The 288358-nt window shown below is 39.8% G+C and overlaps 6 protein-coding genes across 14 annotated transcripts; 2 read left to right on the top strand and 4 right to left on the bottom strand.

Annotated features, from left to right (window-relative positions):
• Window positions 1-131312: 131312 nt before the first annotated feature.
• On the top strand, window positions 131313-155458 carry ppp2r3b (protein phosphatase 2, regulatory subunit B'', beta). Of its 5 annotated transcripts, none has more exons than XR_007039015.1 (15): window positions 131313-131502; window positions 131945-132330; window positions 143250-143435; window positions 143759-143862; window positions 144510-144612; window positions 147173-147247; window positions 147353-147439; window positions 148322-148478; window positions 148943-148991; window positions 149077-149166; window positions 149244-149419; window positions 151403-151521; window positions 151614-151720; window positions 152152-152295; window positions 153980-154086. XR_007039015.1 is itself a non-coding variant. In XM_047370700.1 (15 exons), exons 2-14 carry the CDS (start codon window positions 131977-131979, stop codon window positions 152270-152272), a joined length of 1626 nt encoding a protein of 541 aa, XP_047226656.1. In that variant the 5' UTR covers window positions 131313-131502; window positions 131945-131976; the 3' UTR covers window positions 152273-152295; window positions 153980-154106. The 5 variants fall into 5 exon arrangements, 4 of the variants coding, with proteins under 4 accessions (XP_047226656.1, XP_047226654.1, XP_047226655.1 ...); XM_047370700.1 differs by having other exon boundaries at window positions 152254-152295; window positions 153980-154106; XM_047370698.1 differs by lacking the exon at window positions 152152-152295 and having other exon boundaries at window positions 131314-131502; window positions 153980-155458.
• A 1471-nt stretch (window positions 155459-156929) lies between these two features.
• On the bottom strand, window positions 156930-187251 carry si:ch211-269e2.1 (cohesin subunit SA-2). Of its 3 annotated transcripts, none has more exons than XM_047371357.1 (32): window positions 187014-187250; window positions 186610-186713; window positions 186422-186509; window positions 182556-182720; window positions 178612-178708; window positions 178420-178496; window positions 178244-178315; window positions 175057-175261; window positions 174566-174717; window positions 174381-174454; window positions 174159-174282; window positions 173957-174055; window positions 172484-172563; window positions 172300-172407; window positions 172105-172225; window positions 171894-171999; window positions 170550-170653; window positions 170337-170429; window positions 170156-170242; window positions 169509-169709; window positions 168870-168946; window positions 168681-168768; window positions 168524-168604; window positions 167340-167432; window positions 167082-167256; window positions 163625-163761; window positions 161580-161681; window positions 161334-161485; window positions 161119-161247; window positions 160841-161031; window positions 159151-159229; window positions 156930-159035 (listed from the first exon to the last, which is right to left on the bottom strand). In XM_047371357.1, the coding sequence occupies exons 2-32, from the start codon at window positions 186648-186650 to the stop codon at window positions 158921-158923; spliced, it is 3513 nt and encodes a 1170-aa protein (XP_047227313.1). In that variant the 5' UTR covers window positions 186651-186713; window positions 187014-187250; the 3' UTR covers window positions 156930-158920. The 3 variants fall into 3 exon arrangements, with proteins under 3 accessions (XP_047227313.1, XP_047227314.1, XP_047227315.1); XM_047371358.1 differs by having other exon boundaries at window positions 156930-158966; XM_047371359.1 differs by lacking the exon at window positions 159151-159229 and having other exon boundaries at window positions 156930-158966; window positions 187014-187251.
• A 1437-nt stretch (window positions 187252-188688) lies between these two features.
• Window positions 188689-192512, bottom strand: si:ch211-218d20.15. 2 transcript variants are annotated; one of them, XM_047370879.1, is made up of 8 exons: window positions 192034-192512; window positions 191648-191766; window positions 191003-191063; window positions 190855-190922; window positions 190669-190771; window positions 189616-189734; window positions 189364-189509; window positions 188689-189270 (listed from the first exon to the last, which is right to left on the bottom strand). In XM_047370879.1, the coding sequence occupies exons 1-8, from the start codon at window positions 192092-192094 to the stop codon at window positions 189162-189164; spliced, it is 786 nt and encodes a 261-aa protein (XP_047226835.1). In that variant the 5' UTR covers window positions 192095-192512; the 3' UTR covers window positions 188689-189161. The 2 variants fall into 2 exon arrangements, with proteins under 2 accessions (XP_047226835.1, XP_047226836.1); XM_047370880.1 differs by lacking the exon at window positions 191648-191766.
• Window positions 192513-194187: 1675 nt separating this feature from the next.
• Window positions 194188-215929, bottom strand: med14 (mediator complex subunit 14). Of its 2 annotated transcripts, XM_047371309.1 has the most exons (29): window positions 215486-215929; window positions 213422-213448; window positions 213214-213319; window positions 212930-213103; window positions 212716-212845; window positions 212481-212609; window positions 212265-212372; window positions 211095-211227; window positions 210856-211006; window positions 210639-210750; window positions 206861-206986; window positions 206501-206579; window positions 205605-205764; window positions 205316-205510; window positions 204238-204372; window positions 204058-204134; window positions 203815-203975; window positions 203555-203701; window positions 202669-202913; window positions 202157-202426; window positions 200919-201159; window positions 200380-200502; window positions 200007-200183; window positions 196924-197162; window positions 196636-196815; window positions 196433-196540; window positions 195292-195417; window positions 195006-195195; window positions 194188-194893 (listed from the first exon to the last, which is right to left on the bottom strand). In XM_047371309.1, the coding sequence occupies exons 1-29, from the start codon at window positions 215659-215661 to the stop codon at window positions 194820-194822; spliced, it is 4299 nt and encodes a 1432-aa protein (XP_047227265.1). In that variant the 5' UTR covers window positions 215662-215929; the 3' UTR covers window positions 194188-194819. The 2 variants fall into 2 exon arrangements, with proteins under 2 accessions (XP_047227265.1, XP_047227266.1); XM_047371310.1 differs by lacking the exon at window positions 200380-200502.
• A 3801-nt stretch (window positions 215930-219730) lies between these two features.
• On the top strand, window positions 219731-258794 carry usp9 (ubiquitin specific peptidase 9). The gene is made up of 46 exons (XM_047370132.1): window positions 219731-220139; window positions 224982-225244; window positions 227706-227851; window positions 228316-228395; window positions 229907-230019; window positions 231206-231424; window positions 232136-232251; window positions 232346-232597; window positions 232710-232845; window positions 232933-233085; window positions 234018-234122; window positions 234278-234484; window positions 234563-234699; window positions 236667-236800; window positions 236894-236984; window positions 237227-237340; window positions 237438-237666; window positions 239068-239163; window positions 239261-239472; window positions 239675-239915; window positions 240001-240150; window positions 240349-240469; window positions 240594-240724; window positions 241617-241895; window positions 242016-242141; window positions 242390-242515; window positions 242625-242791; window positions 243008-243116; window positions 243217-243363; window positions 243459-243605; window positions 243711-243918; window positions 244019-244239; window positions 245113-245300; window positions 246020-246193; window positions 246289-246430; window positions 246534-247290; window positions 248760-248883; window positions 248975-249200; window positions 249327-249456; window positions 249560-249745; window positions 249959-250179; window positions 250280-250368; window positions 251200-251356; window positions 251541-251753; window positions 255325-255423; window positions 256709-258794. The coding sequence occupies exons 2-46, from the start codon at window positions 225149-225151 to the stop codon at window positions 256937-256939; spliced, it is 7746 nt and encodes a 2581-aa protein (XP_047226088.1). The 5' UTR covers window positions 219731-220139; window positions 224982-225148; the 3' UTR covers window positions 256940-258794.
• Window positions 258795-263546: 4752 nt separating this feature from the next.
• On the bottom strand, window positions 263547-266330 carry rpl8 (ribosomal protein L8). Its single transcript, XM_047369795.1, has 5 exons — window positions 266154-266330; window positions 265938-266079; window positions 264321-264539; window positions 264098-264213; window positions 263547-263742 (listed from the first exon to the last, which is right to left on the bottom strand). The coding sequence occupies exons 1-5, from the start codon at window positions 266289-266291 to the stop codon at window positions 263584-263586; spliced, it is 774 nt and encodes a 257-aa protein (XP_047225751.1). The 5' UTR covers window positions 266292-266330; the 3' UTR covers window positions 263547-263583.
• Between the last annotated feature and the right edge of the window lie 22028 nt (window positions 266331-288358).

The raw sequence follows: 288358 nt of genomic DNA, 5'->3' as shown, positions 1-288358 counted from the left end.
TCTGTTGTTCCATGAGACATGCCATCACTCCATATGTAGTAATGCAGATTCTGCTTTAATGTCAGTAAAATGTTTTAAATCATTTGAAATTGCTCTTTTCTGCAATGGAAATAATTGAATAAACGATATTGTGGGGAAAGTTTAGCGCAGGTAATTTAGAGCAACACTAATTAAAAAGAGGAGCACCAAGGCAATAAAGTTATGTACTTTCTTGTGAAAAACTATCTTCAATATTTCTCACATCTATTTGCCAGCAAATTTTGTTATTCCTTTTGAGGCTGTAATTTCTAAATTTCTGAATTGCTTTTCCTATCTCAGAATTGCTCTGAATTACTTCCTACTCTTAAAACAATAATTCTTCACCTCATTACATTTAGCAGACTAAACTTATTATTTATTCACAGTATACAAACTGAATTAGTGAATCCTAGCTTTTAACATGCCATGTAGGGGGGTACAGCAAACATGCGGAAGAAGGTACTCTGGTTAAAAGAGACCAAAAACAAACTTTTTGGATTACATACAGAATGCTATGTATAGCAGAAAATGAACACCCTTAGCTTACATCCCCACCATTAAAACATGGTGATGGCAGTATCATGCTGTGGGGATTTTCTTCCACATTGGCAGGGAAGCTGATCAGAGTTGATTGGATGATGGATATAGGGTAAATGCAGGGTTATTCTTAAAGAAAACTTGTTAGAGGATGTAAAAGATTTGAGTCTGAGGCAACAGCTCACCTTCCAGCTTAACAACAACCCTGAACATACAACACGAACTACAATAGAATGGATAGATCAATGTTTTAGAATGACCTAGATCTGATTGAGAGCCTAAATAGATACATATGCCACACTTTCCACCTCCACATTCATTCATTTTCTGTTCCCACTTAATCTTTGCAGGGTGGCTGTGGACAGTGGTCAATGGGTGCGAGAGAGACTATACCTTGGACAGTTTATCAGTCCATTGCAGAGCATGCCACACCTTTCAGACTTACTTATGAAAATTTTAAAAACCTTGTATTGTTTTCCTTCCACTTCACAATAATGCACTACTTTGTGTTGGTTACATAAAATCCTAGTAAAATATGATAAACTTTGTGCTTTAGTGACAAAATCTGAAACGTCCAGGGGCATGAACACCTTTGCAAGTCACACAATGTGCTTTATGACTGGTAATATTTGGTCATTAGCCTTAGGTGACTTTGCTACGATTAAATCAAAACACTTTTTTTCAGTATTTCACAAAATTACAGGGATTAAAAGACTAAACGACATCTTTTTTATTTATGTTCTCCCTTTTAAATCTACACAATTAAATTAACACAGACATTCAAATCATATTACAACACATCTAATTGAAGTTTATGATGCAGTGCAGAGCATATGCTCATTGAGCCAATTTAATCATTAGAAAGGCACACAGTAAGCTGAAGAGCTGCCAAAACTGCAGCAGAGGAAATATGTGATGGCCCTCATTTCCTGTCTAAGACCGTTTCTTCAAGAAACATGCAAGCATGTCGACACAGACACTGAAACACACATTTCCCATTCAGGGTGACATTTTTGCAGTATGTAAATCCCACATTAGACTGTGTGGTTGCGACCAGCTCCGAGCCTTGATATCTCCCCGTATTTCCTGAGAACCGGTTGAGGTCTGACATCCACTCACGTCCACACGTTCTGTCTGACATTGGGCCCTGTGGTGAGATGCTCCTTGACCGGCCTTGATCCACAAAAGAGCAAGTAAGTGGAAGGGAAGGAAGACAGACAGGAGCAAAGACAGCCTGTCAGAGGAAAAGGCAAACAGACGTTAGGCTTTCCAGAGCTTCAGTTGAACTCTGTCTCTCCTCCGCCGCACACTTGATAAAATTTACATGAAGCATCAGAAAGGCCACAAGAGCCTCTTTGATTGTGGAACTGTGTCTGAAAAATACATCAGTCGCCATCTTTTCTGGGAGAGAGGCTGCGAGACAGAATGAAAATGCACTTGCCAAGTTCACACACCCCTTCGCATTCATATTCGCAAACAGCATGGCTAAAAAAAAAAACAGAAAGCCAAGAAAAAGATATACATTTACTTGAGTGCATCTGCGAAACAGTGGGAAGTAGCTCCTCAGTGTCATCTCTAATTCCTGTGATCTAAACCTATAAGAATTGATGGTGCCTTCCACCAAATGCTGTTATGGGGGACCCGCTTGGTTTATTTAATGAAACCGGTGTCACAGCAGATATGTGTCCTTGCCTTTGGAAATTGTGACAGCTGTTGGTGGCAGATTTCCCTCAAACAGGGCCACCGAATTAACAAATCACATTACCATGACACTGCCATAAGATCTGGGTGCCTGTTTCTCTGGCATGGTGGTCCCTGTAGTTTTTTTGTATGGATGCTCCCCACTTGTGTCCAGATGTCCCCACAGGGCCAGCTTCCTCTGCCCAGAAGTCTCTGAGTTGAGGACAGACACAGAGAAGGACAGAGAAGTTTGAGGTGCCACTTCTGTAGAAAACCCAGTTAATAATAAACTCTCTCTTGTTGACGTAGTTTATTTTGAATATGAGGGCACTTGGACATTAGTTTGATAACATCTTGGCATATTTTTGCTCCTTTAAAGAGAGTATGAACATCAAGTAACTTCAGGTTTCTGTACAAAAACCCTTCTTAGCGGTAGAATAAAAAAATCCCAAAAAACACTTTCATGATGGGTGATTGGTGTGTGATAAGCACAATTCCTTTCATTGAAATACAGTGACCCCTGGTATAAGGATTCACACAGGAGTTGACTGACACTAAAGCTGTGGACTGGAGTCACAAGACTAGGACTCAAGTAAGGCTGGAGTCATCATTTTAACTTAAGAGTTAGATTGATGAAATTACAAAAGACTTGAAACTAGACTCTCACACCAGTGACTCGTTCCTTACATGGTGCGCTGTTTTGGTAAGTAATAGGTAAGGTAAAATAAAAAAAATGGCAAAAATATGAAAACCATTTTGTAGAAGAACAGGGTTAATTCTTCATGTGAAATACAGTGTCAGCTCTTTCGTCAGTCATGTTCAGTTAAACTTACTGTCTTTTCTGGTCAATCAATACACCTTTTAAAAACATTTATCATTTTCAAAATAATTCATTGTTACTCTTTTATTATTATTACACATTCAATCAGTTTAATTGCTTAGACTTAAAAATCAAAGTGTAGGAATTATGAATTGACTTGGGACTTTAGACATGACTTAAGTGGAAAGACCGAAGACCTTCTTGTGACTTTAAAAATAGTGACTCTGGCCAACATCCATCTAACATCCTCTCCTATTACGGTGACAGAAACTTTGGCCTTACAAAAACAAATTTTTGAAGACATGAACAAAAACTGTTGTTAGAGTTTTGAGGACATCAGAAATAAAACAAAGCACAGGTGAGCTTGAATCTGTGCTTGTTGGTTTTGTTTGTATAAAACCTAGCATTGCACTCTTGCACTCGGCTGTATTTATTGGCAGCAATTTGATTCCTAAAGATGTTAAAATTGAAGTGCATGTTTGTTGATTAATTCGGCGAAAATTAAATGTTTTGGCCACATTCTGTTTGTAATTAAAAGTTTACAACCAGAATGAGATGTTCTGGTTTTGTGAACCTCATTAAGTGAAACTGACACAGACTTTACCTTAGTCATCTTAGTGACCTAGGTAAAGTTAGTTCCCTTAGCAGTAGCAGTAGTGGTAAATCATAAATGCCAGCTCACATCTACATGTCGTGGTAATCAGAGAATTTGAAGGACGAGTAGTTATGATGGCCTCATGCTAAGGCAACGTGCTAGAAGACTACGGCTTTAGCTCCTCGCACTGCACCAGAAAGGAGATAAAATGAGCAATCCACACTCTCTGAAAAACAAACTAAACAAAACTCACCAGGCTCATGGTCCTTGTACATATAAAGGTATAAGCACATACACCTCCAAATTGTGCATTTATGTAAGTTGCTGAGAAACTACATCCTCGCTAAATTCAGCAAGGCTACAATTCAAACACAATATGTATGTGTTACTCCATCATAGAGTGCATAGAGGTCATTTTAAGTTATATAGGAAAGAACAGAAGAAGAAAAAAGCGTGAGAAGTGGCTCATTAGGTTTATAATAATATTTTCCCAAAGTCGCAGCTTGTTGTTCATTAAAAAAAATGATTTTCAGTATGATCAGCTTGGGGAGATCAATGAAAATGTTACATTTTGGATTTCTGAGGGTCCCTTCTTCTGACCGCAAGATGTGCTCACACAGCCCTGAGCCTGCTTAAATGTATTGTGCAAAATGGCCAGCTCTGTGGTGTGCTTGATTTGTACAGAAAACCCCTTCACCTGAAAACCCTAATGCTGCTAATAAGCTGATGGTGTTTCTTCGTCTAGGCTAAAACTGATGATAGACGCTTAGAAACCTCTCATATTTGTGAAGGTGACATCTTGGAGCAGACATGATACCTGTGTCAGGTTTAATCTTTAAACAATGGCCAAGAAAGCAGCAAAGATACGCATATGTGCTGTATCGTATGAGCAAAGTAAGGTCATGCTTGCCTTCTCCCTGAAAAAAAGTTGTTTTAGGTTTGTGTGATCCAGTGATGTTCAAACAGTCTTACGAGCGGGAGTTAAAAAATCTGAATATGCAAGTCAATATTATAACTCTTTTAAAGTCAAGTTGAGTTCAATAATTCCTTGGAGCCACAGTTTAATGCTTCATTGCTGATTTATAATTGGAAAAATCAAACAATGGCCTAACGATCCTGTCCATCATAACAAGCAACACTTTTTAAATCACAGTTTGTACTTTTCACAACATAAAAACATTGCATAGCAATGGTTTTAGGGTCAATTAAAGCAGTGTTTATCAAAGATACATATGAAAAAGCGTCTTTAATTATGTGGAAGAAGATTTTATGAACCAATTACAGGTCCTTCTCAAAATATTAGCATATTGTGATGAAGTTCATTATTTTCCATAATGTCATGATGAAAATTTTACATTCATATATTTTAGATTCATTGCACACTAACTGAAATATTTCAGGTCTTTTATTGTCTTAATACGGATGATTTTGGCATACAGCTCATGAAAACCAAAAATTCCTATCTCACAAAATTAGCATATCGTTAAAAGGGTCTCTAAACGAGCTATGAACCTAATCATCTGAATCAACGAGTTAACTCTAAACACCTGCAAAAGATTCCTGGGGCCTTTAAAACTCCCAGCCTGGTTCATCACTCAAAACCCCAATCATGGGTAAGACCGCCGACCTGACTGCTGTCCAGAAGGCCACTATTGACACCCTCAAGCAAGAGGGTAAGACACAGAAAGAAATTTCTGAACAAATAGGCTGTTCCCAGAGTGCTGTATCAAGGCACCTCAGTGGAAGTCTGTGGGAAGGAAAAAGTGTGGCAGAAAACGCTGCACAACGAGAAGAGGTGACCGGACCCTGAGGAAGATTGTGGAGAAGGGCCGATTCCAGACCTTGGGGGAACTGCGGAAGCAGTGGACTGTGTCTGGAGTAGAAACATCCAGAGCCACCGTGCACAGGCGTGTGCAGGAAATGGGCTACAGGTGCCGCATTCCCCAGGTCAAGCCACTTTTGAACCAGAAACAGCGGCAGAAGCGCCTGACCTGGGCTACAGAGAAGCAGCACTGGACTGTTGCTCAGTGGTCCAAAGTACTTTTTTCGGATGAAAGCAAATTCTGCATGTCATTCGGAAATCAAGGTGCCAGAGTCTGGAGGAAGACTGGGGAGGAGGAAATGCCAAAATGCCAGAAGTCCAGTGTCAAGTACCCACAGTCAGTGATGGTCTGGGGTGCCGTGTCAGCTGCTGGTGTTGGTCCACTGTGTTTTATCAAGGGCAGGGTCAATGCAGCTAGCTATCAGGAGATTTTGGAGCGCTTCATGCTTCCATCTGCTGAAAAGCTTTTTGGAGATGAAGATTTCATTTTTCAGCACGACCTGGCACCTGCTCACAGTGCCAAAACCACTGGTAAATGGTTTACTGACCATGGTATCACTGTGCTCAAATGGCCTGCCAACACTCCTGACCTGAACCCCATAGAGAATCTGTGGGATATTGTGAAGAGAACGTTGAGAGACTCAAGACCCAACACTCTGGATGAGCTAAAGGCCGCTATCGAAGCATCCTGGGCCTCCATAAGACCTCAGCAGTGCCACAGGCTGATTGCCTCCATGCCACGCCGCATAGAAGCAGTCATTTCTGCAAAAGGATTCCCGACCAAGTATTGAGTGCATAACTGTACATGATTATTTGAAGGTTGACGTTTTTTGTATAAAAAACACTTTTCTTTTATTGGTCGGATGAAATATGCTAATTTTGTGAGATAGGAATTTTGGGTTTTCATGAGCTGTATGCCAAAATCATCCGTATTAAGACAATAAAAGACCTGAAATATTTCAGTTAGTGTGCAATGAATCTAAAATATATGAATGTTAAATTGTCATCATAACATTATGGAAAATAATGAACTTTATCACAATATGCTAATATTTTGAGAAGGACCTGTATATGTTTTCTAAGTTCCTGTTGGGATGAGCTGAAGAAGAAGAAGTTTATTTAAGCCAAACTCTACGTTGCTGCTTACAGGCTTAATGCAGATCTGTGGAAAAACAGAAAGATCCTAACTGACTGTAAACTGCCTGTCACAGTCATTTACGGCCTCGCCATCCATTGATTTGATGTTGTGGATGTGCTGGCAGCACAGACGCAGGCGGCCCAGAGACTGTCTCCTAGTGTTGAAACTAGTTAGCCACTTTTAACCGTATTAAACAGAATATTAATGGATTCGGAATGAGAGCACCGAGCGTCGTTTAAGCCTCAAAGTGTGCTGATATTTACCTATATATTCCATTACCTCCATTTACCTTACCTTTTATTTACACTGTTGACAGCGGTAAACATACAAAAAAAACCAGTGAAGCTTTGAAGAGCCCTGTTTTTTACAGCTAAAAATGTTTGTGACATTATGGTTTCTGATCACTTCATCTCAACCCTTTAGAGACACTATTTCTTCCAAAAAAGTCACAAAAACATCCATATGACTCAGTGTTGCTTTTGTCATGGTAATATAAAGCTGGACAGTGCAGTTTAAATCCTATTATTTAAAAGACAACAGTTCTAATAGACTACAGAAAGATTAACAGTTTTTTTCCATTAAATGCATAATTATTGGTTTCAGTCTTTTACACAACATGCATCTAGGGTATGTGGATAAACAGGGAAGGCTCAGGGAGCTATGCTAATGGATGTGCAGTGTGACAGCCGATGGCTCAGTCAATCATAGATGCCTCTCATCTCATAATAAGATGGCAGAAGCAGGCCAGGGATGCCTGGTGGATACAATGCAGAACAGCAAATATAATGATCCACATCCACTGAGGATCAGCAACATACATGAACACATGCACGTGAGCTATTATTCAAAAGCAAAAAAAAGATTCAACTTGCGTAAAGACAAGGAAAATGAAGAGAATTTATATATTTTACGATAAGAGTAATACTAAATAAGATATTAAGTTGAAAGGAATTGCAAATCCGTCTGCATACGCTGTGACTGGCCACTGTTGGGACTTTTAAAGAGGGGAAACACAGCAGCAGCAGCCTCTAAACCTCCCCGACCTGCGTCCATTACCATAAGTGCTGCTGGCTGTCTCAGCCACACCAGAAACACTAGGAGGCTAAATACCCCGGCATATCATTTCCCCCTTCACTCCTCATGCTCACCTATTCCGAACCAAAAGTTCATTACCATGCAGTCCGCCTCGGAGAAAGAGAAGGAGAAAACAGAGAGGGGTACAGAGCTGAAATCATTGACAGCTTGATGTGACGAAGGTCAATTGAAATAACAGGTTTTTGTATGTTTATATTCTAAATGGGACACTTGTGTCGGCTGTTCTTTGCTTTCCTGCAGAAAGAGGAACTGGGGAGCTCTATGACTACAGGGTTGGCACACATACACACACACACACACTCATACACAGACGTACTCTCTGTAATGAGCAGGTTATGCTCAGGCACAGGTTGCTAAAATCTGTAATTATAATCAACCTCTTTCACTCATCTCCATCTCCCTTCCTCTCTGCCTCTCTTTCTCTGCCTATATCAGTGAGCAGGCATTGGGGAATCCTTCACTAAGCACCAGAGGTAATGAGTTTATTGATTAACATCCAGAGATGAAGCAGCTCTCTCAAATTAGTGTTGTTTTACATTATTGGATGGACTCAGGGCACTTCAGAGCGCTGCAAGACCAGTACCTCATTGAAATCCCAAAACTTACATATACGTTCGATCTATTACTCAACATTAAGTGGAGAAGCTCTTGCCAAACTGCATGCAAGGTGTTTACATTCTTAAATATCCCTAAATGATTTCTTTGCAGTCAAACAGTTTCTACTAAACCATAGATCAGAGCTGATTTTTCAAAAACATTTTGTGAAGAATGCCTCTCTGTTCTTAATGTGCTTGGTTTTGCATGCAGGCACGGTGCGTGCACCATCAGATGACTGACAGCTCTGCATCTGCCAAACCATCTGCATGAGGAGCACTACACACGACCCACATAACTGCTGTTTGTGACCTCCTGTGTCGACACGCCTAAGAGTCAGACAAGAACGGAGGTAGAAGTTGTACAAATCTTCAGCTATCTTTTGAAAGTTATAAATATACATTGAAATGGACAGAATTCACAACAATTGCATTGCCCAATATGCCAAGACTTCAAAGAAGGACAATGATCTGACCTCCACAAAAATATATATCTTCATTTCTGATGAAAAGCTAAATATCAGAAAATGCTCACATTTAGAGCTTTCGAATGTTTAGACTGACAACTGCGACAACAAGGCTGCAAATTCAGTTTTCACCCCAGCAGTTTCACCATAATTGGGTATAGTAATGCAACACTTGCAATCCCTTACTACCAAGAGTCAAAATCTGCTGTCGGGCAAAGACCCTGACCATCACCTCACCGCTGGTAACCAGTTTTTATAGTTCAGAATGTGACTTTAGAAAAACTATGCAAAAGTCTTTTTTCTAAAGATGTGTAGATTAGGGATGGGCAATTATCTTATCGTTTATCATTATTGTGAAATATGTTGCGTGATAAGAACTGTGACTTATCATGACAAAGATAAATTGTATTTGAACAATGCTTTGAAAAATTTTACAGTATTGTCAAATTTGTTTCTCAATTTTTTCCAATGTTTTCAATGAGAACATCAATAAATATCAATATATTTACAAATGTGATTATAAGCGAATATTGTTTGCCATCATAGACATAAAATTATACATTTCTTAACGTAACTGGTGCCTTGAAGTAGCCTATTTTATAGTATGAATATTTATTTAGAGCAGTGTTTGCAGGATTTTTACTGCACAGCCAAAGATTTTTAAATAGTTTTCATTGTCAATTTGATCTTTTAAATAGCAAATAAATGTGATTAAAAATGTCCATAATGTCCATCCCTAGTTCAGATACCTGAAGAAATAGCTTTTTGTTCTCTTTTGTGTTTTATTCAAATAGATTTTAATTTTTGGGACAATGGTCCATTCATCTGTGTACAAATGCTGTAGTAATCAGATACACATTGTTATAAAGTCATGTAAAGAAGATTTGTGGATTAGTACAGGTCCTTCTCAAAATATTAGCATATTGTGATAAAGTTCATTATTTTCCATAATGTCATGATGAAAATTTTACATTCATATATTTTAGATTCATTGCACACTAACTGAAATATTTCAGGTCTTTTATTGTCTTAATACGGATGATTTTGGCATACAGCTCATGAAAACCCAAAATTCCTATCTCACAAAATTAGCATATCATTAAAAGGGTCTCTAAACGAGCTATGAACCTAATCATCTGAATCAACGAGTTAACTCTAAAAGATTCCTGAGGCCTTTAAAACTCCCAGCCTGGTTTATCACTCAAAACCCCAATCATGGGTAAGACCGCCGACCTGACTGCTGTCCAGAAGGCCACTATTGACACCCTCAAGCAAGAGGGTAAGACACAGAAAGAAATTTCTGAACGAATAGGCTGTTCCCAAAGTGCTGAATCAAGGCACCTCAGTGGGAAGTCTGTGGGAAGGAAAAAGTGTGGCAGAAAACGCTGCACAACGAGAAGAGGTGACCAGACCCTGAGGAAGATTGTGGAGAAGGGCCGATTCCAGACCTTGGGGAACCTGCGGAAGCAGTGGACTGAGTCTGGAGTAGAAACATCCAGAGCCACCGTGCACAGGCGTGTGCAGGAAATGGGCTACAGGTGCCGCATTCCCCAGGTCAAGCCACTTTTGAACCAGAAACAGCGGCAGAAGCGCCTGACCTGGGCTACAGAGAAGCAGCACTGGACTGTTGCTCAGTGGTCCAAAGTACTTTTTTCGGATGAAAGCAAATTCCGCATGTCATTCGGAAATCAAGGTGCCAGAGTCTGGAGGAAGACTGGGGAGAAGGAAATGCCAAAAGGCCAGAAGTCCAGTGTCAAGTACCCACAGTCAGTGATGGTCTGGGGTGCCGTGTCAGCTGCTGATGTTGGTCCACTGTGTGTTATCAAGGGTAGGGTCAATGCAGCTAGCTATCAGGAGATTTTGGAGCACTTCATGCTTCCATCTGCTGAAAAGCTTTATGGAGATGAAGATTTCATTTTTCAGCACGACCTGGCACCTGCTCACAGTGCCAAAACCACTGGTAAATGGTTTACTGACCATGGTATCACTATGCTCAAATGGCCTGCCAACACTCCTGACCTGAACCCCATAGAGAATCTGTGGGATATTGTGAAGAGAACGTTGAGAGACTCAAGACCCAACACTCTGGATGAACTAAAGGCCGCTATCGAAGCATCCTGGGCCTCCATAAGACCTCAGCAGTGCCACAGGCTGATTGCCTCCATGCCACGCTGCATTGAAGCAGTCATTTCTGCAAAAGGATTCCCAACCAAGTATTGAGTGCATAACTGTACATGATTATTTGAAGGTTGACGTTTTTTGTATTAAAAACACTTTTCTTTTATTGGTCGGATGAAATATGCTAATTTTGTGAGATAGGAATTTTGGGTTTTCATGAGCTGTATGCCAAAATCATCCGTATTAAGGCAATAAAAGACCTGAAATATTTCAGTTAGTGTGCAATGAATCTAAAATATATGAATGTTAAATTTTCATCATGACATTATGGAAAATAATGAACTTTATCACAATATGCTAATATTTTGAGAAGGACCTGTATAATTCAGGATTGAATTATCAGGCTGCTCTGAGTTGTGATGACCCTGAAAAAAAATATTTTTTTAATTCCCAGTGCATGTGTTTGTTCCATGGCTTCCTCTCACAGTCCAAAAATGTGACTATTTGTGACTAATTGGGTAATCTAAATTAGCGTGTGAATGGCTGTTTGTCTTGTGTGTCTCTGTGTTGCTCTGTAATTGACTGGCCTTCAAGAATGAGCAGGTTTGGACAATGGATGGATAAAATTTAAGAATTAAAAATTTATAAAAAATTATCAAACTTTTAAGACCAAAATAGGAATAATGTCCAGTAAATATGTACTGGATGAACATTCGATTTTGAAATCATCTTTTAACATCAATAACCAATAAATATAATTTATCCACTAATATGATATCTAACTCAATGTAAGACACACTCAGAGATTAGTAATGTTGGTTATTTGACTCTTCATCCCCTTTCAAAACCCACTTCAACAGCACAAGCACAAAAACACAAATCCTTCTAAACAGTCTGTCATGTACTCTTGATGCATCACACAGTCATCCTTCAGGAAGGTTTCCAGTCAAAGGGGAGTCCCTTAACTCCTGGCCCCCCTTCTTCCTCCTGAATACTCCCTGTGAAGGTTCCTGGTGTGCAGCATGTCAGAGGCGCTATAGAGATACCAATGAAAATGGCAGAGCAAAGAAGTGGCGTCAATCGCTCACCGCCAGCGCCTCGCTCCCGCCACTTTGAAGTGATCACTCTGTGATGTGGAGGAGCTGTCAGATTAGTGGGCCTGTCACGGCTCTGTGTGCTCGTCTGTTGGGCCTGACAGGGCTTGTGATGGAGCTCAGACTAAACAAAAGGGTGATCACCTTCCCAGCACTAGACCACACTTTTCCTTTCATAGATGGGGCAAGGGAGGGAGGAGAGGGCATCCATTATGTGGGCAGAGAGCGGCAAAGGTGGAGAGCGTGTCACCTCTAAACCACCACTAAAAAAACCGAGTTGATAGAGAAATAGATTACAGTTGATCTCTATCAACATCTGTGCATATAGACCTAAAGTGCCATATCAAAGTATTCATAACCCTTAAACGTTTTGATATTTTGTCAACATTACAACCACCAAGATCAATATATACAGTATGTGTTGGGGATTTTATGTTAATGACCAACACAAAGTACTGAATTGTTGTGAAGTTAAGGACAAACATTTCATCCATCCATTGTCTAGATTCTCAATTGATTTTAGAGTTAGACTTTGACTGGACCATTTTATCTTATAGCTATATTTTAATCTAAACTTTCCTTTGAAGTTCTGGCCTCTTCTGACCAAGGCACCTTGTTCCACATGTTTGCTGCGTCCCCCGTATGAAATGTGACAACATTGAAAAAGCTTTCAGCTTTTAACAATAGCTTTTCTTTGGTATTGATACTGTTTGTTCACTAATGTTTTCTAACAAACCTCAGAGGTCTTCACAAAACAGCTGAATATATATACTGAGATTAAATACGGCGCATCACAGTTTGCAAGAGATTTTGCTTACACTGCTTTGTGTTGGTGTATCAAATAAAATACCCACAAAAGATAAAGTAAATCTGAGTATGTTGTTGAAACATGTCAAATTGTGGGAAAGTTCACGGGGCTTAATACTTTTGAAGGTATAGGTAGGCAGCCTGAAGACAGGAATTTCCAAAAAGTATGTGAACTCGACTTCTTTTCCAAGGGTCCATGGCCCTCATCTTATGCAGTACCTTTACTCGAAATGGAGCATGAAGAAATCCATCCATTCTCTAGACACCTGGCTCCCTCAGCCCACAGGTGCAGCGAGTGTGTGAACGTTTCAATGAGGTGAAATAACATACTAATGAAGAGAGAGTGATCACTGCTGACAAAGCCAGGCTCACAGAGTAATATGAATTTCCTGTTTTAAGTCAGTCCTATTTCCTTTTTCACTTGCGCTGTAATTAAGAGGCCAGGGCCTCGGCTACAGTTACCACAGCCTGCAATAGCGTGGGCCTCCTAGGACTTGCTTACAAAAATGCACTATCCAGACTTTACATTTCACCATCTGTAAACCTTAATTATTTGGGAGATTGCCTGCAGCTACAGATAGACACTGTTTAGTTGGGTAGTTGTGAAGCACAGCTGACTGGGTTGAAATACTTCTATTCAGAATCAGAATCAGAATCAGAATCAGAAAAGCTTTATTGCCAAGTTTGTTTTTGGACATACAAGGAATTTGTTTTGGCGTAGTCGGTGCAATACAGTACAAATTAAACAGTATAAACATATCTACAATATAATATAAATATATGTGCAAAGTTTTAAGTGAATGAGAGTAAATATAGAGCAGTATTGGGTGCGAGAGCAGTACAACAGTATTTATTAGTAACTGCTGGCAATGCAATGTGATTAATTCCTACCCTTTAACTTTGTATTAGGATGGGCAGCCTAATATCCAAACATCAACATTATTAATTAAACTGAAAGAATTGCAACATAGATTTTCTGATCCCTTTTGGGCTCAATAAACATATATTTGATTTAATTGCCACAACCAAATTAATGTAATTAATGTTATGGCTTTTCTGCCAGACTGAGCAAACTACACTTATATTTAAACAATGCGTTGTTCCTGCCTGTGCCAGAGAGGCAGCCGAAGGGCTGAGGAAAAATATCAAGACTACAAATTGCAGTATTCTTCTTCATATGACAAATCATAAAAAGATTTTATCTCAGAGTATGCCCTCTCCCTCCTTGTCTTCTGCCTGATGAGACATCTGTGGTTGAAGTGATTGTTTAAAACATAATAATAATTAAGAAATCCTTACTGTCTCAGCGGCTGATGACAGATTGAGCCGAGTGACAGAGAGACAAACAGAGTAAGATTGAGAGGTCATATTGAGTTGGCTAATAGTAAAGAGAGGAACAGTCAGAATACAAATGACAGGGGAGGAGATAATGAAGGGTTTTGATGTGACATGGAAGATGTAGAGATCTAACAGACGTAGTCAGTTAAAAATGAGCGACTGCACTACAGGTCAGCCAATCAGATACACTGTTTTACAGCTAATAAAAACTAGTTGCACACACTGGATGATATTTTTGTGTACAAACATGCACACAAGACCAAACTCTGATTAAATGACCTAAATGTCTCTTTTGAGGACACAAAGCATTTCCAGTAAATCTAAATGCCTTTGTCATTTTTATTAAGTGTCACAACAGCCTCATTAAATCAAATTTGCTGAAGTATTTAATTTGATTTGTCTTGAGCTATTTAAACACTAATATATGACCCAGCTGGCTTTGTATGTACAGGACAGCTAGTATACTCTTTCAGCTCAGAGGTTTTTTCATATAAGGTTAAGACAAGGTATTCACCAGGGTCTAAAATGATTTACTAACTGTACACAACACACAAAATAGTCCATGCCGTCATCATTTATTTAAAAGAAATAAGTTAAGAAGTATAACTGTTTTGCTACCATGGGATTTAAGAGAAAAAAGAGCACCCCGGTCATAAATTTGATTGACTGATCATGAGCAAGTTTGATCAGTTCTATTAAAGGAGGCGATTTAGAAATTTTCTGGTCCGGAACCCAGAAATTATGACTGAAAAGAAGTTTTTTCTTTGCTGCTTGTAACAGTATTTGAAACCGTTGTCAGTCTCCTCAAGAATGGATATTCCAGGCAAATTCACCTCAAGGTTAGATCAAGCAATGTTCAAAGAAAATCCAAAACAAAAATACTAGCACTGTCCAACAGGCTAAGGGCCTCATTTAGCACTCTGTATTCTAAAGTTCTTCCATCCACATTTCATACCCACTTAATCTATGCCCGGTGATAGGGGGGGCATGTGAGATTTTTGGGCATAAATCTCAGCAACATGTTTGGTGAAAATCAAACACAGCATATCAGCACAAACACCTTTTACCAGATCTCAAACATGGTGGTGGATGTAGGCTTGTTTAATAACCACAGGATTCCTCAGTATCCCAAAGTACTCTAGTGTCCAATGTGAAGCGATCTGTTAGACAGCCAAACCTTGGCTTTTATTAGTGTATAAACATGACAATAATAACAAATGTAACAGAAAATCTACAACAGAATGTCCAGAAACCAAAAGTCAAGATGTTGCAATGGTCCAGTCAAAGTCCTGACCTCAGGGTGGTCCCTCCCCAGCGTCCGTGGCCCGATGCATGGGCTTGAGGCCGTGGTAGCTGGCGCTTGGGGGGCTGGGAGTTTGGGGGACACAGGGGCTTCACGGGGCTTTGGTGGGTATCCCTCCTTCTTGATCTCCCAGGGTCTAACTGACCTGGTGGGAATGACATTGAGTCACTACACAGAGTTCCGGCTGACGCTGTGGGCGGATTTCTGCCCAGGATGTTGGGGGATCTGGGGGGGGTCTCCCCTGCTTGGTGCTGGGCCGTCTTTGTGCCAGGGGTTGGTGGGGGCCCTGGGCCACAATAGGCACTGGTCCCAGACTTGGTCTGTACCACGGGTACGGTGGTGTGGCTGGGTTGGTGCCCTAGGTCTCACCCTGTGCCTCTTTGGCCTGGGGGCTGCTGCTCCTGTGCTTCCCTCACGAGCTACTTCTGTGCAGGGCATGTGCCTGCCCTGGGGTGATGCCTCCACCCCTCACCCCCACCCCCCAAGGCACATTGACACACACATAATTAACATGGTTGAAGGTTTTATATAATTATTAAAAATAAATCTACAATGATGGAAATGTATGTGCAGATAGTGGAAAAGTTCAAAATAAAACATTTGAACATTATGTCTGTGCAAGTTGCCACATCTTGTACATGACAGAGACAGGCATATCATATACATGTGTGTTTGTATTTGTATGCTTGCGCATCTACATCTTCTGCATTTACACTTGAAGGCGTCCACCCCAACACAGATAATAGTGTGCGAGTGTCTCCCCAAAGGGAGTGAGTGACAGTATGAGGGAGCGTGGCAATACACTTATTCACACTGATAGAGAGATCAGAGTGAAACATGGCAGATGTTGTCATTGCAGCCTTACACCAGAGTACAGAAAGCTTCCTCACGTTGATTCTGCAGTTGTGGCTGGCAGACAGGAATGCTCTGAAGATGAACAATCATGCAGGGCAGCTTCAAAATGGAAAGAGAAGAAGGGAGAACAACCAGGCAGGAGATAGGACACCTTTGGAGAAGATGTTTGGATAAATTAGACCGTTGATATTTTACATTTTTTACATGCATCCTTTTTTCATTACTACCTCTTAAAACAGACTGAAACTATTTTTAAGTATGTGCCACACACCCTGAAGGTCCGATGTTCAAATCCCTGCCAGCAAATTAGGCTGAAATACATCCAACAATATTACATCTAGTGACAAAAAGTACTATGAACTCACAAACATATAATGTGTCACAAAGTGCACACACCCCTGTTTAAAAGCAATGTTTTTGAAACAACTTCACAATGATAAATACTTTTTACACATATTAAGTGACACTTATTAAGCAAAATTTGACTAAAAACAAGTAAATCGTTCAGAGGGGACAAATATCTAATAAAAAGGAGTTAATACCTTAATACTTTGTTAAAGCATGTTTTGATTCCATTTCAAGATTTGATTCCATTTCAGATCTTCTTTGGTAATAGTCTATCAGCATCAAACCACTTGACTTGGTAATATCTGCCCACTCCTAATCTGATAGATTGTGGGGACATCTGTTGCCCATAGCCTTGTTTAGGTGACCTCAAATTTTCTGTAAGATTTGTCCTGCACTCTGGATGGGTCAGTTCAAAACATTAGATCTCCTCTAATGAGGGCATTCTATAGTTCACTTGGATACACTATACTGCTTGGGCTCCATGTGACGCTGAAAAATAATAGCCATCTTAAACTTTTCAGCAGACACCTGAAGGTTTTGGACCAAAACAAACTGGTATTGGAATAATTCATAATTTCATCCAACTTGATAAATACCCCAGTTTCCTTTGAAAAATAACCCTAGAGCATAGTGTTGCCACCACTGTGCTTCATTGTATGCATCGTGTTCTTTTGATGATTATCAGTGTTGTTGTTGTGGCAAACATGTCTTATGGAGCTGTGCCCCAAAAGTTGAAGTTTGGTTTCATCAGACCATAACACATTTTTGGAGGGATTTTAGCAAGGCCTGGATTTTTTTGTGTAGAGGAAAAGATTAATGCCTTCCATCCCAGCTCCCTGGTCCAGGAATATACAGATTACAGGATACTGTTGACACAGAGAACACAACCAGTAATTGTTGGAAATTCTTGCAGCACCTTCAATGCTGCTGTCTGCCTTCTGGCAACCTCCCTGGCCAGTGGAAGTCCCGTCCCAAATGCATAATTGTAATTTTGGAAAGAAAATGACATATGGTTTCAGTTTGTTTTTTTGTTTTTTAATAAAAATTTATTGTGGATCCTAAATCAGTACTTTTTAAAACTAGCATTCATTGAAATTACACCTGCACGTCCTAGGCATTACCCATTCCATTGTTGCTCTGGCTCTATGTTTCAGCTCAATGTCCTGCTGGAAGGTGAACCTCTGGCCAAGCTTCAAATCTTTTGCAGCTTCTAGCAGGTTTCCGTCCTGGATTGATCTGTATTTAGCTCCATTCATCAACTCTGACCCCCCTCCCTGTCCTTGCTGAAGTAAAGCATTCCTGTTGCATGGTGCTTCAACTACCATGTGTCACAGTGCGAATGTTGTTATTGGGGTGACATGTGGTGGTCATGCTTTAGTGGGTTTGCAGTTGTGCCACACTCTTTACACAAAGCATTGAATATTGTTTCATAACTTAAACCTGGTTTCAACTTCTTCATAACTTTCTCTCTCAACCTTTCTAACATGTTTCTTGGTCTTCATGATGCTGTTTGTTCTTTAATAATCTCTAACTAACTTCTGAGGCCTTCACAGAACAACTGGATTTATACTGCGATTAAACTGCAAACAGGTGGACTCTGTTTACTACTTTGGTGACTTCTAAAGGCCATTGGTTGCACAAAAGTTTATTTAGGGCTGTCACAATAAATTGAGCTGAATACATATGGATACTACGTTTTCAGATATTTATTAGTAAATATTTTTTTCTGGGTTAAAAATGGCAGAGAATACTGTCTTAGAACCTTCATCTTTACATAATGGATAGATAACTAGAAAAACAGCTCAATCATTCCTCTCCTCTTCAGCTTTTTGTCCATCTTTATTTTACTGTTTAGAGTTGTCATGTTTCACCGGAGGAGGTTGCTCTGGTCCCGTTATTGACTTTAAATGGGATCTAATAGGGGTCTAATGGGCTCTAGCTTCAGATCAATAGTCTATTCATAAGAATCGATAAATACACCAGATACACCATGCATGAGAACCAGAGGATGGCGTGTTGCATACACACTCCGATACCTGTAAGGTAAAACAGAAGGCAGAGAGAGGAAGGAAGGATGACAGATGATTTCAGCTTAAAGGGATGCAGGGCCTTGGCATGGTAACAAAGGAGGCCGGACTGACTCGTCTGTCACAGCATTAGACTTTTCTTAACTTTTTAGCAGCCCTGGGAATATTATAATCCAAGGATAATGAACATTTAATCTAAGCCATTTTACGCCTGTCTTAAAAACTTGTTGTTTTTTGTGAATCTTTTTAATTAACAGCCATAATAATGATCTCTACAGGTAAATTACTTAAATGATTCTATAAATATTTTAATCCAAAGTATGTGCGTGTCAGAGACTTACTGCACATGCATGCCTGACTTGCAGGTTACAGTCAGACACTGAAATAAACCAAGCCCAGCTGATTTGTGTTTACCATCTCTAAACCCCGGGAGGCTGTGGGTAATTGAGCATGAGCAAATCAGCAGTAGAAAACCCATTCTGCACTGAGAAGTACACATACACACACACTCCTACATTTATACTCTTGTTGCTTATTGACACATGCTGATCCCTCAGAAGCAGCAGTGCATGAAGGTGTGTTTTAACATAGACAGAAGTGTTATCAACCCTTTGAGATTGTGTGGACATGCATGGTTAACTCCAAGTATAAGAATGTCAGTCTGCTATGCAGTATAAATTACACTTTGTAAAGGTATTTAAAATGGTGGAAGAAAATTATCATTACTGTAATAAGCTTTTGGTTTGCAACTCGAATTAGACACAGTGTGATATTTCCATTTACTGTGTCTAATAAATGTAGATGAAAGGCAGCTGTGTATTAGACAATCCCACATATAAGTCCCAAAGAAATGTACTTCCCAAAATGTGCTTCAATATTTATGGTCCCAGTTAAAATAATTCTTCATCATTATAGACATAATCTAGGTATAGGTGATATGGACTTAAATATTTGTGGTATTTATTCTAATAATGGCAAAGGGGATGATACAAGGTATTAAAAAAATTTATTCCAGTCATTTTAGGCACTACATTGAAGGGTAGTGATGGTGTGAGCACCAAAAACACGAATGCTGTTCTTAAAAATAACCCATTATTAATTAGGCTATTTCAATACACTACTGAGTAGATTAAGCAGTGTAGAGTTCATGGTCATCGTGATAACATTTTTCCCTCATAAAGATAAATGGTATAATTTCCCACACCTTGTTGTTACCTTAACAGTGAGATAGTCTAAAAGACACTGTTGTTTTTGAATCACCTGAACTATGACTGTAAGGTAAAGAGATGGGAAGATTTAAAGTGGAACCATAACATGTAGGGTAATCCACTTGGGAATGTTGAAATGGGAAGCTTTGATTCCAGCTGCGTGAATGCTACTTTAAAAAGTACCTGAATGTTGTTGATGACCACAAGCAACAGTTGGCATTCCCATTCCAATCTTCCATATGATAAAATGCTTGGTATTGTGGCAAATATGCAATGTTAGAATGCTATGATATATACCGCCAAGACCGGCTGTCTCACAAAGAGCAATCAGGGCTTGTCATTACTATGTCTGGTAAAGTAAGCCCAAGCTAGGATTTGAATGAGAGCATTTTAACCTTCACACTTTGTTCTTTTTTTTTTTTTTGCATTTTTTTGCACTTTTCTTGGCACTCAGAATTGTTGTCTGAGTGCCAAGAAAAAGCCCAACAGATTTACTTTCACAAGTGGAGCATTACAGCTAACGCTTTAAAGCTCTGCTTGATTTTCATAAAAAGAAACTATTGGAAACTGCTTTGGAATTATTTCAATTATTACGGACAGAGAGACAGAAATGGAAAGAAAAAAAAATAAGCACAAAAGAGAGAAAGGGGGGCAAAAAGGAAAAGGGAAGAGAAGGAGAAAAGAATGGAGGAAAGAAAGAAGGATGAAGAGAATACAATATAACATCCTGCTTGCTTCTACACCTGCAGAAACGTTTGTATTAAACTGATCCAGGAGAGGGAGCAGCCCAAGACCTCACACAATCACAATCACACATTCTCAACCTCATGTGTACACATAAAAACACTAACACCCACGCACCCAACATAAAGACAAACAACAATGGACATCATACACTCACTCACACTCCCCATACATACTCTATACTGCCAGGTCTACCTCCGGGGGGACCTCCTCCGGGGGTGGAGACAGGCAGACCGCCCCAGCACCTGAACCTGGTCTGGTCTAGCCCTGGCTCGTGCCTGAACCTGAGCGACCCCAGCTCGGACCCTGACCCCCCGCCCCGACCCCAGTCCCCAACCACCCCCATCTTCATCCGGGGAGGGGGCCATGTACATAAGAGGGGTCTACATGGTCCAAACAAGCCCGCCAACCACCACAGAATAAAATAGTCCCAACCCCCATTGGATTCCGATCCCAACCCCATGAGCCCTCCACCTCCAATGAAGCCGACATGAATCTCTTTACTGGGCCACCTCCAACCAGGACACAGATATCGAACACAAGCCACACTCTGTACTATTTATGTTTGAGACTTCTATTTTAATATGAAGGAACATAGTTTTTGAATTGCAGTGCTATGTTGACAGTATCAACTAATAAATACTCCTTGTTGGGCTGGCTGACAACACTCATTTACAAAAGACAGAAGAAGCATCAACCACTTGGAAATCATTTTTGTAGCAGCATTTTGGATACTTGGTAGAAAAGAAACCTTCACTGAGTATCAGACAAGATATGAATGATCTGTACGCGTCATGAGAATACCGCCGCAGTTAACATTTAGTGGCTTCTTATCAAGGCTACACTAAAGTTTAAAGTTACATTGTTTTTGATTTTTGTTCAAAACCTAAAATACGTACCTGGACTGATTAAACCTAACCTAGGCATTTCTACACTGTATATTGATTCTTTGTTAGGGATTAATAAAACAATTATTCTGTTTGCAAAAACACAAAAGGGGAGAATTTCCCATGTTTTCTTACAATTTGTTTGACAAGCATAAAAACCACAACATATGGACTCAAACATGGACTGCTGTTTGGATCCTTTGAAACACGGTTTGTGATTCTTCAGACTTTTACTCTATTTCTAAAAACAAAAAAGGGAGTTCTTGGTCTTCCCAGAAGTATTGTTCTCGTAAACCCAATATCATGTATTGTCTCACTATGTGAGCTTACTATATACACCCCTTGCCACACCACAATTTAAGCAACTACAGGAAGACCTCCAAAGCAATTCTGATCCAGTGATGTTCCAATGGCTCGTCTCCAAAGTCTTTATCCATGATGCCACAGGCAGTCTGAGGAAAATATCTCTTTTGTTTGTCAGCATTGGAAGACTTCCACATTATTAGCTGAGAGGTTTTAACGTTTTGGCTGATCAGTTTACATCATCAATGTGCCACCACTGGGAAGTAGGGCATCTCCCTTGTATTTATGCATGTGAATAGATGTATGGATTTGCTGTGTTCCTGCAGTTTGTGTGTTTCTGTCGGGGTGTTCATGTTGATCGCACTCTTGTAATGTACCCATGTAATGGCATAATGAAAATTCATGATGAGAGCATGTTAACTGCATTAGCCAGTCTCCTGAGTTCCAGCACATGAATAAAACGAACAAGAGAAAAAAAGAAAGGAAAAAAAAAACAGAAAAACTCATTTTGATGCCTAATTATTTTTGGACTTGACAGCCTGGCAGCAGCCTGGTCTGCGTATGTATGAGTATGCATGCATATATGTGTGTCTGTGTGTCTGCGTAGGTCGTCAGTGTTGCTGAGTAGATGCACACAGCGGTAAGCAGGGCCCTTCATTATGGGCCATAATGAGTACATCCACCTCAGATACAGCACCTTGGGAACCTTTGTTGCATTGTTTTGTTCCAACACCTTGAGGAACAAATCAACACACTGTACATGGCTCAAGTGTCTGTATTCTTTCTCTAACAGGGATAGATCCTGGCTTTGTGCATGTTTACATGATTTCCTTTCATTATGTTTGCAGGCACAATTTTTTTGTAGAAATCATGCTCATAAACAATGCAGAAAAGCAGTACTTTTTAAAATAACATTGCTGTTGCGTAGACAAATTCCATCTGATAGTGGAAAGCATCATTATTTTATTCATATTCCCTAAATGAAGAACAAATCAAGCCATTTAAATGCTAATTTTCAACTTGTAAACACATTGTCACAGTAGATCATCAGGTTTAGTTACTTTTTATCCTCCTAAAGGTTTAAATATTGGCTTAAACAGATAGTTCACGAATGTCCTAAGCAGTTTTATCCGCAGCAGATAACTTTCTTGGTGTGATAATTCAATAGGGACGTATCATGCTTGTCCTTCCTTTTCACACTTAAATCATTCATTTGTGGTCTATATAAAGTGGAGCTGGAATGCTTTGGTCTGAATTCCTTGTTATTGTAGCTCTACAAGCCCCTCTTTTACCCCTGTTCTGAGATGCGCCTGAAAGCAACTCGCTTTGGTGTGGTCAGAATTTGCTTTTCCACTTCCGCCTCTCTGCCTGCTCAGACGCTTTTCTCCTAAGCTCCCTGCTTGCTTGCATTCTTTTACTCCTAACTTTTTATCTCTTAGCCAAATTCACGGAAATATTGGACTAAAACTACTTCTTATCAGCAACTCCCAAGGATTATTATTATTAAAACATTTTTTTTTAAAGGATTTTGATGTTTTTATAATCGAAATCCAAAGTTGACGCCAGCTAATCAGCACAAAATGCCTCCCTTCATCACAGAGGACTTCGACAAACTTTTACAGAAATTGGCTGTTTTGGAGATGAAAATCCATTGACTAGAAGTGAATGTGGAGGTGAATATCAAAGTATCTTTGAATTGAATTGAATATGGGGTATAGCGATGATTCAACTCTGCCTGTGATCCCAAACAGTGACAGCCAGCTCAACGACTCAGCCGGCAAACAGAACACTGAGAATAAACCTACCGGCAGAACCCCCTGGCATGTTTTAGGCGCATGCCCAAAAAATCAAGGTGGACGACTCACTGGAAGATCTCAGCAATTAAATAAATTAGAATGGCCAGAATTACAGAGAAAGCAGACTTCGACAGTGAGCTGCTGTCACAACAACTGATAGGAGTGAGAAAGCAAGAAATAATGGAATTCCCCTCCAAAACAGATTTGCCCCACTACAGAATGAAAACCAGTAAAATGATCCATCTTTTGAGAACAATAAGAGGTTTGAGAACAACCTTCATTCTAAACAGTCTGTTCTTCTGCCAGAGAAAAAGCGCCCCACTGGACCAAGATCCCTAATAGTGGGCAACACAGCTGTGGATGGGATTAAAAACTTATGCAACAAGAAAAACACAGAAGTTATGATTGGTACCAGTAACGTGGTCTCTGATATCTCAAAGAATATTCTTACAATCACAGAAAAGTGCTCGGTCTCCCCGTCGAAATCCACAGGAGAAGTGGACACCCCCGTTATACCCCCTTCCCCCCAAACCCAGACCCAGACCGACCCCCCCGGTGAACCCCCCTCACCCCAGACCCTGACCCAGACCGCACAGAACTCTCCTATCTCCCCACTGAGCCTGCCTTTTGCTTTACTGTATTCTGATAACATGAAAGGAGCTCTTAAGATCGGGACCCAAATGGCTCTGACATCTTCTCCATTCAACAGCCCCGTGGCCGAGGCCCTGCTACTAAACCAACATCTTTCAAATGTCGCAGAGCCCCACCACCTCCTAATCTATCGCCTCCTAATCAGGACCTTCAAATCACTTCTCTGTGATACAGTCTAGGCCCCAGTGGTAACTGTATCAGAAATGAACATGTCCAGGAAAAACTTGGGCCCCTAATAGGAGATAGTTGACAGAAAGAACAAAGCCAAAAGGATAAGAGACAATAATAAACAATCAAAAAAAGCCATAAACTGTCAGGTACAATCAGACACAGAGTTAATATCAGCAACTAAGTCATAAACTGGCGTTATTGAACATTAGATCTCTGTCAGGTAAATCGTTTTTAATCAATTACTTCATTACTGACCACGATCTTGATGTGATGTTTTTAACAGAAATATGGTTACATGAATTTAATGAAGCTCCGATTCTGATAGAGTCGATGCCTCCGAACTAGAATTTTCTTTGTGAGAGCAGACAGCAAAGAAGAGGTGGAGGAGTGGCCACTTTGTTTAAAGATTTACTAAAGTGTAAAAAAAAATTTCTGGGCAAATTTGACTCTTTTGAATATTTGGCTCTCCAGGTAAAGAGTCCGGTCCGAACCATGTTCTTGAATATTTACAGGCCTCCTAAGTCCAAAACAAACTTTATCAGTGATTTTAATGAGCTTTTATCTGCGATATGTGTTGATTATGACTGTTTAATTATTGTGGCAGACTTCAACATTCACATGGACAATCCTGAAGACAGAAGTACAATAGATCTATGTGACACTCTTTGAAATATTGGTTTAACTCAACATGCTAAACAGCAAACGCACAAACAGGGACATATTTTGGACGTGATCATCACTAAGGATCTAAACATTTCCAAGGTGTCCGTAACTTTTCTGTTATTTTTGAAAGCATCATCTCCAATGGCTTAGTTTGTCAAAGAGACATTATAAGAAAACGCATCTTTAAGGACAATGCTGCTGAAACCTTTAACCAGATTTACTCTTCTACCTCCACTTTGCCCTGTAACACTGTAGATGATCTGGTAGAAAACTTTCATTCTAAAATCTTGGACATCATTGATGCAATTGCTGCAGTTAAAGTGAAAGTCGTTTCTGGGAAGAAAATGTCTCCGTGGAGAAGTGCTCCACCAGTCAGAAGTGAAAAAAAGGAGTGTCGAAAAGCTGAGCGCAGGTGGCGAAAGACTGGACTCCAGGTTCATTATATTATCTATAAAGAGTTACTGTGCAGATATAACCTACAACTGAAAAATGCAAGGGAATCTTTCTTTTCTGAGATTATCAGTAAAAACATTAACAATGCTCGTGCATTATTTGCCACGGTCGACAGGTTAACAAATCCTCCTGTAACTGTAGCATCTGAACTGCACTCTACCAGGGCCTGCAATAAATTTGCTAACTTCTTCACTGAAAAAAACCAAAAAATCAGAGGGGCAGTCAGCACATCCACATCAACTCCAGTACCAAAGTTGTCTCCAACTAGAACTGATTGTGATCAAATTTCCCAATTTCACCAAATAAACTGCAAAAACCTAGAAGACATCGTACACCAACTATGCTCTTCTTCCTGCTGTCTCGATTTTTTATGCACAGCTTTCCTTAAGAAAGCTGTGTTTCAGCAGTTAAACAACTTCCTAACAACGACCAACCGCTTCGTTGTCTTCCAGTCAGGCTTCCTGCTCACCACAGTACAGAGACTGCCTTTGTCAAGGTGTTCAATGACATCTATATAAATGCAGACTGTGGAAGAACCACAGTGCTGGTATTATTGGACCTTAGTGCAGCATTCAACACTGTTGATCACTTCATTTTATTAGAGCACTTGGAAAACTGGGTCGGCCTTTCACAGCACTCACTTGGTTTAAATCCTACTTGAAGGACAGGGACTTTTTTGTGTCAGTAGGTAGCTTTACATCAGAGACCACAAAAATCACACGTGGTGTTCCCCAAGGATCCATCTTAGGGCCCCTCCTATTCAATATCTACATGCTCCCCCTAACTCAGTTTTTAATAAACAACAACGTAAGTTATCATAACTATGCAGACGACACACAGCTACACGTTACGATGTCACCAGGTGACCATGAACCCATTCAAGCGCTGGGTAAATGCTTAGAAGAAATCAATGCTTGGATGTGCCAAAATTTTCTTCAGCTCAATCAAAACAAAACTGAAGTAATAATCTTTGGATCAAAGGAAGAGCGTTTAAAAGTTAGCACACAGCTTCAGTTAATACAGCGAGAAACCACCAGTCAGGCTCGAAACCTGGGTGTAGTGATGGACTCAGACCTGAACCTTCAGAGGCACATAAAGGTAGTAATTAGGTCGGCCTTCTATCACCTAAAGAACATCTCCAGGATTGATGGACTAATTTCTCAGCAGGACCTTGAAAAACTAATTCATGCGTTCCTCTTTAGTAGAATTGATTACTGCAACGGTGTCTTCACAGGTCTGACTAAAAAGTCGACCAGACAGCTGCAGTTGATCCAGAACTCTGGTGCCCGCGTCCTCACTAGAACTAAGAAAGTGGAGTACATCACCCCAGTTCTAAAGTCCCTACACTGGCTCCCTGTAGCTCAGAGAATAGACTTTATAATACTTCTGTTGGTCTATAAATCACTCAATGGCTTAGCACCAAAATACATTACAGACTTGTTGTCAGTGTATCAACCACCCAGACCTCTCAGGTCTTCTGGCTCAAATCTACTCTACATACCCAGAACCAGAACCAAACATGGAGAAGCAGCTTTTAGTTCTTATGCTCCACTAATCTGGAATAAACTCCCAGAAAACTGTGAAAACACCGAAACCCTAAGTTGCTTTAAATCAAGATTAAAAACGTATTTGTTTAGAGTGGCCTTTTAATGTGTTATCTAAACATTATTAGTTAAGTTTTCAGTCCAATTTTCCTTTCGTTTTCTTATCCATCATTCTGTTCTCTCTTTTTTTTTATTATCTCTATTGTTTGATTTTCTGTATCATTGTAATGTTTTTCCTAATGTACGTCGCCTTGAGTGTCTTGTTGCTGAAAAGCGCTTTATAAATAAACTTGACTTGACTTGACTTGGTCACTTTCAATGTCATTGAGGCACTTCACACCCGCCTGCTCTGGGTCACAGAGCTTTCCACTCCAGCCCGTTCAGGCATTTTGTAGTTTCATAGCAGAGATACAATTATCTAGCAGAGCAGAAACAAGACCAAAACCGCAAAAACAATGGAAAACTATTTATGTAATAATACTATTCAAAACACGCAGTACAGTTGTGTTTTTAAGGAGCTAAAGCAGCACACAGTGCTAACATAAGCACAATGCTACTGCTATCAAAACAATGGACAACACACAATAAATTAATGTCTAAAATAAAGTTTGCTGTCAATTTAGTGTTATTTGCAGCTTATCGGTTTACTGTGTCCGTTGTTTCCATAGATAGAAGGAACTGAACCCTTAATCAGATTAAGTCTTTCGGCAAATCCTTCTTGACACTGGTGGAGGTTGCTGAAGCACTGTACAAACACATTCCAAATAGCTGGGACAGTCATGTTTACCAATGTGTTACATCACCTTTCCTTTTAACTGCACTCAATAAGCATTCAAACTGAGGTACTAATTGCTGAAACTTTGTAGGTGGAATTCTTTCAAATTCTTGCTTGATGTAAAACTTCAGTTGCTCAATATTCCGGGGTCTCTGTTGTCATATTTTGCGCTTCATAATGCACCACACATTTTCAATTTAAAGGCAGGTCAGGACTGCAAGCAGGCCAGTCTAGTAGCAGCACTCTTTTACTACGAAGCCACGCTGTTGTAACACATGCAGAATGTGGCTTGGCATTGTCTTGCTGAAATAAGCAGGGATATCACTTAAAAACACAATGCTTGGATGGCAGCACATGTTGCTCCAAAACCTGTATGTGTCTTTCAGCATTAATGGTGCCTTCACAGATGTGCAAGTTACCCATGGCATGGGCACTAACACACACCCATACCATCAGAACTTTGCGCTGATGAAAATTCAGATAGTCCTTCGCCTCTTTGGCCTGGAGGACATGATGTCCATTATTTTCAACAACTATTTAAAATGTGGTCTTATCAGACCACAGCACATTTTTCCACTTTGCATCAGTCCATCTCAGATGAGTTCAGGGCCCAGAAGAGCTAGGACCATTTCTGGGTGTTGTTGATATTGTTTCTATTGATATTGTTTGTATTGTATGTAAATGTACGCTGACTTGTGTAAATGAGGTCTACATTTAACCTCAACATTGAAAAGAGATCTAATGCTCAATTTAAATGTGATGATGGTTTACCAGTTCACAAGTGGTATGGCACTAACATCTTCCAGGACCAACTGATCTGGATATACTGTGAACAAAATGAAGATGTCAAGAGACATATCAGTTGTAAAAAAAAACAGAAATTATCTGCTTATGACTTTAGCAAAGCCTCATTCAAAAATCCTTCAGACTTAGCCACAATACACCTTGCAGTTGTTGTTTTGTTGTAGTGACCAACATAAGCTTTTTTAATCTGCAAACAATCATGTGTCACAATAAAAAAAAATACATATTTTCTTGTGGTTTGTTTGATTTGGAGGGTGGTCAGAGAAGTAAAAAGACAAACGGTGGATATCATGGCTCTTAAAGAAATGGATAAAAATGTGTTGTCTATGGAAATGTCCCACAACAAAAGCTTATATTCAGCTACTCAAAGGTTTCCTCCCTTACATAATCAGACACACCTGTGTGGTTGTATGATTGTGTGTGTAATCAACCCCCAAGGGATGGATAGATTTCTTCCTGACCATGACGGAGATACGGTCCAGTGCAACAGATGTAACATGGGATTCCATTGCTCCAATCTTCCAGGATTAGACGGTCAAGAAACGTGGAGCGGGGCATCCGGATGGCTCTTATGGGTTTATGATTGCCCTTATCCTTACCACATTAACCTCCTGATTGCTTGAAAAGACATTATTAGATGCTTTCAGAGGAACAAAAAATGCAATGAGGAGCAAGCATGAGCTAATAGGCAATCATGCCCACCGGCCCATATGCCTAATGTAAGGCCAAGGACACAAAGGGAGTGACAGTGCAACAGACATGAAAGGAGGGAGAGTGAGAAAGAAAGAGCAGTGACTGTGGGGGAAGAGGGAGCGGGAACGGGGTCTTCGATCGTCGATTAAAGTGCAATTGTGCAATTTCATTCCTGTTCCAGCACAATGAGGAATGAGATTAAGCTCAATTTGGACCTGTTCTGGAGATCTCCTCACCTCTGTCGGAGGTGCACAATTTAACACACACATACACGCACACCTACACACCCCTGGAGCCCCTCACCATGTCAGCACCCCTCCAGGGAAATCAGGCGTCTGGAGACAGGTCAGCCCTGGCCCATGTATATATTCATGGGCTTAATCTGGCATCATTTCTCTCTGCTGCTGGAAAAAGAAATGTATTTAATTTACACAATCCCCATTTGGCTTGCTCACCAAGGAGAAATGCATTGAGAAAGTAGGCCCATACCAGAGCTTCGGCCCTTTATCCTATGCTAGTTTCTAATAGCAGTGTGTGCATATACAAGTTATGTATGTCGCTTTGTTTCTGTTAAGTTTATGTCAGAATGCATAGCGTTATTCTGTCAGTGCATTGCAGAAAAAAAAAAGATCTTATCACATTCCAGACCTGTACAGTAGACCCAAACAGTGGCAGGTGTGCTCGTCAGTTTGAATGGGAGGATGGGATTTGTACCCAGCAGATGCTGTGTGTGTATTAAACAGATTAATTATTAAAAGATGCTTGACAGATGAAAAGTGGGTCCTCGGGCTATAAAGGAAAATGTTTATTCTTCTGCCATAGACTGTAGTACACTTAGCTTCTGCTCTCAACTTATCCCGCGCCTCAATAAAGAAAGTAAACACTTTTTGTGCTCTGTGCAGTTAAAATCAGATCCAGTATAACTTGAAAAGGCCGTCTGGGACGAGCCTTCAAATGTGGATGCATGTTCAGTGATTCGGGTGAAATACGATTATTAAGTAACAGCTATTCCATACATGTGTGTTTGCACAGGGTTGGGTAGCCTGAGGACAAACCCAATCACTTCTTTCCAGATGGACATCAAATCAAATATCTTTGTTCTCAAATCCACATAAACCTTTTATTCAGAAGATCAGCTTCCTTCAAGATTTTGAAACACAACTCCACCTGAAAATGTGACACAAAAGTAAAGTTTTTGCTGTAGTTAATTATTGTTGAATCCTCAAAATGACAGTAAGCAAGTTCAGCGTTAATATGCTGTGAAAAATGTATGATTTCTAAATAGCAGATGTCAGATTTATTTACTGCATTTTAGTACCAACATCAATAAGCCTGCATGCAGGTACCTGTGGGAACACGAGTAAGAGCTCACAATCCTTCAGATTCTTGTCAATGGGCTTTAATAATGGTACATCAAAACAGGGTTCCCACATAGTCTGGGAATGTCTGGAATCTGATTTAGGTATTTTATTTCCATCTGGATAACTAGGGGGTAGTAAATAAAATTAAGGAATTCTTTTTTTTAAATATATTACTCATCCTATTCTCGAAATGTTGTCCATCCATCCATCCATCCATCCATTTCATTGATCCATCAATTCATTGATCCATTTAACTGTTTGTCCAGTTTTATCCATCCACCCATTCATCCATTGATCCATTCAGCAAACCATTGTTGTTTTTACATCCATTCATCTTTAATACCACCTTGTTCTTGCAGGGTCCCAATTGGCAACACCTATTGCCAGAAGTCAGTGAACGACATTCAGGGTATACCCCGGGCAGTTTGCCCATAGACTTGGGCGTTTATCGTATTATTTATCTTTATCAGAACAAATTTAACTTTGAGAAGAATAATAATTTATGATAATGATGGTAGTTTTTTTGTGTTTGTTTTTTTTTTTTTACTTGTTTGCTTTTACTTTTTGCTCACCGTTTCAGATATTTGTAGGATCTATATTTAAAGCCAGGCATTTATGGATTTATGGCACAAAAAGCTGCCATAAATCCATAAAATTATACTTTAGAGACTAGAAAATTTGAAAATTTTAGTTGGGGAAAATGTGGAATTTTCACAAAAATAAAATGGTACATGCAGCTTTGTTTGCCATTTTTCTCATTCGGTAAGAAACATCGGCACAAAAGATAGACAGTGGGAAGTCTGGTGAAAGAAGATCAGGAAGAGATGACACTACTGCAGGGTTTAAACTTAGTTAACCGGCTTTTAGAAATATAATTTTTCGCTTCTCTATAAAAACCTCTTTAACAAGGGCTGTGATGATGCATTCAGCTCCCAAGACAGGATGATGCACAACACTGAGTTAAAAACAAAACAGATGAGACAAGATTTTGGCATTTTTTTAATTTTAATCTTTTTAAAACAAACCATCCATATTTTTAAAATAAAAGTTTTACTAATCACAAACTGTCAGCCTATCCAGGTTTGTCCAGTCTATACGTTGGAATTGTTATTCTTGTTTAATTCTAAAATGGTCTTAATTCCAACAGAAGCATAGAATATTATCGTTTTGTGTTTTCATAAACAGAATATGGGTTTCCTAAACCTCAACCTGTGCTTTAAAGCTTCTCTGGTGGAGTTATGATCAGTTCAAGTATTTTAGATGTTGGAAAAAAAAATTACTTAGTCCAGATTCCTTAAATACTGAAATAGCATGTTCGTTAAGCACCAATAGGAAGCAAATTTCAACTTTAACGTCATCAACAGTCATAATGTTTTTGTCAACCTGATGAAAAATCTTTATTAGCCAACTCCAACAACAGAGCAACTGAAGAACTACTGTATTTTCTATGTTGGTTTTTAAACTTTGAGGGGGGTTCTTGGTTATAGCTTGGCTGCACATAGATGTCTTCCAATTGTTACAGGGCTAACAGGTAACTTTAGACCTTCTCTGTTCACCCTGGACCTGCTCATTGGCTGATTCTTTTTCACTTTAGTTATTCTTTAATCCATTCGAATGGTAGTTTTCCAGTTTCTAACACATCTTTCATGTTTTGATTCTCAAACATTTCAGATCATTTTAGCTCCGCATCTATGATTTCCTGCTACTCTTTATACGTTTTCACCTCTTCAGTCAACTTTTTAGTCTAAGTGCGCTGTTGTTCTGAACAATGTCTGGAGCAACCCATTTTACATAGATTCTTACAGTGGAATCCACTAGAACCAGAATGTTCAACATTGGTTGCCGTTGTTTATAGAAAAGAGTCACCTGGTTGTTTACAGAATGAGTGACCTCACTGATTGAACTGCACACTGATATTTTGAACACGCCCTCTTTAATTATTGATTAAACTATCCAGTATCAGTAACGTGCATGTAATACACTAACTGCTAGGTCTATCGGTTTTCTATTACTCCACTACGCCTACTCATGAATGATGTAAACGTATGCAGCAAAATTGCCGGCATACCGTGAATGAACTTTGTGACCTCTACAATGCCAGATCTCTACTGAAGGCTGAAATTATTTTGGCTGACTGCAGCCATGCTTTATTAGGATCATTTTCCCTGCTACCTTCAGGAAGGTGGTACAGGATGCCACGCTGTAGAACAAACAGACAGAAAAAATCTGCTGCTGTCAACTTGGTGAACTCAAAAATGTGAGGACAAACTAAGACTTCTTTTAATGTTACAACACTTTTTTATCCCTGAGGGACAATAATAAAGTTTACCCTTGACCTTTACTTTTGAGTATTTGCAATGAAGTAATATAATCTCTACCAAAGTAATGATTGATCCAGTTAGCAATGTTGTCTTGCCATCATTTAGAGCACAACTGTGTCTATATTTTTCTGTTTTTTTGTTGTGTAATTTATGCATAGAATGGTTTGATGAACTAAGGGTATTTAATGATGGAGACTTTACAGTGAATGTATTCACTGTTAAAGGGCAGTTAAACATCCTTGGGAACCTTTTCTGTGCTTTCCTTCCATCAGTTTGTAATCAACAATAATGCTAAAATGAAATAAAATGGAGAATTCAATCATAAAAGTTCATTTTAAGGACAGTTGTGAGAAGTCTTTATTTGCTTGTCTTTTTTCAAGAGTGCAACACAGTGAACAAGAACCTCAGGAGAGGACAAGAGGATTGGGGGATGTTTGCTGTCAGACACATCTGTCTGCAGCGTGGGGAGGAGGGAGCGTGAGATACCACCTGCTCGTGCCATTTCCCCAGTTCTTGACTCCATGTAAATAGGTTACAAATTATTCACTCCTGGATCCTAGCATCCAAGGTCTGCCTGAAAGAAGAGGAGCCAAGAAAAATGGACCAGTTAACTTCCCATTTTTGCTTCCTGCGCTCACATATGTGCATAAACACAACAATATATTTTCTCCCATCCCCCATACGGCAGACGCACATATGCATTGATGCACACACATAGACACGGGTTGCTGGGCCCCCTGTTGCCTCATCTGTCAGCCCTTCAATCACACACACACACACACACACACACACACACTAGCATCATGCTCACACAAACACAAGATCTCAGGGGATGGGGTCTCAGATGCAGATCATCAGTATTAGCAGGCGGTGGAGGGACTAGCAATCCCCTGCAGTGACCTACAGGTGTAGCCCTGGGTTAAAGCAGACAGTTATCTTTGGGAGCATCACCGAGCCTTGACCTCCAGTCCTCTGCAAAAAAACCTCACATAAAAAACAGATGGGGAGGAGTAGCAATGCACAATATATTTGGATTAGAGGGAATATAGTTAACAGTAAGCAAGCAAAATAACCGCCATTGAGGAGAAAGTGGAGTTATTACTTTACACCTTTGGAGTTGAAATTAAGAGGATGTGCCTGAAGGTCTGAAGATTTTTTTCCCCACTTCTGGCACACACAGTTTCAACAATTTGGGTCTACATGTGTTTCCGTGAAGAGTGAAGGAATACATTTTTTTTGTTATTTCTTAATGTACTAATTATGAGAAACTTTAAAAAAAAGCCACACTTTGGAGAGAACCTTTATGCATACAGGTTATTAAAACCCAGAGTTACAAATGGTCTGGTAGACTCTTTAGTAAATTCTAAAGGCCATGACAGCAAGTTCCCCTCAAAAGAAATAAATCACTTCCAGTAAGTCTTGATCATGATAATTATAAACTTCAATCAAACTCCACCAGAAGCTCACCCAGCTCACCATCCCAGCCTCCACCTGTCAGTGGATCAACAGCTTCCTGACGGACCGACAGCAGCAGGTGAGACTGGGTAGCATCTTCTCCCGATCCAGATCAATAAGTACTGGTGCCCCCCAGGGGTGTGTTCTATCCCCACTCCTCTTCTCCCTGTACACAAAGGACTGCACCTCAGCGGACTCGTCCGTGAAACTCCTTAAGTTTGCAGATGACACCACTGTCATTGGACTGATCCAGGATGGTGATGAGTCTGCATATAGACAGCAGGTGGATCGGCTGGTACACTGGTGCGGTCAGAACTACCTTGAACTGAACCCACTCAAGACTGTGGAAATGGTGGTGGACTTTCAGAGAACACCACCCCCATACACCCCCCTCACCATCCTCAACAACACTATCGGCCGTGGACCACTTCAGGTTCTTAGGAACCACCATCTCTGAGGACCTGAGATGGTCCTCACACATAGACACTGTTCGAAAGAAGGCCCAGCAGAGACTGTACTTCCTGAGGCAACTCAAGAAGATCAACCTTCCACAGGAGCTGCTGGTCATCTTCTACACTGCCATCATTCAATCTGTCCTGTCTTCATCCATCTCAGTGTGGTTTGGCTCATCCACAAAACAGGACAGGTCCAGACTGCAACGAATAATCAGGACTGCAGAGAGAATAATCAGGGCTGACCTTCCCTCCATCCAGGACTTATACAGGTCTAGGGTCAGGAAAAGAGCTGCTAAAATCTCTGCAGACCCCACACACCCTGCACATAAACTGTTCAGAGCTTTACCTTCAGGCCGCCGCTACAGAGCACTGTTCACTAAAACCAGCCGCCACAGAGACAGTTACTTCCCCCAGGCTGTTTCTCTGTTGAACATTCAATAAAGTTCAGAACAACAGCATACAGATGTTGCAAATGCACCATTTTATTATATATGTGTATATTGTACATTGTAAATATGTATATTCTGTAATACAAAAACAAAACCAAAGAGCAAAGTGTACCGCAGTCAAAGTCCTTGTTTGTATGTATGAACTTGGCAATAAAGCTGATTCTGATTCTGATTCCGATGATGTCTGTAAACCCTCAAAACTGACAGTAGGGTTGGAGTTCATAGTGTTACTGTTTAAAGTTGTTTTTTTTTTTTTTACCATAAATAAATATCATCATAGTGGTAAAAATTATTGAATGTTATCATAGATTCCCCTTAATGTATTTGATATAACTTATGTGCTGCAGTTGCCTATTTAATAATGAGTAGATATTTATATTTAGAGCGGTATTTGTTTGTGGAGCTCTGACTGTATGAAGCAACAGGTGTATTGCACAAACGTTTTAATTTAACTTATAATTTTTAAATACTCCTAATTGTCAGTTTTAACATTATGGCAATATTTTTTAACTAATTTGCCCATCTCTACCTGACATGCAGGTTTTGGACTGTGGGAAAGTGCTGGAGGGCCCAAAAAAAACACATACATGCACAGGGAAACCTTACAAACTCCACACAGTCAGGCTCTGGCTGAGAATAGAACTGGCAGTCTTCATATTGTGCATCTGCAAAGCTGGTGACATTGCTCTTATGCTACAAGTGTCATCACGTATGCCATATTCTAAAAACGTAATTTAATTTTAATTTGTGAAATTACAAAAGAAGAAGTCACTAGAGGACATTTTTCTTAGGAAAGATTCTTATGGCACTTCATAGTTAATAAACAGCTAAATGTAAGGCCCTGGTATCAGGAGATAAATTAAGGTTGTTTGCTTTGAGAGTTTTCAAAATACAGAAACCTGAAAACCTGAAAAAATGAATCTTTTATAGTTGTCTCTGACTTACTTATAAAAGAAATACTTGATTTACAGAAATAAAGCAACAAACTGTAAGTCCAATATTTTACAATACTTTGACATAATGAAATATAATTTTACTTTTCAGTTACTGGATGTTTCAAATTATTTGTTCCACCATAGGTTACATTACTTTGAGATGCATATATGTTCAGTAATACCTTATAGATGACAACATTTATACTTATGCTTATTTTTTTTTCTTTTCTGCTATGTGATAAACTATAAGAGCAAAGCCAGTCTATTAAAGTGAATGAAAGACTATTCAAACAGCTGTTCTCAGATATTTTTTGAGACAGAATTTAAATATCGAGCTTAAAATGCTAGTTAGTAACTGTAGTGTGCCAAATTACAATTGAATAAAAAAAAGCAATGCACAGCACAACTGGAAAAAACAAATGTGATTTGATTACAGTGATGCATTAGTATGAAATGTTCTCGGAAAGATCAATTTAAAAGAGATTGTAGAAGATATAAGTTACAAGATTAAGCTCTTCCAGAGTGTCTAGTTCAGGTGTGCCCAAGTCCGGTCCTCGAGTGCTACTATCTTGGAACTTTTAAAAGATAATAAAAAGATGCATCCTTTTGTCTAAACACATCTAAATCTAATGGTTGATTGTCCTCATCAGCATGGCATTCGAGTCAATTCAAGCATGTCATGGTAACGAGCCACTCATTGGATTCAGGTGAGTCAGAGAAGGGATACATTTAAAAGTTGCCAAATAATAGCTTTCAAAGACTTGCTATATTGTACATCCCTATTTTTAAAGCTAAAGTTGGCAAGTTACAGTCAGGATGTCAGTAAAGCGCCTGACTGCAGAATGGTAAAACAAATACATCATCCAACTAATTAACCAGCAGATATCAGATTATTATCATTATCATCATTCCTGGTAATTTGCTGAAAACTGCTACTGAATTTAATGATTTGTTTCAATATTCTAAGCATCAAAATCTAAAAAAATGTTAACTTAACCGCAATAACCAGCACATTATATGATTTTAGCAACAGTAGGAATAGTTAGCTATTAGATCATGTTATGCATTTTGTTTTATGGTTTTTGAAAAAATATCTTGAAATTGTAATAATGTCACTCAAATTATCCAACTATGTGAATGTCATAAGTGCCAATCCCTAAGGAAATTAAGCTATGGTGAGAAAATACCCACACTATAAGAATAAAGATTTTTAGCAGTGACAGAAAAATTGGGCTTAAGCCATTTGCCTTTTGGAAAAAAAAACTTTCAGTTTTCTTTACAAATTATTTTAATAGGCTTTGACCCCTTTCTTTCATTTTATCTTTCCAGGTGTGCATGCAATGCAACTTATTCCATGTTTGAGTTATCACCTGGGGAAAAGATGGTTCAATATACAGATGAAGTCAAATAAAGTGAAGATCGAAGCAGACAACCAACAGGGCGTTTGGTGGTTGACGTTCATGTTTTGTTTGCACTAATATCATTTGAACCTGGCTTGTGTTGTTGCCTCCCGTCGGACTCCTCACATTCTGTTGACATTTTGCTGTTATTTGTACACCGCAAAGCGGTCCATTTTCCATGCATCAAAAGTCCTTTTACGCGCATGTGTCAGGATGTCTTTGATGCTTATCTTCCGCTCCTGTCAGAGAGCGAGAGCAGGGCCCGTGCTCAGAAGCAGAAGGAGGGAAAGGCTGCTTTGTGCCCGAAGCGTTTTTAGTGAAGGCGAGAACGCGGCTCAAAGGCTGTCAGTGCACACGCAAATACACATCAATATACATACTACAACAAGCGTTTTCCCCATCAGGTGTACTCTAGGTTAGAAACAAGCGAAGTCTGCTTCACAATTATCGCATATGCGCAAGCATTCTAGATGCTCATTACACTGGTTCTGTGGCATTGTTTGTCCTTCTCAAAGGCTGCAGGAACACGAGGGTGGGGAACAAAGTTCTGATGAAAGCATGTAGGCTGGACTTAGGTCCAGTTAAATGGAAAACAACCCACACTATGAAACAATGCATCTGCAGCTGGAACTGAGGTACAAATAACATTGGTAGTGCTGTTCATAAAACAACAGCTTTAAAAGCTTTAAACGAAAATGCAATCTACAGTTTTATTAGAGATCGTTTTATCTTCCATGCATTTGTGCAGAGCATGATAGAGACTGATTGGCGGTACAAATAATGGGAATTGTTTCAGTGGGGCCCTTGGAAGGTGGCAGCTCAATAGTTTTACTAATTAGTATCTTATAGCCCAAAAAGCAGAGGAATTCAATCAGGACTATCTCCATCTAAATCTGTTGTAGTAAAACTAAACCCTTGTGTTGAAAAAAGCTATTCTCAGTGTAAGACTTGAAGACAGAGTTTATTTGTGTGGAGTAATCAGTGCAATCTCAGTGACGAGACGTTTGTTGGTGAGTCAAACTTTTTGTTACTCATAGCAGGGCTCATTCCAGGGCTGAAAAGATTCCTGAAGTTATGCAAATGACTTAACCTTGAGCTCAAAAACCAAATCCTTGATGCAACAAATATCAGTTTTGATGCTTTGATTAATTCACATGACCTTGTGCTGCTTATCTTTTGACTTGTTTCGTGGGGAAATTTACTGCAGCTGCACAACATCCTTGCATCATATTAGATCACGTAGAGAACATTTACAATTTAGCTTGGAAAGAAGTGAAACGTTTTAGATCCATGGATTCAGAATTAGAATTAGAAGAATCGGAATCAGCTTTATTGCCAAGTTTGTACGTACAAACAAGGAATTTGACCCCCGTACACTTTGCTCTCTGGGTTTTTGTTTTTTTGGGGTTTTTCTTTTCTTTTCTTTTTTATGTGTTATAAAATATATTATGCATATATCTTTATGTCCTTAAATATACATATATACAAATATACACATATACAAAGGTGCATTTGCGACTTCAGTATGCAGTTGTTTGGTACTCTATTAAATGTTCATCAGAGAAACAGCCTGGGGGAAGAAACTGTCTCTGTGGCAGCTGGTTTTAGTAAACAGTGCTCTGTAACGACGGCCTGAAGGTAAAACTCTAAACAGTTTATGTGCAGGGTGTGTGGGGTCTAATTCCTAATTAAAAGTGCATTTCCTGCTGATTTACCCTATCTTAATAATTAGACCGCTTAGGAGATGTAGCTACCTAAATCATTATAAACACTACAACCTTAAAAACAAATGTCAAACGGGGAACTTAGATAGTGCTCATAGCAAAGTGAACAGACCAGTGCGTCTGAGCAAGTCTCCTTACGTTCAAATTTGTGATTAAATATGCTAACAAGTTCTTATAAAAGGAACAGCAAGTGTTTGACTACATTCTCAGCACAGAGAGCACAAAATATCAATGAGAATCTCACCTGCCTTTTAACCCTGGTTCTTAAGGCCTCCTGCCCTGCATGTCTCAGGTGTTTCACTGCTGCCCCACAAATGAATGGGTGATTAGCAGGCTAGCAGAGCAGAGATCTAAAACATCAAAGACAGAAGTCCCAAAAGATGAAATGAGAAACATTGCTCTAGACAAAAGCATTTAACACAAAGGCTGGCAGTTTGCCTTTTTTGGTTAAAGCAAATGACCTGAAAGGAGTTTCTTAATGCATAAATGGCATATATAAATAATAAATTACTTAAAGAACTGTAGATGGTGTGACCCACCATCTACGGCACGAGCATGTGAGGGCATGCAGTTGATGAAATAATTGGAGGCACAGCTCTGATTGTAATTTTAACAATGGGGCTCATAGTAGTCAAGTGTAAACTTCCTTGAATCTAAAACAACTAAAACCCAAACATTTTCTTCCAGTTTGAGCAAAATCTATAAAATTATTTTCACACCTTGCAGTTAGGACAGTTGTTTTTTTTTTTATCTCTTAACTACACGTGTGTGTGGCTACAAGTATCTGTGTTCAGGATAATCAAACAAGCTATAAACAAGCACCACCTCAGTAAATACTAGTTTTTTTTCTAGTATGTACCACCATCTTGTCATTAAAACCATACTAAAGCAGGATTCTTCAGTTTGTTGTGTTATGTCATGAAAACAAAATGATCAGTTAAAGAATACTGTTTGATTATAATTTCCAGTTTAAAGCTGGAAACAATTTGACGAAATAAGCTGTAAAGTAGAGTTGGGTGATACGAACAAAAAAATAATCTCAATATTGTTTCCTGTAGTGAACGGTTTCAATAATTATCACCATACAGTTTCAAATTAACAGTCCAGTTTCTAACATAGCTTCTGTTTCAATACAAAGTAAAATAACCAGTATTCATATTTTAAAATCCAATATGGTTGTATATAAAGCTTGAGTGATCGGTAGCATTAAAACCATTTACTTCTAAAGATTTGCATTTCTTTAAGTTTTTCACACAGTGCAATAAAACCTTGTGTAAGTAACATGTAACTGCAGTGTTTAATAGTACAAAATGCACTGATAAACATTGATCTAAGCTTGTATAGCTAATAGATGTTAACCTGGTAACTGACCACACCAATTAGGAAACCCCACTGGTTTTTTTGAACTTGGAACTGGAGCATGATCAAATTGCCAAAACATGTTATTAGTTTTTTGCTGTCCACTTCATTCAAACTCAGAGTTCTCACCTCCATTTTGAAAAGTCTCGAAGACACAAAAATGAATGATGTATATTCCAATAGGCGGTTATGCATATTTAGGTATGCATCACAGTCATATTTACCTTGCAAAAAATTGGGAACTAAAGTTATCCCTAGTAACACCAGTTTGAGAATCATGGTTTTAACTCCTCCATTGACTCCACAGAAAATGAGCACTGGGTCTTTGCATTAGTTTTTATTTTGGGATTAGAACTGCAGAATAACATGTCATAGCTGATTTATATATTAGATATGATTAAAAAAATCATTCTCTACATTTTGTTAAAAGCCTTTTTGTCTGGAGGCAGCAGTTTGTTTAAATATAATTTCTTTCATTAGCTAACTTTAAGCAAACAGAAGGCAATGCAAGGTTATTAGAAAAAGCGGTATAGTGTCTTGGCAAATGTTTTTAATTCATTCTAGGATTTTAGCCATTAGGTAATTACAAGCAGACTATCATCATTCAAACACAGTATTACATATCCAGATTCAAAGGGGGATTTACTCTCCTCGTTCTACATAACATGGGCCCTGTCTGAGGAATTCTGGATCTCAACTTTTCCTTCCCTGCAAATGACAGCAGTGTACCCCTGGTGTGTTGGAGGCTGCCAACCACTAAGCAGTCCTGGCATTCTTCAGACAGGCCAGACTTGTGGTTGTTGTTTTGCTCAGTCTTTGGCTGCAGGCTATATGCAGTATACAGACTGCTACCCTGTTTCCACACAAGGGTTCAGTGCTAAAGGTGTTTAGTCCAATACTCAACTTTGGGTACCATTTGCAAGGAAAGATCGGGTGGGAAAATCTGAGGAGGAGAAGCAGAAAGGAGGAACTGAGAAACAGAGACATGTCTCAAATAAGTGTGTTTGTTTCAAATTAATTAAGAACAGCTGAAAAGTATTTTGAGGTTATGTGGAATATGTAGAAGAGAAGTAAAAATCATGATAGGGATAATAACTAAATAACTTTTTTTTCTTTCAACCAGTTTTTTCCCGTTAATCTTTCAGTCCTTTGGTTTGAGCTGTCCAAAATGTCTTACCACAAACTCACATTGTCTCATGTTATTTTTCACAAATAGGAGCATTCTAGGCTATGTTTAGGTTCCTTGGAGAGCCACTGGCCATCGTGACTCAACTTAACCATCCCCTGTCATACTGTTTCAATTAGACATGACAGATCAGCTGGAGGACTGTTTACGAAGGAGTATTTTTTAGAAGTTTCTCTACTTAACAACTGTGTTTGGTCTTTCCCTGAAATTTATAAACAGCAACCATGGAAAGATAAAGTTTGAAAATGTGTCTTTAGTCGACTCATTCAACTTGATACACGACATATTTTGAAAGAAATCTTCTTTCTAGCTTTGCACGAAAATTAGAGATTCACTTGTAAATCCACTGGTGACCAAAATCGATTTTGTTTTATTTTTATTTTTTCCTTATCACTGAACCATACATAGCACCATACATAAGTGCAAACAGGTTACCCTGTCACCAACATTCATTTTGAATTAATCTTGACATATAAAGCAATGCATTTTGAGGTGAAATGCTACTGGGCTAAAATCTGATTTGTAGAAGAGCTTGCTTTAGTTGGGTTTTATTTACAAACATGACCTCTGTCCCATACCCTGGAGGATTTTAATATTGGACTTTCAGTGATGTCCAGTCAGTTTTTGTAATTTTAGGCTGTTTTACAGAGAATCTTCATGAATTCATGAAAGACTTACATTTTTCAATTTATAAAGAAAATGAAAAAAAATATATTTTTTAATTGTAACTTTTGAAGAAAAATCTAAATAGGTTAAATATGATATTGGCAAGTCAGAGCTTTACAAATTTGGTGACTTTATATTGGACTGAAGAAACCTCTGAATGGTGCATCTTGAGGTCAAAATATCCCACAAATGTCATTTCAGGAACTGTCAAATATTTATCAAAAATCTGTCATTATCTCATTGACTACTTAGTGTGGTATAAGTCATATTATTCACTGTTTGTCTTTGCGCGTCCCACTGTGGTCCAAATCCCTCCTGGTCAGACTGTTTGGTGACTCAGACAAACTTAAGTCTCTCCAGCCCTAACCTGTTCATATATGCAGTTCTAATTGAGTGATAATGAAGAGAGCTTGTTCAAGATGAGGTTACCAGGAGTGTATTAATTTGAATAGGACCCTCCCTGGCTCAGTCCATACATGAATCAAGACCATTAGGTATTTCTTAATGAACCACAGAGCAACATAAGGGTTATAAGCATGAGATTTAGACGAATAGTTTATGTCAGTCTTGGATCAAAAACTCTTTGTGCACCTTGATGCTTCAGCAGAGAAACTAGCAAGCGGTTACTACTAAAGAGGAGAGCTAATAACCACGGGGCAAAGTAAAAATCTATATCAATAAATCATGATGTAGATTTTTATCATTCTTTTTATTTCTTCTCCCATCTGTCCATTTCCCTATTTCTCTCTATCCTTAGCCAGTATTGTTATCAAATGATACAGTTGCTCAAGCGCAGCATTTGAATCCTAAGGACCTCTGGGATCGGATTTGTCTCCACCAAGCTCCTTCTAACGGGGATTAAGAGGATTAAAAACCATAAAATGACCCCAGCTCCAGTTCCCCAGAGCCAGGCCCAGCTCGTCTCAGACAAGCCCAGTCAGGAATGGAGCTCTGGCCGTAGGCCTTCTTTACCAACAGCCCCTAAAGCTCTCCGTTAGCATGACAAAGCAGTGCACCCGTCCCCTGATCCGCAAGGAGACAGCACAATGGAGTGGCTGCTTTCTCTCTAGCTCATTTTCATGGAGACAAACAGCATTACACTTGGCAGTGACATTGTTCTAAACTCCAACACAGCCCCTCTTTCTCTGCGGAGCTCAAGGTGTCAAATTAATTATTTAAATCTGATGTGGATTTTCAGTGAGGGATCCCTCCAAGGCCTTACCCGCAGCCAGAAGGTCTGGGATCTGCATTCGTTTGGTTAATTAGACCTGAAATCGAGCTTTGATCTCAACCAAAATCGGAAAAAAGCTAAACTTCCAGAATGTATTATTTCAGGCTAAACCAATTGTTTTTCCTTATAAATGTTTCCAATTCATTCTCACACCCTCTAAAGAACAGAACTGTGTGTTTGTCGCCCTTGGTGTGTGTTGAAGAGAATTAGAGACTAGAATGGCTGTTTTTGGGGTTAACGATTTTGCAGTTAACCAGCTGCATAAGGTCAGTGATGAAGGTAATTGAAGGCCACTTTAATCCACTCTAGAGGCATGACAGAACCATTTACTCACATTGCCTCACTTAGAAGGTACAGTTGGACTCACATGAAAGAAAAAAGTACATGGAAAGGTGGAGAGAACAAGACAGCCCCATCTGGGGTGGTCTTTCTCTCACAATCCCATTTAAACATGCAAAAAAAAAAAGTTGAGTGAAAAAGGTTTAAATGGAATAAAGCTTGGAGCTTTTACACATCAGTTCAGGATAGATTGCACAATAATAGCAGAATAAAGCTTTAAAAGCTGCTTGGTGAGAGGTTCAAGTTCAGATGAAGTCCTAAAGGCAGCATCATTCAAGCAGAGCTAAAATTAAGCCCAGTAGCATTAGATCTGGCAGATGTAAAAATACAAAACGGGGGTATATCATGGCATCTCAGTCACGAGTTTAAGTTCTATCAGATATGTTTAATAACATGAATGTGAGGATGAGTCACATGGAGAGTGGGTATGCGAGGAAGGACAGCCACTAAGACATGCATTAAGCTCCCCGCTGTCACTGTCAGAGATATATCTTCAGACAGCCCTCTCCACTGGATTCCGTGTCATTCCTCTTTGAACAGCCAAATTGACAAGTTTATGTATAATTGAGGTTTGTATTACGAGAAGGAGAATGAGGGGAACGATTTTTCAGGAGGCTAAAAGCAGAATGGGGAGAAGGGTGGGTGAGGGGATAACCTCTTTTCTGGTCCAGACGACTGAGCTGGAAGAAGGTGAGCTGGGGGTTTCACAAAGAAATATGTTTAACGTGTGGAGGCGGAGCCCAGGATAGCAACGCTTACCTACGAAGTGAACTCTGCATGATTTTCTCACATGATCCAAACACCAAAAGCCCCTAAGCCCAGCCTCACTAGTATCTCCACCAAAGCTGGCATGCAGTGAGCTCTAGAGGATCCAAATGTACTTTGGTTTCTTGTCTTTGTTGATCATTAGTTTACTCTCTGACTAGAGCTTACAGCTAAGAGTCTTTATACTTTTTATTTGTGTAATCATAAGGCACACCATAATGCACCTGTAAGCTCCTCTAAACATAATTGATGATAAGACAAGTAGACTCCTCAGTTCTACATTGACCTTTTGATTGTCTGAGAGCCCTTTTTTAAGAGGTGGAAAATACACTGGAATTAGTTCATTACAAGTACGAAAGAGAGGCAAAACTTGTAATTGCATAGGTTCTTTGTAGATCAGCACTATATAGTTTCTTTCTTCTTTTGGAGTGGAATGATGATACAACAAACAGCTATGTATTGAATAGCACAAACTAGGACTGAGTTCACATGTTTTAACCATCTTCATCTTGAGTCAAAGTTGAATCATTTTTATTCACTTTGTGCAAAGTATTAATACAGTACAGCTGCGAAACAAATCCACAGCATCTAGTGTTCCTTTCCAAATATTCTGCTGTTGTTTCGGCCAAATAGGTCACTTCTTTGTCTCCTCTGACCATAAAACGTTTCTCCAGAAAGCATTTCTCTGCATATGTAGGTGCAAATTGTAGTCAAGCTTCAAGGTGTTGATTTTGGAGCGAGGACTTGTTTCCTAATCTGCATCCTCTTGGTCTACGCTGATGTTAAACTCACCTTGAAGTGGATTAATGACGCTGGTCTTCCAGCATCTTCCTGTTGAGGTAGGCCTGAGCCTTGGTGGTGCCTGAACATCCTAATCTATTTCCTTTCATCTCATGGTGACTGGATGAGATGAACCAGTTTATATCAACTCCACCAATTCCACTAGGAAGAATGGTCAAGTATCCAGTCAGGATTATGTCAGAAGCTGGTTGATGACTACAAGAAGTGTGTAGTAGAGGCGAAAGTACACTTAACTAAATATTTGGGGGTTTTATGGGGGGGTTTTATGTGTATATTTGAGTCTATATGTATAATTTTGGGCATTTGTAAATTACAAAAAAATGCACATTTGCCGACTTTCACCAGATTCTTATTTTGAAAACATATTGAAGATGTTTTCTGTGTTATTATTGTATGCTGCAAAAAGAACATTTAAAATGTGTAATTAAAGGTAGAAAATTAACATTCACGTATCTGATGAGGGTATGCAAACCTTTCAGGGAATCTAAAAACGACATCAGCTAAACTGGTTCATTTTGTCAAGGTCTGGGCTGTGTTGTCTCCCTGCTACTAACCTGTTGCCATCACTAGGTGCCGCTAGCCAAGGGAGGTTGAAGGTGTGACAGGTGCGGTTCATTGCCTCATCAGCTGTGAAACTTGAGAGCGTGGATTGCCAGCACATCTTCGCCTGAGTGTTTTGGCCTCTGTGGTAATGCTATCTGACCAGGATCCTGCCTTCAAGAAGGTTCAAAATCTGTTTTCCCTCTTGTGAACCTAGTATTAATTATTCCCTGTTTGCCACTCCAGGTGCAGATCTTTGACCTCGTCTAGCCAACCAAGAATCACGACACGCCGACTGAACTGTTCAGGACCAGTAAGCTGTTACATGGTTCTAGCCTCATTCAGACATTCAGCTTCTTACCTGTTCTCTCCCTCTGATGCAGTGGTGAGGATCCAGTTTCAAGGTCATGTGGTTTGTTTTCCGCCTGAAAAGGACAATAAACCTAACTAAACTTTTCACTGTCTGCGAGTGTTCTGCATGTGGGTCAAAGCGGCGGTCAAAACTATGACACCGTCAATGAGATAAATAGGCCTAATATGACTTCTATTTGTGGAGTCATTTTTTAGCAAGTAATGTTTTTCTAACTAATGACCCATAGGTGAAAATAAATGATTAAATAAATTATCCTTATCAGTATAAGCGTGAACATATATGTTACAGAGGCAGCTTGCCAACTGTTGTCACGTAGGGACTGAGGCATATACTGTAAGAACATTTAGACTGTAAACGTTTCAGTTTCTATGAAGCCAACAACTGTATTTTTGGTCCAATTACACAGATCATTCTTCACTGAGAGTTGGTAAAACTTAAGTAAGAAGAAAAGCATTATTTTAAAAAAACTGTTGTTAAATAAATCATCTATTCTGTTGAGCAAATCCGGAACAGGCCTAAAGAAAATTTATTTTTATTCAGTTATTAAGGTGATAAGAGTTTCAGTTAACAAAGTAAAAAAAAAACAATTACTCATTTTGTTCTTTTCCTGAACTTTTTACCACAACAGCACAACTAAACTTTCATTGCTGACAATAGAAAAAAAGGAAATGATAAAACCTCTTTCAAATTGGTTGCTTTCACACTCAAATCTACCTCGCCTGAACTTTTTCACATTTTGCCATGTCATTTTATTGGGATTTTATGTGACAGATTAACACACCATGGTGTATTATTATGAAGGGGATGGAAAATGATACATGGTTTTCAACATTTTTAAGAATAAAGATTTGGAAAGAATTGCATCTATCTATATTTGGCTCCCTTTACTCTAATACAAATAAATGAAACAGCCTTCAGAATTCGCCTAACTACTAATTAGAGTCCAGTTATATGCAATTTAATCTCAAGAATAAATCCAGCTATTCTGTGAAGAATATTTGTTAGAAAACAGTGATAAAACAGCATAATTGAGACATCTAAATACAGTAGATAGGTCAAAAGTGGTAGGAACATTTCAGCAGAATGAGGGGTTAAACAATAAAGTAAACTTGAATTTCTCACACAGCACTTCAATTCATAACCTAAACATGAAGAGAACAGCACTGCAACCTACCAAAACATTGTCCTTAACCTACTGAGAGAGGCAGCCAAGATGCCCATAGTAACTCTGGAAGAGCTGCAGAGATCCACTGCATAGGTGGCAGGATCTGTTGCTGGGACAACAATTTGTCATGCACTCTACAGGAATGGAAGGATGAAAGCCACGCAGAGAACACAGCAAACATATAAATTATTTTATATGTGCTCTTGTCAGTTGAGACAAAACTTAAACTTTTTGGCCTAGAAGTAAAATTTTTGTGTGGTGGAATAATACCACTGCACAATAAGCAATGCACACTGTAAAGCATGGTGGGGGCAGGACCTTGCTGTAAAGATGATTTTCACTGTTAGGACAGGAAATCTTGTCAGAGCAGACAGGAAGACAGAGAGTGCTAAATACAAGGCAATCCTGGAAGGAAATCTTTTGGAGGATACAAAAGACTTTAAACTGTGACGAAGGTTCAACTTCCACCAGAACAACAATGGAATGGTTTAGATGAAAGCATACTCGTGTCATAAAATGGCCTAGTCAAAGGCCGCACCTGAATATAATACAGAATCTGTGACAAGAATTGAAAACTGATATGCACAAATGCTCTACATCTAATGACTGAGACTGAGCTATATGGCAAACAAGAATGGGCATAAAAAGTCTCAAGCTGTGTCTAGCAGTCAAAAATGTTCCTACAAAGTATTGACTTTGTATTTTCAGATTTATATTTGTAAGAAATTTTGAAAACCAAGTATAATTTTCCTTCCCCTAACAATCATTAGTACATCTTGGTCTATAACATTAGATTTCAACAAAGTACATTGGCATTTGGGGTGTCATTTGATGAAATGTGAAAAAGGTCAATAGGCATGAGTACTTTTCCAAAATACTGTATTTAACAAACTAATGGCAACATTAGCTAAAATGTCTGGTAAATGTAAGGTAACTTAGATGAGCTGCCCTTAAATACACGGAATCATGCCAGACTTAAACATAACATTATGTAAAAAATAAATAAATCAATAAAAAATGATACCATAAAACATCTGGTTCAGGCCCCTCGAGCATGAGGTCAATTTACCTTGTTCCTCTTGTACCATTTCTGGGATGTAGATCAAACTTGTGTCTCAAATGTATTTCATTCTAATATCCAGCTATTAATAACCCAAAAATCATGCACATGCACACACATATAAACCCACTCCTGTCCCCACAGACATACTCAGATTGACAAAAACCTAATGACAGTGAGGGAAATAATCACACGCCTCGCCTGTAGCACTGTGAGCTTGAAGTTGACCCCCTGCCCTGAAACACACACACTTTAACGTGAGTACACACAAGCAGCAGGGTCCTCTTCTCAGGCCCATGCGACCAGCCCTCAATGAATACAAAGGATTGTGGGGATTAGGCAAACATTTGGTCGGGCATTGTTCTGGCCAGCTAAATGAGGTTTGGCCGGTGGCAGCCGGGAAGGGGGCCGGGTTCTGCGCGGGGCTGAAGCAGAGGCAGTGGCCGCCCCTCGGAGAAAGAGTTCTAATTACCTCTTCCTGAGAGAGATGACAGCTTTGGCCCCTGCATCCCCGAATCTTGGACATTAGCAACTGAATAGAGAGCTTTCATACTGTATATCATTTTAATCTTTCATGCTCAGATCCAGCAGATGGCTTATTACCAGCCTGGGTAAGGAGGCAGCAACGGAGACAAATGGCCCATGTCTCTTTTAAGAAGGGATGCCGGGGAAATGGCATTCATATAGGGCAAGAGCAGCAGATAATTGTATATCTGGCTGTTTTGGAGGTGCGGCACTGCTCGCACGCTGCCAGCCTATAAATCATAAAACTATTAATCTTGGACAAATCCCACTCGGAAGGCCTGACGGAGGGGGCAGTGTTCGGTAAAATGAGATTCACCAAAAATATGAAGAATTTCAATATGACATGCATGTTAAGTCATCAGACATTCTTATGCAGCTGAATACATTTTCATGTGTTTACATAGCTTTCTCCTGTATTAAACAAAGCTATAAAACACAAGGTATATTACAAGATCTGATTATACTATTATGTAGCAGCTTTATTACTGATAAATAAATTAGACAGTCTTACAGGGCCTTGCAAAAGGATTTACAGCCAGTTAACATTCTGTTGTGTTAAAACAACAAACTGAAATGTATTTAATTGGATTGCATTTAAAAAACCAACTCAAAGTAGCACACAGCTGTGAAGCATAAGAAAGATGATATACAGGTCCTTCTCAAAATATTAGCATATTGTGATAAAGTTCATTATTTTCCATAATGTCATGATGAAAATTTAACATTCATATATTTTAGATTCATTGCACACTAACTGAAATATTTCAGGTCTTTTATTGTCTTAATATGGATGATTTTGGCATACAGCTCATGAAAACCCAAAATTCCTATCTCACAAAATTAGCATATTTCATCCGACCAATAAAAGAAAAGTGTTTTTAATACAAAAAACGTCAACCTTCAAATAATCATGTACAGTTATGCACTCAATACTTGGTCGGGAATCCTTTGGCAGAAATGACTGCTTCAATGCGGCGTGGCATGGAGGCAATCAACCTGTGGCACTGCTGAGGTCTTATGGAGGCCCAGGATGCTTCGATAGCGGCCTGTAGCTCATCCAGAGTGTTGGGTCTTGAGTCTCTCAACGTTCTCTTCACAATATCCCACAGATTCTCTATGGGGTTCAGGTCAGGAGAGTTGGCAGGCCAATTGAGCACAGTGATACCATGGTCAGTAAACCATTTACCAGTGGTTTTAGCACTGTGAGCCGGTGCTAGGTCGTGCTGAAAAATGAAATCTTCATCTCCATAAAGCTTTTCAGCAGATGGAAGCATGAAGTGCTCCAAAATCTCCTGATAGCTAGCTGCATTGACCCTGCCCTTGATAAAACACAGTGGACCAACACCAGCAGCTGACACGGCACCCCAGACCATCACTGACTGTGGGTACTTGACACTGGACTTCTGGCATTTTGGCATTTCCTTCTCCCCAGTCTTCCTCCAGACTCTGGCACCTTGATTTCCGAATGACATGCAGAATTTGCTTTCATCCGAAAAAAGTACTTTGGACCACTGAGCAACAGTCCAGTGCTGCTTCGCTGCAGCCCAGGTCAGGTGCTTCTGCTGCTGTTTCTGGTTCAAAAGTGGCTTGACCTGGGGAATGCGGCACCTGTAGCCCATTTCCTGCACACGCCTGTGCACGGTGGCTCTGGATGTTTCTACTCCAGACTTGGCCCACTGCTTCCGCAGGTCCCCCAAGGTCTGGAATCGGCCCTTCTCCACAATCTTCCTCAGGGTCCGGTCACCTCTTCTCGTTGTGCAGCGTTTTCTGCCACACTTTTTCCTTCCCACAGACTTCCCACTGAGGTGCCTTGATACAGCACTCTGGGAACAGCCTATTCGTTCAGAAATTTCTTTCTGTGTCTTACCCTCTTGCTTGAGGGTGTCAATAGTGGCCTTCTGGACAGCAGTCAGGTTGGCAGTCTTACCCAAGATTGGGGTTTTGAGTGATGAACCAGGCTGGGAGTTTTAAAGGCCTCAGGAATCTTTTGCAGGTGTTTAGAGTTAACTCGTTGATTCAGATGATTAGGTTCATAGCTCGTTTAGAGACCCTTTTAATGATATGCTAATTTTGTGAGATAGGAATTTTGGGTTTTCATGAGCTGTATGCCAAAATCATCCGTATTAAGACAATAAAAGACCTGAAATATTTCAGTTAGTGTGCAATGAATCTAAAATATATGAATGTTAAATTTTCATCATGACATTAGAAACACACAGAAAGAAATTTCTGAATGAATAGGCTGTTCCCAGAGTGCTGTATCAAGGCACCTCAGTGGGAAGTCTGTGGGAAGGAAAAAGTGTGGCAGAAAACGCTGCACAACGAGAAGAGGTGACCGGACCCTGAGGAAGATTGTGGAGAAGGGCCGATTCCAGAGCCACCGTGCACAGGCGTGTGCAGGAAATGGGCTACAGGTGCCGCATTCCCAAGGTCAAGCCACTTTTGAACCAGAAACATCAGCAGAAGCGCCTGACCTGGACTACAGAGAAGCAGCTCTGGACTGTTGCTCAGTGGTCCAAAGTACTTTTTTCGGATGAAAGCAAATTCTGCATGTCATTCGGAAATCAAGGTGCCAGAGTCTGGAGGAAGACTGGGGAGAAGGAAATGCCAAAATGCCAGAAGTCCAGTGTCAAGTACCCACAGTCAGTGATGGTCTGGGCTGCCGTGTCAGCTGCTGGTGTTGGTCCACTGTGTTTTATCAAGGGCAGGGTCAATGCAGCTAGCTATCAGGAGATTTTGGAGCACTTCATGCTTCCATCTGCTGAAAAGCTTTATGGAGATGAAGATTTCATTTTTCAGCACGACCTGGCACCTGCTCACAGTGCCAAAACCACTGGTAAATGGTTTACTGACCATGGTATCACTCAATTGGCCTGCCAACTCTCCTGACCTGAACCCCATAGAGAATCTGTGGGATATTGTGAAGAGAACGTTGAGAGACTCAAGACCCAACACTCTGGATGAACTAAAGGCCGCTATCGAAGCATCCTGGGCCTCCATAAGACCTCAGCAGTGCCACAAGCTGATTGCCTCCATGCCACGCCGCATTGAAGCAGTCATTTCTGCAAAAGAATTCCCGACCAAGTATTGAGTGCATAACTGTACATGATTATTTGAAGGTTGACGTTTTTTGTATAAAAAACACTTTTCTTTTATTGGTCGGATGAAATATGCTAATTTTGTGAGATGGGAATTTTGGGTTTTCATGAGCTGTATGCCAAAATCCTCCATATTAAGACAATAAAAGACCTGAAATATTTCAGTTAGTGTGCAATGAATCTAAAATATATGAATGTTAAATTTTCATCATAACATTATGGAAAATAATGAACTTTATCACAATATGCTAATATTTTGAGAAGGACCTGTATGGTTTTCACGTTGTTTTTACAAATAGATATCTGGAGAGTGTGGAGTGCATATTTACAGACCCTCTGAGCCAAACGTTTGTAGCCACATTTTGTGCTGCAGTTAGAGCTGTCTGTGATATTCCATTACCAGCTTTACACGTCTAGAGACATTTTTGCCCATTCATTTTGCCATAAGCGCAAACTCAGTCAGGTTGGATAGAAAGCATTTAGTAACATAAATGTTCAAGTCCACCACACATTCTATATTGGATTTAGATCTGGACTTTGCCTAGACTATAAATATGCTTTGATCTAAATCATTGCATTGTAGCTCTGGCTGTATGTTTAGTGTCGTTCTCCAGCTGGAAGGTCAGCCCCAGCCCAAAGTTTTTTGCATCCTCGACAAGGTGTTCTTGGAGGATTGCCCTTTAATTAGTTCCATCCATCTTCTTTTCAACTCTGACCAGGTTCCCTGTAACTGCTGAAGAAAGCCATCTCCACAACATGATGCTGCCACCACATTTCACTAAGGGAATGGTACAGTGTTAGCTTTTTTTTAAATTAAGAATGTCCCATGCTTTTAAAATATTTTGTTTTGGTAAAGAAATAATAACTTCAAGTCATGTATTCTTATCCTACCGCTACACAATTGCTAGTTTAAGTTGATCGGTTATATAGTATTCTTATAAAAATACATAATGCTTGTGGTTGTTAAGTGAGAAAATGTGGAAAGGGTTCACAGGGTATGAATATTTTTTTCAAGGCACTTTTTGTCCTTTTGTTCAGTCTTCAATTCAGTTCAGTGCAGTTTATTTATATAGTGCAAATTCCGAGCACTTATTATCTCAGGGCACTTCACAAAAGAAAAGTCAATTCAATACATATTCCAAGTCAAGAATATACATCCCAATTGATACTAGTTGTCAAACAATGCATGCAAATTCAGTTTATTACTCAAATTGTCATGATTTTGGAATGTCTGTCTGTGTCATCCCTGTTTGCTGCTCAGGCCACGGTGACTGCTTTCACCTGCTCCTTCTCAGTCTGCTCCCAATCAGACCTCACTCGCTTCACCTGCGCATCTGGTTTTTAAGTAGGATGCCTACAGACAGACAGCGCCAGATTTTTGAAAGCCTTTGTGAGAGTAGTGTCCAGCGTTCCTTCCTTGTCTGCTTGCCTGATCTTGATCTCCACTTTGCCTCTCAGATTTTTCTAGTCTGTCTTGCCCAGGTTGGATACCAAACTGGCTTCTGCTCTCTGGACTTCGACCTTGTTTCTGCGTCCTGACCAACTCTCCCTGCCTAAATCTGCCTTCCCATACATGACTTCGTTTCTGTGCCCTGGACCTCGATTCAACCTTCTCCCTCGGATCCTGTTGCCCAAATCTGCTCTCCCGGCTCTGACCCAGTTTCTGTCCCCTGACCACCGCAACCTGCATTTCTACTGTGTTAATAAACCTAAGAACATGCGTGACGCTTTCCCACTGTTGCCCTGCCATCACCCAGAGAAGCCCAAATGCAGTTTCCTGGTTCCTTCACAGATTCTGAAAAGGTTAGCGGCTTTATTTCTGAGTTTGTTACTATTCTCAGTTTTCTGCTCAGCCACTAACCTGTCTGTCCTCCCTCAGAGGTTCATGAGTCTGCTGCTGGTGGTTTCCTGCCGAACGTCATCCAGAGCTTTTAATAAACGTTTTGAATCTTACCTGTTGTGTTCGGCTGAAATTTCGGTTCCTCAGAGTTATCTGTTAAACAAATTGGTTAAAACATTTTAAATCTAAGGACACTCAGTCAGTGATTTGCGGGACGCACTCCTCCTGGATGAGTATGTAGCGGATAGTGGACAGTCGCTTGCATTGACTTTGCAGCAATCCCTGATACCAGGCATGCATGTAGCAACTGCAAAAAAAGAAAACTCCATTTTAACAGGAAGAAACTTCAATTAGAACCTTGCTCATTGTGAATGGCCATCTGCCATGACCAACTGAGGGTTTGAGAAGATATGCCAAAAAAACAAACCACAAAAGCGCTGATCCAGGAGTACTTTCTATGTTGAAAAAAAGTAAACATTTAACAGTAGTAGTTCCTTTAGTGGCTTCATCTAACAGAGAGACAGTTAAGCCCTGAGCCAGTTTTGAAGACTATGGGATGAAAGATAGCACATACAGTTGCTCACAGTAAAAGCATTTCCATGTCTAGAAGACAGACGGGGTTTAACACTGAAAGACAGGGTCAAGTCATGATCTACAGAAGTAGAACATTACGTTGTTGGCAGTTGATGCCACCCTCCAGGAATGTCTCACAGCTGAACAGAACGCCAGGCCATGTGTAGATTATATAAAGAGAAAGACAGAGAGAGAACATAAAGTTAAAAGTTGAAATAACAGCAAATAATGCAAAATTGGAGAGTAGTATGAGAGTGAAAGGGGTCATTATGTCCTCCAGCAGCCTAAGCCTATAGCAGCATATCTACAGAGATAGCTCAGGATAATCTAATCCACTCTAACTATAAGCTTTATCAAAAAGGAAAATTTTAGACCTAGTCCTAAAAGTAGACAGGGTGTCTGCCTCATGGACTAAAACTGGGAGCTGGTCTGAGAGTGAAGTGCTCTGTTAGGAACATATGGAATAATCAGATCTCTGATGTATGGCTGAGCTTGATCATAAAGGGCTTTATTTGCGAGACGTAGAATTTAAAATTCTATTCTAGATTTAACAGGGAGCCAATGAAGAGAAGCTTAAATAGAAGCAACATCTCAGTTTTAATCTTTCATCAGAACTCTTGCTGCATCATTTTGGATAACCTGAAGTCTTTTAACTGCTTTTTGTGGACAATAGCCAAGCCTTGAAGTAATAAACGCATAGACTAGTTTTTCTCAGTCATACCTGGACAGGATATTTCTAATTTTGGCAATATTCTGTAGTTGAAAGAATGAAGCAACCTGTTCAATGTGGGATTTAAATGAAATGTCCTGGTTGAAAAAAACAAGATCCTTTGCATTTTTACCAGAGGCCAATGTAATGCCCTCCAGATTAAGTGATTGACTAAGCAGTTTATTTGTCAAAGACTCTGGTTCAAAGACAACGATCTCTCGTCTGAATAATAAAAGAAAAGTCATCCAGGTTTTTATATCATCAGATCTAACTAGTTGAATTCATCAGAATTTATGGATAAATAAAGCTGAGTATCATCAACATAACAGTGGAAATGTATCCTATGCTGTCTGATCATTTTACCAATTGGAAGCATATATATATTAAAGAAAGATGGCCCAAGCAATGAACCCTGTGGTACACCACAAGTAACCCTGGAGTGTGAAGAAGATGTATAATTAAAATGAAAAAACTGGAATCAGTTGGACAAATAAGATATAAACCAGCCTCATGCTGTTCCCTTGATCTCTAAAACCTGTTCAAGTGTTTTAAGAGAATATTATGTCCGAGTGTCTCAAATGCAGCACTGAGATCTAACAGGACAAGTATAAACACAAGTCCATTATCTGAGGCCATGAGAATATCATTAGTGACTTTCACCAGTGCTGTTTCAGTGCTATGATGAGCTCTAAAACGCTTTAAATTGGTCATTACTGTATAAATGCTCACACACTTGATTAGCAACTGTTGTCTCAAGAATTTTAGACAAGAAAGGTGGCTTAGATATAGGTCTGTAATTTATAATTAGTCCTCCATGTATTCAGATCGAACCACTGACTTATTTTGTTTCAATTCTTTATTGCCCATTATAGTAGAACAGAACTTTTCAAAGATCGCCAGAACAAGCCTGAAGTATAAATCATCAGATAGTGCCCAGAGAGCAGAACCCAAAAAGTAATAAAAATCTTGAACAGCCCAGTTTTCAATTATTTGAAGAGGTGTCTGTGAGAGGATGTCAAACATCTGACTTTTATTACATTTTAATATACTTTGCATTTAGGGAGCCCACTACCTCTCACACACTCTCGTCCACCCATCCATCCCTTACTCTCCATCTTCCTCCAGCCGGCTGTCTCCCCTATTGATATTACCCATCCAAAAAGAAACAATACAGTTTTTTCTCCCTCTCTGACAATGATGCATGAGCCTGATGGAAAACACTTTTCAGGTGTTGTCATTATAAATCCGTCTTTTTTTTTTTTTTTTTTTTTTTTCAGAAGCCCCGTGCGAAGGAAATACAAAGACAGGGCCCAAAGTGTAGGACTCTAATATCTCTGAAGCTTTTCACTGGCATGTGCGGAACCCTGGCTGCTGGATTGTCTCGTTTTCAATTACCTGATCTTTTCAATCCAGTGGAAAATGAAAAACGTGCAGCACAGTAGGGCCTTCACTGGCCTTCCTCTTTTGTTCTCCCCCCTCTCCAATCATTTCCCACACATCCTAAGGCCTGTGTAATCTGTGTTTCCTTTAAAAAGGTTAACATTCTGTTATAAATTTACTTTGACAGCAATCAGTTAAACTCCACCCCTTTGCCATACTATTTTAGTGTTGATATTAAACACTGATCACAGATACGGTGACCTGATGTGGACATCTAAACATTTTGATTAATGGTTTCATTCATTTGCTGTGACTCGTTCTGGTTTCAGCATCAGCTGGGGCACCTCTGGTCTCTGACTTCACTCTTCTTGTCCAACTGCATTGTTGATGACATTGTGCAGATCTCTGTTTGTCAAGACAAGCTGTTATAATACTTTAAAGTGACCAAGAACTGAGAATAGGAAGAGAAGCTGGTTTATAGTAAAATATTTGACAAATTACTCATATAGTATAAAAGTATTGAAAAAGGTTCTTTGAGCTCATTTTGATCGTTGCCTGATGGGAAGTTGCTCAATGCCACTATAGAACAATTCAGGAATATAAAGTAGTTTTATAGGGCTCTTCATGCTCATTAGTATACATAGTAAATATGTGTAAATAACTGTTTTATCAAAAATGTTTTATTTCACTATCATAATCTCACACAAAAAAATTCAGTCATCCAATGTCAGCACAGTAAGGCATTCGATGAGGAAATTATTTCAATGTGAAATTATCTTTACCACAGTTACTGGCACCACTTATCCCCTTTGGTCAATAGGAAAGTCCTTATACTCCTATAGCATTTCATAAAGTGGGAGTATATGGAGAGAAGGATCTTTCTTTTAGTACAGTTACTCTACATCATCCATATTCCTGGGTTCTCACTTATGTTCTCTTCTCTTCAGCCTAACGTCACATGTTTACTAAAGAATTTAGTTCTGGGCACTGAGATGACCAGAGAAAAAGGTTGATTGGGTAATGTGTTTTTGATCACAGTCTTGTTGAAAGACCCAATGATGACCCATTTTTGGTTTTCTGGCAAAACACAGCAGATTTTTATTTAGAATTTCCTGATATTTCAAGACTCTCATGAAATCTAAACCGGGTCCCTGGGCCTTTGGAAGAGAAACACACCCACACCAACACGGATTGTCCACCATGCTTAATAGGCGACATGAAGTGCTTTGTCACATATTTATCATTTGTTTTAGACCAGACATGTTTGGAAAAGAAAACAGTCTTAGTACAATCTGTACATCACATTTGTGATGGTAGGACATCAATGTTTTTCTGGTTGGCATGCCTCGCACACAACCAGTCACCATTTAGATTGTGCCAAATGGTTGCTATGGACACTTGGTGACCTCATGATGCCCCCCTTAACTGCAGCTTCTAAACACAACTTTTAGGGTAATGTTACCTTGCATAAACTGAAGATGTGAAGACAGGTGGCCCAAAATAGCCTTGTAGAATAAAAACACGCTTGTGCCTCAGTCTGCAAGTGGACAAATCAGACAGCCAAGCACAAGCATACAAACAACAGACAACGGTGTCTGACTACTCTTTGAAACTGTGTGACGAATCTAAAAGCTCCATAATAAACAATATCAAGCGTGTGCGCTTTGAGAAGAACCTTGCTTATAAACTATATTCCAGACATGTTTCTTTCGTCTTTCCCATTTTGAGTGCCTAAGAGAAATTATCCTGTGTAATAAATCTTATTTATTAAAAATAGGAAGTCATGGATTACAAATAAAAAATACCTGGACTCTCAGATCAACTTGCATGAAAAAATTATGAATAAAATTTTTTTTTTATTTACATTCATTTTACAGGAATTGTAGGGTGTGCAGACAGTTGTGGCACTAATTATTTTACCCATGAAATAAATGTGCTTAGAAAAGTAGGTTGGATTTTTCAAAATGTTTTGTGTCAGATCCGATAATTGCCAGAAGAATGTCATTTATTTTTTGTTTTTGTCCATCTTTACCAGAGGTGCCAAAAATGTGGCTGGTGCTGTAAAATAAGTCAGATCATGATCTCAGTATTACACTCACTCATTAACATTCTGTTTTAATGTTTTATAAAGAAGGAGATCGAGCCATAGCAAAAGGTGAATATTGTGGGTAATATATCTAAAGTATGATACCACAGCAACACCACAGCAAAGCATTTGCTTAACAAACACTTAGCATCACATAAAAAATGGTAAATGTTTGTCAAAATGTGGCCTTTTTTATTTTTTTGTTGTCACCAAGTATAAAAATTGTATCCTTTTGTGAAAAAAAAAAAGAAAATGTACCACAGTATGAAGGAAAAAAGCAGCGTTTTACACCTGCTACCCACCACCAAAGCAGCTGCATGCTGATTGAGGCCAAAAAGTAAGCAGCATTCTTTGATTTTGAACAGAAAAACAAAACTGCAAGACTAAGATCCCCGCTCCCTGTCATGTCACTGTTCCCTTCAGAAATAGCAGAAAGAATCCAGTTTTCAAAGTCACATGCAACTGCAACTGTATAATCTTTTAACTGCGGTTGGAGTTCAAAACCTCGCGGCTCCTTCGATTGCGGCACAGTGAATTTACTACACAGGCAGACGTGAGGGGAAAGCAGCCCGGGCTACTCTCTACGGAGCTGCCAAAGTGTGATGAAAAAAAATAAATAAATACAGCTTGCTCGCAATAAATAGCAACATCTTATAAATATGGTACAATCATTATTTTGTTTATGAATTTCTAATGACTACTCCAATAGCCTTGTATCTCACGATTAAAAGAAGGAGTTCTATTTTATACAAAACAAAACAGGCCAGGGAATAAAAAAATCATTAATAAAAATCTGCCATTTTTGCATACTAATATATTTGTTTTTGCTTTTGTTCCTTTCTGGGTGTTGCCTTCACTTTCCATTGTTCAAGTTAATTCAATTTCAAATAAGTCTATTTATTTTTACTAAACATAGTCCCTTGTGAATACGTACTAGTATTCAAGATAGTGTTAAACTCCAGCAAGTAACATTATACAAGACCGCAGCTTTTCTCTTGAACCTAAATTGGTTTATGCTATTGGGACTGGGGCTTCATAACCTGTCCTAAAATTTATGTCACTATATAGTCTGTTTTTATCACAATATATATCACAACATTCAAAATTCATTTTCCATCACTATAATAATATTTAATGCTCTGATTCAGCTACACATTGACCCTCCTTCCAACAGCAGAGCAAGAGCAACACAGTTTGCAGCCTTATTTCACATAATCAAACAGTAGATGTGATTTTTGACCAGTTCAGTTGCCAAGCAAAGCAATTGTTTAGCTGGGCATTTCCAAAAAGTGCATTACACTGGCGAATACATCTGCCAAAACAAGCCATGATTCATTATTTAACAAATATATAGCTCCCTCTGAGCAATTATCAGACCAAACAAATGATAGAGTGGTGAGTTCATAGAATGACCTGTCAATCACACACAAACTAAGTGAAAAAAGTTATCACAGTATGATAGCAAACATATGAGACACGCACCAAAACATCAGGCCACTGTCCAGGGATCAGTGACTGGTAGAGCCGCCTTTTAAACACACGTCACCTTTCATTAGAGAAAGCTCTCATTGCAGGCTGCTGATTTAGGTTTAAAATAAATGCAGTACACTCTGACTGGAAGCTTTGCTATATAATCTTTACTTAAAGTGAAATGTGTCAAATAATGACCTTTCCAAATGAACCCTGATACATGCTAGAAAACAGTAGTGCAAAGATGAGATCATAAAACAACAAATCTACACAACTCGGAATAAATAAATTACAACAGCTGACACAGTAATATACCCCAGGCTGAGCACAGACACATTACAGTTCAGAGAGGAGCATTTCCAACAGCACACTATTAACACATGCTGTTTTGTTACAGAAAGCAGTACTTTTTAGGTATAAAATAAATACTGCACAATGGCAAATGGAACTTTGTTAAATATTCAGTAGTATGGCAACATAAGTCTTAAAATGACAGCTTCAAATTACCTTAATAATTGGCAGAAAACTGCAGCAGGGCAGAAATCAGAATACAGGCTATTTAACCTGGCTGAGCAAAACCAGCACTAAAAATAGTTTGTTGCTTCATTTTAGAAATAACTGTGCAATGAAGGATGAATCATAAAATAAAAAACATATTGAAAAACTCTGAGCATCCTCTTCACAAGACTGTGATTTAACAACAGTGGAGCTAGGTGATATCGCCAAAATATGTATCTCAATATTTTTTTTTTTATTGAAAATTTTTATAATTACCATGATACAGTTTAAAATAATCCAATTTAGGATAATATTGCTTCAATACAAACTAAAAGAGAAAATTTCAATATACATTATAAACAACCAATGACGTATTTTCAAGATATGCCATAATCTACATAAGATTCCTCTAAGCACTTTGGGACATTATGGATTACAAGTAACTAACTAAAATAAAAAATTATAATTTAATAACCAGTATATTGACACAAAACTCTTTTGTGCACTCTGATCTTCAGTTACTTCCATAAAATTTCAATTAGATTGAACTCAGGTGACTGACTGGGCAATTCTAGCAGTTTTACCTTCTTTTTCTAATTCATAGTTTTCTTTGGCTGAATGTTTGGGAATATTGTCTTGATTGGAAATCCACACTTGTTTCCATTCTTTTCTCATTCTCTCTGTTTTTTTCTTTTTGCCCTACCTCTCTCTTTTTCATGCTTTGTATTTTTTTCCTTTTCATTTCTGTCTCCATGTCCATAACAATTGAAATAATAACAAAGCAGTTTCTAATAAAGTTTATTTTATAAATATCAAGCAGAGCATTAAAGCATTGATGTAATGCTTCACTTGTGAAAGTAAATCTGTTGGGCTTTTGCTTGGTACTCAGACAACAATTCTGCTGAACAGGAAACAGTTAAAAAAAAAGGAAATCCACACTTCTATTATCTTTGGATACTCATCAAAACTGTCTCAGTACATTTCTCCATTCATCCTTCGTTCATTTACATGAAGTCTGCCAGTATCATGGGCCCACATCATGATGGTTCCACCTGCAAACTTCACTTTTGGCACAATAGTTTTGGGATTATGTTCAGAACCATTCTTCCTCCAAACGTATGCAATTACTTCCAAAGATTTCAGAGCTTTTCAGAGCTTTAGCCTCGTCACCACCTTAAAGTGGCAGAGGGTTTTGTACCCCTATGCTCCTGAGGGCTGTATAGTCCAGAGCTGTTGCTCCTGGTAGGATTACCCATGGCAAATTGGCCTCAGGGGAGGGGTCAGACTGAGAGCGATTCAAGGAATAAAATTCAATCACATGGCTGACCACAAATCCTCGCCAGCATTAGGGTAGCTAGGAAGCTGCAAGAAGCTCCTGTTATGTGGGTCCACCACCTGCAGAGAGAAACGTTGGGATCAGGTGCCATGCGAGTTGGGTATCTTGTATATATAGAGAATAAGTACCTTGGTGTCTTAATCACAAGTCATGGTAGAATGGAACGTGAGCTGGACAGATGAATTGAGGCTTCGTCTGCAGTAAAAAAGGAGTGGTCCCCGTTGTTGTGGGAAAGAAATAGCTGAGCCAAAAATCAAAGCTCTTGATGTCTATCTACAATCCGACCCTCACCTATGGTCATGAGATATAGATCATGTCCGAAAGAAAGAGATCCCAGATACAAGCGGCTGAAATAAGTTTCCTGCAGAGAGTGGCTGGACTCAGCCTTAGAGGTGGGGTGAGGAGTTCCGTCATCTGGGGGGAGCTCAAAGTGGAGATGTTGCTTCTCCACATCGAAAGGAGTCAGCTGAGGTGTTTCGGGCATCTGATCAGGATGCTCCTTGGGTGCCTCCCTTCTGAGGTTTTTCAGGCACGTCCCCCTAGGAGGAGACCTCGGGGAAGACCCAGAACTCACTGGAGGAACTATATATCCAATCTGGCCTGGGAATCCCTTGGGATTCCCCAGAATGGTTAGGAGGAGGTCGGTGGGGAAAGGGATGTCTGGAGTTCCTTCTTTGACCTGCTGCCCCTGCGACCGGTTCCATGATAAGTATAAGACAATGGCTAGATGGATTTATAGCCTCGTCTGATTAGACTATATTCTCCCAACCCCACTGACTTGTCCAAGTCTTCAGCAGCAAACTTTAAATATGCTTCAACGTGCTTTTTTCTTCAGCAGTGGAGCCTTGTGCAGTGAATACAGAGGCCCATAGAGGCTATTGTGGTTGAGTCCATTACTTGTTTAAATCTGAAAAACAATACCTGCTGTTTTCAAGTCTCCCTGTAGTTCTCTGCAAGTGCTCCTTGGCTTTTGGACAACTCTTCTGATACTTTTTTGACTCATCTGCACCTGTCCATGGCTGGTTTATGGTGAAATTATGGTTTTTCCACTTCAGGGTTATGGCTCCAACAGCACTCCCTCAAACATGAAGAAATTTAGAATTTTAGCAATTTAATAATTTATTTTAGTTTTTAGTTTTACCAAATGGGGAGAACAAAAGTATTATTAATTTTCTAAAGTGTCATATGATGTATTAAAATTTTTGTACATAGGAGGTTTTGGTTATTGCTTTTTTTATTTGATCATTTTCAGTCTTGAATTAAACTAAAAATAAAAATCATTTATGGGAAGAAACTTGTGCCATCAGAAACTGAATTTGAATTTCTCAGACTGAATCTGTATTTGTGTAATTTGAAATTAAATGCATTGATTTGAGAAAAATAAAACAATTAAATGTGACCTACTGAACAGAAGAACTCTCTCTTCAAAGACATTGCTAGTTAGTGACCTGATTTGTGACAATCCGATTGATTTATTTTGCCTCACAGAAACCTGGCTGCAGCAAGAGGATTATGTTACTATAAATGAGTCAACTCCTACTAATTATTTAAATTTTCACATTCCTCAAAATACTGGGTGAGGAGGAGGAGTATCAACCATCTTTCAGTCCGATTTAAGATTAGTCCCAGACCAATCAATAGCTACAACTCTTTTGAATATTTAATCCTTAGTTTTCCTCATCCAAATTGCAAAGCACTAAAACCACTTCTGTTTGTTGTTTTGTACCGTCCACCAGACCCTTACTCTCAATTTTAGATCAGTTTTCAGACCTTTTATTTGATTTAGTGTTAAATACAGATAAAGTTATTATAGTGGGGGATTTTAACATTCATGTTGACGCTGAAAGTGATAGCCTAAATATAGCGTTTAATGCTATCTTAGACTCAATTGGCTTTGCTCAAAACATTAACAAACCTACCCACCTTTGTCTTCATTCTCTGGACCTTGTGCTGACATATGGCATTGAGTGTAAAGACATAACAATATTTTCTCATAACCCTGTCCTGTCTTACCATTTCTTAATAATCTTTGAGTTTAATTTAACCGAGTACTCCACACCTGAAAGAAAATTTCATTATAGTAGATCATTATCAGGCTATGCTGTAACAACCTTTAAAGAATCTGTTCCACTTTTAATTTCCTCATTATCACTGAAAAGCACAGTGGAGGGCAATAATTCTGTTTCTGCCCCTTCACAAATTGATTCTTTTGTTCATAGTGTTTCTTCATCATTGCGTGATGCATTAGACAATGCAGCCCCCTTCAAAAAGAAGGCAATCATTCATAGGAGGCTGGCTCCTTGGTTTAATTCAGAGCTGCATACTTTAAAGCACAAGGTTAGTAAATTGGAGAGAAAATGGCGCTCTACACACCTAGAGGATTCCTACATAATCTGGAAAAATAGCCTACTGTTGTATAAAAAGACACTTGGCCAAGCCAGAACAGCTTATTTCTCATCATTAAAAGAAGAGAACAGGAATAATCCTAGGTTTCTCTGTAGTACAGTTGCTAAACTTACGCAGAGTCATAGCTCTGTTGAGCCATCCATTCCCTTAGCTCTTAGCAGTCATGACTTTATGGGATTCTTCTTAAATAAAATTGATTCTATTAAAAAGAAAATCTTTGACATACTCCCGAAGATGATTACTTCATCCTCAGCAAGCGAGACAACATTGGAAATAACTGCAGAACCTGATTTATGTTTGGACTGTTTTGATCCTGTGAAGCTTCCTGAGTAATCAGAAATATTAGCTTCATCTAAACCTTCAACTTGTAGGTTAGACCCAATCCCAACCAAATTATTTAAGGAAGTGTTCCCTCTGATTACCAGCCCCATTTTAGATATGATTAATCTATCTTTAGTAAATTGATATGTACCACAGGGTTTTAAGTTTGCTGTAATTAAACCTTTACTTACAAAACCTTCACTTGATCCAGATGACTTGAAAAATAACAGACCTATATCCAATCTTCCATTCTTATCTAAAATTCTTGAGAAAATAGTTGCTAATCAAATGTGTGAGCATTTACACAGCAATGACCTGTTTGAAGAGTTTCAGTCAGGCTTCAGAGCTCCTCGTAGCAGTGAAACAGCTCTGCTGAAAGTCACTAATGATATTCTTATGGCCTCAGATAATGGACTTGTGTCTGTACTGGTTCTGTTAGATCTCAGTGCTGCATTTGATACAGCCGACCATAATATTCTCTTAAAAAGGCTGGAATATGCTGTAGGGATCGGGGGAACAGCGCTAGGCTGGTTTAAATCTTATCTGTCTGACATATTCCAGTTTGTTCATGTAAATGATAAATCATCTTTAAACTCCAGGGTTAATTGTGGAGTACCACAGGGTTCAGTACTTGGGCCAATTCTCTTTACTATATATATGCTTCATTGGCAAAATTAGAAATATCCTATCCAGGAGTGACGCTGAAAAAATAGTCCGTGCATTTTTTACTTCAAGGCTGGACTATTGTAATTCTTTACTATCAGCATGTCCACAAAATGCAGTTAAAAGCCTTCAGCTGATTCAAAATGCTGCAGCAAGAGTTCTGATGAAAATTAAAAAGAAAGATCATATTTCTCCTATTTTAGTTTCCCTTCATTGGCTCCCTGTTAAATCCAGAATAGAATTTAATATTCTCCTCCTCACATATAAAGCCCTTAATGATCTAGCTCCATCATACATCAGAGATCTGATTGTTCAATATGTTCCTAACAGAGCACTTCATTCTCAGACTGCAGGTTTACTGGTGGTTCCTAGAGTCTCTAGAAGTAGAATGCGAGGCAGATCCTTTAGTTATCAGGCTCCTCTCCTGTGGAACCAGCTCCCGGTTTTAGACCGTGAGGCAGACACCCTTTCTACTTTTAAGGCTAGGCTTAAAACTTTCCTTTTTGATAAAGCTTATAGTTAGAGTGGCTTAGGTTATCAGGGAGGGAGCCTTCCTCCCTGTTGGTTGGAGTAAGGGGGAGTCAGGTTTAGCCTAAACCAGCTCAGTTATGGTTGAGGTGTAAACATACGAGGGTATGTTTACTGGTGTCATACAGGTAGCATGTCTGCCACCTGTATGACCCCTTCTCTTTTCCAATGGTTATAATCAGTTTGACAGAGGGAGGTATCCCAATCCTTGTGGTTTTTAGTATAACAATGACCATCAGTGGGACCCTTTGTGGGGTGCCTTGAGACGACATTGTTGTAAATAAGCGCCGTTTAATTAAATAATCTGAACTGAAACTATCTGTGTAGTTATGCTGCTATAGGCTTAGGCTGCTGGAGGACATAATGACCACTTTCACCCTCTTCGCTACATTCTCACACTACTCTCCAATTTTGCATTATTTGCTGTTATTTCAGCTTTTAACTTTATGTTCTCTCTTTTCTCTTCCTAGAAGCTACACCTGGCCTGGCTCTGTGTTTACCTGTGACACCTTTCTGGAGAGGGGAATCGTCCGAGCTTCTGCTGGCAACAACTTAATGCTCACCCTCTACCGATGATCCACATAGCCCTGTCTTTTAGTGTTTAACCCTTTCTCTCTCCTGGCGATTGACTGAGTTTAACTGTAACTGCTCTCTTTCAGACTCTAACCTTGAAAACTGCCTCAGAGTTTATCTGTTCTTTCTTTCTAGGTGAAACGACTAAAGGAGCTACATCCATTAACATGTACTTTTCCTTCCCATAGAAAGTACTCCTGGATCAGTGCTTCTTTGTTCTCTTTGTGTCTCTGCTCTGTTCTCTCTAACCCCCAGTCGGTCGTGGCAGATGGCCGCTCACACTGAGCCTGGTTCTGCTGGAGGTTTCTTCCTGTTAAAAGGAAGTTTTTCCTCTCCGCTGTCGCTACATGCATGCTCAGTATGAGGGATTGCTGCAAAGTCAACACCAGTGACTGTCCACTGTCCCTACATGCTCATCCTGGAGGAGTGAATGCTGCAAGTTTCTGACTGGATGCAATCTGCTGGGTTTCCTAGGACAGAAAAACGTTCTATCCAATTTGAATAAAAAGCCAACTCTGACTGCACTGTTCAATGGTTAGGATTAATTGGAATGTATGTACCTGACTGTTGTGAAGTGCTTTGAGACAACATGTGTTGTGAATTGGCACTATATAAATAAAACTGAATTGAAACTGAATTTACTGGTTTGAAACTGAATTTATTGGTTTGAAAACTGAATTTAATGGTACTCGTCGTCTTCCGCTTATCCGGGACCGGGTCGCGGAAGACGACGAGTACCATTAAATTCAGTTTTCAAACCAATGGTTTGAAACTGAATTAATTTGTATTGAAAAAGTATTTCATTGTTTTGAAAATTCAGTTTGCCCACTTTCACATTCAGTTCTAAAATTCAATTTCAGTTCTAAAATTCAGTTTTTTGTGTCACACATTCGGGTCCTTGAGGATAGCCTTAGATTAATCAAACACAGATTCATCGATTTACATCAGGTTAAACTTCCTTTACGACATGTTGAGCTGGAGCAGTGCAGCATATATGAGCTTAGCGGATGTCAATCACCAAGTCAAATGACCATCTATAACAAATCATGTAAACAAATGATGGTCGAACAGCAACACTAATGCTGCCTGTAGCTATTAGCTAAACATGCCAGATCGGCATGGTGCGGCCGGTGTTACGTCGGTCTGCGTTTCCGCTGCCTTTACCTCAGTGTAATTTATGTTGCCTAGCAACAGTGATAGCGTGAAGCAAAGAGCTGCGAAGCCGAACAATTGAAGCACTAATGGCTTATTTTCTTGTTTTATAATCTTGTTCATTATTCAGCCATTTAAATTGTTAAAGTTTTGTGTTCATAGATAAAAAAAAAAAAAAAAAAAATCTATTAGTAAATCTATTTGTAAAAATTTAACAATTTAAACACTAACATTAACTTTAGGAACAATGTTTAAATCAGTTTATTTGTAGAGCATAAAAATAAAAGAACCAAACATCAACATTAGATATCATCTAACTGAATTATATCTGTGTTTAACTTCCATCCATTGGGGAAACCCAGCAAGAGCTTGAAAACAACGTGCCGGGAGTCAGCTGTTCTCTCGGGGCTCATCACACCTCAACCCCCTGGTCAGCTGTGCGCTGGCGAGGCGAGCCGGCTGTGAGTCCGGTGTCAGGGCAGCAGAAGCGGACGTCTCCGAACACGTCGGAGCACGTGTGGAATTAAGCGAAATCTTGATAAACCGAGCAGATATTTCAGGTTTACACAGCTACATTCTAGTCTAAAAACAAGTTCATTTTGTTTCACAGAAAGCGCAATATATTCAACTTTGTTCACAGCTTTTCCCTCTCCTCCAGACTTTGCTACTTCCGTTAGCACTATCTACTTTGACCCGCAATGAATCATGGGATAGGGTGGCCGACGAAAGATACACCGGACCATCCTTCATATCTGGGCAAAAGAAGGACGCATTTGTCGGCCCTATTTGGAGGAGCCTGCGAAGCTGTAGACGTCATTGTAATTGGTCAACAAACGCGTCCTTCAAAGAATGCAGCCCCTCAATTTGGACACAGCAATAGTGAATGGCATCCGTGAATCGGTGAATCTATGTTTGATTAATCTGTGGCTTCAAGGACCCGGATGTGTGACGCAAAAAACTGAATTTTAGAACTGAAATTGAATTTTAGAAGTGAAAGTAAAAGTAGTGAAACTGAATTTTCAATTCAACAAAATACATTTTCAGAGCAAATGAATTCAGTTTCAAACAAAAATTCAGTTTCAATAAAGTGAACTTCATATTCAAACCAATGCATTTAATTTCAAATTACACAAATACAGATTCAGTCTGAGAAATTCAAATTCAGTTTCTGATGGTACAAGTTTCTTCCCATATCATTCTTTCCAACTCAAGTAGTACTTGTTCAGTAATCCAGGTTAAGGGTTCTGTTCTGTCAGACTACTTTGATAATCTATGTGTTATACATAAATCACTTCAACACATTTTTTGTCTAATCCAGTATCCTGAGTCAAAAACAGGACAGGGTTAGCAAAACAATCCCAAGTTGGGCTGTTCTTAACCCGGCAGTTTTTAGAGTGGAAGAACCTAAACTTAGATTTAGCTTGTATTCAACATCGTTCCTCTTTGATTGATTTGGCTGACAAAGCCAGCACATGAGTTAGTTATTGAGATCACAGTGTGTGAAGGGAACCTACTACTGTGCTGCTTTGAGGAGCACAGTAGTAGGACAGAAAAGCATGGAGCTGGCAGTTGTCCTCGCTTGCAAAGATGCATGTTTGGGTTTTCAGCTTCCTGTGGGCAAATCATTAGAAAAGCTGCAACATCAGGAGCTGCAGGATGCCTTTGGAATTGGTGACAACTCTGAAACAGAGCAGGACTGAGGAAACTACGGCAGATGGGAACAGACAGAAGAAGAGAATGAGGCACGACTCATTAACGCCATCCCAGAGGTGAGGGGAAGGAGGGGAGCAGGGCAGGGGTCCCACTGGGCTTTCTCATTTGTGACTGGGACTGCACAGGGATTGAAGGGGAACAGCTGGAGCAGGGTTCGACTTCTATGACCATCTAATCATTAAGCCGCAGAAGCGCTCAATTACAGTCAAACAGGAGGAACACAGAACAATCACACCTTTTAAAGCCATTGGGCAACTCTAGCAGCATGCCACCTCATACACAGCCCCTAATCAAACAAACACACCTTGCGCTCATCTGCTGTCACACGTTTGCCAATCAAGCCATAGTTTGAAGACACAATCAAAAGCTGAGGCCAAAACTTATGCCACAGTGGAAACTATCCGTGGATTTTTTTTAACTGGGCCACATTTAATAAGGATGAAAACCTAAGCCAAGGAATACACATCTATGATGACACAGACACACATCTAAATGTACAGGTCCTTCTCAAAATATTAGCATATTGTGATAAAGTTCATTATTTTCTATAATGTAATGATGAAAATTTAACATTCATATATTTTAGATTCATTGCACACTAACTGAAATATTTCAGGTCTTTTATTGTCTTAATACGGATGATTTTGGCATACAGCTCATGAAAACCCAAAATTCCTATCTCACAAAATTAGCATATTTCATCCGACCAATAAAAAAAAAGTGTTTTTAATACAAAAAACGTCAACCTTCAAATAATCATGTACAGTTATGCACTCAACACTTGGTCGGGAATCCTTTTGCAGAAATGACTGCTTCAATGCGGCGTGGCATGGAGGCAATCAGCCTGTGGCACTGAGGTCTTATGGAGGCCCAGGATGCTTCGATAGCGGCCTTTAGCTCATCCAGAGTGTTGGGTCTTGAGTCTCTCAACGTTCTCTTCACAATATCGCACAGATTCTCTATGGGGTTCAGGTCAGGAGAGTTGGCAGGCTAATTGAGCACAGTGATACCATGGTCAGTAAACCATTTACCAGTGGTTTTGGCACTGTGAGCAGGTGCCAGGTCGTGCTGAAAAATGAAATCTTCATCTCCATAAAGCTTTTCAGCAGATGGAAGCATGAAGTGCTCCAAAATCTCCTGATAGCTAGCTGCATTGACCCTGCCCTTGATAAAACACAGTGGACCAACACCAGCAGCTGGCACAGCCCCCCAGACCATCACTGACTGTGGGTACTTGACACTGGACTTCTGGCATTTTGGCATTTCCTTCTCCCCAGTCTTCCTCCAGACTCTGGCACCTTGATTTCCGAATGACATGCAGAATTTGCTTTCATCCGAAAAAAGTACTTTGGACCACTGAGCAACAGTCCAGTGCTGCTTTTCTGTAGCCCAGGTCTGGGGAATGCGGCACCTGTAGCCCATTTCCTGCACACGCCTGTGCACGGTGGCTCTGAATGTTTCTATTCCAGACTCAGTCCACTGGTTCCGCAGGTCCCCCAAGGTCTGGAATCGGCCCTTCTCCACAATCTTCCTAAGGGTCCGGTCACCTCTTCTCGTTGTGCAGCGTTTTCTGCCACACTTTTTCCTTCCCACAGACTTCCCACTGAGGTGCCTTGATACAGCACTCTGGGAACAGCCTATTCGTTCAGAAATTTCTTTCTGTGTCTTACCCTCTTGCTTGAGGGTTTCAATAGTGGCCTTCTGGACAGCAGTCAGGTCGGCAGTCTTACCCATGATTGGGGTTTGGAGTGATGAACCAGGCTGAGAGTTTTAAAGGCCTCAGGAATCTTTTGCAGGTGTTTAGAGTTAACTCATTGATTCAGATGATTAGGTTCATAGCTCGTTTAGAGACCCTTTTAATGATATGCTAATTTTGTGAGATAGGAATTTTGGGTTTTCATGAGCTGTATGCCAAAATCATCCATATTAAGACAATAAAAGACCTGAAATATTTCAGTTAGTGTGCAATGAATCTAAAATATATGAATGTTAAATTTTCATCATGACATTATGGAAAATAATGAACTTTATCACAATATGCTAATTTTTTGAGAAGGACCTGTATTTGTAGAAACAAATCTTGGTTCGAAAGTAAACTACATGGGTTGTTGGTGGAAGGTTGCATCACTAACGCCTTTACAGGCAATCATGAGACAGAAAGAGGATCACATGTTACCAAAGCATTGAGCAAGTGTTCTATTAACTGTCCTTAGATCAGCTGACAACTGTTGCTCCCACAGCATTGCAGCCTATGAACTGAAGGCTGCATGTCCTTTTAGGTATTTCAGCCATGATGGCCTGCTCTGTCTCACTGCCTCTACGGCTGACAGTTGCCAGTGACAGAGACCTTTGAGTAACATAATAATAACCTGCTCTAAACGCAGCAACTGGCACAACGCTTCTTGCAGGTGAGATTCAATCATGGCCAGGACAGCTACGTGCATCTAAAGGCTCTCGCTTGCTGGTGAGTGCCAAATCCTCCATTATTTAAAGTTCCTGCCTTCACCCGGGACCTCTGTTTTGTGCACTGACAGCACCAAACATAGCCTCTGTAATTGCATGCGACTGAGTCGTGCCAACCGTCCCATTTGACATAGGCCCAGACTGAGACCTCTCACACAGCTCCCCTGAGGTCAAGGGGTTGACTGATGCAGACAGACATGCACAAACCTTCCCCAGAGCACTACCAGGTGATGTGGAGATGATACCGAATGAGAAAATAGAGACAGGCAGTCAGGCGGATGGAAGGGAGAGGGGTGGAAAGGAGAGAAGACCGATCATGAGGTCAGAGGGGGCACGAGTGATTGATTGGTTACATCGCCAGGTAGCTATTTTGGGTTTTAATAAACTTTCTAAACACACACACAGAAATCAATCAGATATACGCACAGATAAGAAATTAGAGGAGTTAAGACGTGACTTGCATAATAGAAGATGAAGACTTTCTTTTCAGCTATGTTAGGATCAAAATGTCATGCCACAAAACTCTTTGTGAAATATTTGGATTAAAGTTAAGCTTCAATAAATAATTTTAAAGTTCACAGACCAATCACTCTCAAAACCTCCTAAAATCAATATGAGGGATGTAAACTTCTTTTTCGATATGCAATTCTGAAAGCATAATAAATATCAAGATTTCATGACCTGTGTACACATAATTTATGAAAAAAATATCCAACATGATCTAATTGTTTTTATTTACAACAGAAAAGAAACAATTATTCCTACTACTGCAAAATTATTTAATCTTGATCATTACGGTCATATTAATGTCTCCACGAAATTCAGTCAGTCAGTCATTTTCTACCGCTTATTCCATATTGGGTCATGGGGAAGCTGGTGCCTATCTCCAGCAGTCTATGGGCGAGAGGCAGGGTACATCCTGGACAGGACGAAATTCATTGTTGTTGTTGTTTTTGTTGACAGTCATTGTTTAAAATGACAGTCAGCTGTTTCAGGTACTGATGACAATGATTTACAAATAAATTATTTCAATTAAATATATTTTAAAATCTAGAAATAAGTTATACTTCAGTCACAAGTAGTGAGATAAATGTTAAGTTAGTGTTAGCTAAACATGCTGACATTTCTAGTAGATTTTATACTCTTTGCACAGACTATTAGCATTTTAATGCTATTCTGCTCTTTATGGAGTATAGAGCCAGGCTATTGGCATGGATAGCTAGCCTGCAGTCTGTCGCTTACCAGACTTGTAACTCTTGCCACTTCCCAAGCTAATTGCACTTTAGTTTAATTAAATTAAATATTTACTTTAATTTTAGTGAAGGTGCCGCTCCTTTAGTTTGCACAGCATAACTTTCCAGATAAGCCATAACTGTTATCCATACCGCCAGGGAAAACTTTGGTCAATCCTAAACTATTTATCCCGTCTTACTGGAGGCACTATGAGCCTCACTGTGATTTGTTACGTACTATATGCACTGAAAGAGAAGGACTTTAAACTATCATTTCATGAGTGTGTTTCTTTGTTAAGAAATCTATTTGGGTTATTTCTAAATGGTTATCTTTTTATTTTTGATCTTCTCAGTTAAGACATCTTAGTAGAAAACTATGGTCCAGCTGACCCAAAAATATTATGAATACAGGTGCAAGAAGTGTTCAGACCTTTATTTTTTAGGATGTAAATTCCCATGCTGAGTTCAAACGTAAACTGGACAAAAAATGAATCAGGCCTAAGCACTAAGCAAAAGTCAATGGTCTATGCTTTCAGGGGTTATATCTTTCTCAGTCAAGTTAGAGGTACATAGAAAGTTTGAAAACCTCTGCTCTAACAAATCGTCCTTCAAGTTGTTTGAAACGTCTTAAAAATCATTTGTTTGAAGGGAAAAGATGAGCAAAACCATGAGTCTGTGGTGTACCAACAGTAAAGCATCCTTGCTTCTCATCCAAAGAAGCGGCCTTCCCCCCCGCCCGCATACAACGTGTTGCCAATTCTTCGAATGTAGGTGCATAAGCAGAATCAAATAAACAGTGATTGACCCAAAGCACTGAAAAGGCAATGATTGGTCACTATCAGTCGGGATTTGACCCAGAACTTGGTATCCAGCATGCCAGAGGAAATTTCAAATGTTATTAACAAGAAGACTTAAAACAGGAAACGTTCACTCTACAAATACATGTTACATATTTCCTAACAATAGGATACAGTGTATACAGTGTTTACAAATCAATGTAAAGGAACTTTCTGTTATAGTTATTTTGCACACAGAAAGAAAATTACACAAATCCATCTCCCACACTGTTACCACTAATGTGTAGCATTTGGACACATGCCAGACCCATGATAGTGTATGTCTTTATCAAAACTGAGCTGTATTACCATAATTGTCAGCTTTTACTATATCTTGTCAACTTAACATAATTTTGGTTGTATTTTTAGATCTGCGGCCTGCTTGAAATTCAACACGGCCAATTAAGTAAACAGTGGCGCTCCACCACGCCAAATAAGCTGATGTCTTCTCTGCAAAGACTGTCAGATGAACCTGAACACTCACACGCCCACCTAAATGCAAACACCCCTTCATCGAGGAGACGCTGAATCTGCTTTGATTACTGCATCCATCACAGACTGACCAGTGAAGCTGTGGGAAAGCTTAAAGGTATGATTACTATAACAATAAAATGCTTACCTGTCTGATAAATAAAGATGCAGGGAGAATGAGCCTTTAACTGTGTGTGCATGTGTGCGGGACAAAGAGAGAGAGTCTGTAAGATAATGACCTGGATGATTGATAATCAATGGCTTGCATCTCTTCTTGTCTTGTGTTTCTGTTCTGAGGTTGTGTTTTAATGTTACTCTTCTGCTCGCTGACCTCATTAAAGGATCTGGTTACCCTCAAACAGCTTTTTAATTTAGCCTAATGATTTTTTGCATAATAGATCAGATACTCTGTAAGCCCCAGGGACCAGCCCTCTTCTTCAAGGTGCCTTTATAGTGAGAGGAGCTGAGGATGGGAATGTTGTTATTGTGCTATATGTGTTTTTGTTACTATTGGTTTGGATTTATAAAATGTCTTTGTTGTTAATTGGCTGCTTCTATAAGATTGTGTTTCCCTCTTATGTTGCATTTTCTCTCAACTAGACTGAAGTAATCTATTGAAAAAATAGCACTTATTTCATCAAAAATTAATAGAAGGGGAAAGATTTTTGTTTTTTTAAACTGTACAGTTTTTTGCAAGCATCTAAAATTTGTTTACCCTGTTTTAACAGATACTACTAGATATTGAACTGGAAATTTAAAGTAAGTACACCCACTAAACCAAATATTAATTCAATGGAATTTAACCAGAGGTTTTACACATTCAAAATGTTTTAAATTATAGGCATCATTGAAAAACATCAATGATTTTTTTCATTTCTCCAGATTCTCTGGATCTTTTGATGATATTATCGAGTGTAAATGATAAAATCCCTAAATTCTTTGCAATTGCACGTTGAGAAACATTCTTAAACTGTTGGACTATTGGCTCATGCAGTTGTTTGGGGATGCTCATTTTATACACAATCATGACACTCACATGTTTCCAATTAACCTGTTCACCTGTGGGATGTTACAAACAGGTGTTTTTTGAGCAGTCCTCAACTTTCCCAGCCTATTGTTGTTCATGTTCTGTGTTACAGAACATGGACAGGTCCCAGCTTTTTTGGAATGCGTTGCAAGCATTAAATTTAAAATGAGTGAATATTTGCCAGAAAACAATAAAGTTTTGTCATGATTGGAGGTGTTTCAGTTTTGTTTGTGGGTCTTGTCTCTGATCATTAATGTTTATTTTTCCAGGCAGTGCATTGGTTCATTCTTTTAGGTTTACTTTCTTACTTATTCTGTTTATGGTGCATGTTAGTTCGGTTGCTTCTGCAAGATTTGTCCTTTGGTTTTATTGTATGCTTGTATTCCTGTCTAGTTCCAATTATGTTTTGGTTTTTATTCGCAGCCACTGCCACCATAATCAGCTTGATCGATCCAATCCACCAGTTTCATGCCAAACAGTTACTTTGTTTATACCTGTGCCATGCTGTTCTGTTTACTCTGTGCTGGAGTACCCTGTTTTGCCATGCCAAGCCTGTCCATGTCATTGACTGTCTCTGTCCTTGCCTTGCCTTTCCTTGCCTTGCCTTGCCTTGCTTTTCCTTGCCTTGCCTTGCCTTGCCTTGCCTTGCCTTGCCTTGCTTTGCCTTTCCTTGCCTTGCCTTGCCTTGCCTTAACCTGTTTTTGTCCATGCTTTATGTCTGGATCTCCTCACACCTGTTTTTGTTACTCCCACAGTCCAAAGACATGCCTGTTAGGTTAATTGGTCTCTCTAAATTGCCCTTAGGTGTATGAATGAGTGTGTGCGTGGTTGTTTGTGTGTTGCCCTGCGATGGACTGGCGACCTGTCCAGGTTGTACCCCGCCTCCCGCCCATAGACTGCTGGAGATAGGCACCAGCTCCCCCGCGACCCACTATGGAATAAGCGGTAGAAAATGACTGACTGACTGACTAAATCTATCATCAGATTTTATTTCTAGGTTTGGGTTTAAGATAAACTTATTTATGTCTTTCCTTAAATCACTTTTTACCAATTTGACTGTTTTTATTCTAATTTAGATTGAAATGGACTGTATTTAACTGGATTTGAATCTGACTATATGATTGGATTATTTGAGAATTAAATGGACTATACTGTATTAATATGAATTGCATTTAGACAGAATTACATACTATATCTCTGAATATGAATTGGATCGCTTTGTCTTATGATGTGCCTTAAGATGACATTTGTTATAAACTGGTGCTAGGACAATGAACTGCACTGAATTGTGTCATACTAATCACACCCCATCACATTTTCCTCAAGCACCCTCTGATAGAATTCATGGCATGTTCTATGATGGTGAGCTGGCCAGTAGCTGCTGCAGCAAAGCATTCCCAAACCATGACACTTCCACCTCCATGCAAGAAGGTTGGTAGGAGGAAAGGTTCTTTCCTGGAATGCTCTATTTGGTTTAGGCCAAGCATTTCCTTTGTGCTGGTGTCCATATAATACAATTTTAAAATCAATCTGTTCAAATGACATCATGTCAGAAACATTGGTCGCTGTCTACAATCTCTCTGGCCTTTGTTTATCCCTCTTGTTTTTCCTAGAGAGTAAAGCTTTCCTTCTTGCAGACCTATACATGTACAGCTTCTTTCTGATTGTAGAGGCAAGTACATTTACATCAACAGTAGCAAAGCCTCCTGTAGGTACCGTTATAACATTTTAGGGGTTTTTGGAAAATTCTCATAGCATCTTGCAGTCTGCTCTTTGGGTGAACTTGAATAGACAGCCAGACCTGGGAATGTAGGTAGTTGCTTTGAATGCTTGCCTTTTTTCCATGCAGTGTAATGGCTGATTTCAAATTCTTTTGAGACTTTTAAACTCCCTTACGAGCTGCTGCAATCGTCTTTCTACATGTCTCAGAAAGTGCATTTTAAAGTATATTTTACAAAAAGTTTCAAATGATTTTCTTTTAAATGTTAAGTTATATTAATTGACATTCCCCCAGTCAAATTTATATTCAAAATTCACCAAATATGTCAAAAAACACGTAGTGTCATTGGGTATCCTAATTTTTTACATGACTACATGTGGTTCCTCTCTTTTTGTGGGCTTTTAAACTGAAGACCAGTTATTTAATAAAAGACAAGCCTTGACTGTGAATTTGGTGTTTTTAAAAAGTAAAATTTAGTGTATGATATTCTCTTCTTTTTTTCGTTTGACAATAACAAAAACATTTATATTTAAAAAAAAAAACTAAACAAGTGAATATTAAATGCAGTAGTTGTAATCATCATGCATCATACAGAAAAAGAGTATACCAACAGAACACAAATTATGTAGAGCACTCAGGTTCATGTGCATTTTTCCAATAAAGCATCTAGGGAGTTTTAAGTATGCGGAGCTCGTAGCTTTCTAGAATGCACAATGAATGAACTGTCACACACAAAACCCAAGTGATGAATGAAACTCACAATCAATTTCCTACAGCTGTCCTGGGACGGATCTCTCTACTCCATACTAGTGGATAGAGCGTGTCTATAGAAATACTAAAAACATGCTTTGTAAATAAATAGATATGTGTATAATTTTCCATAATAATACAAAAATGTTTCCAGCATCCTCAACTTGAGCAAATCCACAACGCACAAGAAAAAAGATGCATCAATGAGCGTTAGGAGCAGAGACAGCCTCTCTCCCTGATCAGCAGTCACCCAGGCCTCCTCGTCTCGACATGATCAGTGCCTGTCATTAGTCAGCTTTGCTGTAAATTATTTAACCGTGCACATGTTTGGAACTGTCTAAACACAGCAGACACAACGCCAGGCAAAGTGCTTTCATGCGCCGAGCGATGCTCTGACACACTCAGAAAATCGGACTCTCGGAATGAATGAATAAGTAAGGCGGGGAAATAAATAAATGAGTGAAACAAACAAAAAACAAGCTTGGCTGGGATGGGATGGGGAGGGGAGGGGGGAGGGCGAGCATGTGCAGGGAAATGATGGCGTAAATTTAGCACTCAACTTCAATCCCAGTCAAATTAAAAGGGAATCTTAATGCATGTGTCTCTCCCAACTCTGATGTGTTCTCTCTGTGATATAGCACTGAGAAGTTAGACGCGATATGCGTGACAATCTATTCCCAGTCTGGCAATGCTGCCAGTCAAAGTAAGGCTACTGGAACTTTAAGACAGGCTCCTAAGGGGAACTGTGGATTTCCAGTGCAGAGATATCTGTAAGGAATTGTTGTTGTGTTTTTTTACGTGACTAAATAGGCAGGTATGCCTTTTGTATGATTACATGTAAGATGAAAATAATTTGTGGTTTCATGTGTGAATTTGTGTATTGGCATGCTCAGCCAATTGTATATGAATGCATGTGCATGTATGCATATTTAGTGAGTGTCAGAGCTCCAGGGCCTTGTAATGAGCTCTGAGCAAGTGCTCGACAAGGCCAATCCCCACCACTGAGCACTGTGAGGCCTCAGCAGCCAGAACTTAAGACAACATTGCGCACAAAGTGGGTAAACAGTGTTTGACATGTTTTCAATATGGATACATTAGAACAAGCTGGGTTTGATTGAAAAGCTAATATTCAAGCCATGCAAATCATCAATCATGGGAAAAGGCCTATTAATTATTCAATAAAACAGTCTAATTCAAGAATCAATGTCGGGAAGTGGAGAGAGGGATGAGCCGGCTCCCAGCAGAGATTGCGGAGAGGGAGAGCGCGGCTAATATAAAGGAATAGGGAATTACCCCTCTCTCTGTGAGCTGTGGCCTATCTTGTCCCGAGCTGTCAAAAACAACTGTGACTCCCGCATTTCATCTTGCTAAGTTTAAAGACGACTTTGGAAACACTTTATTTTCCTCACGAAACTCATTAGGTCTTTGTTCCTCATTAGTTCGGCTTCTTTTCTCCATCTCTGTCTCTTACTCCTCCTATGTTGCCCCCCCTCCCGTCACATATCACCCCTCTTTCTTTTTTCTTCGAAGTCATCGTTACGGCTTGTGCGACCGCCTGGCTCGGGCTTTTTGAAGTTTTTGTATTGTGGACTCTGATCTTTGGCAATTACAACTGGGCCAAATCTCTTCCTTGGGAATTCATTATTTACGTTCAATTAAACAAATTCATCAGTAGTTTCCTCAGAAGAATTCGGAGCGTGTAAGTGGTCGGCTGTAACAAAGCTGGGGCACAGACCAGCTCAATCAGCTCTAATACAAAGACTCGTAGTGTCTCCTTCAGTCAGGCCCCCCCAGTACCTCAAAGGTGTTTCCACTGGCTTCATTACCCACTAGGGACTTCTAAAGTCCAACAGTCCAACACTTCAAAGATCATTAGTATTTATTATTAATGAATTAATACCCAATATCTCCAAGAGACCTCGACTATCGTTAAAAGTTCTGGAGCAAGAGTTAACTTCATTCAAAGCTAATTTGGGTGGCAGTGTCTGCGCTTCCATTCAAGTGACTTTTTGCAGATAATTTGAACAAAACTGAGACATAGCAGTGCTTACTGAAGTCTTTATCCTCTCATGCTCGTGAGTTCATGAGGTGTCCATGAGGCGTTGAAAGTCTTCAAGTCGCACAGCAGCAGCCAGTCTATCTGGTAACAAACGTGTTCTTCAGGGACAAAAGAAAAGTCAATAGGAAGTGGTTGTGGTGAGTTGATGAAGATTTCTGTATGACCACAGAAATGTTTCAGATGAAGTAATGCCTGAGGATTTTTTTTCTGACTGAGAAATAGTCTCTTAAAGAAGACGACTATAATCCTGTTTGAACAACTTTGGAGAACATTTTAGTCCCTTGCAAAACTAGTCACACCACTTGAACTTTTTAACATCCAGTCACGTCACAGCCAAAGACATTTTTGCATTGTATTTGAATTTTCAGTGCTAGACAAACAGAGAGTTGTGCTCAACTGTGAAGAGGGAGGAAAATTATTAATGACTCCTCCCACAGTCCAAAAACATGACTGTTAGGTTAATTGGTCTCTCTAAATTGAGCTTAGGTGTGAATGGGTGTGTGCATGGGTGTTTGTCTTGTGTTGCCCTGTGATGGACTGACGACCTGTCTAGGGCGTACCCCGCCTCTCGCCCATAGACTGCTGGAGATAGGCACCAGCTTCCCTGCGAATATACAGGACTTACAGAAAAACTGTAAGTGCTACTAACAAGCTCAAACTCACATTATCTCAAGATGATATAAAACTGTTATCATGGAAAAACAAGCTTAAGATCTCATTTCGAGATCATGAGATAATTCTAAGTGTTATTACACCATAACAAACATGTGCACTTAAATAAGTCAAACAATTGGTTTGAAAATTGTATCAGATATTTAAAAATTGGAGTTGTGAAAAGTTTGGAATTTTGAAATGGAAACTGTTAGGAACCCATAACAATTTGAAACTTATAAATATGGCGAGTTGCTGTTTAATATTTGGAATTTTGCACACAGACAGACAGGATCATTAAATACATGTAAATGTATTACAGGATCAACTTAAACATATTCCAGAAAATCAGAGGATAATCACAATCTCGTCAAAATCTACATTTTACATTCATGGAAAAATGCACATACAATTATCCTGAGCATTCCAGAAAGTCTTCATATGCAAAAGGTGTTCATAGTGATTTTTGTGATGCACAGGCTGCAAAGTTTCTGACAACACTCAGTGCATGCTTTCTTAGCCAGCGACAAAGACCTCATTAGAAGGCTGGCAGACCAGCTTTGGAATAATTTGAAGAGCTTTTGCATTGGAGACCCTGGTTTGAATCCTCTCAGATATAATTTGAGTTACGCACACTTTTACCCCTGAATCACCTTTACACCTACCATCATTCTTACAGTTTGTTCTGACCGCCAAGCTGGTTCATGTTCGGTTTCGTTTCACAGAACAGCTTGTCATAACCCTACCTATTCCTGACAAGTCATTTCTATGTATAGTTGTGAATGAGAACCAGTTAGCCATTTTCAACAGCATATACTGAAAAATGCTTCTGTCAGTTATTCTACTAAAGATATTTTACATATAAATACTGAAAACTAAGCATTTAAATAGGACTTTTAGTCCGTCTGATAAAAGCTTAATCAAACAATAGACATAAACCTGAACCCTCAGACAGGCATTAGAAGAAGTAAAATCTTATTAGAACACAAGTTCTACATTTAACACAACTCAACCTGATTAAAACGATAAACACAGTCAGATTACATATATAGCTTTTTTTCCTGATAGTTTTACATACCTGCCCTACTAAAAACTGAGAGAAAATATAATAGGTGTACTAAAACTCTAGAGTGAACCTGCATGTTGATGCCAGCAGTAAGTTAGAGGTTAGTCACAGAAATCAAGAATATGCTGCGGAAAATTGTCCCTTTTTTTTCTCTCAAACTCACAATTACACACTTATAAGTAGGATCGTGAAAATTAGCACCCAGGGCCCTCTCTGTGCGTGTTAAACAATACTCTAACTGTCAACAATCAGGCATAAATTAGCAGCCACAGCCTCTACTGTATTTACTCTGGTAATTACCTCCCAGGAGGGCACATGCGTACACAGCAGCAGACGCCGCTGCATGTCATGACGCACTTTAAGTGCACCAGAGTGTGTGTGTGTGTGTGTGTGTGTGTGTGTGTGTGTGTGTGTGTGTGTGTGTGTGTGTGTGTGAGAGAGAAAGAGAGATAAAAAGTAAGAGAGAGAGGGAGAGGTCTGTACATGTTCCATCAACACATGGATGTGTGTGCGGAGTGTGCAGAGAAACATATGCTTGCAAAGAGAGAACTTATTTGTCCCTTTGATTGTGTGCTAAAGCTTTATACCATATGAATCAGTGAGCTGATAAAAGCTAATCATTCTTTTCCATTAGGGGACAGCAACCTTTGGGAAAGATGGTGACTGATTGATTGACAGTTCTGAAAGGATTGCAGATTCGAATATCAGAGTTCAATAAAAGAAACTGACAAAAAAGAGTGAAACGGCAAGACAGTCAGAGAGGCAGCGTGAGACAGGAGCAGGATGAGAAGACATGAGAGCCAGGGAGGGAGACAGAGAGAGACGGGGACACGGGCAATGACAGCCACATGAAATCTCATCTCCATTTTTGACAATGGGGGAACCATCTGAAGAGCAGAGAACAGAGGGAGGAATTTAACTGCTTTCATCTTGTCATAATTATCTCCAAGAAGCCACATGAAAAGAGAAATCTGTGTTTTTTGTTTATAAATTAGAGAACAGGGACATTTTCTGTGACAACTTTGATGGCATTTTTCCTCTGTGCATGGCTGAATAGTCCTGAGCTAATGATCCTTTTTCTTCTTAAAGCAAAGTGAAAAAAAGCACAGATGAAAATTGCAATAAAAACAACACTAAACACAATTTGGCAAATGAGCTGAGAGTTGAAGTGTCATAATTCAGAGAGCATCATTACCAAATTATTACAATTGTTGAGCACCGATAAATCTATAATACAGAAATTTCATCTGACGTAGTTGCCCCCAGCACCCCATAAAGCTAATAATACAGAAACTATGTCCATGTGGCACAGAGCATACAGCATGCTAACCTTACTCACACTTCAGTCAACTGAGCCAGGGTCATTTCTATGATGTGTGCATTGGGCTTTCATGATCAGATCACCAAATGAAGGCTGAAACCAAAGGCAGCAGCGATCAATAGTTCCCTTCAAGACGCACAGGAGCATTCTGAGTATTTAACAGTCTCCATCCTAAGATGGAAAGTTAATCACAAAATAAAAATATGAACTGTATGAGCTAGTGTGCAACATTTTGTTGTTAAAACTTTTAAGACACATTGCATCTCTACCAGGCTCCTGTTTTGTTTTTTTTACATTCAATTTTTGTCCCTAAGTCATAAAGCATTTTTACGCAAAGATAAACGTTGGTTCTCTGCAGAGGAACTAATTTTAGATTTTGAGCTAACCAAAAACAAGTTCCTATCCTTCATTTAGTACTGAATAAAGGGATCAGTGTCGGACTTAAAGTTCAACATAATGGTCGAATAACAAGTTCGAGCCATGAGCCCTCTGCCATCATGCTTAATGATTGTATTATTGGTGTTTGGTTTTCAACAAAACGTGTACTGTGCATTATGGACAGACATCTGCTCTTTGGTTATCTGCCCAGAAAGTATTGTGTTTTTTATCATGTGCTGCAATGCAAACTTAAGTTATGCTGACTTGTTCAATTTCAGAGAAAAGAGGCTAACCCTTTAAATCTAATTGTACTGTCATCAACATTAACATTTAAAATAGGCCTAAGTTGTAAGATGTGACTGGGATGTGACTGGGATTTTCTGAATTTCACTTTAGGATCAACATGTTGATTCCTGAGAAGATTGGCATCTGTCTCAAATCTTCTCCACTTTTGAATGATATTTTCAGTTGAATGAAAAGCTCCACATTGTTTGGCATCATCATTATAACCTTGAGATTGGTAGGAAGCAACAGTTGGTTCAAAATGAATGCTCCAGATCCACAAATTGTCAAAACCTTTACTTTTATATAAGTTTTCGTCCTTGTTGATGATCAGTTACTCAGTCCACCTAATTAGCAGTACACAGCTACTACAGACCACCTAAATTTAAGTGAAAGCATTGAGGCTTTAAATAGTGATATGATTTGTTTGTCTAAAGTTGTATTCATCAGATTTTAAGAGATCAATGGGGAAAACTGATACCGTATTTTGTCCTGACTTGTGATTTAATCTTTTTTTTCAATTTTGTGAAAAATTCCTTACAGATTTGTTTTGTTTCTGTGTCACACTTAAATGTTGCAGATCATCAAACTAATTTTTGACACTGAATAAAGACCACTTCACTAAATACAAACTGCAGTTTTAAAATGATAATTTTATTTATTAATGGAAAAAAAGCTACCCAACCAACCTGACCCAAGTAATAAAAGTGTTTTTTCCCCTTGTTAAACTGTGGCATAAATGTAATTATGCCACAGTTAAAACGTGCTTGACCTGAAACATTTAAGTGTAACAAAATCAGAAGAAATATGAGGGACTAAACAGTTTTTCACAGCACTACATAGAGAAAAGAAATTAGTTTTTGATTGCAGCAGTGTAATCTCATACAAAAAATAAAAATGTCCAACCTTAACTTGTTTACAATAAGTCAGTGGATCCTCTTTTATGCTCTCTTCCCTTTAGCTTAAACAAAGGATTTGTTGATATTGATGTTGATTTTGCATCTGGTGAATTATTTCTGTTTATATATTTTAGATCATTATCCTGTTGAAAGACCCAGTGAGTACCCACTTTCAGTTTTCTGGCAGATTTTCATTTAAAATCTTCTTGTAGTTCAAATAGTTCAAGCAAGTGTAAGTGAAGGGCGTAAGTGAAATAGGCCCCACAGCATCACGGGTCCTCCACCAAACTAAACAGTGGGCATGCTCAGCTGTTTTCATATATTAATCCTTTGTTTTACACCAGACCTACCCAAACTGTTTGTTGCTTAGAAACCTAGGGCTTTGTGCCTTTAATTGTCACCAATAAATCTTGACGGTCCTGCATATGTACTTGTTAGCAGTCATTAAAGTGCTTGTTGTCCCTATTAATTATGCCAGTTTGACTTTTACAGCAATAGGCAAGGCTTTTTCATTGAATGTACACCAGGAAACATATGCATAGAGCTTAGAGCAGACACCACAACACGTTTCATATGCCATCCTGGGTTCTAAAGCCCTCTAAAAGCTATAAGGATGTTCTAAACTGTGCCTTATGTTCCTACACTCTGCACATTATGCAGCAAAATCTCTCATCATTCATTGCTGCCTTGTTATAGAAAGAACATACTTCAGAAAGGCAACATATTGGCACGACATATTGTAGGAAAACCACAGGGAAAATGTAGACTCCACATATGCATGTTTCAGTTTCATGTGAACCACACTTTATTGTTGGATGGTGAAACAGCTGCATCTTGTCCTTCTCTCTGTCCAGATTAGCCATCTCCAGCCATCTGTGGCCTGCTCATCTCTGACCTTTTGGCAGAGGCCAACGTGGGTCAGGTTTTGTCTCAAGTTAAGTGTTGTTTCGGATAATCAGGGAGCGTCTGTCTCGTTCTCAAGAGCACAGTCCAATGCACATGTAAGCATCATGAGCAGCTCTATAATTTCCACAGAACGTTGTTAACAACTGAGAAAAATTCCTTCTATACAAACTCAGATGACGCTAGCCAGAAATTCTACTCAATCACGACCGACGGTTGCATAATAAAATAAGAAGTATCCAGAGACATCATGCAATATGGTAATCACTCTGCTGAATGGGAGGCTGAGAGGGCAGTAAATCCAAAACAACCAAAACACAGCCGAAAATGTGTCCATGGAAATAATACAAACAGCTAAAAAACCATGAAGGGAGGGAGACTCAAGGTTTCCCTCCCCTCACTTGGCAGTCATGCACGTTTTGTTTCCCTATCACTTCTTTACCCCCTTTCTTTTTCGGAATAATTACAGTTTACACAGAAAGGGTAATCACTTGTGAAAAAGGGTGTGTTCTTTTCTTGCCCAGTGTGTGAATCCTAAGCAGGCCATTCACCAGCTCTATTGCTCCATCTCTCTGCTGGCGGAATCTTAATGGGTGGATGGAGAGAAGGAGCAGAGGGGGAGAGAGAGAGGCTGACAGCAGGGCTTGACATGGGCATTAAATCATGCCCCGAGGAATCCTCCATCCACGGGCTCCTGACAACCGCGCTGTCATCACGGCCAGGCCACTTCCTATGCCTCTTGACAACACTGGAGCAGAATTAGTCAGAGCATCAGATGTAAATTGGCGCTGTTCAAGGATGATAATGAGCACCAAGATACATGTCGGTGTCAGTGACGGGACGCCATCATGATTGGCTGTCCCTCACACCGCGCTCCATTAGGTATAATGGTATTCAGGCCAGGTATGGGCGTGAGGCGGGAGCAGAGTGTGGGGGGAAGCAGGGATGGACAAGGAGAAAGTTTTCCGGTGTAATCAGTTTGTTCCATTTGTGCACGTTGGTTCCTGAGAGAAAAGAGGACTTTCACACAGGGTCTGTACAAGCATGTTCTCTGGTCAACTTTCCAAAAGATTATTCTCTTTTAAGAAAGATGGCATCATAAACTTATCAACTTATTTCCTCATCATGTTGCTGTACAGTAAGCCCTGAAAGGTTTGTACATTAATAATGTTAGGCTTAAGGAGGTCAGTTTCATCATTTTTTCCAGGCTATTTCAGAAATCTCTTGGCTTTTAGTGTATACAGCTTGCTAACATAATACAGTAATAGTTACCAGTGTGCCATTTTTCCTTCTCATGCTGAAGATAAGCCAGCCAAACCTGCCCTAGATGCATACATTTCCCATAATGAGGCAGGTGGCCTCGACAGACGGCTCAGTCGTGTGGGTGACATCGTGCACACCAGCAGCTCTGGGCATCTGACTGACAGACAGTGCCAGTCTTTTCTCTCCTCTCCAACATCGTGTCCTTTCTCTCACAACATCTCTTTCTTGCTGCTTTTTTTCGCCTTCCCTTGTTCCTTTATTTTGAGTTTGTGCGCACATGTAAGTACAAATGTCTCACAACGGGGTTTGGTAAATTCCTCTGCTCTGCCGCAATTTCAGATGAAGATAGCTGAAGGTCATTAATTGATCTGCTGTGGCTGTAACAGGGTAAAACTCGTTGTAATTAAGAGTGAATAAATAATTGATTATGTATATTTTCTTGTAATTGGCTTCTCGCTATCCTGCTACATGCTGAATTCTAATTGATGCTGGAACTCAATTATCATTTCGCTATGAAGTTAGCATTTTATCTGGAGAGATGTGAAAGATGAATCACCAAGGTCCCATCATGGCTATTTCAATAATCACCAAGGTCACCCCCCCCCCCCCCCCTCCCCCCGCACACCCCACCCCACCCCTACCCCGTCCCAGGAAAAAAAGCAGGAAAAAAAGAGGAGTGGTCAGAACATGGAGTGATACAAAATGCCCTGCCAGCCACCTAATTGCAAGTATTTAGAAAACTAGTAAAGGAAGTGGTAAATGGCAAGGATTAAGCCAGAGGCCCTAAGCAAGAGGATTTATTAACAAGGGTTCCCAGAGGCCCTACTAAAGACTTAAGATTAAGTCTGCAATTTGTATGAAAGTCTGGCCATAGAAGCTGTTGGCTGATTAAAAATAACATATCTTCAGATAAAATCCTTGCACCAATGCACAGTTAGAAATATTAACCAAAAGTAAAAGAACTAAAATTGAATTAGGACATTTTCATGTAGTAAGCAGGAATTTCTCTTATCAGTGTAGGAGCAGAGCAGCATAATTATAAAATGTTCACTATTCCATCTTTAAATTAAAATATTCAGTCAGTGTGTAAATTTTTATTATTTTCTCTTATATTTTTGGAAGCTTCTTGTCTATTTGAAACATTTAAAAGTGCTGTAAAAGTGAGTCGCACAAGAAATGCTCAGCTGAAAAAGCCGCCTGCTGATCTATGGACTCATTTTTACTCAAACCCAGAGATGACTGCCAGACAGACAAGGTAACAGCAGCAGAGATTAACAGTGTTAAAATTTAAAAGCTTGTAAGGTATTTTTTAAACTTGTTCATTGTTGTGCACTAGATTGATCAATGTAATGTGAGATCTTTGCTAAATTAAAATTTATGACATCAACATACTGTTGGTAATGTGTCCCACAATGTCCCTCATAAGCATCCTTGTTGTCCTGCATTTGGTTTTTTGATATGTGGTCAGCCAAGTTCCCGGCCTATGGTCTTTCAGCACAAAGTTTGCATGTTCTACCTGTGCATCTATGGTTTCTTTCTGGGTACTCTGGCCTTCTCCCGCATTCCAAAAACATTCCTTAAACTGACCCACGTGTGTGTGTGTGTGTGTGTGTGTGTGTGTGAATGGCTTTGTTACCCTGTGATGGACTGGTGACCTTTCCAGCTTTTGTTTTTTATGTTTTTTTGCAGCACTAGTGGCTTTTAATTTTCTATTTCTTTTACAGTAAATTGACAGGAAAGGGGTGGAGAGAAGGAGCAGACATGCAACAATGGCCGCCTGGGCCAGGAGTCGAACCAGAGACTGCTGCATCGAGGACTGAAGCCTCTGAATATGGGTCAGCATTTTACCCAGCACCAGCTCCTCACGACCCTGCACAGATATGTCAGTATAGAAAATGGATGAATGGATGTTCTATGTATTCAGTTTCTCAATAAAACGAGATGAGGCAAAATTCATGTAGTTGGTTAACCTTCATCAAAGTATTTGCTTTAAATTAAAAGGAAAAAACATATATGCATCATGACAAATGTCTTGAAAATTAGAGCTGCTGTTTTTAGAATAAAATTCCAAACAGTAACAACAATAATCACCTTGTTAGTTTAATTTTAAATGCCAGTACTTTCAGATACAGCATAGAGAGCCTGTGTGTGAATGTGAAGAGGAACAGACAGTATAAAAGACCAAGCAGAAGCTTCAGTCTTCTAATAAGTTGCTTGCTCAATCTGTACAGAGACAGCCATCACCCTGTGTGCCAGGTCTTCTTAATGGAGTCTTAATGTGTCCAGCAGTGAAAAAAGAGCAGAGACTCTACTCCTCTCTGCACTGTTACCTTACAGGACCCTTTAGATCTGTCTGTCTTGCTGACTGAGGTGTCCTCTGACTTGCCTGATATAATTTTCTACTAAAGGCCAAGCCCTGGGCAGCTGTGTCAGCATCTTTTGAGCAATGTGAGGGATTTAGTTTGTCTCATCTATGGGACTGCTTGTACTCTGACGATCCTGCCAGGAAACTAGAAGGCAGAGATGCTCCTGTGGTTCCCTTACAAAAGCCTGTGTGATTACCTGCCTCGGCAGAAGAGCATTAAGAAAAAAAACTAAGAAGTGCTCATACATGTGAGGGTGGAAATTTACAGAAATCCAGAAATAGGTTTCTGTGGCAGCTGGAGAAAGACAGTACCTGGGGCTTTATACACTCACAAAATGATCTTGTTGGAACTTGGGTTGGCTCAGTAAAACGCTGTTCCTAGAAAAACTGGCACCAGATAGATTTACTGTATGGCACTACTGCAAACAACATTACAGTATTTCATTTTTGTTGTTTGTTTTTGGATGTGTTATTTCTGTCTTTGAATGCTTCTTCCCCTGTGTTTCCCTGCTGTTTTCCACATGTTTAATGTATCAGTCATTCAGGTGGGGAGTGACTGGTGTAGCTTTGTCTCTCGCAACCGAAGAACTCTCTGTTTTCCAACCGCTGTGCTAGCTGTAACTGAAATTGACACGTCTTTCAATACATGGAGGAAATACGTTATTGGAAGAGACATCTTTTATTCTCCAGAACTTTACATCACACGCGTTCTTGTCCGAGAGCTCTGATCTGTATCCCTCTGTGGGTAAGAGGCGGAGGGAAGGGCTGCATAGGTGCATGTGTGTGAGAGTAGGCATGCGTTAAACATCATAAGTCGAAAGGAAATCGATTAGCGCAGAAATGCAGACGTTTATTAAGGCAACAACAAAGAAAACAGAAATGCTTTGTAGGTCAGTAATTTGTGCTATAAGTCCTTCTGTAGCATCCATGAAATGTACTTCAAAGTTCAACCTGTAGGAACCCATTAACGTGATGTAATCGACTGATATTTTGGGGTTTAAAGAAAAAGAACAAAATTAAGGTTCAAAGAAATAGATGAAGCAGATGTAAAAATCTATATTGGACTGACAGTTTTAGCACAAAAGATGCTTCGCAACATCGTTATTCCGAAAGAGCTAGATATGTGAAAATATAATTATGAATCAATCAACTGTAATTGCAGATGGCCTTGATTTCCAAAACATATGTTGCAGCCCTGAAGCCACTTTTTATTGACATTAACAGCATCAGTGCCCTACGTTTCTGGACTAAAGGTGACTTATACCTGGAATGTGGTCTTAAGCAGGCAGGTTAATCAAGAACCACATGAGAGGACAACAGTACTGGATGTAAAGCTCTCCTTGAACCTACAAACCGAATCTTTCAGTCCATGATACAGGTACATCTAACAAATTTGAATATTGTGTAAAAGTGCAATATATTTTGCCAGTAATCTCAGAAAGCCAAACTCATATATTATATAGAATCATTACACACAGGCTGATATATTCCTAACCTTTGTTTCTTTTAATTTTGATGATTATGGCTTACAGGTAAAGAAGGTTCCAGAGTCTGAAGGAAGAGTGGAGAGGCACAGAATCCATGTTGCTTAAGGTCAACTATAACCTTTCCACAGTCAGTGATGGCTTGGGGTGGCATGTCATCTGCTGGTGTTGGTCCACTGTGTTTTCTGAAGTCCACAGTCAATGCAGTCATCTACCAGGAAATTCTGGAGCACTTCATGCTTCCCTCCGCTGACAAGCTGTATGGAGATGCTGATTTCATTTTCCAGCAAGACTTGGCACCTGCCCACACTGCCAAAGATACTAAAAGCTGGTTCAATGACCATGGTGTTCCTGCTCTTGATTGGCGACCCTGACCTGAACCACGAAGAAAATCTATGGGCTGTTGTCAAGACGAAGATGAGAGATACCAGACCCAACAAGGCAGATGATCTGAAGGCATCTATCAAAGCAATCTGGGCTTCCATTACACCTACACAGTGCTGGTATGATTTGGGGATGTTTGGTTTTTGGTTTTGGGTTTTTCTCGTATTTTGTTCTCACAGCTGAGTTTTGGATCCTGCTTCTGTTTATTGTTTTAGAGGTGATGCTTTAGTTGTTTGCTTAGGTTTGGTTGTGGTTGTTGTATTCAGTTCATAGTGCTTTCTGGTTTATGTTCTGTTACAGGTATGTTTCTTAGGTTTGATATTGTCCTTGTAGTATTTAGTTCCAACCATGTTGTGTGTTTACTCTTTGCCTTGTAGGCCATAGCAATCAGCTTCATTCGGTCCACCTGTATCGTGCTCCATATATACACTGCCATTTTGTTCCTTCTTCGTGGAAAGATTCACACTCATTCTGTTTAACAAACCTGTCCATGTGCTCGCCTGTTTACCATGCCTGCCTCTGATACCACCTGAGAGTCTGGTATATAAAGTCTTGACTCACCGCCACTGGTTGGTGCCGTCTGCATTCTAGGGTCCACTTCTACACCACAACGTGCCAAGTGCTCCATTTGTTTACATACCATGCATGTTTTTTGAAGCTAGAAATATTTGCAAAATGCCGAATTAATTTTTCCTTTAAGTGAGGGAAAGCTGTTAGAACAATTTTTCAGTTGTGTCAGTGTGCAGCAACAGGTAGGGAAGGGGCAGCCCTCAATTTCCCTACACTCCACAGAGTCAAAGAACATGCTGGTGACTCCTGCACTTTCTCTTTTCAAATCCTTGGCGTACATCAATAAAAGTAAACAGCCCATGGCGTATTCTAGCCAATTGTTTTCTGGGCTCCATACATCTTTGCTCTCTGCCTATCTGGTCACAGGGGTAACAGGTCCAGGTTATCACACTCTAGCTCATTCCAGGGAATCACAAGGCGTTTCCAGGCTGGAAGTTACCCAAAAATTCTCCAAAGGGAGAAGCCCATCCTATCAAATGCCCAACCCAAAAGAGTCCTCTGCAGTGGAGCAGAGGCTCAACTCCAAGCTCCAGATTAAATTTATTTTGATTTATTAGATTTATTTTGGAGGGACTTGAAACAAGTGAATGCAGGCAAAGTCAGTTTTGTCTAAGGCCTCAATTGCCCTTTCTTTTGATGCTTTCTGATACCTTTTAATGCTGGGGAGCAACAGCTTTACTCCAGATCTCACCAATGCCAGAGCTCCTCATCATTTTTCTAAGTCCAAGACCAGCCCCACTATGGAGGCTAACTTAAGCTCCTTGTATCTGGGATCTTTTTTTTTTTTGGTCATGATTCAGATCCTTTGACCATAGGTGAAGGTTCAGAATGTAGACAGAGCAACAGAAGTCTGTATTGAGTCATGTGACTGACAATCGAGTCAGAATCGAGTCACAAACTGAATGCCTTTAGACTTGACTTGATGAAATCATAAAATACTTTGGACTTGACTCGGACGTTCACACCAATGACTTGTGACTTTACTTCGACTTGACCCCTTTTGACTTAAAGACTCATATCCTACTCCCCAGAAAGTGTGTTACAAATAAACAGAGCTGAGTGTGCAACAATGGAACTGTACCAGACGGACGATCCTCTGCCAGCCCACATTGTGTTGGGTGTTGGGTGAGCTCAAAATGCTTCAATATAGAGAGCACCTGTGCTGTTTTCCCTGAAGACATAATGGAAGTGTATTTTTCTTAAAAAATAAAACAAAGCAAAGCAAACAAATCTGTGTTTTAATATCCCCTCCTCCCCTTCATGTCAAGCTACAGATAATGTGTTTATTGGTCTTTATTTTTCAGGTTTTATAATATTCAAATGATTGCAATGCAGTAATGTCACATTTAGGTTTACTGACACTACTAAAAATTGTTTTTATTTATTTAACTTTCCACGTGTAAATGTGTGAACTGCAAATTGTCTGTTTAAATTATATACATTTCTATTCAGATGAGTTTCTGTATTTTACCATATTTTGCCATACATTTCTTGAATCAGTTAAAGTCAGACTTATTCATTGTGAGCCAGTTTTTTTGTAGATTTTCATAATCACTACATATAACACAACAGAGAAATGTATATATAATTTAATTTGCTTACACACATAAGGTGTTAAAAGAGAAATAAATTTGAGTTAGGAAAACAGGTGGGTTGAAAACTAAAGTATAGTGCAACAACATCTAACTTCTTTTTAACAATAAAAGTTACACAAAGGATGTTGAATCAAAGCGAATAAAGGAAGTAATGTATGCTTCATGTTAGCTTAAAAACTACTTTTGTTGTTCACACTAATTTAATCATGGAGACTGGTCAGAGGTTTCAATGTGTGCACAGCAAGTTTCTGTGCTTTGTCTAAACCACAACATTGTTCGCAAAGTGCATCCAAGCTGACAGATAGCAGCACATCTAATGTTACTCATCAAAGCAGGTTTGTACTGGTGCAGTTTTTTAATGGAAATCATTTTATTTTGTATTTTGTATGGATCAGTTTGCTCATTATTTTCTTTATTCACTGGATGTTATTTTGTTTTTGTTAATATTTACTGTACAAAGCTAAATCGATTTTGAAGAGCGCCTCCTGTTGCTGGTTGTTCTGGCAAACAAAAACACAATCTAAAATCATTTTAAAAATCTCATTACTAAATATATTACATATTTGGTCAAATGATTTGTTTTAGACTCGAAATTAACAGTTTAGGACCTTAACTATACTCGAGACTTGCATGCTAGGACTTTGGACTTGACCTGGGACATTCATGCCTTTACTAGGGGCTTAACTCTGACTGAGGCCTCAATCTTTCTATGTATCTTCTGCTCTCATCCTTCCTTCACTCGAATACTTGAGCTTCTCCACTTAAAGCAAAGACTGACCCCTCAACCGAGGGAAACAGCCCACCATTTTCCAGCTGAGAACCATGACCTCAGGAAGCTCAGGATTCCTGGCAGCTTTCTTGGTAAATTAGATTTTGGACATACTTCAAACGTGTGAAGGTAGGCTGACGTATTTGAACTCAAGCTTAGTTTGGTCCAAGGCGTCTGCCCATCCACGTGTTTCTCCGCCATACACAAACAGAACAGATTTTACTCTCACTCTTGGTTTTTCTGACTCCCTTTCAGCTCTTTGTCTCTTTGTTGGAGCGTTAACAACCATTGAGGGAGAGCCAAACTGGGCTGAACCTGAGGTGCTGATACAGTAGAAACCTGCCCCATTGCTTTAATGAGTACACACACACACACATTCATTTACAGACACGTGTGACTGCTTGGCTATTAGGCTCCAAGAACAGGAGAAAAACTATTTGAAAGTGAATTTTAGATTTCCGGTCGTGGAGCTCTGCCTGGGAGTGGCAGCCAAGCAAAGGCGCAAGCAGTGCACACACATACACACTTACACACATCCATGCCTCATGCACCTCACTGTTTCAGCCCCGGTTGCTCTTGCACACAGCATGGATGATCAAAAGAGGCCAACGGCTGCCGACCATTATGCCAATGACACTTTCAGTAAGAGTCCAGAGAGCGCAGCGACATGACAGCCATTAGGGATTGAAAGTGGGACTTTAAAGGAGGGCTGAAGGATAACTGTCAGTGCAGAGTCAAAGATGGAAAGTGAAATCTTCATAATGCATTGCAGTGGAGAAAATTCTTGCTCTTCCTGTCTCTCTAAACTACTCACTCAAAAGTATCCCGTATAGAGATGCACCGTTCAACTCCCCCCTTTCGAAAAAAAAAACATGAAACAGCCACGAACAAAGAGCTGATGAGGGGAGTTCAGAGACTGGCACACTGATAAATGAAAGCGAACAGCGGTGCGAGCCATTGTGCGGGAGGTAGACAGATCATTAAGGACTGGACTGGGTTACACTCACAGCAAAGGAGCAAGCAACTGGAGCGCTATACCTCTGTTTTCTCCAGCTTACATGCAGCTGACAAACGTGATTGAAACAGTACGGCAGCACAATTAGAGCTAATGAATAACACTCTGAGACGGTAATATGGAGGACATAAACTTTGTTAAAAAGTGCCAACTGAAGCTTTGCTGCCATGTGTCAAAATACAGTTTAATATGTTTACCGCTGAAGCAATATTTCAGGAATCGATAAACTGGTCCGAGTGAAACTCCCCATACTTCAACTGTGATGTGTGCACTTATTGTTACCAAAAAAGACTAAACAGAGGCCAGCCTTTTTGTCTGGTTTTTGATAGCTGAAATAAAGGTCTGCTGCTGGCACTGACCGAACACTCTCAGCTTGGCAGAAAACAGCCTCTAATGTGTCTTTCTGTCGCATTATCAGGGATTTCACACTCTAAATCTTTGATCATGGGAGAACCCTCCAACTGCTACCCCACACACACATATACACACATACCCCTTTGGGTCTCTGATCTCCCTCCAATTAATGATGTCAAATGAGTGTGTTTACAGGCTCATTAGATTACTGCTGCAGAAGTAAAGCACCGCCCTGCATCATCCAGCACACTCTCAGGCATCCAGATCGAGACTTGCTCTGTCTTGACACTGTCCTTGGAGGATAGCCTGATGGCAAAGCACCAAAGTGCTAGTGCTATCACAGTCATAGCTGCGGCTGTGTGGTGGTAACTGAGCCATGATGGCACTACTCCACACGCTCAGATACACTTACAACAATTTACTAGATGTGCAACCCAGCTGGACAGCTCTGGAGCCTGTTCAGAATGGTTAAGCTGCCAAGTAAATCCCCTCAAGAGCTCTTTGAGTTTAGAAGATGCAGGCTTAGGCCAAGGCCTGGAGACACATTGACAGGTGTGTGCATCTTATGGAACTAAAATTAAAGAAAGGAAGCACTTTTATAAAGTAGGGGAATAATGAAAGACACAGAAAATTTGAAGAAAAGAGGCCAGTCAGAGAAGATACTCTTACTCCAGCCGGGAGATTTTCATGTTTAATTTATTAACCAATTAGTTTCCCTTTACCACTGCTTGTTACCACAGAAAGCAGCATGTAGCCGTTAAATAAAGCCTATGAGCGCAGCTGTAGACAGCACGCAGGCCTGGTTCAGAACTTCTTCACTGCCCCCTGCTGGTTTGGAGGTCAGCCTCAACCTCCTCCAACTGAGAGCGCCACAGGCCAGCACTTTCACCTTAGCACTCAGACAAGAAACTCGCTCAAGCCCCTCGTTTTTCAACCTGAGGTAATTACGACACTAATGAGAAGCGGGGCAAATCAGAGAGCTACATGTGGACAGGAAGGCGACTCTGACATGGCGCTTCAATTACAGAACAGTCTGTCTTTGTGGAGCCTGAGGACAAAAGGGTTTGAAAGAAGTTAAAGAGGATGAGGGAGAGCGAAGAGAGGAGGAAGGCATATACGGCCTCTCTAATTCATATTTAATATCTGCATCTGTGTTTCAGAGCATGGGTAATTTAATCATCTCCTAAATTAGGTAGCAAAGATTGTTTATGCAGTAATTATATGCTGAATATTTCACATTTGGGGGAAAAAAAATTGCTGGGATTTTATGTGATAGACCAATAGAAAGTAATACATGATTGTGCAGTAAAAAGAAAATTATACTTGCTTTGCATTTTTTTAACAAATAAAATGAATTTGAAAAGTGTGGCATGCATTTATCTACATATTGACTCAGCAGGGCCTGAGTCAATATGAGTCAATAAAAACCATGTATCCTTTTCCTTCCACTTCACACGTATGCGCTACTTTGTGATGCGCTGTCCCATAAAATCAAAATAAAAGAAATTGAGGCTTATGGTTGTAATGTGCCACAAAGCTCAGGAGATATGAATACATTTGCATGGCACAGAATTAGGGAAAATCACATTGTACCGAATTAAGATCTGTGGGGGGTGCTCCAGGAGTATGGAATCGGGGGCCCTTTATTAGAGGCCATCCGGTCCCTGTACGAGCGGAGCAGGAGTTTTGTCCGCATTGCCGGCACTAAGTCGGACCTGTTCCCAGTGCATGTTGGACTCTGGCAGGGCTGCCCTTTGTCACCGGTCCTGTTCATAACTTTTATGGACAGGATTTCTAGACGCAGCCAAGGGCCGGAGGGGGTCTGGTTTGGGGACCAGTGGATTTTGTCTCTTCTTTTTGTGGATGACGTGGTCCTGCTGGCCCCCTCTAGCCAAGACCTACAGCATGCGCTGTGGCGGTTCGCAGCTGAGTGTGAAGCGGCTGGGATGAGGATCAGCTCCTCCAAGTCCGAGGCCATGGTACTCGACCGGAAAAGGGTGGCTTGTCCTCTTCAGGTTGGAGGGGAGTTCCCGCCTCAAGTGGAGGAGTTTAAGTATCTCGGGGTCTTGTTCACGAGTGAGGGAAGAAGGGAGCGGGAGATCGACAGACGGATCGGTGCGGCTGCCACAGTAATGGGGGCGCTGTGCCGGTCCATTGTGGTGAAGAGAGAGCTGAGCCAAAAAGCAAAGCTCTCAATTTACTGGTCGGTCTACGTTCCTACCCTCACCTATGGCCATGAGCTTTGGGTCATGACCGAAAGAACGAGATCACGGATACAAGCGGCTGAAATGAGCTTCCTCCGTAGGGTGGCCGGGCACTCCCCTAGAGATAGGGTGAGGAGCTCGGCCATCCGGGAGGGGCTCGGAGTAGAGCCGCTGCTCCTCCACATCGAGAGGAGCCAGTTGAGGTGGCTCGGGCATCTATACCGGATGCCTCCTGGACGCCTTCCTCGGGAGGTGTTCCAGGCACGTCCCACCGGGAGGAGGCCCAGGGGACGGCCCAGGACACGCTGGAGGGACTATGTCTCTCGGCTGGCCTGGGAACGCCTTGGGCTCCCCCTGGAGGAACTGGAGGAGGTGTCTGGAGAGAGGGACGTCTGGGCGTCTCTGCTGAGTCTGCTGCCCCCGCTACCCGGTCCTGGATAAGCGGAAGACGATGAACGAACGAACGAATGAACAAACGAACGAACGAACATGTTTTTTAAACAATCATTTACAGTGTTTTTTAAGCTGGTATTTTAGATATTCACCTAGAACCATGTCTGAGTCTGGTACTTTACTCCTTGGGGAATTTGACTAAATATCACTTCTTGAAGGTTTGTATGACATGGTGAACCCAGCTGGAGTGACATGAGCCATGGAGGAGAGTGCTGGCTCAGCAAACACTGCTGTAAACAGTCACTCAAGACATCACAATGCACACACGCCATGAAAAAAAGACACACACACACACACACACACCATGAAGTGACACTGACAGTGACAAACACCCCTTTTAGATATCACACTCAGTCAGTGCAGAGCTGCACACACTGTAAGGAAGGCATACAAACAGGGGCTGACTAGCATTCACACACACATCAATGCCGGATGGCACATTACTATTCTATTGAGGTTTAACAGCACCACCTACTCCTCCCACTGGGAATTCGATAAGCTAGAAAATCACAGCATTTTTCAAACACACAAACATACTTTTCCTCTTCTGCAGCCATCCATTTAGTTATTTTCTGGCACAGGGATATTTTCTCAGTTTTCCTCCTATTCAGTAAATACTCCACTAGTCCTTGCAAGTTGGATTATATGAAAGCCATAACCGTAGAGGTGTTTTTGTTGTTTTGGCCTGTATGTTTTAGCCCCAGCATCTGTCTTTTTTTCTATCCTCTGGTCCTCTCTTATCTCGTTACACACTCTTCAGGCTTTGTGGTTAAATTATGTATTAAGGTCAATGTCAAAACACGGAAGATGTGTAATCTGCAGGGAGTTTCCTTTTATTCATTATTACAGTGAAGGCTGAGCACAACTGTCAGCCAGCCAGAGCTGTGCTCAGCATGGAAGCTTATGTGCTCAGCGGGGCCCCACCAAGCCTCTCCCTCCCTTACTATCCTCTCCCCTCTTTTTCGGTTCTCCCTTGGCTTCTTCTCCCCCTCACTCACACACTCACACACTTACACACACACACACACCCTCTTCTTTATCCTCATCCTCCTCCTGGACACAGCCCTGATAGATTTACCCAGCTAACCCCGTCTCACTTTGGGATCTTCCTCCTCTTCAGTGCCAATCTGATAGCTGTCAAGTGCACCTATATGCCAGAGCCATAAATCTGAAGGAGGGGAATATGTGCACGCTTGAACCCAAGGGGAAAAAGAGGAGGATGAAGGGGAAAGAGGAAGGGGTGTTTACCAAAAGGAGGATGTCATACCATTGGCTTTAAGTCGCAGGAATTTGTCTAATCTGGAATCATGTCAGGATACAGCGTGGTTATATGTGTGCACGCCCACTTCCTCTTCCCATGTTGTATCCACATGAGTGAAAGAAGAACGCAACAGAATAGAAAGTAGCGGTTGTCAGCATTTTTTTTGTTTGTTTGTTCAATTCAAGGTTAAACTGACATCACATTATTTGTTGACAGGTTATGCTTTCACCCCCACAGGGATTTGAATGTAGAGGCCTCGCACCATCTTGGCACCTTTCTAACTGTAGCTCCTCACTTGACCCGTTGTTTTCTCAAATGCTGTCAGTCAGTGTCTGAGCTTGTCAGATACATACTGACAGCTTTGGCACGGTCAGCTTTGAAAGCTGTGGACGCCTTTAACTCAGGTTTGTAATCTCTTTAATACTGTAATGCTTTAATTGCTCAGGGGTAAAAGAAACAGTTTGATGAATCAGTCCAGCTTTGTTCCAGCCAGTGTAATTATCTTTTGATTAGATTAATTCAGTTAGGCCTTAGTCGCATTTATAATACCAAAAGCATTCCTTGGAGGCGAGCAGTTTGTCATGTTAACTTTACACAGTTATGTCTGTAAGTCATAAGTGCTGCTGTTTATGGACCATGTGACATGCAAAAAACTGTAAATAAGCAAAATGCAGCAGATGAAAATACATTCAGAAACTGGGAAACGTATTTATTGAACTTCACATTTAGTCAAGTTTCAACTACAAACTTTAATGAACTTTTACAGCGTTTTATCTGATAGACCAACACAAAATGAAATATATGAAATTTACATGTCATGCATAATTTTCCTTCTACTTCACACTTATGCCCTACTGTGTATTGATTTATTACAGAAAATAACACACACTGAAGTTTTTCATTTTATTATAATTAATAATTAAAAGTTCAAGTGGCATGAATGCCTTTGAATTGTACTGTAGCAATTACACAGACAATAAATAAGTAGCTGTCTTGCAGGATGGGAAGAGACTTGAGAAAAGGTGATAAAAAGAAAAACAAACTTTAAGAAAAGCAAGAAAGATACACAAGAATACCAAAACCAATACCAAGGTTATTTCACCTTTTTACCACTGATGGAGTGACTGACGGAGAAAGGTTACAACCTCAGCAGCAAAGCAAAGAGGTTAAGGTTTGCTTTCTTCTGGAAATCTGCTTTCTCCCTCAAGCCTCCTGCTATATCTCTCTGCTCCTGCAGCCTTTCTCCCGGTGGTTTCACCGTCTCTCTCTCTCTCTTTCTCTCACTCTCCCCCTCTATCAAAGCTCACGTGTTGTGTGTAGGAAAATGCCTCCTGACTGGTGGGCCTAATTACTGGCTCCTCACTGACCTGCGCCGGGCCGAGGCCTCGTCAGAACACTGATTCAACATGAGCCCTTTGCCGGCCAGCACCTCACACTAATGAATACTAATGAATAATTATCACTTGCTGGTTGGCATGTCGGCCCACTGCGGGACATATGCGAGCACAGCCGCTTGTAGAGCTGCAGGAGGAGCGTTAGAGGCCCTCGTCGAGGAAACAGGCAGCTTGGACAGTGCACAAGACTATGCAGGAATATGAAAGCCTACCAGAAGGGATGCAGAGGAAGCACACAGCCCTCAAGGTTAAGCAGAGGCAACGCTGAGCCGAGTGGCGTGCGCTGACCCCTGTAAAGACTGTTTTGATTGTCATGACCTGTGCAAGGCTTAAGGAGCAAGTCACAGTAGTTGATATGGGTTCTCCTGATGCTTAGAGTACCAACTTGGTTGGTGATGATGAAACATGTCAGCTTTAAGTGTGGTGTCAACCATCAAAACAATGGAAACCTCTGCTCTGCTTCCTACGTTTGGTCTATGGTAAATCTATACTTTGATATTACTGTTAGGGGATGAGTATTGAATTATAACCAATGAGAAAGTGACTTTTCAGAGCTTAGTCGGTAAAACCATTTGAGTAATTGATAAATAGTGACTAAATTGTCAATTACTATTTGTAGAAAACTTTGATAGGATATTCTCTTCAAGAAATAAGCACCTTTTCAAAGGTGTTTGGTTGTACATCTGATATTTCATCTGCTTTGGCCATGAACAGTTATTTAAACAACCCATATGTTTAATGTGCTTGATGTGAATATGTGAATATTTTAGTTTGATCTGGCCCAAAGTAACTGACTAGTTTAAAGGGGAAAGTGAAATTTTCTCCACAAATTGAGACTTATGGTACATTTTTACACAAACATTATACATAGTAAATATACGTGGCAATGTTTGTTCAAAGGTCAAAACATTTGGAGGGAGTTCATTCTCATCATTTTATTCACTTTGTGCAGATTAATGGTATCTCTGGCACTGAACCAGCCCCACAGCATGATTCTGCCAGCACCATGCTTGACAGTGGTCTTAGATTTGAAAGCCTCCCACAGACTCCTCCAAACATTTATTCAGGTCATTGTCCTCAAATTGCTCATTCTGTGTTTCCTTCGAGCATAAAATATTTTTTTTATAGAAGTCTATGTGTGCAGCTGCATATTTCTGTTGAGCTTTAAGGTTTTGCATTTGGAGCAGGCACTTGTTTCTTGGTCAACAACTCCTTCAGAGTGCACTGTCACACAGAGGTTCCAAATATCTTACTAGTAACAATAGGTGGAAATCTTGGTTGTTTTTTTTGGGTTTTTCTTAAACATCATATTTGTTTCCATCAGAAGTAACAGTTTGACTCAAACGTGTAAAACTTGGACACAACAATTTGTAGTTGTAATGATCAGGACAATGATCTCAGATATACACTGCTCAAAAAAATAAAGGGAACACTCAAATAAAACATCCTAGATCTGAATGAATGAAATATTCTCATTGAATACTTTGTTCTTTACAAAGTTGAATGTGCTGACAACAGAATCACACAAAAATAGTCAATGGAAATAAAATTTATTAACCAATGGAGGCCTGGATTTTGAGTCACACACAAAATTAAAGTGGAAAAACTCACTACAGGCTGATCCAACTTTGATGTAATGTCCTTAAAACAAGTCAAAATGAGGCTCAGTATTGTGTGTGGCCTCCACATGCCTGTATGACCTCCCTACAACGCCTGGGGATGCTCCTGATGAGACGGCGGATGGTCTCCTGAGGGATCTCCTCCCAGACCTGGACTAAAGCATCCACCAACTCCTGGACAGTCTGTGGTGCAACGTGACGTTAGTGGATAGAGCGAGACATGACGTCCCAGATGTGCTCAATCGGATTCAGGTCTGGGGAACGGGCGGGCCAGTCCATAGCTTCAATGTCTTCATCTTGCAGGAACTGCTGACACACTCCAGCCACATGAGGTCTAGCATTGTCCTGCATTAGGAGGAACCCAGGGCCAACCTCACCAGCATATGGTCTCACAAAGGGTCTGAGGATCTCATCTCGGTACCTAATGGCAGTCAGGCTACCTCTGGTGAGCACATGGAGGGCCTGCGGGCCTCCAAAGAAACGCCACCCCACACCATTACTGACCCACTGCCAAACCGGTCATGCTGAAGGATGTTGCAGGCAGTAGATCGCTCTCCACGGTGTCTCCAGACTCTGTCACGTCTGTCACATGTGCTCAGTGTGAACCTGCTTTCATCTGTGAAGAACACAGGGCGCCAGTGGTGAATTTGTCAATCCTGGTGTTCTCTGGCAAATGCCAAGCGTCCTGCACGGTGTTGGGCTATGAGCACAACCCCCATTTGTGGACGTCGGGCCCTCATACCATCCTCATGGAGTCGGTTTCTAACCGTTTGTGCAGACACATGCACATTTGTGGCCTGCTGGACGTCATTTTGCAGGGCTCTGGCAGTGCTCCTCCTGTTCCTCCTTGCACAAAGGCGGAGGTAGCGGTCCTACTGCTGGGTTGTTGCCCTCCTACGGCCTCCTTCACGTCTCCTGGTGTACTGGCCTGTCTCCTGGTAGCTCCTCCAGGCTCTGAACACTACACTGACAGACACAGCAAACCTTCTTGCCACAGCTCGCGTTGATGTGCCATCCTGGATGAGCTGCACTACCTGAGCCACTTGTGTGGGTTGTAGAGTCCGTCTCATGCTACCACGAGTGTGAAAGCACCACCAACATTCAAAAGTGACCAAAACATCAGCCAGAAAGCATAGGTACTGAGAAGTGGTCTGTGGTCCCCACCTGCAGAACCACTCCTTTATTGAGTGTCTTGCTAATCGCCAAAGATTTCCCCCTGTTGTCTATTCCATTTACACAACATCATGTGAAATTGATTGTCAATCAGTGTTGCTTCCTAAGTGGACAGTTTGATTTCACAGAAGTTTGATTTACTTGGAGTTATATTGTGTTGTTAAGTGTTCCCTTTATTTTTTTGAGCAGTGTATATTAACCAAAACATGGTTTTCAAAACTGTAAAATGAGCTATAATACCCTGTCATGGTATTGCTTATCAGCCTTTTGTCTCAATGGCGCTGGAAGACATGATAGCATTGGAAAAAAATGCTTTTGCATTGCCTTTCTACATATTTACCACTGCAGCATACAAAATTTGATCACCACATAAACCAGTCTGCCACAGATTGTGTGTCAAACAGTTCTCCCATGTGGTTATCACAGCTCTCACAGGTCATGTATACATGTCACATATGCACTTTAATCTCACACTACACAATGCAGATGGTTTACTCACTACTGGATGCAGGCTCGTTGAAACTGAAATTCATGCCATCACTTATTGACTGATTAATTTCATGAGTAATTATCTTACTACTTGGAGGCACTCATGAAAATTCATTCCCTGATACTCAGTTTAGCCTTTACACTGAAAAGAAAAAAAGAAGTTGGGTTTGACGTCACTGAAAAATGACATACTTAGTAATGACACAGCACAACCAGGTGAACTCCACACCTTTTATTTTAGTATTCATCCACTATTCAGAACAGCAGCTCAAAAAATGACACTTACTTCAAAGACTTGACAGGATCCAAAATCCTCTTGAGTTCCTCACCTTTAGACCTTTACAATGCGACAACATCATAACAATCTACTGGAACAGTCACAAACTCAAATTTTGAACATTTATGAAATATCCTTAAAAACTGGTTCTGAGCAAGGAAACCAACCAACTTTAATGAGCTTGTTTCTGATAAGAAGGGTGGTAAAACATCCAGTCCAATCTATGCTATAAAGCTTGCTGATGATGTAAAAAGGTTTGTGTTTTCTTTGCAACTTGCTGTGGGACATTATTCTAAATGTTAGTCAGGATTTGTGTGTATATATTTGAAACTATATATCGTTCTCACAGTATGTGAATTACAGAATGTTCAAAAAATTCAAACGTGTATATCCAATTCTTGTTTTTCCTAATAATTTAATTTGTGTACTGAATCGCCTTCCACCCTTAAAAAAGAAGTTTAGTGCATAATTAACAGCATAAAAATTGTTTTACAAAAGTGTTTGTAAATACAGACTAGGACTTGTAGGTATGGAAATCTGAACAGTTCACACTCTCCTAATCTGCTCAGAAATATCAGTGAAACTAAAATGCAGGATTTTGATCTGTGAAAGGAGGCAACGGTATCCTTGAAGAAGAACCACTCAGGCACAGGGAGAACAAGCAACATCAACATAGAGATTCCTTAAGTCCAGATCTGAACAGAGGAAACTGTTGGCTGATTCCATGTTTATATGGTTTGGAACCTACTATAAGGCTTTGCAAAGTTAAAGTAAAGATTTTTATTTCTTTTGCTTCTTTATATGTCATTCTATCAATCTGAGAAAGATAATATGTCATACTGTAATATTGTGAGGATGGTCAGAAGGCATTTTCTTTTCACTGAATGAATTTAAGGGCATTTTTGTTGGGATTTTAAGAATTATTCCAGATCTTTGAGTTGCAATAGCCAGTTTTAGAACTGTCAAGCTAGAACATTATTTCAAAGACAAACATACCCAGAATTTAAAAGCTATCCTGAACGAGAAACAATTAAACATTAAATTCTACCAAAACTCTGAAGCTATCTTTCTTTTTTAAGTAATTTTTTATAAATAAATAAGTTTTGTTATTCAAGGAAGGAAAACTAAAAGTTTTGTACACACAAACACACAGCAATGGCAGCATTGATGAGGTGTTTGGTCTGCAGGTTATCCAACCAAATGGTAGGGTCTGAAATAATAATTTTTTATCTGTCATGTAATTAATTAAAGTTTAATTTCATTATTTTAATATTCAACTTTAAAAAAAATATTTACACATGTAAATATAGATACTCTTACTCCTCTCATACTCATCATCTTTCGATTATCCAGAGCCAGTGCAACAGTCTCAGCAGAGATGCCCAGACTTCCCGCTACCCAGACAGCTCCTCCAGCTCCTCTGCAGCCGCTTGCATCCGGGATCTCTTTCTTTCGATTATGATTCAAAGTTCATGTCAGGAGTCTCGCCTTTTGGCTCAGCTCTCTCTTCACCACAACAGACTGGCTCAGCGTTCGTCACTCAATCTCCCACTCCAGTATCCCCTCGCTCATGAGCAAGACCCTCAGATACTTAAACTCCTCCACTTGAGTCAAGGACACCCCTCCAACCTGGAGGGGGCAAAACACAATTTTCCGGTCGAGAACCATGGTCTCAGACTTGGAGGAGCTGATCATCATTCCCACCACTTCACACTTGCCTGTGAACCATTCCAGTGCATGCTGTAGTTCCCGGCTAGAGGGAGCCAGCAGAACCACATCATCTGCAAAAAGCAAAGATAAAATCCACTGGTCCCTGAACATTACCCCTCCAGCCCTTGGCATAGAAATCCGTCCATAAAAATTATGAACAGGACTGGAGACAAAGGGCAGCTCTGCCGGAGTGCAACCTGAACATGGAACAGATCCGGCATAACCACAGCAACATAAACCACATTCAGTTGGTACAGAGACCAGATGGCCCCTGGTAAAAAGGCCCTGGATTATAGATATATTTCTATGTATTGTGTATTGTGTAGTGTATTTTCTTAATACTCACATTTCTAAAAAATATTTAATACTTTTTATTGGATTGAGGCACTTCTGGCTATAATTATAGCCTGGAAAAATCTTTTTTGTTAGGGACTCTATTTAAGCACTTGTATATTCCATTCAATTCAATTCAGTTTATTTATATAGCGCCAATTCACAACACATGTCGTCTCAAGGCACTTCACAACAGTCAGGTACATACATTCCAATTAATCCTAACCATTGAACAGTGCAGTCAGATTCAGTTATTTATTCAAATTGGATAAAAGGTTTTTCTATCTAAGGAAACCCAGCAGATTGCATCCAGTCAGTGACTTGCAGCATTCACTCCTCCTGGATGAGCATGTAGAGACAGTGGACAGTCACTGGCGTTGACTTTGCAGCAATCCCTCATACTGAGATTGCATATAGCGACAGTGGAGAGGAAAAACTCCCTTTTAACAGGAAGAAACCTCCAGCAGAACCAGGCTCAGTGTGAGCCGCCATCTGCCACGACCGACTGGGGGTTAGAGAGAACAGAGCAGAGACACAAAGAGAACAAAGAAGCACTGATCCACGAGTACTTTCTATGGGAAGGAAAAGTAAATGTTGATGGATGTAGCTCCTTTAGTCGTTTCACCTAGAAAGAAAGAACAGATAAACTCTGAGCCAGTTTTCAAGGTTAGAGTCTGAAAGAATTAGTTACAGTTAAGCTCAGTCAATTGCCATGTCTAGGAGAGAGAAAGGGTTAAACAGTAAAAGACAGGGTCATGAGGATCATCGGTAGAGGGTGAGCATTAAGTTGTTCCCAGCAGAAGCTTGGACGATGCCCTCTCTCCAGAAAGGTGTCAGAGGTAGACACATAGTCAGGCCAGGTGTAGCTTCTAGGAAGAGAAAAGAGAGAACATAATGTTAAAAGCTGAAATAACAGCAAATAATGCAAAATTGGAGAGTAGTGTGAGAATGTAGCGAAGAGGGTGAAAGTGGTCATTATGTTCTGCAGCAGCCTAAGCCTATAGCAGCATAACTACAGAGATAGTTCAGGATAACCTAAGCCACTCTAACTATAAGCTTTATCAAAAAGGAAAGTTTTAAGCCTAGCCTTAAAAGTAGACAGTCTGTCCTTCTAGAGCCCACTGATGGTCATTGCTATACTAAAAACCACAACGATTGGGATACCTCTCTCTGTCAGATTGACCATAACCATTGGAAAAGGGAGGGGGTCATACAGGTAGCAGAAATGGAGGGTGTGTTTGCACCTCAACCATAACTGAGCCGATTTAGGCTAAACCTGATTCCCCCTTACTCCAACCAACAGGGAGGGAGGAAGATGGAGGTAAAAAATAAGGAAGATAGCTCAGGATAACCTAAGCCACTCTAACTATAAGCTTTATCAAAAAAGAAAGTTTTAAGCCTAGCCTTAAAAGTAGACAGGGTGTCTGCCTCGCGGACTAAAACCGAGAGCTGGTTCCGCAGGAGAGGAGCCTGATAACTAAAGGATCTGCCTCCCATTCTACTTCTAGAGACTCTAGGAACCACCAGTAAACCTGCAGTCTGAGAACGAAGTGCTCTGTTAGGAACAATCAGATCTCTGATGTATGATGGAGATAGATCATTAAGGGCTTTATCTGTGAGGAGGAGAATTTAAATTCTATTCTGGATTTAACAGGGAGCCAATGAAGGGAAGCTAAAATAGGAGAAATATTATCTCTTTTTTAAATTTTCATCAGAACTCTTGCTGCAGCATTTTGAATCAGCTGAAGGCTTTTAACTGCATTTTGTGGACATCCTGATAATAAAGAATTATAATAGTCCAGCCTTGAAGTAACAAATGCATGGACTAGTTTTTCAGTGTCACTCCTGGATGGGATATTTCTAATTTTGGCAATGTTCCGGAGGTGAAAGTAGGAAATCCTAGAAACCTGTTTAATATGGGATTTAAATGACATGTCCTGGTCAAAAATAACAACAAGGTTTTTTACTTTAATATCAGAGGTCAATTTAATGCCATCCAGGTTAAGTGATTGACTAAGCAGTTTCTTTTTTAAAGACTCTGGTCCAAAGACGACAACTTCTGTCTTGTCTGAATTTAGAAGCAGAAAATTTAAAGTCACCCAAGTTTTTATATCTTCAAGACATGCTTGTAGTCTATTTAACTGGTTGGGCTCATCAGGATTCATGGATAAATAAAGCTGAGTATCATCAGCGTAACAGTGAAAATGTATCCCATGCTGCCTGATAATTTGACCAATTGGAAGCATATATATAGTAAAGAGAATTGGCCCAAGTACTGAACCCTGTGGTACTCCACAATTAACCCTGGAGTTTAAAGATGATTTATCATTTACATGAACAAACTGGAATCTGTCAGACAGATAAGATTTAAACCAGCCTAGCGCTGTTCCCCTGATCCCTACAGCATATTCCAGCCTTTCTAAGAGAATATTGTGATCGACTGTATCAAATGCAGCACTGAGATCTAACAGAACCAGTATAGACACAAGTCCATTATCTGAGGCCATAAGAATATCATTAGTGACTTTCAGCAGAGCTGTTTCAGTGCTATGATGAGCTCTGAAACCTGACTGAAACTCTTCAAACAGATCATTGCCGTGTAAATGCTCACACATTATATGCCAGTGTGGCTCCTGTAAACCTTAAAATCTTTGCATAATATGTAAACATTGTTTAAGCTTTTGTTTTAAACTACAATGAACAGAAAAAGCAGTACATTTAGTTCCCTTTTACCTTTGGTGTTAAGTCACAGTCAGAATTTATACATCCACGTGGAAGATTAAACTACCCCACTACTTAAAACTGACTGTGGGTGTTGTATGTAGGTGCAGGAGCGCGCCAGCCTGCTGGTTTTCCCCCTCATGAGGAAATGTAAAACTTCTTGGTGTGTTATTTTCTCTCCACCATTTATTCTTTTGATCTGTGTGTACATTATCTGCAGCTCTTTGAATTTCAATTTCACTGTCATGTAAGCTTTTTTCTCCTTTCTTTTTTTTTTCCTATCGCAGCTGAGGGTTGCAGCTCTAATAATATTCAATTTTTAGGTCACAGCGGAATGCTAATTAGATTGCTATTTTAATTAATATGTCCCTGCAGGTTTCCATATCAATTCAGTTTTTACACAGAGCACTGCGCACTTTGAGCCAATAAATTAAAACATATTCCCAAAATAAATCGCTTCAAAAAAGCAAAGGTTTTAAGGTGTACAGGAGCCGTACTCGTTTGAACTGTGTTTACATAAATTGCTTATCGAGGCTTAATAAACTCAATAAATTTTAAGCGCTCTGGGATGCTTTTCAAAAAGTTTCAATAAATTATAACAGATGTGTTTATTATTTGTGAGAAAAGATCCACACATGAACCTGTTCACAAGATAAAAACCTGAATTTACCTCCTTATGTGAAGAGCAGCAGAGTTTCAAATGTGTTTTGAACAAAAAAGAGATGAGTGCAGGTGCTGCGATATTACAGTGTGAGTAGTGTTTGTGCTGCATTTAAGGACTTGAAAGTGCTTCACTTTCCATCAGAATGTCATTTGTCTGTCAGCATTTCTGTGTGCGTGCATGTGCCTGAGCTCGTTTACGTGTATGTGTGCAACTCTGGATTCTAGCCGTTCCGTCCTGCAGCTCAACTTGTCCCATTCATCATGTTGAGAAGGAACAGAGCAGCCTGGGATACAGGCACCGCTGTATTCTTCTCATAATCAAAGGTCATATTGAAGACCAGTGTTCAAATTGCTTTACTTCACTGCGCAGAACTCACACAGACACAAATTATTCTTCATGCAGAACTAACGTCAAATTTGCTGCAAATTTAAAAACACAATATATTTTGCTGTCTATTTGTATCATTCTATCTCTGTTCTTATATCTTTAAAATATTGTGGTTAAAGAGTCAAGTTAGGCTATAACTAAATAAAAATATTTCCAGCCCACATTCAACACACCTTAAAGAAATAGAAGAGTATTTTTGCACACTAATCAAAATTTATATTCATGGATGAGCAGGGAGGGGGCTATTTGGATGTTTATTATACTTTAAAATGAAGTGATTCGCACTTTTCTGCTTGCGAGATAATTAATGTGGGGAAATCTTGAATTAAAGATGTAAATCCTGACACTTTGGCAGAGGTGGGGGTGGGGGCGGCAAGGGACAGTGGTCTCTAAGGTCTAGATTATTCTTAGCGTATACCAATTAACACCATGTATCTTCTTTTATGTTCACTTCAATTAAGAGCCTTTACAATTTTTAAGTTCTTTTCTTCTCAGTAGTTAGAGAATGTCAAAAAGGCTGATCAAAGGCATTAGCTGCAGTTGATGCACCATAGGTGATGCTGTTTTGCATAAAGAAATCTACATATTGCTAAGAAGGTTTTCATTTCACTTTGCATAAATTATGGGGCCAGAGATACTGCAAGTAGATGGAGATCGGTGCGGGATGATCATACACCTGAACACAGATGTGCTCCCAAAGCTGATTCTTTTCCTAATCTTAAAAAACTTCTGTCACAACCTGGACGATTCTGGATTTTTTGTGTCAAGAATCAAACCAACACCAGTTGAATGCATCAGATGTTATTGGCTTGCAGCTGTTGCGAGGGTCAAAGGCAAACTGCACGCAAGACCTCTGGTTTAAGTTATATCTGTCCACTGCAAAAAGTGAAGTTCCTGAAATTATCACATCATGAATTATTGTGGATGACTTTAGATGTTTTTTTGCCCAAACAGAAAAAAAAAAAATCTGCATCACTGTCGTTAAAAGGACTGCAAATCAGACTATTACTAATAGGGATTTTTCCTTCACTCATCTGCTTCCTGATTTAAGTTGTATTTTTCTAGATTTGTTTGGCCTTATTCTTTGCAGTTTTTCATTTTGTATTCTGGGAATCTAAAGAGAAATGAGAAAATAAACAAAGCCCTTTGCAACATCACATTGTAATGCATTGTACAGTACATCCATTATTAATCCATTTGGAGCCAGCTTTTTATTTTTTCTATACACTGATAAAACAAAACAGTAACATTGGAGTAACAAGCGGCATGCATTCTATTTGAGTGTATTTTAATCAATATTTATGACCGAAAAAATAGTTAAGTTGTATATGGATGGAAAACGTGGTTCTTGTTTTGTCTTCATATATCTTATTTTGTTTTTTCCTATTTTGTCTTTCTAGCTTACCAGACAGAGGAAGAATTTTTTTTAAATGTCCTAAATTTGTTCAGTTCTGAATTAAGTATAAAGAACATTTTAAACAACTTGTTTTTAACTCCCATATTAAAAAGAAATATAAAAAATTGGTTCATAAAAAGGCACAAAATCTTATTAAAAAAGTAATGAATATATTAAAATCTGTTTTAACAAGGTGGTATTTTAACATCTTCTCTGACATGTAAGATGTGCCATTTACTGGTAACGACAGCTTTGTCCTCGGAAGTTGGAATTCCGACTGGGAAAAATGGGCTGGTCGAGCAGCCCTAGGTTTAGTACCCAATAATGGCAGCTGGGCATAGAGAATGTAGTGAAAGTTGTGGGTATAACTATTTATTAGCACTTCTGATTGTTTGTTTCTCCTTGTTGCTCATATTGCACAACAAAATATCAATTTCTTACTATGTTCTCTATTTTCTGACAGGTTGGTCTGCAATACACAGGGAACTGTGCGGGTGCCATTCCTGTTTATCCTTATTTATGGCAGACTTCTCCGTCAAATCTCCAGGACTGGCATTAGCCATCATCTATGGTGTAGTTTGTTGGAGCAACAGTTTATCTACAGCTGAGTGGAAGTGGTTAGATAAGAAAGGCCAGCTCAGTCTAAGAATCCCCCCTCAACCCAGTGCACTGGGTCGCATGAAGCTGTTGCAGAACTGGAGAGCTCCAAACTGTGTGCATCCTAGGTGCACAAAGGAGTGTTATCAAAGATCCTTCCTCCCAGCAGCTGTTAGGCTTTATAACCATCACTGCTCCCAACAAACTCAATAAGTGTTTACACCCCTGCTGCACAGTTTTTTCCATTCTTTGTAAATTGTCTGTTGTTTTTTATGCACAAATATACGTGCACGTGTATTTTTTTAAATATACTACTCAGTTGCACACTTCTTTGAATAGCAGTATGTTATTTTTACTAACTTTAATAACTCTTCTCTTCTGTGTGTTTGAATGCTTAAATGTAAGAGGTATACATTGGTATCAGTTTGTATATAGCACCAGAGCAACTAGCAAATCCTATTGGTTTTCGGACTTGCAAGTAGAACATATTAAACATGTTTGACTTTACTTCTAGCACTGCTTAATTGGTTAGGGCAGGACATGTCAGAGAAATAGTAATAAAACTTTTAAAAACTATTCTAAAAAGGTGACTTATGAATCTTTTCTTTTACAACCACATCTAACATGCCTCAGGATTAATAAGCTTAGCTCACTAACAAGTTTTTACTTTAACATTAGCACTGTTGCTAAGCCAGCAAACCTAAATGCATACTAAAATTTTTGCACCAAGACAGAAACTTTCTCAAACATTAGTCTTATGACAGTTCTTAACATTGTTGATATTTTCAATTATAATACAACACATATACGGTACCTTGCAAAAGTTTTCACCCCCTTGGGATTTTTCATGTTAGGTTGCCTCACAACCTGGAATTAAAATGGGCTGTTTGAGAGTTTGGACCATTTCATTTACAGAACATGCCTACAACAGTCATCTTCACGTCTAACCAAGGATTCTCAATTGGATTGAGTTCTGGGCTTTGACTAATTGATTGCAACACATTTAAATGTTTCCCCTTAAAGCCCTGGAGTGTTGCTTTAGCAGTATGCTTTGGGTCATTGTCCTGCAGGAAGGTGAACTTTTGTCCCAGTATCAAATCACAGGTTTTGCTCAAGAATATTTCATTTCATTTATTGATTTGTATAGCCCTTTCAAAACTGCCAATTAGGCAACCAAAGTGCTGTACAAAGCATACATAAAAAGAAAAAACATTTCATAAAAGTAAAGACAATAAACAATCAACAACAGAAATAGCAATACAACTGTACAAACACTGGAACAGCGTGCCACCAAACTACTGGATCAGTCTTTTGTTCATTTAAAAACAAGACATTTTGTTTAACTACTGAAATGCCACCAAGAAGGCAGTCTTGTGGGTTACTGTCACTTAGTTTTAGGGATAGATTTGGATGTCATCTGCGTAACAATGGAAAGACAGGTGGTGTTGTGTAATGAGCGCTCCGAGTGGCAGCATATAGAGGGAAAAAGGAGGGGGCCAAGGATGGAGCCCTCTGGGACCCCACACGACAGAGGATGCCAAGTTGTTAATCATAACTGTGAAAGTTCTGTCAGTAAGATAGCATGTAAACCACTTGAATGCTGAGCCACGGATACCAACATAGTGGTTTAGTCGAGACAAGAGGACGGAGTGATCCACAGTATCAAAGGCTGCGGTGAGGTCCAGCAGCACCAAAACATATCCCTGTATTTAGCACCATTCATCTTTAAACTCAGACCAGTATCCCAGTACCTGCTGCTGAAAAATATCCCAACAGCATGATGCTGCCACCACCATGTTTCACTGTGAGGATGTTGTTCTTGGGGTGATGGGATGTGTTGGGTTTGCACCAGACATTTTCCTTCCTTTTTGTGTAACCTCACCCTGACTTGTACTTCTCAACAACTTTGTCCCAGAGTTGTTTGGAGAGCTCCTTGGTCTTCTTGGTGTGATGCATCTTGCTTAGAGGTGTTGCAGCCTCTGGGGCCTTTCAGAAAAGTTGAGTTTATACTGACAGATCATGTGACATTCAGACTACACAGGTAGGCTTTTCACTAAATATATGACTTTTGAAGGTAACTGGTTGGAATGTTTTTGGGGCTTTATATTAATGTATTTTTCTCATTTAAATTTACCAACTTGTGCAGATCCATCACGTAAAATACGATTAAAAAACATTCAAATTACAGGTTGGGATACGAAATATGTGGTGAATACTTTTGCATCGCATTGTACATATCAGCCTTACTGTTTTTTTTAAACAGTTTCGATTACAAATTAGAATAATGGTTGACATAAGATTTTCAGGTAAGCTCTAATCAAAATGCTCAGGCAGGAGTTTTTTCTTTTTCTTTTAAATTTAAATTTTAAACATTTTCTTTTAAATAAGTAAATGGCTAATACTTAATACTTAAATTCTTATAGTGTAAACTAGCTAAGGCCAGATGCAGCCTTAAATTCTTTGCCTCCAAAATTCAGTTTTAAAGTGTACCACCGCAAACAGATGCTGGTAAATACATGCAACCTGTTCAGCTGTGATAATCACTGCTACTAAATTCAATTACGGCGTCAGCTTCCAATAAATCAATGAGCAAATAAACCGACTAGCTATGAGGAATGGCCATCCGGTGCCCGCCTGTGTGTTATTCCATTGATGTTCCCGCGATGGTCGTCCTGGAGATATTGAACGCTCTTTTAAGCAAAGTGCTGACATCATAATAAAAGGGCCACCATGAACTGGCCGGCTGTGCGGTTTGGGAGCTTCAGGCTAGAGAGATGGAAGGCCTCTGAAGGAGGATGAAGAAAGGCAGTCTTCAAAGTCAATACAAGCAAGTGCTCTGCGGTTACCATTTACCACACATAATGAAACTACAAATAGTCTTCTACAAAACGCTGCACATTGGATCCACAAAACTTTAAATAATGATGCAATTTAAACCATCATGATAAATAATGTGTTCAGTGGGTGCCTTTTCACATCAATATTTGTTTTCAGTTCTGTCAGTTTACCTGAAACACTAAAAAACACATCTAGATGTGTGGAGCATAGATTGAAAATGACATAGCATAGAGTTTATTTTTAAACAAGCTCAAATGCACTTTCACCTCAGTGTGTGTGCATCTGTGCCTGACTTTTCTGATGGCAGTGTATTTAATCCATTGTTCTTGACTTCATGAAGAAAACGATGGGCTGGAAAATTCAAACATCAAAACATTAAGCTGCGTGACATGTCTGTGTGTTCATAACCCAGGTGTCTCGAAGCATTATTAACAAAAAGTCTTCTACTAAGATGTACAATTCTGAGGCCTGTAAAAGCAGCAGAAAGATGCTGCTGTTGTGGCTGTCTTGAAGCACACACAGCTCAGACAGCCATCTAGTGTCGGAAATGAGCAACACGAGAGGATTCAAGCAGGAGAGAGAAGCAACATTACTGTTGCAAGTTCTGTGTGTATATCCATTTGGTTTTAAGGGCCACAAATGAGGTGTTTTTCAGATAAACAGACAAATCTAACAACAACCTCACAAAGGCTAGATTAAGTATACAGTAAAGTTTTGTATGACATCATTACACCCCCAAAGTAAAGAACAGATGCTTAGCTCCTTTTGTAGTCTGTACATGGGCACAGGAGGTACAATAATTGCCAGAACTTATCTTTTCAGCCCATACAGAATACAATGCACCCTGGTTTAGGCTAATAGCCAGCCCACTGCGAGATCTTAACCTTTTCCCAGGGATACTACAGAAATAACAAGACACCAGCTCCTGGAGACTGTCTCCACCTCTGCTATGTGGAACCTGTTTTTACTGTTACCTTTTGTCTTATATTTGCATTACAACAGTGTAAAATCAGATTTTGTGAGCATTTTGTTAATGTATGCAACCTAAATAAACATGCTCAAATGTGTGCCACTGCGTACATATCGGGAGCATGAATATGTATTTTGCTGAGCATTCAAACAAAGGCACAAAAGGAAGCCCAACCTGTTGTCAGCTGAGTCCCTTTTTCCCTGCTGTGAAAAAAACCCTGCTCCCTTAATAATCATGTATCTTTATGACAATAGGTGTTAGGCAAAACACATAATCATAAACACATAAATACAACACACAGTCGCTTCATTAGCACAGGTGTGAAGAGGATATATTTACTTCAGTTTTCGGATATTAAACAGTTTATCCTCTCACTCACTCTCCCTCACCTCTACTGGAAAAGGTCTCAGCCTTCGTGCAATCACAGACTTATCATCTAATTGCTTCCCATCGATTCTGTCCGATCAGGTGCCTTATGCTCATCCTTTTCCAGTGCTGTCTCCTGAGCACTTCTGCCAAACCCCATCTAAGAAGCGAACATCTGTTTCACTGCTCATAAAGCATCCAGCGGCAAGAGCAGCACAGCAGAGCATTGTTTTCGTGCTGCTGTAAAAGGTTGCAATAAAAACAATATTTTTTTTTGGTGTTTGTGAGTACATATGGTATCTGACAAACGTAATTATACCCTTTGAAAAATTTACATATTTTGCTACATTACAACCAAACATTTCATCGTATTTTAGGTTATGTTATCTGATAGGCTAACAAAAAGTACCAGCTCTGCACCTCTGAAGACGGCACATTTTGCCCATTCTTCTTTAAAAAAAATAACTCAAGCTCGATCAGAATGAATGGAGAATTTCTCCCCATATCAATTTTCAAGTCTTGGCAGATTCTCAGTTTAATTTAGATCTGGATTTTGGACTTTTCTAACACATGAATATACTTTGATGTAAACCATTCAGCTGTATTTCTCTCTGTTGGGTTAGGGTTGTTGTCCTGCTAGAAGATGAACCTCCGCCCTGGTGTGAAGTCTTTTGCCGTCTCTAACAGATTTTACGGATTCTATCTATCTTCCCAACAACTCGGACCAGCTTCCTTGTCCCTGCTAAAGAAAAGGACCTCCCACAGGATGGTGTTGCCACCACCATGTTTCACTATGGGGAATGGGGTGTTCAGGGTATTAGTTTCCCACCACAGGCAGCATTTTTGCACATTTAAAACTTCATATTTATTCATTTGAAACAGAGACAGTGTGCATATTAATGAACAAATACACAAATATGCCAGATTGTAGCCAAAGGCTAATTTCTATCTGCTTGTCCCACATAAGGGACTAGACATATAGACAAGAATCTATCTAAGAGTGCACACACAGGACATCAACACAAAACAGGCTAACACGAAAAGAAACAGAGCTGAGCATGGAATTACAAAATAGGTCCGAAAAACTCCTTGAGTTTCAGTCTCATCTGACTAGAGCATCTTATTCTGCATTGTTTTGTTTTATGGCCTCTGGAAAACTGCAGAAGGGACCTCTTTTGGTTTCCTTTCAACAATTCAAAAATCTTGCACTTCTATAAATTCCTGATTTTTAGAGTGGATTACTAATAATTGCCTCATCAATAGACTCCTCCACGAGAGCTGTTATCACTGCCGCTCCTCCAGAATCAGCTTACCTCATTATTAAATGTTGGCCTTTCACCTATAAGTATGAACTACTTTGTGTAGATCTATAATATAAAACCCATTAAAATATATTGTGAATACTTTTGTAAGGCAGCATGCATGCATGTTTTTTTAAGCTAGATTTCTCCCTTCTTTGTCATGAAGAACAGATGAAGACCTTGGTATTCATTTTGATGCTTGAAATATGTTTAAATCATCGTGGACGGGCAGCATAACAGAGAAGCCCCCATTACCTAAAGACAAGCAGAGAGCCTGTGAGCCTCGGAAAAGAGGGGGTACAAGAACAAGACTGTTTACTTTGAACGGCGGTTAGAGAGACTTTTCCTGTAAGGTGAACCCAGATCACGGATTTGGGACAGAAACTCCAAACTCCACCAAAAGATTAAATGAAATCAACATCAAAGACGAAGTCCAGAGTATCTTGGCAGGCACTGTGCTGGACTTTTTAAAAAGATTTTAATCAGCACATAAATTCAAAATACATTTTGTTTTGTAATACCCCAAAAGAGCCAAGCCACCAATAAGAAATGTTCAGCCGTCTCCTAGAAGTTGTATCACAGCTTTATTTTAATATGCAGGCCACTTCTTGGTGGGATCACATCAATGGAGGGTCTTGATCAGATACAGACACTGAGGTAGATAGAAGACACCATCTTTGGCGCATATTAAGAGAACACTTTCCTTCCCTCAAGATCACACATTTCCTTTTTTTATTCCTCTTTACTGTGCTGTTGAGTAAGACTCAACTGTCTTGTGATGCCCATTAAAAATATTAACTTAAAAAGTGGAGAGCCACCCCCCCCCTACCATGAGGGTTTGGGTTACTTTGAAAATAATGGCCTAATTAAAGCAACTTAGTTTGTTATTGTACGTAAGAAAAATGGTTGCCTCAGATCACTGACCAGGTCTTAACAGAAACAAAATCTGTTCATAATACTTTACACTTTTCAGAGCGTAAGTGGAGAAACAAACATTTTAGACAGACGATCACATTTTCTTCAGTAGATCATGTTTATTTTTCAACTGTAAATGCAAAGACTGAGAACATTTTACTTTGAGAAAACATAATCAGACACTCTATATTAAGGAGTAAAAGGGACCACTTACGTTTAGGGCAAGTTGTAAGTCCACACTCTAAAGACTCCTGTGCTAAACTCAACTTTTTATTTTATTCCAGCCCAGGTAAAATAATAGACTGATCCAGCCCTTTTATTGATTTGAGAACCCAGTTGAGCAAGCATAGGTTTTCGAGATAAAAAAAAAAAAAATGGGTCATAGTGGAAAATATCTAACGTTAAGGCTACCACATGAGAAAAAACATTATACAGTGGCAGCGCACCACCAATTATAATCCTGGGAGAAGCACACACTGAGAACAAAACAGAATGTGTTGCCAGTCAGAGAAACGGTATGATTTAAGAGTAATGTGGTGTGAAAATCAATAAATATTAACTGTTAATAGCCTTTTAACAGATCCTTTTTTTATTATATTTTTAACTCTATGCACAAAATAAAATTATTCTACTTAAGTGAACAAATTAGCTTTTTAGTGCTAACTAATGTCATTAACCCAACACACTAACATTAACATTACTATACAGCATAATTTAACAATTTCACCATGTCTAATTTCATCCCGTGGAAGAAGTTAAATGAAGTCTGGTCAGATTGGTTCTAAAACTACCCAATATGTCTCCCAACAGACTGAACCCAGCATCTAGGTTAAAAGACAACCCATCAGTTTTTTTTCGAGTGATATAAAATTCACCCAAGATGTTTTACAATCTACACGTCTCTGTACTTCAACTGTTCTGTAAATACGGTGCCCTTCAAGCCTTTCTGAAATACAGACCCCCAACAACCCCTCCCCCACCACCACCCCCAACCCCCGAACTCACCCAACCCCCCCTTTAGATGAGCCGACCACTAACACGCCGCACTAACGTGATGTAAAAATGAATGATGAAATCCGAAGAGGACAAATGAAAGAGGAACTGTGTGTGTGTGTGTGTGTGTGTGTGTGTGTGTGTGTGTGTGTGTGTGGGTGTGTGTGTAAGTGCTGGCCCCGGTGTAAGGCTGTGCATGTGTGTTCAAAGGTGAGGCCTTGGGTGATGTGGAATAGGATTCCCTTACCTCCCCTACAAGTACAGAGGAGGATAAAAGCCAGATGTAATGACCTTGGTATAATGAAGGCCTTGCTGATTTCCATGAGTTTTCTTGCCTTCACGAATCAGCCGTTCCATCGGAGGGGGGCTAAGAAGGAAAGAAAAAGAGTGGAAAAAGACAGCTTTGTCTGTGGCCAGCAACATATGCCCACAATCGAACACAAACTCTTGTTCCCATGTACGAGACATTATGTAAAAGATTACTATCTTAAGGCAAATTAATAGACGAAACACATTTTTCCAAATGGGTGGGTGTTTTTTTTAGGTGACCAATTTACTTGCAATTTCCCCAATTTGTCAATTTATTTGCAAGGTGATGTAATGCTTGTTTCTTTTTTATCTTGAAAGCAAAGGCAGCATGTTGTCTAATGCCACTTTGTGTAGCTAATATGGTAAGACGAAATGAAAGGCTTCAAAAGAGCTCCTCCACTCGAAGCTGATGCGGTGTCGTGGCCGACATCCAGATATCACTCATCTGCAGCAAAGCACAACAATAGCAAAGAATAAACAATTGGTAATTGGTGTGATCCTGTGTCCCAACAAACAAAAAACCCATGATTTGCTGCGAATTACAAGCGTTAACATGTCTGCGCGCTGTGACCCTCCAAGAATATCAAAAGACTCCGGATGGGCCTGTCTCATTAAAGACAAAGCTGAAAACAGATGTACAACACTGTTCATTATAACTGGCATAAACTCACCTCCGATTCGTGCTGAATGCGTGACTGGCATTAGACGGTTGTTCTGTAGTGATATATTTCTGTGCATGTGTCTATTAGAGTAAGTAAGAAAGGTGACAGGTGGCATCCCAGATGAATTGTGCCCTCTTCAGGCAGTTGCTGTACATTCTATATTTCTTTCGTAATGTTTGAGGGGCAAAGGTGCAAATTGTGCAAAGCACATCCATGTTAAAGTTAAGAATTCTTGAGCGAGAAGATATGTTAAATATCTGTGAACATGCACTGAGCTTTCTTTGGCATCTTCACAACTATTCCTGCCTAAGCTCTCCAACTCCATACATGCCACCTCTTTCATTAATATGTGATGAGAGAAAAAATCTCCAAAGGCCCAATAGGCAGAGGCATTGTTTCTCTTTTAAAGTCATCTCAGATGGAGGGAGCAAACTTCACAGCCTCAGTGAAGTGTCTAATGAAAGGAGTCTCCTCCTCCGCGGCTCCATTTCGCACAGCGTATTAGGAATTTAAATGTTGACTGAAGACAGTTTGATTTTTTTTTGTGCCTGTGATTTTCTTCTGGAAAAAAACACATTGTAGCTTGTTTTTGTAGTGATAGCCATGAAACAGCTACGAGCAGACTTTGCTCAATACCATTTTGGGAGGCGGGAAAGTGAGGTTCACACCACGGTTCATTTGAAAGCCTTATCAAACAGAGGCTGTTTAAGGCAAAGATCAAAGCAATTTCTGGGCCAAAATATCACTAGACTGGCAACATCCTTGTAAAATTTCTGCTTTATGCTAACAGTTATTTCAACAATGTCTGGCTATTATTGGAGATAAAGCAGACACTGCACAGTGGGACAATTAAGTATATATTTCAGGAGCAAAGCTAAAGCATACGCACATAAACGCTTATTACATGTAACTAATAATACAGTTTAAATCACAGTGAAAGTCCCGAGCCTGTTTAATATCTGTAAACGTCATTCTCAAAAAAAGAAAATGGACACGTGAAATTCTACTTAAAGACTCATTTAATCTTGGGCTGGCTTGATTCATACGTGGGGTATGAACAGGTTGTATTAAGGATAAAGAAATTATCCTCATTAATTTAGAAATGATCTTTTTCACAAAACATTTTATTTCTATGCATACTGTTCAAAGATAAAGTTTTATACATTTAAATGAAATTAACTCCTAACTATAATATGAAACACCAAACATACAGACAACAAAAAGCATGTTATTTTATATTTTATAGTATTTCTAAATACTTGTTTGAAATTGCTGATGGTTTTCCAGCTGAGTTGCTTTCACACAGTCCAGTTAAAAAGAGAAGATGTTTGAGGATGATGAAAACATAAACCTTGTTGTCCTGCATGCCAACTTATTACCAGACGTTACAGGAAACAGGTAAAGCACAGTCAACAATAGTTGTACCTTTATGCATAGTTGACTGTGGTGTTCATGATTGGTCAGCTATAGCGCTTGTTTTTCTAGACATACACACCTGTTCTTGTTCAGTAATACTTTGTCATAATGTTATGAAAATTGCAAATTTCACATCAGTTTTATTTTTTTATTATGGTTGTATAAATAGACTGATAAGATGAAAAGAATCTATGGCCTAATTAAAGAAACTTAGTTTGTTATTGTACTCAAGGAAAATGACTGCTTCAGATCAATGAGCTTGTCTTTAAAAATATTAAAGTCTGTTAAAAAATACTGTGCATTTATTAGAGAGGAAGTAGACAAAACAATGCAGCAATTTCTTTATTCCTAAAATGTTTATTTTTTGCTGAGGAAATTTTACCGTAAGAAAATAACTCAAGTGGAGACGTTTAAATATCTCAGGATCTTGTTCAAGATCACGGGTAGAATGGATCGGGAGATCGAAAGACAGATCGACAGACGGATTGGTGCTGCCAGCGCAATAATGTGGACGCAGCGAGAAAGTTAAGGCCATGGATGTACTGGTCGGTCCACGTTCCTACCTTCATGAACTTTGTATCATGACCTAAAGACCGAGTTCGCGGAGGCAAGTGGAGGAGCTGGAGGAGCTGGTGTCTGCAGAGAAAGTAGTCTGGGAGTCCCTGCTGAGACTGCTGCCCTGCAACCTGGTCCCAGATAAGCGAAAGAGGTCAAGTTACAAGTACAAGTTATCCTAAAAGATTAATTCAGGATTTTAGAAATGAGGTTCTACCTGCAGCAGATAACTATTCTTGTGTCCTTACTTTGTAGAAATCCAGATTAGTTGGTCATGGAGGCTGAAGCTAGCAGCTATATAGTCTGATACCAAAGCAGACTTTTTGCCATCTTAAAACAACTCCATTCTCATAAATGTCACAGCAGTTTATGCAAACATTATTTTATTGAATTATACACTGCTTTACTAATTTGAGACAGCGACTAGAAAAGCTTTAGTTTCACACAGGAATATCATTGCTGACACACAGCCTCCAACCCTTCCTGGATAAATAATAGCTGGCTTCTATGGAAAAAAAACTACGCAATGCAAACATGACAAAGAACAGAAGGTTTGTAACATAGCATTTACCTAAACGATAATTACGTTTTTTGAAGGTAAAGTTGTTCTAAGATGGTAGAAGTCCAACTTGGTCTTGGCAATGCTCAGATTAGCCTTTTGCCCAGTTTTAGGACCAATTGTATTTATACTAAGTGAAGACCCTGAAAGAGATTTCTACTGCAAGTAGCAGAACCTCATTTAAAAAAGCTGATAATAACTTTATCAATTCCAATAGGTCATTTTTAACTCCTTTAAAATAATTCCTATGTGTTTGCTTATACATCTGCTCTTCAAAGAAATGTATAAACCTAAGTAAGCAGACTCCTGTTTATTTTATTTTATTTCACTAGGCTTAACACAAAATCTTCTTTGAGTTAAGATGTTTTAAATGGCTGATGATTTTTCAGCAGATTTGTTTTCCCTCTAAGTCCAAAAAAAAGATTACACTCAATACAATACACTCACAAGTGGCTGGAAACCGCTGAGGCACAGTCGGCAGTAATTTTACATTTGTTTTAATCCTTGTTCTTTAGTCCTAAAAAAGGGCATTGCTTATACACCTATTTGTCTCAACATCATGAAAATTGCATTGTCGACATTTGTTTTGTTAGTAGTTATTATAACACACATATAAATTATGGCTATATAAATACACTGATTAGATGAAGAAATTCTAATTTCAAAACAATGTTTTTGGATTGCAGACCAAAGGAAAACAATCTGCCTCCAACTCAAAAATACTGCTCTCCCAAGATTTCATTTGAAAAACATTAGAGAAGTACTAAAACCACCATTAGTTAAATCGTTATTTTAGAGGGAATACATGAAAAACTTTTAGGGCATCTTATCATGATCCATGTAGATTTAGGAATAAGCTGACATAAATGTCTCTCTGTTTTTCACTTCAGTATATGTGCTGCATAAATCAAGCATTCGTACATGAATTTACATTTGTAAAAAGAGAGACAATGTGGGATTAAATCCATTCTGCATATCTTCTGGGAAATCTGTTAAAACAATTTAGGTAGTTCAGGAAAATATGGAACAGATGTAGAGCTAATTTCTCTTAATGATGAAACGTTGGTTCATACTCACTCAAAAATGTAAAAATAAAAAATCAACTGCTTGACCAAAGGTTGAAGGGCCGGTTCAGACAGAGGTGAAAAAACAAATTCTTACAAAAATCACTTGGCCTGAGGCTGTAGCTGAAATGGATAGTTCATAGCTACAGTGCCTTGCAAAAGTATTCATGTCCCTTTTACTTTCCAGATTTTGTCACTTTACAACCATAAACATAATGTATTTTATTTAGATTTTATATTATAGACCAAAACAATGTAGCACTTTATTGTGAAGTTGAAAGAAAAGGATACATGGGTTTAAAAATATTTTACAATTCTTCCTGGTACAATAGCTAAAGCCCAGTAAGACTGAATCAGAACTGCCTCTGTGAACAGACATTTTCAAGTCTTGCCACAAATTCTCCATTGAATTTAGGTTCTGGACTTTGACTGGGCCATTAAAAAACATAAATACGCTTTGATCTAAACTATTCCATTGTCATAGTTTAGGAATAGGGGTTTAGGACTGCATGACTAATAGTTGTCCTGTCAACAGATTTTCCCACCTGAGTTGCGGATCTCTGCAGCTCCTTACCTGTTGTGTTCTTTCGTCTTCAAGATGCTATTTGTTCATTAATTTCCTCTAACAAACCTCTGAGGCCTTTGGCTAAATTTATACTTAGATTAAATTAAATTCAGGTGGACTATGATTTACTTAGGTGACTTCTGCAGGAAATTGGTTGCACAGGATTTTATATATGGGTATCAGGGTAAAAAGGGCTGAATACATATGCACTATTAACTTTATTAGATGTTGTGTTTCCATATCATACAAAATCCCAATAAAACACATTGAAATTTGTAGTTCCAACATGAGAAAATTTGAAAACGGCACTACTTTTGAATTAGGTGAAATCAAAGCATACAGGCGGTGAGTTCCACAGGACTGGTAATTTATTCAGTAGGCAAATGTATGTTAACAATTTTAAATGTCAGCCTAATTTACAAAAAAATACTTCATGAAAAATAGTTGAACTCCTTATATCCTAACTGCTCTTCCCCATTAAATATGCCAAAAGTTATGTGTAAATCTTGTTGAAGAATGTTTTCGCTTTATCATTTTCATCCAATGAAAAAGAAGAAATTTGAATATGGGAATTTGCTTTAGAAGAAACGCAATATACCCTTAAACTAATACAATGTCAAAAACTTTTTTTTCTGAATCTGAAAAGTGCACAGCTACAACGCACAATTTTCAGTTTTCCTTATTAGAGCAGATTGCTTATCGTCTACTTCAGAGAGCGCCCGTATAGCATAGCTGACAGTAGTAGTAAGGAGAGCTGCACACATGAACTCTTCACTAACGCTTTTCCTACACAAACCAGCAGTCCCCCTGTGGTTTCAGCCTCAGCTAAAACCTTTGAAATGTCCTTCAAGGCATGGAGAAAAAAAAAAAAAAAACAACAACATGCACACTGCTTTGGGTAAAATACTATTTGTACACTGTAATTACACTTTGAAAAGTTGCAAAGTTTAAAGTTTCGAGACCTTCACTTTTTCTCTTCTCATTTCGGATATTGATCCGGCTTGTGAGGCTGGGATGTTGTGCCGAACAAAGAGGGTTCTCATTACATGTTGTGCCTCAGACAACTTTGAATGCTTCAGATTTGATTTGCTTGCGCCATCAAGGGACACATAAAGGAGAATGCAGTCAATAATTTTCACAACTATGGAACTACTGCTAATCTTCTCTTAACAACAAGGCCAGAGGCACTTTGAATGGGGTTATTAGTAAGATAGATGGAGGTTTGGAAAAATGGGTGTCTCTGATGTATTTCTTGCAGAAAATAAAAAGAAACATCTGCCAAGAGCAAGGAGGACAAGTCCAGAAAAGTTAACCCACATCTGTGCTACTGTCTTTTCTCCAAAGGTAACGTTCTTGCTTCAGAATATAGTTTCTGAAAGGCATCCTTCATGCTGTAACTGAGTGATTATGTTCAAAATAGAGGCAAAGGCATAAATGGCTATAGATAAAAAAAAAAAAAAAAAGAAGAAGAAGTAAAAATAGTGTATACATCTGTTGTTTCTCATAGCCAAAAGGGGACAAATTAGTCTGGACAAAATTTGTTGCGTTGGCGGCATGATAAGTGTAATTGCCCAGCAACATTGTATTTACAGAAACACAAAGTAATTAAGTTGTTGCTTTAGATTGCAGTGCTTGTGCAAGTGAAAATAATTTCAAGAGAAACTGTTTTCGTGCCATTAAGATACAGCCCCATTATCATGTGCAACCAAATATGTTTCTTCAGTCCTAAATGACCTGCTTATCTGTCCAGAATAAAAATGTCCCAGTATAGAATATGAATTTCATTTTTTGCTCTCTGCTCGTGTCAGATACTGTGTCCGTTATTTTAACTGACCTCTCCTTGTGCTGCTTGCTTGCAGTGCTGCACAGCCATATAGTGTGAGACCCCTTCTACCAAGCGGTGATCAATAAGGATTTCTAGCTCCGCTCAGGTGCTCAGTCAAGCCACTTTTAGAAGAAATGCAAGATACAAAAAAGAGATTTAAATTAGGTACAGATGTGTCATTGTTAGCCATGAAAAGAAAATGTGCATTAAGTTTATAAGAGGATACGTTGAAAATGCAGGGCTAATCTTCTGAACATAATTGCATTAATGACCATTTCTCATATGGAGTTGGAATTTGCATAAAAATAAATAAATAAAAAACTAACAAATAAGATGTAGATGAGAATTTTAGGAGGGAAAAATGTACCATGTAATGTAACTGTGGAAGCAAGAAAAGTGAACAGTACCTCGCAAAGTATTTATACCCTTTGAGTTTTTTCTTTTTGTCATGTTACAGCCACAGACTTCATTGTATATCATTAGGATTTTAGGTCATAGAATGACACAAATCAGTGCATGAATGGGAAGTTGAGAAAAAAATTATGTGTGGTTTCTTTTACCCCTAAATTAAATCCATTGCAACCAATGGCTTTTACATCCCCCTTATTTTAAAACAGGGCCAATTTAGGTTCAGTTTAATCTGAGTATAATTCCAGCTGCTCTTGCCTTAGAGGTTTGTTAGAGAACATTAGTGAACAAACAACCTCATGAAGACCAAGGAAGACAGCAGAGAGGTTAGGAATAGAGGAGCAGAGATTTTTAAAGCAGGGTTAGATTATAAAACAATATCCCAAACCTTCAATATCTCAGAGAAAACTGTTTAATCCATCATTCAGAAATGGAAACAGTATGGCACATCTGTCAAAATCTCAGAAGACATGGCCGTCCAACAAAGGTCACAGGTCGGGCAAGGAGAAAATTAACCAGAGAAGCAGTCAAGAAACCCTCGGCATCTCTGGAGGAGTTGCAGAGATCTACGGCACAGGTGGAGAAACTGTCCACATAATGACTGTTAGTTGCACACTCCACAAATCTTGCATTTACAGAAGTGTTGTTAGAAGAAAGACATTGCTGAAAGAAATATATAAGTGGTCCTGTTAAAGGTTTGCCCCAAGCCATGTAAGGAACACAGCAACAGGTGCTCTGGTTAGATGGGACAAAAATGTAACTTTTTAGCCTACATGTAAAACGCCATGTGTGGCAAAAAGTCAACACCGCACATCGGTTTAAATACACCAGCCCCAATATAAAATTTTAAGTTTTCCAGCAACAAACTTAGCAAAGATGAAAAGAATAACTGACCACATCCTTTAACTAATCAGTCGGTCCAAATGGAGAAGAATGTTTTGGTGGTTATCATCTGGAAAACTTGGTATTTAGTACTTGTTATACAATGTCTGGGAAGCACTGTTTCAACAGAATGTACAGTTTTTTTTATGCATTTGAGTTAATAGAGTTTTCTACTTTGTTTTCCACTCTCAAAATTTGAAATAGACATTAATGAATATAGGTAAATATACCACTACATCTTAGCAGTTAGCTTCGCTATTAATGAATGTACTGTCCTTAAATATGATGTTTAACAGATGATTCAAAATATTTTATCTGAAAATATAACTTTTCATCTGATTCCAGATATATGGATTTAAACCGAGCACAACACAATGGGTAAAATGTACCTTTAAATACTTGTCCTATTGTGTGTAAAAGAGAAAAGAGTAGCTTGATCTAGATGGTCAAAACAATGGTCAGAAACTAAATTTGTCAGTGTTTTCCTGGCTTTTCATCCCACAGGTGAGTATGGTTGGAACACAGGTGTGACCCTCGTGACTGAGCTGCTCAATCTGCTAGTTCATTAATTTAAACATGTCAGCTCCTGTCTTTTGAGCTGACCTCAGAGGGGGTTTATTTGTTTAGAATAGAATAGAATAGAATACAATATCCTGATGAATCCAACCAGTTAGATAGACTACAAGCATGCCTTGAAGACATAAAAACTTGGATGACTTTAAATTTTCTGCTTCTAAATTCAGACAAGACAGAAGTTGTCGTCTTTGGACCGGAGTCTTTAAAAAAGAAACAGCTTAGTCAATCACTTAACCTGGATGGCATTAAATTGACCTCCGGTAATAAAGTAAAAAAACCTTGTTGTTATTTCTGACCAGGACATGTAATTTAAATCCCATATTAAACAGGTTTCTAGGATTTCCTTCTTTCACCTCCAGAACATTGCCAAAATTAGAAATATTCTATCCAGGAGTGACACTGAAAAACTAGTCCATGCATTTGTTACTTCAAGGCTGGACTATTGTAATTCTTTACTATCAGGATGTCCACAAAATGCAGTTAAAAGCCTTCAGCTGATTCAAAATGCTGCAGCAAGAGTTCTGATGAAAATTAAATAGATAGATCATATTTCTCCTATTTTAGCTTCCCTTCATTGGCTCCCTGTTAAATCCAGAATAGAATTTAAAATTCTCCTCCTCACATATAAAGCCCTTAATGATCTAGCTCCATCATACATCAGAGATCTGATTGTTCCATATGTTCCTAACAGGGGACTTCGTTCTCAGACTGCAGGTTTACTGGTGGTTCCTAGAGTCTCTAGAAGTAGAATGGGAGGCAGATCGTTTAGTTATCAGGCTCCTGTCCTGTGGAACCAGCTCCCAGTTTTAGTCCGTGAGGCAGACACCCTGTCTACTTTTAAGGCTAGGCTTAAAAGTTTCCTTTTTGAGTGACTTAAGTTATCCCGAGTTATCTGCTATAGGCTTAGGCTGCTGGAGGACATAATGACCACTTTCACTCTCTCTCCTATATTCTCATACAACTCTCCAGTCTTCCATTATTTGCTGTTATTTAAGCTTTTAACTTTGTTCTCTCTATTCTCTTCCTAGAAGCTACACCTGACCTGACTCTGTATCTACCTGTGATACCGTCCTGGAGGGGGGCATCGTCCAAGCTTCTGCTGCCGACAATTTCATGATTACCTTCTACCGATGATACACTTGGCTCTGTCTTTCAGTGTTTAACCCTATTTTTCTCCTAGACATAGCAACTGACTGAGCTTTTACTGTGTCGCTACATGCTCATCCAGGAGGAGTGACTGCTACAAGTCACGGACTCGATGCAATCTGCTGGGTTTCCTTTGATAAAAAAACGTTTTAGCCAATTTGAATAAATAACTGAATCTGACTGCACAGTTCAACGGTTAGGATTAATTGGAATGTATGTACCTGACTTGAAATCTATATGATTCGATTGAATTGACTTAGCTCACTTTAAAGTTACCCACCTTTCACACAATGCAACAGGAAACAACACTCTCCAATTATTTTTACCTCCGCCTTCCTCCCTCCCTGTTGGATGGAGTAAGGGGGAGTCAGGTTTAGCCTAAACCAGCTCAGTTATGGTTGAGGTGCAAACACACCCTCCATTTCTGCTACCTGTGCAACCCCTTCTCTTTTCCAATGGTTATAATCAGTCTGACAGAGGGAGGTATCCCCAATCCTTGTAGTTTTTAGTATAACAATGGCCACCAGTGGGCTCTAGATGGACAAACTTTATCAGTTTATTATTTGACTTAGTACCCCTACACATAGCCCATCCTAAAATGACCAAACTCTAACACTCAATGGTTTATTCTAACCTCCCCAACAACCCCACACTATTCCAAACTCTTTGTGAAGTACCTTGAGACGACATGTCTTGTGAATTGGCGCTATATAAATAAAACTGTATAGAATAGAATAGAATCCTTAATAACATTATACAAGAATAACAGAATCGGTTGCAGTTCCTTTCAGTGTAAAAACATAAAATAAATAAAAATAAATAAATCCCAACTTTTATGAGAATATAATCTCAAAAATCATATAATACCATTAAATTTAATAATTATATATACAGTACAGTGCAGCTGTAAAGTTGGTCCAAAATAAAAGTTACACTAGGCCTGTAATACATAGTTGAAATATTACTTGGAACAACTTACATTTAGGCGTTCAGTGATCTTCTCACTTCTTCATTATTTCAATAGCCTTGTTGTTGATTAGTGTGCTTAATTGTGAGCTCTTAAATCCTGCACCACCAACCTTAAGACAGCATTTCAAACTGTTTTCTAATAATTTGGTATGTCTACAAACTGTAGGATAGTAGCTTAGTAATAATTTAAGATTTTAACTTAGTGATATTGCAATAACAAAACCAAAAGCCTAATGTCACATTAACAAGTTGCATGAGTGCTGGGAGCAAGAGAGGTGGGTACGTATGTATTTTATGGCATGCTTCAGACACAGTGGACGTCTGTGGGTGTCAGACTTACAAGAAACAGGCTGAGCATACACTTGTAAGTAATTTTATTTTATTCTTTCATATATACATTTTATATCAAATAATAGGTAAGATTATTGTACTAAAATATCAAGTTTGTCATTGTTTCTTTGAACATATATTATCCTCACATATTAATTAAATAAATAAAAAAACTAGACGAATAACAGAAGAAGAAATACCCAGGCAGCAGTAATTGGAAGCACAACGATTCGATTCTTGTTAGTGATCGGAGCCAAAAGCTAAGATCCCAAAAATGCGCCCGAATTCCCATTGCCAGGAGGGAACTTTTCGGAACTCTCGCGAGAAACCAGTGTGGTTACCAGGGGAACGCGATCTGAAAAGTTATTTGCTCCGTGTTTTTCTCCTCGCCTGGACCAAAGCGTAACTTGTTCTTTCTGAGTGAGGCAAGCCGGTGTGCTGTAGTCTCCTTTATGAAGGAAAAGTAGTGCAATGAGAGATGAGAGTGTTTCGCTCTGCCGTCCGCTCACAGTGAGGTTTGTAAGTTATAGTTAGGTAGCATTAGCATGTCAAAGCTATGTAGCTAACTGGGTCGTCGTTTATATTTACCAAGTGGCATCATACATATACAAATTCTCTAGAACGTGGCTAATAATTTGTACGTTACGGGACTGATTTAAGCAAAAAAATAGATTCGTTTAAGGGATGTTGTGCTCGGAAATAGAGTTAAAATGACCTGTTTGTCGGGACTCAGTAGGGATGTGGGTTCATGTTTACTTTTTCCCCGTGGGCCAATATAGATTGACAGCTCGCGCTAAAATTCGATACTGTGACGAGTGTTTGACGTTTACCTAAAACTCAAAAGCCTATGAGGTAGTATTGGTCATTCAACACTGAGATTTCATTTCATTAGTAATATGTCTTTTAAAAATAGGGATTTTTTGCTTTTACATTGATACTACTTTCCTCCCAATCCAGGTACCTCCGTCAGAGAAATAAAAGCCAGCAAGATGCCGTCACCACAAGTTCTCCAACCGGTTCTTAAAGTAAAGGTTGACGAGCTGTTTCTCAATTGGCTGAGTGATCCTGGAACACAGTCGGCTCTCAAAGATTATCTTGACCTAATTAAAAATGGACAGTATGACGACTTGAGCAATGGGAACGCACAGGACAAAAGGTCGTTGAGCTTTAACGAGAACAACAATGTGGCATCACAGAAGAACCTTACAGAGAAGAAATCGGCCCTCCCGGGTACCGCTTCAAGCCCCGCATCTAACAGCATCCTCCCCTCCCGCAGTAGCAGCAACGCACGAGTGACGGGACCCAATGGAAGAGTACTACGGAGATCTGTCAGCACCAAAAAGGTAAGATATCTCTTTAAACACCAAGAGTTTGAACATGTGCAGGGTAAACTGTCTCTGCGCTTTGTAATAGCTTCAAACGCAAGGTGTGCCTTTCTGACGTTCCTTTCGTGTGCTCTCATACTTTTCATAGTTTTCAAACTAGTTTGTTGTGTTTTAATCCACCCATCCATGTGTTCAGCCTATCTGATATCTGGTCACAGGAGTAGTGGGTCCAGTAGGAAAACCCAGTAGAAATATAGCCCCTCCAGTGTATTCTGGGTTTTCCTCTGGGGTTCCTCTCAGTGTTACCAGTTGACAGAAGCATTTTTAGATAATTTGCTTTGGTTGACAGTTTTTCAAATACACTCTGAGTAAGGCCTGATTCATAACCCTGAGAGACAACAAGGTCACAAAAAACGGCATTGATATTCTGGTGAGAATTCACTTTATCCATTCTTTTGAGTTTTTTTTTTCTCCGTTTCTGAGTAGGCGGTGCAAAAACCAGATGCTGTCGTGAAAAGTTTTGATTTCTGGATTGATCCAGGAGGTTTAACTGACCTAAAAATTGCATGAACAGTTGCATGTTTGTCCGAGTGGTCCAATCAGTTTGCGTTCAGGGATGTGTAGATGTATGTCAATGCCTTAAAGATTATTGAGAGACTAACCTGTGGAAAATTATCAAGTCTTTTGATGACGCTCTGGAAAATCCGCCACATACAGACTATTCACACATTTGTACCAGACTTGGGACATGTTGTATCACCTTGTCATGTAGTGATTTAAAGTAATCCACATTTAGGTTGCTGTAAGGAAACGTGGTTATGTGACTGCAATATATATTGGAAAAAGGTCCCGTAAAGGTATTTTAGTTATATAATATACAGCTCAATTATATCTGATATTTGAGCGTTTTGAATCACTATTTATCACTATAATTAATAACAGATATTTACCTACCAAGATAAATGTAAGTTATGTGCAATGCTATGGTGCACATGTGCAGCTTGGTTTGTTTATAGGTAAGACATGGATGCAGGTAGGACGCTGCGTGGCTGTGAAAAAGGGTTACCAATTGACCTGAAGTCGGACTGATCTCATATTGTTGTCAGATTGATAGAAGTACTGAAGCTACTAACTGAAAAGACTGGTTTTCTAATCTACCGATTACTTTTATATATGAACTGTAAATCCTCACTTTGAGTAGAGTTTAAATGAAGTGTGTATTTAGGGGCCAAATACATGTTGGCATGGAAGGGCTAGGTACAGCTGCATAGAAAAATCAGCATACTTTTCAAACTAACTGTGGATGTTTGAAGTTCTTCAGACCTGCTGTTTTCTCTTATATTGTTACTTTCACCTACTGGCCACAAGAGGCTGCTGAGAGCCCCACAGCAATAATGATATTCCAGACAGAGCCTTCTTGTTTGTAGGTCTATGCTGTAGATACTCAAATACGTATAAATTGTGTGGCCTCTTCCTTAATAGAATGTGGTGTGCGATCTGGGAGTGTGTGACCCCACCCTACCTTAAGGCGCTTGGGTTATTCCCTTTGTTTTTGTTATAGATCCTGTTTTATCATGTCTGAGCCCCTGGGGTGAATCGTCTTTAATTATTGAGGAAACAAATCTACCTGCACAAAAGATTGTTAAATCACAAAACTTGTTTTTCTATCTGCTGATGGACTCATGTTCTAGTGTTGGATTGTGAACATTAGTGAGTGTGATCACAGCGAGACAGTCACACCGCTGGGGGTATGTGCTTCTCAAGAATACATTGTCCGCATGTTGTTGACATACTAAAGATGGTCACTAGTTAACATCTAAGTTTTCTTTCTGTCTGGATCATCAGGGCAGGGCAACACAACCAGAAACATAAACTCAAATCTCCAGAGTTAGATTTCATGAAGCCATGTTAGAATAGCCTTTATTCAACATTAAGTTTGGCTTTCTTAACTGCACTGTTTAATTTGAAACCTTACCAAGAGTTGTCAGTATTTCCATGTAGGCCACTCCTTATTACTTCTTCAGGGAACAGTTTTATATATGCATACTTTCACCCACCCCCCACAAAATAACCTTTGGCCCCAATACCCTCTGACCACAGATTATTGTAAAGCAGCTGTTGGACAGTTCAGTACTCTGCTGAGATGTGTCGTGCTTTTAGACCACTCTCTGTCACTCTGTAATAAAGAGGTAATGATGTTCTATCGGTGTAATACTACTATTTTAAGACAACAACAAAATAAATAAATTCCAGCATTCAGATGCATTCTTTGAAGGATTATTGAAAAATTCAATTTATGTCACACCGATGCAGCTTGGGACAGCTGCTCTGACTTTGACATCAGACTCTGATAAAGATAGCCTTGGTTCCCTTGTGTTGGCATTAGATACCCAGAGGTCTGACAGTGAGAGGAGGTGTGGCAGCACATTTGTCCTCAGCTTAATTTACTTTTATACTCCCTGTATTAGATGCTGCTCGTTGTCAGGATATGTGGTCGTAGATTGTTTATTTAAAGTATGTACAGTAAATTCTAGGTCTCCGTGAATGCTTGGCTTTGCTACCTGCTAGCTCAACTTATAAATCCGCCTGTCTTCTGAGTGCAGTGGGCCAAATTCAAACCTATACTTAGTGTTAAAAATACTGCGGTTAAAAGAGTGACTAGAATAACCCATTTATCAATCTCAACCATCTTTCTTCTAACTTGCCTAGTTGGGTTGTGCAACATAGCTGCTGTTGCACGCAGGGGCTCCGAGATCACACCTTCAAGGGGAGGTACACAGTGTTATTCTATTTGAGAGAGAGAGAGAACATCCCAGATCTGAATGAATGAAATATTCTCACTGAATACTTTGTTCTGTACAAAGTTGAATGTGCTGACAACAAAATCACACAAAAATCATCAATGGAAATCAAATGTATTAACCAATGGAGGCCTGGATTTGGAGTCACACACAAAATTAAAGTGGAAAAACACACTACAGGCTGATCCAACTTTGATGTAATGTCCTTAAAACAAGTCAAAATGAGGCTCAGTATTGTGTGTGGCCTCCATGTGCCTGTATGACCTCCCTACAACGCCTGGTCATGCTCCTGATGAGACGGTGGATGATCTCCTGAGGGATCTCCACCCAGACCTGGACTAAAGCATCCGCCAACTCCTGGACAGTCTGTGGTGCAACGTGACGTTGGTGGATGGAGCGAGACATGATGTCCCAGATGTGCTCAATCTGATTCAGGTCTGGGGAACAGGCGGGCCAGTCCATAGCTTCAATGTCTTCATCTTGCAGGAACTGCTGACACACTCCAGCCACATGAGGTCTAGCATTGTCCTGCATTAGGAGGAACCCAGGGCCAACCGCACCAGCATATGGTCTCACAAGAGGTCTGAGGATCTCATCTCGGTACGTAATGGCAGTCAGGCTACCTCTGGCGACCACATGGGGGGCCGTGCAGCCCTCCAAAGAAATGCCACCCCACACCATTACTGACCCACTGCCAAACCGGTCATGCTGAAGGATGTTGCAGGCAGCAGATCGCTCTCCATGGTGTCTCCAGACTCTGTCACATCTGTCACATGTTCTCAGTGTGAACCTGCTTTCATCTGTGAAGAGCACAGGGCGCCAGTGGTGAATTTGCCAATCCTGGTGTTCTCTGGCAAATGCCAAGCGTCCTGCACGGTGTTGGGCTGTGAGCAATCGATAATTCAAATAATCCTGACAAATCCTAATTGATTAATCATTAACTGGAGAAAACAGACTGTAAAACATGCCATTTCCTCAAAGTACATCCCACTCAGAGCAGTAATTAGGCCAAAATTGTTCCACAAATATGTACATTTTTGATGAAAAAGATGAAAAACCTTCTTTGTTTGTAAATCTGCTTTTAATTTGGATAGCAAAATCCTTTTGCTATCCAAAACCGATTATTAATCGGTTAGTCAACAGATAAATGGATTTGCAAAATCATCACTAGTTGCTGCCCTATTTTCAGGTGTATAATATTATACATATTATGATAATATTAAGTTTTAACACCAAAAAGGATCTCTCCTTTAGACATCCTAATAGGATGTTACATTTATTCAAGATGAACAATATGTTGTAAGCAATGATTAATAAAATAAGAAATAATTGTAAAAATAGCACCTGTACTACATGTTCTAGTGTCGTTGCTAAAAGCTCTTTCTGTAAAAAACAAACTCGTTACACAGATTCAGACGTGCTAGTCGACCTCTTTGGAGCTGAATATTGTTCCCTGTTTCACCTTTGGCCAGATCTTCATTAACAATATTCCCTGTGAGCATTGAGATCCCTGCTCAGTGTCAGAAGGACCACTAATTTAGGATCTTTTGTCTAGTTCTTCTGCTGTTCTGGCTTGTAGACCATTTCAGCAAGCCTTCCACAGTGTAAACATGCTGTTGCTTTTATACTTATGCAAGATAGTTGATCTGCTTACATCATGTTGTAGATCATGGCAGCCGTGCTGTTGGCAGTCAATGAGTTTATCGTGTTATCAGTAAATCAGGCCTATGTTTGGCACATTTTCACATTGTACTCCTAATCCTTGTCACATATATTGAGCAGCAGCAGTACGCGTACTCATGATGTAACCCCGCTGTAGCTGAAGCAAAACGTTTAATGAGCAATTCGTCTCTGTGGTGCCATTAGGCTAGTAATGCTAACACTAAAGTCATCTGTTCTCAGCGCTAGTGTAGCATCATATATGCTGTTATTGACAGTTTTGGCCAGCGCTTCAGGAGGTTTTAACAGATTCCGAACGTCTTCTAATTTCATTCTTTAGAAGAGTTGCTTGTTTAGGGTGCTGAATTTATAGACCGAGAAAAATAAGTGGTTGTGTGTCTTTAACATATCGTGATGTGCTTTTATTGGAAGGTTTATTGGAAAAGGTTGTTTGAATGGGGAACTTTTACTCATAGTTGAGGGGAGGGACGGTCTGCTTTACCCATTCTTGTATGGTACATTTCTGCATTTACTGCTAATTCATTGGGCTGTTTTATAAAAATTGAGCTACTAATGATTTTTTCTGTTGTAAAACACACCTTCAACTAGCTTTTCTTGGGGTAATGGTCACGTATTTCAGATGTTTCACAATTTAGCTGTTGTGTAATGAGGTGAATATGACTAGACAAATGTTGGTGTACAATCAGATGTCCTGCTGGCGTTTAAAGATTAGACACACACGGTGGAGTCATTGAGTTCCTGTGTTTGTTTTTTGTTTGTTTTTTTAATGTTAAATCGATCCATCAGACTGTAGACGGACTAAAGCAGATTAACGACATGTCTGCAGTGATTGCTGAAGGTTTCCCATCCTCATGATGTAAGGGCAAACACTGAATATAATCTCACAAGTAGGTTCAATTCCAGCCGCCATCACATGCTGTCGTATCAGCTCGTGTCTGTTGTGACATCAGCTCAGTTTGTTTCAAATGTAGGATTGAAAAAGCATTGTCATTGCTGCTGTGTTGTGATTAATTTCAGTTGGGTTTATGTAGATGGTGTCAAATGACAACATCGATCATCTCAAGGCACTTTACAAGATAAACAGGACCAATTCATACCCAGAGTTCACAATCAGATCCCACCAATACAACGGACACAATGAAGTTTAATTGTATACAGTACATGACCCTAGTTATTATAAAATCCAGTCAGTTTAAAATGACAAATGTAGAAATCTGTTATTATCAGATGACTGGTCCTTTCTCTGGCTATAGTTGGCTTTTTTGAAGGCAGCTTCTAACTTGATAGATCTGGACGTTTATGCAACACGGGTGAATTTGCCTTCATTCCAGTGCAGCAAAAACTGGAAGTGGATGTTTGTTTGAGGACTAAAGATACACCCTTGTTTTCCATATCTAGTTTCTTGAGTTGCCCAAACAGTGTTTGGTGGTGCTTTTAATAGGGGCAGACTGGTTGGTAATCATTCTTTGAGTTTGACATGCCACCCCCCCCCTCTCTCTATTGCCCGTCAACTATAATAAGACCTGGAATGACTGGCAGCTCAAGCTTGCAAAGGGAAGGCAAAACAAAAATCACAAGAATATGCATGATTTATTGGTATGTTTCAGATTATGAATGGACCTGCAACCTTTGTATGTTAGAATAGTTAAACTTACATCATTTACTTTCCCAGCATTCTTCATTTCCTTCATTACTGTTTTTCAGGCACAGTTATTACAGATGATTATGCTGTAATGTGTAGCCTTCACTACAGATCCTGTTTTTAGGAATTTTATTGTCAATTAGTATCAAGGTTTCTTATCCAGTTGAGACATGTCCAGATTTAAGGGCTCATATCAAGGGCAAAGTTTGGAAGTGTGGAAGCATTTTCATGAGAAATATCAGTAAACATGAGCAGTATGTTCTCAAATCAAGGTGCATCCTCCAATTGATCTCTGAATATTGCGGGCCACAAAAAGTCCATCTCTGTACATAACCTTCCATGAGCCTGGAGGAATGTAAACTGGAAAGGGCAGATCCACCGTTCACACCCCTCCCATCCCACAAACAGTCCAAGTGAGCCCTCCACACATGCACCCAGTCACTCCTTATCTCCCCAACAGCTTTGAAGCAAGAGCTCTCTGACCCATCAGCACGTGTTTACGTGCACACTAGGTAGAGTCAGAGACAGCAGGCAGCGCTGAGATTTTGCGACCAGATCTGGAATGGGAGGGAATGTCACAGTAGCAGCTGCTGCCTTATATTAGGAGGCTCTGGGTCTGACAGAGGACAATCACAGGGACGCACCCAAAGAGGACCCTCCACTGTTTTCCACTGTGGTGGACTTGCAGGGCAGATTGCCTCTGATCTGCGCAGCCGAGAAGGGTAACGCTGGATTGAGTGTTGTATTTGTGTACGTGATTGCCCCATCCTGTCTGGAGCAAAGATGAGGATGAGGGAGCTGTCTTTACATCAGGATCCCGACCTTAGGAAGGAGCTGGCTCTCCTGGCACGTGGATGTGACTTTGTTCTGCCTTCTCGGTTCAAGAAGAGGCTCAGAGCCTTCCAACAAGGACAGGCAGGTGTTTTTATGAGTGTGCTGAACTTCATGTCTTAACATCCAGACTATCATTGTTCAGTTGCTCTTAAAGTGGAAACAAAACCAGTTATAAACAGTTATATATTTTTCTCTAGGTAGTGTTTGTTGTGCAGCCACTTTCCCTTTTATTATTTAATCGTTTGTTTGTTTGTTTTTTTACAGTCTTTTGGTCACAAGGAAGATGGATGAGATTTCATTGTACTTAACTATGTTTTTGTTTGGCACACGGTGTCCAGCTGCTTCACTGACCTCTTTCAGACCACATCATTTTAAACGTGCAAAATGTCACATGGCTTAACAGTTGTGCTCAAGAGCTCCGCAAGCATGAAGCGAGAGGGGGGACAGTGCGGGGCAACAGTAGATGTTTATGTCCTTTTATAGCCATGGCTGATACCAACACAGAGCACTGACAAGCAGAGGATCAGCAGCATTTGTCATTTGTCAGGGTAAAATAAGCAGATTATCACTTGTGGTTTACAAGCAGCTTTTGCACCAGCCCTAGAATTTAAAGGCCTTATTAAGTTCTTTCTGAAAGCTTTATTGATGATGGACCAATACAAACATCGGAGGCATTATTTTTATGTTTTAACAAGACGCAGTGTGGGTGTGTTTTTCATTATCACTCAGTCACAAATTGATTCGCTTGTAAATGTCTTTAGTCAAGCAGATGGGCCTTGGTGTAAGATTATGACTGAGAGTAGCCTGTTGTTTTCAGGCGGCTTTAATGAATAGAGGAAAATAACATTCCTGACTGTAAGTGGTTTTCATCTGACGTATGATTAAAAAGCTACACTCATTGAATGTTGTTTTTTTTTTTTTTTTAGTGTCTGCTAAATTTCACTCGGCAATACACAAAATAGGGTTTTTAACAGTGAATATCATCTCATAACCCTATTTCCAAAGTCTTAGTGATCCACTGTCTACATACTTGGAGATTTTTCATGGCTCCCACCTTTCTCAGGTGTGATTTACTTCGCAGTGACTTCCAGTTGAGTTTCTGGGTATTATGAGACTTGTCAAAAAGCCCCAAAAGTCTCTTTGCATCACAGCTGCTCTATTTGTATTGCCACTAAAAAGGAGGACAAATACAGAAAACAAGAAAAGATCAAACGTTAACAGAAGTACAGTCACCAAAGACAAGCTTTGACTTCTTTATTTGTGTTTATTTGATTTACCAACAACAGTTTGTATTTGCCATTCTGGATTATATCTAAAGTAAAGGTTTGTGCCATGAAATATGGCAGAAATGTAGCTGTTAGACGTGCACTGATTCAGGTTTTCCATCGCGATTCGATTTCCAGTTCCAGTTTGAGGTCTGACCTGCCGATTCCACTTTTGACCGATTTGTATTATTGTTTTTAAAATATTACAAATCGGGGGGGGGGGGAGAAGAACAAAAGTGTGGGTTCAGGAGAAGAGGGAGAACTTTTCAATTCAGTAGAAATTGCAGAAATGGAGATCATTCTGATTTATGCAACAATGTATGTGTTCCTAACTATTTTTCAAACTAAAAGAAGTGCAGCAGATTACGTGCTGTTGCTAGCTGCCTTTTTTTGAGGCATTTATTGAATGAGAAAAAAAAAACGAACTTTTAGCGTTGGAGCAGCCAATCGCTAAGACCCAGCCAAAGAAGACCAGCTGACTGGTACATCTCTAGAGGCAATACTCTAAAACACTGGGCTGAAAATGGGCTAATCAGTTAAAAGAACATGACACTGTTTACTTGTTTCTGAGTAGATGAAAGAATACATATGTCTTCTTTTAGTTTCACCTTATCAGGACTGCTTTTTTACTAATAAGATGTTTAAAGTAAATTGGTCTAAAACCCATTTTTAGGCTATGGAATTTAAGTTAACGGTTTTATATTTTTATTTCAATTTAAAAAAATGCATATGTGTCAGACTAGTTTAGTTTAAGTCTTTACCAAAAAGGCATTGCATTAATATGGACCAGCTGTTTTTTTTTTTCTGTGCATTTAAACGTTTAAAATCAGTATTTACAGAGAGGAAAAACAAACAACTGGATGTGATCCGTATCCTAAAATTGGGCGCGGGAGAAATAATGACATTAGTTCAGGTAGGATTAGAGTCCAATTTTACTTATAATCTATGGGTTTGTCACCCTTTAAAGTGACGTTCAGAGCGAGGGAGCAGGAAAAGAGACCGTATTGGTCGCTGCAGCTCTCTGTTCATCTGTGTGATGTGACCTGCTGAGGATGACAGATGTATAGCAGAGACTAGTCACTTTGAAACCACTAATTTTATGAAGCAGGAGGAAAAACAGTTTCTGTAAGCTTTATCCACTCACTAATCGTACCTCTGCAGTGACAAAACACTACAAGCCGATTTATCAAAGAGTCATATCAGAACAGAGGACTGTAGCTAATGTTAGCCTAACACTTCAGGAAGCTGCTCCCTATGCACAGTAGACGCAAGATGCAAGACTTTTAATAGCCATGTGTGCTCAGTCAAAGTTATTAGAACATTATTTTTATACTCCTATAAAACGTGCTACTGTTGTTTTACAAAACAAAATATAAATAATATTTTAAAAAATATAAAGAAAACATTGAACCTCAATAAATCTGGACTGTAATTCTATACATTAAGCCTTATTAGTTGAGCATTTTTAGGTGAAAGAATGTGCTTACTTTGTAAAACAAGGAGCTTCAAATAAAAAATGGAAACAAAAACTGAATTTGAAGACAATTAATATGTTATTTTCTACATCTATGAGGCAGATTCTGTCCATTGCTGTTTTATACACTTTTTATGCACAGATGCATTAGCTTTATTTTCCTCCCTTTCCTTTAGATTCATAAAGTAACCAGAGTGCACTGACATGTGTTGGTGCTGTCTACCTTCTGAATTAAAATACAGTTTTACTGTTTCAGACCAGGTGTACTTTGAGCCGTAGGTTTTACACGTCAGTTGTTCTAGACACCAGTAGGTACAATTGCACAGACGGATGATGGCTTTGATGCCCTAGATGCTCCGCTGAGCTTATGCTTTTTACAGAACAAATACTGTGAAATATGTTTGCCATATTGTTGACCCATATAGTTACTAATAACCTCTAACTGTAGAACCCTGCTGTGTCTCCTCTCTGCCTCTAATCGGGCAGCAAGTTTTTTAAACCATGCCCAGATGGCTCTGCTTGTTTTTGTTTTGTTTTGTTTTGTTTTGTTTTGTTTTGTTTTGTTTTGTTTTGTTTTGTTTTGTTTTGTTTTGTTTTGTTTTGGCTTTCATTATGAAACACAAACATTCCTGAATCACAACGTTGTACTTTATTGATCCCTGTGGAGTCAATATTGTGGTTTTTGGAAAAGGATGTAATAGCTCCTAATAAATTACATTTCAGACATTTACATCTTTAAAGCCGCCTTACCGATTATTAAGTCTGTGTTGGCAAGGGTTATATTGTTTTCTAAGTTGTCTAAGTGTACACAAAGTAGTCTTTTAATGAGTACCACACACTGTCTGATTTTTCAGAGGGTCCATAAATCACAAAGACTGAAAACTGTTGTAAGAGACTGATGTGTTAATCCTGTCTGTGCCCTTTTAAGCTTAGAAGTCTCAAGAAAGCTACAAAAAATCATTTTTAACTAAAAAATTGTTGTCAAGAATTATTAATACATATGAGTTAATACATATCAGAGTTACCACTAGATTCTAATGTCATTTATTAAAGGAATATCTATTACAGATATATAGATTAATGATTGAATGCTGAGGATTCACAGGCCTTCCTGAGGAGGTCTTGGGGATGCTTAGAGATATGGTTACATATGGAATGAGCTGAAAAGGGTTAGCATTTAGTAGCATCAGTAGCTAACAATTTTTGTCTCTGTTCTGTTTTATTTTTATTTTTAAATCCAGGCCCAGGTGAGGACGGAGGAGCCGGTTACCACTGCACTGAGTGAAAGCATTCCCAAGTTTTACTTCCCACAGGGACGGCCCCAAGCCAACCTCAACATCGACGGCCTCATTTCCAAAATTGAGAAAATATTTTCACAATTCCCAAATGAAAGGGCCACCATTGAAGACATGGGGCTAGTAGCCAAGGTGAGAACCTGAGCGGCTGCACCGTGGTTCAGCCGCCCACCAGCGGATTATTTTCGTTGGTGCCATTTGGCTCCTGACGATTCGAATGTTTGGTGGTTTTAAAGCCTCAATGGAAAATATCATTTCCATGTTTCTTAGGAAAGTGGTCAGTGCCCTGAGGAGCACCTGTGAGCGATGACAGCTAGGTTTGCTTAGGGAAATCTGTCAATTATATAATATTGCTTTTTCCACCAAACATAGTAGTGAATTAAAACTTGCATCTGTATTTGCTCTCTTTATACTCTGCCCTTATCATACACTGCCTTGTTTTTCCGTCTCCTTAGGCCTGCGAGTGTCCCCTCTACTGGAAAGTGCCATTGTTCTGCTCGGCTGGAAGCGACAGGACGGGTTTCGTCTCTGTACACAAGTTTGTGGCTATGTGGAGAAAGTAAGACAATGGCTATTTTTATTCTCAGTGGACCATTGGGTCATTCAGTCAAAGCTAAATAGCTCACACATTGGCCTCTGAACAATAATGACCGCTCACTCAGGGAACACGGACACTGAAGGCAGCTCTCTGCTATTATGACACTTTGCTTTTCAATCCAACCGGACACCACGGGCTTTAGAAAGAGAAGAGAAAGCCACAAAGGAAAGTAGCTGTCTGTGTACAGTGCAGTAGAGCGAAGAAACCATTCATTTAATGTCTTACTGTATGAAACGGAGATACTGTGGGGTTTTTATGCAAGTGTCTGTGAGCTGAATGCTGTTGCGTGCAATAGGCATGCCCTTGTTTTAATGTACGAGTTTCCAGAGAACTGGACAGACGTGGCCTTTGACCTGAACCCATGACTGAACCATTCTTAGTTTAGAGGCCACCACGTGCCCTTCCATAATTACCTCTACCACAACACCCTGAGCACCTTAATCAACCAACGCCGATGCAGAATTCTAATTTCAGGAAGTATAATCCTGCATTTGTAATCTTTAGTCGAAGAAGTTAAACCTTAAATGAATGATACAACGGCAAAAGGTGGCTTTAGAGCCAAAGAGGGAGCAACCTCACAACCATCTGTTCTCTCTTTGCTTTTCCAGAACGCTGCAGACCTGTCACGATGATGCTTCTAAATTTGTGCACCTCTTGGCCAAGCCTGGCTGTAATTACCTGGAACAAGACGACTTTATTCCATTCCTGCAGGTACTGACTGCAGCACACCCAGGGAGAAAGCAAGACTTGGCAGTGTGGGATGGTAAAATTGCCCTAGCTTGGGGGTGCAAACTGAACTTAATTTGTGGCATGCCCTTCTGAGACCTTCCTTATTTATGTAAAGAAGGGAGAATTTGTGAGGGTTTCTCTACGTTGGTTTGCACAAGTATTGCAACATGTTCACATTTTGTCACATTACGACCACATACTTGTGTGGATTATATTTCAATGTGCTTTATTGCAATTTTGTGTGACAGACCAGCACAAAGTGGTGCGTAACCGTGTAGTGGAAAAAAAAAAAGGGCATGGGTTTTCAAGATTTTAAAGGTGTGGTGTACATTTGTATTCAACCCTGAGTCACAACTTTGTAGAACCACCTTTTGCTGCAGTTACTGCTCCAAGTCTTTTTTATGTTTCCACAAGGTTTGTTTGTCTAGAGACTGAAATTCCAGCTTATTTCTCTTTGCAAAATAGCTCGAGCTGAAGTGTCTTGCCTCTGATTCTCAGTTGGACTTAGGTATGGTCCTTGACTTGACCTTTCTAACATATGAATACGTGTTAAACTAGACCACCCATTGTAGCTCTGACTGTGTGTTTTGGGTTGTCCTCCTGCTGGATAAGGAACCTGGGGCAGACAGGCTTTAACAGTTTTTCTCCCAGCATGTTTCCGTATCCCGCTGGAAGGAGAACCTCCACACCAGCTTTTCTTACATGACTGCCCTGTATTTAGCTCCATCCATCTTCCCATCTACTCCCTGCTAAAAACAAGCCTCCCCGCAGCATGACACAGCCACCACCATGTGTGTTAGTTTTCCTCTACACATAGTATTTAACATCCAGGCCAAAGTGTTCAGTATTGATGTCTTGTGACCAGAACACATTCTTTCACATGTTTGTTGTGTCCCCTACATTGATTTTGGCAAAGTGAAACCAGGAGTTATTTTGGCTTTCTATCAGCAATGGCTTTCTCCTTTCTCGTCTTTCATAAAGTCCTGTTTTGTGGCGTGCACGGCTAAAAGGCGTTGTGTCATCAGCTTCTCCCACCTAAGCAGTGGTCTGCTACAGCTCCTCCAGAGTTGCCATGAGCCTCTTGGCTGCTTAATGCTATTCTTGCCCAGCCTGTCCATTCAGGTGGATGGCCATGCCTTGCTAAGTCTTTCTATTTTCAGATGATGGACTGAACAGTGCTTTGTGAGATTTTTAAAGCTTGTGATATTGTTTTACAACCTAGCCCTGCTTTAAATGCCTCCACAGCTTTATCCCTGACACGTGTAGTTTTTGTTGGAGTCTTCATGATGCAGTTTGTTCACTAATGTCCAGCAAACCTCAGAGGCCTTCACAGAACCGCTGCGTCTATCCTGAGATTAAATGAGACCCAGGCAGACTCTATATACTAACCAGGTGTTGCCCCGGATTTATTTATGGGTTAGATATAGTTAGTTTTGTTTGTTTAAAAAAAAAAAAAGGTTGAAAACCATGCATCTTTTTTCTTCCACTTAACAACTTTGTGTTACTTTGTGTTGGTCTTTCTCATAATATTCCATTAAGATACATTGAAGTCTTCGGTTGTAATGTAACAAAATCTGAAATGAATCTGAATACATCTGCAAGTAACTGTAGTTTGATGTTATAGAGAAGGCGGGATAATAAAGGGGGATATAGCAGAAGCATTTCCTGAAGCTCAGTAGAAGGGGGAATAAAATGCTATTGATGGAGTAAACCCCCTGCTTTAGTGACTTTTTTTGTCTGGCTTTCATTCCACCTGGCAGGCTTGTTGTGTGCCAAACGGGTCCTTACCTCCGCCTGCTTCACATTCATGCTTGCTCGAGCTTTCAGTCTAAGCCGAACACCCATTAGCATAGCGGCAGAGATTCTCTGTTTAATTTGTGTGGTTCCTCTGAGTGAATAGCCTTCGACTGTTCTGATGAATGAAAGGCGGATTGCAGTGGAGTAGATTTGACTGTCCCAGCCTGTTTCCTGTGGCCGGTGATTTATGTGTATTCTATGATTTAATTTCTCCCAGTAAGAGTCAAAGAGGCATGACGGCTGCCCTGGAATAAGGCCTTTTAATTTCATTGCCTCCGTCGCATTTATGTCAACACTTTGTTCCTTTAGTGGTCTCCAAGAACGTTGAATAGAAGAAAGACATGAGGAATAAGAGTATAACTGCAGTTTATTAGAAATAGAATAGTTTCCTGATTTCATGGCATTACGTGAGTAGAAGTCTCAACTGTCCCACTTGGTGTGGTAAGATTTCAAAGAAACATTTATATTGGAAAACGTCTCTCAATAATCTTTACTGTACATGAGACACACATTTTATGTCTCTTAGTGTGGATTCATCATACTCCTATTCAGGCGGGCTTTGGGATATATTTTTCATAAATTTAAAGCAGATGTGGACCGTTGCTTAGCTTGTCTTTGAAAGTTACTGTGTAATTTACCAGAACGTATCTGTTAAAGTAGCAGTTGTAAAACTTCCCAGAGCTGAGATGATTGTTTCTTTGTGGAACAAAGACTGCGTAATCCATCTGCACCTTATGCTTTCCAGGATGTAGTGAACACGCATGCAGGCTTGGCCTTCCTAAAAGAAGCACCGGACTTTCACTCGCGATATATCACCACGGTACGTGACCATTACACAGAAAAATCTTTCACATGGACTTGGTACTGGTGACGATTTTTCTAGCTTTGTGTCATTTTGGAAGATAACCCCATTGATTGTTTACAGGTAAATCAGAGGATATTTTACAATGTGAACCGGTCATGGACGGGAAAAATAAGCTGTTCTGAGCTCAGGAAAAGTAATTTTCTTCAGGTAAATCCTATAATTATTATTTTTTCCTCATCTGCTAAATTATTCGTACCCCCTTTAACCTTACAACCATAAACTTCAATTTTTGAATTATTTTTTTTATTTTGTTGACATTTCATGTTATGGACCAAAACAAATAAGTGCATTATTGTGAAGTGAAAGCCATATGGTAAATAGTTTTCCTTTTGAATAAAATAAAAATCTAAAAAGTGTGGTATGCCTTTTAGGGCTGAAACAATTCGAACTCCATGATTACAATTCCTCGAGGCTTCGTGTTAAACTCTGTTTAACTATTCAGCGCCCTGTTGTGCAACGTTGTGTTGCTGCTGATACTTGGGTCCCAGGTGCAGTTATCCGCTTTAGAGGGAGGTGGCAAGGGGCTAAAAGAAGCACTATTGCAAAATAGCTGAGGCTCAGTCAGATTGAGTGATCAGGTTTTCCTCTAGGATATCCCTGTTTCTAGCTCCATCCATCTTCCCTGTCCCTACTAAAGAAAAGCTGTCCCACAGCATGATGCTGCCACCACCATGGGTCACCATGATGGTGGCATGTTCAGGGTGATGTGGAGTTTTGGTTTTCTGCTGTTTACAACAGCTTTGTACTGAGCTTTTACATAAAATCACAATTAAAAAAATACATTGAATTTTGGGGTTGTAAAGAGACAAATTGTGAAAATCTTCTAAACACGGGGAAACCTCAGGCATGTCTGAAGGTCTATAAAGCAATAAAGGTAAATGATCACATTTATTTTATGACAGTTATGACTAATAAAACAGTTGTTCTGAGATTCATATATAAATTCTTTAGATCATGCTTGAATTTTGGTTTAAACATCAAACGGCAAGAAAATCATTTTCCATCATTTATTTTGCTCCTGTTGGACAGAATGTGGCGTTGCTGGAGCAGGAGGAAGATGTGAACCAGCTGACAGAATACTTCTCCTATGAGCATTTTTATGTTATCTACTGCAAGTTCTGGGAGCTGGACACTGATCATGACCTCTACATTGACCAGAAAGACCTGGAGCGGCACAATGACCAAGGTGCACGAATGGAGATCACTTCATCACATCACGTCAAAAGCTTTACCCACTTTTTCATTTACCATTACCCAATTTATTCACCTGTTACATTCTTTCCACTTAGAACATTATTATTTCTCCTGAATCTAGCTGTTATTTGGACCACATTTGATCCTCACCAAGAGCCCATAAATTAGATTAATCTCCCCTGTCTTCACGCCACATGTTTTTTAGCTGGTGGTTGGAGGGTGAAGCGGGAGAAACAAGACACAGGATCAATAAGAGAGCAGCGTACATACTCTGCTTCAATGACGGCATGTCTGGAACAATTTCTAACACTATGCGGTCACAGTGATGACCAGCATATGATGTAGTCCCGTCACAAAAACTGAACTGGAAAGAATGAGAATGGGTTGCATGTGTTTAGTTGTTCGGTAACTGAGAGAGCTCAGGTCTAAGCGACTGCTCTGCTTTGTATTGCGCAGCCATTTCACAGAAGATGATTGAAAGAATATTCTCAGGTACAGTTACAAGGTGAGTTAACATTTTCAGTAGTATCAGAATGTGTCATTTTAATATACGCTACCAGTATTTATCCTCTTTTTGTCGATGTAATCAGAGACAGACGAGTGTATAAGGAGGGAAGGCTAAGCTACTCTGACTTTGTTTGGTTCCTCATCTCTGAGGAAGACAAGAAGACCGACACCAGGTGTGTTAAATGCACTGGTTGTATTATCCTTGTTACTGTTCTCCTTAACTGTTTGCTAACCTCAGTTGTTTTTCCAGCATAGAGTACTGGTTCCGCTGTATGGACCTGGATGGGGACGGGGTGCTCAGCATGTATGAGCTGGAGTACTTCTATGAGGAGCAGTGTCAGAAACTGGAGGCCTTGGCCATCGAACCCCTTCCATTCGAGGACTGCCTCTGCCAAATGCTTGACCTCGTCAAACCTGAGGTCGAAGGTCAGTGCGGCTTCACATTTATCCACACAGCGCCCTGCCTGGCTGATTCCACTGTGGCACTCCTCAGTGGCAGATGCACGGGAGCGTTTTCAGGGCAGATCATTGATCATCGGCTGAGGGAACGGTTTACAGATGAGAGGACTAACTGGGCTGCCTGTGGCCAGCTGCTGTGTCATCCACACTGTCAACAAATCCCCTCCAACACTTAACTCTTCCACTGTGTGATTTAGAAGTTCACAGTGGGGTATGCATGTTTAGTATTGATGGCCACTGCTGGAATGTGACCCAAGTGCAGCGTGATGGTGTGCTGCACGAGTAGAGTTGTATAATATTACATGTAATCCGATATGGACCAACCTCTTTACTAAGATGTTTTTCTGAACAGTAACTAGGCAGAGAAACCTAAAGTATTTTAACAGATTGTGGGGGCAAACATTATGTAGGTAGTATCATAAATTCAAAGAATATCTCTACCCACTAAGCCTCTTTCTGTTCTGCAACAGAGCAGAAACATCTGAAACTTTCATTCTTACTCCTGCAAATCCACTAACTACATGCAGATTGTTGACATTGACTGTTTCCATGTGAGCATATATCTAAATTTCCAGTAGTAGACAACCACATACAAAACGGGTAAACTCTTGAGAACGGAAAATAACTATAAAGCGTTTAGTATTTTATACTTGTACTTTTATAACGTTGTGACACCTTTGTCTTCGTTTAGGGGAAAATGTTTAATTTAGGGATGTCAAATACTTCATTAAAATCATGTATTCACAATAAACTCAGCAGCTGTAAAGCTCTCTTATTTAAAACACTAAATTGCATCAATATAAAGTCACTCACCAGTGATGTTCCAGACACTCCAGTTCCTTGACATCAACAGGTGAAGTTTGAGCAGAACAGCGAGATGTCTGCAGATATTTCACGTGTTGCCCCTGCTGATTATACTTTCAGGCAGAGCAGCTTGCCGAGATGCTAGGTTAACGCTGGCATGTTTGCTCTCTGTTCTGATATGACTCATTGCTATTTTGACCCGTAACACTTTTCAGTGCACGTCCAGCTAATCGCATCTGGACTAGATTTAAGTAAAAAAACTTTTTCTTGCGCTTCATAAACTTTGCGTTATGCTTAGAACGTCATAAACAGTCATTGCAAGTGTTTCAGCTGCCCTCCCCACAGCTCTATATCCTACACCGATAGCTCTTTGGGGCAGACTGACTACAGAGGGTCACATCGCACAGGCGGGCAGAGAGCTGCAGCAGCCAGTGCAATCTCTCTTTCACTGAGAACATCATCATAAAGGCAGAAAAACATTTTCCATTATACAGTTTTTTTAAACGTGTTCATTAGTTTATCTCTTTATCTCTTTTTTTTTTTTCTAATGTTGGCCGTGCAAATACTGACTGCGTTTCTTGCTTGGTCAGCAGACTTAAAATCACAGGCAGTACAACAGGTATCAATGGCACTGCTGTGAGAGTTGTTTACCTTCTAAAATACAGTTTTTTGAGTCATGACTAAACCTTCAGAATGTACTTTAATTCCTAACTTTAATTGTCAGTTGTACAAAATTGCACATATGGATCACATTTATTGATTTGTTTTTTTGCACTATGAAATCATGAAACTTGTTTCTTTTTTTTTCTTTGCTGTTAAAAAAAGTTAAATCACCCAACGCTAATTTATGTCCAGTATTTAGCACCAAATTGTCTGGTACTACCTGTGTGTATTATTACTAGTTGGTTCATATGTAGATATGTAAACAATGGCATTAAAATGAATAAATTGGTAGAACTATTGCTTATTAAATATTAGTATGGGTTATTTATTCTATTCCAGATGTATTCATACTCGTGTCACATTACATCCCCAAACATTAATGTATTACTGGGAGTTTAAGTAAATACAGTCCACCTGTATGTAATTTAAACTCTAAACTGTTTGGGAACTGAAGTCTCTTGTTTTTTCTTTTACCTTGGGTAGGTAAGATCACTCTGCGGGATCTCAAGAAATGCAAGTTGGCCCATATCTTCTTTGACACTTTCTTCAACATTGAGAAGTACCTGGACCACGAGCAGCGGGACCCTTTCTCTGTTATAAGGGTGCGTAAGATGTGATGTGGTTAAAGGTCATATTGATCTTCAGAAGTCAGGCGCGTTTTGTAACTGGTCCTGTTTATTTGTTTTGTCAAAAGGAGGCTGAGACCGACGGTCAGGAGGTCTCAGACTGGGAAAAATACGCAGCAGAGGAGTACGACATACTGGTGGCAGAAGAGGCTACCGGTGATCACTGCAATGATGTGTAAGTGTGACAGCAGAAACAGCTGCAGCTCCATTAATGGAAGCAAATTTATTAAATAAAGACAAAGCACAACTTTTTGCTGGAAAGTTACTTTAGTTTTCGATCAGGTTTAAGTCTGAACTTTTACTTTATTTTTATTGATGCTAGAATTAAAAACAAAAGCTTTGACCATGGCATATAATTGAGTTATTATAAATATAATTCAAAGCTATTTCTCTTGTAGAACCACTGTACTGTGATTATTACCCATAATAAACATCCACATTTCACTTATAATTACTGTAGACTGTTTAAAAATAAGCCCGGAAAGTGTTTTAATTGAAAGTGATACTTTAGTGCAGAATCTATAGTCACTTCATTTTGCAGTAGTTGTAGAATTAGCTGAAGTCGAGTTGTTTTGAATTGTCTGTCATGGTGGACATTTTATATAGCCAGCTTGCTCTGAAGATAATGTGCAGCAGCAGATGAGCCCCTCTGAGAGTGAATCAGTGATAAACCAGGCTGTTGACAGGCGTGTTGTGTGGCGCTTTTAGGAACACCACTGACCTCTAAAGACAGGCAGCTCCTCAGAGCAGGTAAGACACTCAGGGTTACGACAGGGAGAGGTTTCATCTGTTTTTTTTCCCCTTCTCTCCGAGAAAGTTTAGTCCTAAATCCACTCCGCTTCTATCCTCTCCCCCACCAAATGTTCACACATTTAGGACAGAAAATAGTGTGATTTTTTTGTTTTTTCTTATCCAGCATAGTGTCCTGTGTATGCAACCCCATCTTAGACCTGGGAGTGTATAAACAGCTTTTATATTACTATTTTATGTGGGAAAAACATGAAAGCTGTTCTCCATATCGGTCCCTGTCTGCTGTGGTGCTCCTGTGTCCTTTCCAGTCACATCTGCTTGTTAAAAGATATGGTTCAATGTTATGGAGGAATCTATTTACTTGCTTTCTTGCCAAGAAAACAAATTTAACTCATTCCTGCTTTTGGCAACCTTTTAAAGCGTTACCAGAACCAGCGTCATGTGTTAAGTTAGTTAAATCACAGTAGAAAAACGGCGATCTCTTGGAGATTTTTCGTGCATACCGTGAGGCTGCTGAGCGGTACGGTAGAAACTGTCTTCTGCTGCCAGGTTTTATACTTGATCAACTCCTGGCAAGAAAGCAAACCCGTTTCCGACCTCTCTTCATAGCATGGACAATCAGAGGCACATTTACCCCATGTTTCTGTTGAATGTGTTGAAATGTCTCCGTGGCACAAGTTGGTCCGGAGCAATTTTTACTTGTAAGTTCACCAAAAATGTCTTGATCATTCTTTCAAATGAAGATAAGGACAGAAACTACAGATCTTGTTTTAACACATTGACATCCAAAAGTATTAAAACCCCTTGAACCATTTCTCGTTTTATCACATTACAAAAACAAAAAGAAACGTACTGTATTAGGATTTTCTGATAGGCCAGAGCAAAGTACACAACATTTTGAAGTGGAAGGGGAATGATATAAATCTGAAAAGTGTGGCAAGCATTTGTATTCAGTTACCTTTTACTTTGATACCCTTAAATAAAATCCAGTGCAACCAATTGGCTTCAGAAGCCACCAAACTAGTTATTTGAGTCCGCCTGCGGGGCAGGGAGAGCATTAAACAGAGAAGCAGCCAAGAAGCCCATATTTACTCTGGAGACCAAATATTTTTGACCTATAGGTGTAGAAAAGTAACGCAGCACATCGCCTTTAACAGAAACAACATATCGCTAAATAAAATCACCCAATTAGTAAATAATTGACTTGGGTGTAGTTTAATTTGTATCATTAAAGCTGTTCTGTGACTGGCAAGAGTTGAATATCGATTCTGATCTGAGCTGGAGCTGTTTTGCAAAAAATAATAGAATAATTCCAGTTTTTAATTGATGTCCAAAGCTGGTTGACATCAATAAACCATGTATCATTGTCCTTCCACTTATAATTATGGGCTACTTTATATTGGCCTATCATATACGATTCCAATGAAATACATTAAAGCTTGTAGTGTTAATATGAAACAGTTCACAGGGTGTGAATACCTTTGCAGGACATGTATATCTTCCAGAATTTGTTATTTGTTGTTGTTGTTTGGTCAGTTCTTCTAACAGGGTCATAAACCCTGGAATACAACTTTTCATAAAACAGGGATTAGTTAAATCCAGCATTAATTAAAAGCTCCTCAGTGGCCTGTAAGGAATTAATACTAGAATTATTGGTAATCCCAGTCTCTTTGTGCTTGTTTAGGTATGATAATCCCTTGAGCCCTCTGGGGCAGCACATCTCCAGTGAGCTGGGTCTGACAAAGAAACACTTCTTTGAGATCCCTACTCCACACTGCAACCTGGACATGGATGAATACGAGTATGAAGATGACTTTGAATGATGCTTGAAGCTTTACTGAAAAGCCCACTCCCCACTTTCCTCTTCCATATACAGTCAACCTATGCAGTTTTCATAACCGCATCATGCAAAGATCAACATATGGAAGACTGAAGGAGTAATTCAAAACCAGATGATGCCTTAGATTTTCTGTGAACAGCTGGAGACCTCACCAAGTCCCCCACATTTAACGAGAAGTAACAAATATGTGGAGCTGCAAATGTTTAGCACTCAAAGAAGCAATTTCATATTTTCATGTGTCTCAAAAAAAAAAAGGTCACCAGATATGACTTAATAATGTTCTTTTCTGTCACTTTTTCCTCCCGCGTCATGCTAACACGCTGCAGGTTATCTTTAGCATCACGGATCATTCAGGGCAAGTCCTGTTGCACCTAGACATGGGTGTTTGTAATCATGGCCACGGGTGCCAAAAGGCACTAGTTATACACCGGAGCTCCCTGAATAGTTCAAAAGAGACCTTATTGATTTAATTCAGGGATCATATTTATTGGCTAATGTTACATTCCAGTAATCATATCAAAGGGGTTTTCTAGGAGGCTGTAAATGCTTAAAGGATCTGTTGCTGTAAACGTCCAGCCACAGCCTAAGCCTACTGCTCAAACACAAGCATACCGTTCACCAGACCACACGCACCGCATCCTGTACGTGCCAGAGTTGGAACTATTAATTATTTTTAGATGAATTTATAGAGTACTGTACATATTTATTATGATTTTGCCGTGTTGTAAATGATGTGGAGTTTTAGGATTTTTTCTATGGTACAGGGTACTTTATGTGAATGTGCTTCGACATGAAATAAAGGAACATTTGGGTTTTTTTGAATTAATGAAGCATTGGTAACAAACAAAAAGTAAGGAATAGTGCTGGTTTTTATATGCATATATTGTACAACTAATTTCAGCTGGAAAGAATGTGGGACATTCTCAGAATGTATAAAGCGTTTCTTTTTTTTTTCCAATTACCCATATTGCTCTGTCACTGTTTCATTTCTGCTGTGCACTTACACCTGCATAAATGTTCACATGTCAAGAAAAACAAATCCTTTTTGCATTTTCCACTTGGGTACAAAGTGAATCAAGGAGCATTTACAGGAAGGTAAACACAGAAATATTTGGTATATTTTGACAAAGTGACAGAAAGAAAAAATAAGCAATGTTGCCAAATGATAACTGTATCAGTCAGGGAACTTTGAATGCAGGTTATGATCTAGCACTGTAAAAATAAAGAATCCAAAATGACAATATAAATGTTTCCTAATCTCTCATAGACTAATATTTGAAACATTTTGCCTAAATTTATTGGAAGGATGGACTTATTTTACTGACACTCTCCCAATGTCTCAACCCAAAACCCAGCAACTCAACCAGAGGTTTGGAAACATCAGACCCAATACAGTTTTTGGTATAAAAACAAGTTGTGTAAGTCATGTGAGAAACATAAATAAAAACAATTTTCTTTTCACTTTCCACATGGTGAAATACAGGGGTTGGACAATGAAACTGAAACACTTGTCATTTTAGTGTGGGAGGTTTCATGGCTAAATTGGACGAGCCTGGTAGCCAGTCTTCATTGATTGCACATTGCACCAGTAAGAGCAGAGTGTGAAGGTTCAATTAGCAGGGTAAGAGCACAGTTTTGCTCAAAATATTGAAATGCAGACAACATTATGGGTGACATACCAGAGTTCAAAAGAGGACAAATTGTTGGTGCACGTCTTGCTGGCGCATCTGTGACCAAGACAGCAAGTCTTTGTGATGTATCAAGAGCCACGGTATCCAGGGTAATGTCAGCATACCACCAAGAAGGACGAACCACATCCAACAGGATTAACTGTCGACGCAAGAGGAAGCTGTCTGAAAGGGATGTTTGGGTGCTAACCCGGATTGTATCCAAAAAACATAAAACCACGGCTGCCCAAATCACGGCAGAATTAAATGTGCACCTCAACTCTCCTGTTTCCACCAGAACTGTCCGTCGGGAGCTCCACAGGGTCAATATACACGGCCGGGCTGCTATAGCCGAACCTTTGGTCACTCATGCCAATGCCAAACATCGGTTTCAATGGTGCAAGGAGCACAAATCTTGGGCTGTGGACAATGTGAAACATGTATTGTTCTCTGATGAGTCCACCTTTACTGTTTTCCTCACATCCGGGAGAGTTACGGTGTGGAGAAGCCCCAAAGAAGCGTACCACCCAGACTGTTGCATGCCCAGAGTGAAGCATGGGGGTGGATCAGTGATGGTTTGGGCTGCCATATCATGGCATTCCCTTGGCCCAATACTTGTGCTAGATGGGCACGTCACTGCCAAGGACTACCGAAGCATTCTTGAGGACCATGTGCATCCAATGGTTCAAACATTGTATCCTGAAGGCGGTGCCGTGTATCAGGATGACAATCCACCAATACACACAGCAAGACTGGTGAAAGATTGGTTTGATGAACATGAAAGTGAAGTTGAACATCTCCCATGGCCTGCACAGTCACCAGATCTAAATATTATTGAGCCACTTTGGGGTGTTTTGGAGGAGCGAGTCAGGAAACGTTTTCCTCCACCAGTATCACGTAGTGACCTGGCCACTATCCTGCAAGAAGAATGGCTTAAAATCCCTCTGACCACTGTGCAGGACTTGTATATGTCATTCCCAAGACGAATTGACGCTGTATTGGCCGCAAAAGGAGGCCCTACACCATACTAATAAATTGTTGTGGTCTAAAACCAGGTGTTTCAGTTTCATTGTCCGACTTCTGTATGTTGAAGGGTATCAATAAGAAGGTACACTACAAAAAAAAAGTAAAATGCATTGTTTCATTCAAATTATTTACATTAATTACAATCATAAACTCAGGACAATAAATCACAATTTCTGACAGTCCGTGAAAAACGCATGAAATCCAATCCGACACAGTTATAAAAAAAAAAAAATAGTGTAATTGAGGAACTTGCATCTGCATTTTACAGTACAGCACTGTAAAAAATAAAATAAAATCACATAAAAATAGTCCTGAATCTAACATCATGTATGTGTAATCAAACCCTGATAGTTGTTAAAAAGACACTTTATGAGGCATTAGGGTCACTCAGAAAAACCCAGTAATGAAGCTGCTAATGTTTGACGAACTTTCAGGGGGTACGCTGTTGGTGCTTTGTAAAGAAAAGCAAAATGCATTAACTGTCATGTCAAAAACATAAATTATGAGCCTGAAGGACAAATAATGCTTCTGATTTAATGCTACAGCATTGTTTGGTCCCTGCAGACCCCCCTCACGACTTTTCTGATACATACTAAAGATGCTCTGGACAGATTTACTCATCAACTGAGGTGTCTTTCAGTTTGTGGCAGCTGCATGGTTCATAGCATCTTCTACTGCAAAATTACATATATACTATAACAGAAATATGTTCCCAAATATTTCATTGAATTATTGAGATTTTAAAGGTTTGTAAGAGCAAACCTTTACCGTGAATTTCTACTTTGTAAAATGGTCAGGGTATTTTATCCCTATGCTTTAAACCCAATACTGTACACAAACCCTGTTTTTATAGCATGATCTCTGGGTTTTAAAATCATCCTAAAAAGGTATTTGGCTTCATTTTTAAACATTTAGCTAATTATCTCTTGGAAATTTGAGATTAGGTCAATTTGACATTACAAAAGGCACATTTACAAACTTCAAACCTTTCAAGTCTGCAAATAAAACATCAAAAAACTGATCATTTTCATTCATCGATAAAAGTTCACAGAGACTTATCTGCGATTTAGCAGTTCCGATTGTTCCGATGTTTATAAACCTCTCCTGAAAATGTTCAATCTATGAAAGCATATGAAAAATATGTTCAGTCTCAGTTATTTCTTCAAACGTTCGATGACTTTAGTTTCAGTATGATGGTGATTTCCACAGGGTTCCCTCACATCCTCCATTTTAAATTTCCTTAACCTTTCCAGAATCACATGTCTAGATTATTCTGGCAATCTGGCTAACATTATGTGGCCATTTGAGTAGAAATTTACCTGCTTTTTTAGCATCTATACTAATTTAAATCAGCTTTTGTTTAGAATTTATAACATTTTAACTTGTCATAATTGAGTTAAATGCAGGTTCTTTAAAGCAGCTTGTGTTATTTAATGCTTTATTTTGTTTATAAAAACTTTAAAAATTTAGCTTCTAGTTATTTGGAACCCACCAGAAAAACAGTCCCTTTTTGTTCTTGAGTTTGCATTTCGCTTTGGGTTCTCAGTCAATAACCCAAAAACAAAATAATGATTGTTAAAATGTTAAACTCAGTTTATGATATGGCTAATCTAAGACTACGATATGTTTTTTTCCCAAACATTTAGTTACGAAAAGAAAACAAAGTCTGGAAAGCCAAATGTTTTTCCATTCCCATTTTGGTATTTTCTATACTTCTCCAGACCTGGAAAGTGATAAAAGAAATGTTCTTCCTGTGGCTGTGTAGGAATCCCGTATCTATTTAGAAGTAAATAGTGTTTGTTTGGCACTGCTTCAACTACCAGATTATACACATTTGGTATCAAGTACTGCTGGAAGCAAAAAAACAAAAGTGCTTTTGGATATGAGAAAATATACAGTTTGTAACACAAACCACAACATTAACATTAAATTATACTTGGTTTAGGGGTTTTTGTCATATTTTCCCCCCTTAGAGCTTAAAAGACTGATTGTTTCAATTCAACAAAGCATGGAAGCCTGGATGTCTGCACAGCCAAATCAAGTAGACAGGGTGCAGATACAGAAGAGATGATCCACTCCAACTTCCTCGAACTCACAGCTCAACGTCCACACTGCCATCATCTGATTCGCTGTTGTTGCTGAGGACATTAGAAGCTATGTTGAAGCTGACAGAGAACGGATCCGTGTCACCCACAGTCGCCTGAGGACTGAGGTAATTTGGAAAAATGCTTTTCAATTCAAAATACTTTATTATTCCCAAAGCGAAGTTAAATGGATGAATTTTGTGAACGTTATTTAACAAAAGGCAGAGAAAGAACTTACCTTTGGCTGATATTTGGTTTGTTAACTTTACTAATTTGTTCAGTTGGACGAACTTGACCCGGGAACTTCCTAAAACATCCTAAAACAAATATTGTAGGAGCTTACACTCATTTTCACTAAAAAGATTCAAGGCTTCCTGTACGCTTTTCATTTACAAATTCCTGACTTTTCCAGACTCAACTTTCATCTTTTGTGATCATTTTAAAAGCCAAAACGCTGAAGTTCACCATGAAATTATGACTAAAGTAGGAAAGGACACAACAAAGAAAAGAATGAAGGGCATGAGAAAGAAAAGCAGGAAGAATGAACTAAAGACACAAGGAAGGATTGTAAGGAAGAATGCAAGAAAGGAAGGAAATAAGGAAGAAAACACAAGACAGAAGGGTACTATTTGTATAGGGCTTTATCAAGTCTCCAAAGCGCTTCACACTACATTCAGTCATCCCCCCATCCATCCACCCATTCACACACTGACAGTGGTGAGCTACATTGTAGCCACAGCTGCCCTGGGACACATGACAGAGGAGTGAGGCTGCCATACAATCGGCAGGGGGTTTGAACCGACAACCCACCAGTTACAGGACAAACTCCTACCACCTGAGCCACAGCCGCCCCAGAAGGAAGAGAAAGAAAGGAAAAATAGGAAAGGAAGGAAGAATACAAGAAAGGAAAAAATGACAACAAACTAAAGAAAAGAAGGAAGGACAAGATGAAGGATAGAATGGACACAAGACAGGAAGGGCAGAAGACAGGAAAAACAAGAGATGTAGGAGTCAAGGAATGAAAATAAGGAAGAAAAAAGGGAAGGAAAGAAGAGGACAGTACAAATAGATATGAGAAAAGAAACAAGGAAGTAAAGAAGGACACAAAAAAAGAAAGAAAGGAAGGAAGGAAACAAGGAAAGAACAAAGGACACAACTAAAGCTGCACAAGGTTTTCCAATTAACATCGAAAATATCAATGTGTTCAATATCGCAGACTGCTTGGATAACTGAATACATGCATGTATCCAGTTACTTCATGCCAATAATATATTTGACGTGTTGGATAGAATTTCACTGCCCTGAAAATCCACACTTGATGTATACACTTAGTGACTGAGACGCTAAAGCTTGCAAAGATTGGTGGGGGCATTTTAATAGTGAAACAATAAGGAAAGAGTCAAAATATGTGGGTTAATCATAATCAATAACATAAAGCAATAGTGATGCAATTTAATGTTTTCCTGAAATTGTCCAGCTAAGGACAAAGAAGGAAAGAAAGGGGTAAACTAGGAAAGAATGTGGTACAAAACAAAGGACAGAATAATGATAAAAAGATGCATGGATTGAAAGAAAGAAAGAAAGAAAGAACAGGGAAGGAACGAAGACAGGAGGAAAAGAAAGCAAAGATAAAGGAGCACAGAAGGAAAGATAAGAATAAGGAAAAATAAGGACACAAAACATAAAGGCAGGGAAGGACGAAAGGACACCATGAAGGTAAGAAACCAAGGACCAGAAAGAAAGAAGGACACAAAGAAGAAACTTTTAGACATTAGGAAAGGGAATTAAGTCTGGAGATCCAAATATTTTTCCTTGCCCTTTTCTTTTTCCAAACTTCTCCAGAATAAGAAATAATTAAATCAAATCCCCTACTTCTCAAGACTGTGTAGGAACCCTCTGATTCTGCAGTGAAAGGCGCAGTGTCATACCTTCCAGTTTTTGTTTGCCGATGGGAGAGCGACTGTGAAGGTAGGGCCTCCTGTCTGAGCTTACATACGATATGGCGTCCTCCGTTTCTGCCACCGCCAATAAAGATGCGCGATAGTAGATAAGCGGTTGCCAGCACTCCTCCCTGAGGTCAATAATGTGCTCAGCAGTATGTTTTTGCAGGTAGGAGAGCCTGTGAATACAGAGAAAGAAAAAAAAAAGGCTTTGAGAAATGTCAAAGTTCATATTCCTCTAACTTGCCTGTTGCTTGCACACTCACACTGTCTTCTTGTCGGGTTTGAGCAGTTTGTTGGAGAACTCACTAAGGATGGTCAGGTAGGAGAGGTACGGAGGTGTAGCGTTGTCTGGAGTCTGTCTGAAATCTTGGAACACAAACTCTACGCCATTCCTAAATATATTCACGCGAGAACATCAGCAACAAAAATCTGAACAGACACAAATATGACAGTTACAGATACGAGGGCCCTCGCTGACCTGTGGATCATGACGAGACACTCGCGAAACTTGACAAGGTCTCCGAATGTGAGGGCGAAGCGCCTGGCCAGCTCCTTAATGCAGGTGAAAGTCTGTACTCCTGAGTGAGCTCTGCCACCGCTCTCTTGTTCCCGCTTAAGCTGCATAAACAGCTGGGTAGAGCAGAGACAAACACATCAGCTGCTCTGTCGACAGAAAAAAAAAAGGTGAATTTCTTCTCTTTTTTTTTGCACAAGCTGGCTTTACCTGCTGCAAACAAAGCACCAGAGTACGAGCGCTCTCTATTTTATCTGTTTGTCTGGTCCTGTAAATTGTTTCCTTGATGATGTCTCCAAAGTCGCTGTAATGCTGGGGACAAAGAGTCATTTTGCAATAGATCACTGAAGGGTAAATTATTTAACTTCTTGTAGAGGGTCTGCCACTAACTGAGAATATACATGGTGTTTTTACAATAAGTGACACTGGTTCTGAAGTGTAGTTCAAACTCCAGCTTTATTTGACGAGTTACATGCCCTCATCCCGTTGTAAATGCTTCCAGTTTGGTTCTTTTCTTCTTTTAATGCTAAAGTTCTGTATAAGAGTTGACTTTAACATTAGGTAATGGTTTGGCAATTGAACACTGGACTGTTCCACATTCTTGGCAAGCTCTTTCAAGCAGCTGCAAGAATGCAGTGACTGCAAGAGCATTTGTTTTAGCAATGCAAATAGATTTAAAAATCTTGTGAACTCTACCAGCAAACTGAAACTGGTTCTTCGAGCAAGATAATCCTTCAAATCATATAGGTAAATTGGTTGACTAGATGTCAAATTAATCTTCTTTATGGCCCAAGGAATAAGTCCTATGGAAAAACCTTGGGGTGAGATGAAGAGAAGAAAGGACCCAGACTCTGGATGATCTGGAGAGATTGTGCAAGGAGGAAAAATCAAAGATCCCTCTCTCTGTTTGCTCCAACCTTATTAAATGCACTAAGTGTCAAAAGCAAGGGTAACAACAATTGTATTTATTAATTTTTTTTCTTAAAGTAAGACTTTTTTGCTAATGTACTTAAGTAAAACCTGGATACTTGTGTGGATGATGACGCTACTGCAAAAAAGGACTGATCTATTTCCAGGCTTTTTAGACATGGGGTGAGCTAATGAATGTGTCTGCGTCTATATAACAGATATCGGAGGACTATTACTGGGATTCGCCTTGGACCCGAAAATTACTAAATCCAGCTTGGGTTTTATGACAAATGTAATGTGGCATTTGACAGGTACAATTATGTATGTGATTTTTTTTTTTTTACCTTAAATTCACCAGCACAAATTTCACCTACATCAATTCGCCTGTGACAATTGTGCCTGCAAATGTGTTGACCTTCTGGTGACTAAAGCCACAGCATTCAGCACTAGATCGGTTCGAGCTGCTTAGTCAATCAAATTACGCTCATTTGATCACGTGACACACCAGTGCGTTGGGCAGAGGTGAGTCTCTTAACAGTTACCCAGTAGTGTGCATTTCATCCATACACCAGAAGGTCAACACATTTTTTTCAGTTGACATTTTTGCTGGCAAATTTGAAGTAAAAACAAAATCACATCCATAATTGCACAGGATGAAAGTTCATTGTTATAAATTCAATGTCTAAAAAAAAGTCTGATTCTGATGAGACTATATTTCTTCTAGTAGTGTTCTTGTTTATGTTTGACTGGGAACTCGGAAAATATTACTTCCAAGTACAAACAGAACGCTCTATGAGGATACATGCAAGTCATTTTATTGTATGAAGGGGTCATCGTGAAAAAAAAAAAAAAACAAAATCCTGTAAAACAGATACATTTAAATTACTACATGCCTGTGAAGAAAATACAATTTTTTGTTGTTTCAAAAGTGTTACATTTTAATAAAATATCAAAAAATACAGAAACTGAATAGTTAAGACAAATAAATATTTATCAAAACAGTATGTTTTTAGAAACCTTTATTAGGCCTCTTAAATAAATGCTGACAAAATAATATTTATTCATATAGTGAGTGAATTTTGGAAGTAATATTTAAGACCTTTTTTACAAAATGTAAAGGAAAAATACAATTTATGATCTATAAAGGTTTTAACACTTAAGTGAAAAAGTCAGTTGTTGCTGCTGTTTAATTGTTAGTTTTATTTGTATTTTTAAAAAGTCTGAAGTCTCTAAAACAACAATCCTAATCATAACCCTATAAGACACAAGTACTGCACTGATCTTTCTCTATATGTGGACGTGAATAGGTGCGATATAGAGAATGTAACCTATTTGAGGAAGTTCACCTTCATGTAGTATGTGTAGAGCTCCGCTGCCACGCTCATCTCCAGCACTCCATGTACGACCAGCTTGCAGTAGACCGCGAGTAGATTTCTTCTTTTGTGAAGTTCCTCCAGCCTGTCCACTTCAGAGCTCTCACTGACTGAGGGAGGGGTGGGGTGTGGTTGAAGCATGGTATTGGATGTGAAATGGTCAAGAGTTAAAAGACGGGGAGAAATACGGGAATGAAGCGAGAAGAGGGATTAATCACACTGAATCATATAGTGGAAAGAGAAAGAACAAAGCATAAACGAGGAAGGGGAGTTTCAAACTTTCAAACAATGGCCTTAGCAGTTGGAAATAAAAGATAACATCAGAGTGTAGTTATGGTTGTGACACCATGTGGCTTCAATCTTTCACAAGGCTAATAAAATGGGCTCGGAGGCGAGCCAGAGTTAATGGAATTTTCTCACGGAAAGAGATTGCCCTGATTTTTTGATTTACCTCAGTGCCCCTGCCCTCTGAGTGATCTCTGATCCTGCAGCTAATAGAAAACACTGTCTATAAAACAAAATCATTACCAGGAATATCCAATAAAACAATAGCTTTTTATTACATGTTCAAAAACCAATAATCTTGGATTATATTTGCTTGAACATTTAAAAGATTCCCACCCGGACAGTTATTGGCTTTCCTGGACTTTCCCATACTTGGATGCAATATGTCTGTGAAAGCAGAAGCCCTTATAAAAGACAATGAAATATTTCAGACACAGTGAATGAATTCAGCAGTTTATCTGCAGGACTCTACAAAAAGACCACCCTCATTTTATGGTTTCCCACACCTCACTCGTTTTCCTCATTATGAATCAGAGAGAAGCCCGTCGCCGTCTTCTGTTTACACGCTGCATCACTTTGCATAACAAAGTCGAACACGCTTCCATACAAATTAGTCAGTCGTGTTTCAGTCTGAAGGTATTAACAGGGCCTCCTTTTTAAATAGGGGCCGACTGTCAGGTCAGGTTGGAGATCATGAGACATTTACAGGCGACTCTGCTGCGATTTATTAAACCAAATGTGTGGCCATGCATTTAACAATCTGCATGGTTCTAAGCACAGAAAGCTGCTTTACCGGATCAGTGTTTCATTCTGAGGGGAGGCGGAGTGACAGCGCCATCTACTGTGCAGCACTGCAGGGTTAGATAAAATCAGCATTACTTTGTGTGCAGCGCTGTGCATTTCCACTCCTCCGCAAGCCAGACTGAAGAAAATTGAACAAACTGTAAAACTTAATCAGTTTTTTTTTTATTACTGTCCTGTTTCTTGCAACAGATCAAAAGCAACATCTTGCTCCTTGTCATATTTAAAATGTTTAGGAGGCATTTCCTTCTCTGATGGTTCAACCTAACTGAATTGTCAAGGCCCAAAGAGGTGCAAATGTTATTGGTTTTACAAAAGCGTAATTCTTTTTTATATAACAACTTTTTATTCCCAGCTCATATTTTCCTCTTAATATTCTAAATGTCTTGTCAACCTTTGGAGGAGAGCAGTGGCTGCATCTAAACAAGTTAGAATATTATGAAAAAGTTAAGTAATTTCAGTAAATGAATTCAGAAGGTCAAACTCAGATTACATAGATTTATTACACACATTTCAAGCATTTGTTTCTGTTCATTTTCATGATTGTGGCCTTGAGCTAATGAAAAACCCAAATTGGGTTTCTCAGAAAACTAGAATATCAGATACCACCAATTAAAATAAAAGTTTGTTTAATGCAGAAATTTTATATTTCGGTCTACACAATCATGGGGGAGACTGCTGACTTGACAGATGTCCAGCATACAGCCATTGACACCCTCCACAGGGAGTGTAAGCCACAAAAAGTCATTGCAACGGAATCTAGCTCGTCACAGAGTGCTGTATCCAAGCATAGTAATGGAAAGTTGGGTGAAAGGAAAAACTGTGCTAGAAAAAGGTGTATAAGCAACAGCGATTATTGGAGTCTTAGGAAGAGTGTGAAACAACGGCCATTAAAGACTTTGAGGGAGATGATGAGGACTGCAGCTGGAGTCGGAGCTTCAAGAGCCACCACACACAGACGCATCCAGAACATGGCTTGCAACTGTCACATTACTTGTGTTAAGCCCCTCCTTAATCAGAGACAACATCATCTTAGAAGTATCTTCTCTGGGCTAAGGAGAAGGACTGGACTGGTGCTCACCGAAAGTAACGTTCGCATTTTATTTGGAGATCAAGGTCACACAGTCTGGAGGAAGAGTGGAGACGCACAGAACAAATGCGGCTTGCGTTCCAGTGTGAAGTTTCCACTGTCTGTGATAATTCGGGGACAGCGTTCATATTCTAATGTTGGTCCACTGTGTTTTATCAAGTCTAATGCCAGCGTAGCCATCTACAAGGACAAGAGCACTTCATGTTTCCCTCTGCTAACAAGCTTTATGGAAATGCTCATTTCATTCTTCAGCAAGACTTGTCACCTGCTCACACTGCGTAAAGTAGAGAACCTGCTTTAACGACCATGGTGTTACCTACTGTGCTTCATTTAATAGAAATCATATCCTATCTATGGAGTTTTGTCAAAAAGAATACAAGAGAGACCAAACCCAGCGGTGCAGACCAACATAAGGCCACTATTACGCCCCCATGCCACACCGCATCAGAGCCACAAGTCCATATACTGAACAACATATGAAGATATTTCTCAGTAGTCCAACACTTCTGCATTAGAATCCAGCTTTTATACGGTCTTATTAATATTCACATTTTCTGAGAAACTGAATTTTGGGTTTTCATTTGCTGAAAGCTACAATCATCAAAATTAGGAATTACTGAACTAAATGAATTAATTAATTAAAAGTCGCTACATAATGAGTATAAACTAAACAATCATGATAAATTCTAAATAACATAGTTCACAGCAGGTTGAGTCAAGTTTATTGTGCTAATATTTCTTTTAACTAAAGACAAATTTGTTCTGTTTTATTCTTATTCATTTTAGGTCATTTCTGTTACTTCATTAATGTTAGTTTTTATGCTTATTCTACTACAGGATCATATTTGTTTATCCTTTTCTATGCTCCGATAAAGTCAGAAATATCACAAAAGCACAAAATGAAAAACTAAATCAAAAAATATTTCTCCCTGATACAAAGTCTTGGTCTAACATGGTTTCCATGTGAATAGAACATCTGCTTTTCTGGATAACATCACAATCAATCTATCAGGATGCAAACATCCTGAAGCCTACAAGTTTTTATTTTGGATATAAAATGTCACAACGTTTTGTGCACAGCATTTGTGTGCTTGAAGGCTTCTTATTTCCAAATCACACCTGTGGACATTGACCTCTGGCTTGTCTTTGGACATTATATCTGTCAGATTTCTTTCAATGTAAAGCAGCAACCACCAAATGATAATTCAAACTGGCAGCAAAATATATATATGTATAAATATGCTGAGATCTTACCTCTACTGTAGTTGTCGCAGTCTGGGACGACAAACACTTGTGTGCATACAAAGGTGAGCAGCGCCCTCTGCAGCTTGGGACTGGGCGTGTAGAGCAGTGGGCCGAAGCAGGTGGGATCCCACACCTGCAGCTGGTACGAATGAGCTATCAGTACATCGCACACCCCCAGAAAAGCCTGGAGCAAGGGAAGGTAAGGTTAGAGAAGACAAGAGGAAAAAGAAGGTGGTGAGATGATCATCATCCTACTTCCTGATGTACCTGATACCGCACGCTGTGGTCGCAGTGGGAGAGATACCGATGGCTCCTCTCGCAAAAGAGACGCAGCTGGAGCCTCTGGACCACAGCCTTCTCCTAAACAAGAAAAAAGCATGTTGCATCTCCAAATGTGGAAATTGTCTTGGTGCAAAACATTACTCCAAGAGAGGGAGTAATGTTTTACAAAACTAGAAAAATAGATCCAGTTTTCCATGCAGTCCAGATTATGGAAACACACTCATCGTGGGCAAAACTCTCCTAAACTTGTTTTAATTTTTTGTGATGTTTCTCTAATTCACACAGGTTGAAATCATGCACACAAGCTCAAATACATACATACATACACCCTCACAAATATTTGGTTAAATGAATTAGCGATTTGCACCCCGATCACATTGTTTTTGTAGCCATCAATAAGCTTCTGTTATTATTATGACTGGATATATGACTAATATTTTAACCATAGTTCGTCTGACCCATGCAGTCATCCTCAGATGAAAGGAAATTAGGAGGAATAAACCACCAAGAATCAAGCCTGCCATGAACTGAAACCTACTGGAGTAGAGTCACTATCCAGAGTGAAGCGGGTCAGACAAAACAAACATTGAACCATCTGGCCACTTTGACATGAAGTATATGTGGAGGAGTGAACGTGAGGCTTTCATACCTGAGAAGACTCTACCAGCTGTCAAGCATGGCGCTGGCAGCACCATTTTGCTGCCGGTGGTACTGATAAAATACTGAAGAAGTGCCTCTAAATATTTCCCCTCAAATCAAAAACTAGATGGTTGAAACCTGGACAAGGTTGGGTGGTCCAACAGGACAATGATCCCAAACACACTTCTAAACTGGTTTTGGAATGAATAAAGGAGGCTAACTTTAACCCCAACGCTACTGGAAATGTATGAATTGTGTCAGAAAAACCAACCTTGTTATGTCATCATCCACCCAGGAAAAAGAAAACAGTTTGAGTGTCTGATTAAAAGACTAAGGTATTCAAGCCCATGATGAGTGTATGTAAAACTTTACAATAAAAATAAAGGACGTAGCATAATCACCGCCAAACACACAGAAAACAGTACTTTCTCCATAGAACTAGTGTAAAATTTCCCTACTTGTAACATGTCTGTACATACAAGGAAGTTCACATTCACTGCACAGTGAACGCATGATGCAGATGCACTCACTTTGCAAGTCAGAGTTTCGCTGCTCGTACTGAGGGACCACAGCATGGCGAATGACATGCACCGAAGTACCTCCTCCAGCACCTGTGGAAACAACGCATAATCAGAACAAAACACTGAGACCGTAAGTCAGAAAATGTGTCTGATTTAGTGACGGTACCTCGGGTGGTGCTCCTCCCTGGCTGCCGTCCTCCGTCAGGAGAGGAGACAGCAGATCAAACACGCTCCACTGACCGAGGTCATGACAGCTACCCCAACACAGACAGAAACAGATGGGAACAGGACACATGTACAAGTCAATGGGACCAAACTGCTGATCTGCTGTGCTCGCCCACTGGTCAAATCTTACTTGTGGAAAGCGCAGAGTTTCTTCAGTGTCGTTACAATTTGTGTCGTCGTCTCTTCCTCAGCAGAAAAACAGCCACCCTGAACAAAAAAAAAATATCCTGTTAGGTAGGATTTATTATTTAATACACAGATACGTAATACGGGTATAACAATGAATCCAAAGATTACGAACAAAATGTTAGACTTCTCTAATTAAATTATTGGAAAGGTGTGATGTCCACTATTTCACTATTTCAATAAACAAGACACAACTGAAGTGTGAAGAGTTTCTACAAAATCTACAATTGAAAATTCTTTATTTTTTCAGACGCCTTTTAAACATGAATTTAAGCGAAAACCTAATATTTTCAGAAATTCAGATTTTTACCTTTTAGGTAATGGAATAACGAATGAAGCTCTGAAACTCACAGATTTGTCCGTATTAAATTTTAACTTGGTTTAAGCAAATTTCCTACTGTTCCACACTTTTAAACACTGTTTGGGAACCCTGAGCAAATCTGGTGACCAATGCGCAGCTATCTCATTCAAAACTAAAACTGACAAAAGCATGGCAGACATTACAAAAAGGGAATAAAACAGATGACTACAGCCGTATTTCCAAAAATATACTTGGCTACACGAAGGGAACTGTGACACCCACCCTGAGTGTTTCCCCCAGCAGCCCTGTCAGTTGGTCCAGCCAGCGCTGGACCAGAACGTCCCTTGAGGCGCCGGCTGCAGAGGCCCAGGCTGCTCCGCCGTCACACAGACTGAGGTATGTCCGAGCCGCTGCTTCCAGAACCGCAGGGCTCGAGTGGAGGTCCAAAACAGCTGCCATCTCTGTCATCAGGCTCGAAACGAACTGAACAAATGGCATCATATGAAACAATTAACTATTTTTGTTAAATTACAATTATCAACTAAGGACACAAAAAAACACAGCACTAATAAGCTTCTATAATTGAAGTACTTGATTCGTTTTCTTCCCAAATAATTTTACAGTAAACTCTCGGGGTACTCAAAAGTCAAGACAAAATATTTAACAACTCTTCAGTAGATTAACAAGATAAACTAAATTACATATTTCTGAACAAGTAAATGGATATAAAGTTATTTGTTATTTTATGAATGATTTAAATGGTAAATTAGAAACATCATTATTCCATTTCCTATATTTTAATAACATAATTAAAAATAGTAGTTCTATCTTTTGATTGTAATTTAACTAGCACTAACTTTTTACACATAAAAAAACCTTGTTTTTTACTTTTATTATTTAGCAGGGAACTGATGGGCTAAGATGCAGACCTGCGCGTTTTTAGCCACCTGACTGTCTGGGTGGAAGTACTGAGGAATCCGCATAAGGGAAGCAACAGGGTCACCACTACCTGAAAACTGCAAAAACACAATAAAATAAATCATATTATTATCCCTTACCACCTAGAATGAAACGGACGTTTGTATAGACTGCTGTAACTGGTATAAATACCTTGGAGAGTAACTTGGGGAGCACAGAAAACAGATGTTCAGTGAGCTTTAGGCCGTCGTCAGCTTGTATTTTCCTTTCTCTGGTGCTCATGATCTGTAGCAATCGCAGTTTGTTCAGGGCATTTACTGTATATTTGAAGACTTATGTCTTACTAGATTAAATGCGAGATATCATTCAGCTTTCTTTCATTATACAACAGCATCATACACTGACCTTCTTGGCCCCACTCCTCCCTACCAGAGCTGGCCCTTCTGCAGCCTGACGTACCGAAGCGATCAGGATCTCCACAATCACTGCTTGTTCTGCTGGAGTAAAACCTACAACACAAACACCCATAGTTTGAAATCCAGGAATGGAAACTAACTGACAATGCTTTAAATTTACCAGTTGTTATATCGTAAAACATTAAGAAATTTAGCAATTTATGACAATAAAAGAGTTTATTTCAGAAATTGCAGCAGATATATTTTATCACAAAGCAAAAACAATATTCTGTCATACCTTTTTTCTTTTTCCTCTTTATATCTTAAAAGACTTAAGTTTAGTTCACTTATCTTCTATTATCTCATCTACTCTTAACTTATTCTAACTTGTTTTGGTTTATCTTAGTTTAGCTTATTTTTTCTTATCTGACTTTATCTTAATTTAGTTTAGTTTATCTTAATTTATCTTAGTTTACCTTACCTTAGTTTATGTTATTTTAGCTTAATTTCTTTCAGCTTAGCTTAGTTCATCTTATCTTACCATTTGTAACTCACCTTGGTTTATTTTATCTTAGCACATCTTAAACTTAGGTCAGTTTAGTTTAGCTAATTTTATTTTGGCTTAGCTTGGTTTATCTTCTTTTATTTTAGCTGATCTAAATGTAGTTTATTTTTATTTAGTTAAGCTAAACTAGTATTAATTGACAGTTTCTTGTAATCTACTGGTTGGTTTCGTGCTCTGCTGATTCACTAATGGATCAATTTATTGATCCATTAGTAAATATTAAATGTATAATTTTCTTTATGATTTTTTTTGTTTAATGCCAGCAATAATTTTTAAAGTGGCAACATTGCTGTCACAATAATTTGCTATAACATCACATTCACTTTAGTCCTTTTGGCAGGAGTTCTGACCAGCCAGTGAATCCACAAAGAATCAGAGGTCTTCGTGAATGTCTGGTGTCTTCTGGGTCCATTTCTCACACATGACACTTCCATTCACTTTAGTTTGGAGGCCATTTGAGTTAAGACTTCTATTGTGTCTTTTGAGGATGATTATGTTGTTACCTTGTGTTGTGTAGACTACAATGTAATGGCTGATTAGAGTATACAGTATCATATCAGTGACTTTGCAGGAGTGCAAGTTTATCGTTGCAAGTGCACTTATAAATCCTTATACCATAAATAATGCATGGTTTGAACTGTGTACTAATACTAACTGTATTTCTTTTTGGTCTGCATGATGTTAGGAGATCCATGACTTTCAGCTTTGATATTTTAAATTTGTTTTATTGTCTAACATAAAAAGGACCGTTTTCTATAGTTTTTCCATCTTACACACAGACTTTCCTACCTGGGCTGTTCTGCAGAAGTGCAGCTGTGAGTGCGGGCCAGTCTTTCAGCAGAGATCCACCCCAGTCCCAAAGGCTGTCCACCAGGTAAACAATATGGTTGTGAAGCTGAAGGTTTGCATGAACAGGCAATATAAAAATAATGAATAAAATATTAAATGCAATAAGCACCTTTTTAAACGAAATTGTAAAAACATCTAGTTTGTTTTTCACCTCAGACTCCTGATGAAATTGCAGTAAAGCTTTAAGTCTAACAAATATCTGATGTCTTTGCTCCTCTTCTTCATTCCGTTCGTCCTGATTATCAGAGGTAGGAGGTACAGCACTGAGAAGCCTGAAACAGACCAATAACCTTCTCATAAAAACAAGTAATTGGTTTATTTGTCTAAGGGATGGAGGTCTTTGTACCTTGAATACAGCAGCTCCCCTGCAGTGGCTGCAAGAGGGCGATGAGAGCAGTAAACAAACTGAAGGAGCTGCTTGTAGTCCTCGGGAGTGAGCACTTCATCTGTAGCGCTGAGGAGTGAAGAGGAGTACAATAGAAAAAAAAAAGCCAAAGAGAAAAACGGAAATCAACATAAAAACAACTCACCTGGAGATTAGCACCAAAAGTTTCATGGTCTGTACTGCCACCTCATTGTCCTTATCCAGCACCATGGAGATCAGACGGTTCTGGCACACCATGAGACAGAGAATCAGCAGCGATGATAAAGAACATTTGAAACTCAGGCAGATATATGAACCTATTAACTCAAACCTTTAACCCAACCAACTGTTTTCATAGGCCTTATTTTAAAAAATTTAAGGATTTTTTTTATTAAGTACTATTATTGAATACAGTAATTTTTAACTGCATAAGAACATTTACTTTAAGAAAATGCCACCTTGCAAACTAATTCACACCTCTTCTTCACCTTTGTCACATTACAGCAACAAACTTCATTGTGTTTCATCGAGATGTTAATGGGACAGACCAACACAAAGGAATGCATAATTATGATCTTTTCCAAATAAAATTTTGAAATGTATGACATGCATTTCTTTTGTTCTTAGACTCCTGAGTAAATATAAATGGCTTGTGGCTATTGTTCCATAATGGCTTTCTTCTAATGAAGCTACTCTTCCATTAAGGCCAGATAAACGAAGTCCTTGACTAAAGGTTCCCACAGAGTCGGGCGAACTGTGTGTGTACTGTGAGCAGTGCAGACTCTGCGCTCACTGTCCACGGATGTTTGAGGTTTCATAGCTAAGCGTACCAATCTCCTACATTTCCCACACTTTCTGCCATGGTGTCATCAGACGAAGAGGAAGAACTAATTTGCCTTGCAGCTTGGGAAAAACAAGAACGGCATTTAAGGCCATTTAACCAGACTAGCCAGTGGCATTGCGCATCTTTGTGACTGGTTGCACGGTGCAGTGTGCCATATATAATACAGTTCGTTTTGAAGACTTTTTAGCAGTTTACTGTGTGCCCCGGCTTACGCGGCACTAGTGGCCTTTATTTTGCAAGTTGACCGACAGGAAATGGGGTGGAGAGATAAAGAGGGGAAGACATGCGGTAAGGGTCGATGGGGTGGGGACTCAAACCCGCGACGGCTGCGTTGAGGAGCCCTGCAGCACCACCGCGCCCATAATTTGTTAATCAATGTTCCTTAACACACTTCTGATGCATCACTGAACAGCTGGATTTATACTGAGGTAAAAATGTACACAGGTGCACGCTACGTACTAATTAGAGCAATTGGTTACATTTCCTTTTATTTAGGGGAATCAATTAAAAGTCAGTTAAATACAAGTGCTCACCACTTTTTACTTGACTAGATTAACTTTTGACTTGTACAAAACTTCCACATCTTTTTCCTGCTACTTCAAAACTATGCGCTACTTTCTGTTGGTCTGTTGCAATAAAATCCTAATAAAATACGCTGAAGTTTGTGGTTGTGACAGGACAAAATGTGAAAAGGCTCATGGGGTTTGAATTCCTTTATTATGCACTGTAGGCCAGATGCAGGCATTCACAGGACATAGTGTATAGCTGAAGGCTTTAAAAAGGGAGTTTATTTACCTTGAAGCGACTGATGAAGAGATCTAGTTTAGGGAGGAGGACAGGATCACCGAAGAGACCCTTCAGGGCTAACACACACTTCAGACGCACATCCGGTACCTAAAAGATGACATATGATGAGTTTCAGCTTGTTTTCATTGCCTTAAAGCTGCTTAAAGGTTTTGGACTGCTTATAAAAGCTACAAGCAAAACTGCTGCTGACCTTATCATGCATCATCCAGCCCATGTATTTGAGGTAACTGTCATTGAGAAAAGCAGAACTGTAAAGCTTCATCCACAAACCCAACTCCTCTATGCAGACTGAGCGAATTTCTGGAAGCATGTCCCTGGCACAAGCACACAGACATATACAAAATAAGTTGAGTTTCCTTTAATTAATATACTACCGGAAAATTGCAGCAATGTGAGAAATGTTCCGATGTACCGATATCTTTTAAGAAAAACTCCTTTGAAGATGATGTCCGTCATGCTCTCCACCTCCGTCCTCTTTTCCTGCAACTTTTAGGAGCATCAGAGGAAGCATGGGGGCATTAAAGCTTGATTCATTAACACAAAGAAAAACACACAATTCTGCAAACATCTGCAGTCTACAGAAAGAACAGCTCTTACCTCCGAGATCTTCTTCTGTATTCTCTCAAGTTGCTGAGTGCTTTTCTGTCTCACTGTCTTTGTCCTCTGCACATCATACAGCTTCTGACTGTTTTCAATCCCGACGCTCAGGCTCAGAGCCACACTCAACAGAGAGCTCAGCAACTTCACCGCTTGTCACACACAAACAAACACACATCCAAATCAAAAGCCAGAGTCCATATTAGATTATTTGACAATGATTACTGTATGTGTATGGAAAGCCAGAGGGATCAAAAAGACCTGACTTTTTGTTTGACTTTGATGCTTTGCTCACATGAATAGTTTGCACAGAGTTTGTGTATTGCTTGTCATGTACATGTAGATTTAACTCAGTGCTTAAACGACCCATTAACAATATCTCAACAATGCATCACAAAAAAATAAAAAATAAAAAATAAATTTTTTTTAAATCACACATTTTTTGTCCCCCTGGTTTCCATAGTTGCATCCACGTGTGTCGCGTCTCTTACCTGCGAGCGTGCACGTGTGTCTGAACGCCCTCACAAATGAGTTCGACAGCTCTGTGAGCAGCGAGATGAGGCTGTTCATCAGGTAGCTGTCAAAAAGGACGCCGTGCTGACACTGCGCCACCAGCACCGACACGAAGTCACAGAACTCTGAGTGAAACCAGCGAGCGGAGGGTCCGGACTGCACGAGAGGATACTCTGCACTATCCTGCAGTTTAGAGGGAAACAGGAGGATTACATCACCGAGCAGCAGTAATGTGACTATTACTTCATGTCATGTTTGTTGTGAAGCCTTACACAATGACAAATGCCATGATATACAGGTCCTTCTCAAAATATTAGCATATTGTGATAAAGTTCATTATTTTCCATAATGTCATGATGAAAATTTAACATTCATATATTTTAGATTCATTGCACACTAACTGAAATATTTCAGGTCTTTTATTGTCTTAATACGGATGATTGTGGCATACAGCTCATGAAAACCCAAAATTCCTATCTCACAAAATTAGCATATTTCATCCGACCAATAAAAGAAAAGTGTTTTTAATACAAAAAACGTCAACCTTCAAATAATCATGTACAGTTATGCACTCAATACTTGATCGGGAATCCTTTGGCAGAAATGACTGCTTCAATGCGGCGTGGCATGGAGGCAATCAGCCTGTGGCACTGCTGAGGTCTTATGGAGGCCCAGGATGCTTCGATAGCGGCCTTTAGCTCATCCAATCATGGGTAAGACTGCCGACCTGACCGCTGTCCAGAAGGCCACTATTGACACCCTCAAGCAAGAGGGTAAGACACAGAAAGAAATTTCTGAATGAATAGGCTGTTCCCAGAGTGCTGTATCAAGGCACCTCAGTGGGAAGTCTGTGGGAAGGAAAAAGTGTGGCAGAAAACGCTGCACAACGAGAAGAGGTGACCGGACCCTGAGGAAGATTGTGGAGAAGGGCCGATTCCAGACCTTGGGGGACCTGTGGAAGCAGTGGACTGAGTCTGGAGTAGAAACATCCAGAGCCACCGTGCACAGGCGTGTGCAGGAAATGGGCTACAGGTGCCGCATTCCCCAGGTCAAGCCACTTTTGTACCAGAAACAGCGGCAGAAGCTCCTGACCTGGGCTACAGAGAAGCAGCACTGGACTGTTGCTCAGTGGTCCAAAGTACTTTTTTCGGATGAAAGCAAATTCTGCATGTCATTCGGAAATCAAGGTGCCAGAGTCTGGAGGAAGACTGGGGAGAAGGAAATGCCAGAAGTCCAGTGTCAAGTACCCACAGTCAGTGATGGTCTGGGGTGCCGTGTCAGCTGCTGGTGTTGGTCCACTGTGTTTTATCAAGGGCAGGGTCAATGCAGCTAGCTATCAGGAGATTTTGGAGCACTTCATGCTTCCATCTGCTGAAAAGCTTTATGGAGATGAAGATTTCATTTTTCAGCACGACCTGGCACCTGCTCACAGTGCCAAAACCACTGGTAAATGGTTTACTGACCATGGTATCACTGTGCTCAATTGGCCTGCCAACTCTCCTGACCTGAACCCCATAGAGAATCTGTGGGATATTGTGAAGAGAACGTTGAGAGACTCAAGACCCAACACTCTGGATGAGCTAAAGGCCGCTATCGAAGCATCCTGGGCCTCCATAAGACCTCAGCAGTGCCACAGGCTGATTGCCTCCATGCCATGCCGCATTGAAGCAGTCATTTCTGCAAAAGGATTCCCGACCAAGTATTCAGTGAATAACTGTACATGATTATTTGAAGGTGGACGTTTTTTGTATTAAAAACACTTTTCTTTTATTGGTCAGATGAAATATGCTAATTTTGTGAGATAGGAATTTTGGGTTTTCATGAGCTGTATGCCAAAATCATCCGTATTAAGACAATAAAAGACCTGAAATATTTCAGTTAGTGTGCAATGAATCTAAAATATATGAATGTTAAATTTTCATCTTGACATTATGGAAAATAATGAACTTTATCACAATATGCTAATATTTTGATAAGGACCTGTATAGCAGCAGAGCACCACAAAGTGGTGGTATTGGTGACCTCTTTTTTTAAGTCTATCTCTGCATTCCAAATAACTACTAGGAAAACAAGTTTCTTTTCCTAAACAGTAGGTCAAACAACATGTTTCTCATAGAAGGACCTGGTGCTTTTCACTTGATCCAATGATGGGTGAGTCAGTGACTTGTTTCAGGTGAAAGTATCCGAGATAGGTTTGAAACAGATCCTTCATGCAAAATGGTATTCATTCTAACTAAACCAGCACCATATGAACCTTAAAGCAGAGCAACAATAAACTGAATATGCAGCATCCAAGCTTGAGTGTAAACCAGATGAGATTTTTATATTACCTGAAAGACAATAGAAGATTAAACTAAAAGCCCAAAGCCATACTATTTAAGACATTTGCATCAAAAAAAGTGTATTGTTTTGTAAAACATCAGAGTAAAAAAAATGAACTCAAACCTAAATTAGTTTATTAGGGCTCCAAGGCAGAAAACTAACTAATTTCTTCGGGTCCTGAAATAGGTTAGACTTTAAAAATGTTTTCAGCAGCAATCAGCAAACAGAGTGTAACTTTTAGGAGAGAAGACAATGCAAAAACATAGTTTTGCATGGTGGAGCAACTGTCATGCTTTGGGCTCAGCTTTCAGTCAGAGACACAGGAAACATTTCACAGTAAGAGAGATGACGATGACTTTACAAGAGGGTGATATTTCTTAAACAGACCTGGAATGAACAGACTTACAATTTAATGCCCTGAAATCTTTTCTCTGGCTTAAACACATCGTAACTAAATACCTTAATCTATACACCTTTTGGAAATTTGGCCTCCTTTTACTTTCACTTTTGTGAAAAACAAGAACTTTACAAACTTTTGCATGAAACTCTACTAAACATTAAACCAAAACTTCCTTCCTTCCTGTTGCATCTTTCAAAATAACTGAACAAAATGTCTAAATAATGATGCATAAAATACCTTGGAGCAATGCTGAGTTCATTATGAGTGTAAGCTATTTGCTATGCCAATGCAGTCCCACACTTTTTTCTACAGAGAGTAATTGGAATGGAACATCTATACACACAACAATGATCACAGTTTAATAAATAAAATGCATAGCACCAAGGTGCAAGAAGCCTTTAAACAAATACACAATCTGCTAGTGAAAGAAAGCAGGTACTGACTGCGTCCATGGGCCACGTGACTGTCAGAATCCATGGAAAAGCAAGGAATCTCTTATACTGCAAACCAGCAGCCTGAAACACACAGACATCCACGTCTGTTTAAGAACGCCTGTTAAAACACGCCTCCCTATATAATCATAGAGGAAATCCAATAAGTCAAAGTAAAAGGTGTTTACCTCATCCAGCTCCTCGACCATCTTACTCCTCACATCCTTGTCCTCTTTGCTCTGGCACATCTCTGCTGTGACCACCCCTACAAAAGTTAGAGAAACAGCAGGAAGCACATGTAAAACCAGCTCTATATGTCTGACATGTTTCTGACTATTGGATGGAGCTTGAAAATGTCCAAAGATGTAGGCATTGCTTGCCTTTGCATCCACAGCACTGGATGAAGAAGCTGATGAGGTCGAGCAGAGACGAGTCTCTGTCCGTCGCGTACGCTTCAATCCAATCGTCCATCACAGCCTGATTACACATCAAACAATATTTATTTATACTGAAATATATCTGGAGGTTCTTTCTATTAAATTAAGGGTTAAACTTAATTTAATAGAAAGAACCTTGAGTGTTAGATCTATTTTCCTTTAATCATTTATCACCAATCAGACATTTACTTTCACATTTAGGATTGGGGAAAAGGGTTTTCCCCACTTACAGTTATTCAGATCACCAAACTAATTTTAATATCAAAAATAATCTGAGTAAAAAAAAGCATTTTTAAATAGATAATTTCTTTAAATGAGGGGAAAAAAGTCTATCCAATCCAACCTGGCCCAATGTGAAAATACAATTACTGCCCTTGGTTAGTCTGGGAAGGGCTACAAAGCTATAGTCTGTGAGACTCCAACAAACCACACTGAGAGCAATTATCCACAAATGGAGATTACATGGAACAGTGGTGGACCTTCTCAGGTTGGTCCGGCCCACCAAAATCGCTCCAGGAGTGCATCAATGAGTCATTCCGAGTAGCATCTATAGCAATGCAGGCCTCATGTGCCTCAGTCAGTGTTCATGATTCAACAACAGGAAAGAAGCTGGGCAAAAATGTAATCCGTTGGAAAGGAGAAAACCACCATTGACCAAAACAACTCACATTCTCAAAAAAACATCTTGATGATACTCAAAACTTTTGCAAAAATATTCTATGGAAGATGAGACATAAGTAAAGTTTTTGGGAAGGACTGCATACTGTTACATCTGCTGAAAAACTAAACAGCTTTCCAGAAAAATACATCACGCCAAGGATCCAACATGTTGTCGTTAGTGGGCTGCATTGGGGCTTTAGAACCTGGACGACTTGCTATAATTGATGAAAAAACTAAATTATGATTTTATAGTGACCTAGTCAAGGTCTGGACTTTGAGATGCATTGACATGATCTTAATTAATCCTAAAGTGTGGCTGAATTGAAGCATTTACAAGGAGAGTGAACTAAAATTCCCCCACAGGGATGTAAATGATTTATTTCCAGTTATCACAAAAACTTGAGTGGAGCTGACAGGTAATCGAAGACGATTACTTCATCCTCAGCAAGTGAGACAACATTGGAAGTAACTGTAGAACCTGATTTGTGTTTGGACTGTTTTGATCCTGTGGAGCTTCCTGAGTTATCAAAAATATTAGCTTCATCTAAACCTTCAACTTGTATGTTAGACCCAATCCCAACCATATTATTTAAGGAAGTGTTCCCTCTGATTACCAGCCCCATTTTAGGTATGATTAATCTATCTTTAGTCAATGGATATGTACCACAGGCTTTTAAGGTAGCTGTAATTAAACCTTTACTTAAGAAACCTTCGCTTGATCGAGATGACTTGAAAAATTACACACCTATATCCAATCTTCCATTCTTATCTAAAATTCTTGAGAAAATAGTTGCTAATCAAATGTGTGAACATTTACACGGCAATGACCTGTTTGAAGAGTTTCAGTCAGGCTTCAGAGCTCATCATAGCACTGAAACAACTCTGCTGAAAGTCACTAATGATATTTTTATGGCCTCAGATAATGGACATGTGTCTATACTGGTTCTGTTAGATCTCAGTGCTGCATTTGATACAGCCGATCACGATATTCTCTTAGAAAGCCTGGAATATGCTGTAGGGATCAGGGGAACAGCGCTAGGCTGGTTTAAATCTTATTTGTCTGACAGATTCCAGTTTGTTCATGTAAATGATAAATAATCTTTAAACTCCAGGGTTAATTGTGGAGCACCACAGGGTTCAGTACTTGGGCCAATTCTCTTTACTATATGTATGCTTCCAATAGGTCAAATTATCAGGCAGCATGAATATATTTTCACTGTTATGCTGATGATACTCAGCTTTACTTATCCATAAATCCTGATGAACCCAACCAGTTAGATAGACTACAAGCATGTCTTGAAGATATAAAAACTTGAATGACTTTAAATTTTCTGTTTCTAAATTCAGACAAGACAGAAGTTGTCATTTTTGGACCGGAGTCTTTAAAAAAGAAACTGCTTAGTCAATCACTTAACCTGGATGGCATTAAATTGACCTCCGATAATAAAGTAAAAAACCTTGGTGTTATTTTTGACCAGGACATGTAATTTAAATCCCATATTAAACAGGTTTCTAGGATTTCCTTCTTTCACCTCCAGAACATTGCCAAAATTAGAAATATCCTATCTAGGAGTGACACGGAAAAACTAGTCCATGCATTTGTCAATTCAAGGCTGGACTATTGTAATTCTTTACTATCAGGATGTCCACAAAATGCAGTTAAAAGCCTTCAGCTGATTCAAAATGCTGCAGCAAGAGTTCTGATGAAAATTAAAAAGAGAGATCATATTTCTCCTATTTTAGCTTCCCTTCATTGGCTCCCTGTTAAATCCAGAATATAATTTAAAATTCTCCTCCTCACATATAAAGCCCTTAATGATCTAGCTCCATCATACATCAGAGATCTGATTGTTCCATATGTTCCTAACAGGGGACTTCGTTCTCAGACTGCAGGTTTACTGGTGGTTCCTAGAGTCTCTAGAAGTAGAATGGGAGGCAGATCCTTTAGTTATCAGGCTCCCCTCCTGTGGAACCAGCTCCCAGTTTTAGTCCGTGAGACAGACATCCTGTCTACTTTTAAGGCTAGGCTTAAAACTTTCCTTTTTGATAAAGCTTATAGTTAGAGTGGCTTAGTTTATCCTGAGCTATCTCTGTAGTTATGCTGCCACTTTCACCCTCTTCAATACATTCTCACACTACTCTCCAATTCTGCATTATTTGCAGTTATTTCAGCTTTTAGCTTTGTTCTCTCTCTTTTCTCTTCCTAGAAGCTACACCTGGCCTGACTCTGTATCTACCTGTGACACCTTCCTGGAAGGGGGCATCGTCCAAGCTTCTGCTGGGAACAACTTAATGCTCACCCTCTACCGATGATCCACATAGCCCTGTCTTTTACTGTTTAACCCTTTCTCTCTCCCAGACATGGCGATTGACTGAGCTTTACTGTAACTAACTCTATGTGCTCTCTCATACTCTAAACTTGAAAACTGGCACAGAGTTTATCTTTTTTTTCTTCCTAGATAAAACCACTAAAAGAGCTACATCCAGTAACATTTACTTTTCCTTCCCATAGAAAGTACTCCTGGATCAGTGCTTCTGTGTTCTCTTGTGTCTCTGCTCTGTTCTCTCAAACCCTCAGTCAGTCTTGGCAGATGGCCGCTCACACTGAGCCTGGTTCCTGTTAAAAGGGAGTTTTTACTCTCCACTGTCGCTACATGCATGCTCAGAGACTGCTACAAGTCACTGACTGGATGCAATCTGCTGGGTTTCCTTAGATAGAAAAACGTTTTTAACCAATTTGAATAAATAACTTAATCTGACTGCACTGTTTAATGGTTAGGATTAATTGGAATGTTAGAACGTGGCCCGTTCTAAAATCGCCAAACTCTAACACTCAGTAGTTTATTCTAACCTCCCCAAAGACCCCGCACCATTCCAAACTCTTTGTGAAGTACCTTGAGACGACATGTGTTGTGAATTGGCGCTATATAAATAAAACTGAACTGAACTGAAACTGAATTGAACTGTTGCCACAAAGCATAGCACAGCTAGGTATTAGATACAAGGTGCAATTACTTTTTCACATATACCCAGACTATTTTGAAATTGTTGGATTTCACTGTAACAAAAACACTTTTCCTGCTGATGTCACCCCTGCTTACCTTCTACAACTTAAAAAAATAAAAAATACAACAACAAAACTATCCCAATAAAAATCCTCCTTCAGTTTAGGATGCTTTATTGAAGTAGATGTCTACTAGCAGGGTATGCTGGGTAAGCCATCTTACCTGGATGGCACTCCTGCCCATTGTGATCACCTCAAACAGGGTGACGGCCTCCACCTGCTTCTCCTTGGCATGTTTGCCCCGTGTCTTTCTGACACTGCTGCCGCTGGCTCTGGCTTGTTTGCGCTTGACATTCCCCGGGACACTGCATGCTCTTTTTCTTCGTCTCTGAACAGTTACATTTTCAGTTTATTATAATCCAGACATGAATGAGATTTCTAGCAAATCAAAGATACAATTCATAATGTCATAATGGAAATTACAGTGCAGTGAATCATGGCAAATGCTTAAACATTTCCAGAGGTCTGCAGAGATTTCCAAAATGAGATCACTGTCAAAAAGTTTAAAAGTTGGTCTTTATAGATAAACAAGATAATTAGAATTTTACATTTGAAAACCTGAAATGCAACAGTTCTGCTTACTAGTGTAAAATGACCTTATGAACCACTTTCAGTCTGGACAGCTTTCAAAGAGCAAGGCATAATTCTACTATTCAGATTCAGATTAAAATAACTTTTGTATTTCCAGTGGGCAATTCAAATAGCAGTTAGGCCCGTTTGTTACAAAGACTAAATACTAAATGATGGTTAAATATGTATTCAGACACCGAGTGCAGATCCGATGAGTCCAGTGCCTGATTTTACGATTAAATAACAGAGTAACACTAACAGGAAATACATGACCTGCTAGGCTCGTCACATTTGGGGCAGGGTATAAAGGCCCGATGAGAAACATTTTATAAAAGACAAAAGGCTCAGGTATTCCTGCTGGGCTCCAATGATCTTAGCAATGTCATTCAAATTACTTTTCTACTTAACACAACAACTTCAAAAAGAGAAGTTAAACAGCCACTCAATAAAGAAACAGTAAAAGCTGCATTGTATATTTTTACAAACACCAAAGGTGTTGAGCCTCATTAGCAACTGTAAGTCAGACTGTTCCCAAATACTTGTAATTCTGTCCAATATTTACTTCTTTACCATGGATGATGCTGGCTTTTTGTACCACATGAATTTTCTTGAGGTCAATGATCAATTTCTTGTCTACGATAACATCAAGGAAGGTCACAGCATTCGACAAATCTAGACAATACACTACCATTATCTGACTGGTCACCCTAAAGAACCGTGCAGTAAGACAACAGTAAAGTCATCTGAGAATTTCACAAGATGGCTGTCTGTGTGAGAGGACCAGCAGGTGTCAGTGTAACATAATGAAAAGCAAGGGAGCAAAGGACACAGCCCTGAGGGGAGCCAGTATGAATCTGAATTTGAAATACACCAAATTATATTTGATGAACAAGATCAAGTGTATCATAAGATGTGGCCTTCATTTGTATTCAGCTCCATGTAATACGACAACCCTAAATAAAACCAAGTGCAGCCAATTGCTTTCAGAAGTCACCTTAATAGCAAATAGTCAGCCAGTGAGTAATTTATCCACCCATTCATTGTCTATTCCTGCTTATCCTTGCAGGGTCAAAGGTGGCTGATGCCTATCTCCAGCAATCATTGGGCGAGAGGTGGGATACACCCTGGACAGATTGCCAGTCCATCACAGAGCAATTCAGGACAAACAACTATGGAATAGTTGCTAACAACAGTTTCCCTTGCATGATTTAATGTCAGCATTAATCCCGCTCCTCTGTGAAGGTCACGCGGGTTTGTTAGAGAACATTAGTGAACAAACAGCATCATGAGGAACTAGGAATACATCAGAAAGGTCAGGGAAAAGGTTTTGGAGAAGGTTAAAGCGGGGGTTATAGAACAACATGCAACAGTGAAAGATGTAGGTGGCAGCACCTTGATGTGTGAATACTTTTCTTGTACAGGTCCTTCTCAAAATATTAGCATATTGTGATAAAGTTCATTATTTTCCATAATGTCATGATGAAAATTTAACATTCATGTATTTTAGATTCATTGCACACTAACTGAAATATTTCAGGTCTTTTATTGTCTTAATACGGATGATTTTGGCATACAGCTCATGAAAACCCAAAATTCCTATCTCACAAAATTAGCATATTTCATCCGACCAATAAAAGAAAAGTGTTTTTAATACAAAAAACATCAACCTTCAAATAATCATGTACAGTTAAGCACTCAATACTTGGTCGGGAATCCTTTGGCAGAAATGACTGCTTCAATGCGGCGTGGCATGGAGGCAATCAGCCTGTGGCACTGCTGAGGTCTTATGGAGGCCCAGGATGCTTCGATAGCGGCCTTTAGCTCATCCAGAGTGTTGGGTCTTGAGTCTCTCAACGTTCTCTTCACAATATCCCACAGATTCTCTATGGGGTTCAGGTCAGGAGAGTTGGCAGGCCAATTGAGCACAGTGATACCATGGTCAGTAAACCATTTACCAGTGGTTATGGCACTGTGAGCAGGTGCCAGGTCGTGCTGAAAAATGAAATCTTCATCTCCATAAAGCTTTTCAGCAGATGGAAGCATGAAGTGCTCCAAAATCTCCTGATAGCTAGCTGCATTGACCCTGCCCTTGATAAAACACAGTGGACCAACACCAGCAGCTGACACGGCACCCCAGACCATCACTGACTGTGGGTACTTGACACTGGACTTCTGGCATTTTGTCATTTCCTTCTCCCCAGTCTTCCTCCAGACTCTGGCACCTTGATTTCTGAATGACATGCAGAATTTGCTTTCATCCGAAAAAAGTACTTTGGACCACTGAGCAACAGTCCAGTGCTGCTTCTCTGTAGCCCAGGTCAGGCGCTTCTGCCGCTGTTTCTGGTTCAAAAGTGGCTTGACCTGGGGAATGCGGCACCTGTAGCCCATTTCCTGCACACGCCTGTGCACGGTGGCTCTGGATGTTTCTACTCCAGACTCAGTCCACTGCTTCCGCAGGTCCCCCAAGGTCTGGAATCGGCCCTTCTCCACAATCTTCCTCAGGGTCCGGTCACCTCTTCTCGTTGTGCAGCGTTTTCTGCCACACTTTTTCTTTCCCACAGACTTCCCACTGAGGTGCCTTGATACAGCACTCTGGGAACAGCCTATTCGTTCAGAAATGTCTTTCTGTGTCTTACCCTCTTGCTTGAGGGTGTCAATAGTGGCCTTCTGGACAGCAGTCAGGTCGGCAGTCTTACCCATGATTGGGGTTTTGAGTGATGAACCAGGCTGGGAGTTTTAAAGACCTCAGGAATCTTTTGCAGGTGTTTAGAGTTAACTCGTTGATTCAGATGATTAGGTTCATAGCTCGTTTAGAGACCCTTTTAATGATATGCTAATTTTGTGAGATAGGAATTTTGGGTTTTCATGAGCTGTATGCCAAAATCATCCGTATTAAGACAATAAAAGACCTGAAATATTTCAGTTAGTGTGCAATGAATCTAAAATATATGAATGTTAAATTTTCATCATTACATTATGGAAAATAATGAACTTTATCACAATATGCTAATATTTTGAGAAGGACCTGTTAGATGGAGGGAAGTTGGTCGTGCTTGATGATAAGATGGATAGTGCTATTAAAAGGGTAACCTATAGAAGGAAAACCAATAAATGGCTGCAAAAGACCTGCAGTTTAATTATAGTGAAAGTTGTTTCAACAAAGGGTTGAGGGGTTGAATACAAATGCATGCCATACCTTTCAGGTTTTTTTTACTTGGAAACATTTTTGAAAACTTTAAACTACTTTGTGTTTGAACTACCACAAAAATCCTAATAAAAACGTTCAAGTCTTTATGTGACATTATGTGAAAAGGTTCAAGTGCCATGAATACTTTCGCAAGGCACCGTGTTAATATTAAAGAGTCCTCACACTCATCGCTTTAGTTAACTGTTTTTCTGCTTTGCTTGTGCATTTCTGCAGGAAAACAGCATGCACAAGCGTCAGGAGTAGAAACCCACCACAGTCTTCTGTCTGTTCTCGTTCCCAGACTCGTCCTCAGAGTGACTGACAGCTCCGGAGGAGGTGGCCTCAACCTCAGGGTTTGCACTGGAAAGTCAAAAAACATTACATTTGATCACATAAATTAAGGAGATTTAAATCCGCATTAAAACATAGAGCCGCCACAGCTTTAGTAACTGATAGTTACTTTTTCTCTGAAGACCTGGATGCAGACGGTTCTGGTATCATTTCCTCCTTAGATCTTCACACTGGATTCACCATGGTGTGATCAGAGGGAGCTCTGGCGGGATCCTAGTGCGAAGAAACAATTTATGTTTGTAAACAATAACAAAAGCTCGCAACTTTGCCTCTTTCTCTAAGAGCAGCTGGTCGGGTCTCAGTGCCTCAAACAAAACTGGGCATAGCAGATGTGAAGAAACAGAAGGTTAAACTGTACAATTTATATTCAATATGTGTTTCAACAAAAACCTCAATGTGATCCGTGAAATTTTAAAGAATGTCAATTGCTTTTTTTAATCCGATAAACAGCTACAACACCTGACAACACGTAGACGATGACCTACACGTCGCTGTTATATCTTCCAAACTTACCTCCATTAGACGGGATTATAGATTTGCAATGCAGATTGCTGCTTTGGTTTTAACCTGCAGCTTGGCAGAGTGAAAACATTCAACGGTTTCCTCGCATTTCCTCCCTCGTCGCCCCCAACTCTCACAGTCAAGCTGTCGGACAGCCTAACCCGAGCTGATTGGCTACGAACTCAAATGGAGAGACCTAATAGGCTGCTCCGAGACGTCAGCAACCGTTACGTCCCTCCCGATGCGGCTGTGGCAGCAGACAGGCACGCGCCGTCCGGTTTTGGTTTTTTGCGGCTACAGCTGCGGCACATCTGGACGAAGACATACGTCATGAACGTATGGTGACGTATGGTGACGAACCGTGTCTATGTCAACAGAAGCTAACTGCGTTATAGTTGCTGCTAATACTTCATGGTTCCCTTAATAACCGGACTCGCATCTGCCTCGCGTGTATTTTAATTAGGAACTCGAGAGAACCAAATTCAGAGGGGAGCTGTGGTGGTATCTCCTCGTTTTACGCCGCTTCACCAGCAGGGGGAGCTATTTAGCTATTTTTGGCACGTAGCGTGACGGTTAGACGTTTATAAACAGATGCTGGAATTTACTGAAAGTAATGTATTACAGATTGATTACACACAGTCATATATCTCGTGTTAATTTTAGTTGATTTTGATGATTCTGGCTTACAGCTAATACAAACAATAATTTTGGTTTCTCAGAAAATTTGACCATTAAAAAGGGCAAATGTAAAAGTTTTTTGCTTTTGTTGTTGTCACAGGAATGCTCTTTTATGTCCATGTTTTGGTCTACCGTCTACACAATCATGGGACAGACTGTTGTATCAATTCCATGTCAAAAGCAACGGAGCCTGTGAAGATGCAGGCTAAAGCTGGTTGGAGAGTGTCTTTTAACACGATGAAACAAATCCTGTACCGACATGGACTGAAATGCCACTCGGTGAGGAGGAAGCCATTGCTCCAAAGCAGCACAAAAAGCCACATGCCAGTTTGCAAATGCACTCAGGGACAAAGATATTAATTTCTTATGACATGTCCTGTGGTCCTGTGAGGAAAAAGAGGGAAGCTTACAAACCTAAGAACACCATTCTAACTGTAAAGTATAGGGGTGCCAGCAACATGTGTGTTTTGCTGCAAGGAGGATTTGTGAACTTCACAAAATAAATGGCATCATAGGGAAAGAACATTTGTGAAAATATTGAAGCAACATCTCAAGACATCAGCCAGGAAGTTAACTTGGGCACAAATAGATCTAAAAGGACTTTGACCCCATGCATTGCATCAAATTAGCTACACAGGGCTACACATTCAATGGTTTGGAATGGCCATCACAAACACCTGATCTCAGTCCCATAGAAAGTGTGTGAGCAAAGTAACCAACAAACCTGACTCAGCAACACCAGTGGACCAAATTTCAAACTATTGTGTAATTAACCACTGTGAAGATTGTGAAACGTTACCTAAAACATTTGACCCAAGTTATAGAGTTTAAAAAACAACTCTACTAAATACTAAGTAAATGTATGTAAACTTCTGAATTTCAAGAAAGTTAAAAAAAAATTACCCTGCTAGTCTAAAGAAATTATTTTGGTAATCATAACCAACCGAAACCAGGAAAAGCTTAGTCTGGTTTTCCGTCAATCAATGAAAAACATGGTTATGTGTGATGATAAGACACAGATAGAGTATTTAATTTGATGAAACAGCTATTCCAGAATTATATACCCTTTTTACATATGTTTATCGAGTGAGTAAAGGAAGCTTGTTCGGTTAATTGTAATCCAATTACATCTGGTTGTCCTGTCATAACAGAGCAAACACCACACCATTTTTATCCAGTTTTACTTTTTCACGTTATTAAAACAATTGTAATGACAGTAGTGAAAGGAGGGCTTCATGAAGTGGTCATTCAGTCCCAAACAACCAACTCAACATAAGTACCACCAAAAGCCAAGCTTAGAATGACAAAATAACAAAAACTTGACATTATCTGCAAATTAACTAGGCTACCCAGCTCATTTATCACAGCTCATTGAGTTGAATCGAACGGCTTAGCACCTTTTTAGAGTCAGTCAAAGTTCAGGACATTTAGTAGCAGGATCCTAACTTGAGATCCTGGGATGTTTGCTGGAATGATTCAGGTTCAGGACAAGAACTGAGACACAAAGGTGAAGGCCTGATGAAGGTCCTCCTTCAGCTCCTCTGGCAGTGACAGAACCAGCGATGTTAGGCTTTGAGTTGTTTCTAATATCCTACAAGAGGGAACAGAACATGGCCCCTTAATCAGATTGTCACTGGATTAATCATCATCATAATCTCCACTCAACCCAAAGGCTTCTACTCACCAGCTGATGTAATGAGCCGTCAGCTGAGGCTCATGCCTGCAGCCTTCCTCCACCACCAGAGATTGCTTCATCTGTTTGAAGTTGGTCTCAATAGACTTCTTTATTTCTGAAAAGACCTGGATTCCCCTGAAAGAACTGATGACGTGCTTCAAAAAAGAAATAAAACAGAGACGTTAAGGAACAAGCACAACAGTTTAGAAGACTGAAAAGAATTAATCAAAAGAAAGCAGAAGGCAGTTTCACTCGTCTTACATATATAACAGAGAGCTGGTGAGCTATGTATTTATGACTACCCAGGTGTCTGATGTCATCCTCCAGCTGCTGGCTCAGTACCAGCAGCTGGTTCAGTTTGGCGACATGGAAGGAGTATTCTGTAACAGGGACAAAAATGAAGATTGGTGCCGGCAGCAGGGCGCAACAGGAAGCGGTATGCAAAACTTTTTAGCATTTTGTAATGTTGCAACCAAAACCTTCCATGTTTTTTGTTGGGATTCTCTATGACAGACCAACACAAAGTAGCGCTTGATTGTGAGGTAGTTGAAAAATGATACGTGATTTTTGCTAACAAAAATAGAAATTTGTGATTCAGAAATGTTTAACATTTCTGAACTGTAAATTGTGCCCATTCTGGATTACAGAATTTGGATAGAGAGCATATGAAAACGTTAGTTTTCAAAACTTGACACAAATTCACAATTGGGTATAGTTCCAGACATTGACAGCACCATTTTAGAAGATCAAAATGCTTTAATCTGAACTATTCCATTGCAGCTCTGTCTGGATATTCAAGGTTGTTGTCCTGCTGGAAGGTGAATCTCTGTACCACTTTGAACTCTTTTGTAGCCTCTTACAGATTTTCTTTAATTATTACCCTACATTAAGCAGATGAAGACAAGCATTCCCACAGAACCATGCTGCCACCAACATGTGTCACCATATATAACATAGATCATTGTCCTTCCCCTTTACAACTATATGTTGGTCTTTCACATAAAATCCAAATAAAATATATTTTACTTGTGGTTGTATTGGGACAGAATACGAAAGCCAATTCTAAATGTTAGGGTAGTTGTATTTATAAAAAATATTAAAAGACAACAGAGACAAGCTCGCGTTTTGATTTCAAATCTTCATGCACGGCTATCAAGCAAAGTAAGAAACACAACTGGCACAAATGGGTCACGTATAATGACATGTTTAGACACTGTATTAAGGTCATAATAATAACCCACCTATGTTTATGGTAGTAACAGATAATGTCACTTGGTTAGGAATAATTTAAGCTTTCTCAGCTGGATTTCTCACCATCCATCAGCGGCCGGTCCAGCATGTCAACAGGACTGCCTTGAATAAGGAAGACCTCAACGCGAGGAAACATGGCCGACAGACCCACCATGTCAAGGTAGTCCTGAGAAAATGTGTGCCAGGACAAATAAAATAAATGAAAAAACGTTTCCTATTTTAGTAGGGTAATACTGTTAGGTGTAATACCTCTAGCTGTGGCATAGGCTTTGGTAGATGTTCAAGGCACTGCAGCATTTGGTCAAGAATCTCTGATCCTAACAGAATAGAGAACAAAAATTAAATACGCAGAGTTTAACAAAGCTAAAATCATCCTTGAAGTTTGTTGGCATCATACCTTGAGTCTGAAATGTGTCTGACTCCTCTGGACTACAGCCTTGTCCTAACTGCTCCTGGAACTGCAAGATGAATACAATTCACAGGTTAAATAAAATAGGCTTGAAAAACAGTTTGATGAGTTAGAAAAGCAGATGTAAATCCAGTTTATTCTATATGAACCATGATTAAAAATGTTTTTCTGACTTTATGTGCAAAAGTTGTTGCCAATGTCCACAAACACTGAAAGACTTTTAGAAGACCTTGGAAGAGATTCACAGCCTCAACAGTGTACACCTTGCTACTAAAGTGCCACGGTTTTTGTAATGTAAAAACATTGACTATGGTAAATGTCAAACCTATTCCACCCCTGATGTGACATTTATTATTTGGAGAACCTTTGCCAGCTAGAGTGGAGAAAGATTGCGAAGACATGGGAGACAAAGGTGGTCCAACAAAATATTAATTTAAGGGTGTTTGCACATAAATACTTAGGTTATTGTACGCTTTTTCTTACAGTTTTCCTCACGATCTGTTTCCCATTTTAACAGTTTCATCATGGACAACCTTTTAGCTTACTTAATAAAAACCTGCCATTTTAGGAGAACTGTTTGCCCTTTTAAGATGTGATGTCCTTTGCGCATTAAGAGGTCAGGGGTCAGCCTACCTGTTGCGTCTGCGCCCTGATGAGGAGGTCCAGTTGTCCACAGAGACACAGCATCTCAAGCCCCACCTGCTCAGGACTCAGTTGGATAGGAATCAGAGGTCGTCTCATCTGTAGCTCCACTGACCACACCAAACCACATCACATCACCACCTTGTTTTTTTGTTGTTGTTTTTTTTAACCATCTACCACCCAGTCAATACAAAGCTGCACACAGAGTTGCCACCACCAGTCTGGGGCGCATGCATCAGTCCTCTATGGGCTGTTTGATATGACAGGAGGGGAGTGGTCAGTTTTTGGGACGCAGACAAAGCCCGCAGGACGAAGTTCTACCACACATAACTATAATTGTTCCACGAAATTACCCTCAATTCAAATATGAGTCTTACCTTTAAAGTCTTCATGATAGATGCAGGGCTGACAGAGCGGCTCCGTTATGCTGACTGCCATATCTACCCGGGCTGTGGTGTGTTGAGGGTTCTTATGTCGTCCTGTTGATAAAAGCCATAAGAGGCGCCTTGTACGAGCAACGCAGGGCAGCAGACGACTCTTTATTTTAATTTTAACGCATCTTCACACCGGCAGTATCCACAGCGGATGGTGCGTTCGAGTGCCAAAGGCTTGGGCGGATAAATGAACGCCGGTGGTTCATGCAGACACTCGTCGTTTTCTCGCAGATGACGACGACTAAACGTCGTGGCGTAGCGAAACATCCTCTATTCCTGGTGTTTCCATGTGGTTTCAAATAGACTGAAGCAAAACAAAACGACGATTAAATGCAGACGCCTTCTACCACAGCCATGCATTCAGCGTCTGCTTTACTGAACGGCCCGCCACCCCCACACAGACTAGGGAGATGCTTCAATGATGTCATGCCTTAAGGTGGAGGATCACAGCATCACTTGGTCAGGATGAAACATTAAGGTTCACAGGTGCATCTCAATAAACTAGAATATCATCAAAAAGTTTATTTCAGTAATTTAATTAAACGAGAGAAACTCACAATGCTTCGCAGTTAAGAAAAACACAAAATTCAGCTCCGTTGAAAATTTGACTATTACATACGAACAATAAAAAATAATTTAAAAGTTGTTATGGCCAACCCAATCACAGGGGAGACTGCTGATTTGACAGTTGCCCAGCAGACTGTCTTTGGCATCTTCCTCAAGGACAGTGACCCAAAAAAGATTATTAAAGAAACTAGCTGTTCACAGAGTTCTGTTCCAAGCATGTTAATGAAAAGTTTAGTGGAAGGTAAAAGCCTTGTTGAAAAAGGTGCACGAAAAACAGGGATAAACATACAAAGCCTATTCAAGAGTTTATGGGACATTTACAAGGCGTGAAATGCAGTTAGAGTTGATACTTCAAGAGCCACCAAACACAGATGTATTCAGGACATGGGCTACACCTGTGGCGTTCCTTCAGAGACAACATCAGAACCACCTTACCTGGGCTAAGGAGACCTGGACTGTTGTTCAGGGGTCCAGCCATCTTTTCAGATAAGAGTAAATTTCCCACATTCTGGTAGAACAGTGGTTAGACACAGAACAGAAGTTGCTTGAGCTCCAATATGAAATTTTCAGTTAGCGAAGATTTAGGGAATCATCAGTTCTGATGTTGGTTCACTTTTATTTATGGTGATTTTTCAAGTACCAGCTATGTTTCACTTAGTACTTCTGCCAAAAAGGATTACCAGACGGAGTTAAAATGAGCCAAAAACAGGTCATCTCAGTAAAAGTATGATTCAAACCCCTGGTCTGCCACATTGGTTATTAATAACCAATGTGGCTATTCTTGCTTCACATGAACCCTAATTAGCTTTTTTTTTCTTTAGTATTCTTAGAAGACATTGTATTTTGTGAAATCCAGCAGTGGAAATTTATACTTCACAACCCAAGTATACTATTGTTGTATGCTATTGTTATTGGGAGAGGAAAAAATACACCACTGGATAGTATTTTTAAAGTAGAGCCATTTCCTACAGGTCAAACCAGTATTTACAACCTACCCCTCCAGTGTAATCTGAAATCTGTTATTTTTAAAGGGGAAATATTAAATTATATTTGAAAGATACTTGACATAAATTTAAATATTGACAACCACATATTGAAATTGAAAGACTTAAAACTGTGCCTCACGTTTTCTTAAATTTGTTAGTGATCATAAAAAGCAGATAATCTTATTTGTAACACAACTCAGCGCTGTTGTAAGATTTGTAAACTGATTTGCAGGGTCTGGATACTTAAAAAAAAAAATCATGATTAGACCAATTTATTTTTTATTATGTAGTAATTTGGAGGTTTATCCACCCTCAACTATGGTGATGAGCTATAGATCCAAACCGAAGGAACGAGATCCTGGGGTACAACAGAAATTAGCTTCCTCTGTAGGGTGGCTGGGCTCAGCCTTAGACAGGGATCATAAATGTTAACATATCTTTCTAAATGTCAGCTCTGACTTACTTCAATGTAAGAAGGAGAAACACGTCCACTCTGAGAAGAGAAAGTATTCAATAGTCCACACCAAATGGAAGATCCTCAAAGCACAAACAAACTTGGGGCTTTATTAAATAGCAAAGTCAGACAGAATGTCCCAAAATCCTTCAATCAGGACTCAAAACGGGTCTTAGTAAAATACAACTGGCTTATAAAGTTTATCACAGTTTTAGAGTATAGAAAATGAAGATTTCAAATAAAAAAGCAGAGATACTGACAAAATAAAGGCAGGAAGGTCATTAAATAGTGTGCTAAGGAATCTATCCCGATACTACAGTAACATCAACCAGACGCCAAAAAAAAAAAAAAAACATTCTCGCAATGATCTATCTTACCTGGTTTTTTTCTGACAAGCAAATTTACAACAATGTACATATTTTGTAAACAATCTTAATTTTCAATAGATAATTTTGTTTACAAGTGCCTGGAGGACAAAAATAATACATTTACAATTTTCTTTTTGCATTCAACATTTACCTCTTTCCAAGACCCACCCTGAAAGCAAAGCCAAACTGAAGACCCGTTGATGTTTTAGCCTTTTGATAGTAATCAAGTCAAAGTTTTTAGCTGAAGAGAAATGGCATGCTGGACTGTTGTCTTGTCCGCTCTGGTCTGCCCCATCCTTGAGCTAAGGCGACTCCAGTTTGCTTTCAGCACAGGCTCTGAGAGTTAGTTCATTTCTACTGTCGCGTGCTGGGAGGAAGCGTGAGGCCAGCCATAAGCTCTTGAACAGATGCAAAGATGGTGCACTCACCTAAAAAAATAAATAAAAAGTGTATTAGCATTAGAAAGAGCAACTCCCATTAAGTCAGAATCAGAATATCCAGTCAATACCAGTTTAGGGTCATTTTATTATCAAGTCTTACCCTGCCTAGCAGGATGCAGCTCATTAAACCTCTTGAGGATATTGGAAACCAAAAGCGCTGCAGCCCCCGATGAGCTGTGCTGTCTGGGAATATCAGCCTGCTGAGTGAGGCCCGTGGCCATATCATACACAATGGGCACAATAATGCTCACAGGCTCCTGGGGCACTGGGATACGTTGGGTCAGCTGCAGCTGTGGGACAAAAATGACCAAACACACACTATCAGGATCTTCCAAATATCTAAAGGTTTGTAACACATGTTGAGGTAGCAGAGAACTGCAACTTACAAAGAAAAGCATTTTGGCCTTGAGCACCACAGCTATGGTCCCAGGAGGGGCAATGGGAGGAGCACTGGGAGGGATGGTGAGACAGAACTGGACATTCCACTTGAGCTGTCCAGCCTGGTCAGGGAACTGTAGAAGGCATTAGACAAGACGGAAATATTTTAGTCAATCATAACTAGAGAAGCACCGATAAAACGACTGTTGCTCGGAACTAGATGATTTTCAGCAAGATCAACCCTGACCAAAGAACGGCCGGTGGAAAACTTAAAAACCCAGTTTTTTTTTTTCAATCACTGAATGCACCATTGTGCTACAAGGTAACAATGATTACAACATACTTTGATGTAGATGCTGTTACTAAGTCAAACAAAACCTCTAAATTAGCAATTTCGGTTTCACTGACATCAGTAGCATAGAGATGCAAGGAGCTATTTAAAAAGGAAACTAAATTATCAATTAGATGTCAACACATGTCTTCATTCAGGCTGCAAAAGAATAAGTGAGAGCCAGACTTTTAGCAGATAATAGGAAGGTATAATACTGAAGCTGTTGTGTTTTATCCTTGCAACTTCTGTTTATTGTGGAACATGATGGATCTGAAGATGTTGGCAGTGAAATCTTTTGGAAATCTCAGAGTTAAAGTAAGGATCTACATATTTTAGAATAAATACCTGGACTGATGCTGAAGTAATGCTAATGAATCTAAGCACAGTGTTTTCTTTGTCTGACAATAACAAAACCTTGTTTTATAAAGCCTGCTCACTCACACACACAGTTTGACTGGCAGTAAGGCTAGAAAATGTATTTTGAATGCCGTTTTTAAATCTTCCTGTATTATAGCTATTGAAAAGATATCAGAATTAGCAGGTCAAAGCTTTACAATAACAGGAGACTGGAAGTTGGCCCCAAAATCATGATCTCTATTTTCAATAAAAGGCCAACAAGGAGGAGATAAAAAAAAAAACACAATGAGGAACATTGCCTTACTATTTAATGATTAAAATCTAAAGTTTTGTCATTTTGTTCCTGCAAAATATAACACTGATATTTTTACATATTCTACAGTTAAGAGCTCAAGGAAAAGGGAATGTTCTTCATTAATAAAGGAAAAGGAGTCTTTCAAACAAAAGTGAAAGCTACACACCAGTTCAAGCTTCATGATGCGCACACAGTCTCTAAGAACATTAGTGGGAGCCCCTAGCAGTTTGGTGAAGGCACTCAGAGTGTTGAATTTAAAGGGAGGACCAGCAACCTAACAAGAAAACATTAAAAGAAGATGGATTAATGGCATAAAGCACAGTGGAGGAGTGTGATTTAAGAATCACAAAGACTGCTGTTTTAACCTACCCGGGTCTCGAAGAACCTCTCCAGCACCTGAAGCTCCTCCTGGGACCAGGGACCTGCGTTTTCCGGGGTAACTTTGAGTTGCAGAGTCTGATAGTTCTTTGGGTTGAGAGCCACTCGGCACTTAAGAACATCCGTTTTGAACATGATCACGCCTGGCTCGTTGGAGTTCACAATCGATAACTAAGGCAGACATGACGCAACAGGCGGTTACAGTACTGCAAAACACTACGCTTAATGTAAAAAGCAAGAAATAACTGATAAATCAGAATAATCTGACGCGACCCTCACATTTGCCTCCTGCTGGATGATCCTCTGCAGGTGCCGCCTCATTATAACTGAACCCAAAAAGCGCTCCAGTGGCGAGCAGAGGTAGCTTCCTGCCAGGCCCGGCACCATGCAGGGAGTGGGTGAGGGGAGCAGAAGTACATGTAAGGCATTGTGGGAGAGGATTGTGGGGATGGATGCAGCCCAGGGGCGCTGAGGTAGCTTTCGGGGAGGAGGCATACTAGTAGGCATGACTTGGGAACCTGGGGCAAAGAGGAAAAAAATCTGATGTAAGTACCTCTTAAAGTCAAGAGATAAACAGCTATGGATTTAATGTACATGTAATATTTAGGCACTTTGTCACTAGTAGGCCTTTAAAAAGACACATTTGCTTTTTTGAAAAAAATAAAAAATCCCAAGATAACACAATCCAACAAATATAAAATAATATTTCAGCACAAACAGCAATTCTGAAAGCCCAAAGGTTGGCCTAGATTACATTGATCAAAAGGAGGATGATGCATTGCTTAGGGTTCTGTTTATTAGTTTTTTAGGCCCCAAAGCTATCTGCTTTACACCTAATTTTTGTAAAATACACATTTTTAAGTACAAACTGCAGAATATGCAGTCATGATAAGCAGAAAGGGTAAGTGTACTTTTAATGATCTTTAAAAAACCATGAAGACATCAATCAGGACCACAAGAATAAAATCTCCAGAAACTCTTGCCGGTCGGTTCACTAGAATCACACCAGCTTGAGTGTTTCTAATGGATTGACTTGCTGGTTTTAAAGTCAGATATTCGATTTCTTCTTCTGATAAGGGAACACACTATACCTAAGTGCTACCAGATTACACCAATATCAACCCTCTGCAGTGTGGAAGCTGCGACTGATGGAAGAGAAACAGCTTGCTATTTTAGTTATGAAATAATGTCAGAGGAAGCAGAAAAGCTAAATAGTGCCATTTACAAGGTAACTGCATTTTCTTCTGAGAAATGTCATTTGATATGTAGGAGTCCTGCAAAAGTATGTCCCCTGAGGATGTCTTAGTCAAACTGGAAAAGGAGCAAACCCACAAAACTCTGATCCTCACATCTCTAGCCAGTATAGACTAGGTGTGCATGATTTTAGAAAATCCTGAGATGGTGGGATTAACTTATATAATCATTTGCTTTTAACACACATACAGGTCCTTCTCAAAATATTAGCATATTGTGATAAAGTTCATTATTTTCCATAATGTCATGATGAAAATTTAACATTCATATATTTTAGATTCATTGCACACTAACTGAAATATTTCAGGTCTTTTATTGTCTTAATACGGATGATTTTGGCATACAGCTCATGAAAACCCAAAATTCCTATCTCACAAAATTAGCATATCATTAAAAGGGTCTCTAAACGAGCTATGAACCTAATCATCTGAATCAACGAGTTAACTCTAAACACCTGCAAAAGATTCCTGAGGCCTTTAAAACTCCCAGCCTGGTTCATCACTCAAAACCCCAATCATGGGTAAGACTGCCGACCTGACTGCTGTCCAGAAGGCCACTATTGACACCCTCAAGCAAGAGGGTAAGACACAGAAAGACATTTCTGAACGAATAGGCTGTTCCCAGAGTGCTGTATCAAGGCACCTCAGTGGGAAGTCTGTGGGAAGGAAAAAGTGTGGCAGAAAACGCTGCACAACGAGAAGAGGTGACCGGACCCTGAGGAAGATTGTGGAGAAGGGCCGATTCCAGACCTTGGGGGACCTGCGGAAGCAGTGGACTGAGTCTGGAATAGAAACATCCAGAGCCACCGTGCACAGGCGTGTGCAGGAAATGGGCTACAGGTGCCGCATTCCCCAGGTCAAGCCACTTTTGAACCAGAAACAGCGGCAGAAGTGCCTGACCTGGGCTACAGAGAAGCAGCACTGGACTGTTGCTCAGTGGTCCAAAGTACTTTTTTCGGATGAAAGCAAATTCTGCATGTCATTCGGAAATCAAGGTGCCAGAGTCTGGAGGAAGACTGGGGAGAAGGAAATACCAAAATGCCAGAAGTCCAGTGTCAAGTACCCACAGTCAGTGATGGTCTGGGCTGCCGTGTCAGCTGCTGGTGTTGGTCCACTGTGTTTTATCAAGGGCAGGGTCAATGCAGCTAGCTATCAGGAGATTTTGGAGCGCTTCATGCTTCCATCTGCTGAAAAGCTTTATGGAGATGAAGATTTCATTTTTCAGCACGACCTGGCACCTGCTCACAGTGCCAAAACCACTGGTAAATGGTTTACTGACCATGGTATCACTGTGCTCAATTGGCCTGCCAACTCTCCTGACCTGAACCCCATAGAGAATCTGTGGGATATTGTGAAGAGAACGTTGAGAGACTCAAGACCCAACACTCTGGATGAGCTAAAGGCCGCTATCGAAGCATCCTGGGCCTCCATAAGACCTCAGCAGTGCCACAGGCTGATTGCCTCCATGCCACGCCGCATTGAAGCAGTCATTTCTGCCAAAGGATTCCCGACCAAGTATTGAGTGCATAACTGTACATGATTATTTGAAGGTTGACGTTTTTTGTATTAAATACACTTTTCTTTTATTGGTCGGATGAAATATGCTAATTTTGTGAGATAGGAATTTTGGGTTTTCATGAGCTGTATGCCAAAATCATCCGTATTAAGACAATAAAAGACCTGAAATATTTCAGTTAGTGTGCAATGAATCTAAAATATATGAATGTTAAATTTTCATCATGACATTATGGAAAATAATGAACTTTATCACAATATGCTAATATTTTGAGAAGGACCTGTAGTCCTTACTCATCTCTTCCTCAAATATCATTATGATGCTTCCAACGCTCTTTGGAATATTAATATCTTTGGCACCATCATCTTTTTAGGTGTGGGTATTTCCTGCAGTGATTCTGCATCCAACAGGCTGAAAGTAATTTTCGAATGACAACGGTGAATTTCTGACTCTTAGGACATTGTAAACAACAAATATTGCATTCCAACTATCCCTTTGAATTTTTAGCACTGAAATGATGGTGCATTTAAGATGTATTATGCAGCCCTAGTAAAGTCAGAGTGAGTTAGTATTAGTAAGAAAGCAGTACTTACTACTCCCAGCACGTGGAGAATTGGGATCAGGAATAGGTGAGTGCAGGGAAGGATTGCCAGGGGACATGCCAGGGATTCTTGCCCCAGGTGAAGGTCCTGAAACCTGTGGTGAGCCTGGCCACTGGCCTCTATGACTGGGAGAAACCATGGTATAAGGAGAGCTGGGGTCCAGAGGACCTAGGTAAAGGAGAGCCAATCATCAGTCACCAAACATTACCTTCACGGTCATAAAAACACCACTGTGTGCCCTGGCTTTATAAGTGTTTCTGAAATACAAAAGACCTAGTCATGTTCAGTTCAGCACATTCAAGCCCTTGCCCAGCAGAGATGATTTACCACCAGGCCAGCATTTATGGCCCTCCCTGCTGCTTACCGTGGGGACTGGCAAAGCTGGTCTGGCCCATGGCTATGCCCAGAGACGATGGAGACGGGGTGGGGCCAAAAGGAGAGGGTGCCCTCAAAGCTCCACTAGGGGAGCCAGAGGCATGGATGTTCCCTGTATACACACACACATACACACATACATCAAATGGCTCATAAGACTAATGGGTGAAAACCGCTTCTCTCACACACGCTCGCAATCTCTCATGAGCATTAATGCTAAAGCTGGACAGAAAGGCTGTAGCCTCTGGCCGGTGGGCTGAGATGGAGAACTAAGTTTCTTCTTAGCTGTGATGTGCACACGTTGCATGAGAAACGAATGATCTCGTGTTTTTATAAAACTAACAAGGGCACACATGGTAACACAAGCTCATTCTCTGACATCAATGAGCATGAAGGCTCATGACAACACAAGATTTAAAATAAAAAGAGGAAAACTTAGAACATTGTAAGGTGTCTGAATATGATGAGACACAACGGAAGGAGACCTCCACACTCAAAAATACGGGAAAGAATCATAAGGTCCATTACCTGGAGACTGGGTGGGCATCATGGATGGTGATGGAGCAACATTGGCATGATAATTGGGTGGTGGTGACGTAAGAGGGGGGTATACACCTCCTCTCATTGTCTGGGGCTGCTGTGGAGCCTGCAGCTGGTTCATCAGACTGTCCATCACATCCATGCCCACAGGTGAGGGAGGGTTGTCATCTTCGTTGACTGAACGTCTGCGAGCGTCTTGATTACTGTCTACAAACATGTTAAGGAATGTCTAAAGCGAGAGGGGACAGAGAAATATTTGATATGAGAAATTTCATCATCATATTACAGGTTTTTTGGGTTGTTTTTATGTGTTCGTTGTCCTGCAAAAGTGTTGCCACCCCTTGTTTTCCTAATTTTGTGTCATTTTGTTTATTCAGATTTTATGTGACACAAAGTAGTAGAAAATTGTGAAGTGGAAAGAAAGAGACACATGGGTTTTAACATGTTTTCAAATAAAACAGAAAAAAAAACACTTTCCCACAGCATGATACTGCCACTACAATGTTTCACCATTGGGCAGCGGTGCTCAGGTTAATGTAATGCGTGCGTCAGTTTTCCTTGCAAGTAGCAAAAATATTGTATTTGTGGGAAACTTCAAACTTCTTATAGCTTCCTTTCAACAGTAGCTTTCTTCCTGCCACTAATCCATCTCCCACCTTAACTGTAGATCTCTGCAGCTCCTCCAGAGCTACCATGGTCTATCTGTCTGCTTCCTTGTTTATGCTTTACCTTGTCTGGCCTATAGGTTTAGGTGGACCGCCATGTAGGTGTGTCAGTTACTCCTTTTATTTTCAAGTCATGTACTGAATAGTGCGCTCATGTTGAATGCATAGGATATTGTTTAAGAACTTAACCTTGCTTTAAACCTCTCCCCTACTTTCTCCCTGACTTGTCTGCTGTATTTCATGTTTTACATCATGCTGTTTGTTCACCGTAATCACCGACGCCTGTACAGAACAGCGGTGAACATTTGCTAATTAGATGACCTCTGAAGGCCATCAGTTACAGTGGATTTTATTTAAAGGACATCAATAATGGGGGGGGGGTGAACACAAATGAACATCAAACGTTTTATAGTTTTATTTGGAAAGAAACTGAAAACCATGAATCTTGCCCTTCACAGTTAAGCAGTACTTTTGCATGGTACTGTAAACACACCGCCAACATAAAGGGGAAAGATGCTTTGGAGAAACCCCCTCACTTGTATTCCTCTTCGTCCCGTTTACCTTCAGTCCTGGAGCAGGGTAAAATCCCTCCACAATCTTAGTGTTGTCAAAGAGGCTGTAGGCTCCGTCTCGAATGGCCACCACTCCTCGGCTGCGGCAGTAAATGTCGATGCAGTACATGTTGCGGAACGCCAGGCGGATGTGCGTGGGTGACTGGGGCAGAATGGAGAAACACTGGTAGGCAGTGTTGGTGCGCTGGGTGAGCCCCAGCATGGGCACTGTTGGTAGCTTGTTTATTGCATTGAGAGGGGCTAGTGTGTCATAGAGCACCTGGACAGACAAAAATAAGGTTTTGAGAAAAATTTGTCCCATTTGTTCCAATAAAACTTATACTGAAATAAGTTCATGTTTTAATTTTGAAACATTGGATAGTTAAAAGCTAAATAAATGTTTATTTAAGTTTAGGTGCTTGTATAAAAAATTTAAGAAAACTCCACAAATTTATTAGGATGTTCAGCACATCAAAGTGGTCACTTGACTGCATCATTGTTGGTAAGTGTCTGACTGTGTACCTGCAGCAGCTGCACCACATTTGGGTTCTTGTTGAACATCTCCTGCAGTTGGTGGAGGATGATGTTATGGCAGTTGGAGCAGCCTGAGTTTGGCCCCACAGTGCCCAGGGCGAGGTGGAAGCGCTGCATGTTGGAGTTCCACTGGATGGTGACAGAGCTGCCCTTGGTGGTGCCGTAGCACAGCACCAGTTTACGGTAGTTATACAGCCGTACCTCCGAGAACTGGCTCAGGTAAGGTGGCATTTCTGGAGGGAAGAAATCATAGCGACTGGCTGCAGTAAAAATAACACTTCCAAATATAGGTTGACATTTCTACACAGAAAAAATTGAACCCAGACTCTTAACCTAGCACTAAATGATCCAGGGGTCAGGCCAAAACTTCCTACTTACCAAGACAAAAATGTCCAAAGTCTATTATTTTGTACATTCTTTAAAATATGAGTACCAAATTTCACTATGAATTTACAACAGATACTTCTACACAGCTTAGCTTTGAAATGCAAAACCATACAAAGATGGACTGACAGATGGACAAACAAGGATGAAAGGTTGCTCAACTAGAGGAAAGTATGGACAAATGGACAAACGGATGGATGTTTAAACAGATGGACGGACTAATGGACAAAAAGATCGATGGCGGATGGAGGCAGAGATGGATTGAAAGATGGACAAATGGCGCGATGGACGAAGAGACGGACTAATAAACGGATGGTGAACAGAAAGACAGAAACTGAAGGATGGTCACACATGTTTGGATGGAAAGGTGAATGAATAAATTGAGAGATGAACAAACAGGTGGATGGATGGAGTGAGGGATTTTTTGATGGTTGGCAGAACAAATGACAGCGAATGCAAAGACTTTGTTTTCAGGTAAACCTGCACTTACCTGGCAGTGCACAAGAAAAGTTCAGAACACATTGGTAGAGCTGGCTAATAGCTTTCCAGTCATTTAGGAACATCTCTACAACCTTCCTGCCTCCCACTGGCTCTGACAGAGGGTTTTCATAGGTCAAATACACATGTCGAGTGGAGGCTAATAGAACAGAGAGACATGAGAACAGAGGTCATAATGCAGACACACAAACATAAAGAAGGAGGATGCCATTACTGAGATTCATTATGTGTAATTGGTAAAAAGAAAACCACCTTGTTCCTTGCTGTTTGTGCTGCTGAGTGGACAGTTGGCCAGCACCAGCTCAGCCACCCAGGTTCGGTTATTCCTGCCCTGCAAGCGGATGGTGCTGTCCAAGAGGGAGCGCTCTAAAGCTCTCCTGGTTTCCTCTCCGACATCTCTACAAGGGGGAATCCTAGAAAATATCAGCCACAATAGTTTAGCATTCTACCGACTGAAGAAAGCAACACACATGAAAGCATGCAGGTTTGTATTACTTCAGCAGTCGTATCGCGTGACTACTGCCGTCTCCTTCCACTTGGACTCCCTCGTTTGGAATCGCCATGTTGGAAAGCTACTCAGAAAAGAAACAAAAACATGCAGTATCGGCTAGAAATTACAAACCTTGAATCCAGAAATATAAAACTGGCTCAAACTATCGTTGAACCCTGACTGACCTCTGCTCTGAGACCAATAAAAGGCATGTTGGTATCACACATAGCTACAAGATGAGCCAGCTCTTTGTTGAAAGCACACATTTCTCCAGACCTCTTGGGTTTCTTAGGCTCTGGGTCCCCTTGATCCCCAGTAATCTACAGAGCAGCAGAAAGAAAACAGTATTTAGAGTGAATTTGTCTTCAGATACAGTGCATTTATTCCTCTTGATTGTTTCCCCACACTGTCACATTACAACCACAAATGTCAACATATTACATTGGGATTTTTGTGATAGACCAACAAAAAACTGTGTATAACAATGAAGTGGACGGACAATATGATACAAAAAAAATGAATAAAAATTGAAAAGTAAGGGTGCACCGATAGATCGGGCCCCATTTCCTTAAAGATCGGTGGTCAGCTGATATTTACATGTGTTTACATGTCAAACCGAAATTATCTACCGTTTCTTTTTAAAGTGTGAAAAATGGAAGACTAAAGGAACTGTGATGCTCTAAAGATTTCATATATATTTGAGAAAACTGCCTCATGTGCAGTTTAAACAAGTTTGCAATGCTTTAGGGGTATGGTTCAGTTTTTTTCAATAAAATAAGATTGGAACTTTGAAGGTGTATTGTGACCTTATAACACCTGACAGTGTCAGTTATAAAAAAAAAGAAAAAGAAAATGGTATCGGCCAAAATTGGAACAGGCAGGTCAGGCTTCAGACTTCTCCACATCTTTATCCCCGACATGTCTGCTGCGTTCCTTGATCTTCGTGATCCTGTTTGTTCCCTAATTTTCCCCAACAAACCTCTGAGGCCTTCACAGAACAGCTGGATTTACACTGAGATTAAATTACACCCAGGTGGCCTATTTAATACTGACTTATAACTATTTTAATGAGATGGATCAGAATAAACAGGGTAAATACAAATGCTTCTCACTTGTTTTAGATTTTTTACAGGTGCAAGTTTAAATGCACAAAAATATAAGAGGAAATACTTTCCTACACAATCTTCATAATCCAACATCCCACCTATAAACAAACAGTTAAAGAGCTGTTTCCTTCATGACAACAGATTAATGTACAACTACCTTTCTTTTTGTTCCAGGTCGTGCCTCTCTCACTGTCGTTGGTTCCTGAACGAGGTGCTCCAGGTTGGGTTTAAAAAGCTGCAAAAGATGTGCACACATAGGCCCATCCTCTCCCTCTAACTGAGAAACTGACAGGAAAGAGTACTTGTACTGTAAAGCTGTGGGACTGCTGGGCACTTCTAACATTTCCACCACCTGTGAAAAAAAAAGAAAGAAAAAGACAAAAATATTCGAAAGAACACATGAGAATAAAGATGCCTTTAAGCAACAAACTGGCCGAGAAACTCACAATGTAGTACTGTGGGAGACGAGTGAGCTTGATGAAGAGTTTGTGCTTGGACAAGCTGCCAACAGGGTGAGAGTCTGAGTTCGAGAGGTGAAGGATGTCGGAGCAAACGGTGGGAAGGTGTTTCACGGACTGTCGACATCGCTGCTCCCCCAACCAGAACCTAGCCAGAAAGAATGGAAAGTTGATCTTTTCATGCGACCTAAGTTGTCAGTGGCAAAGGTTCAATGCTGGATCAACCCTGTTTCCTGAGGGCTTGAATGAATGGCCAAAATACAAATAGATTAATATTTAAGGGATTTGATTTAACTAATTTAATGAAGAAATGTGACTCTTTGGCCATCTCCCATACAAGGTTTGTGCTTTTACAAAGAATTCACTCACAAACACACACACACACACACACACACCATATGCTGCAGGTAGTAGCACTGTTGCCTTGCAGCAAGAAGGTCCTGGATTCGATTCCCAGTCTGGGGTCTTTCTGCATGGAGTTTGCATGTTCTCCCTGTGCATGTGTGGATTCACTGGGTACTCCGGCTTCCTCCCACAGTCCAAAGACATGCCTGTTAGGTTAATTGGTCTCTCTAAAATGCCCTTAGGTGTATGAATGAGTGTGTGTGTGGTTGTTTGCGTGTTGCCCTGAGATGGACTGGCGACCTGTCCAGGATGTACCCCGCCTCTCGCCCATAGACTGCTGGAGATAGGCACCAGCTCCCCCGCGACCCACTATGGAATAAGCGGTAGAAAATGACTGACTGACTGATTTAAAACGACAACACACTCTGTAATTTATTAACTTCGACCAATCAAAATAATCCCTCAGATTCTCTCCACCTTTCTATTAATCATTTATTAAATTCAATAAATATATTCAGATTTTGTTTATAGTAACTTACTTGAGCTGCTGAAGCCAAGAAAGAAGGCGCTTCATATCATCATTGATGGTCTTTTCAATGTCATCTAGCATGGACTGATCTAAAGAGAACAACCCAGGATTTAATGTTCAGAGAGGCGAGAATGCCAATAAATCAGGATTATAGCAAGATAAATGTATTCGCTGAAGCTTTAAACACAATCAGATGAAAGTTAGTTGAGTTTAAAAATGTTATTAATTGAAAGAGAGAAAATTATGAAGTAGTCAAATTGTGGTTAAAACACAAAAACAAATAATTCACTGAAAGCTTGTTTGAAAACAATGTTGACATAATCTACACACACAAAAAAAAAAACACAAGTCAATATTTGCTCTTGCTTACCTAATCCATAGAGCATGGGTTGAAACATGCCTGAATGAAGATCTACAAAAATGTGCAGGCACTCTGAGCGACCACATGGCTCAAGTATTGGAATAACCAGTGTGGGCAAAGCAGTCTCAATGAACGCTGGGGAAACATATATAAGCAAACAAACAATTTTTTAACACTAAACATGATTGCAAAACATGAGACGAATCAACAAGACTGACAAGACAAATCTGTGATTTAGAAAAACCTTTATCTCTATTAAGAGGAAAAAGCTACCCAATCCAACCTGGTCCTACGTCGCAAAGTAACTGACCTGGTTGTTAAATCATAAAGTAACTAACCACATCTTTCTGGGAAAGCAGAGTTAGATTTCACTAGACCCGATGACTGCCTGACCCGTAGAAGTCACATAACCAGAAATAGGCGAAAGACCAAATTATACCTCCTAATCCACTCTAGCATCTGCTCAAACACAAAGCCTGTGTCATCTGCAACCACCAATCAGGGTCTACGAGAGGTGTCTGCGAATGTCCGCATTGCCGTACGCCCTGACAGCGACAATAATGATCTCAGTCAGAAGATGGCACCAAAGACACGGCACCTAGCAGTGGGGGAAGGTTATTATCCCATGAGTAAATCATTGAGTCAACCAGAAGGTCAAAAAAGACCCCTGAACCCCTGCCACATTATAGGTCAGCTGATTATTCAACAATAGGAAAGAAACTGGGCAAAAGTGGCATGTCGCGCTGCTCTGCTCGGTTTGGTACCAGTTGTGTTTCCACTTACCCACTGATGGCTAGATCTATGCCGACTGAAGCCTCGCCTCCAGTCGTCAGTGTAGCGTGCTGTGCTGCCCATTAACATTACTGTCTGACATTGTTACATTAAAGTAATGTAACAGCCCCAACCGTACCTGCTCTGGAGCAGGGACCATGAAAGCCAGTACTGGGCTGGAATACCAGTATCGGGAACGCTGGCAAGCAGGGCTGAGTGGAGTGAAACCGGCATAAATAAAGCACGTGGAGAAGGTGCTAGGGGCTTTGGGGTATGCAACAGAACAATGATCTGAAGCACAGCAGCACCTCTGAATGGTAAAAACAAAACTAATCAAATTAAATACACTGCTCAAAAAAATAAAGGGAACACTCAAATAAAACATCCTAGATCTGAATGAATGAAATATTCTCATTGAATACGTTGTTCTGTACAAAGTTGAATGTGCTGACAACAAAATCACACAAAAATCATCAATGGAAATTAAATTTATTAACCAATGGAGGCCTGGATTTGGAGTCACACACAAAATGAAAGTGGAAAAACACACTACAGGCTGATCCAACTTTGATGTTATGTCCTTAAAACAAGTCAAAATGAGGCCCAGTATTGTGTGTGTCCTCCACGTTCCTGTATGACCTCCCTACAACGCCTGGTCATGCTCCTGATGAGACGGTGGATGGTCTCCTGAGGGATCTCCTACCAGACCTGGACTAAAGCATCCACCAACTCCTGGACAGTCTGTGGTGCAACGTGACGTTGGTGGATGGAGCGAGACATGATGTCCCAGATGTTCTCAATCAGATTCAGGTCTGGGGAACGGGCGGGCCAGTCCATAGCTTCAATGTCTTCATCTTGCAGGAACTGCTGACACACTCCAGCCACATGAAGTCTAGCCTGGTCCTGCATTAGGAGGAACCCAGGGCCAACCTCACCAGCATATGGTCTCACAAGGGGTCTGAGGATCTCATCTCGGTACCTAATGGCAGTCAGGTTACCTCTGGTGAGCACATGGAGGGCCATGCAGCCCTCCAAAGAAATGCCACCCCACACCTTTACTGACCCACTGCCAAACCGGTCATGCTGAAGGATGTTGCAGGCAGTAGATCGCTCTCCACGGTGTCTCCAGACTCTGTCACGTCTGTCACATGTTCTCAGTGTGAACCTGCTTTCATCTGTGAAGAGCACAGGGCGCCAGTGGTGAATTTGCCAATCCTGGTGTTCTCTGGCAAATGCCAAGCATCCTGCACGGTGTTGGGCTGTGAGCACAACCCCCATTTGTGGACGTCAGGCCCTCATACCATCCTCATGGAGTTGGTTTCTAACCGTTTGTGCAGACACATGCACATTTGTGGCCTGCTGGAGGTCATTTTGCAGGGCTCTGGCAGTGCTCCTCCTCTTCCTCCTTGCACAAAGGTAGCGGTCCTGCTGCTGGGTTGTTGCCCTCCTACGGCCTCCTCCATGTCTCCTGGTGTACTGGCCTGTCTCCTGGTAGCGCCTCCAGGCTCTGGACACTACGCTGACAGACACAGCAAACCTTCTTGCCACGGCTCGCATTGATGTGCCATCCTGGAAGAGCTGCACTACCTGAGCCACTTGTGTGGGTTGTAGAGTCCGTCTCATGCTACCATGAGTGTGAAAGCACCACCAACATTCAAAAGTGACCAAAACATCAGCCAGAAAGCATAGGTACTGAGAAGTGGTCTGTGGTCCCCACCTGCAGAACCACTACGTTATTGAGAGTGTCTTGCTAATCGCCAAAGATTTCCCCCTGTTGTCTTTTCCATTTGAACAACATGTGAAATTAATTGTCAATCAGTGTTGCTTCCTAAGTGGACAGTTTGATTTCACAGAAGTTTGATTTACTCTGAGTTATATTGTGTTGTTTAAGTGTTCCTTTATTTTTTTGATCAGTGTATATTTGGAGTGACCTGGTTTAGGTCTGGACTTAAATCTAATTTAGATACCAGACAAAATTCCTCCACAGGGATTTATACGACTCATTGCTAGTTACTGCAAACGCTTGACAGCAGGTATAGCTGCTAAAGATTGTACAATTAGTCATCATGTGCAGGGGGCAATTACTATTTCCCATAGGGTCAGGTTGGTTTGGATAGCCTTTATACTTTAACAAATAAATTCATTTGAAAACAACTTTTTGTATTTACTCAGGTTGTATTTGTCTGATATTAAAATTTGTTTGATGATCTGAAACATTTAAGTGTGACAAAAAAGCAAAATATAAACATAACTATATAACTGGGCATTTATACTTTACTTTTTTAAACTGATTGAAAGAGTTTTAAATTGTCACTCATTGTGTCATGGAGAGTCAATAATGCTGGAGGTCAGTTACTCTTCCAAAGGCAGCTGGGAAGCAGGATATTTTAAATAAAGATATGGTGACCTCTGCCAGAAAGCAGAAAACTATTGATCACTGGGTCCTTTAGCAGCATAATGATCCAAAACCCAAAGTCAAATCAACACAAAAATGGTTCAGAAGGCCCAAAATCAACCATGCTCTATGTCCCATGGCCTAAACCTGTGGGGTGAGCTAAAGAGAAGAGAGAATAAGGGAGGATCTGCGATTCTCACTACAGAGATTGTGAAAAGATGAGTAAACAAAAACTCTTTCCTCTATATCCTGAAACCATTTGAAATGTTACAGAGGACTAAGTGATGTCCTCTTGGCAAAAAGGAGTTGCACAAACTAAAAAACAAGAATGTGGCCCCAGTAAGTCTCTAAAAACATTTACTTCTTCCAAATTTTTCCCTAACTGAAGAAATGCTTTCAAATTAAGTGCTGGATTTTTCTACATTTTCCCAGTGTAAGATTATTCTACATCAATAAAAAAAAATTCGATTTGTTTCACGGCTTTACAAACATTTATTTGAGGCGTCAATGAGTGTGGAGGGCCATCACTCCATTTCATATGTTTCATAAGGTCGGGTACAGATCACAGAGAAGATCTGGGTTTTATTGACTGCCGAGTAAAACCAAAGATAAAATACGTACAGTTGTCACTTGAATTGCTGCTCTTTAAAATGGCCTTTAGTTCCTGGAGCTTCTGATGGGCGCGGGCGTGCACGCTGTCAATCAACAGTTTCTCCACTGATAGATGGTCAATCTAAACAAACAAGAAAATACAACATTAGCTCAAGCAGCAATTTAATTGTAATGGAAATCCTAATGGCCTAAATTTTTTGCACTACATTAGTAACAGAAACTTCACCTTCATAGCTCGCTCCATTAACTTTGAGTCACAGGCAGGGAGAGCAGGCTCATGAGATATCTGCAATGGCTTAGATCCATCTGATTCATCGATTTTGATTGTGACTTTATGCACCGATGCTGTGCCTGTTTTTCTACCCAAAACCTGTTGGCTGAGGGGGAAATCAAACAAAGCATTTGGTCATTTTTAACGTTTCTATGTTCAGCCTTGTTTTTTCTTTTAAAGTGTGGAAGTCTTACTTCCAGACGGAAAGCGTGAGGTATTTTGCTGGAACATATTTTTCCTCCTGCACCAGGTCTCCCCAGCGCTCTCTGACCAGCATCAGGGTCTGAGAATGGAGCACCTCGAGCTGCAGCGACAAACAAAAGGAATCTGGGTACGGTGCGGTTAAAGAAAAGCAAGGCGTGGGGAAATTACAGATCGAGGTAGATGGTAGAGCATTTTACTTATCCTGTCATCGACATTCAAAACACACACGCGCGCGCACACACACATCCCTCAAGATGTAGATTATTAGTTAAAGGGCTGTTTGTGTCTCACACAGACTGCTCTTTGACATGGTGGTGGCTGAAAGGCAGCCCAGAGATGTACTGATTAGCACAGTCTTGCTCAGATTGCTTGATTAAGTCTTTAAGACTTTGATTATTGCATAAATGCTAATACTTTGTAGCTTCTCTTCCTGCATGAAAGCTACATTTTAGTAGAAACTTATATCAAGGCTCTCTGGCTAAACCACTGCTGTCTGATGTGGCTGTTGAGGTAAATATATGCTGAAACTGGCAGAAAAAGTAAATTAGGCGTATTTCATAAACATGCTGACAGGTGTGAAAGCACAAGTGTTAAAAAACACCTCAGATGAGCGAAGCTTGCAGGAACAGCGCTGCTCTTTCTCTGCCGTTAACAAAAAGCTATTTTGTTATTTAAGCATTAATGAAAGGGTGCTAAGCAGGATGCATTACTGCAGCTGTGATTCTCATTGGAATTCTGCACTTGTCTGCTTGATCAGTCAATACTCTATATGCTTAAACACACACACACACACACACACACACTCCCACCGTGCTGTAGAGGGTCAGAGCAGAACTGGATGAAACCCGAATGGTTGCAGGAAAGACATATATGAAATGCATGGTTTATTTACATAATGCACCAGTCCTTTATAGCTTATTTATAAAGCGTAAATACAAATGTTAATTCTAAATTTATGGTGAATATTTGTACAGGGAGCAGACTTTGAATACTGAACTTAAAAAAAAAAAATCACTGGATGGATGGATGCTTTAAAAAATGGAATAGAAAATAAATTCTGGAAATACCAATATTTTGCCACACCCTCGTTTTCTTTTTCCAGACCCAGAAACAGCCTGAACATGTTTGCGTGAACCAATAAACAAACATTAAAAGGATACGAAGGCAGTTGTACATGTCCTGTAGAGGTTTTTCATCGGCACAAAGACGAGCCTGGACCAGCTCGTGGATGAAGTTCACCTGCAAACTATGGACCAAAGCTCGTCCATCTGTAAGCAGTGGGAGTTCAAAAGGAAAACATCGATACAAAATATTTGGCCATACTCTGGATGTTATTCATTAGGACATTAACAAAGGCATATAACTAGCTGCCTCACCTCCAGTTTCTTTGTCCTCCACTAGAATTTCCAACTTCAGCAGCCGCCAGGGAATATCGGGATCGTCTCCCATGACTGTTAAAGTGGCCTCAAACTCTCCCTCCACCCGAAACTTAACACGCCCATTAGCTGAAGAAGATACAAGAAGCAAAACAAGCATGAAATCTGCTTAATGCAAGAAAAAATAAATAACCAGCAGACAGTTAAATGCAAGACATTTACACAAACTGCTCACCAACTGTGAGATTCGCTAGCTGCGGCGGTAAGTCAGTGGTGACAAGGCGGTGTCGTAGAATCTGATTAAGCTGGTTTAAAGTGGTCTGCTTCTCTGTTTTAGTGATGGGGTCTGGAGGGATGATTTTATCCTAATAAAGACAGAAACAAATATGGTGACAAGTCAGAATACTTGGCATACTTTTAACTGGCAAAAATGAGAATGTAAGACTTACGCGTATGCATGTAGGCAAGCGTGGGTATGACCCTGTCGTCAAGACATCGATGGCGAAGGGGATGGCAAAGCTGGGTAAACGAGCGTGTACGAGAGCATCCCGGGCCAGCAGAGCCAGTCTGTCAGCGGTATCCACAAACAAGATGGCCTGCTGATCCAGGAAGCTGGAGATCATCTGTTACAACACAAACCATTTGAGAGAGGCAAGGTTGGGTTAATGTCTGCGTTTGTGTTGACAGACACCACATAATGTACAACAGTAAAATTTAATTAAACACAACATACCGCACACTTCTCAACTTTCCCAGCATTGCTTGCCCACTTCACCAGGGCCAAAAGACGTACAAAGAGCTGCCTGGTGCGACTTGCAAACTGGACAATCTCAATTTTCCTTAAAAAAAAATTAAAATAAACTGTTCAATTAAAAGAAATATACCTTAACAAAAAAGTGATGCAATTAATGATGGTATTTATTATTCTAAAACAAACATACCGCTCCATATCAGTCTTCCTGGGGAGCCTGGAAAACAAACTTAATATTAATCCAAATTTAAATCACAGCATTACACATCTTACACCCTAAAATGTCATAAAGTTCACTGCTTCTTATGTTTTTATTTGTATATTTGTGGAAAATGCACCAGGGGAATAACTTCTGGACAGGAAAACAGGACCTGGAGACAGGATTTGCTTTGCAATACACAGTTTAGAGATACTGTGTTTTTCCTACCTTCTTTTTCACAAACTTTGTGTTATAATCACTAAATGCTTTTGACTGTTTGACTCTGATGACCCCCGCAAGCCACACTCTGCTGTGGATGGCAAAGCTACACCAAAAGGTGATGATGACAATAATCAACATCCATGAAATGAGTTAATTCCATAACTGTGGCGTTGCATTTATTCTGAACTCTTGGTACTTTAGTTTACCAAAACAACCTCCCTCTGTCTGACTGCTGAACAATTGCTTTTTTGTTCCAACATCTTCTCTCTGCTAGTGACTGGAAAGATGAAGATGATGTTAATGGTGTAGGCTTTCATGCAGATGCATGCATGGTGGATCTAACTAGTAGGATAGGTGTAATTTTACGTCTCTCTGCTTGGCCATCATGTTGGGTGGAAGTAGCAGGTGATTCATGTTACCTCCGCCAAGGAGGTTATGTCTTTGTCGGCATTGGTTTGTCTGTCTGCAAAAATATCTCAAAAACCTATGACTGGATTTGGGTAAGACTTTCAGACAAGGTGTGTATTAGGGCAAGGAACAGATGACTCGATTTTGGTGGTGATGAAGAGCACCATTTGGATCCCGGACTTGTTTTGGAAGGATTCTTTATCATTCCCAGAACATGGTGCGACAACTTGGAATTCCTACATGGTTCATCCGCCTGTCAGCAGCTGACACAGTGAGCAGAAGACATCCAGGCTATGGCTCATCAGTATAGAAAAAACCTGGCATTTGTCAATGACCCTGTTGCCTTGGTGAAGGTCTCTGCTCTGAGTGCTTTTCTAGATACTCATACTATGATGACCAGGAATAAAAATACCAAGGTTTCATGAAACTATGGTATTTACACACAACAAATCTAAACAAATCCATAATTTACTTGCTTTCATTTGCGATAGAAAAGCAACAGATGTTAACAAGGTTGCTACATATAATATTGATTGTTATAGTTATAACACTCTTAACTGCTCATTTATTATTACTTAGCTATGGATACACAGACATAAGTACATACATAGAATAAAAACCTTCTAAACCTAATCATTTCCATCGGTGGACTTCCTTAGTTTTTGATTGTGCATGTTGTGTGCAACTCTACATAGTTCGATTGAATTTGTGTTTCTTGTAGGTGAAGGAAAAGCACTTTAAGCCAGCTGACTGGCAGTGCACAACAACGTTACTATTCCTGCCTTCTCAGTTTTTGTCTTTGATTCAGTTTTAAAACCTCGTCATACCTTGATACGGGTGACCCAATAGTGGCTCTCACATATACCTCAAACACTTTACTGCTGCCAAACAGAATGCTTGTTAAAACATTTAAAGGGTGATTGTGATTGAAAGTGTGAAAATAAAAAGGTAAACAAAAAATATATATATATACACGGATAGTCTTATCAGATGTCTTTTCTTGATGCCAGGGGCATTTGAGTGGGAGCCTGTTACTGAGAGGGTAGGTTGTATCGCGATTATAAGTAACGACTTACGAGTAAACAGCAGAACAAATAGAAGAACTGAATGACCTATTTTTCAATAGGTGACAAACTATATTTAGAATGACTCATACTGATTTTAAAAAGAGGTTTGGCTAATAGCTCTAACAACACTACTTGTTGATAAACGTCTGATCACTGATCATAAAACAGTTGTGGTCAGTTATTGACCTGCACGGCCCATAAAAAACAATCCTTTTATATGCAATTGGGTCGTTTTTTTAATATAACTCCTCCTTATTCATATGAACATAAGACCATCTTGAGCTCTGAAGTTCTCTTAAGTTTACAAACGTTAGCTGATTAGCCCGCCTCGGGGCCTACCAAGCTAACTGGTACTTACAGCTCCGCCAGCAGGGTAATTTCATGGTAAGTCCTCTGGAGAAGAAATTCAATAAGCATGCTCAGTTTCATGCCCTGTGTAGCTGGGGTCCCGGGAGGTGGTGGCTGTGGACCCGAGACAACGGGACCCCCGAGAGGGACGAGTTGGCCATCTGACCCGATCTGCACCGGAGCCATTTTAAAAAAATGACGGTACAGGCTAGTTAGCTGCTCCGCTGCGCACACAGCCACACAACGGGAAACTATCGGCTAATAGTCGCCAGCTCCTCCTCAAAAGATACTTTCCTCACAACATTTCTTCCATGAGAAAAGCAGCGCGGTGAGAACTTATTACTTCTTTAACGAACAAAAACTCGGCTACTGCTTAATTTAGTAAGTCATTACGGAGATGAGTTCAATGCTGCTTGGCCGCCATCTTTGCTGCCGGGGATAATTAGCATACTAGTGGCGAGACAGAAAACCCGGACAGGACTTTTGAAAGAGCGAGAGTCAAAAATATTCTGCAGTTTATGTGGGGGTTTTTCCAGACTAGATGGCTTTGGCACCGAACAAAATGTTTACATCATCTGTACAGCTCAGATTTACAGGTAAAGAGTTTGAGAGTTTGCAGCTTTTGTAGACAGTTTGTGTTAGTTTGTCATTTAAGATGTTTCTGAAATTGTTGCCCTGGAAACAAGTGACAGTGTATGTTGAGTTCAAGGAATGCTGTTCTGTTTGCAACAAGGTTGACCTAAAACTAGAAAGGAGTGTTGAAGCTTTAGACTGATGTAAACTATTTAGGAGAAAGAAACAAAAGTTTGATCCCACATCTAATAAAACAAGACAACGTTTTTAAATAAGTTTGATATTTTTCCTTTATCTAACATTTGTGGTTCACAAAATAAGGTGTTGACATTTTTATTAATACAATACACAGAAATAAATAAAATGCAATACAAAAAGTACAAAAAGGAAAAATAAAGTATCAAAAATAAGTCACATGGTGTCATTCATTGTTTTAAAATAAATATTTTTCATTTTAGGTGGCAAAGGAAATTATACATATCTAGTTCCTACTTTGATAGCATCCATTTCTGAAAAAGGAAATTATTGACAGATTTCTTCTAACTGGAAGAGAAAACTATATCTTTGTACTTAATCAAATTAATACCGCTATTACGTTTCCTGATCAAAAAATAAACATCATCAATACATGCAGCAAATTTTTCAATAATACACTACCCAAATGTCATAATCTGATAAGTTAAACGATAACTTTAAGAGTTTAAAATAATATCTTAAGAAAAAACGTAATTCCACCAATCTTGAAGAAGATTTATTTTTATATTCTGGGCCGGCCTAAGGTATCAGTGAACTTGAGCCTGCTTGCCCAGGAGCCCAGGAGAAATTGAATTTACATGTTACAGATTGAAAAATTCAACAGCTGTGAACATACCAAGAAAATCTTTCCTATTTGAAAAATTAAGTTGATAGCATCATAAATTAAAGCTAATTTGTGTAAACATTTATGTACATGCTAACTGCTTGTAAATATATCAATTGGTGGTTGCTTATGAACAGACCATCAAACATGGCTTTTACTATTGAATATCTAAATCAAAAGTAAATACACTGCTAAACATTCATATTATTAAAAAAGAGGTTGACCCCTAATTAAATTATACAAAGGGCTTAATACAACTTTGGCCTGGTTGTATTTTGTTGAAAAATATGATAGTATATAATAATATGCAATGATTTTTTCAAAACCAAAAGTCTTAATTTGAGTAGCACTCCCATATAATTCATGTAACGATTCCTATCCTGTTTGTGGGAAAAGACTCATAAATAGTTAACATGTGAACGAACAACTGACATGGCATAGGGGCTATTTAACATGATTTATGTATAAACTCTTAGCAGTCTTGTATAACTTATAATACTTTTCCTATCAGTCTCAAATCTTTTAATAACCTTTTAATCAACCAGTAAGCTTTAATTTTGTACTGTGTAAAAAAGAATGACAGGAATACACTATTCATTGTTCAGTTGGAAAATACATAATTATTTGAACTATTTACTAAATTAATAAAATGGTGGACATGGTTAGCAGCAATACTCAGGCTGTGGTGTTGAATGATGCTCAACTGGTACAAAGAGACCCAGTTTCCCAAGAAAACTCCTACAACATTTTACCACCACCAGGATGATATGTTCACTTATTGAGACTTATTGGGCTGAGCAACGTTTTTAGTGTGTTATTGTCTCATTTCGGTGAGCCTGGTAGACTCAGTTTCCTGTTCTTAGCTGAGAGGAGTTCCCCCCCATGTGCCCCTTTCCTTTAACATTCAGCGAGTTGGGTGTTGAGAGATGGTATTTGTTATACCTTCCTTGTAATGAGGGGTTATTTGAGTTACTGTTGACTTTTTGACCATTTGGAACAAGTGTACCCATTCACTTTGACCTCTGACATCAACAAAACATTTAGTTTCACACAACTACTGCAGACCATTCTCTTTAAACCCAAAAGTTGGTTGTGTGTATGTGAAAATCCTAGTCGATCAGCACTTTCTAAATTATTCAAACCATCCCGTCAGAGTCAGACTTTCTTCACTGAGTTATCTTTACCACCTCTACATAGCTAAATGCATTGAGTTGCTGGTATGTAATTTTGCTAATTCATTCTTTGTGTTAAGAAGTGATTAAACAAGCGTTGGTGAGTATAGCTTGGACTGTTAATAGATAAATTAATCCTTTTAATTTAATGCACTCAATCTTTTCTGTAGGATTTCCATTTGTAGAGCACTCAAATATTTGATAACTGAAATGAAATCGCTTAATGCTTTCTAATTCTCTGGTCAGCTTATGTAAGCCCGCGAAGTAGTAGTGACTGATAATAAATACTGTGGATTCTAAACGTCATAGTAATGAGGTTGAAAGTCCCCTGTATTTCTAAGAAAGAAAACCCTTGCTATAAAGGCTTGATTAACATTGATGTTACCAATATCAGTACTCCCATTAATCCTAACGTGTCAATGATATTGGAATAACAGTGAAACGGCTTCATCGACTGAGGCTGTCAGTCTTCAACACAATTTCAGGTTAATCTCCCAGCCTGAATCATTTGTTACATGGGCTTCCCTTCACTCTTTGCACCAAACCTGTTTATACATTTTTGATTCAAAGCCACCGGTGCCCCCAAAATCCTTTTTTTAATGGTGAAATCAGTTGTAGGATCTTAATGTGATGTTGAAGTTTTATATTTAAAAATAAATGACCAAAAACAAATATGGAGCCACAAAGGGTCTCTAAAAGAAGCACTATGGAAAAATGGGAAAGGACCATGAGATGAGATCAAATCTATGTGATCTTCAAATGTTTGTTGACTGATAATGATTAAAACCATAATCTTTCTTGTTTTCCTTTTTCAAATGAAATTCTAGCTTGATATTGCTTAACACACAATAATAGAGCTGTTATAGAGGTCCAAAAGTGCAACATTTCAAGAAGTGATATAATTATTACTTAAATTAAACAACAAATACATAAATGATTTATTACATACACTATAATAACATGTAATTTATAACAATATTTTATTCATAAAAAGAAATTCACCATTTGATGAATCAATTTACAGTTGTGTGCTGCAGCACATAAAAAATTAGGTGTTTTTTTGTCAGCCGTACTCCACAAAAATGACTGAATGGAGCTAACAATACTGGTGAAAATAACTAGTCTGAAAAAATACTTATATTAAATACTAATTAAAGATGTCACAGCGACTGTTTAATGTATTTCATTGTGCAAAGCGTCAATAGAACCATAGAAGACTATACAAACATGGAATACATCTATATAATTTCAATGTTGTGAGCCTTTGATTTAAGTAATGAACTTAAATATTCAGTTGTGTATTTCAAAATTATTGACACCTGTAAATTATTAGGAATACGTTTACTCAATACATTTAATTGTTTCTTATTTAATTGCAATCAAAGTAAATATAATCTTTTTGTTTATTTGTTTTATTGTCCTATATTATGCACTACATATTTGGGGTTACTTGATGGTTTTCTATCCTTAAAAAGAAGCTAACAAAAACCTACGTTTTCATGTAAGACCCATAGGGGGCGTTGTAGTAAGGTACCACAGCTGATCATCTGTTTCTGTCTGTTCTCAGTGAAAATCGGGAATGGATTTAATAACTGGAGCTGGAGTCACTTATCGGAATTGAGTGGGGTTTTATGCCCTTCCATTCAACGGGTGTTGTGTTAAGCAGAGCTTGTCGGGGTTTTGATGCAAACCAGCTCACAGACATCGCCGGAGTGTCGGAGTTTACACAGCAGTCTGGCCTGTTTTACCTAGAAGCGTTTGTGTCGGACTGCGCTTCCGCCATGTTGAGCTGATTCAAGTTGTGAGTGACTGCTGGGACCGAGGTGACAAGCCCCAGAAACCGGACTAGATATAGTTAGGGGGCTGTTACCGCGCCGGTGACGCAGGAAAAACACCCAGAAGCGGAGGAAAAAACGTAGGAATTAGATTTTTCTAGTAACAGGCTTAGTGCCCTGCGAAACTGCCACTGATATAGGCCGCGTTTATGTAATATACGACGACACAATCGCTGGAGACTGGACGTATCCCGTGAATAGAAGGGAAGTCATATCAAATTCCTGGTGAGTTGTTAGCTGCTTAGCACGGTCTGTTGACTGCTGATTGTTAGCCAGCTAACATTAGCGTCAGCTGGTGCTGTGTGCAAGGTAACATTGCTGCATTTGGTCATATTATTTCTCAATTGCTATTGTTGCCTTCTCTGTTAGCCACCAAGTCTCTGAATACGTCAATGTGAATGCAATTTAACGCACGGACTTATTTAATATGTCTCTAAATTTACTGAGTCAAAGCTAACGTTAGCTATCCGCAAAAGGACCTCGATACTGTCTACACTCTGATAAGAAGCATTTCCTTTAAACGTCCCGTGTTTACAAGTTAGCGGCATGAACATACCATCCAGTTTCGTTTGAAGATGGTACTTCGCAATTGCTTTCTGCATGTAATACTATTATCAACATTGATTACCTTTAAAGCCGCTTGTATGCTATATTTTTGAATGTTATATCCTGGCTCTAACTTTAGGAATACGTATCAGAACACAGTTGGATTTCAGGAAATAGACGCCTCCCCTGTCACTATCATTTGCAAGGATAGTTAGCTAACTTATTCGTAATATTGAAATGCTTGCAGACTCGCGTTAAGTCAATGGAGCGGTGGTATTATATTGCTTGAATGCTAGCATATATAGTCATGTCAGTAATCTGCCTAGGTATTTGTATTTAAATATGTTTACTCGCTAGCTAACATTTGGCTAACATTAACAGTCTAGATTGGCTCTCGTTACCGTCGCTCATTGCAAATGGCGATCCTGTTACATAGTCGGCAAGAACCGGGTGTCAAGTAATTGTGGGTAATCAGGGATTTCATTTTTGAAGTAGCCTCGGCGTGTATTTAAGATCGTCAGCCATTGGAGCACATATTTGCAGGGCGAATGTTTCTTCAAGGCCCAAAACGGACGCCGAGGCCTGAATATGACAGCGCAGTGGGCTTTGGACGACAAGGCCTTCGCCGCCTCAATGCTGTGCTGTCTGGGCGGATCGCCTTCCAGCCGAACCTAACCACAGGAGCCGGCATTAACTACCAAAACTATCAGGTGTTAATGCTTGTTGGTTGCACTAATTACGCAGTATTGCTCCGTACCTGTTATACCTTTCGATCGTTCAGTTTTGAAGAAACTAAAAGAGAAATATGACAACTTTGTCCGACCGATTTATCCATCAACCATGCCTGTAAATAACTCAAGAGCTAACATTTAGAAGCCAGCTTTGCGCCTTAGTTTATGACCTAAATTCTCCATAAGTTTTTATGCATGTTTGGATTGCATAAACTATGTATTATACCCTGTTTAACACTTTCTAAAAAGATGCACTGAGGTGACAGGTATTTCTGAACTGTAATATTAACTTCAAACCCTTATAACAAATAAGTAAAATATCTATAAAAGACAATGCAACCAATAATGCTTAAATATATATTTGGTATGTTTATAAAATTGGGCAGCACTACTACTGTCTAGTTATCTGCACTGATCTCAAGAATTTCTATGTTGACATAATTTTTTTAGAAACACAACACAAACCTTTCCATATACCACTGCATTCATAGAGCAGTATTGGAGCATTTTCCAAGGGTGAAAGAAATTGGTTGATCAAATTAAATTGTAAAATGTGTGTATTTAACTGGTAGTAAGCATGACAAACTGTTGGGTTTGTCTTGACAACATTTATTAGCACCTAGACACTTTGCCTCTTAAACAGTTTTTATCCTTATTTCATACCATTTGCTGCCATTTTGACCTCACTTATCTCCATTTTGTACATGTAAAAGAATATATATATTCCCATGTACTTAAACCATTACATATCAGTCCATTTTTCTTTGTGGATGAGTATTCTAATGAGTGGTTAATATAAATAGTTATTGAAATGTCCATATCTTGCATGTGCTTTAACAATTTTTTTTTTTTCTTGAAATCTTTGCATTACTCTCTCACTTTATATAGTTTCTGATCCAATATAGGCTAGTTGACTTTTATGACGTATGAGAGACTTTGAACCCTGATCAGGTCACAAAGTCGGATGGGACACCCAATATGATGGCTGTCATAGCTGTTAAATTTAACATGTTTCTGTGTCACTTTAGTGAAGCATAAAACATAAAATGTGTTTTCATTGTGTGTCACAAAAATAACCCTTCTTCATTTGAACGGGTAGCTAGCAGTTAAATACTTTCACTCAAATAACCTAAACTCCTACCACTGCAGAGTTTGCCTGCAGGGTCTCTAATGTGGACAGATGGCCTTCTGTCTCTACAGAACAAACAACTAGCAATGAATGGGCTGAAGCACACCTGTATAGTTGAACACACTCTAGTTTCACTTCCTAAGTACTAGAGCACAGTCTTTCAATAGGTCAATTTTAAAAGTAAAAATATATTTCTTAATAAAAGACAGGCAGAAGCTGCAGCAGTTATACTTTTAATCATTGTCCTTTTTCTGGTTGTGTTTTCCGTATATTTATTGTGTCAGCATCTTTATTTTATTTTTTTATTTTGTTTTGTTTTTGCATTTGCGTGTTGATCTGATAAACTCTTGGTTCTCCTGGGCAGAAGGATCACCAGAGCCAGGGCAGTATGATAAATTAAAATTGAAATAATTGGATCCTGTCTTGTGGATCTTTGTTAATATAAAACTAATGAACTGAGATTTTTAGCTGATTTGTATAGTCCTTTCTCCTAATAAAGACAGCATCGTGACAACTTTGAGTGACAAAATCAAAGGGCAATTTTGCGAGCACTTTATGGCCACGAGATGCAAATTATTTACATTTTTACATGGTTTAGTTTACTTTTAAACTCTCTAACTCACTAGTTAGTTGCCTAGATGTATGAAAGGGAAACATATTGCCAAGCATAACCTGGCTGAATGTCATAATGTGGTTGTTTGATCAGACAATTGACCTGCTGTAAACAGCACAGTTTTGTATGTGCCCAGTCATCTTACGCAGTAGCGAAACTATTTGATATGAAGCATTTGGGGTTCAGGGTCTTTAATGGGCCATTTAATGGTACATTTGAACAATATTTAAAGATTTCAATCCTCACTTCAGTCAGCACATGTAAATGACAGCTGTTGGACAATAACAGTTCCCAGATTATTTCTAATTCTGTCCTTTTACATAGAAGGAAATAAATCCTGTTCAAAACCTTGAGTATTAGCAATGTTTAACCCTGTTTATCTGGTAATGTGTGGGCTTTACAGATCCTATTACAAACCTCCAAAACTGATTAAAAAAGGAAAGTGTTAAGACTTTTCTCAGAATGTGTTCCTGCGTTTGTGCCGTTATATATTACACTGTTGCAGCAAATTTTGACATGACGTCAGTATTATATTACTGACATCGCTAGGGAAGGTTACCGAATTCAGTACTTTTATAGGTACTGACCCAATTCCGTCTGTACTACTGAGTACCTATTCACATAAACTCAAACGGTACCATGATTTGGTCCTTAAATGCATAATGTTTACACTGAGGGAGTGGAGTAGTGGGCGATTTTTCCATGCCGGACACATGAACACAGCATTACACGCACAAGAGCATAATGATGTCAGTAACCACTGGTACCGTCAACAAAACATGGCTGATGGAAAGCACTCGAAAGTGTGGGTCTACTTTTCAAAATGCGATGCAGGTTACGCTGGCTGCAGTATTTGTGACGCGAAGTGCAAGGCCAGCGGCGGGAATACTTCTAATCTGAGGAAGCTCCTGGTTAAGCACCAGAATTTTCTGAAGGCTGAAGAGTTTTCGTCAGCCTCAGATCTACGGCTACAACTCCAGCACCGTTAGCACACCTGGATTCGTTAGCGACTTGTCGTCTGCAGCCAGAAACATTGAAGAACAAATGTTTAAAGCAACTGAGATGTTACAATACAAACAGCTGGATGTTGTTTTGATATATTCATTGAAGTTTATATACTGAGAAATAAATTTGTTACCACATAAACATACCGGTACACAAAAGTACTGAAAATTGGTACCGTTGACTACAATACCAATTCCCAGGTACCGGGCATTTGTACCGTGTCGCTTAAAATGTGAAAAGTACCCATCCCTATACACTGACTTCCTCATTAAGGTTATGGTACGTGATATGATATGTAACCATTTGTTTTGTAGCTCCAGTATCCTGATGTTACATTAGGTGGAATGTTGGATTGTTTTGAATTATTTCCATATTTCAGATTGAAAACAGTATGAAGTTCCTTCTCTGTTGTAGTCAGATATATTTGAGTATATTTTATCATACATTTTAGTGTTTCAGAGTACCTTGTCATGTAAATAAATAACCTAATGTTTTTGTAGTAGGAAGTAAAAACCTTTATAGCAATATGTTAGAGTTCACATGAGCTTATACTTGTCCAGCTATTTTCTATTTAATTAAAACATAAGCCTTAATATTAACCAGGGTTTTTATGTAAAGACGCGTGTAAATGTTTAACTTGATAACATTGTGCCTGAAACTGTTTATCAACAAGAATATTTTTTTGTCTGAGACAAATTTACATCATCTCAAATGTATTCTATTTTAATTGTGCTTGACAAAGCCTAACAGATAAAAATCTGCTCAGAAATACTGTTTGTCCTTAATGCTCGATTATGTTTTTCTTTAAGGGCTATGTTCTCAAGCAGAAAAATTTATTGTGATAAAATCATAATTATCATTATAGTGAAAAAATCATGATGTGCTGTTTTAACTTATCCTTCGCCCTTAGGTAAGAGATATAGATGTTGCACCCCACTGCAGTTGATTATATATAAACGTCTAAAAATACCGTTCTTTTCAGAAGTATTAAAAGATCCTTAAGCAGCTACAAATGTGACCTTTGATCTTCTTCCATTCACCAGGTTATGCAATGGTCTCAGCGGGACAACCAGATCTCCAGGTGCTTGCGACCCTCTCTCGTGTGTTCGGGCTCTCTTCCCTCTGCTATACAGCTGAGGTGGCTGTAATTTCCCTCCTGGCCAGCGCTCCCTAAGAGGCCAAGATTGCCAAGATCTGCCCTGTGGCGAGCATGACGGCCACCACGCGTGGCTCTCCGGTGGGGGGCAATGACAGTCAGGGCCAGGCACCTGATGCTCAGAGCCAACCCCCACTGCCACAGAACCAGGTCGGTAACATCTTACTACCCACTATCAGACTTAATATGTGAACAGCTACACAGTATTTATTTTGTCTCATCGTTACTATAGCACAGTATTTTTATAGTTTTTTTCCTTTTTTTTTTAAATCGGTTTTGCTTGCACTTAGCAACACAAAGATGCCAGTTGGGACCAAAAGGGTGGGGAGCAGGGATCGGAAAAGAGTGAGAGAGTTAAAGGGAGGCAGTGAATGAATAGAGACTCCAGAGTGATGGTTAAAGGGTGTGTGTAATGTGTGTCTTTGCGCGTGTGCACATGCAGGCCTGTGATGGTTAGAGATGAGCTGTGTTGAGATGAGATGTGAGAGGCAAGCTGCCTATGTAGGTCAGACAAGCAGAAGGAGCCTTAACTGCACTACCCACATTTTATATTTCTCAGATATGGATCCCACTCAACAATGGGTATCCTTCTCTTCCTCTCTGATACAGCTTCTCATTACCATTGTTTGGAATTGTTTATTTAGCAGACGTTTCATCAAATCCTTTTAACTGGACAACTCAGAGGTACTTCCACATACTATTACATTTATGCTTTGAACATGTTATCCCTCACTCTTTATTTTGCGTGGTCAGCAGGGATAAGTGAGCATTGGTCTGTTCTGCAAACACTATAGGTATGAAGAGTCGACAGGTATTGTTAAAACGCTTTTTAGGAAAGACACCTGTGTTTTTGTACCTGTATGTTTGTTTAGCTACTCACCAGAACAATAGAAACCATACCACAAAGCCTATATAGGTCCTATAGGGTCTTTTACTGACCTGTGGCTCTATAGGATCTAGATGCATTGTTTTTTGTTGGTATTGTAGACCCCCCAAACTTCACAATTTACAGCAGTTTTTAAAATAAATCTACCAGTCAAAGTCATTGATGCAAACTAGCCTGCATTGTGCCATTGGAAAGGTGGTGTTACAAGGTCTGTTGTAAGGTTGTAATTCCCCTGTAGTAGTTAGTTACCCTGTTATAGAGCAAGTTCGTTGTCGGTGTGTCTTTGATTATATGAAACGATCCAGAGGTCACCAGGCCCTGTTAAAGTCTCGCAGATCAGTTTGGTTACTTGTTTTGCTCTGATAAAGTAAACATTTCAGTGTAGACTTGTTTTTGTGCAAGTGCATACAACAGTGAACTTTTACAGTCCTTCAATAAAGTCAAAATGTTTAAATATGTGTTAATGACATCCAATCCAGATATTCTTGCAGCCAGGTCTTAATATTATTATTATTATTCTATAACCAAACAGCTATACAGTTAATAGAGAGATATATTGGGTTTTCCTACAATATCAGGTTTCAGATTTAAGTATACAACCAATGCTGCTTAGTCTGTACCTTGAGAATTTCAGTTTGATTTTATTAAGGTATTTAACAGTTCTAAAAATTAATTTGTGGAGAAATCTCCCATGTGGTCTGGAAGTTAAGCCATTATATATTGGTTGGAAGTTATTCCTTTGTGTTGCATTTGTAAAATTAATAAATCATGTGGCCTTGCACTTTTTAGTTTTTCATTTTATTTCCTTTGGTAGGATTTGTTACTTCGTGTTAAGTGCTACTTAGTTTTAAACATGACGTTGGACTGTTCTAATGTAAAGAGAACAGAAAAGTAAGATGTTTGTAAAACATAGATAGATAGATAGATAGATAGATAGATAGATGGATGGATGGATGGATGGATGGATGGATGGATGGATGGATGGATGGATGGATGGATGGATGGATGGATAGATAGATAGATAGATAGATAGATAGATAGATAGATAGATAGATAGATAGATAGATGGATGGATGGATGGATGGATGGATGGATGGATGGATGGATGGATGGATGGATGGATGGATGGATGGATGGATGGATGGATGGATGGATGGATGGATGGATGGATGGATGGATGGATGGATAGATGGATGGATGGATAGATGGATAGATGGATAGATAGATAGATAGATAGATAGATAGATAGATAGATAGATAGATAGATAGATAGATAGATAGATAGATAGATAGATAGATAGATAGATAGATAGATAGATAGATAGATAGATAGATAGATAGATGGATGGATAGATAGATAGAAAGTTAGTCTCTAAACCAATGGGAAACTCAGAAAGGAAAGGGTCGAGATGATAAAAATCTGGATAATTGCAATATTTACTAATAATTTGCCAGCGTCACAATTTTCTATTATTATAATAATAATTATATTATTAAAATATTGTGCAGCCCTAGTTGTAAATGTAAAGATTGTGAAGTTACAACAAGACACTTTTCTTACAACATTTTGTACTAGATTAAAATCCATCTGTGATGCTGGGGTTGTTATCTTTGCTCCATGAATGATGCATTTAAGTGTGTTTGTTTTCTACGTCTTTCTAAATTCACAACCTGTATTTAAAAACGTTTTAAAATGTATACATTTATTTATTAATTCCTTTCCAGACTTCCTCTCCTAATTCATCTAATGAGAACTCCCCCGTTAGCCCACCAGATGAGCAGGGCCAGGGTGAAGGTCCCCCTCAGCTGGAAGAAGAGGAGCCCGCTTTTCCTCACACTGACTTGGCAAAACTTGATGACATGATTAACAGGTATTTCCTTGTCTCCCAGCTCTGATTGTGTGTAGTCAGTCATACCCAAACCTCTGGTCTGCATTAAAGCACTTATTAAAGATTATAAAAATGTTTTACTGCTGTTAAATCCTTTCAGTGGTTCTCTTGTTGCTACAAATTTAGCTTGCATTTAACACTTTTTTTTTTTTTGAATTTAAGGCAAAACCTCGTCTAAAACACATCGATTGGTATACATTTAAATAAATATCTATTTATATTCAGTCTTTCTGGTTGCTTTTAAATGCACATTGTGTAGTTCACATTTCCACATATTTAACCTGTTTACGTCACAACAGTGACACTCAATGGGAGAGTGTTTTAGTGACAATAGTATTAAAGGGTTTGAGATGCAGTTGATCAATGTTTATGGAAGGTTTATACCCTTTTTCACTCATTATATTGGTATTTCTGCTGATTTATCTCTTTTATTTTTAATACCTTAGGCCTCGATGGGTGGTTCCAGTTTTGCCAAAAGGAGAGCTAGAAGTCCTCCTGGAAGCTGCTATAGACCTGAGTAAAAAAGGTAGAAATGTGCAGAATGTTCTGTTTTTGTCAATGTTTTGTGGCACTCACTATCAGTTATCTTTTGTCCTTTAAATGTAATTTCTAATCATGTCAGAGTATGCATGTTTTTTACTTACTCAGTAAAATGTAAATAAGCCGGTCATGTGACTGCTATTTTCATATCAATATCATTTTACCACTATGCTGGTTATAAATGTCGTCAATAATACCATCACGACTTGGTGTTTATACACCGTTCTTAAAAGGTTCTTAGCCTAACCCTCTGGTAGATCATCAGGTGAGGGGGAAATGTGCAAACGTAGCAGCTAATCTTCTGTAGTGGTTACTGTGTGTTTTTAAGTGCCAGTGCTGGTAAGAGTTGCTGCTTAATGTTCTGCTGACTTTTATGTTGCTTTAAACTCTCCTGTCGATAATATGGACGCACACAGGCATTGATATCACAGCAACCATCAAGGAACCTCCTTTTGGAAAGAAAAAAACAAATTCAACACCTTACTTTTTGCATGAAGTCCTGCATCTCAGGCAATCTAAGCAGACATTCCCAAGATTTCCATTCTTATTCAACAAGATGAAAAACGTTTTCCAGCAGATGATCTCGGTACCTGCTAAAAGAGCCCAAACCAAAGTCACCGCTCTTTGTTTTCATGGGGTGGAATTAACTCTCATGGCCATTTAAAAATTTTTCTAACATTTTAGGTGTTGCTCGGGCATTGGTACACTACATGGCATAACTGCAAGAGAAACGTATTTATAGAAAAGTGTCTTTTTTCTCTTCAGATTTCCACAAATAGACAAACTAATAACATCTTTATTCTGACCAAATAGGCTGAAAAAGTTTATATTTTAAAATGTCCACTGTTCAAAGTTTGGTTTCATTTGATGCAGTTATTGTCTGAAGTACTTGATTAACCGGAAGGTATCACCTCTTAAAGCAGTTGTAATAAGGATTTACAGCCCTTATGTCATAAAAATCAAATGGTACATTTACTTGGCTCAAATTACCTTCCTTTACAGTTTTAAATCAAATGGAAATATTTCTAAAACGTCAGCAAGAAAACATGGTCCTTGTATTGGAAAAAAGGCCATTTTTACAGGAATGGAGACTGTTGGTTACAACCTTGACAGAGTTTCTACTGAAACCTGTTTAGCTTTTGTTGAATATGGAAAGACTTTCATGCACAAAATAAAGATGCAGTTTTTTGCCTTTCTCTTCTACTGTAAGCTTTCTGTAAAAGATTAGAAAAGTATGTACAGAATAAGGACTAGTACTTTAATTAACACATTTGGTTCATGACTGTTTTTTTTATGTGTATTGACACACGTGTCTCAATTAAAGGCACTTTTCTTTTTTGTTGCCATATTCACACAAAGCCTGCTTAAGACCTAAGTACTGTGACACCTGTTTGATCTGAATGTTACACATGGAAAAATGTGTTGTATAACATTTCATATAAATGGTGAAGTTTCATACAGTGGATGTTTTTTTCCTTCTTTTTCCCCCTCTTACAGGACTGGATGTGAAATGTGAGGCATGCCAGAGGTTTTTCCGGGACGGTCTAACCATCTCCTTCACCAAGATCCTGACCGACGAGGCCGTCAGCGGCTGGAAGTTTGAGATACATGTGGGTGTTTATCAGGACCCGATCTGCAAATAAATCTGTTAATCTTTTTTGTTTAAAATGAAATGATTTCAGAAGTGGCTCATTTTCATGCTCAGTAACAGTATATCCCAAAAATATACTCTTAAAGTTGAGTTTTCTGTTCAGTTTTTGAAGTTCTTTGGAGAAACAGCAGCATGAGCAGGGGTCAAATAATCTTCTTGTTAGAATTAGGCGAGGTTGGCTTTTCTTTTAGAAGGATTGATTTCTGAAACCTCAAGGGGTTTTGGCTTTACTCAAAACAGTTTTGACTGTTTTTATTTGAATGTAGATTACACCTTAAAATTACCTCGTTATTGACTAATGCTGGCTTTTCTAACCTATTTTCCTGTGACTTGTGCGGTAGCTCAGTGACTAAAGTTTTACAAAGCTTGCTTGAAGTGTTGTGGTGAGTCAGTAACATATTAAGGGCACAAATGTGGTTTCTTTAACCCACCCGCAGTCCTGGAGGGGTTGCACGGACCCCGTGTGCGCTAGCCGGGTTTTTCCTTGTCTCCTCCGTAGTTTTCCCACACGCCGGGCTGCAGAGAGCCCTTCACATCACATTTCCGACCACTGCCCTAGATTTTTGGTCCCGCGTGCAGTTCTTTCTGGTGCCTCCTGTAACATCTACCTCGCTCTGTACTAGCGCTTAGCCAGGACTGCAGGAGGGTTAAACATATTAAATAGTCATAATTAACGTAGAAAGTCCAGGGTATTGGCATTTTTAACATTATTAGCATACATCCTAGCTTTGGTGGAAATGAGGTTGTTGCATTTAATATTTTCATTAGGGAATGTCCAAAGTAAAGAGCTTCAAATGTATCGTGGGCATAATTTAAAAAAAGAAGTGTTTGTTTTTTGTTGTCATTTCTAGAAATGTTATTATCAGAGCATGAGTTACTGTACATCTGTAATGAAATTATAGAAATCAGCTCACTTGTGATGTAATTACATTAAAGCCAGAATGAAGCAATGCAATCAGGATGCATTTAGAATCATCTTAAGGTTTCCAAGATGGACAGCTACAGGTCAGATGTTTGAGCTTGTGAAACCGAATTCAAATTTCTTGCTTGTGTACACAAACCTGACCAATAAAGCTGATTGTAATAAGCAAAAACGTTCTATTATGTTCTAATATTTAATTTATTTCCCTGTTTCTGTCTTACAGAGGTGTATCATTAATAACACACACCGTTTGGTGGAGCTGTGTGTGGCCAAGCTCTCTCAGGACTGGTTCCCACTACTGGAGTTGCTGGCCATGGCCCTTAACCCCCACTGCAAGTTCCACATTTACAACGGCACACGGCCCTCTGAAACCGTCCCTGCTGGAGCACAGCTGGCTGACGACGAGCTCTACGCTCGTCCACCCGACCCGAGATCTCCCAAGGTGAAACACCACGGCTGTTTAATAAACTCTGAAATGACAAGCCAGCTTTAACATGTGTTCTATAGAAAATGTAAAACCTTTCTTGTTTATAACAATCATGACGACATTTAGCTGGTTTCCTCTGCTTATGGGTAATTGGGTCGACATTCCCTGTCTGAGGCAGGAATCATAAAGTGCCATGACTATGAGCCTTCATGAGGGGGGAAAAAAATCTTTATGCTGATTCGTTATTTACAAATAAAAACAACACTCCCTCTGCCAGAGTTAGAACCTTATCTTAGACTAATTCTTGTAACACTGTAGAAGAATTTGGTACATAAGGGAGTAGAAATTTTAGAGTGAGAGACAGATGAATCTAGTGTAGGCTCCGGGTCATTGTGAACAGTACTGCAGAACTGCTCGCCTGTCTGCCTCTGTTGGCAGAGAGCCCATCATCATGCTGAGCTCTGCCTCTGCTTATGATGCTGTTAGTCTGTATGAATTTGATATTTAATCAGTTTATTTAAAAAGATCTCACAAGAATTTCTTTCCGCATCATGTTTTATTTTTATTTTCTAGATGCTTCTTCTGCTGTTTGGAATTAAATGGAAACATAAATTCAATAATCAGAGGAAGTTGTTGATCTTAAAAATGATCGTATGTTTCGTAGTGAAGAATTATGACAGCCGATAAACCAACCTTTAAGATTAACAGTGTGTCTTTTGTACTTAGGGCTGGCTGGTTGACTTAATAAACAAATTTGGCACGTTAAACGGGTTTCAAATTTTGCACGATCGATTCATGAGCGGCCAAGCACTGAACGTCCAGATCATTGCTGCACTTATCAAGTAAGAAAACAAGGCTGGCACAATTATTTACACATACACTTTTGATTTATTCAGTGGTATATTTGGTTCTGAGCTGATGTCCTTTTTTTTGCAGGCCTTTTGGCCAGTGTTATGAGTTCCTCACATTGCACACAGTAAAGAAGTACTTCCTTCCAGTCATCGAGATGGTTCCCCAGTTTCTAGAGAATCTCACTGATGAGGAGCTCAAGAAAGAGGCTAAGAATGAAGCCAAAAATGACGCACTGTCAATGATAATCAAGTCTCTGAAGAATCTGGCTTCTCGTGTACCGGGGCAGGAGGAGACTGTGAAGAATTTAGAGATTTTTAGGTTAAAAATGATTCTTAGGTGAGTATTTTAGGACCTTTTTAGTTGATTAGGTGAGGAACAGGAGCATGTTGCCATCATCATACATTAACAAAATGATCAAATGGGAACTGAATTTTATTTCTTTCAATAGGTTATTACAAATTTCTTCTTTTAACGGCAAAATGAATGCACTAAATGAAGTCAACAAGGTGATCTCCAGTGTCTCCTACTACACTCATCGGCATAATCCAGAGGAGGAGGAGTGGCTGACGGCTGAGCGCATGGCGGTAAGCCCAGGCTTTACAGCCCTACATTCGTGGCCGTTATTCCATGAATTTTAAATTCTCACTTCAATCTCCCCTTTCTGCACCCAGGAATGGATCCAGCAGAACCACATCCTTTCTATTGTGCTGAGGGACAGTTTGCATCAGCCACAGTATGTGGAGAAGCTGGAGAAGATCCTTCGCTTCGTTATCAAAGAGAAAGCTCTCACCATGCAGGATTTGGACAACATCTGGGCTGCACAGGTCCTGTCTCACTAAGCATGTTTTAGTTTAATGTCATAACGTCAAATTTAATAAGCTGCGTTCAGGGAGACTCAGCTCAGAATGTTGAATTACATTTTTGGGAAGCTTTGATCTGGTTCCTCTAGTCTTCCTGTTGATGGCGGGCATTAATTACTATATTGGGAGCTGAATTAACTTCACATAGTGGATCGCAATTCTAAAACAGCAGTCTTTTTCTATAAAAGCCTAGTTTAAAGCTCAAGAAGAAGCCAAATGCTCCTAAAAGCTGCTGAAAGTTTCTTTCTTCTGCAAGACTGTATTTGAAACATCTCATTAGTACTGAAGATGATTAACTTCTTTTGTCAACATTGTCCACACCAAAGACCGGCTAATGGCGATCAGTCGTGGTGCATTAACAGACTGGAAAAAGATGGGATTTTATCATTTCCGAGCAGCCAGTCAACAATTAGAGCTCATCAAGCTGGTTCAGCCACAAGCCTATTTCTCTGTGCATCTGATTTTAGTTGTTCTACATGTAAATGATATAACATGCTGTACACATAATGACAATAATTGAGTAGTTGTTGAGTAGTTTTTTGTTCCATTGTTTTTCTTTTAACACTGTCAAATTTCTGTTTTATTGTCCTAAATGGACTGGGTTGAATTAGCCAGCAGTTCACTTTTATTAATATGAACAAAGACTATTTTAGGATGTTTATAGTCCTCGCCTTTGAATCCTTTTCAGGTTTTTTTCTTAGATTACTGTAAAAGGTGAAGTGCACCCAAACAAGACAACTAATGGTAGCAGTTAAATAGTGATGGTAGTTTTAATCAGATTATTACCCAACACCCTTGCTTCACTAATAAAGCCTAATATTTAAACTAACAATCTGGACCAGATGAGGCATTTGTCTAATCATCTCGGATGTTGTATATATATTGACAATGTGCAGGCTGGTAAGCACGAGGCTATTGTGAAGAATGTCCACGATCTCTTGGCCAAGCTGGCGTGGGACTTCTCACCTGAGCAGCTGGATCATCTTTTCGACTGCTTCAAGGTAAGAGTTTTTCTTCTTCATTTACAGAATATGTGAGTGTTGTGCTTTGTCTTCAGTTTTTGGCTTGGTCAAATTTAAATGCTCTGTTTCATTGCTTCAATGTTCTGATAAATCCCGATTACAGCCCTGAGCTCGCTCGTTTTTCTGTTTTGTAGGCAAGCTGGACCAATGCTAGTAAGAAGCAGCGTGAAAAACTGCTCGAACTAATCCGGCGCTTGGCCGAAGACGATAAGGATGGCGTGATGGCCCACAAGGTGCTCAACCTGCTCTGGAACCTGGCACACAGCGATGATGTGCCTGTAGACATCATGGATCAGGCTCTTAGCGCTCACATCAAGATATTGGACTATAGTTGCTCACAGGTAACTGTTCACTTTCTAGGTGAACGTAACAAATGGATGCTTACACACGCTAAATACAGAGTGTGTTTTCACCCACAGGACAGAGACACGCAAAAGATTCAGTGGATTGATCGCTTCATAGAAGAGCTTCGTACCAATGACAAGTGGGTAATCCCTGCCTTGAAGCAAATCAGGGAAATCTGTAGCCTCTTTGGGGAAGCTCCTCAAAACCTCAGGTAAAATTCATGTAGATTTTCTATTTTTTAAGTCATGCCAGCAAGTGAGAGGTCGCGTTTCTTTGTTTTTATACAGATGTGAAAATTGTGTTTACCGTCAGTTTTCACAGAATGCAACAAGCGAAAAACAACCTTTGTCTTGTCTTGCTAAATGTTTTTCAGTCAAGCAGATTGAATTCTTCTAGCATGATCTTGAATAGTAGCGAACTATGAGAGGGATTAGGTTGGTTATACAGCAATGGCTCTAAGTGTTCAAGCAAACCTTTATCCCTACATACAAAGCACCAGTGACCTAGTTGTGGTGTTGTTGTTTTTGAGCCCTCCTCAGTTTATTCTTAGTTCGTGTTCATCTGTCAAATTAAGCATAAGTCAAAGTTTTTTGATTCAGTCATGGTATTAAAGCTTTTTTTTTTTTTTTTGAGCAGCGTTGATCCAAAAGGGCAAAAGCATTAAAAGACCCCATCGTCTTAAAGTTGGGCTTTAGCTAACAATGTGCATCAGTTTAATTGTTTTGAAGTACTAAAGTACTATTTTTAGTCACTGTAGAAAATATGTAGCAGACATGCCTGTTGTTTTTCCAGAAAGAAAATGCCAATTAACATACAAACGAACTTAGTGAGGTAAGTTTTTATGCCAATTCTAGGGTTCTTCCTGTTTCTTTTTGTTACGTCAAGCCTCACTTTCCCTTCAACATGTTTACAATATAAACTACATCAAACGTAAATCCTTGACACAAATCGGCTTTAACAGCTCTTCTCTGGGTTTCATCTCAAACGATTATTTATACATCCAGACCTTCGCACATGTGAAGTTCAGGCAAACCAGAACGAATGCATGGACACACTTTCAAGAAATGACCGTAAAGGTCAGGAGGGGTGAAATTGGGCTTAAGGAGCCATATTAATGAAACTCCTTTTTGCAATTTTTTTGAAGTTATGTTTTGATATAAAACTTCCTCCATCTAAGTTTTTGTTACTCATAACATGCCTCGCATTGTTTGTCATGATGAGGTAGATTCTGTGAGTGCTTTCTCTCGAAATCCAGCAGTCTGCCATTTCCCTGTGGATGTGTTACTGTTTAAAATAAGAAACAACTAATAGATATTTTTGGGGGGAATGTCCAATCATTATTATCAGTTCTGTCCAAAAAGCATCAAGTCTAATATCAGTGACTTGAAGGACCACGATTGGTGGCATATAGCAAGTTTAAATGGAAAATCTGTGTTTTAAGTGAGATAAATATAGTTGTAAAGTTGGATTTAAACCAATAGATGTGTGATTTAGATTACCTGGCAGCAAATGTTCTCAGCTTAGTGAAAGCACATTTCACTAAGCATTTAAGCACAGTTTTGCTATTATCAAATGGGGTATTGCATACAGTAGTCATCTTATTCCACTCAGTTTTCTGGTCGATATGAAAAAGTCCTTTGAGATGAAGCCCTACTGTTCCTCCGGCCAGTTCCTTTCACTTCAAATCATTCAATGCAACGTATGGAGGAAATTTCATGCCTTCGATCCACGTTTTCAGTTTCCTGAAATATCCCTATTGATACATTGTTTGTGTCACCAGTTTTATTTAAAGAACTACTGGATTTACTGTGTGAATGCACAAAAACTGTGCAGCTAAAGTATAATTTAAAAGTTTAGAAATATTTTCCATGTTTAGATTCTTAATGTTTTTGAAATATTGATCTGAAAACGTCCTGATTTAAAAGCTCATTTCATTAAGTTTATTCTAGGAAACGAGGCAAGAAATTTCCTTTATTGATATGACCTCTCTGCTGGTTAAACGCACAAAAATACACAAACATCTACCAAACGTTACTTTCTTTTTATTAAGTACCATGTGAGAAATCAAGGTGCAGTGTTTTATTTATCAGGTTTGAATTTCTATGTTTTCTGGCTTTCTCACCTATTATTTTTCTCCGGATCTATACATCCACCACTTCTCTTCCTGTTCTGTTTCAGTCAAACGCAGAGAAGTCCTCATGTGTTTTATCGCCATGACCTGATCAACCAGCTGCAGCACAACCATGCTCTGGTCACCCTGGTGGCCGAGAATCTCTCGGCCTACATGGAAACCATGAGGCAGCTGTCCAAAGGTAGTTTAGAGATCTCATTTTCATAGCTGGAGAAAACGGATCTCTAAGCGAATACTGTCTGCAGCCTGATTTGTTGTATTCGTGCCTTTTCAGAAGAGCAAGCAGAGTTTGACCCTCAAACGGTCAGACCAGGAAGTCGCTACAGTCATGTCCAAGAAGTACAGGAGCGTCTTAACTTCCTGAGGTACATCCTTCCCCTCGTTAAATTATTCACTTAAAAGTTAGAGAAAATACATGAACTGAAAATATATCCACATTGCTAATATTTATCTTGGCTAGTCATAATTAGTTGCCAAAGTTTGTTACAAAATGGCCTCTGTTACCATTGTATCTATTCAGGAACTTTTGTTTCGTCAAAAAATGTTTTGTCCTTCAACCCTTCAGAGAATCATCTTCCTCTATTAATTGTGTTTTTTTAATTTCCAGGTTCCTATTAAAAGATGGCCAGCTATGGCTGTGTGCTCCTCAGGCGAAGCAGATCTGGAAGTGTCTGGCTGAGAATGCCGTGTTTCTGTGTGACCGCGAGGCCTGCTTCAAATGGTACCGCTCTATTCAGATCTCTCTGCTTTTGGACTTTTTGCTGCATTTGTCTCTCCTGGGACATCTCTGAATACTATTATTTACTTCTATTTAAAAGGTACTCAAAGCTGATGGGGGACGAACCAGACCTAGACCCAGACATCAACAAGGACTTTTTTGAGAACAATGTTTTACAGTTGGATCCATCCCTTCTGACAGAGAATGGCATGAAGTGCTTTGAGAGGTTCTTCAAGGCCGTCAACTGCAGGGAGGGCAAGCTGGTAGCAAAACGCAGGGCCTACATGATGGATGACCTGGAACTAATCGGCTTGGACTATCTGTGGAGGGTGAGGAGAGTAGTTGCAACAGTCTAAGATCTGTTTTTTTCTGCCTCGCGTATTAAATGAAATAACTGACTAATATTAGTCTGATAGTTGTCACTGATCACCACTTGTCCTTAAAACTAATAGTATTGAATTTGAAAAATGTCAGTGTATTCTGGACTTTAAAGCATGGAAGCTGCCTCATTAGCAAAGGAAATTCAAGGTTTGCTATCAAAGTAGTAGTTGTTCTATTTCATCCCTACTGACCGCCATGTTCCCTTCGCACGTGCGCAGTTCGAGTAATTATACCAACAGGGTCACACCTGTGACACACCGGATGACCACAGAGGCTATATATATGTCTACGTTATCCGAGATTCTGTTCCTACAGAAGCAAGAATCCTGAGTGACAGAGAATCTCTGGCGCTCATCCAGGATTCATAGAACCGTAGTTACATAAGTGACTTTCGTTGTGAAGATAAAATAAAATGCCTACTGTAGCGTTGTGCCAGACACTGAAAATGCACAGGTGTTTGTCAGTTTAGTTTTTCCCAATGAAGAGGGGTGTAAGGACATATCCAGCTCACGAATGATGCCCAATATTGGCTTCACAAAGATATAATAAGACGAGGTTTCGTCCAAATCTTTGGGCAGACAAGGCATCCCTATTTTGTTATTATTTTTTTTTTTTCAATAATGGATTGAAAAGTTCAGAAACTAAAGTAAATGTAATCGGTGTACAATTTTTCAGTCCAGATTTGGCTAGTTCATATATTGTGGTTTTCATGCTTGTCTAAATCAGTGATGGTCCTAGTGACAAAAAGCAATAATTTTAGAGGTGAAAAAGATGTTTTACAAATGTAAAAATGTGAAACAGCCCTTTGGTGTAGTGGCAGTAAGAGGCTACAAATAGATGCTAACTTTAGCATCATCAGCTAATTATTTGCTAGACGTGGTTTACTCAGTGTTTACAAACAGTTTGTATCTTGTTTGTTTCTCTGGTACTGTTTCTACCAAGTACCCATAATGCTTTTAGGCAAGCAACTCATTATTGTTGGGGGCATCTTCAATGCTTATGCACCCAGGTGTTAGCCGTCTTTACCAATCAGCTGTGTCAACGTAAGAACTGCTGCAATGTTTAGTAATAAATAAGAGTCCATACCGTAAATACCGGCTATCAACTTAAAACACCTTCATATCCGAGGCTCATAATAGCTTGCGATCATTTCACCAGCTGATCATGGTAACAGAGACTGAATTGCTCTGTGGGACAGATTCCACTTCAAGAAATATTGTCATATTTAGTAAAGCGACTGGTTGTGCCATGAAATCTCTTTACCCCTAGTTGGTTAGACCTCGGGTTGCAATTCCTAATTTATGCAGCAAGCCATTGACTTAATTTCCTCACTCTCTCTTCTCATCCAGGTGGTAATTCAAGGAAGTGATGATATTGCAAACCGAGCCATAGACCTGCTGAAAGAAATCTACACCAATCTCGGACCAAAACTGCAAGTCAACCAGGTACTGGGACTGCTTCCTCTTACTGCTTTCTAAATGGCATTTAGTGCATACTGTTAAGTAGTCAGGTATTTATTTCCTCCCTCACCTCTCTCCTCAGGTTGAGATTCATGAAGATTTCATCCAGTCCTGTTTCGATCGTCTGAAGGCATCCTATGACACCCTCTGTGTGTTAGATGGAGACAAAGACAGCATTAACTGTGCTCGGCAGGAGGCCATCCGCATGGTGCGAGTTCTCACTGTGCTTAAGGAATACATTAATGAGTGCGACAGTGACTACCATGAGGAGAGGACTATACTGCCTATGTCAAGGTACAAACTGTCTCTTATTTTACGTGAGCACGGTAAAATTGTACTTCTAGCTTTCTAGGTGGAAAAGACAATACACAAAATTTCCATGTTATCAAAGAGTTTTGTGCCTTTTTCAGTTTTTTTTTGTTTTTTTTTTGTATTATTTTAAAATGTCGTGCCTTAACTGTTCCACCGAAATATCTTTCACCCTTTGGTTGTGCAGAGCTTTCCGGGGCAAGCATATCACACTGATCGTCCGTTTTCCAAACCAAGGGCGGCAGGTGGATGATTTAGACATCTGGTCACACACCAATGACACTATTGGTTCGGTCCGGCGGGGAATCCTAAACAGGATAAAGGCTAACGCTGCGCACACAAAGATTGAGCTGTTTATTGGTGGGGAGGTGGTCGATCCAGCTGACGACAGGAAGCTGATTGGACAGCTCAATTTGAAGGACAAAACGGTGAGTGTGTGTGTATCTCAAACTCAGAAACTCTTAATTCCTTAACCACCGTTAACTAAATGCTCATGCTCATTACTGTATGCAGCTGATCACAGCCAAGCTGACCCAGGTGAGTGCCAACATGCCCTCAAGCCCAGACAGCTCATCTGACTCATCCACTGGCTCCCCTGGTAACCACGGAAACCACTACAGTGAAGGGCCCAACCCGGAAGTAGAGAGCTGTCTTCCTGGTGTGGTGAGTCAGCAGCATTGAACTCTGTATGAAATGTTCAAACAGGACTGCCATGTAAACTGTTTGGCTATCATGATAAGCATAATCGTTATCTGTGTGAACAGAATTTACCTTGAAATTTCAAAACTGAAATTATGCAACATGATGCATTTATCAGTATATTAAAAAAAATAACATAACACCCTTTGCTCTGATTGGCAGATTATGTCGTTACATCCACGCTACATCTCCTTCCTGTGGCAAGTAGCTGACCTGGGCTGCAACCTCAACATGTCTCAGCTCAGAGATGGAGCTCGAGTTCTCATGAAGCTCATGCCTCCGGGTAAATACACACTCCGATTTAGCGGATTATTTCTGCCTCTTAGGCTGATTATTCTTCCTAAATAAAGACCACTTTATCTCGTTTTAACTCAGTGACCAATTTTGTGCGTTTTCTCTGCACACAGATAACACCACAGTGGAGAATCTTAGAGCTGTGTGTCTGGACCACGCCAAGCTTGGAGAGAACAGTCTGAGCCCTTCGCTGGACTCCCGTTTCTTCGGCCCCTCACCTTCACAAGTGCTCTACCTCATTGAGGTAAGGCTCAGTGTACATTTATGTGACAACATGCTAGAGATGCACCAATCATAGTTTTGTTGATGGTTACCGATTGTTGGAAAGCTGCAAACTATTGATACCAATTTTAGTCAATTAGAGTGTCTCTCTAAGAACTAAAAGATACAAAAGCATCATTCAATATGTTTCCCCCAAGCTTTTATCACTGCACACTGAGAGCAGTCGCTGTAATGTAAGGAGTTGTTAAACTTAGAAATGTATAATCTTTATAAGATTAATAAGTTAAAATATCTTGCGTATCTTATATTACTACAGGTAGTTTTTTTAACTGTAAATAGCAGTCTGTGTGCATTTCCTAAAGAATGCAGATCCTTGCTTTACCTCTGGGATTTCCAAAATTCTATCAACCTTTCTAGATGAAGCGAGATCTTTGACAGACAGAGGTTAAAATAAAAGCTGTTCCTACAGAATCTATGGATTAAAACCTAGATCTCTGTTCCTCATCTGAACTCATTTAAAACTAAATTCACTCTGAAAATGCTTTGAGTCTTCTTTCCTCAGTAACAACGTCTTCACTGAGGATTGTTGATCTTGCTACAACCTGCTAATGCTTAGGTATATACATTCACTGACGGGGAAAAGCATGGGGTATTTGACCAGCCGGTCACCAATTAGGGGGATCAAGTTACAAATCATCTGATTCGTTCAAGTTACTACAAAAGCTATACCTGGTGCCCCTACTTCTCTACATTTGTTTCTGATTACAAGCTCATGCTGTAGTGGGGTGCGTCTGTATATTTACTGTTACAAAACAGCTGTCTTGTTTTTATTTTTATTAATCCGGATATGTGGCCCAATCTCTAAATCAGGAGGCAGCTCAGTGGTTAAGATTCTACGCCTGTTCATGTTGCAGGTTGTGTATGCTTTGCTGATGCCAGCTAGTGCCACCCTGGGAGAGGACGCCAGCGACTTCCAGTACAACTTCCTGAAGAGCGGCGGCCTGCCGCTGGTGCTGAGCATGCTCACCAGGAACAACTTCCTGCCGTCAGCTGACATGGAGACCCGCAGAGGAGCCTACCTCAACGCTCTGAAGATCGCCAAGCTGCTCCTGACTGCAGTCGGCTTCGGACACGTGAAGGCTGTAGCCGAGGCTTGCCAACCCAACGCTGATGGAAATATTCCTGTCTCTCCGGTTAGGCCTTGCTTCTTTACTTTTGAAAAGACAAACCAGTTTAGCTGGTTCCTGGGTTGTTAACCTGCTGCAGCAATAACATGTCTCATTCTGGGTTGTTTTTTTTGTAATTGTATGCAGATAAATCAGGCTACTCATGACCAGGCGCTGGTTCTGCAGAGTGCCCTGCAAAACATTCCCAACCCTGCCTCTGAATGTATGTTGCGCAATGTAGCTATCCGCCTGGCCCAGCAGATCTCTGATGAGGTAAAAGATGCTTAACTAACCTTTATTTCCTTTTATTTATGGTCAGAATGCTTTTAACTTGTAAATTCAGTCTTATCAGTTTTTATATGCAGTGAATTTAATAAGTGCTCAAATCTGGTATAAAAAATTTTAAGTTGTACTTTGAAGTTGTCACAAGTTTGCTTGTGAGAAAAAAAAACGTAGACCGTAAAAAACAATATTAATAATAGATTCAATGGAACTGTATTTTTCATCAGAATTTCTTCCAGGCATCGAAGTACATCCCAGACATTTGTGTGATCCGAGCAGTCCAGAAAATTGTGTGGGCATCGGGCTGTGGTACAGTGCAGCTGGTCTTCAGTAACAATGATGAAATCAGCAAAATATACGAGAAGGTAAGGTTCTATGAGTAGAAGTGTCTTGACCCTTAAAAATTCAACAAATTAAGCGATTTCAGAAAGACTCCCAAGGACTTAACTGTCAATTTTGTTACATTATTTTTAGACAAATGCAGCCAAGGAGCCGGATGGAGAAGATGAGCAGGTGTGCTGCGAGGCTTTGGAAGTGATGACTCTGTGCTTTGCTCTGATGCCCACGGCTCTTGACACGCTCAGTAAGGAGAAGGCTTGGCAGACCTTCATCATAGACTTGTTGCTACACTGCCACAGCAAGTAAGCACATCAGGATGCACTCCATGTACTTCATTATTTATTACATTTGTTTCCAGTTTTATCTAAATTCTAACATATATAACAAAATATTTCATGATTTTTTTTTTCCTCGGTGACACGTTTGGCACTTGAGGTGTAGTTATAAGGAGAAAATTCCTGTTTGATCCCCTGCAGCCTTTTTTTTTATTTTTATTGGTTTAAATCTCCCTTGAACAGGTCTGTGCGACAGATGGCTCAGGAGCAGTTTTTCCTAATGGCAACTAGGTGCTGCATGGGGCATCGGCCTCTTCTTTTCTTCATTACCCTCCTCTTCACAGTGCTTGGGGTAAGGGGCTACATAGACCGCCATTCTATGTCCAGCATTCTTTTAACCTCACCTGCTGGGGTTCACTCATCCTAATGTATCTCACCATGCGTGTGTCCAGAGCACAGCCAAAGAGCGAGCCAAACATGCAGGGGACTATTTCACTTTGCTGCGACACCTGCTGAACTACGCCTACAACAGTAACATCAACCTGCCAAACGCTGAGGTGCTGCTCAACAATGAGATCGACTGGCTGAAACGGATTCGGGTGAGATTCATATTTCAGCTGGTTTTTCTTTTTCGTTTGAAACCTCAGTTTCAGTTCTTTAGCTTGATGCAGACTTGCTCAATTTTGTTTGTTAGGATGAGGTTAAGAGGACAGGAGAGACTGGTGTGGAAGAAACCATCTTGGAGGGCCACCTTGGTGTCACCAAAGAGCTTCTAGCCTTCCAGACGCCTGAAAAGAAATACTACATTGGCTGTGAGAAGGGAGGAGCCAATCTTATTAAGGTAAAGTATGGAGCCCATCCCAAAGAGATGACTTAAAAAAAAAATCCTTTCACCGGTTTTGTCTCGTTGCTTAAATTTCTCTTTTCTTCATCACATTTTAATTAGGAGCTGATTGATGACTTCATCTTCCCAGCCTCTAATGTTTACCTGCAGTACATGAAGAGTGGGGAGTTCCCCACAGAGCAGGCCATCCCTGTATGTAGCACACCCGCATCCATCAATGCCGGCTTTGAGCTCCTGGTGGCGCTGGCTGTTGGCTGTGTCCGCAACCTCAAACAAATAGCTGACACTCTGACTGACATGTACTATTTGGGTAGGGAGACATTTCAATGACATGTTCACAAACAACCACATAACAATTTATTAAAGTTGAATTGAGTGTGGGGTTTTGTTTTTCTTCCCTCTGCATTTAGGTTGTGAGACGCTGACGGAGTGGGAGTACCTGCCTCCGGTGGGGCCTCGTCCGAACAAGGGCTTCGTGGGTCTGAAGAACGCCGGTGCCACCTGCTACATGAACTCAGTCATCCAGCAGCTGTACATGATCCCTCCCATCCGCAACGGCATCCTGGCCATTGAAGGCACGGGGACTGATGTGGACGATGACATGTCTGGAGATGAGAAGCAGGAGAATGAGGTATTAGAACTGTGTCTGGGGTTAACTTTCTATTGATGATAATTTGGGGATTTATTCTCCCACTGAAACAGGAACAGTTGTTAGCTAACTATCTCCTGTTGGATTTACTCGCATTAGTTGCATTTTAATTTGGTCTAATTCCCAGTAAAGCTGCTTTATTCACATTTTGTCCTGTTTACATTGTCAGCAAACCAAGGTGAATTTTAATAGAAAGTGTTTTTTTAATCAATAAAATCCAAATTCTGTTTGAAGACAAGTTGGCACAATAGGCATGTAAGTCTCACATAAAAGGCATCTGTGTTGTTATTTTGGACATACGTCGCTGTACAACAGTGAGAGAACAGAGTTAGAAGTGACATAATGCGTTAAGTTGCAGGTTTATGCTTGAGCTCGTTTCTGTACTGGGCCTGCAAACCCACACCTAAATTTACTCCCTGCCTCTAGCAGGCTCCTGGCACGGCAACAACAGAACCAAGGCTCAGGCCCGACTTGGCATGATCTGTACTTATTGATGGTTAGGGCATAAGCCATAAGTTTATATTATAGTTTAAAGCGAGCAGAGGGGCATTTATTTTTATTAATAGCTAGTCCCCAGAGAGGTGTGTATCAGCTTAACACCCTCACAGGGAAATTTCACAACACCTTTGCATAAAGAAGCTAAATTGGTCCTGAAACTCAGTTTTAAGAGCAACCACTCCTATCGGAGCATGGAGCTGCTCTCAGCTCAAGTTAATCATGTGAAAAACAGCATTAACATCCCTGGAGTTTCTCCTAAAATTTTAACAGCACTGATGAATGAGCTTCTTTGACCGTGTTGGTGTGCAACACTTGTGACATGTACGGTTTGTTAAAATGAAGATTATGTTTCCACAGAGCAATGTAGATCCTCGTGATGAAGTTTTCAGCTACCCCCACCAGTTTGATGACAAACCCTCCAGTAAGTCGGAGGACAGGAAGGAGTACAACATCGGGGTGCTGCGCCACCTGCAGGTCATCTTTGGCCACCTGGCAGCATCCAGACTGCAGTACTACGTCCCAAGAGGCTTCTGGAAACAGTTTAGGTATTTCAGAGATTGTTCATTTTCTTATGGAGTACATAAGTCAAAAGTGTGGGTTTATGAATTTTCTGGATCTGGAGAAATTTTGTGATAAAAAGTCTGACCCTAATAGATACTTCCACAGTAAATAGATGGCCAACTTTTTGCATTTATCTTTTTGAAATGGGTCAAAGTTGGACTGAGAATGTAAAACCCTGTTTAAACTCGGCTGTGTTGTCTTCACGAACGGCGTCCCGTGACAGAAGCATCAACACTGTATTCGGGGAGCATGTCTGACCGTTTCAGTCATTCGTGCTCATCCCCATTTTTGTGCTTGCCAAACAAGAAAGACAGCAAGGTAGAAACTGAAGGTATGGCAGTTTTTACAAGCATTTGCCCAGTTAAATATAAACACAGAGGAAGTAATTACTGGAAAATGACTGATAGACTTGTAAAGATGGCTAAAAATACACTTTTTAGTTAGCGCTGAATTAAGAGTGCACTTCCTTAATCGAAACTTCTTCTACCAGTTGTTGAAAACAGACAGGATTTATCAGTGGTGCCCTGTACTGTTTTAAATATGAACTGCTACTCCTTCACTCGGGGCAGCTGCTGGGTGAAGGTGGGACCGTGGTTTAACACGAGGCTGGTTAAGACTAGAACTTGATAAAAATGCCAAATATGTTGAGACTATTAACTGAACTCTAACCTCTACTGTTGGTTTTCTTCTTCTTCTTTTTTAGATTATGGGGGGAGCCCGTTAATTTGAGGGAACAGCATGATGCTCTGGAGTTCTTCAACTCTCTGGTGGACAGTTTGGATGAAGCTTTAAAAGCTTTGGGTCACCCTCCCATGCTCAGCAAGGTACTGGGTGGTTCGTTTGCTGACCAAAAGATTTGTCAAGGGTGTCCCCATAGGTGAGCACAATTTAAATGTACTTGGTCACATTTAACATTAAAGTCTATAGGCACTGTTTAATTTATGTTTTGACTAGTAATGCTTCTATCTGCAGATACGAGTGTGAGGAGTCATTTACAACATTAAATGTAGACATCAGAAACCACCAGAACTTGTTGGACTCAATGGAGCAATATGTTAAAGGAGATCTGCTTGAAGGAGCCAATGCCTACCACTGTGAGAAATGTAATAAGAAGGTAAGACTGAGTTCCTTTGAATGGCTACTAAGAAATCTCTGGTTCTGGAATCTGGAAGGTTAAAATAGTCCCGAGTTCATTTCTAAACGACTCTCATCACCAGGTGGACACAGTGAAGCGTCTACTGATCAAGAAGCTGCCACCTGTCCTGGCCATCCAGCTGAAGCGCTTCGACTACGACTGGGAGAGGGAATGTGCTATCAAGTTTAATGACTACTTTGAGTTCCCCCGGGAGCTGGACATGGAGCCGTACACAGTAGCAGGTGTGGCCAAGTTAGAAGGCGACGACGTGAACCCGGAGAACCAGGTGATCCAGCAGAACGAGCCGTCGGAACCCACGCCGCCGGGCAGCTGCAAGTACCGTCTGGTGGGGGTGCTGGTCCACTCGGGCCAGGCCAGCGGCGGACATTACTACTCCTACATCATTCAGAGGAACGGGGGGGACGGCGAAAAGAACCGCTGGTATAAGTTCGATGACGGCGACGTGACGGAATGCAAGATGGACGACGAGGAGGAGATGAAGAACCAGTGCTTTGGGGGAGAATACATGGGGGAGGTATTCGATCATATGATGAAAAGGATGTCTTATCGGAGGCAGAAGCGATGGTGGAATGCATACATCCTGTTCTATGAGCGTATGGACTCACTAGACAAGGACAGCGAACTTGTCAAATATATCTCAGAGCTGAACCTCTCCTCCACCAAGCCACATCAGGTCAAGATGCCGAGCGCCATCGAGTGCAGCGTCCGCAAGCAGAACGTCCAATTCATGCACAACCGAATGCAATACAGCCTGGAATATTTCCAGTTCATTAAGAAACTTCTGACCTGTAACAGTGTCTATTTAAACCCTCCTCCAGGTATGCTTTATTTTATCTGTGCAGGTAAATGCAAAACATTCATCAGATCCTAGGTTTTAAATATGCACTTAATGACACAGTTCTTCTGTTTACGCTTTTTTGTCACATTTAAATGTTTTGGATCATCAAGATAAAAACAAAGGTCTGTTTTTGAAAGTTTGTTTTATTTATTAAGGAGTAAAAGCTATTCAACAGAAGTGGTGAGTGTAAGCGGTAAATACCTTTCCATAGCACTCTATATTGAAATGAAGTTAGTAACTTTGGGGACCCATACTATCTTTACACCTGCTGCTTGAAGTACGGCAGCCCGTGGTTGGAAACTACAGCAGCTTGTAGTTTAATTCCAATTAGTTCCCTGAATCACATCTCTCCTCAAGTAATGAGCGTTCATTAGTTTTGCCCCTGAGAGCTGCTTTGATCTTTTGAACAGTTATTAATTTAATACCATATCTCTATTCACTTACATCTCAAAGCTTAGATACAACCGCTGCTATAAGTGATTGTATCACTAATCTTCCTCCTTTGTGTTAACATTTACATTCCAAAATTATGTTAATATCCAGCATTACTCTGGATGAAAAATGGTTTCTAGAGCTCCGAATGGCACCGCCTTTTTCATATTTATATAAAACCCCCAAAGTGCATTTTGAACACCAGATCCCAGCAGTATTTAACTGAAATATGTAGTAAAGCCATTAATGCAGAAGCTTTTTATGACAAAGCCAGTATGTGAAATCATTCTCTGTAGTAACTGAATGAGGGTCCTTCGTTAAACAAACCGTGACCCAGCATCAGTGTGCAAAGCTGCCCGTTCATCTGTCATCCTAATATGATTCATGGTTTAAAATGACATTGGCAGGAGTGGGAGAGTGTTGCCATTTTGCATACTGAGGTTTTAAAAAGTTACTGTGTGCCCCGCCCCACCTGTTGCTGCGCACTGCTGGTCAGCAGTTGAGATGATGGCTGCTGCACTTTTTTCATTTCTTAAATGAAAGATAATCATTTGTGTTTGGAAAATTGTGAAAAGAACGCCGTTAGGAAACCGACTCCAGGCCGGCTACTTGGAAGCATAGCCTGACTAATTAAGCTGTAAGACTTCCAGTGTTAATTTATAACGAGCAGAACAGCTATGATAAAAAAAAAAATTTTTAGTTTTTAAATAAAAGCAATTAGATTCTGATACTAGCCCATGTTTAACTTTAATCATTGAATTTGGCTTTAACATGATATTGATAATTTCCTTTATAATGTATGAATGATACATGAAAAAAGCTAAATGTCAACTTTAAGTAGCATTTCAAAGATTTCTAGTGTTGCTTTTCAAACATCAGTGTCTGTGCTAGGCTAGGGTTTGTGTTGTAAAACAAGGGAAAGACTGCTTCTGTTCCCTGACGGTCATGTTCTTGCACCGAAGAAAGCAAAAACACATTGAAAGATTTTCAGTGTTTTTCTGCTCTCATTTATCTCAGGACAAGACCACCTTCTGCCAGAGGCAGAGGAGATTGCTATGATAAGTGCTCAGCTGGCTGCTAGGTTCCTGTTCAGCACAGGGTTTCACACCAAGAAAGTAGTACGGGGTCCTGCCAGTGACTGGTAAGTTCTGTTTGCTTTAATAGGATTTAAAACAAATGTTTTTTTTGCGCTGGTCTATAAAGTGTTTTTGCTGTTTTCTTTCTGCTTTTAGGTATGACGCCCTCTGTATCCTCCTGAGACACAGTAAGAATGTACGCTATTGGTTTGCACACAATGTTCTCTTTGCTTACCCCAATCGCTTCTCCGAGTACTTGCTCGAGTGCCCAAGCGCCGAGGTCCGTGGGGCGTTTGCCAAGCTCATAGTCTTCATCGCTCACTTCTCCCTTCAAGACGGACCATGCCCCTCCCCCACAGCCTCGCCAGGACCCTCAGCTCAGGTTGGTGCTGGAACTCGGCAGGTGGATTTTATGCACTCAGCAGAAATATATTTGCCATCGAGACATTCTTCTCCTTGTAGCCCCAGCTCTTGATTTCTGTTGAATGTTGTTTTCCATTTGCACCAGGGCTGTGATAATCTCAGCCTTAGTGACCACCTGTTGAGAGCTGTACTCAACCTACTCAGAAGAGAGGTTTCTGAACACGGCCGCCACCTGCAGCAGTACTTCAACCTCTTTGTCATGTATGCCAATCTGGGTAAGCAGCAAACGGATCTTCATCTGTTCATCTGTGAGTTATTTGGAGCTTAAAGCACAGTTTTTATCTCCTCTTGACTCTTTGCTTCTTTAACCACACCCAGGCCTGGCAGAGAAGACTCAGCTGCTGAAACTAAACGTTCCTGCCACTTTCATGTTGGTTGCCCTGGACGAGGGTCCCGGCCCTCCCATTAAGTACCAGTACGCTGAGCTGGGCAAACTGTACACTGTGGTCTCCCAGCTTGTCCGCTGCTGTGACGTTTCTTCCCGCATGCAGTCCTCAATCAATGGTAGGTGCATCAGGCTGGTGTGTGCTGTGGTTGTGTGGTAAGAGCTGAAATCCAATGAGGGTTTATATCAATGCTCAGGATCTAGTGACTAACAAACCATCCACTGAGCCTAATAGCTGTGTAGGCTCAGCAATGAGCTGTGGGCTTTCATCACTTTTTTAACAGAAGATATTATAGCTTGAGTATTCTAAATGTATTACTTGTTTTCTTCAGGTAATCCTCCCCTTCCTAACCCATACGGGGACACCAACCTGACAGCTCCTGTCATGCCTGTGCAGCAGCTCGTGGCAGAGATTCTGTTCGTGAGGACTAGCTATGTAAAGAAGATCATCGAGGACTGCAGCAACTCCGAGGAGACTGTGAAGCTGCTTCGCTTCTGCTGCTGGGAGAACCCTCAGTTTTCCTCCACTGTGCTCAGTGAGCTGCTCTGGCAGGTGAACATCTGATGCCACTTGTTCAGATTCAATTCAGGAATACTTTATTAACCCTAAAGGGGAAAATGGGAAAGATGACGTGTTTATTCTTTGTTTGCAGGTGGCATATTCCTACACCTATGAGCTGAGGCCTTACCTTGACTTGTTGCTACAAATCCTGCTCATCGAGGACTCCTGGCAAACACACAGGTCAGACTGACTGGTCACCCTGTAATATACAGTACCTTGCTTAAGTATTCATACACCTTGAACCTTTTCAGATTTTGACATCTTACAACCACTAACTTCAACCTATTTTTGTGGATTTTATCTGAAATCAACATTAAGAAATGCATAATTGTGAAGCTGTAGGAGAATGACACATAGTTTTCAAACGTGTGTGCAGTTTAAACTAAGGTAAGACTCTGAGACGATATTCCAAGGTTAGAGCATCTCACAGAGCACATATCAGTCGAACATCTGAATATGGGAAGAGTATGGCAACACTGCATTCTAGATAGGATACCGGCTCTACTGCAGTCCCACCAATACATAGCTCTGTATTTATACTGATAGGCTGGGCAAGGAGAGTTAATTACTCTGCACCTCAACCAGAACACCTCAACCCCACAATTAAACGTTCTGGTGGGAGCATCAAGGTGTGGGGATGCTTTTTTGTTTTTAGCAGGGAGCTGGAGGCTGATCAGAGTGATGGGAGGATGGATGGAGCTAAAAAAGGTCAATCCTGGAATCCTTTTTACATATTCAGTTCTACAAAGTATTTACTGAGGGGAGCTAAGAGCAAATGAATGCCACACTTTTCAGCTTTGTATTATGAAACTAATTAAAAGCCATGTGTCATTTTCCTTCCTCTTTACAATCATGCACTACGTTGTCTTGGTATATCCAGAAAAATACATTGAAGTCTGTGGCTGTTGTGTGACAAAATTAGAGGAAGTTGGAGGGTTGATATTTTTGAAGGCCCTATATAAGTTGTGTTTTTTGTGTGTGATCTTTGTCTTTCTTTGTGTCTATGGTAAGGATCCACAATGTGCTGAAAGGCATCCCTGATGACAGAGATGGGCTCTTTGACACCATCCAGCGCTCCAAGAACCACTACCAGAAACGGGCCTACCAGTGCATCAAGTGCATGGTGGCGCTGTTCAGCAACTGCTCCGTGGCCTACCAGATCCTGCAGGTACACCTTCTTACAGACAAAGCTACTTTCTGAGTCGACGCTACATTCATCCAAGTACTAGCCAAGTACCATAGGCTCAGTTCACAGTGTTGTCCTTCATGTGGTGTTCAATTTCTTTTAGCCTGCTACTGCTACCTGCTAGCAGTAGCTACCTGCTACTTGACTTTTGTTTGTGCTCTTACAGAGCAATGGCGACTTGAAGCGAAAGTGGACATGGGCAGTGGAGTGGTTAGGGGATGAGCTGGAAAGGAGGCCATACACAGGAAATCCCCAGTACACCTACAACAACTGGTCACCTCCAGTTCAGAGCAACGAGACCTCCAACGGATATTTTCTGGAGCGATCCCACAGTGCACGCATGACACTGGCCAAGGCTTGTGAACTCTGCCCTGAAGAGGTGATGACATTTACAAAGCACCCTTCGCACCCACAGTTTCACACTCATCTAATCATGTAGTCATAATGAATACAGTTAAGCCCAAAGTTATTCATACCCCTTGCAGATTTAGATATAAAAATATTTTATTCAAGTTGGAAGATTGTTTCTGAGAACAAATAAGATGGGTATATCTGAAAAGATTAAACATTGTAAAATAAATATTAGTTTTGGTAAAATTGATCGGTCTTTATTTAAATTTTATTAAAAGTGGCAAGATTATGTAAAGCAATCAAAACTTTATAATTCCTAATCAGCTTTTTGTTTCTTTCCACTGGTATTTTCATGATTTATGGCCTTCTTGCCATCACCCTAATCTTTAGCTGCCTCTACAGATGCTCTATCAGATTTAAGTAAAGACTCTGGCTGGGTCCCTTTAAAACGTAATTACTTCCAGTCTGAAGAAACATTTTGTTCAAATTAAACTTCATTCTGCCAGCGGTATGAATAATTTTGGGCTTAACTGTATGTTTAGAGATGTTAAGGAAAAACGTTTAAGGGGCCTGTTCCACCAAGCCAGTTCCAGTTCTTAACTGGTACTAGAGCTCACTAAGCACCAGTTCTTTGGGTTTCCACCGAGACTAACTCTGGTCCAGTCATGAAAAAACCGTGCTAATCCAGAACCAGTTTGCTGCTGGACCAGAGTAGAGAACCGCTTTCGTTAGGAGCTAGTTGAGGGCTCATGGGAAATTGCAGCTATTAAAAACATTGAGAGCGCCACGTTTAAAAGTCTGACAGCTTAGTTTAGTTTTGTTGGTCCAATCTAAACAGAAACACAAGTAAAAACTCTGATATTCAACAAGAATAAGGGTGTTTTCACGCCTATAGTTGGTTTACTTTGGTCCAAATCAGATAACGAGTTTGTTGCATGTTTTTCAGGGTCTGTTTACATAAGAAAAACCTAAAGCAAACCCTGTGAGAATATCAATTCTGCTTATTGGTCAGATGTGTCCGGGGCGGGAAAACCGAAGGTGAATACAGGAAGTAGACACTGTCCTGAGCCGCTAAAAAACATGGAGATTTTAATCATGTCATTTGTTTTTTTGTCGCTACTATTTCATGCAAACATATTTGAGAAGTATCCGGAATCTTGAAAGTTTCTCTACTCTACCACATCCCATAATGCAACGAACGCCTGGTTATGGGAAGGTGTTCGACTCAAACTTGCAGCATTTAACTGGTAGCTGCGTGGGATCGGGTTCGGATCACATTCACGCCACATACAAACCGCTCTAGAGTTTGTTTTGAACCGTAACCGTTTGGAAGAGGTGGTTGTTTTGATCCGCACCCTAGTGCGATCGCTGTGTTCATATCCACACACACGAACCGCAAAAAGGGTGGATGAACCAGAGTTCGTTTTAAATGGACTAAACACATCAGGTGTGAAAACATCATAAATGTCTGTACCAGAATAACAATAGCTATCTGTCTCTTATATTCTCACAGTTTACTTAAAACTAACTCATCACAGTTTTATTAGGTCAATGTGGAACTTACCGCTTCGCTCACAGCTGATTATTTTCCCCCCGAATTCATTTTTTTCAACTCAGTTCTTTAACACTGTTGATCTTTAGTATCTCCAAATGGTGGTTATTAAACTCGCTCTTAAAGGTGTGTTTAACCCCCGTCTTCCAGCTGCTGGTGCTGAATAGAGATCAGCTGGTTAGGATTGTGAAGTATTCACCAGCTCCTCTAGTTAAACTGTCTCCTTGCTCCTTCACAAACAGAATAAAACCAGGGAAGAACCAAACAACAAATTAATACGATGTTTATGATGACTGGGCTCGGATTTGGCTCTCGGGTGGTGGAAAAGCACACGTGTTCTTGTTCTGACCCTGTTAAGAACTGGAACCTCATTGGTGGAAAAGTCCTATAAAAGAAACTTTATTCGACTGAGTTTGATATCATCACCTCAGCACAACAACCCACTGAATAACTTACCATGTTGTTGTTTGTGTTGTAGGTAATATGAATACATGTCAGAATTCATGAAATATGTTCTGTTCTTTAGCTTTTCATAGTTTTGTCATTTTTGTTCATAGATGAAAAATTGAAAATGTGCTTTATAAACCTAAATTATTCTAATCAAATTGTTTGATCAGATTAAAATGTCTGGTTTTAGTAGCTGAATTGACCAATAAACACAAAATTCTATATTTCTCACTTCACATGAGCTATTTGTATTTATCATGATGAAACAAATCCAGTTAAATGACGCACTTCTTCTGTAATATTCCACACACAGCTCAAGTGTACTCAGGAAAGCCCAGGGAAGGTCAGTATTCCAGGCAACACGACATAAGGGAAGGAAATTCAACAAAATCTCCCTAAAGATTCAGCAGAGGAACATGGAGTAACTGGTCAATGTTTAGGCCTTCAAACACATTCATCAACTGTTCAGATAGTTTCCAGCTTTACAGTGTAGATTGTCACCATTAAAGCCATTTATTCCTTAAACTGCATATCATCACTTTTCTATCTTGTATCCTATTGTAGACTACTGTGATCAATACAGTTTTTATTGTTGTTCTAGCTTAAGGAGAGCAAGGTGGGCCATTGGTGGGATGCTGCTCTGTTTAACAGGCAGTAAGAAGCCATGTTACGCAGCTGCACACAGAGAGGAGGTTCTTTGCTGTCCTCCAGCTCCTTTTGCATTAAGGACCAGAGAACCGCACTAACTGCATCTCCTCTGCAGAAGCATCTCATTAAATTAGAAAATCACTGAAAAGTTCACTTATTTAAGTGATTAAATTCAAGAAATTAGTCATTGACTCCCTCTGTAAAGTGTGTAGGCCACAAAAGGAACATGCTAATGAAGCTGGCTGTTTAGGTTGGTCAGATTAATGAAGGAGTACATAGAAAACACATTTGGTTATTCCTACATTTTTATATTAAAACCCTATTGGTCTTCTGTAATATATCTTTTTTCAAAACTGAATTTTGGGTGCTTAAATGAACAACGTAAACAGTAAAAAAGCACTAGAGTCTCATCTGGAAAAATATATCCTTGCTAAAGACTTTCACTTGTATTGAACTTATGTCAAAGACAGTAAAAGTTGACCTTTGGAGAGTTGAACTATGATTATAAAGGGTTTAATTCCCATATTACATCTTCTGTTATCATGTAGGTATAAACATTTTTCTAACAGTCAATTAAACTAGGCTTGCACTTTAACAAGGCAAGATATTTCAGAAGCAAAATACAAATTTTACAGTAAGATTGATTCTGTGAAAGTGGCTAGTCGTTGCACGTAGTAGAGAGGTTCATGTGACCTCTAGAAGTTGAGAGTAGGCTCTTAGGCGTACTAAACACCCACCTACCCAGAAACACACAATCTCTTTTCAGTTAAACCACCAAAGTAGGAAATGTGACTTTCCCATATGACCTGCTCATTATGTCACAGTAAAACACCAAAGCTTAGCATTATATTCAGGGTACTGTCCAAATAAATAGACAAATTATATTTTATGATATGGTGTTAAAATATAATAGCTATTTGATTTGTGATAACTTTTCTGCTTTGTATTCCAGGAGCCAGATGAACAGGAAGCACCTGATGATCAAGACTCCTCTCCACCTGAGGACACCTCCCTGTACCCTCATTCTCCTGGAACCACCCAGTTCCAGCAGGTAGGATCTGAGCGGAGAAACTCTCGGTTCTTCTGTTTTTATTCATACCCATCCGAGTCAAGCAGTGGCGTTTGTATCATTCCATGAAAGCAGGGCGCCTGTTTCCTGTAACCAGACTCTTATGCCCATTAACAGTAGCGGTTGCCGTGGCGATACATGATGATAATAGTGTTGTTTGGATCCGAACGTTGACATAATCAAGAGACTCCAGTTTCTAGGCGGTTTGTAACACTGAAAGCTGCATTTTAGTTCAAACCTCTCACCACTGTAGCAATCAGAAATGATCCTGCTGTTTGGAGACGTAAAGCGTTATGATTCCTTCCAAAAATATGAGTAAAGCAAAAACCGTGAATAGTTTTTACTATGCTACAAACATGTTGAAGTACTATATCCACACATTCTTTGCACTTTCAGTGAAAAAAACAAAACATTTGGAGTGTGAACTACATTGTGCTATTTTCTTGTTTTTTTTGACTCAGAAGCTCAACAACAGATAGTTTTAAGTTAAAATGAGCTTTTGTTGCCACTGCATTTACCAGGGTAGAAATTTAAACCAGAACAATGCCCTGGTTTACCCTCATCCTCAGCTGCTGTCTTCTGTTAACTAACTGATTTTGAATTTTAGACGTCTGCTTACGGCCATCTGTGGAGAAAGGAGGACTAACCTCTCCAGTCAAAGCAATTTTTTAGGGTTATTAATGTTCTGAGGCACAGATAAAAACAGGAAGACCTGTGGATCATTAACAGATTAACTGAAATTAAAGGCGACAGGCTGTGGCTGCTACAACCGTATGCATCTCTCAGGCTTTAGTCATTAAATCATCTGGATGTTAAAAACTTCTGACTTTTAAGATGATTTTATTTCTGCTTCAGGTTTTAGCTGTTGATGATCATTACCGAGGTATAATCCTAACTGAAGCTCTGGCTTTTTAAAGCTGATCGTGGGAGAAGATAGTTGTAGATTTATTTTAAAGTGATTTTCAGCTTCATTTCAACCAAATGACAAAGCACAGCATCAGCAGGGACAGTGAAAGGGAGCCGCCAGTATAAAGTGCTGCCTGGTCCGGAGTTTGTCAACAAATTGGTTTGAAGCCTGAAGAACAATATTTTTGTCTTCTCAGAATCCATCTATCTGGGCTGGTTGAGTGTAAATAAATCATAAGACACTTTCATCTTTGCATTCACCTCAAAGAAAGCTATAGATGCAGGTTTTTTTTTTTTTAAGTCTTTTACCTTTTTGGGTTTCAAGTATCCTAATTTTTCCTCTTTCTCTCCTCCCAAACAGAACAACCACCCCCATGGGCAGCCGTACACCGGGCCTGCTGCTCAGCACATGAACAACCCCCAGCGTCCAGGTCCTGCCTCCGCCCCAACTCCAGGCCCGACCCAGACTCCGACACCTGCCCCCAGTACCACTCCCAGCTCGGGCCCGCGAGCACAAGAGAACTGGGACGGCACCGAGGAGGTTACCCCCGCACCAACCTCTACCCCAGCACCCGCCCCGCCTAAGGAGTAACCTCCCCCCTCCTTCTGCTGTGCCTCGAGCCTCCATCGTCCTGCTCACCTTCCTCTCATCCTTCGGTCAACAGGCTCCTCGTCAGGCCTCTCTGTCTCTCTCTCGCTGGCCCCAAGGCAGGGCAGAGCCAGGCCTCGCATCGTCCCCTCTCCAGGCCCCCAGTCAGCCTGTCGGAGGCGCTCTTCCCTGACCTGGAGCTGCGTGACAGGGGGGCTGCTGGCGACTACAGAGGCGAAGGAGTGGACAAGAGTTCTGAAAAGAGAAACAACAATTAGCCAGAGCTGACGATGTTGAAGCGCTTATCTACACAACGAAAAGGTGTAAATAGTATGTTGATGTTTCTGACTGTTCAGATTCCCCCAGTAGCATAACTCGGTGTGGGTTGCTGTTGGGAGATATTGCAGAAATAAAAAACAAAATGGATACTATAAATAAGAAAATGTCCCAAAAAAGAAACCTCTGAGAAGACATCAACTCTTCTTTGTTTTATCACCCATGCTCAGCAGTAAAGTTTGTTCTACCATTGGACGTTGTCTGGTCATTCAACTGTCGAAGGACTCATTGTTATCATAGTTCTAATAATTATACTTAAGCTCCTTGGCAACCTTATGACCCATGCCAAATCGACTCACGAGCTGTGGTTGGTTTTAGTGTGCGATGTGGAATGGTTGGGTGGACTTTAACGGCGTTCGGTTGATGTGAAAAAGCAGTGATGCAACATTGTTCTAAAACTCAATGCCTTTCTTTTTTTTGTTCTGGTTCTTACTTCAGACCTTTTTGAAGCTGTAGTTAATATGCTGTAACATTTAGCATGGCTTCTCACCAGAATAGTGTAGCCCAAGGGAAGACTTGTGATCATAACAACCTAAAGCTGTTCTTAATCCAAACCTCCAGAGGGGTGCTGTTTACCCTTAGGTTTATTTTTGGTTTGTTTTTTTCTGTTTATTTTTTTTTTGGTTTCGGTTCTTTTTTCTACTCATCTTCCCCTATCTACGAGGGCAACCTTTTTGAACCAATGTATAAGTGGCTTTTCAATTGCACATTGTAATCCTCCAACTTCATATTAGGCAGTCAGTTTTGGTGGGTTAGATGGCTTTGCTTTCATCTATAGGAATACAGAAAAACGACCACATATGCAACAGGATTGCGACACTGGGCTCTCTGGTGTATTATAGACTGTTTGGTTTGCTTCTGTCTCTTCAATAGAGCGTAGTTGTAGACAGACTCGTTGCCCATCAGCTTCCTCTCTTCCGTGGAGCTGGGTCAGGCCGGCGTCTGGCTGCGGTTGGGGGCGATCCCAAACAGCCGCGAGACCCTCCACCCTCTCCTCGCTCCACTGCGTAAAGCTCCCACAGCAGGGTTTTTTAGTGGCTGGTTAATCTCGTCAAAACCTGAGCTAACTTGTAATTCTGTAGGAGTAAAAGGTAAACATCAGTAAATACTGTATTTAATTGGTAACTTGAATACGTGTATTTTTTTTGAATTTTCTTTTCTTTCTTTTTTTTGTCTAAAACATACCAAATACTCCTGCAAATGAAAATATTCTGCCCACCGTATTATATTTAAATATTTTGCTCTTATTTTATAGAATTTATTTTGTTGTATTTCACTAAAAATAGAATTTGATTTAAGAGGAACATTTTTGTCCTTGTGTTATTTTTAAAGAAGATATTGACTGTACAGAGTTCTGCGCCCTGTTTTTTGCCGACTTTTGTTTTGGCCATGGTGTGACATTGAATTCTGGAGCTACAGTCGCGATGTGGACTTTCACTTTGTGAGGTTTTTTTGTGCACAGAAATATAACAAAAAAAAAAAAAGCATTGCGCCCTTAGCAAATAAAGAACATGGAATCTTGCCTCTGTCTTGTTTTAATGAACTGGGTCCTTCTGAAGGTGTTTCCATTTACTGATTGTGTGTTTTGGCATTTATTAGGCATGGGGTTGGTTTAAGATTGTCACGGTATAACTAAGTATATCACCGTGTCACAGTGAATGTAACATCTGCCTAATTTGTATGTTGAATCAACCTTATAAGTTTTACTTTCCTGATGTCTTTATTTGAAACAGTTCAGTTTGTTGCCATTTTGACCTGAAGTCCCTGGAATACAAGATTGAATCGATGGGCTCTTCCTTGGTAAAGATTTTAATAATTACAATTACAATCAGAAATATGTCAAATAATTTTAATTTATAAATGTATAACATGATCTGATTGCTTTTATTTAAAATGAAAGACAATTATTCCTATTCTTGTAAAAAAAAAAAAAAAAAAGTACCTTTTTTTTAATCACTGTTATGTTACCACACTTGTTTTTGTTTGATAAATGAACTTGAAATGTAGAGCAATCATCCCTTTTAGTTAGTTCAATAGTTTGTAAATGCCTCATGCACTTATTACTCCTATTTATCGCTCTGCTGTTTATACTCGTTAACTAGTAAGGTCATTTGCTCAGGTAGCTAGCCTGCAGGCGACTGCTTAACAGACATGCTGCTCACAGCTTTAGAAAGCCTTTAACCTTAAGGGTAGGTGGAGCCACTAGGGATGGGCATTTAGTGTTATCATGCAAAAGTTTCTTATTCAGATAAGAATTTTGATCTATCATGAGGATAAAGTCTAATTATGTCTGAAAACCCCAAAACTAACATTGTTCTCTGGATTGTTACTTTTACTACTTTCTCCATCAGTAAATATCAATACATCAATAGAAAATGATTGAATACAGTCACTATGTACAGCTTAGTGATTAAAAATCACCATTTATGTGAGTGTGTACTGAAGCCCATTTTTAACTGGTTATGTTTTTAGGAGCAGTGTTTGTATTTGTGGGGCTGTAACTGTAGCCATATATTTGCCTCAAATAGGCAGCATACAAGTTGTAAAAAGTTTTTATCCTGACTTTTATCATTATCACAATAAATACCACATAATAATCAGAGAAAATTGTAAGTCCATTTTGCCCATCCCTAGGTGAAGTTCCTGTAGCTTCCACTTCATGACTGTGTTTTTTGTAACCAAAAATATTTCATAAATGACAAATTAGTCTTTATTGTAAGCAAGGGAGAGCGAACAAGCTTTCTTTCAGAAAATGACCAGCAGTGTGCAGCAACAAGTGGAGGAGGGGCAGCTGGATACATCTGGAGAAAACTGGTTACTGCTGCATTTTCCCTTTAATTCGTAGAAACGGTGTGATGGAGACATTTTTAAAACATTGGCTTACTTTGATGGCCCATGCCTACTCTTTGTGAAGTTAAGATTTTTTTGGCTTTCAATGTTATAATAGATGTAAAACATTAGTTATTTTGACATTAACAGGAACATAGCTGCACCACTCTTGTTTAAAGCAGGTGTTCCAGTTTTACGAGTAAAAAATACTTGACAATTCTCAACCATAGCCCTATATCTATATCTGTAGACATGGCAGGAAGCCTTGAGCAGAATGTTGTTTGATGTTTTACAAAAATATTTCCTTAATTCATCTTCAAACGCTGCTTCAACGTGAGCTAGGGGTCACTGCAACTCACCCTATGAGCTATTCTAAATATAAAGTCCAACCTGAAGGGCGGGATCTTTAACATAAATTAGCCAAATGTCTGGAAGCAAACATAACTTCAGTTTACTGAATGTTCAAAAGCATCTCAGAAAATTAGAATATGATCAAAATGTTTATTTCAGTAATTCAATTCAAAAAGTGAAACTTCATTAAAGTGATATATTTCAATTGTTTGTCAGATAATAAAAGCTTACAGCTAATAAATTCCCTAAATTGAGTTTCTCAGAAAGAATATTACAATTTAAGTAATGTAAGTCTATTAAAAAGTACGAGCTGTACATACTTGCTGCACTCAATACTCAGTCTGGACTTATTTCGCATGAATGACTACAGCAAGGCATGGATGGAGATCAGCCTGTGGCTCTGCTGAGGTCTCAACAAAGCCCAGGCTGCTTTAATAGTGGCTTTCACCTCACCTGCATTGTTGACTTTGGTGTCTATCTTCATCTTGACATTTCATAGATTCTCTGGGGTTAAGGTCAAGCCAATCCAGCAGTGATGCCATGGTCATCAAAGCAGGTATTGGTACTTCTGGCTGTATCAGCAGGAGCCAAGTCCAGCTGGAAAATGAAATCAGCATCTCCATAACACTTATATACAGGTCCTTCTCAAAATATTAGCATATTGTGATAAAGTTCATTATTTTCCATAATGTCATGATGAAAATTTAACATTCATATATTTTAGATTCATTGCACACTAACTGAAATATTTCAGGTCTTTTATTGTCTTAATACGGATGATTTTGGCATACAGCTCATGAAAACCCAAAATTCCTATCTCACAAAATTAGCATATTTCATCCGACCAATAAAAGAAAAGTGTTTTTAATACAAAAAACATCAACCTTCAAATAATCATGTACAGTTAAGCACTCAATACTTGGTCGGGAATCCTTTGGCAGAAGTGACTGCTTCAATGCGGCGTGGCATGGAGGCAATCAGCCTGTGGCACTGCTGAGGTCTTATGGAGGCCCAGGATGCTTCGATAGCGGCCTTTAGCTCATCCAGAGTGTTGGGTCTTGAGTCTCTCAACGTTCTCTTCACAATATCCCACAGATTCTCTATGGGGTTCAGGTCAGGAGAGTTGGCAGGCCAATTGAGCACAGTGATACCATGGTCAGTAAACCATTTACCAGTGGTTATGGCACTGTGAGCAGGTGCCAGGTCGTGCTGAAAAATGAAATCTTCATCTCCATAAAGCTTTTCAGCAGATGGAAGCATGAAGTGCTCCAAAATCTCCTGATAGCTAGCTGCATTGACCCTGCCCTTGATAAAACACAGTGGACCAACACCAGCAGCTGACACGGCACCCCAGACCATCACTGACTGTGGGTACTTGACACTGGACTTCTGGCATTTTGGCATTTCCTTCTCCCCAGTCTTCCTCCAGACTCTGGCACCTTGATTTCCGAATGACATGCAGAATTTGCTTTCATCCGAAAAAAGTACTTTGGACCACTGAGCAACAGTCCAGAGCTGCTTCTCTGTAGTCCAGGTCAGGCGCTTCTGCTGCTGTTTCTGGTACAAAAGTGGCTTGACCTGGGGAATGCGGCACCTGTAGCCCATTTCCTGCACACGCCTGTGCACGGTGGCTCTGGATGTTTCTATTCCAGACTCAGTCCACTGCTTCCGCAGGTCCCCCAAGGTCTGGAATCGGCCCTTCTCCACAATCTTCCTCAGGGTCCGGTCACCTCTTCTCGTTGTGCAGCGTTTTCTGCCACACTTTTTCCTTCCCACTGAGGTGCCTTGATACAGCACTCTGGGAACAGCCTATTCGTTCAGAAATGTCTTTCTGTGTCTTACCCTCTTGCTTGAGGGTGTCAATAGTGGCCTTCTGGACAGCAGTCAGGTCGGCAGTCTTACCCATGATTGGGGTTTTGAGTGATGTACCAGGCTGGGAGTTTTAAAGGCCTCAGGAATCTTTGCAGGTGTTTAGAGTTAACTCGTTGATTCAGATGATTAGGTTCATAGCTCGTTTAGAGACCCTTTTAATGATATGCTAATTTTGTGAGATAGGAATTTTGGGTTTTCATGAGCTGTATGCCAAAATCATCCGTATTAAGACAATAAAAGACCTGAAATATTTCAGTTAGTGTGCAATGAATCTAAAATATATGAATGTTAAATTTTCATCATGACATTATGGAAAATAATGAACTTTATCACAATATGCTAATATTTTGAGAAGGACCTGTATATATACTTATTATGGGAGAGTGGTGGCCTAGTGGTTAGAGAGCAGGGCATGTGCGTCCTGGAGAGGCCAAAAGTACCCTGCTTTGAATCCTACAGCCTGCCACTATGGGTCCCTGACCAAGACCCTTAGCCTCTGAATGCTCCCCAAGCGCTGCACACTGACAACCCACAGCTCCTTAAGGGTTAAATGCAGAGGATAATTTCTCCATTGTGAAATGAATGGATAATTGTGTGCAATTAATCTATTATCAGTTCTTTTCAATTCCTGAGGAAAATGTACTTTTTGGATATAATTTATTAAGATGCACCTGTAAAGTTGCTGCACTACTAATGTGACCTCATTAGCGGGACCCCCAAACATGACTCTGCATCCACCGCTCAGTCTCCCTCTGTCGGTTAACTTTCATCCACTTACTGAGCAAGCATCTCCTGGCTTCAAATTGGTAGAATGGTAAAGAGCTTCATAGCTTTTCATCTACAGAAAATTAATCACCCTCATTTTGAATGAGAACAGCTCATATATACCGTACAGATACAGTAGGACCAGATAATCTACCATTTATTTTAATCCAGTTTGTATTCTCTTCAACCCTTTTTCAATAGACTGGAGATTCTGTTTTCATCAAAAAAAAAAAAAAATGCCTTTTATTTATCCTGAAATCAACTTTTCACCTTTTCTATACTTAATTTTCATAAAACCTCAAGTCCCATCTGGAATCTTATTTTAACAGATTATTCATTTTTTAAAAACAGCCTAAATTTCTGGCTCGTCTTCTACTTGGTCACTTTGCTCACTTTAGTCTGGCTTCTCAGACATATCTTTTGATTGAACAAACTAAAATACAAACAGGAAACAACCGATTTTGGAACAAGTTTTATTAACAAGACAGTCACGTTTAGTTCTCCTTTTCCTGGACGGTCTTTGTTCCGCGCAGTCTGCCTGTACGACGGGCAGCGATGAGACCGACCTTGCGACCAGCAGGTGCGTCCCTCCTGATTGTTGACGGTTTGCCAATGTGCTGATGGTTACCACCACCGAAGGGATGCTCAACAGGCTGCACGGAGGCAATAGAAGGGGGAAAAATACTTAAGTTTTACTGTTGTTGAATAAAAAAAATTAAAAAAAAAGAAATAACGGAGTATGATGTCTGGTGAGGATTAAGAATTACAGCCATCAATAAAACAGTTCGGACTATCAGATCCAAGTTACTTCATCTTTAGGAAGTCATTAAGGTTAACCATCTACTCAATGACTGCTGTTAGTTTAGTTTGTTCCTCATTTGTTTCTGAACAATGAATGACTGGTGCCTCTGAACACAACAGTCAAAACAGAACAAAAACTGTAATAATTTCCAAATTATTGGCCACATGCATGCATTCACACATGAATGTGTTCCTATGTTCGCTTACGTTCATAGCCACACCACGGACACGTGGCCAGCAGTTCCTCTTGGCCTTGTACTTGTGGTAGGCACGACCGGCCTTCAGGATGGGCTTGTCAATACGACCGCCTCCAGCCACCACACCTTGAACACAGCAGCAGAGAAGGTCCCGATGAGTTATCTTCAGAGGCAATGCTCTGATTCACACCAAACAATCTAAACCAGAATCGAGACACGCGGGGGCTTCTCACCGACAACGGCTCTGTTGGCAGAAGAGATGACCTTCTTGGCGCCTGAGGGCAGCTTGACTCTGGACTTCTTGGTCTCAGGGTTGTGGGAGATGACAGTGGCGTAGTTTCCTGAGGCGCGGGCCAGCTTGCCTCTGTCGCCGGGCTTCTCCTCCAGGCAGCAGATGATGGTTCCCTCAGGCATGGTGCCAACAGGCAGAACGTTCCCAATGTTCAGCTGGGCTGTATGGCAGAGGATTGAAACATAATTACCTTTCCAATCCTTACAACAATTATTTTAAATCACTTTTTTGTCACAGGTTTTCTCTTTGCTTCAAGCCGTGAATCAGGTCCACCTTTAACCCTCCCAAAATTTTTTTTAATTACTTCAACTCAGTCTGAAACTTGTATAAAATTTGGGAAACTCTGCTAAAAGGTGAAGTAAACTAGTTTGAAAATGAATTTGATGTAAAACACGTCAACTAATTATAATCTTTGGGGCTGCAACGCTCCAACGGCGTACACATTATTTTTTTTTATTTCACACAGAAAACGTGGAGAAATCGAACAATTCGGCTAAATTGCTTGATGTAAATCGGTTGCTTGCTGGAACCAAAGCAGAAAAGAGAAAATCCATAAAAACATCCAATTTTATTTGTAACAATGATTACGGTTTGGGGGAAAATGTACCCAAGATACGGTTAAAAAACTATTTTGTCACCATTTGTCAATCATAATTTAAATATAGTACTTCGTGAACATGGATTTACTTCCATTTCATTTTCAGTCTGTACCACCTGCATAATCCAACAGGCCTATAGCAAACTGTTCACTTAAAAGCAACAGCTGATGTCACAGTTCAAACAGCTCATGTAAGTCAAACCTATCGTCCCTCAGCTCACAAACCCAATTCTTGTTCTGCATTTGTATGTTTGTGAACAAACCTTGGTGAACTCTTACCAATAATAATCCTCACCCACTAGGAAAATGTAAAGGTAACCACATTCAAAACATCTAAGCCGCTTACAGACCGAAGTTCTGTCAGTTCAAATAGCAAACAAGCTCCTTAATTTAATTTATGTTTATGCGTTAATATCAATTTTAAACTAAACAGAACAATCAGTGACCCCTCTGCATGATGTGTGCGATTATCTCCCAATACTACCATTGCAATTTACTTTCTTCTTTTTTTTTCTCACCAATTTGCTTCTGGTGTAATCCATACAAAAAGTCACTTTATTGTAAAGATGTCTTATATGTAATGTAAATCTACTAGTTGGCCTATATGGGCTGCTAAAAATGAAATATTCTGTCAAATTAAATTTGCAGAAAAAATGGATCATAATCAATGTTTTTGCCATTTCTTGTCACTCTCAGGCTCCGCTAACAACTTTCCTTTAAATTCCAATTTTCATACATGGGATGAGGAAAGAATCTTTTCTTTCAGCTAAACTGGGATTTAAGGGAATAAACAGTTGTGAATAATTGATATCTCTGGCCAGCTGATGGATGAATCTGTATTATAAACATGAAAAATGGCAACACAGCCTGATCGCATTTTTTCGCAACCTCCAGAAAACGCCTGCACTTAAATGGCTCAATTAATGGTATGCTGAGGGAAGAGCCACCATCAGTTCTTACCCTTCTTGCCGCAGTAGATGAACTGTCCGGTGTGGATACCCTCAGCTGCGATGAAGAGCTCTGTTCTCTTCTTGAACCGATACGGGTCACGGAAGGCCACCTTGGCCAAGGGGGCGCCACGGCCAGGGTCGTGGATGATATCCTGAGGGGGCGTACTTATTAAACACTCCCAACTTTAACAAGTACAATCTCAATCTGTTCATAGGCACCTCTTACCTTCACGATGCCCTTGATGTAGCCATTGCGTTCAGCGAAGTCAACATGACGGAGTTTAGCAGCACCTTTTCTGTGCTTGACGTGGGCTCTGAAAACGGAGCCAGCACCTTTTCTCTGTCCCCTGATCACACGTCCCATCCTGTTCTGAAAAACAAATACATCTCTCAGAACCAATGAGCCAATGCAAGTCATCAAATCAAGTGGTCCAAGTTGTCATTTCTCAGCACAGGAGTTTATAATGACCCATGTTCAACCTGAAGAGCCTTTAGAGCCTGACATTATAACCAAACAGCTGCAGAACCTCTTCATGTTATGAATTAACTGAGCAATCTTGAAGAGATGGGTATTAAAACCCTAGCACGTTTAGAAGTGGTTCCAAACTAATTTCTAATAAAGATAACCATCACTGCTCCTCTTCCAGCTTTATAAATCTTGTGTTGAATGATCACATGCTTACATCAAACCCTATTCCTAAAGCTGTTAGCATGACATCTAGCCGCACAACGTTAGCCTAATTCACCAGATGTACGAGTCTTTCTGTTCACAGCTGCTTCTTTCATATTTTACACATCAGGACAATTTTAATCATCTTTCGCCATTAATATTTTTTACACAACGCCCCTGAGCGCCTTGAGAACATCGGTTACCGGCCTCCTAGCTGTTATCACACCGCTACTGCGGCGCCATGTCACCCAAGAGGCAACAAAACATCTATAAATACTTTGTAAACCACTCTGCCGTTAAAATACAACATGGGTTACATCCTTATGAATCTGCTACGGCCTCATACGAGTTAATTTAAAGTGGATGAGTCGGTAAAATCAAGATTTACACAGGATTTAAAGACGGGGACCAGAAAGTATCAATCCTACCTAAACTCCGTTGACGGAAAGAGGAAGTTCAAAGAGAACAGCGGAGGTTTTCTTCCGGAGAAATCGCCGAAAGTGGCTGATGGGAAATGTAGTGTAATGTGTTTCGCTCTACAGATAGCTTTTGTTTGAAACAATTCTCAGTTAAGTGAAGCAAATGACATTTTTTCGTTATTTAGCTAATTGGTATAAATACTCATTGTTTCATGTTTTTTCACAAGTTAGGAAACACCTGGTGGTGATTATGCACCTCTGTTGATTTACTGCACGGTTTGTATCCAGACTAAAAAAGAACTATGTTGTGCTATTTGTTAATATGGTTCATTTATGTACATAACTGCGACTCAGAAAGACTAAATAAATACTATTTTTCCCAAACGAAAAGTAGTCCGTGATCTAACACTACCAGAAGGTGGCAGCAATGCAACACAAAAGAGAAAGAACACAGAGGAAGCCAATATTACCTTCTGGTTGTGCCTGTGGTCTTTTGTGTGTGTGCTAGAAATGGATCAGAGGAAACTCTAAGAAGATCCCCTTTTGGTGTTTCTGTAAATCTAAGCTGGTGTTTCCATCAGGATCCTGGTTCCTGGTTTCTTTGTTCACCATTGGTTAATATTTGGGTTAGGTTTATGCAAGACTTTTTTGCCAACTAATGTTGACTTGCCAATCCAATGACCTTTCTAAATCTCTCTTTGGCACCTTGGTGAATTAAAATGCATCACCTTGATAACAGAGGTACATGGCTGCATCGAATGCAATAGCTCCAGATACTTAAGTTGTTTTACAATGCTCTTAAAAAAGTCTGCTGTTAAAAATACGCAGAGATTTGCAAGAACAATGCAAATGTGTTGCATGTTGCAGTTTTTCTATATAAACTACAGTACGTTCACAATCATTGAGCATCCCAGAAAAAGATGTGCACAAAGCCTTGAAATGAATGTTATAAAGATCTGGTGACCCTAAATGCCACTCTGTGCTGCAGTTGTCTAACAGTGAGCTTTGGAGATAATATTTTACCATTCTGCTCACTATGGTGGTGGCATGATAACTCAGCTCCTCATCCAACCTTCTTCATCCCAGCTCCAGTTGTTTTAAACATCTTAACAGTTGCTCCGATATTTGATACCTGAAACCCGTTTCCTAACTTATTACAATCATCACACATCTTCTTTACTTGAATGGTATGTTCTCTTGTGTTTCTCATTTTGAGAAGCAGTGGAGAGAAAAGGGCCTGTGTGTCAGGCTATATTCATAACTCTACAGGAGGAGGAAGTCACGGAGTAGGCCTAATAGTTAAGAATCCCTAGACACTCTGACCAAATAAAAAAAAGCAAAGTAAAATAAAAAAAATGCTTTATGTACGTTTATTTTGCAGCAGTAGTTGGCCATAAACAGCACACATTCAGAGTGAAATTACACTCTTTCTGAAACATCAGTTCCATATTTCAAATATCCCGCGTGTGGTTATTTGCTCTCCTGTACAGAAGAGATGTCGAGCAACAGATGGTTCCCCTCATGAGATCAGAGCATCTCGCTGGAGAAACAATGCTGTTGTGATTAATGAGGACACGCACACATGCAAGGCTGAAACAGCAAGTGATAAATATAAGGCTTGGTTATTATGATGCTGCATTGTTTCACACAGTCCCGCAGGTATAACGGGCATAAATACTGTATGGGCCTACTCCCACGGGTTCATATTCTGGATTTGGCCTTTATTGTTTTCATGATTTTATGCCTCAGAGATCACCGAGTACAGATGGAAAAAGCTGCTCCTGTTGATATGTGCTTTTTTTTTTTTTTCAAGCATACACCAAGGCTGTTAGCTATATGAGATTTGAGGAGTTACTTTTTTGGCTCAGTTTAACTATGATAAAGTAAATTCAAACCAAAAAAGCTGTGCATATACAGAGTACTTACAAAGCACAGAGAGACCCCATATTGGGCGGTTGGGAGTAATTCTCTTGATTTTGTTGAACATTGTGCATCCAAGCATGTGTCCTCCCCAGATGGCACCGCTATGCAAAGTAAGACTTGCAATAAAAATAACTTTGCTTGGATTTAATCTTGCAAAATAAAAGTGCTGCTAGTTAAAAAAAAATACCATTATGTGCTAGGATTAGAGCATCAGAACTATTAGTTACAACAAAAAGTAGCTCTTAAGGTTGCAAGAGATACAACACATATAATTTTATAGGAATTACATTTATCCTTCCATATTATTTCAGTAATGAGAAAACCTTTTAAGACAATGTATGCCATTTATTGTAGCTGTTCTGATTTGGCTGTGGTTGACTGTATGGGTGCTGTAACCGGGTGATGCTGCTGTGAGAATTGTCTTCATGTATGTCAGATACCAAAAAAGTCAGTCATATGTCAAATCATTAGCTGCTAGTTTCGCAGCTGGCATCCATCCACTGCCTCCTCCCCGATTTGTTTTTTCGTTTGTGAACTTTTTTTGACAGGTTTGCAAACTCTTCTATGCCATAAAGAAACTATTTTTGCTTACACGCTGCTAATGCAGCAGCATATATCAGATGTTTGCCTATGCTTAGTGTCGCACATGTGTGTTACACAAAAGTTTTAAGAGATTCTGCAGATTCTGACTTGTCCTCTGGGGGATTATGTAAATATAGTCAAATTAGAGCGAATATATTATACTTCACTCATTACACTCATTTAACATATATATATATATATATATATATATATACACACATATACTACCTACCAAACATCGTTCAGTGTCTTTTTCTTATTTTTATTACTTTCCTGATTGTAGATGCATAGTGAAGACACATCGTTATTTGACAACAAGCAAAAATCTTTATAAGACGTTAAGCTAATTTTTTCATCCAAAATTGTAGTCTGTAAAAATGGAGATATTCAGACTAGATTAAAACATTTTAAGGGAAATACAGTGGATAGTTGTTTTTTTTTTACATGTGTTTGAAGTTTATGAAGATGTTGAAAAGCTGCTTATTCTTGGACAAAGATGAGCTTATTGTTAATCTAGCTCTTGTTAAACGTTCAACTAATCACTGCAGACCATGTTTTAAACAAAGATAAAAATGGGATCTCCAAACTCACCCAGTAAGTGCTAACTTCTGCAGACATTTACGGCTGTTCCAGTTGAAACCAAGTTGACTGACAACTGGCAATAAAAACTGAAGGACAGCATTTTGAAGAAAGGCTAAAAGCAATAATTAAAAATCTTTAATTTCCAAGTTTATCCTGGAAAGAAACTATGATAAAAATCCCCAAAATCCTTCATACTGTATTTGTTGTTGTCTCCACCCAATCATGTATGTGATTTAGGCCATTGTTGCTCTAATGTCCTGGAAATCCCCGGTTCAAACATTCTTCACTGCATTTCCTGTGGAGAACTTCTCCTGCAGTTGAGACACACAGAAATCTCTTCTGAAAGAACATGTACACATGAGTAAAACAAATAAAAGATTAAACCATAACAGAATGCAAGGAAAAAAGTATACAGTAACATGTAAAAGCATAAAATATATATCCAGCCTGAAGGGCTACAGTGCCTTGCAAAAATATTTACGTCACTTGGCCTTTTTACACTTTGTAACATTACAACCAAAAGCTTCAGTATGTTATTGGGATTTTATGCGACCACTATCCTTTATTTATCTCTATCCATCCTCTCATCACCTCTGACCAGCTTTTTTCTCCCTGCTGAAGAAAAGCATCCTCCCAGCATGCTGCTTCCACCACCACGTTTTGCTATGGGGAGGGTTTGTTCAGGGTGATGAACAGTTTTAGTTTTCCTTATCTCCACTATATAGCAACTAAACACATAGTGTTTAGTTTTGATTCGGTTTTGGTCTCATCTGACTAGAGGACCTTGTTCCACATGATTGCTGTGTCCACTCCGCTTGGATCTTTGCAGCTCCTCCAGAGTTATCATGGGGCTCCTGGCTGTTTCTTTAATTAATGCTCTTCTTGCCTGGTCTAATAATAAAATATCAAAAGAGCCTTAAACACACTGCACCACAGTACATTTATTAACAATGCAAGATAACGTTCATCAATTTTACTTTCTGTGGGCATAGAGAAAAGAGTTCTTTGTTTTCTCACAAAAGATGAGAAATCTAGATTCCCTCTGAGACTCAAGTTTAGGCTGTAAGACATCAGAGAGGAGGAAGTTTGGTTGAGGGTCACCCCTGATCTCTGGCCTCCCATTGGTGGAATGACGTTCAGTCTGTGTATACAGGAAAATGCAGAGAGCTGCAGATGTGACAACAGAGCTCCATTCTGCTGCCCAACAACTAAACACTGCGCTGCGCCGTATGCTTGTGTAGGTTAGCCTCTTCATCATTAGTACAGTTAGCTTTGTCAGATTTGGGACAAAACAGCACAATGGAGCTGAAACTCTTACAACGTGCACCGACTATTCTGTTTATTTTACCGTTTCCTGTTTCTCTCCACAAGAAAATATCCAGCAGTGGTTCTGCTCGTCCTACGCTGGAGCAGTAATGAGCAACCATAATGAACACTGTCAATGTGTGTATTCACTGAAGCTGATTCTCAGCTGTTTGTATGTTCTGTATGGACATATGTGTGTATTTGGATGTTGCTATACAATCAAACAAAACCCCGCCATCTCCCACAGCCAGGAAAGGAAGTACACATTTATATTTAATTAAATTAGTCACAGTATTTACAAACACCTTCTACGTCTTGATTCATCTTTGATATTTGAGCTGAATGTTTGCTCTTTATGTGCACTAAACAAATTAAATAATGTATGCTGACAGGGTCTGTTTTGCCTGGAATTTTTATTACATCTTTTTTATATATAAATTACTTCAGCTATTTTTTCTTTCTGCTTTTTTGTTTTTGTTTTCCAGAAAGATTTGTTCCTATAAAGTCATGAAACTTTTTACATGTTCTAAGAACATTATATGATTTGTTTAGCATAAAATACAAAAATGACAAATTGGTGAGTCCAAAAGAGCTGTTTCACGAAACAAGCAGCCAATACTTAAAGAAAAAAACTTTTGGATATCTTGCAGGTTTAATGCTCAAGACCTCTTTGAAAAAACATTACTAGAAAAAACGCATCACTGTAAGTAGGAGATAGATAGAAAGATGTTTAGCCTCAGATTTTTCTCAAGCACCGTCTGATACACGATCAAATTCATGGTGGATTCTATTATTGCAGGTTCTGATCCAGCAAAGCATCACCAAACCATGATACTTCCAGTTCCATGCTTCACAGTTTGTATTATGTTCGTTTCCTGGAATGATGTATTCTGATGCCCAAATACATCACTTTTAGTCTAATCTGTCCAACAAACATTATCCTAGAAAACCTGGTCTTTGTCTACGTTCTTATTAACAGAAGCAAGAGCTTGTTGTAGATTGTTTCAGTGTTTTTTGAGACTGCTTTTAGCATCTTGTGGTCTGCTTTCACTCGTAGTTCAATTTCCTAACAGTGGATCTCACCTTGGTCTTCACTCTCACTTCAACAATCTGAAGCACACCTAACTAAATATTATGAGGTTTAAACTGGGCAAACCCGCTTAATGATGCTCTAATCATGTGCTCCTGGTGTGTGTGTGATTCTAAGCATTTTAAGTGGGAGAAAATACACGTGGATGTCCCAATTTAGGCCTCACGTAAATTGCATTTTTTAAATACATTTTACAAAATTAAGTCTTTTTTCATTAGTTTTAATTGTTTATTACATAAAGTTTTTAGTAATGTTAAAATTGATTTCAAATGTCCACATTAGATACACACAGACTGTTGTAGGGTGTCCTAATTTTTCACATGACTGTAAGTGGGATTCCCCCCAACAGTTTATACATTCATCATCACAACTATATGCTGACCTCTTTTTATCAGCAGGCCTGACACTGCTTCATTGTCTGTCATAATCCCTTAAAAATAGGCTAATTATATAAAAATCAAAGGTTGTGATACTTCCTGTTATAATAAACATAAGAAATGAGCGTTGCCTTGTTCAGTACTGTCCATAAATGTTTCCATTTGTAAACACCTGAAAAATATTCTCATGTTCTTCCTTTGCACGTGCACTTTGATTAAAAACAACTGCCTTTTTCAACATGTCCCAAACATAGTGGTGTCACAGTTTATGGATATAAATATTGGATGACTTTGTGTCCTTAGACCACTATCCTACATAGGACACTTGTGCACGTGACAAGAGGGAACTCATAATTAATCCATACCATGCATATTAAACTTAAACGTGTGTTCTGTAACAGTAAACCCAACCATGTTTATTCAGTCATAGCAATGTGTTTTTAACTCGTAGCTCCAACCACCGGCTGGTGTGAGGTACACTGATCAGCCAGGGTGAAAAGAAAGATAAAATGTCAACAACATAGAGTGCTGTGTGGATGCTCATCACTTTTTTTTTGTCTCCATTTAACCATTTATGGCTCAGTCAAACATGTACACATTTGGTATTGGGCCAATGAATATGGAAACTGCTACAAAACATCAAAGTAAGATGTAAAATGCAGGCTTTGTGTTTGGCTTTAGTACAGTAGTGTAATCTCAGATGAAAAACTAAGGAAAATTCAAGCTTTAATTTGAGTACATTAACGTCAGTTGGGAAAAATCACACTTTAAGAAATAACTGTCTTCAGAAAAATCTCAAGTGCCACAATTATTTTTACTCTTTTCAATCTCATCAAAATAAATGCAACTACATTTTTTTCCTGACGTTTTTATTTTCCTTTTTTCCTGGCATCACTGTTTTGGGAGTGATGCCAGGAAACAATGTATGGCAGATACATGATGGAGATCATTTTTATGTCCCACCAGCGCTAACGTAAACATGTGGAGCTTACAAAACGCTTTAATTGGTAGAATATTCTTTGGTCTGATGAGACTAAGATCAAACTCTTCAGCAACAAACGCCTTGTAGGTTTGGCATGAAACAAAAGATGAATATGTGGGAAAGCACCTCCTGCCCTCTGTTAGGCATGGCGGAGGATCTGTGATGCTGTGCGCCTCTGCCTATACCATAAACCTCGGCGGACCTCGATTAAGGGCATGATAATTAACTCTTGAAAATATCTGCAGATTTCAAATTAAATTAAATCTGGTGGACTCGACCATGAACTGAAAACTGATCAGCAGTGGGTCTTTAGAAATAATTATGATCCAAAACAGGTGGGCACATCCAAGCACAAATAGTTCACAAGATGGGGAATCAACCTTCTTGAATAAGTGTTTTCATTAAAAAAACATTTTGTTAGGTTTTACAATCTAAAATTTTGCATTGTAAACTAGTGAAGATATTTTGAGCTAGAATCTAGTCAAGCTGGCTGTTTTATGAAGAGTTTATCCACTTTCCAAATAATTCATAAGTGAAAATATGAAAACAGCAACTTTTATAAAGTTTTACTGATAAAACGTCACAGAATAGCCATTGACAAGCACCATTCCTGAATAATTGTTTAGTAAAATCAAAAATCAGTGAGTTTGAGCTGTGGGCGTACATTTTGATCATTGTTAAAACCCTGTTTTGTTGTGACTTTGTTATCATTTTTCTACAAGATGATGAGTCTGTCTCTTTTTTTCTGGGTTTCTTTGCCGTCGGTCAGAACAGCTGCTTTCATCCAGAGGCATTGTGGGTCGGAGTTTCTGTGGCGATGCCTCCAGTTATGGCAGCTGTTCAGTGTGCCGATGTCAACATCCCTACTGGAAACATAAATGATAAAAACAACAACATTAAGACACTCTGTGCCATAATAAGGAGTGAACTACATCATTAAACACCCATAAGATCTGTGTGTACACGTGTGTGTGGAAATTTAGTCGTCAACAACCAAGAACACCGTTGTCGAATCATTCCACTCTCCGCAGTCTTCATTCAAATTGTCCGGCTCTCAATATGAATGAAGCGCAGTTCTCTGAGTTTCCAGCTGATGCCGCTGACCAGACAGGAAGTTTTTCTGCACCTTCAGTCTCTTTATTTGATTATATTGATGTTGTGGTTCACCCCTCACAGGATGTCCCATTCCTGCCATTCTGTCTCACTTCCTGTTTATTTTTTCTTGCCAAGAAAACAAACAGCAGACTAGTGGGTCTGAAAACTGGTTACTATAGAGATTGGAGAGAAACACACACTTACACACACGCCGAGCGCAGCTGTCAGCTGGCTGAGAAGACCTCTTCTTTGTTCAGAGGAGAGATGAATGAACAGCGGAGAAGTTGTCAGAAGAACAAACAGGCAAACGTCATGTTTAAAGGATAACTGAGATTTACTTCAGGCTTATGGGTTTTGTATTAATGCATCTCGAGCACACACAATAATCGAATGTGAATCTTCTTCATTGTCTTCATGCAGGTCACTCCAAATGGCATTGTAGGACCATAGGTCTAGTCAAAGCAAAGTCTTATGCCTCATTCATGGCTCGGGACCTCAAAACACAAGAAACATACTGTATGCGCTTGCTAGGTTGTTATTGTCACTATCTGAATGCCTGACAGCACATGTGAAAGTGTCTCTTTGATGGAACCAAGTAAAACTTGTTTTAGGGAGGTGAATAATATTATTTTGTTTAAATAAAAAATTAAAGGATTGAAATAATTCTTAATTCAGTTTATGTTTAAACAGAAATCATGAACTGAAATAAATTTTAAAAATGAATGCAAGTTTTTTTAAGTTCACTGATTACAAGCTTGAGAATACAGGTACAGTGAATGAATGCTGGAACAGTCTGAGCCATGAGTTATTATTGTTATAGTGATATATTGATGTTATTTTTGATATTTGTGGAGCCTAAAAGAATTTCTCTGATGCCCAAAGGAGATGTCTTTAAAGATAAATTTAATGTAAATCATCTAGCATGTTTTCTTAAAGGCTTCATCTGATTGGTCAGCCAACTCCTACCTGACTTGTCCCCCAACTGGAAGTTATGTTTTCAACGGAGTTGAAACAACTGGATTGAGGACAGCACTGTCCAGCTATGTCTCTTCAAACTGAGGAGTGGAGTTCCTCAAGTTCAGCTGGGTTATGGGTTCTGTTTGTCAACATCATATATTTTCTATATTTTTAAAGATTGTGTTCAAGTTAACCTAGTAGGTTTCTAAAGATGCAATATGCCTTATTATTTACCAGTAGCCTGGTTCCATTGGGATGCACATTTGGTAGAAAGAACAGCACCACCACCTCACCTCCTTTGGAGATACTCCTAGGCTGACTGGACCGCTGTTTGTGCCAAGAGTTGCCACACAGCCAGAGACCCAGGTAGCTTCCTCGAGAGGAGAAACAGCACAATTCAGACATTAATAAAGGTTTTCTACAGTAGCTGCTGCCTAATGCTGGGTAACTAGACCAATGTCCAGAAGACAGTCATTGACGCCCTCCACAAGGAGGGTAAGCCTCAAAAAGTCATTGCTAAAGAAGCTGGTTGTTCACAGAGTTCTGTATCCAAGCATATTTACAGAAAGTTGAGTGGAAGGAAAAAATCTGGTAGTAAAAGGTGCAGCAGTGGTAACCACAACAATGAAACTTCACAAGGAGTGGAGTCAGTGCCTCAAGACTCACTATGCACAGATGAATCCTACATGCGCTACAATGCTCTACAAATATCGCGTCCCTCTTGCCAAGCCACTTCTGGATCAGATACAACATCAGAAGCGTCTTACAGGGGCTAAGAAGAAAAGCTAACTGGACAGTCGCTCAGTGGTCCAAAGTCTTCTTTTCAGATGAAGTAAAGTGTCCAAGAGTCTGGAGGAAGAGTGGAGGAGTAAAGAATCTATGTTGTTTGAAGTCCAGTGTGAAGTTTCCACAGTCAGTGATGGTTTGGGGTGCCATGTCATCTGCTGCTGTTGGTCCAGAGGGTTTTCTGAAGTCCACAGTCAACACAGCCATCTACCAGGAAGTTTTAGAGCTCTTCATGCATCCTTCTGCTGAGAAGCTTAATGGAGATGCTGATTTTATTTTCCAGCTGGATTTGGCCCCTGTGCCACTGTCTTTTTTGTAAAATCATTATATACGTGCATATTTACAAAAAAAGTGGAACCAAAGTCAAATCACCTGTTTGATTCTGATTGCACAAATATATTTTAAGTACTCTTAAACTCTTATTATTATTAATAAATATACATAATTAGATTTTGCAAAAAGTTCAGAATTAATGCTCTCATGTAAATGTTAAAGTGTATTTTTGTTTATATATTCCCAGAAAGTATCTTGAATTTTAAAATAGATTAAAAAAGTAGCACTAGTGTTCATTTTAGATATTTCAATATAAATGATTTTCTGTTAGTTTACTGGCCATATATTATTGAAATGACATTTTAAATACATTAAAGTGCTGTAACAGTACAGCCTCTGTGCCCTCGGGGCTCCTTTAGTTTGCTATACCCTAACTGTACCTACCATAACTTTTGTGGGTCTAGAAATATGTTTGAGCAACCAGTGGGGGAGGGGCAGTGCTGCTTTCCACAGAGAAAACTCCAGGGTCTCTCGCACTCGCTCTGGTATATTTAAACTGCAGGATTAGTATGATGGAAACTACAGACCTTGTTACAAGTAGCCAGCTCCCCTACACCAGAGTGACAATACCAAGGTTTACAAAATCAGTAAAAATAGCTGTTTACTACTCTCAAATGAAGGTTCCTAACTAGTGCTGAATTCAAAGATAATTTCGGCTACTTGACGAAAGATAAACTCTGTCAGGCCAAACACATTTGTTTGTTGACACTCACTTCCGAGATGTCAGTGTCACAGCAACCTTGAGGAAGTAACACAGCAGATCGTTCCTTTTTTATCTCTTCAGAAATAAAAAGAACAGCTCAGAGATGTGAAGGAGCGATAGACGGAAGCAAGAAGGACATTGTCAAAGTATGGGTATGTATATTTAACAGTGTTCAGGATGTTATTTCCCCTTACAGACAAGAAGGTGAAGGGCTTAACTCTTATTTTGACAGGAGGTCAACATGCAGTGCTTTTATTTTGATATCCTTAAATAGAAAGAGACCTTGACAGAGAAGGAAGGACCTCACAGAGTCAGAGGAAAGCAGGAGGAAATAGGCAGTGGGTACCAAAACCTCCCTATTCATGGTAAAGAAGCAAAGTGAGGAAGTTCAGTCAAGTTGCCATGGTTACCAAGGTATTTACAACTAAAACCAACAGGGAGGATAATATGCTCAGTGAAGTGACCTGTGACCTCTGAGTAATTCGGACTTTTTTCCAACTGCAGACATGGTGTTTGTGAATTTCTAAGACAAAAGCACAAGTATGTAAAAACCTCATGGTCAGAGAAGGGTGTGAGGAAATACAGGTCCTTCTCAAAATATTAGCATATTGTGATAAAGTTCATTATTTTCCATAATGTCATGATGAAAATTTAACATTCATATATTTTAGATTAATTGCACACTAACTGAAATATTTCAGGTCTTTTATTGTCTTAATACAGATGATTTTGGCATACAGCTCATGAAAACCCAAAATTCCTATCTCACAAAATTAGCATATCATTAAAAGGGTCTCTAAACGAGCTATGAACCTAATCATCTGAATCAACGAGTTAACTCTAAACACCTGCAAAAGATTCCTGAGGCCTTTAAAACTCCCAGCCTGGTTCATCACTCAAAACCCCAATCATGGGTAAGACTGCCGACCTGACTGCTGTCCAGAAGGCCACTATTGACACCCTCAAGCAAGAGGGTAAGACACAGAAAGAAATTTCTGAACGAATAGGCTGTTCCCAGAGTGCTGTATCAAGGCACCTCAGTGGGAAGTCTGTGGGAAGGAAAAAGTGTGGCAGAAAACGCTGCACAACGAGAAGAGGTGACCGGACCCTGAGGAAGATTGTGGAGAAGGTCCGATTCCAGACCTTGGGGGACCTGCGGAAGCAGTGGACTGAGTCTGGAGTAGAAACATCCAGAGCCACCGTACACAGGCGTGTGCAGGAAATGGGCTACAGGTGCCGCATTCCCCAGGTCAAGCCACTTTTGAACCAGAAACAGCAGCAGAAGCGCCTGACCTGGGCTACAGAGAAGCAGCACTGGACTGTTGCTCAGTGGTCCAAAGTACGTTTTTCGGATGAAAGCAAATTCTGCATGTCATTCGGAAATCAAGGTGCCAGAGTCTGGAGGAAGACTGGGGAAAAGGAAATGCCAAAATGCCAGAAGTCCAGTGTCAAGTACCCACAGTCAGTGATGGTCTGGGGTGCCGTGTCAGCTGCTGGTGTTGGTCCACTGTGTTTTATCAAGGGCAGGGTCAATGCAGCTAGCTATCAGGAGATTTTGGAGCACTTCATGCTTCCATCTGCTGAAAAGCTTTATGGAGATGAAGATTTCATTTTTCAGCACGACCTGGCACCTGCTCACAGTGCCAAAACCACTGGTAAATGGTTTACTGACCATGGTATCACTGTGCACAATTGGCCTGCCAACTCTCCTGACCTGAACCCCATAGAGAATCTGTGGGATATTGTGAAGAGAACGTTGAGAGACTCAAGACCCAACACTCTGGATGAGCTAAAGGCCGCTATCGAAGCATCCTGGGCCTCCATAAGACCTCAGCAGTGCCACAGGCTGATTGCCTCCATGCCACGCCGCATTGAAGCAGTCATTTCTGCCAAAGGATTCCCGACCAAGTATTGAGTGCATAACTGTACATGATTATTTGAAGGTTGACGTTTTTTGTATTAAAAACACTTTTCTTTTATTGGTCGGATGAAATATGCTAATTTTGTGAGATAGGAATTTTGGGTTTTCATGAGCTGTATGCCAAAATCATCCGTATTAAGACAATCAAAGACCTGAAATATTTCAGTTAGTGTGCAATGAATCTAAAATATATGAATGTTAAATTTTCATCTTGACATTATGGAAAATAATGAACTTTATCACAATATGCTATTATTTTGAGAAGGACCAGTACTGTGCACACACTGAGTTCACCAGGTCAGTCTGGAGACAAAGACTTACACAAAGAGATAAAGATTTCTTTGAGCTTTCTGAGCTCTAGGGAAATGTTCTGGAAATCAGGTACAAGGCCACAGGCCAAGACCCAAATTAGGACCAGCTAAACCTCTTGAGCCATGTGCTGTCACATAATTGCTCTGTGTTAGATGTAACATTCAAGTTGGTATTGTTAAAAACAGTGTTTAAGTTCAAGTATTTATATGTTAAATGGAGTGGACCTTCATGGATTCTTAGTTATATAAGAGAACTTGATGCCATGGTTAAAAACAGTTCCCCATTTGTTTCTGTAATACTGACCCACTTGGAATGAACAGCGATTACTCCTAACCCTTCTGCTTATTAGGGCGTATTTCCTGTTGGCTCAACCCTGGTCAGTCATCACTGGTTCAAATGAGTCATTAGAAATATGTATTTATAGTTTTAGTGCATTAGATACAGGAGTGTTTTAGGCATTCTAGACCGGCAAACTAATCGTATTAGTCATGTAGAAAGTAGCATGGTACATAAGGTTACATAAAAATCTATCCTTCTGAAAAAATAAAACATGATGTCATGGCTAAAGCAACATACTCTCCCCGGCGCAGCGGAGTGTTATGAGTCTACACCCATTATCCCAATCCATTTTTTATCCCTCGTACTCGTACTCGTCGTCTTCAGCTTTATCCGGGACCGGGTCGCGGGGGCAGCAGACTCAGCAGAGACACCTCCTCCAGCTCCTCCGGGGTGGAGCCCAAGGCGTTCCCAGGCCAGCCGAGAGACATAGTCCCTCCAGTGTGTCCTGGGTCGTCCCCTGGGCCTCCTTTCGGTGGGACGTGCCTGGAACACCTGGAAGGCGACCAGGAGGCATCCGGTATAGATGCCCAAGCCACCTCAACTGGCTCCTCTCGATGTGGAGGAGTAGCGGCTCTACTCCGAGCCCCTCCCGGATGGCCGAGCTCCTCACCCTATCTCTAAGGGAGTGCCCGGCCACCCTACGGAGGAAGCTCATTTCCGCCGCTTGTATCCGGGATCTCATTCTTTCGGTCATGACCCAAAGTTCATGGCCATAGGTGAGGGTAGGAACGTAGACCGACCGGTATATCGAGAGCTTCGCTTTATCCCAATCCAGCATTTTCTTTTATTTTAAAGTGTCACCGTTTCATAACAGCTACATTTTGCTGTTGAACCTATCATTTAAAATCCTTTTAATGTGCATACACCATGTTGCTAAAAGGTTTTGGGTCAAACCACCAAATCAATTAATTCTGGTGTTCCAATCACTTCCATGGCTGCAGGTGTATAAAGTTTGATGTGGAGAACCTTGACTGACCTGCACAGAGTCCTGACCTCAACCTTCTAGAACACCTTTGGGATGAATTAGAGCAGAAGCTGCAATTCTGGTTTTCTCAACTAACTCTGAACACACTCATAACCCTTGTGGAAGATGTTTAAAGTACAGTTAAAGTTGCTATTGTGGGCAATGGTGGGTCCATCAATAAATTGGACCTTATAGATTAAAAATAGGATGTTGTCAGAGTTCATGTAAATGTAAGAGTAGACAGACAAATACTTTGGGAAATATGGTGTACCTGACAATGTGCTGGCATGACCTGTGCTTTCTCCAGCTGTATGGAGCACAAGTGAAGCACTCACCTCTCCCCGCTGCTTAAGAATACTATACTTATTCCCCACACCAGCCATTACTCTTATTAAGGTAACGCAGGTCTAAAACATTTGACAAGCTGGAAGCAGGATGTTTGTTAAGCAGCTGACTGAGCAAAATGGTAAAAGTGTACAATTGTCTGTGCAGTAAGCACTTGTTTTAAAAACCACTGCAAAATATTTAATAGATATTTACTCTATATTTGTAATAGGCATATCTATCACACAACAGTAAATATATATTCTAGATATTTTTAATATTAGTTACATATATAAAATTCCTGGTTTTCTGGTTAAATTAAAGACAATTAGATTATAAATCTGTTGAAACACCATCATGGTAAGTCATTTATACTCTAGATCATGATACCAGTAGATTTTAGGTTGTAGAGCCCCTAGTTTGACTCAAAGGCAGATATGATTATTATATGTCATAATCTGCCTGTGTTAGGTTTTAAGTTTGTGTTCTGTTTACCTTCTCTGCATTGCTTCTCTTGCTTTATTTCATTTCATTCAGGTTTATTACTTTCAATCTGGTGTTTAGGTTTTTGTTACTACCCTGGATTCCTATGTTAGATGTTTTAGTTTGTATTTCCTCATAGATCTTGTTCCTTCCTGATTATGTTCTTTTGGCAGTGTCATTGTTTACTTTTTTCAGTTCACAGATGTTTTCTGTTACCTCCCTGCTCATCAGTGTTAATTAATCACATACCTTCAGTCTCTGTCCCACCAGCTGATCATGATTCCCCTCTGATTTACTCCCTGTGTTCATTGGTCCATTCTCCACTCTCCCTCAGTACTTATACTCCCTTATTATCATTGTTCTCCGCTGGTTCCTTCAGAAAACTACCCTGCATTCTATCCGGATTGTTCACCGCTACATGTCTGTAGACTTGCTTGTGATTTTCATGTCCTGTCTGCATTTGTAAATTACTGGTTCTTATTGGAAAATACATTCACCTCCCATGACATTATATGTGTAGAGGTATCTTTCTCCAGAGCAGTTACAAATGAGTCAATAACTGGATGGTCTAACTTACCTGGAGGGTTGCTTTAGTTTTTTTGTACTCACAAAATGCTGAGTGGGGCAGCCAGAAATCTTTTAGGATGAATGTGACAATAAACATCAACATAGAATGTACAACAGACATGTAAAGACCCACACGAGGAGAAAAGATGCTTCACCTCCAGTGGAGTCTGTTAATTATTCATTAGCCAGTCGTAGTGCTGTGGGAGACAACACTGCTATGAATTTGAGAGTGTGTGCTCTGCATTTAAAGGCGGAGTGCAATATCTCTATGCAGTGTCTCTTTTGTCCAGAAACAAATCATTCTTGATTCCCGGTGAAGACTGCAGGATACCTGAACCAAGCCGTCCCACTGACTAATGAAAACCTCTGAGTCAGAAAATGATAATGTCACACACAGTGTTCCAGCTCCATGCTGCATACTGAAGCTAGAACTACACACTGTGTAATGATGCTGACGGAGCAGTTTTTGAACTTTAATGAACAGCCTTTACATTAGTTCAAACTGTGATATTCTATACCTGTAACAAATTACTTGCAAAACACATTTTTTAGCTGTTTGGCTGCCAGGCTCATATGGCAATTATGCTCATTTATTTAATGTTCAATAGATTAGATTCAGGATCTGAGATGAGCCCATTTAAATTTACTTGAATTTTTGTCAGAAGCTGTTGGATATTCATAGTGAAAGAAAAATTTACTCTGTATTTTTGCACATGTATAAGGTATTTGTACTTTCAGAAAACACTCAAAATAGGCTCAAAGCATTTTCTTGTAGATACAAAAATTGTGTTTTTTTTTTCTTATCTTTTACCAAATGTCTGTAATGGCCCCCGAACTCTCGCCATTCCCCAATCTTCCAGTTGCTTTTTCTTTTTATTCGACACTTTTCTCCCTAAAAGACAGTTGCTTATGGCTTGATTGAAGAGCAGAAAAGAACCAGGGTTATTTGTTTATTTTAGAGCAACTTGTGGCTCTAATTCACCCCGTTGCCATTTTAGTCCAACCTACTTCCATTTCGTACCCTCAAAGAAAACAATTTTGTATTTATTTTATTTTTCTCTTAGCAGCTTTTAAGTTTTATGATAAAATTTGGAGATAAATAATTATTTAAGTTATATATTATTTTATGTTTTACCTTTTTGATTGTGGTTCTTATCCCAATTTGTGCTAGGTGACTCTTTCTTGATCTTCAGTTAAGCGAAAATAACTATCTGACCTACGTCTGAAATATTTTATTTATTTGTTTTAATTACATTTCCTTAAAGATGACAGTGAGTAGATTATAGAAAATCATTTAAAATCATTATTTGTGAAAGATATGAATTGATGCAAAATGCTCGATGGATGGCTCCTTTTTGTATGGCAGAAAGTCGAGTATGCAACAAACAAAACGACCAAACTATAAAATGGTAAAAGGGGGGAAATGACCAGTACCCAGGAGACATTGACCATTAACACTGTTTTTAGGCATATAGTTGCATATAATGTTTTTCCCTGAAATGTGTACTATGCCTTGGAGGTTTTTTATAAAAACTCTCTAAATGTCTTCAAAACTATAACAAAGTGACTGTTTAAAAAGCAGAAAAAAACAAATACATTATATTACAGTTCTTGCAGCAATAATAATGCAACACATAAATAAGACAAATTCTTAATAATAATACATTTGGAATACATTTTCCTAGAAGAGAAAAAACAGTGTTCATTATTGTTGCACATTGTTGTAAGCTAAACAATATCACAAAATGAATAAATAAATAAAATGGAATAAAATTACAATATACATAACATTTAAACCACTGACCCAACAGTTCGTTATTCACTGCAATAAAACAGGCTTTGTCAATGCAATTATTTAAAATAAATGTAAAGTCAAACCAAAAGTGCAAAAAGCCACAGATATACTTAACATAAGATAAAATCAAGTCATCTTAATCACTGAAAGCCAAACAAGAAAAAGATTTTAAGTGTGCTTTAAAAAGCATCAGTAGCCCCTACTGGCCTGAAATATCATGGTTGAATGCAAATGACTGATTTTGTCATTCTAAAACCACTGAAGGTTTCCCCCTCTCTGCTCTTAACCTCTTACCTTTTTACCTTTGTGCTACGACTACTATTCAATTCAATTCAAAAATACTAAAGACTACATTTAAAAAATATTTGTATATTTTTCATTTTTTTACAACTACTTTGTTTTACATTACGTTACATTTACATTTTCGAATGTGCACACCCACCTTGGACTTTTGAATAAAACTCCCAGTTCCCACTTGTACCCCTTTACTTTGATTTTCCACTAGATGGCATAATGCAAAAATAAGATTTGATACAGCAGGCCTTTGAGGAAAGTACCAACTTTGATAATGAAGTAGATGTCTTGATATTTTTGGTTCTATAGGGTTAAATTCTCAGAAATAAATATCACAATTTCTATATTTAGCTATATCAGTTTTTTTGATTAGGTGCTGTCATTCAAAGCCTGCTGTATCAAGTTCTATACTTGTCTTCTGCACTCTGGTGGAAGATCTAAATCCAAGATGGCTACATGAACCTTCTAAGAGGCAGGATTGTGTGGAATACAAAGTCCACCTTTTGAAATTGATTCAGGACAGAAAATGTAAAACATTAAAACAAATCACACAAAAAAACCTGAAAAGAATTTGCAAATAATTAAAAAGCTTATTATATCAGTGATTTGTTTTTTGTTGAAAAATTGTGGGGAAATTTTGTGTCTGAACTGTGATACTTTAGGTTTTCAGGTACAATGTATGGGTCAGTGCATCAGCTGTTTAAGGGATTTCTACCACATGTTTTTTAAAAGGCTTCTAAGAAAAGATATTCTGTGGAGCAGAAAGTACATTGTAAGTATTTACAGGACATAAATGTAAAAAAATAATCAACAACGTTTTTTGAAATCTTTACGTCTGAGTGGATCAGGTATTTTTGGTGGATTTCTTTCACATGTATCAGGAATTGCTTAGATAGTCGAAGTAGAACAAAACCAGAGGATGAAACAGACTCAGCACACAGGATAAGACGGTAAATGAGGTTTATTTCTACTGTAGACTTTGTTTAAGGAATCTTGAGCTGGAGTTGTCCAGAAGCCAGAGGAGGAGGAGGTAAACCCAGGAATCCAAGGAGAGAGAGAGTACTGGTGATGAGAATATTTACAGTGCAGTCCTTAGGAGGGAGTATTACCAGATGTTGGCAGGCAGGTAGGCAGATAGGCAGGTCGACAGGCAGACAGGCAGGCAGACGGATAGGCAGACAGACAGGAGTCCACATAACTGAGGTTATGTTCCAGCAAAGGTCTGTATCAGCAGCTACCTTAAGAAGCCCATGAGCTCATTAGGAGAATGCGTTGCAGCTGCAGACAATGAGCTGCCAGAACCAACCAGAAGGGGAGGAGCAGAGATCTTACAGTACCCTCCCCTCAACGATTGACTCCAGGCAATCCAGAACGCTTTTCAGGATGGCGTTTGTAAAAGGACGTGATGAGAGCAGGGTCCAGGTTGTGAGAACGGGGAACCCAGGTTCTCTCTTCAGGTCCATATCCTGCCCAATCCACAAGATATTGAAAACCACGCCCCCTACGCCGAACATCCAGGATACGATTGACCGTATATGCAGGGTGGTCATCAATGAGTCGAGCAGGAGGAGGGGGCTTGGTGGGAGGACTCAGGGGACTTTCCGAGACTGGCTTGATCTGGGAAACATGGAAAGTAGGGTGAATGTGCATGGAAGATGGTAGTTTGAGTCTCACCGCAGATGGGTTGATGATCCTCTCGATGAGAAAAGGGCCAATGAAACGGGGGGACAACTTTCTAGAAGTATCTTTTAATTTAATATTCCTGGTGGAAAGCCAGACTCTCTGATTGATGCGGTAGACAGGTGCAGCAGAACGGTGATGGTTAGCGAACCTCTTATTTTGTTCCAGGGTGCGTAGGAGGGTCCTCCTGGTCTGTTGCCAGATCCTACGACACCTGGAAACATAATGCTGAACAGAGGGGACCAGGATGTCAGATTCAACACTGGGAAACAGCGGGGGTAGATAGCCCAGTGAAGCCTCAAAGGGGGACAAACCAGTAGCAGAGGAAGTATGTGTGTTGTGAGCATATTCGATCCATGTGAGATGTTTGCACCAAGAAGAGGTGTTGTCATTTATTACGCACCTCAAGGCAACTTCAAGTTCCTGGTTGCATCTTTCTGTCTGTCCATTAGATTGGGGGTGGTATCCAGACGAAAGACTTACGGAGGCACCAAGAGCTTTGCAAAACTCCTTCCAAACTTGCGAGATGAACTGCGGGCCTCGGTCAGAAACAATGTCCAAAGGTATGCCATGGATGCGGAAAACGTGGAGAACCAGGAGTTGGGCAGTCTCCAATGCAGACAGAAGCTTGGGTAAAGGTACAAAATGAGCTGTTTTAGAGAATCTGTCAACAACAGTAAGGATGACTGTGTTACCGTCAGATGGCGGGAGACCAGTGATGAAATCAACGGAAATGTGGGACCAGGGGCGGCTAGGGGTGGGCAGAGGTTGAAGAAGACCAGCACATGTGGGACAAGCTGCAACAAAATCTTTAATATTGAGGTTCATAGTCGGCCACCAGAAATGCCTTTTGGTAAATGTGATCATACAAGTCACCCCAGGATGACAAGTCAATTTATTGTTGTGCACCCAATCCAGAACTTTATTGACAACAGAGTTGGGAACAAACAGCTTGCCCACTGGGCCAGTACCTGGGTCAGGTTCGGACCTCTGTGCCTCCCTGATGTCCTTTTCAATGGCCCAGGTAAGGGCGCCCACAATACAAGAATCCGGTAAGATGGAAGCTTCAGTCTTGAGTTGGTCAGAATGAGAGAACTGGCGAGAGAGAGCGTCAGGCTTAATGTTCTTGGAACCGGGTCTGTAGGAGATAGAAAAATGAAAACGAGCAAAAAACAGAGACCAACGGGCTTGTCTGGGGTTCAGTCTCTTGGCATTTTGAATGTAGGAGAGGTTCTTATGATCAGTCCAAATGAGAAAAGGGACTTCAGTACCCTCTAACCAATGCCGCCATTCCTCAAGCGCCAACTTGATGGCTAACACTTCACGGTTGCCCACATCATAATTTTGCTCTGCTGGAGACAAGCAACGAGAAAAATAGGCACATGGATGTACCTTATCATCCAGAGGAGACCGTTGAGATAGAATAGTCCCTACTCCAATGTCAGAAGCATCAACCTCTACAATAAATTGTGCACATGGATCAGGATGGGTCAATATGGGTGCTGAAGAAAATAGAGTCTTTAATTTCCCAAATGCCCTTTCTGCCTCAGGAGTCCAATGGAACGTTTTCAGAGAGGAGGTGAGTTGAGTGAGAGGTGCAGTGACCTGACTGTAGTTCCTTATAAACCTCCTATAAAAATGTGCAAATCCCAAGAACCTTTGAAGTTGCCTGCGATCAGCTGGAGTAGGCCACTCTGCCACTGCCTTGGTTTTCTCGGGATCAGTTCTGTACCTGCCTGCCTCAAAAATAAAACCCAAAAAAGACACAGATGTGACACTGAATTCGCACTTTTAGGCTTTAACAAAGAGTTGATTCTCAAAAAGCCTCTGGAGAACTGTTCTGACATGCTGGCGATGTTGTTCTATGTCCTGGGAAAAAATCTAAATGTCATCCAGATAAACGAAAACAAAGAAGTTGAGAAAGTCACGAAGAACATCATTAATAAGA

This window comes from Girardinichthys multiradiatus, chromosome 7 (genome assembly GCF_021462225.1).
Source record: "Girardinichthys multiradiatus isolate DD_20200921_A chromosome 7, DD_fGirMul_XY1, whole genome shotgun sequence".
NCBI classification, from domain to species: domain Eukaryota; kingdom Metazoa; phylum Chordata; class Actinopteri; order Cyprinodontiformes; family Goodeidae; genus Girardinichthys; species Girardinichthys multiradiatus.
This window is presented reverse-complemented; position numbering and strand designations above follow the sequence as displayed.

Bases quoted from the DNA above. Each gene is read 5' to 3' on its own strand.
- si:ch211-269e2.1 (XM_047371357.1), bottom strand. From the start codon at position 186,650: ATGATACCAGAACCGTCTGCATCCAGGTCTTCAGAGAAAAA. The intron at 170,654-171,893 runs GTAGGAAAGTCT...TTTGTGTTGTAG, and splicing joins ACTTCTGCAGAACAGCCCAG to GTTTTACTCCAGCAGAACAA. The intron at 159,036-159,150 runs GTAAGTTCTTTC...AAATTACCTCAG, and splicing joins AAACCAAATATCAGCCAAAG to TCCTCAGGCGACTGTGGGTG.
- med14 (XM_047371309.1), bottom strand. From the start codon at position 215,661: ATGGCTCCGGTGCAGATCGGGTCAGATGGCCAACTCGTCCCTCTCGGG. The intron at 212,610-212,715 runs GTGAGCAGTTTG...TATCTTCTTCAG, and splicing joins GCTAGCGAATCTCACAGTTG to CTAATGGGCGTGTTAAGTTT. The intron at 212,373-212,480 runs GTGAGGCAGCTA...CACTGCTTACAG, and splicing joins GGAGGACAAAGAAACTGGAG to ATGGACGAGCTTTGGTCCAT.
- ppp2r3b (XM_047370698.1), top strand. From the start codon at position 131,977: ATGCCGTCACCACAAGTTCTCCAACCGGTTCTTAAAGTAAAGGTTGAC. The intron at 132,331-143,249 runs GTAAGATATCTC...TTTTAAATCCAG, and splicing joins GATCTGTCAGCACCAAAAAG to GCCCAGGTGAGGACGGAGGA. The intron at 149,420-151,402 runs GTCAGTGCGGCT...TACCTTGGGTAG, and splicing joins CGTCAAACCTGAGGTCGAAG to GTAAGATCACTCTGCGGGAT.
- rpl8 (XM_047369795.1), bottom strand. From the start codon at position 266,291: ATGGGACGTGTGATCAGGGGACAGAGAAAAGGTGCTGGCTCCGTTTTC. The intron at 266,080-266,153 runs GTAAGAGGTGCC...ACGCCCCCTCAG, and splicing joins ACATCAAGGGCATCGTGAAG to GATATCATCCACGACCCTGG. The intron at 264,214-264,320 runs GTGAGAAGCCCC...GCTGTGTTCAAG, and splicing joins TGCCAACAGAGCCGTTGTCG to GTGTGGTGGCTGGAGGCGGT.
- usp9 (XM_047370132.1), top strand. From the start codon at position 225,149: ATGACGGCCACCACGCGTGGCTCTCCGGTGGGGGGCAATGACAGTCAG. The intron at 231,425-232,135 runs GTGAAACACCAC...TTTTGTACTTAG, and splicing joins CCGACCCGAGATCTCCCAAG to GGCTGGCTGGTTGACTTAAT. The intron at 239,164-239,260 runs GTACTGGGACTG...CTCTCTCCTCAG, and splicing joins CAAAACTGCAAGTCAACCAG to GTTGAGATTCATGAAGATTT.
- si:ch211-218d20.15 (XM_047370879.1), bottom strand. From the start codon at position 192,094: ATGGCAGTCAGCATAACGGAGCCGCTCTGTCAGCCCTGCATCTATCAT. The intron at 190,923-191,002 runs GTATGATGCCAA...CTATTCTGTTAG, and splicing joins AGACACATTTCAGACTCAAG to GATCAGAGATTCTTGACCAA. The intron at 189,271-189,363 runs GTGAGTAGAAGC...TCCCTCTTGTAG, and splicing joins ACGGCTCATTACATCAGCTG to GATATTAGAAACAACTCAAA.